Source organism: Topomyia yanbarensis, chromosome 1 (assembly GCF_030247195.1).
Source record: "Topomyia yanbarensis strain Yona2022 chromosome 1, ASM3024719v1, whole genome shotgun sequence".
Lineage (NCBI taxonomy): Eukaryota > Metazoa > Arthropoda > Insecta > Diptera > Culicidae > Topomyia > Topomyia yanbarensis.
In genome coordinates this window covers 199,652,283-199,926,079 of record NC_080670.1, presented here as the reverse complement: position 1 = coordinate 199,926,079, position 273,797 = coordinate 199,652,283, and the positions used below count along the sequence as shown (strand labels likewise).

At 38.0% G+C, this 273,797-nt stretch overlaps 5 protein-coding genes across 12 annotated transcripts; 2 read left to right on the top strand and 3 right to left on the bottom strand.

Moving 5' to 3' along the window:
• Window positions 1–14,588: 14,588 nt before the first annotated feature.
• On the bottom strand, window positions 14,589–15,946 carry LOC131687577 (coiled-coil-helix-coiled-coil-helix domain-containing protein 10, mitochondrial-like). The gene is made up of 2 exons (XM_058971670.1): window positions 15,629–15,946; window positions 14,589–15,568 (listed from the first exon to the last, which is right to left on the bottom strand). Exons 1-2 carry the CDS (start codon window positions 15,755–15,757, stop codon window positions 15,203–15,205), a joined length of 495 nt encoding a protein of 164 aa, XP_058827653.1. The 5' UTR covers window positions 15,758–15,946; the 3' UTR covers window positions 14,589–15,202.
• A 2,141-nt stretch (window positions 15,947–18,087) lies between these two features.
• Window positions 18,088–21,790, top strand: LOC131687562 (uncharacterized). 2 transcript variants are annotated; one of them, XM_058971654.1, is made up of 6 exons: window positions 18,088–18,443; window positions 18,786–18,827; window positions 19,191–19,465; window positions 19,581–20,722; window positions 20,788–20,958; window positions 21,202–21,790. In XM_058971654.1, exons 1-6 carry the CDS (start codon window positions 18,330–18,332, stop codon window positions 21,405–21,407), a joined length of 1,950 nt encoding a protein of 649 aa, XP_058827637.1. In that variant the 5' UTR covers window positions 18,088–18,329; the 3' UTR covers window positions 21,408–21,790. The 2 variants fall into 2 exon arrangements, with proteins under 2 accessions (XP_058827637.1, XP_058827644.1); XM_058971661.1 differs by lacking the exon at window positions 18,088–18,443 and adding an exon at window positions 18,590–18,689.
• An 8,637-nt stretch (window positions 21,791–30,427) lies between these two features.
• On the top strand, window positions 30,428–153,883 carry LOC131687533 (glutamine-dependent NAD(+) synthetase). 5 transcript variants are annotated; one of them, XM_058971633.1, is made up of 6 exons: window positions 30,428–30,631; window positions 72,265–72,280; window positions 146,590–146,753; window positions 150,752–151,007; window positions 151,064–152,331; window positions 152,392–153,883. In XM_058971633.1, the coding sequence occupies exons 3-6, from the start codon at window positions 146,608–146,610 to the stop codon at window positions 153,110–153,112; spliced, it is 2,391 nt and encodes a 796-aa protein (XP_058827616.1). In that variant the 5' UTR covers window positions 30,428–30,631; window positions 72,265–72,280; window positions 146,590–146,607; the 3' UTR covers window positions 153,113–153,883. The 5 variants fall into 5 exon arrangements, with proteins under 5 accessions (XP_058827616.1, XP_058827625.1, XP_058827612.1 ...); XM_058971642.1 differs by lacking the exon at window positions 72,265–72,280; XM_058971629.1 differs by lacking the exons at window positions 30,428–30,631; window positions 72,265–72,280 and adding an exon at window positions 146,201–146,396.
• On the bottom strand, window positions 30,679–112,248 carry LOC131687507 (cytosolic carboxypeptidase 2). 3 transcript variants are annotated; one of them, XM_058971600.1, is made up of 17 exons: window positions 103,733–104,094; window positions 71,934–72,115; window positions 62,752–62,904; window positions 61,499–62,313; window positions 50,530–50,679; window positions 50,164–50,467; window positions 40,086–40,190; window positions 39,816–39,991; window positions 39,583–39,745; window positions 39,352–39,510; window positions 39,198–39,266; window positions 32,703–32,835; window positions 32,537–32,640; window positions 32,048–32,478; window positions 31,794–31,988; window positions 31,486–31,734; window positions 30,679–31,431 (listed from the first exon to the last, which is right to left on the bottom strand). In XM_058971600.1, exons 1-17 carry the CDS (start codon window positions 103,815–103,817, stop codon window positions 30,867–30,869), a joined length of 4,038 nt encoding a protein of 1,345 aa, XP_058827583.1. In that variant the 5' UTR covers window positions 103,818–104,094; the 3' UTR covers window positions 30,679–30,866. The 3 variants fall into 3 exon arrangements, with proteins under 3 accessions (XP_058827583.1, XP_058827587.1, XP_058827594.1); XM_058971604.1 differs by lacking the exon at window positions 103,733–104,094 and adding an exon at window positions 111,960–112,248 and having other exon boundaries at window positions 30,680–31,431; XM_058971611.1 differs by having other exon boundaries at window positions 30,681–31,431; window positions 61,499–61,731.
• Window positions 153,884–173,413: 19,530 nt separating the features above from the next.
• On the bottom strand, window positions 173,414–253,671 carry LOC131687524 (transcriptional regulator ovo-like). The gene is made up of 4 exons (XM_058971620.1): window positions 252,148–253,671; window positions 183,986–185,979; window positions 174,227–174,712; window positions 173,414–174,167 (listed from the first exon to the last, which is right to left on the bottom strand). The coding sequence occupies exons 1-4, from the start codon at window positions 252,344–252,346 to the stop codon at window positions 173,982–173,984; spliced, it is 2,865 nt and encodes a 954-aa protein (XP_058827603.1). The 5' UTR covers window positions 252,347–253,671; the 3' UTR covers window positions 173,414–173,981.
• Window positions 253,672–273,797: the final 20,126 nt, after the last annotated feature.

The following is a 273,797-nucleotide window of genomic DNA, read 5'->3' as shown; positions in this document are numbered from 1 at the left end:
GTTAATAATTTGATTAAGTGTTACTCTGCTATCACTATTCACGCAGCAGGATGCCAATTCTTCCACTATCTGCCTTTCGTAGTTTCTCATTGAGACTCGGTTCTTCTTGGTCAAAATTGATACCTGCGAGCCGTACACCATAGTGGGGGCAACTACTGAGTCATAAAGTATCTTCCCTACTTCAATTGACGGTTTGTTTCTTCTAGCGAAATTTATCGCAACCTTTGATGCCTTCACCGCTTTTTTACAGCGCGCTCGCATAGTCTTTGATCTACACAAAGTCGAGGTAATGGTAATTCCCAAGTATATGATTTCATTAGACACATTGTATGTAATGTTTCCTACACAAATTTGAGTCGGTGGTGTTCCTAAAGGTGTTCGAATCAAAATTTTGGTTTTTTCTTTATTGAGATAAAGATTGATTTGTGCCAGATGCTTTGTTAATGTCGGGATTATCTTGTCTAATTGTTCTCTAGTTTGTGCAATGATGAGTATATCGTCCGCATACACTAGAATGATTGGGAATTTTAGAGACTGTTGCTGATCGACGACAAAGAAATCGCCAATTTCTTCTTGTGCTGCTTGCAACGCATCTTCCATAATTAGATCAAACAGATATGGAGACAGCGGGCATCCCTGTTTGATTCCCTTACGGCGACTTTCTTTTCGAGATCTTTGCCCATCCCATAAGGTCTGGAAGGATTCTTCTCTTATACACTCCACCACCCTTGCAATCAAATGAGGAGGCGCGCATTTTTTTCTAAGTATTTCGGGGATCTTTTGAAGAGATACCATATCAAATGCTTTGCTGATATCAAGAGCCATGATGATTGTATCGTCACCGGCATTCCATCTTTCCTCCAAAACTCGTTTTGTAACGAATGCGTGATCCATTGTAGACCTTCCCTGCAGGAATGCAGCTTGATGAGATCCTATTGGAGTCGTATTTGTTGTTAATTCCTTCAGGATCCACGAAGCATATATTTTATAGCCTACACTACTTAGACAAATTCTACGATAATCTCCGACGGTTTTTGGTTGCGATACTTTTGGGATTGGAACTAGTAGCGTTTCTTTCCACTGGAGTGGAATTACGTTTTCCTTCCATATTCTCTTGAAGATCTGTTTAAGTTCTTCCATCGTACTTTCTGAGGCATATTTCAACAACTCCATGTTTACGTTGTCCAATCCAGGGGCTTTTCCGTTACTTGATTCTTTAATACTTGATTCAATAATGCAAACATCAGGATATTCCTCGGTCGCGTAAGAAGTTCCAGACATCCTTTGGGGAAGCAATATTTCATTAGTATCTGCTGTCATCCAGTTTTGCATTGGTATATAAGGTTTTTGTTTCGTGCGGTTGATTTTTCGATATTTTTTCATGTATGCATGCGTCTTATTAATTCTTTCTCCCAATTTCAAATGCTGCAGATTTTCAAAAAAGTCCACTTGTTCTTTCTCCTCGTGTTCTTTATTGAGACGTTTATAGTTTATTTTTGAATCCTTAAGATTGTTCATCGCCGACATGTTGAATGGATCTCTTTTTGATCTGAATGACCACTTCTTGATTTTTGCCAGAGCTCTCCGTCTTCGGGGTGTGTTTGGTATCTTACTATTTGTTGATATCGTTTTACTAGCTATTATCTTAATCTTCTCGATGAACGATCCCCATACATCTGTTGTACTTCCAGCATTCACGTCGATTTGAATTGTATCTAGTGACTCTGCATATTTACGTCTAAATTCTTCATCCTTCAGAAGCGCTATATCCCATTTCTCCAAATCAATATTTGCTGGATCCTGCGAATGGTTACCTTTACTGTTAGCTACACCTTCTACGATGCTTATTCTGCCATATATGATTTTATGGTCTGTGCTCACATTTTGTACCCATTGTGCATTAATATTCTTAATAAATATAGTGGAGTTTAATTTTGTCATCATATGATCAATTTGTGATCCTCTGACCCCATCCGCCCAAGTAGTCATTAGAGATCTGTTTGCCATAGTAGTACGTAGCACTAAGTTATGGCGTCGGATAAAGAACTTCAGCTGTTCTCCATTCGGGTTCGTTTCTGTGTGGCCTACAAACTTTCCAATTAATAATTTATCCTCTTCAGTCAGATTGTCGTCGCCTATATGTGGGTATATTGATCCTGATAATGGGTAAAAAATCCTTTAAGAATAATTTCAAGCGAATTAACCTGCAAATTGTGGATCGTAGCGGAACCTGCAAATTATCGGCTCGTAGCCATACGGTAGTTCAAACCACTGAGGATGTTGCAAATATGCGCCAGTTCCGCAATTGTGACTGCTTTGGAAGCCAACAAAAATATTCTGACGAGTTACAGGTTTTATTTCGTTTTATGGCTTCAGAACAGAGTTCCTATCGAGATTCATATACTTTCATGAGAGAGAAATATGCAATGTGAAATCGATGTTTTGTAATGTCTTTTTTTTTAATTCAGAAATAATTCTATTTTTAATATTCTTCATTCTAAGGCGATTTTCATGAATGGGTATTTTTTACGCATTTTGTTTCTACTGTTCTGCGAAAAATAATGGATAAAGCGTGCCCAGGTTGACGTATATGGCCTGTACTCATTATTGGGTGCAAGCTCATTACCCATTTAGTGAGTTATTCCACTTTCATTCAAAATGGGTAGTTTTCTACTCATTAATGAGTACTTTATTTTATCACTGCACGCTTCTGTCTAACACTCCATTATGGACTTATATTTATACTTCACTTACCTTAAGCGTAGTCTGTTTCATCGTTGAGTAATGCTGTCATTTTTATCAGGACTTTGTAAACATTGAAGCGAACATAAAGCGAAGAATCTAAAATCGAAATTAGCATAAGATACCGTGTTCTGCACCCACGAGCCCTTCGAGTTGTATCCCTTCTTGTTTCCTTCGATACACCAGTCGGTGGTCTTTGGTGCCTTGGAGGTATCCTAGGAAGCTTTTGAGTCTAGCCTTAAGGCTAGTTTACAGTGTGGGATACGGGTCACGGGATTATCCCGGAATTTGATCAGAGAAAGGTTTTCGCCGATATTTCTCCAAACTGCTAAACCAAAAATTCTGCGGCCTTTAAAAAATACCAACAGTATACCCTAATAAAAAATAATTATACACGAACTTTAACCCATATAGTCGAACGATTCCACATATTGTTTGGATGATACCCTGAACAGGTCATTAGGCTCTTAAATCATACGATGTTTATTTGGATATCGAAAGAGCGCCAATTTTTAACCCTTTATAAGGCCGTGAAAATTGAACAAGGAATCAATAAGTACTATAATAGAATTCAAAGCTTACATCATTTAATACACGTACGTATTTTGTTCTTTCGAAAATAATAATTAATCTTGGTGGCAATATAGTTGCCACTGCCCGCGCAGCTAAGAAACGTTGGTGACGTATATACTATTTTTGCTTCTGCTAGTAGTACATCGTTATGCATAATTGCCCCGCAACAGATTCGAAAATGTCCATGAATTCTGACATGCAAAAATTTGCCCTTTTAAGCGCATTGTCATCAATGAAATTTTGTGATATTTAAAATTTCGCTTGCATTTTTGAAAAAATGGATTACATAAAGTTTTCGATTTGGCATCTACCACTGCTATCAGTATTACAAAATTGTTTAGTATCTGCTGTTTTCTCAATTCAAGGATGTATCGAGTGAAACTTAGGAAATGGTTTACTTTGTTCTTCATTTTCACAGAAGTACATGGAAAATTCAAAAGATATTTTCTCATAGTTACAATTATTAACCTAGAAGTCTCGTGTGAATAATTGGTTCCGAAAAAATTGGAAGTTTGTTCTCAATAAGGTTGCCACCTCTGGTGAGACCCGGAAATTTTTACTGACCTGGGATAGGTTTTTATAGAAGCATGAGTATTCATTGAAACCAGGCCTATCTGCTGAGTTTAAATGAGACAAGTATAAACTCTTTTCTTTGTTTTTGCAACTCGTCGAAGTGTCAATCACTAAAATTGACTCACATTCACCGTTTAGTCCTTTTTAGCAAAGCATAATGCATACCACTGTTCTAAGCTTGTCCCATTTATGTTGAGTGGTTCTTTGCTGGATTTTTCGCGTGGAGAGTTTCAAAAACCTCTAATGTTTTCCGTGGTTTACACTTCATAAAAACTGTAATTTTTGTGTAGAAAACATTCCTTCCACGGGATTTTAAATCCAAAAAATACACAGGGGCCCAACCTCCGCGACACTTTTTCGACGGCGCCAATGGTTGGGTGGTAAGCGAGACCGCCACTCACGTCAGTTGGTCTAGGGGTCACTCCCAGTCGAGGTCGTTGAGATTTTTCAGAGATGAGAAAAATCTGAGGTCACGCCTTCCTTCGGAAGGGAAGTAAAGCCGTTGGTCCCCGGTCCATGAGTTGATGGGTCGATATCTAGTTCAGATAGTGGGAGTCGTCATCTCTCTGGCATTGGTGTTTGGCCTCGTAGCGGAAATAGGCCGACGGAAAATAACCAGAACTAAGAAGAAGAAGAACAAGTGACACTTTTTCGGAACTGTAAACTAGCCTGTATAAGGCTCTTTGGAAAACTATCTGTCAGATTTTAGTCATCTAATATTCTGGTTCCTTGGAGTATTGATTTGTTTCCAATCTAGCATACCAAATTGGGTTGAAAAATTTCTCTGGTGGGCCGTGAAAATCTTTCACTTTTGAAGAAGTAGAACGAATCGATCATTATAATGGCGAAACCGTTATTAAAGTAGCACATGAACATTAAAAACCTGACAGATAATTTTTTTGGGAAGCTTGAGGATCCTATTTTATGGAATGTTTTTGCTTGGATGCAAACATAGATATTTTAAAGACGCTAACCATTTTTGTGCGAAAAGAGCTTACGGGGCTATTCAGATCGCCAAATCCACCAACCATCGTTCAGCGACAGGCGTCTGCGCACAAGATTGCTACGCCACAACAAAGAGAATACATGATGCGGTAATCGACAGCTGTGAGCACCCAGCTTGATTTTTTTTGATATGAAGCATAAACAAATGACGTAGTGGGCTTTTCTGTTGCCATAAGCTTTCGGTTCGGTCATAATTATTTTTTATCGGTAGTTTTCAGATAAAAAAGTGTCCCTAAGTGATCGAATCTGAAGATCCGAAGGGGGCATTTTCTTTCTTTTCACCGTGCGTCAGAGAATCAGGATGCTCGTTTGTTTACTTCCAGGGGCCCGGACGCCGGCACAAATCCCCGACTATGTACGGGGAACATGCCATTTGAGCCAATATATTCTGATTCCTGCTACACCGAGGGCAACGCCACTTCAGAAAAATTGTTTTATTCCGTTCGATTTAATATGTATTCGTATTTTTTCGGTAATTTTGGAAAATTTGAACCACTTTTTCATCAAATCGAGTATTGCTAAACATTGCAACAAATTTATCCCATCTCAATCCAATTTTGCTCGAATCCAGACTAATTTGATGTAACTGGCAACTCTGCATGCTCTATTTTCGTATCTTTTAATAATTTTGGCAACAAAATTTATGTTTTTGTTTTGATTTTTGCCTGCAGTTATGCTGCTGGTAATGTTTTGTTTTGATTTCATCGAGCACTGAAACTGTCAAAACGTGAATTTGGAGCAATTCAATTTTTTTTTCATGACGCATTTCAAACCATTCTCGGCCATTCCCAACCATTATCAAGTAATGTTGGAAATTCGAATTCATTCCGAACTAACCAATGCCAATCTTTATCAATCCAATCAGAATTTTGAATTATAAGTACATTAAATTTTCATTAACAAATCATGAAGTGTCGTTCCCCTCGTTATACACTCAAAAGTGCCTAATGTTCCCACCTTTTCGTTTCATCTTGGACCACTAGGTTCCGTTTTTGAGTGACGTTTCGTCAAAACGGGGTGCGTTCGAACTGTTTATTTTTTGGCCCACGTATTTACACACGCCTGTCTAATACCTCATTCTTTGCATAAATTTTCCCAATATCAACGTTACGCACCGAACATGCACTACTTTACCGATGTGTGCGTCATACATACATACTTTATGAAGATGGCCTTACTTTTCTTAAGCTCGATGGTTCCAAACTCTTTCCATCTTATAAATAAATCCAGTCGGACACTCTCTTTTCTTTTTTCCTGGTCTCAGCCAGAGTTACCATTTTTTGACAGTTCAAAGAACTTGTTTGTACAACTTTATAATTTGTGATTCCACCATAGTAGGAGAACTGGATTCGATAGCATTTAAATTCTACCAACTTGATTGCACCCAAACAAATTCTTGGTCTCAGCCCGTGTTAAGGGAATTGCACGCTACAAAATCCTGCTGCTTCAAAACACATTACTTTGTGAAGCACTTACAATTGATCTTAGATATATAAGTGTGTCAATTTGTTTACATTTTATTAATTTTACTTTCAAATGCTGGCATTCAATAGATTATTGTACATTTTATTATTTTGCTTGCGCTAAATACAATTTTTATTCTACTTTATGGTTAATTAGTACATATCCCGATTTTCTTATGTTCAGCACGTACAAACCAACTGTCATAATTCACTTTGAGGCCATTTCCGGACAAACCGTGCTTGACTAAGCACAGTTTACAATAGTCAACGCAAGAGAAAACTATTCTCATTTATTCACTATCGACAGCTATGGTTGGCGAGTGCTTGTTCATCCGGAATTTCCCTTCACAGAAAATTTTGACAGTTGGTTTTTGCCTCCAAATCATAATTTTGCCAAGATATCAGCTATCCACGTTTTGCGCTTATACGCAATAGCTAAACAAGCTTGACATTCTATTGATTAACTATGTTCCCCGTTAGAAATCCCCACACAATACACGAGAATGAAGTAATTCGTTGAATGATTGGCTTGTTTTTCATTTAAAAATACCTGATTTAGCTGTACTTCGAAATGCAAGCTCAACAATATATACAACCGCAACGTACCGTAGTTTTGTACCGTCCAACAATACCGACTGCAATTGGCTCCTGTAGTGAGAGAAGTAGTAGACTGCGGCTTAGAACAACAGCAGCTGTCCAGAAAGAACAACCAACACTATAGATATTAATCTCTATTTCATATTTTAGCAGATACCGATCTATCACCAAATTCGAAATTCGCTTCACCACCTTGCGTCACAACGCTTCTTTCTTCATGCTCTCTATCATTTCACTCGACCGATTCATAGCGGTGCGGTCTGACAACTGTCAAATGGTCTACTTTTTGACGTTTCTAAATTTGACAGTTTTATCAGCTACCGATCCGCCGAAACCGTTCCGTACTAACAAATCACCGTTTGGCCCAATCGGGCTCCGTTTCGCTTCCTCTCTGACCACCCCGATGCCCACGCCCCACCAGGACCAGGAATCAGTCGATGGTACCGAGGAGGATGATGATAATAATGTAAACGAGATGGAGCTGGAACACGAAGGAGACGACGAGGGAGAGAACGAGTCGGACGGCAACGGCGCGGCCCGTGTCCTCCAGCAGCAGCAGCAGCATCATCCGCATCAGCAGTACGAACGTCCCCGGCGTCTTCGGTCCCGCTCGTCACGCCGTGCTCCGCCCAGTGTCCGCGCGGTGACGGCCGTCGAACCGTTCCCCGCTTCGCCCCTGGAGGACGAAGAGGGTGAGGTGGAATACGCCGTCCTGCTGCCCGATTCGTTTGCTGTTCTGGATTCTTCGTTTTGAACCGGTTTGAGCTCGAGATGCCGCAGCTCCGAAGAAATTGACCGTGGCAGATTTTTGTTGTTTCGACGGAAAAATCCTCATTCCTTGGTCAAAAATGACAAATGACATCGCGACCCAATTATTGTATGTCTGCCCCTTTCTCCGGAAAACCTATTGTAGTGGTTGTTTTCAATGTGTATAGATGATGAATCAAACAAAAACATGTAAAGCGTTTTTTTTCTAAAACAAAAACATTCACACCCACAACGGCACAGATTCACTGATACCAATTGCACTTCTTTTCCTGATTATTTACGTAACATGTAACGTAAGCTGAGGGCGATACCTGTTTGTAATCCCACGATAGGAATAATTTGAATATCATTCAAAATCGAGAGTTTCAGCTAGTTTGAACTACAGACGCTGCATCTTTGCAATCTCTGTATAAAAACTCGGCATCCTAATGTTTTGTTTACCATTTATCTGTCAGTGTCATTCTAATCAAACACGAGACCTGTCAACAGCATTACAATTAAAGAAAATATTTTCTATTCCTTCTGAATCGATGATATTGACAGTTCTCTTCTCATGCTTGAGATGTCGAGTCTTAAAACACAGATTCAGCGTCTTTAGTTTTAAACAATTCTTACCATCTGTCAGGGAGACTGTAGCCGAAGAACAGAACCATTGAATTATTGTTTTTGTAGAGATAGAAGAATTCAAGCTTTTAGAGAAATTTTTTTATCGTTTTTGGTAACGGTTTTCGCGTTCAATTCTCCCGAAAGAAGTGTTCGTGTAAACGCCAAACAACCTTCCAGCCCTGAGCTGATCTGATGCGCTGGAACGCACCTTTCCTGTTTCCTTCTCTCAAACGACACGAACCAATAACAAGAATACCTACGAAATGACCATTCAAACCATCAAAAAAGCAATAGATTCAATTTTAGGGGGTGGTACACTTGTAAAAAAATAACAATTGTTTTGTTTTTTTTACAAATGTCTCACCCCTCGAAAGAAAAACAAAACTACGCCGATCATTCGAAGCCAGTTTGCAAGAGGAATTCTGCAAACGCACATTTGTACACTTGTCAACTGAGAAGAATACTGCCAATAGTCGTAAGAACACTTTTTGTAACACAGATAAAGAATAAAGGGGCAAAATCAGTTCAATCAATTGACAAACACATCACTTTGTAATAGATTAGAATAATTCGGAGAATAGAATGAATAAAAAACTTCACAATTTTGGATCAGGATAAGGATAAGTATAAATTGTTCGACATTGTTTGTGGTTGAAGATAAACATTACGGCAGGGATGCTCGAACTTTTGATCATAGCAGGCCACTTTGAAAATTTGTTTTCCTCCCGGGCGAGCCAAAATTATTAATAAACATTGAAACGTCTTTTAGTTTAAAATAAATAGAATTCATCAGTTTGAGCATCTCTACATTCGGAAACAAAATATGACGACGTATTGAGGTTGTGAACATGTTCTGCTAGGGTTGGAGCAATTACAAAAATGGCAGAGAAGAACTAACACTTGATAGAATCATAGAATTGTGAGCTAACACAAAATGAGGCCTTACACTAACGAATCACTACCATCATCTCTTAATCATTATGTTTCTGGAGCAATCGATTGAATTTGAACTATACCTAGTTTGAAATATTAAGTTTTTGTTTGAGTGCTTCAATTCGATTGGCACAATGTTAACCGATTATGTTTCTACTTCTCATTGTTGTACTAGTAGCATTGTATAAATTATGTTGAATAATGCAAAGGAAAATTAAGAGAAACTATTTGCTAGAAGACACTATTCCTAATTGATAACTCGACGATTGGATGAAAGAAAATTTGACCAAGCAGTCGGAAAAGATCTCTCTTCGTAATTATAGTAAACAAAAGCAAGTTTAACCAATTGTAATGAATGAATAGAGAAAGAAGAATAAAAACAGTTATTCTTTCGGCAGATAGGTTTAGGTAAATTTATAAGCGTATTTCAATTGTAATAAAACTATGAAACCCTACATGTTACATGGAACAATGATAAAGCTGTACGGAAAAACCAAACCAAACTCTTACCATATAAAATGAAATATTTGGAGCAAACGAAGGTGTGTTTTATTGCATCTTTGTTTTAGTTTTTAGTTACGATAGTCGAATCCTCTTTCGATGACAGTTTATAGAGAACAGTTACGAAAAGAATGAAGTAAAAAAAGTGTAATCCGTCTTTGATATCTCTACAGCAAAGCTCGATTGTTAAGTAGTGGTTTGCGCACTAATTTTTATTTGCACAGTAGGCCCTTTTGTCAGGGCGGCCTAGGTGCCTCTACAAGAATTTCGGATTTTCGTATGCAAACAAAAAGGTAAACAAACAAATAAAACTTTAACTTCTCTGCTCTTAAACACTTCTATCGATGGATGCTGTTGCAGGTAGGTGGGCGGGCGGTTCTTTTAGCCAGAATCCAGCCAGAAATGTACAGCCAGGATTTCTGTACGCTACTTGTCACATCTTTGTCAGATGTTTTGCTCGATTCGTGCTAAATTCTACCAGGTAGGGATCGCCAGGATCTTTGCACGATTTATTTCCGAGCTATGCCAAGGTTTTGCTCGGTTCGTGTCAAAGTTTGCCAGAAAACGTGAGCGAAACCGAGTTCGCCCTAGTTGAAATAACCCGACAGGATGCGCGCAGAAATCTGACAGGGCTGCCAAACCAAGACTGACAGAAGAAATCTAGCAGAATGATCTTTGCCAGAAAATTTGGTAAACTGGGTTTCTTGGAACCTCACTAGCGACGGTTGTGATAAATCACCGGATCGTCTACTCGACGTAAACGATCCCGGAAGTCACCACAGTGATCTTCCCAGGGGAAACCTTTGTCCGCCCTGCTTCGTTCTCCTTGACGATTAACTGTGGACAGCTTGACTCGTTCGACGGATCCTCCTTCGGTTCCTTGTTAATTAGCCGAGGTAGCGAAAGACTCCTTTGCAATTAGCTAACCCGTTTTGGCAAACCAGCACCGCACTATACATTGTGCCCGAACCAAGGGCCGGCAATCTCTACGGGTAGCTTTACCGTCGCACTCGCGCACTTCGCTACACGGGTTATCGTGGCTTCTCGCCACTGTCCCGAAAACCAAACACGAAATCTGGCGGACGGCTGTATATAGCCGTGGTTCGTCACTAACTCTCTGATCTCTGCGATGGCCGCCGTCCACCCGTACAAAACAAAAACGATAAACCTTGGTGCATATCTGTCGTCGCCCTTGCAGCATAATCAGTATCCAATTTAACAGCAAAAGCAAACTAAGCTCTATATTACTTATACAGAAATATGAAACAAAATTGTCTATACCTAACTAGACCAACAGAATCGTCCACAAAAGCTAAAACAAACAAAATTTACAAGTAAAACAAAGAGAATAGGGAAAGAGGCGAATAGTGTGAAGCCGAAAATACCTTATTGAGCAGACCAATCGTGCAATGTAAATAAACATTACTCATGCCTGAGTTGGATGAGATAAGTATTGTACATCTATCAAAAAAGAAATTTGAATTTTCGTCAGAATTTAGTTCAATCATGATTTTAAGGTGCATTCTAGAGTATATGTATTAGTAACAACAAGCTTTAGAATTGTTTCATTTCTTTGTTTCAAAATGCACATCTTTTGATAAATAAATCCAACGATCGACGTACGGTTTGTTTTCAAAATATAATAGGAGTCATTTAAAGTGCTGCCTGTGGAAGCGGTTGCCAAAATTCTAGTGTTAACATCATCATAAAGGGAGTGTTGCCGTTTTGACTGATTTTCACTCTTCGTCTCTTTCACTATTCTCTTTGAAGTAAAAGTGACCGATCATAAGGAACAGTGGTGAGCACTATCCCAGTCAAAAAAGGCGGACGAACATGGCCAGGCGATTCAAACAGTTTGACGTTTGACTCAACTCGCCTGGGCTAATTGCCAACAAATGCGAATGCGATTTAAAGGCAATTTTAATCCTTAGACAACATTTTCTGTCGGATGAAATGGACTTGGTTATTTTTTGCGTTTTTCAAAGATGCGGCGGTTCATGTTTGGCTTAAGGTTAAAATAGTTTTTTTAACGATTGGCGTGTTCTCGCTTTTATTTGTTTGTTTAGTGCACTTCATTTCGCCAACGAATGTGGGAAATTGTGGAATTGTCTGTAAGTATAGTAGTGAAACAAGATCTCTGACCAAAAATCTTAATGAAAGTCAGATTGTGGTAAGTTTTGGTGTGCAATACCAATTTCACCATTGATTCTTCCTATAATTTGGTGGTGATTACCTAGTATACTGTTAAGTTTATGTGAGTAGATAATGAATCCGAAAATAAGTATTATTTGTAAACTCCTTTACAATTTGCTTCCCCCGACGGCGATCCTGAACCACGGAAACCTTTGACCGAACCACGGGCCGGCATTTTCGACGGGAATCTCTTTCGTCACAAACGCGAACTTCACTCACAAGCTATTGTGGCGGTAATCTTTTCCGAAAAACGACGCCTGTCTTCAACCGTGGTTCGTCACATTCTAACACGATGGCCGCCTTCCTCACGACCAAAACAAAACGTTTAACACCAAAAAACTATAAACACTCATAGTAATAGACTCGCGGATGTAAAAACCAGCCCCCTGGCAACCCTATACCATCATATGGAGTTTGACAGCGACCTACATATATGGGGCGTTATAGCTATAAAGCCCCAAACAAAGAATTATGTTCGGCACTATGCTCGATATTCAAGCATTCCTCACGACGTTTTGCATCTTGTGGGATGATTTAATATCATATCATTCAGAAAATCGACATTTTGTAACTAAATACAGCTTCTAATCATTCGATTCAAAATCAATGTTTTGCCTTTCATGGCAGTGATGCTGGCTGTACAGAGACGTCGTCCTTGACAGGGGGCTGGTAAAAACCGCAAAACTGGCAACTAGAAAAACAAGCATGTTAAACTGGCATCACCCAAAAATGTGCAAGCTCGAACGTGCTCGACTGTATTCGATCATCTGTTTTTATGAAAATAATTTTTCAAGTGGCTCAATATATGAATCAAAAGAGAAGTTATATGTTTGATACTGAGCAACAAGAAATTGAGAAAAGAAAGAAAAAAAATCCAATTTCTTCAGAAACACAAAGTTGATGAAAAAGAGCATAAGTAAAATACTTTTTGTGTAGTTATATTGAACAAAATAAATATCTTTCTAAATAACATTGTGAAATACTAATACGAACACGAAAAATGAAGCGTACTGTGAATAACAAAATATATTTTTTTTTAAATAAAATTGCAATACTTGTTCTGCTTGTTTGCATTGAATGACGTCATGCTCGTTTGGCTCTGGATTTTGACAGTTCATTTGGCTCGATAAAAGTACCTTCGCTGGTCTATTACTATGAGTGTCTATACAAAAAACCGCACTGCGACGGTGCTGTCATCGTTATGGTACAACATAATTACAACACTTTTGCAGCAAGAGGAGAGCGGTGGCCTATCTAATCTCTATGCTATTTATTTACAAATACACAACAAAAATTACTACACCTATCTTGTTCAAAGACAACGTTCATGGACCGCTATTTAAACGAAATTTACATCAAAAACATGAGCGAGCATTATGAACAGCGGTGATTTATGTTGCAATAACAATACACTACGGAGAGAGTACGCACAAATAGGTACATTTCCACCCAGTGCTAATAGACCTTTCTCGTCAAAAAATTTTATACGCTAGAATGCTTCCTTTTTTATCCCCGATGCGTTACTGCATATTGCCGCGATGATTTGGTACCTCTAACTATTGAAAAAATCAAAAATTGTGCGAGCTGCTCATTTAACCCCATATTCTGAATACCTATCTTGCCTTGTTTCCCCGTATTTTTACACCATTTGGATGAATTTCCTGTGGGGAATACTAAAACGATGCCAGATCTGCATATATATTACTAAATCTGCGGATTTTGCAGTTTCGCTGCAGATTTTTGCAGATTACGAATATTTAGCAGAACAAAGCCTAAGTCAGCTAATTTTACCCAGCCTTCAACGTTTCTGATCATTGAAAATATCAAGACACTACATTTCTATGTCAAATTTATTAAAGATTTTTGCGGAAATCTGCAAACTTTTATATTTTTACTGCAAGCTATTGTTTAAATAGACCTGGCATCACTGATGCTAAAATAATTCATTCATATACCTGGCAAAAACATAGAACACTGCACGAAAGTGTATAACCTAACTATTCTGACAGTTCAGAGAGTTTGTTTACATGCAAAACTTTTGATTCCACACTTTCGATGCTCTTTGAAGAAAATCAACTCAAGAAGGATAAGGATTGGTACATTGGGAACCTGGTTCATACACTGACCAATCGACGCTGGATGGAAACTCCGTTGGCATATGCTGAATCACAAGATCAAGCTTTGGTTTATAAAACGATTGATTTCTGGATGAAGGATAAGGATTTGTACACAGTTGTTTGTTCGATCATGGGATAAGTCCCAACAATATGACCCGATTGATAACTCATTTTTTAGATGAAGTTTACCTGAACTTTATAGGTAACAAGTTCAACAATTTTTTATTCGTGTTCAAGTTACATTGAAGCAAAAGTTTCACCAATTATCGCATTGTCGTTGATGTAGCCGGCAAGTGCAAAACAGTGCTCAGTACTGACGATAAGGAGTTTGAAGGATTGATAAGAATGGAGAGGATTGTACATTCCGGATGAATATTGGGAAGGTGAAATTACTTGTTATATTCCATCCCGAGTTGGCATCATTTTGGCACCGCAATAAAGCTATCTGCAATTGTTGTCTTGTTCAAATTGGCAGGGAATAATTAGGCAGCGAATGATAAACTGCATAGTCAAAACGTTTGTTGCTTAGCTAGAGTAGATTTTTATTCACTTTTTCGGAAGGATAAGTCATTAGTATGTTGTGGATATACATGTCGCCGGTGCCGTGTGTTATGGTGGTGCCGCTCGGAAACTGTTAGTCATCAGACCCTCCTTGTCGTACTGGTCATAGATGCGATGATTTCCGCATCGGTGGTGGTTCTGGTCACGACCAGAACTTTGTAATAATCTACCATTGAGAACTGATATTTGTAATAACTTAGCACACTCTACTTAGTGCCAGGATACGTGAAACCGCGGCTAGCTTTCGAAAGTTAATTCCTAGCTTCAATTTCGGTTGACTAAATAATGCAATGAAAATTATACTTCCTGGGATTTAATCTAACGAGAGCAGCTGTTAGTTTTTGGGTAATTTTGCTATCTTATTCTGCGGGATAAATCTGTCTAGATCCGCTACGTTATACCATGGTCACGTTAAAAATACCCTGCTATTTAATCTTGTAGCATTGCTTGTAGCTCTCGGGAAGTCTTCTTCTCGACGTCGCACTTATTATTGTGATCCAACTTGGTGCGAACGGTGTGGTTTCGTCGGAATTGCTCACTCAACAAGCTGTAGGTGCAAGGACTCTGCTACTAATGCCTGAGCGACTCGTTGAAACCTTCGCACAGGGTCAAATCGGCCTGTTCTTGTGCACAGGACCGGAACTGCGTGATCTTCCACGAGCATCGTCCTGCCGGAGCGTATTGCTGAACCAAAGGAGTCTGTGCTTCTGTGGCTGCCTCCTTCGAATCGGAACCGCTGAATATTCTGGTTAGGGGAATGTCCGACGGCAAACCGATTGCAGCAACACCACCTGGCGTACCTGATATTTTTGACTTTAATCCAAGTCCCTGGCTGGTGGCTGCGCCATTGACGTAGCAACAGCCGAGCGCGTCGCAGGCTAGACCATCGGTTGACTCGGTTCCGGACGGGATGAAACAGCTGCAACTGGAGCGGACCTAGAATGGGTTGTAATGGTCATCAATTACCAAAGATGGTCAAAATGTGTTGTGACTAACGTTGTGATTTAGCAAAAAAGCAAACCAAATGAAATTGATTGCAACAATTAAACTAAATTCTACCCAAAAATTTGAAGAGGGTCTAACTGCCAAACGTAAACATTGAGAAAAAGTTTTGGTCAAATTCATTATATTTAAAAATTTGATAGTTTTATTTCGTATGATTGCGCATATTGTTTCTACTTGGACACCAAACGCAAGCAAATTCTTTTAAGGCCTGATATTACACCAAAAGGTAGAAAAAATAAGTTAAATCCTGAAACGTGACTTGCGTATAGATGTTTTCTTTTTCTTTTTTCTGTTCATTCTATAGTTCGTCTCACATAGCCTCTCTTTCTGCTTCATATAGTTTAAATAGACTGGCTGCATTTGACGTTCGATTTTTTGCTATTTGCATGTCTCGTCTCAGGTTAAATCTAATTTGATGACCAGACTTTAATAGGGATTTTTCACGAAACCGCATTTTTCAAATTGGCAGACGCGATAACTCAAAAACTTATCAGCTGATTGACTTCATATTTTAATGAGAGTGCATATGTGTAGCCAGTCGATGAGCCACGGAAAACTGAATTAAAAAAATTCTCCACATTATTTTGAAGAAAAGTAAGCGAATTTAACATTAAAATATAAGCTTTTTCAGTTTTTTTGATGCCATTTTCCGAAATTAAAACTTTTTTCTATTTTCTTTTTTGGTTCATCGAAGAACTACAAGTCTAAGCTTTATAAATCTTACTAAATTTTCTGTTTCAATCAATCATTTATCATTTATCAAGAGTTATCATGGACATCTGCTCTTGGAACAAGATCTCCCATGAACATTGACAGGTTTGTAACTATGTACAAAATTTCGTGCATGCGTTCAACCTTAAACATGCTTCGTCTCGAAGTACAGGTTCGCCTCGAACCCAAGCGAACGGTGTAAAAACTCTAGTTCAAGCATCCGTGTACGTACACCGGGTGCGTACACGAGAACCATTCGCACAAGGCAAAAAGAATCCACGCTAGTTTTGATAAGAGTGAGAATGAGAAATGGTGAGGCTGTACAGGCAAACATGTGCATATGTTTTTGTATCAAATACCCTGTTCGGGTAGCACAGGAGCACAGAACTAGGGGCAGACGACGTTAGGAATGTATAACAAATTCGCATCAAATTAGAAAAAATACTTTTAATTTCCATTTTTGCATCAACTATCAACTTGCATTTTGGAGCAAGCCTTTTCCAAATGTTTGGATAGAAATGGCTCACTTCAACGAATCATGTACAACAAAAGTCGAAATGCCAAATTTAACGGAACATTGTATGATGATGACAAATTACAACTGAGCGAGCTAGTTTACAAGGTGTTAATATTTAGCATCGAACCGAACCAAGTTTCTCATACTATGATCGAATCAACAAAACATTTCAATACCATGTAAACAAACTCTCTGAACTGTCAAATAGGTGAGGTTAAACATTTTCATGCAATGCTCTACAGCGAGAGGTTCACTTTATTTTGTTTACATTGCCAATGAATTTTGTACCGCAACTCACCACTTCATTTGCCGCGTTGCCAAGAACTCAAGAAATAATATACATACCAGTGCTGCCCAAACACACTTTTTGAGTCTCACCATTCTTGCAAAGGTGAAAAAAATATTCAACATTCTTGCATTTTTCAAACTTTAAAAAATCATTAAAAAATCACGATAGCTCTAAAAAGTCTGATTTTAACGGAAATATTCTTAAAAATGTGTAATCTTTCGATTAAAAATAAGAAAAAAGGGGGTTTAGGTCGGACGAGAAAGGTCTATTGTGTTCAAACTATCCCACACTACTTTTACAGTAAACGGCAAGTTACGGCGGATAGCCTAGAACAACGTTTCAATAGCTTACCGATCGCCAGCATCTAGTTTAACCTGCCTGTCCGCCATTTCGTTTACTGGGATGCTTTGTTCTTTGAATGCGCACAAATTCATTGAATACAAATTAAAACATTATAAAAATGCAGATTTCGAGCAAAATCGGCTGGCAGCTCTGCCACAAACGCACATTGTCTGGCCTACCAAGTGTGTATCAACGTACCATGTACCTGTCAAATAACGGGTAATATGAATGGGTCGTCCGCACGCCACTGTGGTGGCGCTATCGTCATTAGGTAGAAGATTTATTTCTTTAAAATATAAAATTTAAAATTGATACTTAGACGGCCGCGTTTCTGTCTAGTTCGGTTTGCATCGGTGCCAATGCATTCAAACCGGAAATAGTCCTTTCTTCATGTTCTGTAAAAACTGCTTCACATTCCCAGACCGGCAGAGAAACCCATTGCGCGCCAATCATCCCAATCAACCGTCAACGTCATCCGTGTGCGAATTTTTTCTCCATATGCCACGCACCGGGCCAAGAGGGCGCACCGAATAGCTTGAGAGAATATTGGTTGCACATACACGCACCTCCCTCCCTCTCCGGTTTCTTTACCCGCATCATCATCGGTAAGCAATCAGTCAGCAGGTCAGTCAGCATAAAAATTGCTCTCACCGTTCTGCTCAATCAGTACTCCGTGTTTGCTGTTGTTGGCAGTAGTAGCAGAACAATATTATTTCACCGTATCTAGTGAACGAAAAATAATAGTGTGTGAAACAGGTTCAAAGTGATAAGCAAACGTGCGTTAAGAAGAGTGCCTGTCTAATTACTGTATTTAGTGGCACAGACAGTGCCTAATGGTGAACGTCACCCTCAAGGATAAAATGCTTCGGTTCCAGATACCGAACGAACTGAAGGATGATCTCGTCTACTGTCAGCGATCCCTGCGTCACTTCGTAAAAGTACACCAGGTAAGGCAATTAGAGTGTGCGATAAAAACACGATAATGTGTGACACAAAGGTGCTAAATTGGAAGTGTACCGTTCCGACACGGCCACAAGGTCGGCCAGTGAACTATTTCCGGTGTTGGTGGCATGCTTTGTTCTAACTAGCACGGGTCGGAAGGGGAACGATATACCTGCTGCTGCCATGTTGTGATTGATCCTCGCGTTGTGTGCTACTCGATGATAATCGAAGCAGCAGGCGTGATTTGAGTTGTATGTGCAATAATGGAAAACAAAATGTGACGCATGCCGAATGTCTGCTCAGCACTGTGAAACAGCTGAAATTTAATGTTTCTTTGTTTTTTGCAGCTCTTGGCCGCGAAATTGTCCAATGGGTTGACCCAGAGTCAGGTGAGTGAATCGAATATTTTACGTGGTTGTTCCTCGCGGCTTCCGTGTGTAGCAACGACAGTAAATTACATACCACCGCTCTACAGAATCCATCTTCATGGTTGACTTATCAAAATGGGCTGTTGATGGAATGGAAAGCATTAGCTTTTTCGTTAATGATGATGATGATGATTTATGAAACAATGTACTAATTAGGTTACAATTTGACTGAAATCGACTGGTTTTATTGGATTTCAAATCGCCTCAATTTTGTAAACGTCATCCGAGAAGATGGAATCTACGAGCGAGAACCATTCTAATTTTCAATGCTATATCATACTGATATGTGACCTTGTTTGGTGAACTAAAAATAACATTCACCAGGTCAGCAAACTGAAGAGCTACCTGCTCGAGCTGGAGGCGGAAATGGTGGAAATCGGTAACGAGCAGCGTCCACTGGTGCAGGAATTGGACGATCTTGTTCGCGCTTATCTCAAACAGCTGACCAGTAAGGAGTATGTGGACCTCGATCGGGAGATCGCCTACGGCTACGTGTCCCGAGCCCTGTCCACTCACTACGAGATGTCCTTCAACACCAAGTATACGCCACGCAACGTGACCGAGCGGCTGAATGAGGCTCAGCTGGTGCATAAGTATGAGTGAGTGATTGTTTTGTTGGTTAATTTAATTTTAATTAATTGAAAGCCTTCCGATAAAAAATTCCCTTATTTCGGAGTGTATTATAAATGATTTTTTTTTGTTTCATTCCACAAGGCTCGCCGCCTTCGACGAACCCCGTCCGAAAAAGGAAAAGGAAGAATCTCGCAGCAGCAGCACCGGCTCGTCAATCTCCCCAACCATGGTCTACCCGGCCAATCAGAAACAAATCTCCCTTCTCAAACCGAAGGAAGAGCGCGTGGCTCCTAAAAGTTTCGGTTCCAATCCACCCTTCACCAACATAACCTTTTCTAACGCCAAAACCTTAGTCAACGAGCAGGCCCTGCGACAAATTGCCCCCGAATCGATCAACGTTCCGAAGAAACTGATCCGTGCCCTTCCCAAGCTGGAGTCCCTACCGCGACCTATCCCCACGAAAGTTATCCAAGAACTACCACCACTTGAGATCAAAGATGAAGAGGAAGAATACGATCCACCTGAACTGCCGGCCACCGTAGCCATCACGAAGAGTCGACTTAACCTTCTTCAGGCATTGAACAAAGCCAAACACCACAGCCTCTCGCAAACCAACCAAGCGGACGAAGCTCCAAAACCAGCATCCGTTCCGGTTTTCACACGCCAAACCAAGATCATAAGCAAAACCAAGAGTGATCCACTGCCGGGTACAGCAAGCAAACGTCCTTCCAGTGGCGCTTCATCCGATTCATCACCGAACTCTCGCTCTTCCACACCCATCTCCGTAAAAGCATCCGATGATTCCGTTGATCGCACCCCCTATCCAATCGAGGAGCACGTCGATCCCCAACCAACGGACATTTTCGAGTTAGAACAGCCAGTGTTTTTGAAAATTTTCGGTCTGCTTACGCTGGAAGAAAGCAAAGCTTTAGCGACGCGTAAAACGGAACGCAAACGGCGCAGCTGTAACAGCACCGAACGGAAGGACTTCCACTACGGTAAGATCGACTACTACGAGCAGCAGGTACACCACATCACCAAGCGGAAGAACAAGCGTCCGATTCTGTATTCGCCACCGTCCACCCGTGGCGTGAAAAAGCGAAAGCATTTCGATCTGATCGCTTCCAGTACCGGAGCCGGAACGACACGTTCCGGCTCGTCCGGTTCCTCGTCGTCCTCGTCAGCGGCTCGAGTTGGACCGTCCGGTACGGCTTCTGGAGAGAACTCGAAACTGATGCTGTCGGAGCTGGAAAGCAAGACCTGTATCGTGTGTAACAAATCAGGTATTGTGATATTCGCACAACGGCTGTTTGTTATTTTTATATTAATTAATCTCATTTTGACGCAGGATCACCGGACAGCCTCAGCGCGTGCGTGTACTGCTGCAACATCTATCATCTGCGCTGCCACAGCAATAGCATTTTCAACCCGCAACTTCTCCGCCAGCGGGACAACATTTGTCCGGTGTGTCTCCAGAAGAAGCAGCAGGCAACCGTCGCTCAGCAGAGCCAACAGCGGGGTAAATTACAGCATAATTAGTCTTACCGCTAGTATTCGTACTATCGTAACCAGTAGAATATTTAAACTTTCATCATCTTTCATCACTGCGCTTACTTCTCAATCAGGTGGCTCATTAGGCACCCTCCCTCTAGCTTTATCCTTTACATCACTTCATTTCGCTTATGTTTTATTTTCCATTTTCCACGCTCCTGTACATATATAACCTCAAATCCCACACATCGCGCGCGCACGTAAACAACAGATCAAGTGCTTCGCAAGCGCCTACTGCGACGAAACGCTCTGCAGAAGGCACGCCACGAGCAGCTCCAGCAGCGGAAACAAAGCGTGGATGAAGAGTACCACTCGATGCAAACGGTGCGGCGGCAGCTGATGGACCAGGAACGGCAAACGCGGGACCAGATTGCCAAGCTGCTGAACTGTATCAGTTCGCTGCGGCAGGAGCAATAGCATTCGACGGCGGCGACGACGACGACGAGTACAACAAATTGTGGCATGCACGAACATCATCGATTCCATGCACCATTTTTTCCCCTCTTCTACACTCTTATTATGTTTTGTGGAATGTTTTTGCATTCCGTTGCTCTCGAGTATAAAGTAGCGCTTATTAGTTTTATAATTTTTCATCTCATTATTATTTGAACGTAATTCTCGGAATGCACTTTTATTTTTGGAAGGCCACCTGATTGGAACCGTTTCGATAAAATTAAAGCTACAGCAATACAACTATTGTACTTTTCGAGAATCTAGCATTGTAAAATCATTAAACTGTTTAGAATTGTACGTAATTATGACATGAGAATTTAAAATAATAAAACTATGTTCAATATTAACCTATTTAGCGTATCTTTAATTGTTTCACATCCATTTTCGTCGACACGTACCCCGGGGTCGGGTTGAGAATCTCGTTTCAACGATTGATTTAATCGCAACGCATGTCAATGATGTGAGCTTTCTCAGAAACAGGAAGCTAAATTAGTAATGGAATTTGTTTTTCGACTTTGTCTCATCAGAATCCGACACAAACTTAATTAACGGACTAAGCTAGCGCTGGTTCGACGCTAGCCCCAAAAAACGGAAACACAATTTGTGTTCCTGAGCAAGCGTCAAGTCAAGCGTGATGTCCCACAAGAAAAGGAGCTCATTTTTAAGCTGATGAGAACTAATGAAATTGAAACATTTGGTTTGGCTTAGCAGGCCAATGCAAAAGAAAGGAAGCGCCCAGTTAAAGTCTTCGGAATGATACCATTGGGACCCCCCTTTGAACAAAAAACAAATCAATTTTCGTTAAAAAAATTTTTTCGAGATTGCATCAAATCTCGACGTTTCATGCATTTTAAAGTCATTTGGAATCAAAAATGCAAATTCGATTTTGAAATTTTCCTTTACTCCCCCCTTTGAACAAAAATCGTCAAAAAATGTTAATTTTCGTTAAAAAAAAAATTCGAGATTACATCAAATTTTGACGCTTTATGAATTTTGAAGTCATTTGGCATCAAAAATACCAGCTCGATTTTGAAATTTTCCCCCCTTTGAAAAAAAGTTCAAAAAAGAACTTTCGTTAAAAAAAATTTTTTCGAGATTGCATCGAATCTCGACGTTTCATGCATTTTAAAGTCATTTGGTATCAAAAATGCAAATTCGATTTTGAAATTTTCCTTTACTCCACCCTTTGAACAAAAATCGTCAAAAAAGTCAATTTTCGTTAAAAAATTTTTTTCGAGATTGCATCAAATTTTGACGCTTTATGCATTTTGAAGTCATTTGGCATCAAAAATACCAGCTCGATTTTGAAATTTTCTCCCCTTTGAACAAAAAAAGTTCAAAAAAGAACTTTCGTTAAAAATTTTTTTTTCGAGATTGCATCGAATCTCGACGTTTCATGCATTTTAAAGTCATTTGGTATCAAAAATGCAAATTCGATTTTGAAATTTTCCTTTACTCCACCCTTTGAACAAAAATCGTCAAAAAAGTCAATTTTCGTTAAAAAAAATTTTTCGAGATTGCATCAAATTTTGACGCTTTATGCATTTTGAAGTCATTTGGCATCAAAAATACCAGCTCGATTTTGAAATTTTCCCCCCTTTGAACAAAAAAAAGTTCAAAAAAGAACTTTCGTTAAATTTTTTTTTTTTAAGATTGCATCAAATCTCGACGTTTCATGCATTTTAAAGTCATTTGGCATCAAAAATGCAAATTCGATTTTGAAATTTTCCTTTACTCCCCCCTTTGAACAAAAATTGCCAAAAAAGTCAATTTTCGTTAAAAATTTTTTTCCAAGATTACATCGAATTTTGACGCTTTATGCATTTTGAAGTCATTTGGCATCAAAAATACCAGTTCGATTTTGAAATTTTCCCCCTTTTGAACAAAAAAAGTCCAAAAAAGAACTTTCGTTAAAAATTTTTTTTCGATTTTGCATCAAATCTCGACGTTTCATGCATTTTAAAGTCATTTGGCATCAAAAATGCAAATTCGATTTTGAAATTTTCCTTTACTCCCCCCTTTGAACAAAAATCGTCAAAAAAGTCAATTTTCGTTAAAAAAAAAATTTCGAGATTAGATCAAATTTTGACGCTTTATGCATTTTGAAGTCATTTGGCATCAAAAATACCAGCTCGATTTTGAAATGTTCCTCACTTTGAACAAAAAAAGTCCAAAAAAGGACCTTCGTTAAAAAAAATTTTTCGAGGTTGCATCGAATCTCGACGTTTCATGCATTTTGAAGTCATTTGGCATCAAAAATACCCAGTTCGATTTTGAAATTTTCCCCTCTTTGAACAAAAAAGTCCAAAAAAGAACTTTCGTTAAAAAAAATTTTCGATTTTGCATCAAATCTCGACGTTTCATGCATTTTAAAGTCATTTGGCATCAAAAATGCAAATTCGATTTTGAAATTTTCCTTTACTCCCCCTTTTGAACAAAAATCGTCAAAAAAGTCAATCCTCGTTAAAAAATTTTTCGAGATTACATTAAATTTTCACGCTTTATGCATTTTGAAGTCATTTGGCATCAAAAATACCAGTTCGATTTTGAAATTTTCCCCCTTTCGAACAAAAAAAAGTCCAAAAAAGAACTTTCGTTAAAATTTTTTTTTCGATTTTGCATCAAATCTCGACGTTTCATGCATTTTAAAGTCATTTGGCAATATAAATGCAATTTCGATTTTGAAATTTTCCTCCCCCCTTTGAACAAAAATCGTCAAAAAAGTCAATTTTCGTTAAAAAAAATTTTTCGAGATTACATCAAATTTTGACGCTTTATGCATTTTGAAGTCATTTGGCATCAAAAATACCAGCTCGATTTTGAAATTTCCCCCCTTTGAACAAAAAAAGTCCAAAAAAGTTAATTTTCGTTATTTTTTTTCGAAATAACATCAAATCTCGACGTTTCATGTATTTTAAAGTACATAGACTTAGACCCGATAGACTGGGGAAAAATAAACTTGAATGAAGTAACGCTGCAGGTATGGCGAGACATAAATTTTAAACTGAATAGAACATCCGCTAAAACTGCTGTTGGGAACAGAAAGTTCTAGTTTTAAAATTTTCAGTTTTATATTATAGAACTATCAACATTTTGAATCTAAAACTAAAACACTCCTGAACATGCTCTAATAGAACAGCGTCGTATAACAGTTAAAATTTTAAAACAAAACTGTTCGAAATTACAAAACAAAACGCTCTGCTGGGGATGGAATTGTTTCAGTCAGTTCCAGTTCTACTTTGAAACTTCTATACAAAATAAAACGCTCCTGAACATGCCCTAATATCTCTTGTTCTATATGATTGTTGGGTATTGCGCACTTCCCACCAACCTGGACGCCGCACTTTCAATGTGCGAGTGATCAAACTGCTACTGAAAACTGCGAGCTGTCAAAACCAGTGTTTCAAATAAACCACACATTTCACACCAAGGAGCCTGTTTCCAAAGGAGCGGTGGAAACCAATCATTGTTATGCACGTTTCTGGGAGTGAGTAAAAAAATCAAAGCAATCCAAGTGGGTTTTGACTCTTTGGTTTTCACTCCTGGTTTTGGCTCCTCCTGTCCACTCCGGTTTGTGATTCTTGTTCTGTCGCCGCTTATAGACCGAATTTAATTTCAAACTTTGCTAACAGGTCTTCAAGATTTGTATGTTTAATTTCTCAATTATCCCAGCAGAAGGTACAGGGTGCGCCAGCTGAATGTATCCTTTTACAACATTGAACAACTCCGCCATTTTTAGCCGTTTTCAGAAGTAAACAAGTTTTTTGGGATATTTTATGCTATTTGTTATAAACCAGGTTTATTATTCAACGTCGATTAAATAACCACCCCCATTTGATACACAAAAAGCAGTTCTTTTGCGGGCATTTTGCATGACATTGGACATCATTTCGGGCTTAATCGCATCAATTTCAGCTCGTATATTAGCTTTGAATTCGTCAAGGTACTTAGGATTGCTAGAATACACTTTACTTTTCAAGTAACCCCACAGAAAAAAGTCTGACACCGTATCCGGAGAACGAGGAGGCCATTCCAAATCACTATTTTTTGAGACAACGCGTCCTGTGAATTTGCTCTGCAAGAACTTGATTGCGGTGTGGCGAGGTGCCCCGTCTTGTTGAAAATAGAAGTTTTCAGACCTTTTTTTTCTGCATTTGTGGACAGACAAAGTTCGCCAAAATCCAACGGTAGCGTGCGTTGTCGATGGTCTCTCCCTCTTTGAAAAAATAAGGACCGATGATTGTTGTGGAGCACACTCCGGCCAAAACAGTTACTTTCTGGTCGTGCAGTGTTGTTTGATGTAAAACTTGTGGGTTCTGGGTCCCCCAAATTCGACAATTTTGTTTATTTACTCCGCCGGAAAGGGTGGAGTTTTCATTATTGAACGATCGTTTTCAATATAAAGCGCTACGATTTCAGCGCGTTCTTTTGGTGTAAATCGACTTATAGCTAAAATAGCACTAAATGACCTTCGAGGTCTATCGAATGGAAGCTTTCGCCATGATCTGTTTTGCTTTTGTGCTTGATAAAATGAAAATTGAAAATCTAAATTGAGCTCGGGCTTTTAAACTGTATGCTGCAATTATAATCTAGCAACCTGTTTTCACTCCTCAGGAGCCAAAAAAACCATGAGTGATGAAATCATGGATTTTAATGATTTGTCAAACTATGGTTTTTTTCAACGCATGCTGATTGGAGTGATTTTTGAAACACTGGTCAAAACACATGTATTTCAAAAGATAGAGATGGTACTTTCCTAAAACAAGACGAAAATCGGCTTCTTATTTTTCCTTCCTGCCGAAATCTTCCGAACAGTGTTGCTATTTTTATTAATGAAAATGGATTCTTGTTAATTTATTTTATGCCTGCGATATTTTGTATCTTGAATCCACTATATTGATGAAGGGCGTCCATTTTTCCATGCCATGGGTGTTTAGTAAGGTTTGGTGAAGCCATTTTCTGAAATATTTTAGATTATGGTTTGGTTACTGTCTTAATTTCGGTTAAAGCTAATCAACCACGTATACGGCAAGTATGTGGTTGATACTTGTTCTACTTTACCGCACAATTTCTATTCAATTTCATCATTTTTACTCTTTCAACGATAATAATTTTTTTCGTCAAAAGTAATGACAATGTTTTCCTATCAATATCGCAACACTGCCAAACATCATTTCGCCATCCCTGCAGTAACATCACATACTAACAGACATAACACTATGAGGGAATTCCCTCAAAAAACATCGATCCGAGAATTTTGCCAGAACACTAGCTCCACCTTTTATTCACAGTCCCAATCACTCATTTACTGGTGGGTTACCCCTCAGGTTTGGGAACAATTTTTCACTAGTAGTCTATCCCCCATATGCTTGTTCATATGTCAGTGGCGCCATAATTTCAAATGTGGCCACAGTCCCAACTACAAATATATTTAAAATGACCTTTAAAGCGGGCGAAGCTTTGTTTTTGAGTGTTATGTCTGTTAGTCTGTGGTAACATTGCGTACGGTGCAAAAAGTCAGAATCAACCAATCAGGAGCTGGAACCAGCCCGGGGACAACTTGACAGCTCCCATATATTGAACTCATAAGCAAATTTTGTGGTGATTTGGTGATGTCATGGCGGCTTGAATGGAACAAAATTTAATAAAGGCGCATCCCATCTATTATTTTCTATATATATTTTCTATCTGTAAAAAATGAACAATTTAAGCATTTCACCGAATTTATTCGCTGTTGAAATTAGAAACTGTCCTCGTTCCACCATACCTTAACAGAAACATAGATTCCATTTTGGATCTAAAAAATCCAAGAAAAATAAATCGATTTTTAGAAATACAAGAAGATGGCTTTCAAAATCGAGCCACTTCCACTTATATTGAAATTTCCGAAAATCTTCGGGATCGAACCAACATGAAATCTTCCGGTAGAAGCCGTTCCATTAGTTTTCTGTCGAGCTGGAGCCGAGTAAAATGCGAAATGAATTTTGAAGGAATCCGTACCAAAACCATCGCAAAATCTTCCGGACAGAATTATTGCAAAAGTCGAACAAAACTCTGGCAAGAGTCGAGCATAATTGTACTTTCATGACAGCATTCTGCTGCCAGAATTCTGGTAAAAGCGCACAAATTCTATCCAAAACCAATTTTGCTAACTGTGTAGAAAATCTTACATATCCCAAACAAAATTCTAGAATTCTTGACGTTCTAAATTAATTTGAAACAAGATGTCATAGGTTCACGAATTGTTAGGCTTGGTGATTTGATTTCATTGGCCAAAATGTTTTTCATTCATATTTCTCGGGCAAAAAGCACCAATGATTTAGCGATTACACACTTCACAAAACAATAAAACTAAAATAACAACTTCCAGTTAAATTTATGTACCTTGCTGATAGTTTCCAGTTAGGAATAAATTTATTCTCTAATTATTGTTTTCTTTATCCACATTTTGGAATACGTTTTTTCTAAATGTTGTTCTTGCTGCATTGACGGCGTTCATAACACACGTAATGAAAAACGCTTTTCTCTTGAAACTATTTCGTTTCGTTGTTCGTGGTACTCGTTCGGAGAAGGCATACTAGCGCCACCATCATATCAGTGGTACATATATGAAACAAGCACTATCTGTCAAGTTGTCCCCGGGCTGGCTGGAACATTCTGACGCAAAATTGGAACAAAAACGACTCCTCCCTATTGTCACGTCCAGAAAAACTCACGCGTGTTTTTTGAAAAGGGCCAATAAGCATACTGTCAAAATTCACTTTGAAGGGATATTCCGGACAAACCATTAATCGCAGATTATAAGTCATAGCAGTAGATGACAAAGAAAACTTTTCTCTTTCATAAAATGCTAACATCCATTCTCGGCGAGTTACGGTTTGTCCGGAATTTTCATTCAAACTGAATTTTGACAGCATGCTTATTGGCCGTTTACAAAAAACATGCGTGAACTCTAGAAAGAGAACTCCATTTGGCGATTCTACGTTGAAACCGCTCGCAGATAGCGCTGGAAGGAAAGTGTTACTGATTTGATTCTCTTCTGTCATAGTGCATATATTTTCTGTAAACATTGGTAAAAAATGACTTTTAAACACCAAATTACCGATCAATTTGTTGATAATGGTTTATGAAAATGAAGAAAAACCATCATTTTATAAGATGATGAGTAAACATCTTGCGAAAAGAGTGTAAAACATAGTGGTTTCTAATATTATTCGTAGAGCTATATGCGCGCTGTTTCGAAATGTAATTTGTTGAGCACCGTAGCCGCCGCAACAGCATTTCCCGTTCGTCCTAAGTTAAGCTAAACCTTCATGAGATGGTGTAAATTCATGAAACTCTCCAGATCAGGCGAGGAAAGAATATATCCGGCTAATAGGAAAGTGTCAGCTTTGTATCATGCACAGCCGATCCTTCTCTCCGATAGTCTTCACTGAATCTCCTACGTAGTTCAAAATATGAAGGAGTTTGACATTAGTACTGATTGGGTCTCGGTTTCGAGTTGGAACTTTATTTATGGAACGATTTTTTATAACCACAATAATACCCCGATTAAATTTCGAAGAAATGTATGAGTGAAATAGTTGCAAATGGCTGTAATTTCAGAATAATTGCAAATAAAACTAAATTTGTTACTCGTTTCGTTCATATTTTGGCAGTGGTAAGCTTTTTCCGAGAAGATAATGAAGATTTTGTTGTAAGCTACGACTCACTTACGGGTGAAAAAAAGCAAACTGTATCACTTTGCCAGTTCATAAGCTGAATCATAGGTGTCGCATGACTAATTTTGGCTTTGCCGCAAATCGCCAATAAAGATAGGTGCTTCCCTTGCAGTGCTAGAAGCTACTCAATTTTTACCTTCCAAGGCCTAATACAATTCTCCTAGGATATTTACAATAGTCCAATTGCGTGGAAAACGTAGCCAAAGACAGTCTAAATTGATAAGCTTTAACAGTTTTCAATAATATTGCAACACAACGGAGATATATGAAACATTCATTTTTCGTCGTCAACGTAAACTGTCCCTGGCAGCACTGCTCCATCGGAATCCAATCAGACTAATTGCAATAACTTCCATTCTAGAGCTAATCCTTGTAACTGTTAATACTCAAATGAAAAAAGGCAATAGTCACATTTATTAGCCTTACTTGTTTTTGTGAGTAAATTTTGCCTCATTCGAAAGTTAAAGCTGTTTAAAAACGTTGTTGTCCACAAACAACATGGGTATGAAGGGGTTAATAGAAGAATAGTAAGTGCACAGTGCGATTAGAATCCAATTTTAAGTAAAATTAGTTTTTAGCGTTTCGGATTCTCCTCATCAGTAACTAGTACCAGTCTTTGGGCTAGTTAGATGATAAATCTAAACTAGCACCAAAACTGACACTAGTTAGACGCTCAATCCTAAATCCAAAATGTCACACGTTTTGCATGAACTAAGCAACTGGCATGTTTCGGAAAGACAAGCACAGAAGTTGTGGTTTGCTGATGAGAATGCGGAATCCAAAACAGTCTTTTGGCTTGCGAATAAAAACGCCTGGCACAACGCAAAAAAAAAAAATCGTGCAGTAGGGCACAATACCTAATTTAAAATCAGTTTTTAGCGTTTCGGATTCTTCTCATCAGTAGCTAGTTTTGGTACTAGTTTAGATTTATCGTCTAACTACCCCAAAGACTGGTACTAGTTACTGATGAGGAGAATCCGAAACGCTAAAAACTAATTTTAAATTAGGTATTGTGTCCTCCTGCACGAAAAAAACAATTATTTATTTTTTGGCGCAGTTTTTAGTGCCACAAGCAAATTTTATTGTAAAAATCCATTCGGGCAGTGTTGTATTGAACCAAAACAAAAATTTTGACCGCCAGTTTCACACTCGACACCCACCGTGTGTGCCGGTGTGAATTTCACTGTGAAGAACCGTTTCGCATGCGCGAATCGTTTTTGTTTTGATCGCATCTTTCTTTCATTCCTTTCTCTCTGATGTGATGCAGCAGTTCCGAAAGTGCAAGTGTCTGTCAAATCAGTTTTGATTTTGTGCGTATATGTTTCATCTCCGATATATTTTAGTGAAAATCGGAAATAAATTTAATTGTACTTTCTCGCGTTTCGGTGTGCAATAATTTACGATTGTCGTGTGATTAGTTTGGATCTCTCAGGTGGCAGATTCCCCCCCCTCATCGGTTCAGTCGAGGTAAGTCATCGAAATCAATCTTTTCGGGGGCAGCATAAAATCGAATTTTTTATTCGCTTCCTCACACATGCATAATTTAGATTAAAATTTTGTCCTTTTTCTAAATAGTTTTTTCACACAAAAAACATTAATGAGTGGGTATGTGAGGATGGCAGGACCCAGAATGTAGAAATAGTACACTGTGAGGGCAGGACCGGCGTTATGCCGCTAGGAAGGAACATATACTATTTCCGGTTCAGTTCAAAACCACCATCCGTGCGGGTTTGTGGTGGTGGTGGTGATTTCCAGCCGCTCGCTTCTTCCGGTGCTTCTTGCTGGAACTAATTGGAATCCGTAGATTCTTTTCCGATTCCGTCTCGGAGTAGAGTGTGGTCAGCTGTATATCGATTGTGTGCGTCGTTGCGGTCGGCAGTTTGGTCGGGGATGCACTACTACCGGTGGTTCCGACTGGTCCCGAAACGTTCGCATTCCGTACGGCTTTTAGGTGATGCGATTTTCGCTGTCTCGGTAGAGGTTGAGCCGCTGTTACGACGATACCGCCGGTTTTGAACCGGGATCGGCCACCGTCCAGCAGGCTGGATGGTTTTAGTGGCTGACTAGATACAAGTAAGGAAACGGCTGGGGTGGTTGGTGCCGTTGAGGTGGTAGCTGCTAGGAGATTGTTAGTACTAGTGGCTTTTCGAGGGGATCCGGTCGAGAGGAAGGCAGCGGTTGCCTGCCGACGAGACTGCCCGGAACGGGCGCTGCGGGTAAATTGCGTTATGATTTCTGACTTTTCGGCAATTTTGTTCAATGTGTTTCTGGAATGGATGGGAGTCAGCGATATAATGAAACAATAATGCATTTGAACAAACCTGGTTTTCCTTCGGACCCGGGCTATTCCGCTGCTGTCGAAACTGTCACCGGACTTCTTATCGGCTGTCAGTTTCTGTTTACCGAGTTGCTCACTAAGGGACAGTTTGGCCCTTGCGGCGGTCGATCGGTTCTCTTTATCCCCACGGGAATGAGAAGCTGCGGCTGCCAATCGTGACATGCTTTTATGGTGTCGCTCCTTCAGATGTCGTTTTTCGTCTTTCCAAGCGGCGAGTTTCTGAGAGCAAGCGCTATTCAAGAAAAATGAAATTAGTCATTAAAAAGGGTGTAAAAAAACCGCAAAGCTTACGTCAGTAGCGCTTCGCTATCAAACTGGGCCGATTTAACCAAGCTCGGTGGAACGCCCCAGGAAAGGGGCCGTGGACTAAAAGTTGTCAATTCATTGACGTATCCATCGGAATGAGTTCCGGTCCAAATGGAACGTCGGAATGACAACTGCGGGAAAAATTGGTCTGGACTCATTGCTTTCGTTTGTTCGCGGTTTCTATAAATTAAACACTGAAATTATGGCAAACTACACGAAATTATAGCATGCTAAATAACCTCTCGGAAATGATCCGCTTGAAGCCTCGCCACGATCGCTCCTTACTGATCACCGGTACCGGTGGGAATTCTTTGATTATACTCATCACCAGCTTACTCTTGTCATCTTCGTCCTCCGACTGATATCGACTGGCTGCCGAGCGGACAATCAACTCCGGTGGCATCAGATATTGCGTTTCACAGCCCAGCGCGGTTAGTTTCTTGATTCGGTTCGACTGTCGTAGTTTGTGCTTTCGCCGCAAGTTCCGGTTAACGGTATTCTCCGTATCGGACACGGCGATCGGGTGATTACCGAGGGGACTCTCTTCGTCGGATGTGAAATCGAAGAAATCGCTAGCCGGTTCTGCCGTCGGGATGTCCAACACAATCCGCTGGGAATTGCGCGTCCGCCGCCGGTAGAATTTTGGTGGAGAGCGGTTCGGTTTTTTACCCTGCATATGTAAAAGCGGTTAGTAGTACCGAGAGAGCTAGAAACGTGTAATGGTATACCTTTTTGTTTCTCTTGAGCTTCTGTGGTAGTACCGGAGACGAAGGAGGAACCTTCAGAGACGAACAGCAGGGTCCCTCCAGTTCAGCCATGCTATCCTTACCGGCTGTGAAAGGAAAGGTGTTTTAGCAGGAAGTTGCCGATGTCATGTTGTATTCTAGTACTGACCTTCGTCCTCCGAACTGCTGCTGCTGGTATCGCCCTCGTCACTGGAGTAGTCCGACAATGGGATATTCAGTGGTTCATCCGCGCTCGAACCTTCCTTGGACAGTCGGGTCAAAATCTTCATTCGCAGTTTCTCCTTCAAGTGGACGGAAGTGGAAACTATTGCAATTCGAGGAATTCGTGGGACGACTTAAGGTGCGTCAGCTTAAAAATGTGCATTCGGTGCTATTAAATTAACAAAGCCAAGTGCTTTTCTATAAAACAATTTTATTCCAACTCTAATGACATGAAATTATAAATAATAGGAATCTAAAATAAGAGTTTGTCGTTCTTCCTCCGGAGGTGGCTTCCGGATTCGCCGTACCACTTTGACCACCCGGCGTGTACGAACCGCCTGTTCACGTCGCAACGCTTCCCGTTCCTCTTTACTGCGAGGTACGGGAATAGCGCGGAAATACTGCAACCGGCGTTGAATCGCCTCCTCCGAGGGCGGACAAGAATCCGGTTTGGCCAGGTTCAGGATAAAGTGCAAACATTGGCGTGCTTTGTGCCGATAAACGCGCTGTTTTATGGCATGTTACGGTACGCAATATTTTTTTTTTTTTTGAATAAGAGAAAAGTGAAATTAATCGTCAAATTCTGCACGTCAGATTCTAACCTAAACTGCGGTCAAATTTTTGACTAGAAATTTCCTATCTAGAACCCCTGTCGGTCGTCTAGCGAATACAGAAAACAATTACTTAGTACCACTGGACAACGGAAGATGTCGCTAGTGTCGTGTAAAGCTTCTGCTAGTGTATTTTCCCTCCACCGCGGTTAGAGTTCCAGTAGTATTTACGCCAATCGAAGAGAAACGGAACCGAAGACGGTGGCGGTCGCAAAGTTGGCTTCTGTGCTTCTCGGCGATACTTTTCTTTGCGCTGTGCTTTACCTGCGGCGGCACGTTCCTCTCGCAGCGCTTTTTTCTCCTCGATCGTCCGGGGTACCGGAATACGAACGAACTCCGCCAGTCGCCGTCGGATGGCGTCCTTGCTCGGTGGCATCGAGTTCGGATTGTGCAGGTTTAGCACGAACCACAGATACTTTGTGACGATTTGCCGGTAGGTGCGCTAGTATGTTTGTGTTGCGAAGTGGAAATGTTGTAGTTTGTGTTTGTAATATATTCGGACACGGACATTCACAAATGGGCGATCGTGTTGGACAGAAAGATGGGCATGTTTCGGTTTGATGCGATTTGTTTAGTTGTTTCAAGGAAAGAGGTACATTTAGTCAAGGGCGCTTCAATCCGGCACTAATTATTTTGATATTGGTAGATTGGCCTTGCCGTGGTAGGAAATTAAGAAAGAATCTAGAAAGCAATCGTTGACTATCTTGAGAGAAACACTGTTTATTGTTGAATCTGTTCCGTAAGGTAATTTTACTAACGCCTACCGGCCGAAAGCAGCACCACCCCGATTGGTGGCCCAGAAGAAGCGTTGCCATTCGAAGCGAAACGGTTGGGGCGGTGTTGGCGGTCGTAGGATAGGCTGCTCAGCCCGACGGCGTTCCTCAGCCGCGGCACGTGCCTTCCGAGCGGCGAGACGTTCCTCCCTTAGCACTTCCCTCTCCTCGTCCGTTCGAGGCACGGGAATTCGCAGGAAATCTGCCAGCCGGTGCCGGATCGCTGCCGGGTTTGGCAGTTCGTAGAGATGGTCAAAGTTGAGTTCTTCCAGTATCGCCAGGCATTTGAACGCGTTTCGGCGGTAGCAGCGCTAGGCAGTTGTGGGGATCGGTATTAGTGCTGTGTGCAGTGTGCTAGCCTACATCTAAAGGACTAATGAAGGCGAAAGGTGCGGTAAAACTTACGAATGGGTGCCGTGCCCGGTGCGGTTTTCTGAACGTACTTGCAATTATTGACACTAAATGTATACATACGAACTTAAAAGACAAACACACGGGGTCCGAAATTGGTTGTTGAACTATGCAACCTTTAATCGTTCTGAACTATTTCAGAATGTAAGAATTCTCTTAAACGAGCAACTTAAAATAAAACATTTACTTTTATACATGTACACAAAGCTACAGCTTATTCGTCTCTGAAACAACTTACATACTGCTACAGAAATAAAGATCGATCGCCAATGCTATTATTTACAAATAAAAAAAATTGCCTTTTGTATACAAAATGTTCCTTCAATCAATATTGCCTGCAGTTTATTTACGTGCCTTGTTGATACTTGAGCATAGCGGCAGTTGGGCGTAGAGTGAGAGAAAACTGCAGCTGCGTTTTGAGCTGTGGGCACTTGATGGTTAGTAACCGGTTAGTTAAATGCTATGAGAAAGTGATTGTCCACCGATGGGAAGGCAGTCCCGATCCCATTGGAGCGCTGCGAGGGGATTTGGATAAGTTCAGCTGGATTGTAGGAGTAGCAAGAGTAAGGTAAACGAAAGGTAGTAATGATTTAAATTTTTCCGTAGATGTTTGTAATTATTTATTTATATATTTGCAGGTTTCAAACTAGACATTAATTCGCCTGAAATTTTCTGATTAAGCTGTGTCGAGAGCTCGAGTTTGATCTGTGTAGAGTAAAAAGCGTATAACGTGTTGCTGCATCAGTTCGTATATGGATAGGAAACAGAAAATATTGAGAAAAATTCTGGAGCCAAAAAAATAGATAGTGTTAGTGATTCAGAGTCGACAGATTTGTAGTTGTGTACCTTGGGAAAAATATAAATTTGTTGTGAAGAACAGCGTGGCTCAATTTACTGTCATAGTTTACAATGTACAGTTGGAGCGGTTTTGAAAGATCGCATTCTACGATTTAGGCAAAAGTCTGTTGAGTCAGTTCGAAAAAAATATGTTACCAACATTAGGGGATTCCAACACACCTGCATTGCGGTTTTCCCGAGGGTTGAGAGACGATTTTTGGGAGATGAGTTACTTTGAGAGGGGTACATTAAGTTTATGGACGACCAGGAGCAGTCGCGGGTCCGAAAACTCGAGAATTACCAGGTACCCATATTCAATATACGCCACTACTCCCGCGGGCAATCCTGGAATATTGCTCGGAATTATAGAGGTCAAACTGTAATAACGGCGTTGAGAGAATAGAAAACGTGTAGCATCGCTTTATTACATTTCGCGCTGCGTGGATTGTTGGGAAGAGAAAAAGACGAAATATCGGTTTCTGGAGGAATCTCGCTGGGATCTTCCCGTCGAAACAAGAGAGAATTGCCGCCGGGAACCATCCGATACTGAGTACAGAATATCACGCAAAAGAGGACATCGGTTTCGAGAGAACATTTGCGGCTGGATAAATACAGAAACACAGTGAAGGTAGGAGAACACCTTCAAATCGGAAAAGAAACCCCGCGAAAATGGCTTTGAAAGAATGTGAGTCAGGAGATCGGTCTATCCGGATCAGTTAACCTGTTGGATGGGCGGAGTTTCTAAAATTAGAATTTGCTGATGAAAGCGTACCTGGAAGAATTGGGACGATTATTTTCCCGGTGATAGCTGCGGATACATCAGAAGCTTAGTCAGAAAAGGGCTGAATTCAAGCTTATCGAAGGCTACAAGATGTCAAATGCGAATTATTTCTAGTGCACAAGATTGTAGGTTCGTAACTGGGAAATATTTGCGGTATGCCTTCTCCACAAACCATCTAAAATACATTAACACACGCTGTAGCGCCAAAGAATGTCCGGTGTTCTCTTTCTGATGAAACATGTATCCGACCTGAAGTAAGACGATTGACTACCAATGGAGATCCATATTCACGCTTTTAAGAAGATTTTTTGAGGCGATTACAATCAACCCCGTGTTTCTTGGTATGCCAATGAATATGAAGCAATATAATACGCTGTTAAACAACTTAGACCGCATCCTGGATTTGGTATTCTTGACGGCGGAAGACTGGTCTGTGATTTGTGTTACTGAGTAACCTCCAAACATTCGAATTGATGTCTCAGCCGATTGTTTTAAAACTCCGATGGCGATTAACAAAAAATTAACTTCACAATGATCGTCGTTTATTTGTCAGAGCTCGATTGAAACTCTATGTGATGTGGATGTAGATGAGATAGCTTCACATTTCTGGAATAGCTTCACATCGTTCGGTAAAGGTTCTTCCTATTAAAAAGAAACCAGTTTCGCCTGTTTAGAGTACAGTTTTTCTTTGGAAATTGAGGCGTAAACGTGTGTCAGTGTCAGCATCGGGAGCGGGCTTGTAACTCATACTCAGCGAGTAGCAAAACCAACTTTAAAATGAACGAGTGTTGAATACACAAGGTTTAATGCTGATTTTTAACATGCATTCCCAAGATGAAAAAGAATCCAGGTGTGAATCAGTAGCCTCGTGCAAAGTGAAAGAAACTCGAGACGGGTCATTATTCAGATCGCAGCAAAAGGTCAACAATGATTTAAACGTACAAATACAGAGTAGATCTTGCAAAAAATGCATGGTCGTAGAAGCGAAGGTCTTAATTGAATTGTAAAATTTGGAGTTATTTTCCCCCCTGAAAAGTTGTCAACCTGACGATTCTATCGTAGTAGGCAGTGTTCTGGATTGAACTGTTTATGGATCAAAAGGTATAGAATCCATAAATCATCACCAGAGTGAGGGTAAAGTCGATAAGGAACTGGATGAAATGGTTCGCCAAAGATTCATTCTGAAGGTTGTCGGGGTCTCGTTTGGAGACGATCACTCGAACATCGCAAATAAAAGCTTCACAAGTATGCCGGTTTCACCATGAGAAAATGGGTGAGCAGCAGCCCCGAGGTTCTGCGAAAACTTGGAATCAGAAGTCACTTTCATTCGGTCGACAACAACGAAGAACTCTTGGAATGAGTTTTGGAAATGATGTAGTATCCGGTTGAAGAAGTGTTTATTTTTTTCCTGTGAATCTGGGCGAAGATTTTGCTCCGTATATCACCGACCAAAGAAACGGATGGGTCTGCGCTACGCAATGAGTTTTATGACCTTGGAGCTTCTCACGCCGTACCTGATACACGAACGAATGCTAAACCAAATTCTGAAATTGGAACGAAGAAATACTTGAGGGAAAGTTCGAAAAGTGAAATCGTATGGCGCCGAACTCGTCACTAAGGTGTGGTGGCTACAAACGACGGCCATACAATAAACGTCGAGATTTGGTGATGGTACTAACGGAAGTCGAAGGTTCCGTCAATGCGCGACTGCTCACCTACATGCCGCAAGAGTGCTGATTACGAGGCACTCACCCCTAATAACTTCCTTTTTGGAAACGAATTCTGTGCTCATAAAACGTAGAACGTAACTGAAACCTTCAGAAACATCGCTGAAAGCAGTAGAAGAACATGGATACGAGGAAAAAGCGAGAAGGTGGTAATTTCGAAAGATGGCGTAGTATGACGGCATCTGGACAACTGAAATGACCAGTTGTGAAGTTAGCGGTGGTGGAAGTAAGAATTATCGGTGAACCTGGAACAGAAGTGAGTGAGACCAGGATTCACAGGGCGATAGCATTGTACCACTAGTCCAAGTGACACTTGGTGGATCACAAGGATCACCCCTGGCCAACGATTGTCCTGATGTTCTCGCGGACGCGACGGACGACAAAACAGCGGGAACCAGAGTGGGAACAGGGGGAACAACAGGGAACTCCAATTCCATAGTATCATGCGACCCGTGATATGGTTAAAATTGTTGAGTGGGTTTAAAATATTCTCAATGGCGAACGGAGCCTGGGAATAGGAAGAGTCGGGCGAACTCCCCGGTATGTTGCATTACGCAGCGGAACGTTCGCTCTACACACCGAATTGTTTCGCCGTTGATCGGCATTTTTTGCCGGTTTTTTGTCGGCTGGGGGCTTACTGAGACTTTCGATTGGTGGTAGTTTGGTTTACTGGGTTTCGTTTATCAAATTTCGATGTGGGCAGACGAACCTGCTCAGAGGCCGTGTCATAGGAGGTGACAGAAAGCAGGAGTTCCGTGCCGAGGACTGTCGAGTTTTGCTCGTACTTATACTCTGACACAGTGGATTGTTATTTTCTTCGCAAATTATGAAAATCAAATGATCGTGGCCCACTTAAACCTGATATAGCCCGCTAAATCCATTTACATCCCAAATTGCTGGGTGTCCTCTAGTTGTTGTGCAATATATGTTGGAAGTGTAATGTAGTTTTCCAATCAACAATTGTTAGAATAACAAATAAATCGCCAGCAAAAACGTACAGCAACTATGAATCTATCTCGGCTTATGATTCTACCCCATGGGATAATCTTCGTCCCCACCACGTGGACAATCAAATTCAAATTTTTTCAATCAAAAATTTTGATTACTCTAAACAAGGGATATTGGTATGGGGGAATTATTACAAGCAAATTAGCCACAGATGAAGCCCTTGCGTGTCCGCCTAAACTCTGGCTAGCTTTCGTTCAGCCACCACCAGGGCTGCTGTTGGGCCTTGCGATTAGCTTTACGCAGTTTTTTCTCTCTCTTCCGCAACTTTCGCAACCGTTTCACATGAAAATTTACTTTGATCGGATTATCATCGTAGTAGTCCATCAGCGTTTCGCAGTACGCCCGGCCGATATGTTCGTAGTCCTGATAGGGAGAAAGAAAAAGGTTTCCACCTTGACTAACATGCTACTAAAACAAGTGTCATTTCCTGAAACAGATCCAAACTTACCGCCGTAGAGAAGTGCGTCCCGGCCCGACCACCCATCGTACTTCCACCGAAGGAAGCCTCCAGGGTGTAGCTGTTGGTTACGCCCAGTACCCAGACAACGATTCGGCCAGTTCCTTCCTTGTTTTTCTGCACCTTAAACTTGCAATTTTCGAAGGAAAACTATCGCCAAAGAAACGGTTACTTTTAACTGCTCAAATCAGGAAGCGGATTCGGAGTTTATCAAACACAAACCTTATCGGCCACATTTTTGTGCAGCATCAGGGGAAAAACCTGCTCTAGCAATCGCCGGTCCGGATGCCGTTTCAGATTTTCGCAGCCATAAATGAACACATTGTGCTTGCGGGAGTGAGCGTGCATGTCACAGTACATCGCCACGCCACAGTCCTCCATCAGTCTGCCGGAAAGAGAAACAGAGTCGTCACGAGAGGTATAACTTATAACTAACTTTATAAATCAGGTCTAACCTTCTAATCATTGCTTTCGTGTTCCAGATCGACGGATACGTCTCCCGGATCACGGTCCGGTACTGTCGATTGAGATCACGCCCGGTCAGGGAGCTACGGGTGTTCCCCACGATCACCCCGTCCGGATTGAGCATAGGCACTAGCTTAAAGATAAACTTGTGGCGAAGTTTCTTCGCCTGCCGAAGGCCGAGTTGGAAGAGAAGAGAGTTATAAAAAAGTGTACTGCCTGCTTGTAAATTGTGAATGAATGTGAATGTCACGAGTACTTACCACGTATGAATCACCGGTGATAAAGTCCATGAGACCCTTCATCATCCACGAGGAAGGACTCTCGCCAGGATGAACACGTGCGGTGATGATTACCGCTTTCTTTTTCTGAAAATAGAAAAACATCTCTTGAATAGGTATAGAGCAACCAGTTGAGTCATTAATTGAAGAAGAAAATTCTTCTATTATATACATCGAATGTATCGATAAAACTATTTCAAGCTCTCAAAAACTTCAGAAAGGCTTAGGATCAAAGTTACCGCCGGATATGTTAGAAAAATTTTTTATTCCCACGCAGTACAAAAAACTGAGGGAAGGCCAAACACCTTCCAAACAATCTCGCTGAACTATCACTTTTCGCTTTGATGCCGTCATCATGCCCCATGTTCATCATTGAATCACAAGATCAATCACATCCGGTCTGCCGTCACCGAAGGGGGGTGCTGTGCTGCAGGTCGGTGACCAGTTGGCACGAGAACTACCCGGTCGACCCGCCATTGATTACACCGGCAGCAGTAGTCGCATAGGTCACATTTTTGGCGATCCGAGAATATCGAACTATTTCAGGAGACAGTCACACAGAAAGTGGGCTATAATCAGCGTCTGGTTTGTCTCGTTCGGTGCTGCTCAGTACTGCACTAAAATAGTATAAACGGTGTCGATTACGTTACCCGCGAACGTGATCAAGGACGACAGACGCGGTGGTTCCGTTTTGGCAGCGGCAGTTGCCTGTTGTGGTGTAAGGGCGATTATATCAAACGATTTCCTAAGATCAGCAAGGCCACAACAAACGGAGTACGGAACAGATATTTTATTCTTGGCAGACAGCTGTTTTTAATGTCTTTCGTATGGTGACGATGGAACACTGGACTCGGCGATAGTGACTTGTTTTTGTCGCTCGTACAAAATGAAAGATGGGGTGAAAAATACATCTCTGATGGTCGCGGTGATGATGCCGCGGAAACAGCTGGATCGGGGGATGAATTTATCATCCTCTCACTAATTATATGTTCTTCTTTCTAATGGGCCCTCGTAAACGTCCATCGCAACGATACGCTTAAATCAATGGAACGGCACGGTGGTAATATGTTTGAAACTGGTCGCGTAATTTGCACCAAGGGAGGGACGTGGGAGCTTATTTACAACAGACCAAAGGGATTGTTTTTAAGTCGAACGGACTATTATTTATTGTAATCACTGCTTCTTTATTCGCTTTATGTATCAAATTCAAATGATTTTTTAAAGCATGTTTTAATGGGATTCTATTTTCTTTTATTTTCAGGTATGTAAAGTTGAAAAATCCCTCAAACAATCGGAAAAGCTGCAAATTCCTATACACGATCATGTTGTTCCACGTGTGATGAAACCAAACAAAAGCTTCACTTCCTAGTATTGGATATGGCTGATTGCAGGCCGAACTACTCTCATTAAAGCTATACAGAACGGGACGAAGGTGAAAACTGAAATGGTATCTAATCTTGTGTCCCCTGTACACACGAACCAACAGAAGACCCAAGAATTCTATTGCATCTCATATCCCTGCAGAGGTGTGAGCTGATCGATTTATCTAAAAAATAATTGATATTTTGACACATGGCAAAACCAGTAAACAATACAAAATTTAACTGGTTGAATTTACAGGCTGCGGATTATCCTTGAAAAGTCCGTAACCAGATAAGTTTCGAATATTTCGCAATCAACCAGGGTCCATAAAGAAAATTTCCAACTTGGGAAGATGGTTGACGATATCGAAAATTGAATGCAATTTCCCTTAATTGCCGAAACTAATCAGCAAGACTTCCCACCTGACCAAGACATTGTTACAACCACCTGCAACAAAGGAATGTATCGAGTCAGACATTAGGATTCGTCAATATTTAAGCACGACTCATCAAAACTGTGTGAGAAAATAATCGCGTAAGCGCGTGCAGAGTAAATGCTCCAATGCCGTACCACAGTGGTTTATAACATTACCCAATTGATGCTATGTGGACTTTAGCTGCAAACTGCAGTTTTTACTTGCATACATGATAAGTCGAACAATGCCTGTAAAACACGTTTCTTCGAGAGCTGACATCTCGAATCATGAAGGCCTCCCAGGAAAGCGTATAATTGGTGAAACTGGTTCTGATTTATTCTGTCCACTTTGCCGCCTTCTCTTTGAATAGTGAAAACTTCGCACATTCGCAACCTTGGGATTTTCATGATACAGACCTTGAAAAGTGTTGTGGACTGTACTGCCTATAATCCCATAAGTCAGTCCCATGTAGAGAGGAAATTCCATAGAACATGGGACTGACCTGCGGTTATGGGCAGTGTAGTCGTCATCACATTTGAGATTCGAACATTGTATCTATATCCTGAATGCCAGCTAGAAAAGTACTGACATATACAACGTGTGGTACGAAAGATTTGTAAAGAGAAGTCTCTAAATTTTTGTTTTAAATGGTGATAATAAAAGAGCTCGAACCTTGGAAAGTATCTTCGCACCCTTTGCAGCGGTTACCCAACTTCCCCGGCACTGTCCGGAATAGCCGACATATTGGGCCCTATTCTCACAGTCACGTCACTTAGTGACTAGAAGACAATGTTGTTCTAGTCACTGGGTGACGTGACTGTGAGAATAGGGCCCATTATACTGTAGTCTCATCGACACTTGAATCTGGTACCATTCGATGTTATCCGTTATCTTTTCTCGAAATAGACATTTTCTGAAGTTTCTATTTAGAAGAGAAAAAATATATTTAATCTTACAAGTAGCATTACCAGAAGTTACTGAACACCAGATAGAATCTTCATAAACCAACCATAATGAAATCATTGGTACGAAGAAAATTGTATGCAATATCGTATGAGCGTCGTATGAGCGATCGGAAATAAAACTCGCAAGAACAGAACTTGATATGCAAAACTCGCCTTAAAGTTATTAGAAAGTGCACGGATTTGGGGGGAGCACGTCGTTTGGCATACGTTCGTTTGGCATAATGTTCATTTTGCATAACAGCAGGTGACACATGCTTTCGTTTGGCATAATGTTCATTTGGCATAATGGACGTTTGGCATAATTTGAAATATACATTGAAATCTCTGTTATATTTCACGTTGACACCTTATGTGGCTACGCCACATCGCTTTAAGTATGATGCCGCCCGACGTCGCTCTACTTCGTCGGACTTAAACTAGTTGACAGCCCTTATGTTTGAGTAACCCGAGCAAACGAGTGCACAGTGGAAGAAATTCGATCAAAAAGGCAATTAATTGGAAGCCGCTGAAAAAGTATGATAATATATACACCAAAAGTTGCGGAATTTTTTAGGAAATAAGATGCAATCAAGCTTGTCCATCGCACGCAGCTGTGGACGGAGATATGGGGCTTTGAAGATCCGGAACATTACCGGTTGATAAATTCAAATCAGGCGCCCAATCAGAAGCCGCAGCAAAAATACTAAAAACTACACATCGAAATTTTGAAAAACTTCAGCGATCAAAACGCAAATATTATATTCATGTTTATCTGCACGAAATGCCTCCGAAACAAAATTCGCTTTTTTCACAATTCTCCATCTCCATTCAACCGTGTTCGTCATCAAAAGAGACACAATATTTTATTTCACATGTAAAAACATGTAAAATTCTATTATTAGACAGCAAAATACGTAGCATGTAATTTTCATTTTTTTAAGTGTGTAGGCACAAGATGAATCGGCTATATGGATCACGAAATATTAATTTACAATGACAAGATAATTGCTTTATTGATCTAAAAATATCTAATCTGGATAGGTATCTCCTGAAGCAAACATTCAGCGGCAAATATAGTTCAAAAATCTAAAAAACCAAAACGAGATTCCGAGTTCGAGGAGGTCATTTGGGGTTACATGAAATCCGTCAATGAAATTCAATGTAGCCTTAACGAGTGGTCATATATGTTTGGCGAAGAATTGGATGCTGAATCAGAGTTTGATTTAGAGTAATTTTTTTTATATTTTTACGACCATATTACAATTCTTTTGTTTTTCTGTCCAATTGATTAGAAATAAGTTCATATGAATTAATATTGTTATATAATAATTTAATTTTTTGCGATTAGTTCCTTCAATTTGATTGCATGTTGATCGCTGGAGTTTTTCGCAACTTTAAGGGTTTAATTCTTTGTACTTTTTCAGCGGATTCTGAATCAGGTCTCAGATTTGATGAAAACCGGCAATGTTCCGGATCTTCAAAGCCTCATATCTCCGGTTACAAGTGCGTGCGGTGAACAAATTTGAATGCTTCTTGATCGCTAGAGTTTTGCGCAACTTGAAGGGTATAATTCTTTCTACTTGCCTTTTTGGTCGGATTTCTTCCACTGTGGAGTGGGTCATAGGTTTGCTTGTGAGGGGTCGCCGCTTCCGACGGCGGGTCGATGACCACCTCGCCCCCTTGGTCTCGGTTATGCGATATTGCCAAGGGCTATTTGGTATATAAATTCAAAGAACTGCTCATGTCTGAAAGAAGGAATCAACCTCTAAGTTTGAGCAAACGAGTCGAACACCAGTTTATATGCGAGCGCTATTTGGAATACAAATTCAAATAATTGCTCATGTCTTAAAGAAGGAATCAATCCTTGTTTCTGGCAAATATATATACGTGTATATTTGCCAGAAACACTAGGGTTGATTCCTTCTTTGAGTCACGAGCAGTTCTTTAAATTTGTATACCAAATGGCCCTCGTAAGTAACCTGCGATACACTCTTTTGCCCGTTTTACCCAAACTTAAGGGTTGACTCCTTCTTTCAAACATGAGCTGCTCTTTGAATCTGCATGTTGAATAAGTTTGCTAGCAAAGTGTTGATTTACTCGTTTGCCCGAACATAAGGTTTACTTCTTCTTTCAAATATGAGCAGTTATTTGAACCTATATACAAAACAACCCTCGGTTTCGTCGCATAACCGGGACCAAAGATCCGAAGTGGGATCCGCCGGTTTCCGATGGTGCGTCGGCGGCCCCTCGCAAGCAAACCTGTGATCCAATCGTTTGCCTGGAATAATCTATCAACTAATTTAAGTCCGACGGAGCGGAGCCAACGCCTAGTAACAGAAAATTCAATACATTTTTTAAATTATGCCAAACGGCCATTATGCCAAATTACCATTATGCCAAACGACCATTATGCCAAACGAATGTATGTGTCACCTACTGTTATGCCAAATGAACTTATGCCAAACGACGTGCTCCCGAATTTTGGAATAATCACGTTTTTACGTTACAAAAACAGAACCATGAACATAGATCATGTGATTTATAATTATGTTCAATTGCCCTTCAGCAACACCTGCATTACGCTTTCATTAGTGAAGATATTTGTTTTTGTTTCATGAACTTCAGTCACGATTTCCGCCATTACCAGATCGATTTGCTGTACGTGCGCTAGTTCACAACTTTATGACTCGTGCTTTTATTCTTAGAGATTGTTAAGAGTCGGACAATACGATGCAAACTGATTCATGATTTATTACTTGAATATGATCTTGTTTTCTGGTTGTGGACTAGTTCACAAAATCAAAACGTTCTCGTGAACTGTTTAACGAAAATTAGAATATTATTCATGATTTTTTTCAATCATCGTGAACTAATTCATGATTCCAAATATATTAATCACGATTCAATATTTGTGCTCGTGATATGTTCACAAAATCTTGAAATATTAATAGGAACGACAACTGATCCCTAGTAGAATACTCCCATTGAATGTATTGTATAATGTATTGTATCCCAAATGAACGAATATTTTCTAACGAAATTTTTTTTGTGTATCTAAAATAGTCTTAAAAAAAAGTTTGAGCCTTTAGCATGAAAACTTTTTTTCAACTACGCGCGCAAATTCAGTATGATTTTGATCGATTATATGATAAGGACTTTTTGGACGTCGCTTGAAGATTTACGCCACGCGACGTTAGAAACGAAAATGAAAAGCTTTATGGAAGCAATTCCATGCAGTTATTGGCACCGGATCGCCTAAGTATTAACGAGAGAAACATCGCTGAGATCTAAAGTAACAGCGCTAACAAAAATGTGGAATATTAAAATTACTGAATATTCGATTTCGCAAAGGTCTGTCCGGACCGTGTACTGGTACATAAGTCGAGCCGCGTCTTTTCAAGATATTGCGAACGAATCACCGTGTTCGATGATGGAGCTCTCACTTGCACCCGTATCATGCAACACTGTTGGACAGAATCAAATTTAACTTATAGAAGAATTTACCTTACTTTAGGAGAAGGCAACGTTCAATTTATTCAACAAGTTCCTCGAGCGTAACATTGTCCCTCACTATTGAAGGCAAGTGATGTTCACCTTCATACCGAAACCTGGAAAACCATTCTCCGATCACAATTCGTATCGACCGATTGAAATGCTTTCCTCTACCCGGAAGTTGTTCGAAAGAAAGGTTCTGGGGTGATAATTGTATACAAGCTTGCATGACAAAATCGTCTCGGCTTGAGTGCATGTGGTCCTTGGTTCGCCTCGATAGTTGTCTAAAAAGCACCTGTGAGTTTGCATTGGTGATTATTTTGTCTCTGCTACACCCACAGCTGTCGATCTACAAGGACCGTTGTAAGGTGCCTTAGACAATTACGTCCCTTGGGCTCATCACCTAGGTACGGTCGACGGAAAACACTGGGTTAGTCGTATTGAGTTTGAGCTTGTGCGACCACCCATGGCTGCCACTCCGTTATCGATCTGGACTAGCTGAAGTTGCACAGGGAACACACAGGCCCGAACGTAGATCACGGAAGGAAAGGGAATGGTTAGTCCGACACTTGCTTTTGCTAGAGGCCGTATATACTACTGCTCACTCCACAAGTATCACGGGAGGAGGATATTTGTTAGTAAGTATAGAGTTGGACTCTACTTCTTCTTTACCGACGCCAGAGAGGTGCCCCCACTATCTGGACTAGATATCGATCCATCAACTCATGGACCACAGACCATCGGCTTTACTTCCCTTCCGAAGGAAGACGTGGCCACATATTTTTTCACCTCAGAAAAATCTCAACGACCTCGGCTGGAATTGAACCCAGAACAACTGAAGTGAGTGGCGGTCACGCTTACCACTCAACCACCGGCGCCGTCAGAAAACACTGCACACCAAAAAATTATGAATTTTATCATTGACGTAATTGCAAACATGACACAATTTAACAACCTGTAATTCTCGAAATGACGAAACATTACCGTGTTCCGTTTAATTTTACAAGAAACATATACTTTACATGCGCAATGACACAAAATTACACTTACTGTCATTGAAAACATACGCCACATGTTGAGTAAAATTACACGATTTACAAAAATCAACGTCATGTAAAATTAGAACCAAACGTAAAACTAAGTCATTTTTGATGCTCGTATATGTCAGGGTCAGGAGACGTAAATTTACACGACTTTTTCTAGGTGTGTGGGTTAGTCGTATTTTATAGAAAGCGCGAATTAATGCAGCAACAACTTCAACTAATGGGTCAAACTATCACTCAGGTTTTAACGTTTAAATATCTCGGTGTATGATACATTACATATCCGAAACCGAAATGTTATCAAAAGATCAGCTTTCTCCGGTACTTGTAATACTGACTCTGTTCGGTCATTCCTAGCGGGTATAAACCAAACTAAGCGCATGCATAGGTACCCACATAAGAACGGAAGTTGTGGCCCTATTAAATAAGTTTTAAAAAAAATTATCTTACGTACCAAAAAGCGAAAAAAAAGTCGGATTGCGTATCTTTAACGTCAGCTGAATCGAAAAAGATGGTTCAATGACCTAATTGTTTAGGCGTACCAGGATCATTTTCTCAAACAACTTCCAGATGCAGAACGGAACAACAGTCGGCCGATACGAGTTGTGATCATGGACTGTTTTTTTGTAATAGCCCACAATCTTAACCTCGTGGAGTTTGTTGAATCAATTCAATTGGCGCAATCATAGAAACATGAAATTTCACATGCTGAGCTGGATTCTACTTAACTCCAGCGTATGATTGTTGCTTCACAAGAGAGCAAGTGAGAGCTCCACCATTGAAAATAATTGGGACACGATGCCCACGAAGCAAGGGCAGATTTTCTTAGCGAAATCTAATATTCCACAGTTGAAATATTCCACGCTTTCGTTGATACTTTCGGTTTTGTTTCGGTTGCGCATACCTCGAGAAAAGCCCTTATAAATTCTAATCGATGTTTCCCTCGATAACTCGTCGACGAACCGGGCCCAACAAACACGTTTTTTTTACTGTCAACAAGCTCTCCATTGTGATTTCCGCGTACAAATCTGAGCACTCTTTATCCCATCGGTGGGATTTTTCATCTGATACGAGTTTAGTCCGAGCTTATGTCGTGGTGTGGAGAATCGAGCCGGCCAGAAACGCGTTCTTTTTCCTCGGAGGAAGCTCTTGTGTGGTCTTGATCTTGGTGGAGATCGCGGACGTGTAGCACTTCCGATCAATATTTCGTGTGAGGATAAATGAAACATTGATTGCATCCACCGGTCCTGGAATCCGTGTTATTTCATCCGCGTTCAAAATGGTCGTAACCTAAAAAGACGTCAGTGTCCAACCAAGGAAATGTAGGTGCAAGCATTATAAAGTTTTAGAATTAACAAGCGACAACTTCAATACCTGGTGTCGGGGGGATTTCGCTTTGATTGAAAGACTAGCTTTTTGATCTCCAAAATACTGCAAATGCGCACTATTGTGCATTAAATTTTTTAAAAGGATCGATTTTCTTGGTGATACTTATACAATCCCATTGTAGAATAGTGATCGAATCCGTTACCTTGTTCCATTCACTATCCCTCGAAAAATACGATCGCTACAAATTGCAGCCAGTTGCATCAGAAACGTTTTTACTGTAGGGCGAAAGATTATAAGAAGACTTTTAAGCAGATCAGAAATTTTGAAAACTGTAAAAATTCGGTCTTCCAATTATTAGTTAAATTCAGGGTTGTTTCTCAGGCTGAAACACAGGAATGCTTGTTTTTTTAATGAACCAGCAATTGCTGAGAAGTGGGAACTTCTTATCTCCTATTAGTAGGAACTCCGAGATCAGGAACTATTTGTTTCGGGTTTACACCAAAATACTTCCTAGAGCCGCTTTTTCATAGTCCTTCTGGTATTTATAAGGTGGATTGCGACAGAAATTAAATGTTCCTTCTCTTTGATTACTCTTATGCCCTTATTATTATGAACCACATGATTACAGCTGCATTGAGTATCTATGTGGCCCAATTGTAGTGCAGCAAATGACCCGCATCACAGAAAGGCGAACAGGTAAACGAACCTTGTCAAAGAACGTAGTTGGAAAAAACAGACTTGGCGAAAGTCACCCGATAAGAGTTTAGGTTAACCTAGTATTCATCGATTGATAACGAATGTAATCGATTACAGTCGAGTATCTTCCCTGTGCTTCCGCAGATCCTCACTGTTCAATTGGTGACTACGCCGTCAATCTCAACTTTGCGTTCGGGTACGCACACGTGGTATCCATCCGTAAAAGGCCAGTAGCAAACAATATCATTTGCCTGCTCGACACTTGTTACCACCATTCTAATTTATTTGGCCGATCGTCGTCATCGTTCGATCAGAGCTTTTTAAATCTTTAAAAGATTTATAAATTGTTTTTGGCCTGGAAAAAAATCTCAAATAATCCGATTAAGGTGCCCGGATCCATTTTCGGCTGTGGAAACATTTTTATTCCAAAATCCATTTCAGCTTGGGGATTTTTTTTCCAGGGGAAGCCATTTTTGCACGTGTCTAGAGTCCGGTGTAGGGTATTAAAAATGTCTGTTCTATCCGTGCCTGATAGTGCTCCATGATAGCAAGTTGATAGATGAAATCTACGCACTAAAGTGCCTTAACCGATTACGAATATTTTACGTCATGTTGTTTTCGTTGAAAACAACAAAAACGGTCTTTAGTGCTATTCAACACAGAAAATCTCGTTTTTGAACATGTAATTTTTAAACCTAGCCCATTAAAATTAGAATCATCATTTTATTCGGAGTAGCTGAAAGACGTCAAATCAACATAAAAACAAAACCACCACCTACCTTCTGATTGTCATCTTCGTGCGTGGACGGTGCCGTCACCGTCAGGTAGTACACGTTATTCCCGGCCAACGACCGGCACAGCAACCGCAACTTACAGAACTTCGACTTGACCGGATTCCGCTGGATGCTCATCAGGTAGTCCTGCAGATCGGAGTAAGTGTACGGATAACTGTGCGCAAAGTACACCGTATCACCATCGTACTTGAACTCGATGTTGAACGACAACGTGAACGAACTGTTACCGATGTAGTCGTCTTCATCGTCCTCGACCGGCCGGTGATGGTAGCTGGTGTGGTTGTTGAAGCTGTAATTCGAGATAAAAATTGTTGCCAGTTTTAGAGTTCCAACCGACCAAACAGAACCTACCCATCACTATCGTTCCGGAAGTAGGCAATATTTTCGCCGCACCGCTGCCAACCGACATGGTTGTACTCGGCGTCCAGCGAGGAATACATCAGCGGTCGCATGCCCTCCTTGTACAGGCTGTCCGGTTTCGTCAGGTTGATGATCGAGAACCTGCCAAAAAACAAGATCAACCAGCGTTAGCGTTGATGAGAAAAAAAACAAATATATATTATGAGAAAATTATGACTTTGTCAAGCTGTTGTTTCGGTTCCCGCAATGCATCAGAACAAAAAATCGAAAGGTGTCCCCCATTCAGAACGCAAATTCGCCGTTCGATTGTTTGGCCAACGTGAGCACCTTCTTCGCGGTGATGAATGGCTTTCGCTTTCGGGTTTCCGATCTTGCGATAAACTGGAAAACATGAGCATAATTACAGGTTGGTAAGCGGAGTCAGAGAAGAAAAAAAATCAGACCGATCTTTAGTTGTTTTCGCATAGAATAAACGGAAACAGACGGAACCGGTAAATTGAGCATCTACCCGAAGGAAGAAACCACCACGAACGGATCATACTAATTATGATTGTTTGTTCCGAGCTGCTGCCGCGGTGCACCGCGTTAAATTTGACTTTCGGGTGAATATTCATTAGGCAATGAGTATTTGGCGAAACGAAGGAACGTGGTATAGTGAACCGATGAGAAAAAAAATCAAAATTTGACATGTCCGTCGTTTGAATTTTTTGCTAGTGGCCACCTGGTGTTTGATGAACAAACAACATTTGCCTTTTAGAAGGGGTAATTATAATTACCGTTGGTTATTCCTTACCGGCGATAATTCATCCGTACCTGTCAGTGGTTGGGTCGGGAAACTGACGTACAAAAAATTATAATCGAAATTTGAAATATTCAACATATGCAGATGGCTTTAATCGATCAGAACTGCTGTTCTGATCACATTCTTAACCGTGATCCGGGTTGAGCTGATGCTCTTATATGTGTGCAGCGTTGGGTGAGACAAAAAAGCCAGTGAGCCCAATCCACCTGACACTGATGTATCGTTGATTCCTGTTCAAACTAATTGTTACGGGTAAGCGCGTGTCCGGGCATATAGATCGGAGTGGTTGAGCTATTCAATTCTTTTATGCCCATCGTTTTTCTAGTGCATGTAGGGTTCCAAAACTATTTTTTCTTGGAAACGGTGAGTTCAAGAAACCCGGAAAACTTTGTTTTCATAAACATAGGTGATTCCCTCACAGTGTTAGATATCTTTCAATGATCAATACAATTCTTCTATAACATTTACAATAGACCAATTGTCTGAAAAACGTAGTCAAAAACGGTCTAAATTGATAAGTTCAATAATATTGCAAAATAACGAACATATTGAAAAATTTCATTTTTAGTCGGAAACGTAAACTTGGCGGCACTGATTCATCAGAATCGAATCAGACTAATTGAGTTCTACAAGATGATGACACGCATGAACTCATGATGAATGAAGTTCACGTTTGACAAAACTCGGTGGTTTGTTTACTTTGTCAGTTGCATGAGTTCGAGTGCAACGGGTGCTCATCTGTTACATTCGAGCTCACGTAATTCCCAATGTAAACAAACCACCGAGAATTGTCAAACAAAGTTCATCCGGCTCATTTTGTAGGGTTATGTCGGTTGGTGTAAAACCTAATTGCAATAATTTCAGTTCTAGAAAATGCTTGTAACTGTTAGTGCTCAAATGAAAGGTAATGGTCACATTTATTAGTTTTAACTATTGTTGTGAGCAAATATTAATTAAATCAAAAGTTATAGCTGTTTAAAAACGTTGTTTATAAACAACATGAACATTTTTTTTATTTTTTGATTATAGAGGTTATAACCTTAGGGTCATTCGCCTCTTTTCAGGTTAGAGAAATTTCTTTTGGAAAAATCTCTAACCCTATGTGCGGGGTTGGGAATCGAACCCAGGTGAGCTGCGTACAAGACAATCGTCTTACCAGTTACGCTATACCCGCCCTAGATACGAATTGATGATATTGCTATCAGAATCTTTATTCTACCACTGAATCGTTTGAGTGATTTTCACAGGGAGAATCTAGCTTTATAGCTCCAGCCCAGTAAAGTTCAGCCGGAAATGAACTGGAATTCTGGCTGGTTCCAGTTCGTATTCCGGCTCCAGTGACACAACCGATTCTAGTTAGAATAGTAGGAACCAGCCAGAATTCCGGTTCATTTCCGGCTGAGCTTAACTGGGAGGTGGAACACTCTCGAAACAATCCTGTTTAATTAACGTAAAAATATGATTGTTTCAAACCTTGAACCTTATTCTTCCCTAATTTAGCTGCAAATTTTTTTCCGTGTGTATGAAGGATAGTTATCTTCATAAGACGCCTTTGCCTCGCCGCTTCAATTTGCTATGGCTTCGAATCCGACCAGAATTAAGCGGAATGAAGTAAATCGAAATGGTGTCATTTCTCGGATTTTGTTCCCTTTGAAGCAGGCGAACCCGTCCCTCTATTTACACCTACAACCCGGCGACGCTGGACAAATGCGTTACTCGTTGCGAAAACAAAATTTTATGTGCGATGATGCCGCCTTGGATGTGGACCTATTTTTAACCAAGACAGACACCGCTGAAAACGGCTTTGGGTTGAGAAAGTTGCGTAAGTGTCTATTTTTATTCTACGTACAATAAGTTTTTTGTTGTTCCGATCAAACAGGTTTTAACCTTAAGGGTAGTCGCCCCTTTTCTTACATTCAATTAATCTATTCCTTTTTTTTATTTCGATTATAGAGGTTTTAACTTTAAGGTCATTCGCCTCTTCGGGTTAGAAAAATCTCTTAAGAAAATTTCTAACTCTATGCGCGGGGTTGGGGCTCGAACCCAGGTGCGCTGCGTACAAGGCAATCGATTTACCAACTACGCTACGCCTACCCCCTTAATCTATTTCTACTGGTGAAGGTTAGGAACTTTTACAAAAAATGTATTTTGTTATAACTTAGTTATTTCATTTTGATCGGGATTATAGTGCTGTTGTTTTTTTCTTTAGCGTTACTTTAACAAACGTGTTTCTACATAGTACACAAATGGAAATAGCAGTTTTAATTGCTATACAATTGCTTCTGGGAATCTAAAAAGGTTGCCAATTCAGTGTCTCCCATATGTCAAGTACGACCGGCGTAAAATCTGTTTACAATGTACGAGTTCTTATGTGTCGACTAAGTACATTACATTTTATTTGCGAGATAAATGTAGCGGATTGTACACGTTGCGAAATAATGTTGAATAAGTAAAACACAAAATAACCTTGGCGTTCTTTGAGCGATTGAATGTTGATCAGCGCTTTATATGATGGAAAAGGAAATGCTTGCTTGGTTTAATTAGGTCATGGGTGCGTTCGACTTAGTCTCATCAGAAATCGACACCAACTTATTGCAGAAACGAATTAGAGCCGACTGGACGCTAAATCCCTAAACGGAATCATTATCTATGTTCCCAATCAAACCACTGGTCAAACATGATGTCCTGTTAGACTAGAAGTTCTGTTAAGCCGATGAGACACCGCGAAGTCGAAACTGGTTCTAGCTTAGCAAGTCAATGCGAAAGCACTATATTCTGCTATATTCCTCTCTAAGGAAAAAAATGCACCCATGACTTTATTAAGTTAGGATTTGTGCCCTTCACGTACAAAGAGTGGTTTCACCAAAAACCTTCGCTTTTTGGAGAAAGATTGGTGTTTACCCATTTTTTTCTTTTGGACTTATTCAATGCGTTCTTCGTACAGGACAGTCGATCCATCGATTTCATACGACGTTGTAATATTCGTGAGCTGGTCTGATGTATGTATTGTGAAACGGATGATTGTGTCTTCAAATTTGTAGCATATTAATTACTATATTTATTATTGCATTGCCATGTTCCACAAATGTATGCTTAGAAAGAATCGGTAATATGCAGCAAATAAAGGTATCGATATTAATAATAGGTCTTTTGGTTTACAACCTGTAACGCTTATCATACTACCCGATTTACTCTTGTGAAGTTCGCTGTAGTGAGTCACTGAGTTTACTACCCTCGACGAAGTTTTGAATTGCGTTTTACACAAAGCAATATTTATGGAACGGAAAATTACTAGGAAACTGTTCGAATTGTAAGAATTTTATCATAAGTCGACAATCTTTCCATGGAGTACACTGGTCAGCTCCGACTCTGGTTTAATCCGTTTCTTCCTATACTCGTACAACTGTCTGAATCTTGTCGTAGCTCCAATGCAAGCCCTTCGCGGTTATCATCGGTGAAATCAAGCACATTAAGGTACCGTCCATTAATGACGTAGCATTATATGGGGGAGGGGGGAGCTTTGTATTTTGTGATGATGTGTGATGACAGGGGGTAGGGGGTCATGTCATGCTACGTAGCTTTTTTAAAGGGGAATAGGAGTTGACCTGGTGTCACGACAACCTTACCCGTTTCATCTAACTAACATCGTTTTGTTTAATTTTTTATGGTGACAAGGTGGGGGGAGGGTTACCGTCAAGCTACGTAATTACCAGGGGGGTATTTAGAGTTTTGTGACGAAATGCTACGATGGTGGAGGAGGGTGTTAAAAATCTCTCAAAATATGCTACGTCATTTATGGATGTTCCCTTGGGTTACATAAAAAATCAGGCAACGACAAGCTTCCGTGATTCTGCGTCAGTAGAGTTTGTGAGAATAGAATACTGAGACACCAAAATACGTTGTTAGGGTCCATGCAAATCAGATTCAAACAACACTAACCGTTGCTGCTGCGAGTTTCCATTCGCGGTTGAATTTATGTGAACGCTTTAGCTATAATTTATTATTCAATGTTAATCTTTTTAATATCGTTACACGGAAAAACTTGTTCCCAAAATCGTGAATAAAATGCCATGAATTCTGGAACAACCATATTTTTACACTAAAAAACAGGACCGTGAACAAAAATCATGGCTATAATTATGTTCAATTTCGCTTTAGTAACACCCGCGTTTGTAAACTTAAGTCATGTTTTCCACTATGTAATTTCCAAATAACTTTCTGTATGTGAACTAGTAAACAACTTTAAGAACATTATTCATATAACCAAAGGTTGACCTATGACGTTATTCATAGATTTAGGAACATTGCTTCACAAAATCAAACGTCTGGACATTTTCTCGTGAACTATTTCACATAACTCAGAATTGTATTCATGAATCCATACAATCCTCGTGAACTATTTCATGATTCTTAATATATTAGTAACGAGCCTATATCCGTGCTCCAAAAATAGCTCGTATTCGTGTATGTATTCGTGAACTAATTCATAATTCCTAGTACAATAATCCCGATTTACCATCCGTGATCTTACAATATTTCACGAAACCATGCAATATAATTCATGTATTCGTGAACTGGTTCATGATTTCGATTATAATAGCCACGATTTACCATTCGTAATCGTGAAAAAGTTCACGAAATCATAGAATATTATTCATGTATTCATGAACTGAAAGTCACGACTTACCATTTGTGCTCGTGAACTATTTCGCGAAATCATCAAATATTATTCATTTATTCGCGAACTGGTTCATGATTCCTAGTACCTCAGTTACGTCTGACCATTCATACACGTAAAATAGTTCACAAAATCGTGTAATATTATTCATGGATTCGTGAATTAGTTAATGATCTCTAGTACTTGACCTAGGATCTATCTTGCGTGCTTGTGATATTTAGAAGACATTCCTAATCATTTTCAATTTCATGCAACATGGTCATGAAATTTTCACGGAAACTATTTCACGAAATGTAGAGTATTATTGGTAGAATCATTTTTGTTCCAATAGTACATCTATGAACATCGTTATTCATTTGATAAGGTTCAGTGTGATGTCTCGACAGAAAGAGAAAACAGCGCTGAGCACCAACAATACATTATAGAGCAACAAATCGTGTTCGTGTTATAGTTCATAGAACAAGATCCCGCTTATTAGTCAAACATTTAAGTTTTTGTTTATATTGTTGCGATACTCCGAGTACAAATTCCGATAATAACCAAAAAATAACAAATCACGATAAGACGAAGATAAACTAATATCATATAAAACTGCTGATGTCATGAACTTCAGTCACATCACTCAACGTGTCAAATTCGAAAGTAAGCTCTAGAATAAAATATCATGATAAAATCGTGACTAAGATCCTAAAATCCAGAACATATATCATGTTATTCGTGGCAAAAACCTCAAAAACCGTGACTAAGATCCTGAAATCATGAACATAAATCACTCTACTCGTGACAAAAATATCAAGATAACGTGATAAAAATTACGAGAATCGTGACTAGATTCCTGAAATCCTGAATATAAAGCACATTACTCGTGATTGAAATATCTAAAATTGTGACTAATATCCTGAATTGATAAACATAATCACTCTACTCGTGACTAAAATATCAGGATAACGTGAACAGAAAATATAAAAATCGTGACAAAGATCCTGAAATCATGATTGTAAATCACATTACTCGCGCAAAAATCGTGACGAAGATTCTGAAATTATGAGTATGAATCACTCTATTCATGACTGAAACATCACGAAATAGAAATTACGAAAATCGTAACTAAGATCCTGCAATCATAAACACAAATCACGCTACTCTGACAGAAAAATCGGATACTAAATTCACGAATAAAATATCACGGTAACTTGATGAGTAATCACAAAAATCGCGAATCTCCTGCATTCATGAACATCGTTTAACTGCCGGCTGTGTATTCCCAAATTGTGAACAAGGATCAAAACAAAAACTAAATATGTTCGGGTATCAACCACAGTAACTCTACCAAACATTCGAATGTAACGCGAACTAGTTTTTTGTGAAAACACAAATAGTGTCATGAATACGAGATTTATTATTTATAATTACAGAAACTTGCTCACGGTTTTCGTAAATCCATCAGTTCACGAAATCGTGATCTTGTTTTCATGAATTTATGAACGGCTTTTTACCGTGTACATTGAAGAAATTTTTCAGTTTATATTTACCAATTCGTATAAATTTTACTCTCAAATTAAACAGAACTAGGATTAAGCAAGATTTAAGTACGTTTAGGTTTTGCTGGAAAAAATAACAGTGTTCTGATCACATGTGTGTTTTTTTTTCAATTATTCTTTCTTTTCCAAATCGATCTTGCTCGTTTACTTCGATAATCGAGATAAATTTCACCATCCAAGATCGGTGATTTCTGTCGACGAGGGATACTCGCCGTCGCACTAACAAAGTTGGATTGATTAGCTGCATTCGACAAAATTATAGGCAATAAAATTATCCTTATTTTTGATAGCTATATTTTTTCTGAGGCATGAAGGGCCACGTAGCAGTGAAAATGAAAGCTAGTGGGTTTACTCCAAGTAAATTGTCGCAAATCCCATCCCAATGTCTAGCACTTTTATCCGGCAGTTGGACTTGTCCGATTTGATTTAATTTTAGAGCAGACACTCCTAGTAGGACTAGGGATTGACTCAAGGGTTAACCAATGTGGGTTATTATAATTCTTATCTCTCTATCCCTGAGGAGACCCGCAGACACTCCGTTCTCTAATCTCTGTCTGTCTTAACAATGAGTACAAATGTCGGTTGCTACGTTTTGCATGTATTCCAGGCCTGTGGGCTACTTTCAAAATTTAATTTAAAGTCATGTCAAAAGCTTCTTCAATATTCTATTCTATTCTAACTTTTACACAGCCAGTATTGAAAAGCATCCTGGAAAACACTGAAGTTATTCGTTAGTGTCTTTCTTGTCAACATTAATATTTGAAGCATATTATAATATGTCGCAAATATTAAAACGGCCAGGCCTACTGTGCAGAGTTGGGTTTGAAGATGTTTCAATATTATACGGCAATTGAATTATTCATTTAATGAATAACTCAACCAACGAATCGTTTTGAAACTCGAATGAGGAAGAAACGAGGACAACCGTACCAACCGTTTCAGTTTATAGGGGGTTTGAATAAAACGTTGGGAGTGACTTGGCTAAGAAGGTTATTGTCACTCCTTTGGTCCTTTGGGATGGGACAGAGTCATGTCAAAAGCTTCTTCAATATCGAAGAAAACTCAAATCAGATTACTTTTGCGAAAAAATCCTTTGTAAACAGCTAGAACAAATTTTGTTACTGTATACCTTACGAGATGCACCTTAAAGAAGTGTCGCAGTAACTTCTAGTTTCGCAAGTAATTAGTGGATGTGAAAAAATAAACAAAGCTTTCATCACATCCGACACTATCAAATCTGATACAAAATGGGAAGAAATCGGTGCGAATCTAGAAGAAAGAAGCGTTTTGTGTCATCTTAAAGATTCACAAAGACCCTGTATTGCTTTAGTCTGATTTGGTATTATGCCTATGTGCACATCTTGGACTGGAGGGACATCAACGATGGTTATATAAACAACTTGCTCGTATTTTCTCTGCTAGAGAGAACTGAACAAACTGAACAATGACCGAACATCGAAGACTGTAATTCTATCCATCTCCGTTTGAAGAAGTTAGTAAACTTTGTAAAATTTCCACGGATTTATTTTTTGAATTCCAACGGATTTTAGTACATTACATGCATCATCGTTTATCTGGAAAACTTTAGTTCCATATTTATGAAAATAGAGGGTTTTACACCAACCAATTTTTCAAGAGTGTTAAAATGTGGTATCTTCCGCAAAGATGTAAATTATAATTCATTCAGTAATTCTTCTGAATATGACCCTTCTCTATTAGCATTAGCTCCATCTATCCAGTGGAATGTGCATCTAAAATGTTCAAGTTTTACAACATACAGTTTTACAAAAAGCGCAACCAGTGTGCATGGTGGGTAAGTTGATTCTCTACAATCTACACAAGATGCGCATTAGTTTCACACTCTGCAAATAGGAAAAAAGGTGCAAGTTAAATATTTCGATTTTCAACTGCAACCGGTATATAAGATTCACATGTATTTTTGTGCTTCATTCATCGCTCGCTAGTCGAATGAGGAGCATGTTGTTGCCCAATCGAACGGTGCGTTAAGAAGAAGCCAATCAGAAAATTCGTCACCCATATATTATTGCGTTGTTGTTATTTTTGTTACTCAGGCTTATTTTGCATGAGGACAGATCGCTTTTTCGAACGAACCTGATTTGCATTCTCAATAACGACAGCAAAATCAACGGGTGTCAGATTCGATCGAACCACATGCGCTGTAATGTAGAACAAGGTTGAATATTTGTGGGATGCATGATCAAGTACCAACATTTTGCATTTCGTGGGGACTTCGCAAAACAAAATTGTTTTACAGGGTATATTACCGACCGATTTGCTGTTGATAACCTTAGCAAACCCAGTAATTAAAACTTTGTGTCCATTCGATTCAGTTCATCGAGCTCATAAAATGCCTATGTTCGTTTGTGTGTGTATGTATGTGTGTGTCAATTAATGTCACGATTTGCACAGATTAGTTTCAAACGAACGACGTAGGGCCCCCATAAGCAGCTATTGAGTTTTTAGTTAATCCGACTTCCGGTTCCGGAGTTATGGCTTTTGGAGGGCGGTTACACAGCAAATTCCTATATAAACTGGTAGCACTATGATGTTCGAATGATCTAATACATATTCAAATAGATTCAACATTACTTCGATTTGCGGGTCTAGATCAGTAATGACCAATCAAAGTACCTTTGACCACATTGGCGGCCTAGGAGGGTTCTTAATGCTCCCGGGGAAGTCGCTAAGTTCCCGAGCTTATGCCACACCTATTTTCCAGTAATATCTTAACCGATTTTTACAATCTTGATTTCAAATGAAAGATTAATACTCCCATTGACTGCTATTAAATTTCATCCAGTTCTGACTTTTGGTACCGGAGTTACAGGTTGCTTATTGCGGTCACATAGGAATTTCACATACAAAATGCTACAATCGTAATACCTCATAGATTAAAAATCTATTGACATGAATATTAAATTACTTCGATTCGTAGGCCTAGATCACTGAACGCGAATCAAAGCTTCTTGGAATATATTGTCCGCTATCAATAATTCCGGAAGTCCCGAATTCTACGCGTGTTCTAGAGCTAACACCACTTCAAGCCGAAGCCGAAGGGTGATGACTGAACCAATTTTCACTAACCTAGTCTAAAATGAAAAGTATAATTTGCAGTTGGTTGTTGCAATAATTGTGGTTTGAAGCATGTTTATCAATAACCTCAAGTATTGGCAATAGTACTGATCGTGTAGGGGCAATTATTAGATTTCAATTGCCAGTCCTGAATACAGTCACAATGCACCGGTTATGTTCCAGACATTACCCACCCATCTTTTGTTCTAGGGAATCGAAAAAAACTTTGGTTTTTAACTCTAGGTAAAAAAGGTCCTGGATTCTTTGGAAAAATGCACTGACAGAGAAATGGTGTATTTTTTGTGCTTCAAATGTAGTTTTATACATCCTAGTATATAGGATCTTGATTCATCTCTTTATTGCGTGAAGAAAAACCCCGAAATAAATCTTGATTTTGTGCTGTACAGTGGTATAACCTCTTCAAAAAAAGATAGGGGTTTTCAAACTACAAAAACTTCTCCAAAGACATAATATGTCTAAGTTATTTAGTTTCAGCCCAAACTTCAAATCCATGCTAAATTTGCATTCTGAACCACTGCACAGCGGGTTGAACATGTAGCGCTAATGCCGAAGGGGTTGTCAGTTTTAGTGATGTTCAGCAAACACTTAATCCAACGACCCTAATCTATGTAGAAGAAGGCACTGGAGAAATTTAAGCAGTGGTAGCAAGTTGTCAAACAATGTCGAATAAATATAAACCTTGAAAAGATCTACAACGAATTTAAAAACTTCTTGTTAACCGAATTCTTCCGTGGTGTACTTGTGAATAGCTATGATCGAATGTATCTTGCTAACAATTACACTCTCAACAATATGTACAATCATAAAATCACCAGAAACACTCACCTGTAAACCACCTTCGCCTTGGTGTTCTTCACCCGAAAGTAGAACCACTGCGTGTGCCGATTGGTGTACATATCCGGCCGCAGGTACAGCTCATAATAGGTCGGTGTAATCTTGATGGCCCGACCAAGGTTCCCGCTCTCGAACCGCGACTCGAAGATCAGATCGTCCGGATCGAACGCATTCGGGTGCGCCGTCGGTTGTGCCTTCGAACCGCCCACCGTCGAGCGGGTAAACTGCGGAACGGGAGGAACGGTAGGACTCGGTGAGCTATCGGTTGACGGGAGAGTGTGCTTGTCGTGGTTGTCGTCGCCGTCTTGGGTGTGGTTTGTGAGCGTGGAAGTGAGAGAGTGTGGTGGTGCTAGTGCTGAACGTTCGTCGATCCCATCGTGTTTGCTCTGCTCGCCTTCCGAATCGTTGTCGGACTCCGGTTCGCTTGCGTAAAAGCTTTGATTACTTGGACTACTAGCTACGTGCTGTTGAACCGGTGATGGTTCCCTGCCCTCAGCGGGACTTGGCGATGAGGATGAAATACCGATTGGATCCTCCCCTTTAGTGGGACATTCCGCAGCCTGATTCTGTTCTAGGGACAGTTGCTTCAGTCGTTTCCGAGTGAAAATCTCCGACTCATCGTTGATCTGTTCGTACGTCATTTCGCACTCATACTCGCTGGGCTTGTAACGAAGAACGTCCCCATCGCATTCGTCACCGCTGGAAGAACCGTCATCGGCATCGTCACTGTACCCGTAGTATCGCCACTGAGAATCGTCGTCCAGATCGAGAACGGGACTCGAGTAAGATCGATCCGAGAGGTGATCCTGTTCGAATGGAAAAGTGTCCCAATCATCATCGGATAAGTCGATGTCATTATCGTTATCGTTAGCGGGCTCATGTTCGAACGAATTTTGATTTTTGCACTCCAAAGCTTGCACAGACAGCAGGTAATCGTTAGTGGCAGTCAGGATTGGCGACGCCGGGGATTGTTGAGACGGCGACGAGCTGAGCGAACGGGAAGAGGTCTTTTGTGGGAGTGTTTTGTGTTTTGTTAGGTGAAAGGTGTGTGTATAGCAGAAGAAAGATTCTATTTAGAGAATCGTTGCTTAGGAGAACAGACGGGAAACAGATAAGAACGAACTTCAGTTCCGAGACATGGTTTCGGTTAGTGTTCAAGGCAGAAGCGTTAGGTGCACAACGTACGACAACCGGGGACAAGTACACACGAACGGATAGTGGGAACGGGACAGAGAGGAACTTACATAGTGAACTGCACTGGTTGGATTGTAGTTGAACAGGATTACTCCGTTTTCCTCCCCCACGGGACGGGGCTGTAGCTCTTTCCCCGTGGGCTGATAGTACGGTTCCGGTGACTCGGGAGCATAGTTGATGTGGTATACGCGTTCATCTTGGACCTGCGAGAGCAAAAAAAAATCGACGAAAACGTCGCATTAGTACACGTGAAATCATAAATACGCTAACTTAAACGACATACAAATGCCCACGCGCAATAACATACAAACGCTCTAGCTTTTCGCGATAATACAAAACCGATTGCGAATGGGATCTTTCACGCATACGTTTAGGCATTTTTGTATAGTACCAGGTGTTTGGGTCTCTTCCCAAAAGACGGTTTCGGTCCAATATTCCTCATCAGCAAACTTGAACTTCTGCGCTTACTACCGAGACATCACTCGTTATCAGCCACTCGGTTAGTCATTCACGCAAAATGTGACTTTTTTATTTTAGTGTCTAACTAGCGCCAATTCCATGGTTTGAACTTATCTAACTAGCATTAAGCTGGTGTTAGTTACTGAGGAGGATAATCCAAAACACTAAAAAACAAACTTTTACGTTAGGTATTGTGTCCGTATGCATAAAAAAAATGTTTTTGGTTCTATCCAAAATTTTTATCGCTTAGAGATTTTTGCATAATACCAAATTAGATCACGACGACATTTGTTTTAGAACCCAATAGTAGTTCTCCCCATTGCATTCGTCATCTTTATCATCATCATTATCGTTAAAGCCAGCGACCACTCAATTTTTACTTCCGCCCAGGCTACACATGTTCACACAGTTCACAAAAGAGCTTAATTTAACCGAACCCATTAATCACATTTACACCAAACGATTATTTCAACCAGAAAAGCAAAAAAAAATGTCGCCGCTAACTCCAGCACGCTCACTAGTTTCGACGGTCGATACATATCAAAGATTAGAATGCTAATCAATTTCCAGGGCTAGAAGGTCAAAAAGGTAACAGCACCTGCCAGAAATAGTTCCGATAAAAGTCCGAATTCGAGTGGAGAACAGAGAAAGTGAAATACCGCTTCGACCATTTAAGCGTTTATTGAACCGCAAACCTGTGCCTCACAGACAACCAGATAGGTTATGATTTGGAAAACGGGTTCCAGTCGGGTGTCGGTTGAATGAGAAAAAAAATCGAGTAAAATGAACCGTTAGTCGTTTTGGTATTATCTGTCAACAGATGAGCTCGTTGTGGAACGTTCGCTCGCTTTTCCTCAAAGTAAATTTTGACAGCAGGCTTTTGGACCCCAATCACGTGTTACTCAAGTAGTATAAAGCTAAAATGTTAAATTGCATGAGAGACACTTCACGTCCATTTGTCTATGTCTGCTTTCTATTATTGGCATTTAACTTTCCTTGGCGACTATATGGTGTTGGTACTGCTTTTTCCCCGGATTAAATTAGCTGATGTTTTCGTTGATGGAGTGATTCAAATATGAACAGAGAATTGATTTCGATTTGCTACTGCGTGTGACGCGGGAGAAAAGGAATCAATTTGCGAGCTGTGGATGTTCGTGGGGAACAGAATGACCCGAATCGATTTTGGTTTTGGGGGTGGGGGTAATTTGTTAAATGGAAAATTTTGGTTTGTTTTGTTAGCTGGGCAAGCCATTTGTAGATTTGTGTTAATCAAAATAGACTGTGCGATTCCAGTTCCACGTATAATGGGATTTCCGATCGTATGGGGCTTCTGTTGGCACATTTTACGTGCTTTTCATACAGGTCAGGTTGCTGGGTGTGTCGCAGTTTAATGCTACCTGGTCAAGGGAGCTACGCTGCTTTAAAATAAGTTGTAAACAGAATGTTGAAATAACGATTGTAGTACCAAGGCGAATTTTTTTTCTTTAAATTAGGTACCAACACGAAAGCCCCCCGGTAGAAATCACTTTTTTGCCAATCCAGCACTGAAATCGAAGGGTACTCTTCAATTTTTTAATAAGTTGAAAAAAATCGTATATTTTGGCGAAAGTCAAGATGAAAAATTCACAATCATCAGGAAAATGATTAAAACAGCATATGTTGAATTTCAACAAGAATACTCTGTTTGACAAGCGATCTATGGATGTAGCTAAATAAGTCGACCCTTCATCATATCTGGCGCCATCAGCGGGAAAATCTACACGAACGAATACCTCCAAAAGAAAGGTCCACCGATGAGAAGGCTGTGGAGTGTATAGAAGGTATTGGATAAGCCCAACAGGATTGTACGAGTAGCTTTAGCAATGTAAACGAAAGGAAGTACAAATTTGACATTTTTGTTTGATGTTTGTAATTATTTCTTTATATATTTGCAGGTTTTAACCCAGACGGTCATTTGCCTGAAAGGTACTGCTAAAAACACATGACGAGAGCTTAGTTTGATCTGTGTTGAACGAAAAGAGGTATATCGTGTTGCTGTGTCAGTTGGCTTATGGATAGGAAACAGAAACTATTGAGAAAATTTTGTGTGACAAAAAGTCACCCCATATCTACAATCAAGAAGCCTGGCGTGCGTCCAATCCGTTTGTTTGTTGTTCCAGGTTTCAACGGGGAGTGCGAAGTGAGTGGCAGTTTGGCTATTGGTAAGTTAGTTTTGCGTAGGAAACAGGTGAGTTGTCTTGTCAGTTACAATACTTTGGTTGGGGTGCGATGGTCCGCCCCCTCCGGTACACAGGACGGAATCGTTACCATGCCAACAGAGCGGCGGGGGGGGGGGGGGTTGTGTTGAACGATGTATTAATTTTTAGTTTCATACCGGATCCGGTAGGAAGATGATGGTCTTGTACGTCCACAGCCGCATCTGACAGACGGCTTGGCACCATTATCAAGTGTGGTGACAAAGTTCCGGTAAGCCGAATCCAGCTAGTTGGTCCATGGGAACGTGGGCAGTTGATACGATAACGCAGACTGCCTCCGATGAGATGGCTATGAGTTTGAAGGTCTTGCGCAGCTTCGTTTGATTCCGTTGTTTCTCTAAGGCTGCAACCCCGACAGAACATCCGTACCATAGTGCGTACCGCAGTGTCGGTGAGGGTCTGCTAGTCAATAAGATGCTTTTTACTACTGTTTGATCCAGAACCATATTTCTATCTGGTGCGTTGATAACTTTTTCCGCCTTCACGGATGTTGAAGTTTAGTCGGCCATCAATCATCACACCCAGCTGTTTCACGAATGCTTTGAGACTGTGATTTCAGCTCACCGTAGCACTTTGCAATTGTCGACCAATAACATCAAGCATATTGGTTTATAGAACCGAAGATCCTCAGGAGGCTTACTTGTTTTTGGTCGAAGCACTGGCTTCCGTTTGTCAGTAAAATGACCTCTAAAATTGTTCAAATATCTTTCTGTACATGTCCGGGAATTCCTGAGTTAACGCTCCGAAAGTGACGCTGGAGATTCATCCGACCGGGGCTCTTTCTTCACTTTTAAACCTTTCGCCATTCTCGTTGTAAATTTGTATTTGCTCTACCTCATTGTATGGGATAATTGATCATATCGTTGGATCATGATTCGGGAATAATTTTTACGAGATTCGTTAGCTTCAGGGCACATTTTCAGGGGTCTAATTGGACTTCTGATCTTTGCCATTGCACACGACAAGCTTTCCCTTAGGGGTTGAAGTCAGCATTTTGGCATAGCCCGTAAAGCTCCACTTTGTCTAGCGTTTTAGTGTTGTTGTTCTTAAGGGAAGGATCATTTAGAGTCTGTCGGTTTTTCGGCTCTAAGATAGCTTGCAAGGAGTGCACCAAGTTCCTTGTTGCAGAAATAAGCAGGATACCATGTGTTCTTCATGGAAATGTTGTGTCACAGCCCATCGCTAACGTTTCTGTTAGTTCTTCCGCTTTCCAGGCAGAGCAGTCACTTCCTATGCGTCAAAATATTGAACATATTTCGACAGAATTCTGAGTTGGAATTTAATCAGGATTTTTGACAAAATTTCAGTGGTATTTCCAGGACGATTCCATCAGAATTTTGTTCAAATCGTAATTTCCAACAAAAAGCCAGCTTGAGAAGGTCTCCGACAGAACTCTGCGAAGATTTTTTTCGGAATCCTGCAAAGGATAGAATCCAATGGAATTCTGTGTCGGTTTTGACAAGAACTTTGAATGTCAACTGAACCTTGATAGGAATTCTATCAGACTTCTGGGCGACCACCAAAATCCATCGAAATGTTTAGATAGATTCCATCGAAATTATCTATTAGAATCCCGAAAATATTTAATCAGAATCTTGAAAAAGATGATATTAGAATCCCGAACAGGATTTCGTCAGAATTCTAAAAAGCTAAAAGTGTCCAGAAACCGACTTCAGAATAGCAGAACTTTTGCCAAATCACATTTTATGTGTCAAAACTGCTTACAGTAATCAATTTTCTTTGATCACAAAGTAGTTTAAAATCTTTATGAGGGAGTGAGGCTTGAATTCCCACCCACCGTTCACAGGGCTGATGCCAACATTTAGCTTTTGTTAGCCTATTTCCATCCATCGAAGCCAATGGGTCGCGACACTCAGTCTATTTTCTGCCAACATAAAAAGAATAACTGGAAAATTACTTTTATGTTGTTTGTATTGTCTGACAAACGTCTGAAAAAAACGGAAACCGTTTTTTTTATTCTTGCCGTGGTGAAGTGAGTAAGTCTCAGCAGCAACACGTAGTGTTCTGACCAAATGCGGTGGTCATTGCCTGCAGGGCTCTTCATATTAGACCGAGTATTAGAGATGTGGAGCAATTACTGATGGTAAAAGTTGAGGTTAGATTTACGGAAGGTTTATATTCAATTCCAGTATATCGACAATTGTATTAACGTTCACTAATTTTACCCAAACACAATCACAACCTAAAATACGTGGTTGTGTGTGGCACCGTTCGAATCATGATTCCCTTGTATTTGGACGATAGGAAAATCGAAGTAAGGCTACACGATTTGGCTTATTTGCAATGTTGCCTTTGGGGCAATTGAGAGAAGCGGAATCCTTCACGATATATAGAGAAACTACTTTCTAGGTTTCCACAATGACGTTTTTGTAGTGAGAATGTGGTTGGAACGACACATTCCTTCTCACTTAACCCTGAAATACAAAACACAATCCGGTGCCATTACACCGATCACTCTTCGCATACATATAATACAAATTAATTCGCAATCAAACGGCATATTACGGAAAACCATGCTCAAAAACCGCTAAGGAAAACACGTATACCGAAGTAAAATCCAACAGGCTGTCTACCATACCATAACCCAAACCACAAACGGTATCCAAATGTATGGCTGCGGTTCAGGCAATAATAACTGCAAAATCTGCGTACAGTACCTCATCAATCAATCAACCATCAGCGAGGAAGCAATTGTGAAAGATGACAGGATCACATCCTAGACTCAAGAATATCTGATCGCGAACATCAAGGGAACATTGCGATTAAGACGGGAGATACACGAGTGGCCCCTAAGATGCAGCCAATATTTTCCCGCCTCAGAGAGAGAGAGAAAGAGAGAGATTCCTGCCACAATGTCCAATTGCGCGTACGGAACACATAATATTCGCTTCTTTATTTTTTATCTTGTAAATATATCGAGTCATCCATGGCTCCGTTAAACTAACGCATTGAGCAATGTCAAATAAATGGACTATAGAAAAGCACAAGTGAATATCAAATTGCATACGCACAGACGATCATACAAACGTCCTCGACCATACGACCAAACAAAGATGCTTATACAACCTCGTTCGTACATGCGAACGTGAAAACACCCATGTGAGTATAAGAACGCTTGGAAACGCTCGGGACTATACAAATTCGTTCATACCTACAAATGTGCACACGGAAACTCAGACGAACCCATACACATTTCATTTTCAGCATCTATCATGTCGATAGCGGTTTGGTTGCGCGTTGCTAGTTTTTCAAGGCGAATAATTTGGTCCATCTGGTATGGAACGCATGTAACACAGAAGTACATTTCCTCTGCCCAGAGTAGCTTAAAAAAACTGGTACGGATAAAAAAGATCTTCAGGGTCAATTTGATGTTTGGTCTTCTAAGGTTTAATGACCCCGTCAAACATTTTTTTAAGAAGTACAAGCTTTTTTCCGTTGAATACTAAAATTGCGTTTAAGAAAAACGATCTTCAATCTACAGTTTTGTATTGTTCTGTAATTGTACGCATTTAACGCAGTTCCATTAGTCTATCGACCATCAGACAGGTTAAGGGACGTACGAACGTCACTCCACTTGGAAATAATATTCTGATTCGCGAAAGTTTCCAGCGGACCTTGAGCCGACAGCATTTGGCAAGAAAGCTCTGGTCTGGCAAGCTATTTGTAGCTGCGGTAAAATTTTGCAACTACTTCGACAAACAGCGAATTATACATTAATGAATGTTTAAGAAAACGACTTCTACCCAAAATTCCACAAGGATCATGTTGTCTTCTGGTCAGATCTTCGGTGATTACGCGAAATCAATGGTAGAATGATATACCACCAAAATGTAACCTATGCCCAGTCTTCCCAAATGAACATCGTACACAATGTTCACTCTGGTTCTGTGTTCACGTTAAATCCATACTTAGTGTGCAAACTCTAACATATAGATTCATGGCACCAGTTTCCTCTTTCTCACTCTCATCATCACTAGCGTTGACTCTTTTTGCCTTGTGCGAATCGTACTCGTGTACGCACCCGGTGTACGTACACGGATGTTTGAACTAGAGTTTGCACATCGTTCGCTTAGGTTCGATGTTCAAGGCGAACCTGTACATCGAGACAAAGCATGTTTGAGGGTGGACGCGCGCACGAAATTTTGAACACAGGTACAAACTTGTCGAGGTTCATGGGAAGTCTGCTTATGCCCACAAATTTATCCAATTGGAGAATTTTGGGCACTGGCGGAAACACACCTCTGTAAAAGAGTCCATTCGGCAGTTTTATTAGATTAGAAGAAAATGTTAAAACTGTGCTAAATCTATAGAAATTGTTCGCAAGAAGCTACCTCCACTAGTATACAATCGCTAGATAGCAAATATTGAGAACACTGATCTGTTGAGTATATCCAATAAAAATTCAATCACAAATACTTGTGTAATACTTTCACTGAAAAATGGGTAAATTTCTACATTCTGAGACAGTCTTTATGAAACATAATTAAATGTATTTTTTTTAAATTACAATCTTAGTAATCTTAACACATTACTTCCAGATTGCGCCATGTTTGTTTACTGTTCGCTCGATTGGAACCGTAGTTTTCGGTTTTATTGGAACGTTAGACTGGATTGAACCACGAATTGAACCAACGATATAGAAATGCAGGAATTTGAAGGCAGATAAAAAACTACGTATTACAGAAAAACGACACGCTACAGTAGGCTGGCCGTGTAGCGCAAAGACCAGACCCAACCAGAGTTATTGTTCAACAAAAAACCTAGAAGAGATCGTCAACTTGTTGACTGTTACAATCGAGGATGATGCGGCTGCGTTTTGCGACACTGGGGAGAGCTGGTTCAAGTTTAAGCAATCTGGAAATTTTCATTACATTTGGTCATGATTCTGAATACCCGAATTATTCGGCCACAATGATGATGATTGATATTAGTACAAAGTGCCGAAGACACCTCACCGTAACAAGCAAAATACTAACTCGTGCAAAAAAAAACTTAATGCGCAATGTCTTTCCATCCCATGTTACATTGCTAAGGAGGACGGACCTAACAGGTGAAATTCCATTAATTGCCTAAAACTAGCGATTCCAGAATATACCCGTAAAAAAAAACTGACGAAATTCGCAAAAGTAAATTATAGTCCGGCAAGCAATGTGTACTTGTAGCCAAATATGCTCACCTTTCTTCACGTCCGATACTATCAACAAGCTCGTATAGAAGAGGAATTGTGTTCAGAAACGACCCCTGCCTTTCACGAAGTTTGCCCAAAGCCAAACATTGATCTGGTCTAATTTGACATCATACTAAACTATGCCCGACAAGTCTTGGACTGGTACGAAGCCTACGATCCCCACTACCAAAGGACGTGAACCCTTCAAACACACATTTCACCTTACTGTTTAGGTGACTATGAAAGCAGCACTCCGAACGGTTAAAAGAAATAAGTTAAACATTAATTAACGAAGATATTATTCAAAGTGGCTAAACACGTCGGAATCTAAAAATGTCAAAGCATGTCGGAATGTGCAAATGTCGAAACAAAACCATATAGTAGTCCATTATTCATTCCCAGAATATTCTAAAGCAATCGAAGCTCAGGCGCATATTTCAGTATCAATCGGTACAATTCGATTCGTTCTTATACCAAAATGTCATTAAAATCTATTTTAATGCATATCAAATACCGAAGTGTCATTCGAGTAACTAATGACTTGCAAAGGAATGCATGGAAGTTATGCTCGGTTGCAATTTCGTTTTTCCCGTTAATAAACAAAAATGCTGGAATAGGGAATTTCACGACACCCTAATTTATAGTCCGCTGGGCCGGATGCCAAGAACAGCTGGACAGCCCCCGTTCCTCCTTGTGCGACGAATTCGCTAATGACCAGCTGCGCTGCTCCGTGTGAAATAAATGCCAAAAGCTAGTCCTATCTTCGCTTCTCCCGTATGCCAACCAACACTTGTAGTGCTTAATGTTTGATGTTTCCATCAGTCAGGAAACGCGAACATTCAAGTAGATGTACCGCTGCTGGCAGGTGAGGAGAGGACGGGTACCCGGTGTGTGCGGTAAGCGTACATCGACGGGGTAAATCTCTGCACACGAGACCGGCCGGATTTGGCTAATCAAAACAAACAGCCGCAAAGCGGCTAAAATATCGAGAAGAAGAAGAATAGACAGCGGACGCCACCACACCACGTTTTAACTTCCAACTCGTTAGGAACCACGAAGCCAAAATGCGAGATGATCTACGGCGTGGTTTATGGTGGTGGTTGTGTGTGTGCATCGGTTTCGGTCAGCCGGCTTTTTGTGTAAACAGAAGTTGTTTGGTGGCGGTGGCGCTAAATGTTTCCTTTTTGGCTCACAAACAGAAGGCGGTGGGCGTGTTTTAGCACAACCGCTTATTTGCGAAGAAAACACTGACTTGCCGCTGTCACGAATAATGGAATTGACTGTGAAAAATGGTGTATCGGTCTATTTTCGGTCTACCGTTTAATAATACCTGACATTCGATCGGCCATCTGGGGGCTTGCTGGGAGCAGTCATAGTCCCGTTCCTTAGGCAGTGCGAAGAGCTCCCGCGGTTCCTTGAGGCGAGCTATCGGGCGGAGCGTCTTCGAGTCGGTGTTGACCTCCAGCTGGTTGGTTTTCAAACTGTTGGACAGGAAGCTTCCGAGGTAACCGGCTGGGGGGAAGAAAAAGAGAGAAGAGATGTTAGAAATATAGTACACAGGTGGTCGTTACTGGTACACAACGCAGCTAATGATACTGAGAAAATAAATATGTTTTTAAATTAAATTCAATTATTAATAGCTTTTTTCTTTCTCTTTGCAGATAACTTCAATTAAAGGTATGTTGTTTGTGAATCTGATGTCAACATGAGAAAATCGAAGCAATAAACAACCGAGCGTCTCCATCGAATAACCACATATTTATAGTGAAAGGAAGCTTTAATCATACTAGTCCTGAGGGTGTACTTTGCCGAAGGCAACACTATCTCGTACTGTGCGGGACACAAACAGCTTTTACCAATCTGAAACGGAACGAAAAACGGATGGTCCCAGTGAACCGTAAAGGGCGGATGCGAAAACGGTTCTCTCATTCTCTGGCTAGAAGGCATAAATCTTCACCGTGCTACCGAGACTAATGATGTACATTTTGAGTACAGTGCGCGTTATTCTCGCTATCACCCCCGCAATTATTTCCTACGGCCGGGAGGCCAAGACAGAAAAAAGAAACGACTTATTAATACTGGTGTCTTTTCGGTGCTAATTCCGCCACACGTTAAAACAAACTATTAGATACAGAAACGGCCAAGTTGGCATTCATTCACGGGGAATGGATTAAAGTCTGTATCCCTTCGTGTACGGCGAGGGCAATGATTCAACACCCGCCCGGTTTTAATTGGATCAATAAATAAAATTGCTGTCTCTATGCAAGCCTCCTTTAACCCCACGTGGTGGCGCAGTGATTAATCATCAAACAAAGGGAACGGAAGGGAACCATCGGAATGTGCGTTGAACGCGTTATTCTGCTCACGTGCCGTTCTGCTGCTATCGGCCGACAGGCTGGTTGCTTGGTTACGAGTAGGTATGTTTGTATAGTGTTCACACAAAACAATCTATTTTGGCGGATGCCTTTCCTCGTTTCTTTGGCTAAGCATCAAACATTGTCTCTCGTCATCGCGCAAGCAATTTATCAAATCTATGGGTGACTGCTTGTTGTGTCGGGCACGGTGGGAAAATTGGGTTCTGAGTTGACTTATTGTGATGCAATTTGGAGCAGAAAGTAGGTTAATTGTATGGAACGGGATCTAAACTTGTGCGTGCACCATCAATGATGTATGGACCTGCGTGTTTCTATAACACCGATGGCGGATATTGATACTGGGTGATACGCCTGCAAGTATGCGTTTGGCTCTCATGCCAAAAGACAGTTCGTTACCCGATATTCGTCAGTGACCCAGTGCTTCTGTGCTTGGCTAACCGAGACCACATCTCTCGGTACCAGCCAGTTGCATTAGGCGTTCACATATGTTGTGTGAACTGTTTGGATGTAGTGTCTAACTGGTGCCAATGTTGGTGTTAGTTTGGATACATTGTCTAACTGGTAGCAAGTTGATGCCTGTGACTGACGAGTGGAACACGAAACATTCAAATCCAACTTTTCTAAGTTAGGTTTTTTGCCCTCATGCGCAAATTGGTTTATCCAATTTGTTTTTCTTCTGAGAAAAAATGTTACGTAGCTTACGGATGTTACGTTCGCGACGGCACCTTGTTTATTTCGTCACAGTACATGGATATATCTTTGGTGGCACCAATAATTAGAGTTAAAAATAATCGAAACCCTTCTTGATGACTGAAAATGATATATTTGTGTATTCGTTGAAAAGATAATAATATAATTTATCATTATTAGTTTCATGAGGTATTCTTCAAGGCAAAACATTTCTTCTTGCAAGCGTATGTAAGCACTAATCAAAGCGTATGCTGAGCGTTTAGTCTGCTTTTTTCACTTGAGCAAATATTTATCGAAGTTTATACAGCATGTTGGTAGAATTTAGCCAGCTGAGGTATTCCACGAAGTACTGTCAGAAAATATTAAAAATCGTGACCGACCATCTTGGATTCCTATGAAACTTTGCACGTTTCTCCGGCATAGAAGATTAAACATTTTCCACTATCAGTAAAATTATTTTGACTCAGAAGTAATTTTTTAAAAGTACGTAAACATTTCTCCGTGCATTAATTTCATTTTTTTTTGTTTGATTACCTTATTTTGTACAGCAAAACTTTCCGAGAACGAGTTTCAGGGAATAAATATTTATGCTCGAAAAAAATATACACTGAAAAAAATGTCATTTTCTAGTCTAGATAAGCTCAGGGAAAACTTTTTATTAAAAACTTCTCCATGATCCAAATACACTGAAAAATTTTCTTTTACATCTTTAGAACGAAAAACATTTAATTTTTGACATTTTGACGCGAATAACTTTTAAAAAGGGTATAATCACACGAATTAACTGTTTTTGTTGGAACAAAATTCCAAATATCTCGAAAATTATCGCATTTTGGAAGATTTTTGTTAAATGAATTTTGACTTAAAATGATACTTAGAATTACATTCTGTAATAAAATCACAGTTTTATATGTCAATTAGTATGAAATTTAAAAACATGTAAAAAGTTATTGCTAAGAAAACTTTTTTACCGATAAGTTCTCCATCATACAGTCACATGCAAAATGTTTCTTTTCTCTTTAGCTTTTCGTTGACAAAATATAAAAATTAGCAAAACTGGGTTTTTTTTGCAATTTAAATTTTTAATACAAATTTTTGTTTTTGTAAAAAAATGGCACATTTTTTTCAGTGTATATTTTTTCGTACATAAATATTTATTCCCTGAAACTCGTTTCCAGAAAGTTTTGCTGTATAAAATACAGTAATCGAACAAAAAAAATTGAAATTAGTGAACGTAGAAATGTTCACACCCTTATGAAAAATTACTCTTGTATCAAAATATTGCAATTATCAGAGAAAAACATGGAGATTCATAAACCGAACACTTGTTACACTTAATTGTACATCTACCTCAAATTGCGCAGTTGTGTACAAACAAAATGTTGTACAAACAGGATTTTACGGAAATACGTTGCCAACCTGTTTGGACGACTCAGCACAAAAGAAATTCTTCAAGTGTTCAAAGACAACCCGATCTCGCTTGCAACTATTGTCAATGCTTTTGAAGGATTGTCGTGATGGCCAAAAACAGGAAAATATAAAGGACAAAGGTCGTCCAACAGAATTAACTTACAGAATAAAAAAACGCGCTGTCAAAGTTGGACAATCGCGTGAATTAGCAGTAAAATTTTGGTTTTCAAGCTCAACTACTCATTGTATTCTGAAGCAAAAAAAGCGGCATAATTTATTAAAAACATTACCGAGCACCAAAATATGCCGCCAAACAACTCAAAAAAAATGCCGACTTGCTACCGTACACTTCACCGTAAACACTTTGCGAATGGAAAGCAACTTAACACTTTTGCACAAAATTTGGTTAAAGCTATGGCTATTATACTAAAACAACATTGAAAGCACCACCAGACGATGCTAAATATGCCAGCCAATCGAAATTGGAGCTGAAGGTGTTTCAGTGCATCTGATCTGTCCAAATAAATCTAACGAATCCGATGCAGGTGTTTATATCATTAAATACTTGCATCAATTGAAACAATTTATCGAAAAGTATGACACTGCTAAAGAAATCGTGTTCTGATCGTAACTCTCAAGTTGTTATTATGCGAAAAACATGTTTTTATCCATCTAGTGGTGCAATTGTGCCTTTCTCATTTCTCCAAGCTATGATTCCATGGCTGCTTACGTTCAATAAAATTGTGGAAATGTTTATTAAGTTCTTAGTACACAATTTTTTTCGGCTTCAAAAATACAAATACCGATGATTCCCATGCTAAAGAGTGACAAGTCTGCCTTTGCCGTGAGACATGTTGGTAGACTTGAGTGATTCGTAATAACACTGCCTAAGCTCGACTCCTGCCAGCAGAAGACAAAAGATTAGTTTGTGGGATATTAAACCTGTTTCTAATGACTTTGCCACTTCTACTTTTCCGATCTGTATATTTCACATCCTTGCTCCCACTTGATTACAATGGCTCTAAAACTTTCATAACTTCCCTACTTAGTAATCTCTAACTAATTGAATGTCGTTTGAAATTAGGATTTAAGTTTAGGAAGATTCCGCAGTAGCTAAAATCGTGTTTAATGTCAGAATTCAGAACATAAAAAATCTGCTTGCACCTTGCCCCCTTTTGCAGATCGATCGATAGAACTATTCGTCCCTGTTGTGCAATTAAATCCAGAACCGTAACGCCGAATGATCGTCTTCCGGCCCGAATGGAGCCCATTAACTGAGCCCTAGTGCCACAATATTCGGCACACGTCCAGACAACATGCTTGATGTCATGGTAACCGTCAATAAAAGCGTAGAAACCGCACTTCACAAAATCAATACGCCGAAGATGAATGCAGACCGGAGAGACTTTTTGACTGAATCGAATATCCTGCGGTTAGAACATTCCACGCTTTCGTTTGTATTGTTTCGGTTGTGCATACGTTGACCGAACCTCAAAGAGTACACATCGATGTTTCTCTCGTTAACCCTTCGATGAACCAATGCCAGTAACCACGTTTCTTGGATTTCATTAAACTCTCCACTTGCGTTTCTCTTTAGCATTTCTGCACAAAAGTTATCCCTCAAGAGAACGCTTCAGTTTCTTCCCACGCTGTTTGTACGCGGGTCATACCGAGAGTTCATATAAATTCTCCCCGCAATAGAGACATTTTTCATTATTCCCTCTGCAATGATCATCCCAATGAATCCTTGCGTACTTTCTGTACAACTACAATGGGTGGCTGCGTTACCTAATTGCATGCATTTAGTATAAATGATTATCCGGGCAACAGGCAGACGAACCATGTCGAAGAGGCAAAACATACCCGGCGACCGATACAAGTCTGACTGCTCATACGTCATGTGCGAGTAATCTTAGAAACAATCGCTTGAAATTCAAAGTCTTTGCTGGTTCGAGCAGGGGACCTTTGAAACAATCGATTCCGTACTTCAGCAAATCCACACATGACCAACTCGAATCGAAGACGACGCCTTGCATCTTTACTTTATGGCCGGGTAGGTAGACACGATACTCTCCCGTAACGATCCTGTCTACATTCAAGTCTTCTATTTTAAAAAAATAGTAGGTTACTCTTTTCGCTAAAGTTGTTGACCACATTTTGAACTAAATTTTTATTGCATTGCTGTATCAATTTCAGAGAAATAGCAAGCTAAATGAGTAGAGATGCCACAAATAGATTATGCCACACTAATTTCCATACTAGTTGCGATGCGCATTGTATGAAAATGGGAGCACTTATATATACTGCTGTAGATTTTTCGAGCTATAAGTTCGGTTTTTTTGCTTTAAAAAAGACTAGTATTCTGACCGCAACTGCAGATACCTTGCTAAATACTATAATTTTATACACATTGGTTATCAAAACTATAAACACGTTACTACATAGACTTGCGTATTATACATGCAAACAAATAAAAGTGAACACAAATGAGCAAAAAAACCAGTCCCCAAAACAGAATCTTTCAAAGATAAAAGAAACAGGGTTCAGGTCTAGTAACCTCCCCATAAATCCCCCAGTAATCTGAAAAGGAAATTAGCTACAAACTCGCACATTAAGGGTCGTAACATAGCAGAAATTTTTTCTGGCACGACAAAAGTTGTGGAAAAGCATACGTCGAGCTTCTACATTCGGTAGCACACCGAACGAGCGAGGAACTGGCTTAAATTGGAAAGAGATAATTGAGAGAATTTGTCCAGTGAGAATCAATGGCCCTTCTCCAACTACTGTAACATCAACGTGCAACCACGGCATACACTCTGGACAACTTTCAGCTAGATTAATTTAATGTCGAATGGAACAGCTCATGTTTCAAAGAAGGAACAATAATATTTTTTGAGATTTTTATTAAAAACCATTGAGTCATCTGATAACCACTAGAACACGTCGTGCTACGAAAAGGTCCCCATCGATGCCGTTAACCGCTATGGTGCCACTATTTTAGAAGATGAAAAATGGAGTCAAAGTAGTACTTTGCTCTCGGAGATTATTTAGCTAAAGTTTTTTGATATAGTGGAATAGAGCCATTCCGCCATACGATCTATGCCTTATGCCCCAACACCTCAAACAATGTAGCAATTTGAAGGGTTAAATTGTATCCAAGTGGTTTTGAAAACATTCCTGATATTCATCACATTCGGTCCCCATATCATTCATTGGTCCTCATTGGACAGGTTACGAAAACAAAAACAGCTTTCTGAAAACTTGATCTTGCCTGAAACTAATCCGGAGCATTTCCCGCCGTGTCCGCGTCCTGTGTGCCCAAATTTGTCACAAGCAATGAACACACTTTATTGACGCTACCCAGCAGTCACCGTTATAGTGATTGGCGGCGCGTGTGTCATCGGAACCGTGAAGCGACGCTAGCCGCACAAATCTTCATATTCGCCGCTTCCTTTCGTGACCCTTTAGCAGCCAAGAAACTCAACCGGCTATTTATATTCTGCGCTGTGTTTGTTAAATATGTCCCACAAACCCGCCCCCCCCCCCCCCCCCCCCATTCCTGTTCCCGGGTCTGCTGACTGAGGTGTTAAATATCGGAACCAGTAAACGTGAAAGATGAGAATGAAATATTGAAACACAAATAAAAATACACGACATGGCGGTTTAAAATTTGAATAGAAGAAAAAGTACGGCTGTCATACGGAGCTGCACACGGCCACGGTGCGCGCGTTGTTTTTGTTAGTTTCCTTTTGCTGCCGTATTCTACACTGTTCCAGAAAGAGACGCGGGAAATCTTATTAAATAATTAATGAATGTACTGTAATTTGAAAGCGGTCTGATTTTTATACAATTCGGGTTGAAAACCGAAATAAATAACAACTTTCAGGTAATTGAAATTTTAAAACGCTAATACCATGTTCACACTACAGAGTTAAAACATGTTATAATAAAATTAGCAACAAGAAAAATGTCATCAAGATAGCTTTAAACACGTTTTAACTCGTAGTGTGAATGTAGTATAAGATTGACAATTTTTATGTACCGAATTGGAAACGCTTCGAATGAATTCATTCATAGTTCTAGATAAGACAAGACTTGATGCAAAAAAGTAATTTAATATTAAGTAAATAGTTAAAAAAATAGGAGAAATTTGCGTTTAGACATCGTCGCATCAGTATCCGGCACTGACTTAGCACATAATAGACGCTAATCCAAAAACGGAAACACTTCTTGTGTTTACAACTAAACAAGTACTTACTAGTGCAGTCTAGCAAGTATAGAAGCTCTGCTTGATGACGGAAATCATAGTGAAACCAAACCTTTGCTTTTCGGTTAGAAAACCAATGACTAGCACTATACTATATTTTTTTCCTAAGGAGAAAACCATTTTGTACAGGAAGAGCAGCTTTGGTGAGTCGAAGAATCTGCGTTTCGACAGTTCGTCTCATCACTATTTGTGACTAGTTTAGCACTGACCTCTTAAGTACTAAGGTAGTGCCAGATACTGATGAAACGAAGTCGAAAAGAAAATTCCTCGACTTACTATAGTAATAAATTGTGCGCTTCACGCACCAAATGGTTTAAAATCAATTTTTCCCAAAGCTAGAAAATATAGTAAAGAAAAAACGGCTTGCATCGTTGTTTCTAGTGTACGAAATGTCCGTGGACAAAACTACACTAACGAAATATTGAACACTGGTACATATGTGTGGTTCACGCACAGAAATAAACCAAAAATAAAGCATTTTAGTTCAGTGCATTGCGTACAGTAGCAAAATGTCACTCATCGGAATCGGTCGTTGGAAGTTTGTTTGTAGGTTACAGTGTGTGTGAAAAGTGGAAAAACATAGCATTGGTAATTGTCGTACGTTTTTTTTAAATTGATATTTCACCGTGGTAATGGTCCTACATCAACGCTACCGAGTGAATTATGTCGCTACACACAATCGATGCAGGAATAAAACTACAATAAGAAGAAACAACTGAGCAGAAAGTCATTCGCGCATGCTCTTCTTCTTTACCATTCCACACAAACGCGTTGGACTAGTACAATCGCCACTGTCGTATGGAGATGTTCGCCTAAACTTGAACTTAAAACCGATGGAAAATTGCACCGAGTTGAGAATGGACTCAACTCGTTTGTTTTTTTACATTTAATGAGAGCGACACAAATGTCAGCCTTCATAACTCATGTTTTTGTTGTTCGGTGCAAAAATGTCACGTCCAAATTTAAACTCGAACCACTGACTGATAATGTACCGCCAGTACCAGTTAGCGAAAACCGGTGAATGTTATTTGGCGATTTTTGATTATTTAAAAGGGCTCTATTCGTAATAGTAATGAAGCTGATCCAGTAGTTGAAATTTTAAAAAGAAAGCACTTTTTAATTAAGTACCATTCATTAACTCATTATTTACGTAACGTCCCACGTATGTCCCAAAAGTAACATTTGGTGAGTTTATACAAAATGGTCCAAAATACCAAAAGGTCGAATGGAACATATCAAGGGCAAAGTAACACGTGCCAGCTCTAGCTATGATCAGACAGCACAGGAAACCTTACTCAGATACCGCTGAGGAAAACTTCTCTACGAAAATCAACACAATACAATACTATATAATCTGAATCAAAAACGGTTGCCAAATTCCAGGCTATTTGGGCAACTGAAAAAGCTGCATGCAGTGCCTCAAAATCAACAATGAGAAAACAAACACCAACGACCGTAGCTTTACACTGGTGGAACACAAGTGCAAAAATTTAGGCAGAATATCTGATCGCGATCGTCGAGGAGGTAGCATTTGCGATGACAACATAGACTTGTACGACAAAAGCGTGAAAAAAATAAATAAAAACCAAGATGTAGTTGGCAAGAACACAAATGTTTCCCCGTCACAGAGAGAGGGTCTGCTCGTACGATATACGATTTTTTTTTAATTTTTATTCTTTACATCTTGTTGATGTATAATAAGACCCGCGTTCCGTTTCGAATCTAACAAATGGTCGAAAATATCTAAAAGTCTAATATAACTGAAATTCGAATGCGACAAACGGTTGGGTGTATCAGAAGGACGAATGTACCTGAACAAATGTTTACGAATCGTTCATGTCATAATAAAGGTTACTACTAAATAAAGAATTAGTTAAAATGAAATTGTCACTAAATTTTCAACATAAACAAAGTAATAGCAGAAACGTCAATCCTTGTCTATAATGCAGCTCTTGTTATAAAGAAGGATATTTCTAAACAGAAATGGAGTTAGCATTCAATCTTTGCGAATGTTTAATGTTGTTTTATTATGCAAAAATAAAATAAAAGAAGAAAAAACAATTAATGGAGAATACGGAAAACACAGCAATTGAGGAAATCGCTCACCCAATGCTGGTTGCAAATAGAAACACAATGTCATAAAAACAATATTCAATATAATCTCGTTGTATTCTTTTCGTTTGCTTGGTGTCACTATTTTCTTGCTACGGAGAAACCCAACCTAGAGGTCGTGTGGGATCTGGCGGCAGAATCCAAGAATTGATCCACTGGGTTCCTGCTTCCATGTCTTGAGAAGCGAGAAAAACAGGACTCTTTGCTCCATTTCTTTTTTCCATCATATTTTTTGTAAATTAATTTTTATCTATTCGTGATATACCTGCTTGCTTCTCTTTCTAGTAGTTAAAGTAAGTAAAAAGTACGCGCGCATGAGCTTGGTAATATTTCCGACATATAAAATAAGATTTCAGGTAATGTGTATTTTGGGCCGCTCAAAATTATTTCATATTCTTGTTGCGAAAAGAATCTATGGTTGGTTTTAATTGTAGCCTCAGGTTGTTTATTACACGGTGATTTTGTACTTTTCAAGAGACCTAGTATAGGTTGTAGACCTCATCAAATGCAACACAAACAATGTATGAAAAATGTTGTATACCCTCAAAATCTCGATTTATATAAAAAAACGATTTTTCGGAACTTTCGGTCCTAAAGTTTTTTTACGAGTAAATTTTCAACCAATTGTAAATTTTCTGATTGTTTTAGAAAGAAGTAGAAATGATCTTTCCAACGATATGCTACGTTATGTTCTTTTGTTAAAAGTACTATGCGGTTTTGGGACAACAATATGAAAGCTACCATTATTTCACTATTTTTTCATTAAAAATATAAAAATTGCTCAACATTTTTATTAAGAAACGTAATTGTTTTAATAAAAATGTCGGGAAGAAAACATAAAAAGAACAGGGACAGTGTTAAACAGACATTCTTATGGTGTATCTCGCTGAAGCCTAAGATCCATAGCCTAAGTTATATGCTGTCAGGTGGAGGATTTCTTATTGAAACATTGTTTTTTCTCACTAGCACTAATTTGGGGTAGTACTTATGATAGGCATGTTTCTGAGAATAAGAGAGGGGAGACATTTGGCAATTGAATATTGGGAAACCTGCTACTGAGAGCTGTCAACATTCGATACTCGACCAAATAATGTGCTCGATGTCGTGATAGCAGTTGCCCCAGACGCTGAGACATTATAATTATTTTAATATAACTTTTTATTTTATTAACTATGTTTATGTTGAAAACAATCCTGTCATTTATTCCATTCATTCATTTTAATTCATTATATTCATTCTATGCATTCTATTAAATTAGTTTCTTTTGTTAATTTAATTTTATTGGTTTCTTTTCTGTATTATTCAGTTTAGTCATTTTATTCATTATACTGAATTTATTCATTCTTTATTCTGTTCACATGATTTATTCATGTCCATTTTATTCCCTTCATTCATTTTATAAATTTCATTTATTTTATCGAATTTAGCTTATCATAATCGCATCATGATTTAACCTATTTGAAATCTTTATGTGCTTTATCAATTATATTAAGTCTATTCTTATTATTCATTTTGTTTCATTCATCCTTTTTATTTATTTGTTACCTTTTATATTTCCATTTGTTTTATTAATTTTATTTGTTTGATTAATTTTATTTAATTAGTCCATTAGCGGAACCCCTAATCGGGTCTGATGAAACTAATACTTTTGGTATAAGTTTCGAAAATTCAATGGTCACTTTGGCATCCTAACGGCGATGAATCAGTGGTGGATTTTTCGTAACTTTAATTTCGCTGTAATTTTTTTTTTCTTTTGTTTATTTTACATGGCTCAATGCATTGGAAAAATTGAGCCTTGGATTTTATATGTTTATAATATGCTGTAATATTTAAATCGACACATCAGAAAAATTTGATTTGCATAACTGGTATCTGTGGCAGAACGATGTTTAGCTACTGCCCTGGGCGAGATGAGAAGGTAGACTGTGGTTACATTTACTATGTTAATTATGAGCATTAAATACATTATTTTAGATAACCTGGCCGCAGTTCGCTAACGATTCATTTGTCTCCAACAGTTGTTACAATTACTTACACAATTTGAAGCGCTAAATTCAAACAATGGAAAGCAAGTTTCATGAAATTTGAAACAAAAAAAACTTCGCTACAGTAAAATTAACACAACGTGCCGTGTTTAATTAACAGACCTGATAAAATAATACAAACTTCGTTACTCAATTTGTTGAATTATACTTTTATTTCATTCCCGTGGGCTTCGCATAAGTGTCCCAAGTTACGGGTGCAATAAATAAAGTTTGATATTACTGTTGCGTGGAATCGCAAGCTGAGCAAAATGCAAGCTAGGATAGCTACATACATACATGAAAAAAAAAAAATCATAATCTGATGATTAACGACTAACCTTTCAATATAGAGGTCACTTTTCATAAATTCGAAAAAATAAGAACTAGTAGATTTTTAAAGCTTAACTTCCATTTTACTAAATGATATTCCACGATTTTGGCACTAATCAGTCGGAAAAAATGTTCACCAGAGTTGAATTAAATTTCGAAATATGTATAAAGTATATAAATTTCACAAAATCTGATTTTCAGAAAATCTTACGAAAACAACACAAAAAAATGAAAATTTTCATCATATCTCGGGCAGAGCCATCAATATGAAGCAAATAAAAGGATTTTCACTATTAGAGTAGTAGGAATTGATCTTTAACAACGTTTCGGTTTTTTGGTAGAGACTGTTTCATGTTGCCTGTTCTTGTAGGAAAACTGTGTTTCTTTTTAGTGATGTTTGACCGGGTCTCAAAAATTTAGAATAAAATTTTTAGTTAAAATTTTTATGGCATATGATGTATAATATAATAAAGAATATTTAAAAAATATTTTTTGCTCTAGCATACTCCACAGTGGCCACTTGACTCAAAATTAATATTTTTCCAAAAATCTGTGAACAAAAAAGTATCTTTTACTATAAATAATAAAGCCCCTCAATAATGCGGAAACATACAGCGGAACAGAAACGAAAAAAACAGCAAGAGTATATAATGGTAACACTGGAAGGTTCATTGGTTACATACAAATAAATTTCAGGACTTAATGAAATTATGTTCCTCCAATTCATTTAATTCGTTTATTTATTTATTTTTATTCATATTGAAATTTTACTATTTTTAAGTATTTAGTTCATGCATTTTAATCATTACATCAGATTCAATTTTTTCATTCCATCAATTTTATTCATTTTACTCATTCGTTCATTATTCTTTTGATTCCTTTTCTTTAGTTTACTCATTTTATGCATTTAATTTATTTATTAATTTGAACAAATTTATTTTATTTCCTGTTTCCATATTCCTTTTTTATTTTGATTATGATGGTTTCAACAATAGGATTATTCAATTCTTTTTTTGGGTTAGAAAAACCTCTTTAGCCCTATATGAGGGGTTAAGAATCGAACCTAGGTGCAGTGCGTAAAAGGCAATCGATTTACCACCTACCTGTTCCTGCCTCTTTTCATATTATTCATTACTACATTCAGTTATTTTTTTTATTCAATGTTTATTTATTTTAATAGTTGATTTAATTAGTTTATCAACATTATTCTTATTATTTATTTTGTTTATTTCAATACATTTATTTATTTTATTATTATTTGTTATCCTTATTTAATTGTTTTGAATTAGTTTAGTTTGTTTTCATTTTCTTCGTTGCATTCACTTTCAGCATTTTTTTTAAATTTAGTTCATTTTATTCGTTTTGTGCATTCGTTTCATTTATTTCATTTATTTTAATTGCTTTATATTTTTTTAAATCAATTTATTACAATTCAAATTTCTTATTTTATGATTCATATTTATAGTTTTATAAATTTACTTCGCTTTACTAATTTTATAAACATAATGTATTGATTCTATTAATTTATTTACTTTATTCATTTACCTCTTTTACTAATTGTGTTGTTTTATTCATTTGAAAATTTTATTCATTTCATGCTTTTCAGTGATTATTTACATTTTGTGAATTTCTATTTTTACGCAGTGTTCATTTTATTTGCTTCAATAATTATAGCATTTTTATTTCTTTTTATTTTTATAATTAATGTAATTCAGTTTTGTTGCGTTTTATGGATTCATTCAACTCAATTTATTATTTCTTTTATTTTGTTCGTTTTATCAATTTTGTTCATTGTATTCTTTTGATTCGTATTATTTATTTATTTTCTTTCTTATTTATTTGATTTATTCATTTTCGGATTTTTTTAATTTCGTTCGTTTTATTTCTTTCGAGGCTCTATTCGTACAGGCCTCGAAGCTGTGTTCATCCTATTTCTAATTTGGTACGTCAGTTCTGCAAACTCATTAATCAGCAAACAGAGATATGTATAAAAATGTCTCATCTCACTGTTAGGTGGATTAAATTGAAATTTGCATCATTTATATTATTTTTTATCATTCATACTTTGTATTCTATTCAATTCATGCTCTCTAAAAATTTAATTCATAGGGGGCGGGCAAAGCGTAGTTTGTAAATAGATTGCCTTGTACGCAGCTCACCTGGGTTCGATTCCCAATCCCGTACATAGGGTTATAGAGATATTTCTAACCCGAAACAGAGACGAACGGCCCAAGGTTAAAACCTCTAAAAACGAAATAAAACCAAATTAATTCATTGCATCCGTTCAGTTAGTTTTATTCATCTAAACTAACATGATTTGAGATCCACAAAATAAATATTAAATCATGCTCACTAGCGCCGCCTATCATGTGAATTTTATATTAATCTTTTCATTTTCGGGTAACCCATCAGCTCCTCAAAAAATCTACCAAAAAGTCCGCGCAAAGTTGCGTTGTGCTTGATTTCTATTTCATACATTTTTGATTGAAAATATATTGTATGATATTTATCGTGCCACGATGGTCATGGTGACCATGAATTTTTCTACAAATTTTATATACACAGTTTTACTAGAAAATGATGTAAGATGAAATTTACCTGCATGAGAATTTTTTTTCCCTCACGCTAGATTGATTTCAATGTAACCTGTGTAGTTTTAAACAATCAAATGTTGAAGGATTAGTAAGGCTCACGGTTTACAGCAACGCTTAATACATGGGGTAAATAGATGCCAATGCCTGAATTTAAATGTAATTCCATGCCACGATAATTAAACTCGGTTCGGTTGAAAAGTTTTTCAGGCATCACGGCTGTCTTTTCGATTTTGTTTTAATTTTGAAACGACTTCCTATAAGTGCAACTGCACAGAGTGGACCCGTCTCGTCAAATTGATGTCAGGTAAATCCATTTATTTCGAGTGTCCTAGAACGGTCCTTCGTCAGTTTCATCTGTACAAACTTTGGTGAGATCACTATTCTCGATAGTAGTTTGTATATTTTAAAACAAAAATTAAATTAGATTAAACGAAAACATTGCTTCTGGACGAATCTGATGAAATATATTTTGTGGAGGTTGAGTGTAATTAAAAGTTGTTTTAGAAGAGCAAGCGTAATACTCCACACCGTCATTCAATAGCTTCAAACGGTGCGAATCGCTCCCGATCGAACTGACAAGAGCGATGAAAGCTGCTACTTCATGACGAACAAAAAGCTGTCTGTCCTCAGACTCTATCGGGGCAAAGTTCTTGATGATGCAAAAAGTAGCATGAACAGTTGAACCTCTTTCATGCAAATGAGTTCTAACGAGGGCGAAATAATGTATCATTAATGCATTCGATGTCGAAAACAGAAAGCGAGATACCACTGCAAATGGAACTTGTCTACCGACAGAAACGAACGAGCATCGCTTGGGTGCGCGAGAAAATGAGAAAGAGGGACAAAAATAAGTCAGTTTCCATTGAAATTTCCGATTCGGGAAGAGCGATTAAAAAAACACGAAAAAGCGATTAACTTTTCTGCATCCCACTAACGAACGGAACAATGTCGATGTCGCAAATTGTTTTGCCGCTTCACTGCTTGTATTGTAGCCGTTCCTAATTCAATTCGTTCGGTCATCGAGTAACACCTTTGGCGCTATCTCAGCAACACTAAAAAAAGGTATTACGAACCGTGCGTCTCCATCGAAAACATTTTCATGGAGTCGCTTGGTACTTTATCAAACGAATCGAAAACTGTTTCCCTTATCGACAATTTCATTGTACTAGCCAAAAAAACAAGAATGAATCTTTCACCCCATAACCATGATCTTGAAATTCCTACCACAACAAAACAAAATCGTGTTTGCGAAAAATCTCGTTTGTTTATTTATTTGCTCCTCTCTATTTCGCGGGTTGAGCCGCGACAAATGTTTGCGATCATCTCCTATCTTACACACAGCACACACCCGAACAGGTCGGTCTGATTTCAATTACATACCTTCCTACTGCACTCTCCTACTATAGTTCCCAGCTGCAACCGTCCGATAGGATTATGCAATATTATTTATTCCTGTTTCCCTGATCCTTCGTTACACAGATGATTTTTTTTGTTGCGGTTAATTATCAATTGCCCGCAGCCGCGTTTTACCTTCTCCCTTAACGGAGAGCACGATCAGCTGTTGCGGTTTCCCGATGCGAAAAATAAACACCACTGCACACTTGGGATGGGAGAAGAGTCACCGCGTCACCGGCATGCAATTTTACACGTCCCCAAAAAAAGCTTTCCGATATAGTTTTTCTTCAAGTTCAAATCACCGATTTGAACACGCTTGCGGCTCAGTTAAACGAAAATCAAAAAAAAAAAAACAACGCGTCTCTGGCGGTAGTCGATTAAATGATTCAATTGGGCGATCCCGGGTTTGCTTGTTATAGTATTAAAAAATTTACTGCCTTCGAGAAAGCACCGCTTTTCAGATAGGCCAAATTTTAATTTATAGCAGCTTGACTCCGAAGGCGTGTTTTGTTTACAACTTTTTTTTTGACAAACTCACACACGCGTAAAGGCAGATGCACCGAAACGGTAACTCGAAATTCGTTCCGAAATAATATACAACTTTCGAATAAAGGGACCACGCGCCTCCACTTCGCTTCGTTCCCGTTGGAAGTCTGGTGTGCAACTGACTGGCTGACTGATGGTTGGTCAAACTTTTCTACATTTCTGTCCGGTCGGTCGGTCTGTCGCTTGTTTGTTCGTTGTGCGGTTTGTGTGTGGGATGCAATTTCCCGAACAGCCAGCTAGCGTAGGGTCGCGTCACCCCGACGCGAACTGAACGACTACCGACCGGTTGGGCGTGGGGGTGGGAAAGTGAGAAAATTTTAAAGGAGCGTCAACATTCGTGTGCCAACCCGATCCGAGAGAAATAATAAAATTATAATTTAAGACAATTTTTGGTAACAAATTCTATCATTATTTAGGTCTCATTAGAAGAATAACAAAACAAATAACAAATATCAACGGGAGAAATAGTTTTGATAATTGTTTGTTATAATATTCTGATCGGGAATGCCGCGCTGACAGTGAGATCGGGTTCGGCTTTCGTGAAAAACAACAGGCACACGGCTCTGATTGTGAGCGAATGAGATTTTCACCGGTGAGAAACGGCTAGGTGAGATGTTTGCTCACGAACTGGGGTGGGTGCGGTTCCCTTTCAGGACTGGGTGTTAGTTTTTTTTATTCTTAGGATGCTGCCCAAAAAAAATTTAATAGCATGTTTGAAAGTCATACTGAATCTTTGATAATTTATTTGATTGATAATTCACCAAGAGTTTCCTTGGATCCCAAACTTTCGCCATGTTTTTTTTGTTCTGCTCCCCGATGTTTTGTTGAAGAGTGTAATCCAAGAATCACACTTTGAAAATGGAGCTAAGTTCAATTCATAGTCAGACATGAGAAGTAACTATACGAAAGAAAGCGACCTGATTGAAAGCTTTTTGCCACTCTTATATTTTTCTAATAATTGATCTTTGAGAGAAGCGATATACCTACCACCCCCTACTCCGCCTATATCTACACCCAACAATTTTAAGATCGAGACGATAATTTTTATTTTGCTGTTTAACCACACTAAACGTGGAATATCGAAAGTGCTAAACCGAAAGTAAAAGAGATTGCTCCTCCACCTACACAGACAAATTTACAGTCGACAAAAGTTTTCCAACTCCGTTTTGCAACGTGCGAATCTCGATTACCGTTTTGTGCGGCGGGTTGGTGTTGCTTTAAATTACGTTTCTCGGTGTAGTTTTTTCAGCTTGTTTGTGACACTGCAACTTTGCTCGCTCATTGAAATATCCTTATGGGAAAACTTGTCTTATCAGGAATCGTCACTGCTGGTAAGCATTTTCCTTTGTCAGTGTGTTGTGTGGCTTTGCTTGCTAACTTTTAAAACCCTCCGGAGAGCACTAAGCTATTATTTATTTCTAATGTTGTCTCATAATTATTCGAAGGAAAGTTTTTGTTTGAGACTAGAAGCATTTCACATTCAAAAATTGAATGACATCTTAACCGTAAATTTTAAAGATAAGACTTTCAAAGAAGTTTCAAGACATACGAAGACGCATCTTTTGATATAATTAGGTGGGTGATTGCTTCACCTAAAAAATAAATATATATTTTTAATAATTATGCTGAAGACTTGTTATCTTCAGCAAAGCTATAAGTTGCTCAAAAATCAGGCCTAAATCGACAAAAGAAATTGTTTCAAAAGATTAAGAATCGCCTTCTTGCTGTTCCAAACATCTTTGCAAAAGACCATTTTAAATTAAAAATTATCCTAAAAAGTTACCCTTATAAATTACTTTTAATGGTCTATCGTAAAATTTGGTCAAACAAGAATGCATGTAAATTAATCCATTTTTTTATTTAAAAATTTAGATTATTTTTCTTTGGAAATTTCAATCAGTATAAAATATTCGGTTAAGCTTAGATTGTTCTAAAAGCTGTTCGGAAAGTTTTAAGACTGAATTCAGGTGTTTATTTATTTATTTTTTTTTTCGAGAGTTGTCCTACTGGAGCTGTAGAGCTAGGTTCTCGGAAGGGCTCCCCGTCAGAATCACATACTACAATTTGCAGACGAGACAGGCAATGTCGCCCAATAAAACACTGCATTAGGCCAATTGTAGCGGGCCGTGATTCTGAATGTGATATTCATTGTACGGTTCAGGCATGTGCGGGCGTAGGGACTCGCGATCGCGTGTATCATCGTGAGGGGCTCGAAGATTTGTACGTTAACGTGCTCGATCGCGTGTGCGTTTGTATGTCGCGTGTGCGTTTGCATGTCGCGTGCGCGTTAGTATGTCGCGTGTGCTAACGTGTATGAACTTCGCGTGTATACATTCTATTTCATAACCGTGTGCCTTTCGCATCTTCGCGTGTGTTCTAGAATGATCGCGCGCGGACCGTGAATCTGATACTTAATTTTTGATTTTTGATGTACGGTTCAGATTTCAAAAGAAGGTGGTTTCTTACATATCATTAGAATTCCCATTCATGTCGCCGTAGAACGCGTGATCTAGCTTTATTCATTTTTTTTTTTGATTGGTCCAACTGAATGTATGGACCTAAATTGCTAGAATGAATGCTAAAGATTTCCGGACGTGACCGATTTATGATCGCGCGCGTTTGCGGGTTCACGTTTGAGACCGCGTTTGTAACGTCGTAAGTACTAAAACGTTCACACAATTGCTGGAGTGTTATCAAGTTTACGCGATCTCGGGCATAGGTGTGCGTAGATGATCGCGAAGGGCTTAAGCGTTCGTATGTTGACGTGTTTGTTGCGTGTGCTCGCGCGTATGTGACTTCGCGTGTATAAATTCGATTTTGAAACCCTGCGGCCATTCATATATTCGCGGACCGTCATTCTGATCTTTAGCTTTCGGTGTACGGATCACATTCTGACAGGGAGAGAGTTACCCCATATCACTAGAGTTTCCGGTCATGTCGCCATGGAACGTTTTGTCTAGTGGATATGGGAGTTATTTTTCAATTTTATTATTTTTTTTATTAATTAACAAGGACCTAGATTGTTGGTACCGAGGATAGAGACTTCCGGACGATCCCGATTCATGATGGCACGAGCGCGGGAGTTTGTAGGTTGACGCTTGAGATCGTGTTGCTAAGTTTATGAGTGCTGAGATTTTCACCTTATCACCGGGGTGTAATCACGTTTGCGAGTTCGTGGGCGTAGGTTGCTTGGAAAATCGCGAGGGGCTCTAACGTTTGTGCGCTGACGTGATTTTGTAACGTGTGTTCTTGAATGGTCGCGCGAACCGTGAGTCTGATATTAAATTTTCGGTGCGCGGTTAGAATTCTAGTAGAGAGTGGGATCGTTTATATCGATAGGGTTCCATGAGACGTGTTGTCTAATAGGTATGAGCGTATTCTCTTAATTGGTCCAGCTGAAGGCATGGACCTAGGCTTCTAGGATCAAGGATAGACTTCCGGACGTGATCGATACGTAACCGCGCGCGGGGGCTTTTTTATAGGTTCATGCTTGAGACCACGTTTGAGAATGTGTGAGTGTTAAGACGTTCGCTATCACCATCTTTGCTGACCCAGCTGAAGGCGGGTGTAGAATGGCAGTATAGGACTCAAAAAGAAGAAATAAAGGACAATATATGAGAGACGTAATAGATTAGGTAGGTACAAGATACAGCTGAATTTATGTTCATCACATGAAAGACATACATTAGTACTGAGAATTGGGCCCTAAACCCACATTTTATATTATTTGACCATGGCAGTGGACAATAAAGGTCGCCAAGTTAAGTACTAAAATTGATCACAATGTAGCTTAACTAAAAAGAAAATAATCGTATCCCAAGTTTATGTGATATAATCACTGTAATACTGCTTTGGTGGAAAAGCCTCCGGACCACATCAAGGTACAGTATCATGCCGAGGGAATTCAGGTGTTTATTCTACTACATAAATAAACACAAAAATATCTACTAATGAACTTGTTACAGCTAACTGTATTCCTCCTGCACTGTTAATCTTAAATTGTGCAGTTACTTGCAAGCTACTTGGCATACAAGCTAGATGGCAAAAATCCGGAAAATGAAATGAAATAAGGTCACCTATACCCAAAGTAAATGTCAGAGCAAAGAAAAATGCGCTGTAAAATGTCAACAACTACGTTGAACAATCAACATGAAATTTTGGTATTTCAAGCTTAACTATCTACTGAAAAAACAACGTAAGTTATTGTAAACGTAAGCGAGGGCCAAAATAATATAAATATACTCGAAAACTACCAATTTGCTGCCGTACACTACACTGTAAACACTTTCTAAATTTAAAAGTCATCGTTTTACACGATGAACTGTACTTTACATTTTCGCACCATAAATTTAATGAAAACGATGGCTATTGCACTTAAACCATTAAAACAGCACCAGACGATGTTGAATGCACCGGCAAATTTGATTGCGAGCCGAAGGTGTCGGTGTGGATCACCATTTCTGATATGGGTGTTTCAGTACCTCTGATCCGTGCAAACAAAGCTAAACCGGTCGAATCAGGTGTCTATGTCAGTAAATGCTTTTTTCGGATAATTTAGGACCTTCAAATAATTTTCTTTCGAATCGAGCTCCATAAAACGGGATAGGTTTTCTTGAGTTTCCGCTTAATGATTGCGTATTGAGAGGGTTCTGCCCCTTGGCCATAACCTACTTGTTGTTGATGTCACTCCACTTCGAGGCCTTTCTACAGTAATGGCAGGTTGTAAAATTCAGCAGAAACAGCACGAAACAATCATGTTGCTTCGAAAAATGATGTTTTTCCACACACTCATGCACGTAAATTTTCTGTACGGCCCCGGTTGCAATATGGAGTAGAGTGGGGTCAAATAGGTCAGTTTTCTTTGGCGAGCTCGCGCGATGGTATTTTTGCACTGATTTTGACAAACAAGCACTTGTTGGTATACACTCAAATTTTTTTATGCGGTTTTTTCACACGGATTTTGAAATTTACGCGGTTTTCATTTACGTGGTTTTTGAAATTTACGCGGTTTTCATTTACGCCGATTTTGGAATTTACGCGGTATCCATCAACTAGGTTCCCTTTAACGCGGATTCTTAAATTTAAGTGGTCTTCATTTACGCGGATTTTGAAATTTACGCGGTTTTCCTTTACGCGGATTTTAAAATTTACGCGGTTTTCATTTACGCGGATTTTGAAATTTACGCGGTTTTCATTTACGCGGCCTGTATCCCCCGCGTAAAAAAACATGAGTGTACATCTGGCAACGTTTTGGTAATAATGGTTCTATGCTTGGCCAAAGAGTTTACTGACCCATACTGTCTGAGAGCACTGTACTTCTCTCTTGTACGCTCCATCCTGGAAGCTTCAGCTATCATTTGGTGCCCGTACAGAAATGTCTGGATTACCAGAATTGAATCTATACAAGCTAGGTTTCTCCGATATGCCCTTAAAACCTTGCCATGGCGCAACCCGATAGAGTTGCCACCTTACATTGAACGCTGTCGTCTGCTCGACATGGACCCTCTTTCAAAAAGGCGAAATATATCCAGAGCCGTGTTTGTAGGGAAAGTTCTAACAGGTGAAATAGATGCCCCAAATATACTTTCTCAGATTAATGTAAATGTGCCCGCTAGAAGTATAAGATCGTGGAATTTTTTAAGACTTGACTATCAAAGTACTGATTATGGACAGAATGAACCCATAAGGGCGATGTGTAGCGTATTTAATAATGTTTATGAATGTTTTGACTTCTCTGTATCAAGTGACGTTTTTAAAAATAGGCTTAAACGGCTAACTTAGTGCATAAGATGTGATTTAGATAGTGATTTTGATTTGTTAGATGTATTATTAGTAACACATTGTAATGTAATGTAATGTTATGTAATGTAATGGGTAGTATTGTTTAATATGTATATGTGAAAAGATGATGAGGTTTTTACGCGAATTTGGAGGTTGTTTGATGGACTCCAAATGGGCTTTTCCTCATTCTATATTTCATGTAGACCATGTAGGTCAGATGAAAAATAAATAAATAAATAAATAAATAAATAAATAATTTTCAAGCTAAATCCAATAAGGCGAAGGTACTCTTTATATATTGTTTTTTTAAATCTGGGGTTACGATAGGTCACTATATTTGAGGTTAAATTAAACAATGTACACGCCTAGAAAATCAACGGTTCAACTTTTATTATACTGAGTATTGATACTGCAGATTATTTAAAAACTAAATTGACATCATTCAGGTAAGAAAATGGGAAGTGGCTAAAGATGTGAAAAATCAGGAAACCGCGTCAGGAAATGTTGAAAAAACTTGTTTTTTTCGACAGCAGCGTCTGGCTGTACTTGCGAATGACTTCTTCGGTGTCCTCGTCGTCGCCAGAGTGTGGAATTGAAATTGTGTATTCCATCTCACGTGGTTGCTTAGCTGTGAAACCATCAGTAGTGACCTATAGTGACCCCAAACGTCTGACCTACCGTGCCCCAAGCGTATGTTTCATGTTGATGTCCGTATTTTTTCTCAAAAACAAAAATATCGAAAAATTAACACAAAACTCGTACTTAGCATTAATTTTTAAATAAGAAAAAAACCACTGGATATTTTTTTTTACATTGAACAAATGTACTGCACTGAGGACGAAAAACAGCGCAGATCAACACGCGAAAACATAAACTAGGCCGTAACTAATACAGCTGATCCACAGTAACAGCCGAAATGACAGTCGTCAACGATGTTCTCTACCGCGTATCTAATTCACACAAATTGAGCGACCTCTGCAATAACACACCAAAGATAATACCCTATACTTATTGTACCCCCATACCTATTTGACCCCATTCTACTCTACATGTCACTTTTTAAACCAAATGTACGGTTAGCCTGCCAAACCAGATATTACTAAGCGAACTTCCACAGTTCTAAAGGCTTCACAAATGTCGGCCGCCAGTCGTGACAGTTGATTTGTCTTTTTTTAATGATGTCACTAACCCGACGTGGTAGTTGTTCGGTCTTTGCTCCATTTCGATAACTGAAAATCAAAGAGATGGTTGATATTCCGAAGAGAGTAACCCACATTTTTTCCAGAAACAGATGTTTTTGAATTTTTGTGTCATTTAAAGTAATTTTAAATGACACAAAAATGCACTTGTAGTAGTACTAGTGTGGCACTTTTAAGGTATATTTATGCTTCTTTTAAAGTACTTTTTTCGAGATACTGTCATAGTACTTTTATGGCTCTTGAGCCCATGCTACTTTTGAAATACTTTTACGGTACATTAATAGTATATGTATGTAAATTCTATGGGATTTTCATGGATCTTTCAAGTATGCTTATGGTACTTTTATATGAATCTATTACGCTCTTATGCTACGTTTGTACTATGTATATTGCACATTAACGTATTTTTATGGTTTGATTATGGCACTTTAAAACTACATCTGCCGTATTTCGATGGTACTTTTACGGAACGTATATATTACTTTCATAGATGTAATTTGTTCCCCAAAAAACAGTTCAATTTTACGTTACTTTTTGATCTTCCTATGGTATTTTCGGAAAAAATTTATGGTACTTTTGTGCATTTTTATGGTACTTTCACGGTGTTTTCTGATTCCTTTATAGTATTTTACGTTAAATTTAAAGTACTTTTATGGTTTTTCTATGGTTCTTTCATGGTGTTTTGGTGGTACTTTTGTTTTATTGCGTTATGGTGCTTGAATGGTATTTTTTATCTGATTTCTAACGTTCTTGTAAGGTATAACTCTTACTTTTTATGTAACATTTTTAGTCCTTTTATAACATTTTATTATGTTTTTATGGCATTTTTATAATGCTTTTAGGGTATTTTTAGGGCACTTTAGAGTTCTTATATAGCATGGATGATACTTTTATGTTTTTACGGTACTTTCATGTTATTTTTATGGCATTCTTAAGGTCTATTTATGAAACTTAATGTACTTTAAGGTACTTTTACGGATTTTCTGTGCTAGTTTGACGGTATCTCTACGGTAGTTTTATGGCACTCTTATAACTCGACAACCGTATTCTCCACGAACATTTCGACGGTACTTGTATGGTATTTTTATATGGTATGTTGATGATTTTTTATGATTCTTCCATGGTACTTCTATGGTTTTTAATGTTATTGTTTTGGTACTTTTAAAGCATGTTTATTAGAACATCGCAAATAAAAACATTCTTCGGAACACCATTTAATCGAAAGAAATTTGTCTTCATAAGCCTTCTGCCAAATATGAACTTGATCGGTTGCTTCTTGTTCACTTACAACAATGTTTTAGTTTGTATGTGAAAATGCATGAAATAAATTCAACAAAATATGCCAGTATCATCCTGTGCATAACAAAATCTACATAGTTTAGGCGGGTCTTCTGATTGAGCGGTTTCGCAAAATAGATTGCTTTTTATAGGGGAACCCGGGGCTATTATTTCTTTAATTTTTTAACAATGGAATTACGTTTATCTAAGCTGACCAACTCTGACAAAAAATCCGTACACAATACTGCAGCGAAGCGAAATCGTTCACCACGCTTAGGCAAACAGTCCGCACAATGTACGGCTTTTTTCGTCTGAGTTGGTCAGTTTATGTTTACCTATGAATTAGAAGATACACTTCTTAAGAAGCAAAAAAAAATTGCCTTACAAAAACTTAATCTGGTATGTCACAGCTGTCGATTGGCGGCCCATGTATTTTCTTTGCTGTGGGGTGTGCAATGGTGTGCGCAGCCGCAAGCCGCTGAGCGGTGGTTGATGGAAAAGGGGGTTCGAATAGCCCCGTACGCTCATGTCGCACAAAACTGGCGAGCGTCTCGAAAATATCTCTGTTTTCACCCAAACAAAAATCATTTCATGAAATAGGAGGCTCAAGCTTTCCAAAACACTTACCTTTTATTTTTTACTTTTATTTGTTGCTTTCATAGCGGTTTTTTTCTCATTAAAATGATTTTTGTTTTGAGAATGGCAAAATAACGAAACACGTTGTAACTACTTTCTACAAAGAACAAAGAATCAACTTCAGCTCTCAAAATTTGTTTTTCAGGATGGCGCTTCCACGAATATGTACGATAGTCAGAAAGTCTTGCTATTTTCTGAGAAATCGAGAGGGTCCGAATTACCCCCACTGTCTTAAAAAAATACATGTTGGTTATTTTTCGCTGTTGAGAAATGAAATTTCTCTATTTTCCGTCGGTCGACCCAACATCTTGACCAAATAAATCATCCGACCAACGCATGGACCGCGATCAAGGGATTTACTCTCCTTTGGAAGGAATACGCCAGCAGACATTTTAACCAAAATTACGATTGTATTCGTCTTATTTGGCGTTTTCTTTTTCATTGACAATGTAGGCTTTTGGTTTGGAGGTACTAGGCACAGTTGTTACGTAATGGATGCTCAATGGAGAACCGCCAAAGATGTTAAAAACTGGTTTCGATTGTACTGAATGATTTTCGTAAACACATATGTGCTTTTTGTGATGCACTTACAGTATTGACTCAGGATTATCTGATCTTGATAAACACGTTGTGTGGTCTGAGTAAAAGTAACTTGAGTTTATGGGGCCAAGAAATAATGAATCCAAGTGTCACTTTAGTCTCAGTTTAGCAAAAAATCTGAAGTTTTTTTTTATTGAAATCGGAGCAATACTTTTATGGAAAGTGTTACTAATCAACGACATTTCCAGGTGACTTTTTTTTCCTGGACTTTAGAAATAAAATTTAAAGGTCAAAACATGTAGCTTCAAAATAAAAAATAAAGCTTCAAAATCTATTCAGTAGATACTCTGCAATTTATTTCCCAAAATCCTGCTCAATTTTGAGCCTCGAGAGTAGAGAACCCTCTTAAACCCCAACTATCATTCGCCCAAACTTTTGCAATCTTTCTATGGGATTTTTCAGCATTTTTATGGTACTTATATGGTGTTTTTGCGACATTTGAAGGTACTTTTATACCTCTTTATGGTATTTTTATAGTATTTTCTGATGCTTTGGTAGTATGTTATAATAAATTTAAGTTACTTTTATGGTTTTCTATGGTTCTTTGACAGTATTTTTGTGGTACTTTTGTTATATTGCATGGTACTACTTTGGTACTCTTACGGTGCTTGAATGGTATTTTTTCAGAACTTTCATGGTACGCCAATAGTATTTTATGATGCATTTATGTTCACAGTGCTTTTAGGGTATTTTTTGGCTCTTTATGATTTTTATATGGAATGGATGGTTTTTGTATGGTACTTCTATGGTTTTTATATGGTTTTTTATTTTATTTTTATGGTGCTTTTAAGGTATATTTTTAGATTTTTTTAAGTATTTTAAGGTACTTTCATGGTTTTCTTGTGGTTCTATTATGGCACTTTGATGGTATCTTTATGGTACTTTACTCTTCTAGCTGGCCAATAAGGATCTTCGTTGATATTTCTACGGCACGCTTATGGTATTTGTATAATCCTCTTACGGTATTTTCAGCAGTTTTTTTTTTTATTTATTTTATGATCATGGCACTTCTTTGGTTTTTATATTATTGTTTTGATACTATTAAATTGTATTTGTTAGACCAAAAGGGAATTGGCTCCATAAGCCTTATGTCAAATATGAACTTGATCGGTTGCTTCTTGTTTACCTACAACAATTTTTAGTTTGTATGTGAAAATATATGAAATAAATTCAACAAAACATGCCAGTCTTGCCTTGTGCATTAGGGCATTGCAAAAAAAAATTTTTTTGAATTCTCGAAGGCCCCCCCTCTCATATTGTGACAAATGTCAAAGTAAGCACAGATGCCAAATTTCAAATCATTTGGACAATTCTAGACCCCCGCCCACTTCGTTTGAAATTTTTGAAATTGGTGCTATGGGAAAATGTGGAGGAAAAATATATTAAATACTATAACTTTTGAAGTAGCAATCAGAAAATTACAATTTATACCTCTTTTTAAAAGAAATAACCTTAGTATTGGAATGGAGATATTCCAGTTTCTATAAAAATACGGGAATGTGGGGTACTAGGTCATTTTGACCCCAAAATCCCCTATATTTTAATTTTTCTGCTCCGTTGTGCAAACCATACATATTTTGCAGTTTTTCTCTTGTGAAAAAATTTCAGAAATCGAACGGAACCTTTTAGACCTTTGTCCGAATACGAGAAGTTGGGGTTATAGGGCCTTTTGTCATTTATATTAAATTTTATCATTTTCTCGTGCATATATCTCTATTATTCTTCCTTCAATTTTCATAAATTGTACCTTGCTCAACGTGGAAAATCCTTAGGAACAAAACAAAAATAGATACGTTACCGGTAAAATTCAGAAACATCAAATTATCTGGGGTCTAGAATTGTCCAAATGATGTGAAATTTGGCATCTGAGCTTACTTTGACATTTGTCACAATATGCCTTCGAGAATTCAAAAAAAAAAATTTTTTGCAATGCCCTATTGTGCATATCAAAATCTACATAGTTTAAATACAAGAAATATACTTTCAATTGCCATGCTTCTTTTATAGCATTTTAGGAAGCTTTTATGGAATTTTTGGTATACATTTAAAATACTTTAATATTGGTTATTTGCATTACGATTCATTATGATTTTATGGTACTTTCATGTACTTTCATGGTACTATTGTAGCTTTTTCCAAATGCTTTTATAGTGCTTCAGTTGTACTTTTAGGATACTGTTATTGTATTCTTATAGTCCTTCTAATGTAGATTTGTGGTTCTTTTAGATTTTTTCTATGGTACTTTTCTGATTCTTCTACAGTACTCTCATGGAACAGCTATGATACACTTATGATGCTTTTAATGTACTTTTATTATACCTTTATGATATTTATATGGTTCTTTCATGTTTTAATAGTTTTTATGACATCTCTATGGTATTTGTACAGTATTTTTAAAGTTTTTTCTATAGTACTTTAATGACGCTTCTGTTGTCATTTTATGATATTTTATGATAGTTGTTTTAAGGTTATTATATGGTACTTTTTTGGTTATCAGAATAAAAAATATTGAAACGCATTTTCGAAGAGTTGAGAAAAATTCAAAAAGGTTTTAAATAGAGAAAATAGAATTTCGAGGTATATTTGAAAAAATATATGAAAATAGTTGTGAAATGCTCATGATTGATAAAAATAAATAAAAAAAAGGATCCATAAAAATTAATGATTACAAAACATCGAAAAAAAATACTAAAATTTATTTAAATACCAGACCTATGAAATAAAAAAATTGAGAAGCAAATAACGTTGAAAAATTAGATAAAGAACAGCTAAAAAATGCACAGTAGAAAAATAAGATAATTAAACTAATACAATTATCTCAAATTTTACAAACGATTTATAAAAATTAAACCTGCAATTTACCACTTCAAAATACAGTACCCGACAGACCCGTTTTTCTCGGTCCCCGATTTTTTCTATCCCCGGTTTTGTCAGCTTTTTGACCCGATCTTGTATGCCCCAAATGCAAATATGTTTGATGGGGCTAGCAGGCGAACCAATTCGAGTAAATTTCCTAACCATATTCTGCTTATTTTAAGGATCCAAAATATGCAAAATAAAGAAAGGGATCTTAACTGTCTTGAAGTATAAATAATTGCAAAGGAATATGTACAATTGAAACAGTAAATAAGTTAAAAGCAAAAATAAATTCGATTAATAAAAAAGCTAAGAAGTAGAAATTGAGAAGAGAAAAATGGAATATAAGAAATTCAAAATCGCTATGAAATAAATAAATAAAAATTGTTATACATTATTAAAATAAAAAAAAAAGAAAAATCACCAAAACTAACAAAAATCTAAATTTGCAAAAAAAAGTTTAGGAAATAAATGAAAACATGGCGTAAATGAGATTAAGAAAAATCGTTTCAAAACTTTCAAGTCTTAAATATTAAAAAAATAAAAGAAAAGGAAGAGTATAATGCAATTGGTGCAGAGCTCACCTATGTTAGGCTCCCAACCTAATCCAGCAATCAAAATAAAAAAATATATTTAAAAATAATTGATAAACATTTTTTTTTAATAAAAATAATTAAAAAATGATAGTTTTAAAATGTGATAAATCTGGTATTAACGTAAGGGATCATCCATAAATGACGTAGCATTTTGAGTGGTTTTTAACACCCCCTCCCCCATTGTAGCATTTGGTCACAAACCTCTAAATACCCCTGGTAATTACGTAGCTCGACGGTAAGCCTCACCCCCTTAAAAAATTTACAAAAAACGGTGTAGTTAGATGAAAAGGGTAAGATTGTCGTGACATCAAGTCAACCCCTATTCCCCTTTAAAAAAGCTACGTAGCATGACATGACCTCCTACCGCCTGTCGTCACACATCATCACAAAATAAAAAACTCCCCCCTCCCCCATAAAATGCTACCGTCATTTATGGATGGTCCCTTTATTGTTTTACATATATTCATATCGTCTTAGAATTACCCTTTGAAAAGCTTATCGATGACTCACTTAATAATACCATCGACACACCGGCGCCAGTAATCACAATTTCTGGTCCACTAAAAGAAATACTCAAAGTTGTTAAAAAATTTACTTTAGTTGGCCTATGACAAACATCGTGCATCGGAATAGTTTCAATTAAACTAAACTAAACAAAATAAATTTCGTTGATTTTTGGATTAGTTCGTAGATTTGAGCAAATCAGATATAACGAAAAGAAACCTTACATGTACCATTTGTTCAAAAGTATTGGAAAGTAAAAAATGCTCTCCAGTCTAAGGAATCCAAGCAAAATAATATAATGAACTTGCCCCAATTTATGGCCTTTTATGATTGTTTTAACCATCACGCGAGCCTAGTTGAAATTGTGGAAAAGTCGTTGCTAACTATCATAACATCAGGATGAATGGCCTTAAAGCTGTTTTGTCCTCGAAATAGTTCCACACAACAAGGACAACGACATTGTCAAGCTTCCAAAATTTGTCCACACTATTTGAACTATCTGAACAATGGCTATAAAATGGGTACTTAAAAAACTGAAAACCTACTCAAATCCCCAAATAAATTCAATACAAATTGCTCCTTGGCTCCTTCCTCGTGCGTCAAATTTTTGTACGGTTTTTCCCTCCCATCCCGAGTGAAAATTACTGACGTCGCGAAAACAAATGCCTTCACAGAGTGGAGTTGCTACCAGCGCCGCCTTTTGTGTTTGTTTCAAAGGTAAACGAACGAACCGTACCGCGCAGCAATCGGCAGGATGACATGCCGAAGCCCGTCAAGAGCCTCTGATGATTCAAGTTGGGTAACTATGTATGTGTGTTTGGCGCGGTAACCAAAACAACCCGCTAACCAGTAGGCTGGTGCGAAAAGGGTTCCACTCTTCACAGCGCTTGAACCACAGAGGGTACTCATCAACAAACAGAAGAAATGCTCGAAGCAGTTAAGAAATGTATAGAGACGGGGGATGTTTGTAGCAAACATTATTCCAGCTTTAATTGTTCTTGGAAATTAAATTGTTTGCAAACATTCGCAAGCTTCCATTGTCGAGAGATAAACGCAAAATCCTAAGTGTTGGAAGTGTACGATCCGACGCATAGCTCAAATAAAACTAATTTAAGACGGTTCTCTCTCGGTATGAACAAAGTTTGAAATAATAATCTTGTTACAGTTGGAATGTTTTACGTTTCGGATTCTACTCATCAGTAACCAGCACCAGACTTTGGACTAGTTAGACAATAAATCTAAACTAGCAGCACCAAAGCTGGCACTAGTTAGAAACTTAAACCAAAAGGTACTAGTTAGAAACTTAAACCAAACTAGCAGCACCAAAGCTGGTACTAGTTAGAAACTTAAACCAGATGCATGACATCTAAACAACTGGCTGGTTCCGAGTGATGTCTCGACACAGAAGTTCTTGTTTGCTGTTTGCTTGTTTGCGGAATTCGAACTTGTCTTTTGGTTCAAGATTGATAATCTTGTTATATTTTATAACTTCAATTCAACAAAACATCGCTAGCCTCCTAATGTTGACGTTCTGAACATCTCTCGGGTTTACCCCATGATTTAGGCAATATACGTGGTGCATTCACTAAATCACTCACACAAGCTCTCCGCTATACTGTCATCGAACGATTTGTTTACCGCATGTTATGCTATGCTACCGGCGACGACGGTGTTTTGTTATTTTTGTCACTGTTGTTGTTGTTGTTGTTACCGTTGGCTTAGCTTGCTTCGCTGTTGAGAATGTCTGTCTACTCATGCACAGGTGAAAGAAAACGAATCAGAATTTTGCACGCCCTCTCACCAATATCCGAATCGAACCTTTGTGTGATTCTTCACGGAGCTTTGCGGATTTTCAGTTTAATAACTCAATCAATTTATTGATTAAATATACAAGCCCAATTTCGGTTGCCGTTATCCTCAGCACTCAATTGCCTACCTTTGGCTGCCAGTGTAGCACACACCGGAAACAGTTGTGTCTGAAGGCATCTCACTCGGTCTCCCGCCGTCAAGCCCCAGTCCATACTGTCGTCTCTTTCCAAGAGGTAGGCCCAACAACTTCTTACTTCACTTCAAACATTTCTTCGCAAAAACTTTTCTCGATTGACTGGCAACGAACAAAACCACACCGCACCGATTCACATCCCGAACAATTTTGAACTGAACACTTTAGAGAATTTTGAGATAAACCGAACCTTAACCTAGATAAGGCGAATTTTGAACTCTACACACAGCCAGCCAACCAACCAACCATCCAGAAGCAGCAGCACAAATCAATTTCACCTTCCTGCCCGAGCCATGTTTGATCGAGCATTACCCGGTGAGGCCTACTGCCGCGAATCCGTGAACCAAACGCAGCAGGATTCCATTTTCCACCCACCCAGCCACAGCATATCATAATGGTGTGTATAGGAATACCTGCAGGTAGGTGGAAAACCCGCAACCCTTCACACCGACAACGCCTTGGGATGCGCCGCGAGGGTGCGAGACAGTGCCGTTCCCGCCCGTGTTGTACCTTCTCGCAAACCCAACAACGCCATTCAGGGGGTAAATAGAGGAACACGTGTAGCTATGCACAACGAAACGAAACAATAATTCTCCAACAGACAGACAAAGGTGTAGTTCCTTTGCATGGAAAGGGTCATGGCCTGGGCGGGCGGTTCATTTGCTGTTTTTTTCTGTGCCGAATCGGTCATTGGTTTTTTATTGATGCTTTTGTCTAATGGGTAAGTTATTAATTCCATAAAATTTGAACCATAACTGGCGTCCTTGATACTGACGAAGTGCCGTCGAGAAGACGTATATATAAAGATGAATATTGGGCAGATTCCAAAGTAAAATTTCGCCAGACTATTGAACGGGCAGATACCGTTGGATTTGGCTTATTAATTTGAGCAGAAACTCATGGTTTGAAAAGTATTTTGCACATGCGAATAAAATCATGAAGTACCTATAGGCGTTCGACATTAAATTCGACAACTAGTAGCGCCCACATGTCTCACAACGAATGGATCATTTCACTAGTAAGTAGGTACGCACACCCATAAACCAGTTATGAGGACATTCGAACCAATGAGAATAGTCTATGCCAGTCGAAGGCCACAGGTCCCACACCGTCAACTGTGATAGTCAAAAATGTACGTATTCCTGTTCCTAACTCTTTAAAATTCCCATTTATTCAAACATCAATCATCGGTTGATAAAGAGAAATATCAACCATGATCCTGCTCAGACTAAACAATGCGTATTTCTCTTGCATATTAAACTTCCTAACTATCAATTTCAAGCTGATTAAATTGAACAAATATAAGTTGGATATTAGCTTCTCAAACTAAGTGTGACCAGACTGGAAACCAAGTGAAACTGAGCGGACTGGCTGTTGTTATCCAAAAGAAGAAGACAAAACTAGCTTTTCATTCATTTTAGTTTTCACTAGTGGTCCCTGCGAACGTTGTGAATTAAAACGTCCATTGTTGCGAGACTATTTTTGCATGATTTTGATAAAGCATTTAGCAGTTTAAATAATTAAGCAATGGAATAAAGAATAGTAATACGAAATCAACAGAATTGTTCAAAAAGAAGACAAAAGCCAACCTGGGAAAAAAGAGAAAACAATGAATGATCGGTTTCAAGTAATAAATGGAACAAATGTCAACGGGCATAACTAATTAAGAATAGTAATGGAAGTAATGGAAAGCAAGAAAAAATGAAAAAAATAATGTGGGGACAATAGAAAAAAGTGGTAAAGATAAACTGAAAACAGTGATTTATTAAATTATTTATTATTTAAAACAAAAATCATAAAAATAATGGAAAACTGAATAGAATAAAAACATCGAAAATGGAGAATGAGAAAGGTAAAAAATAAAATTAACAAATGAAACAAATAAGACCAAGGACAAAAATTACAAAACTAGAATGAAAAGAAACACATTAAAAATGGAAAAATACAGCATCAAAAAAGATTGGACACTAAAAAAATGAATCATCGATCAACGGAAGAGAGGGACAACACATGAAAAAGTAAAAAAAAAAATATTAAAAATTCAAGGAACGAAAAAAAATATCCGAAAATATAAAAAAACAACGTAGAGTATAAAAATATGAAAATTTTAAAAAAAATTGTAAATATCGAAAAATATAAACAATTTAAAATATAGAAAACTAGCTAATACCCATCGCGCGTTGCTGCGATTTGCAACGAAATATGAGGAAAACATAATTTGTTCTGTAGCGCCATCTGGTGGGCAGATAATCCCCAACTAATAGCTTACAAACACGCTCTATAACAAAAGCCTACTGTGTACCAATTTTTATGGAAATCGGTTAAGCCGTTTGGGAGTCTATAAATCATATACATACAAACTTTGACTTTTATATATATAGATAGATAGATAGATAGATTTAAAAAGAAATAAAAATGTGAATAAAAAAAATTAAGATATGAATTTGAGCAGTGAAAAGATGAAAACATCAAAATACCAAAAGAAAGAAAATTTTAAATATGAATTAACAAAAAAAAATTAAAAACTTGCAAAATTTAAACTTGAAAATGCATCAAAAAATAAAAATTGGATAAAAATTTGAAAAATGAATAAACATAAAAATATAAAAAGAAAGATATAATACGATTTAAAAAATATTTAAAAGTGAAAAATACAAAAAATAAAAATAAAAGAATATAATATAGAAAACAATGAAAATTAAATAAAAAATCGAAGATATAAAATAATATTACAGAATGTTCACGTCAATAAACACAAATATTGTAAGTACAAGAGCAAATAAGCAATATTCAATTTAGAATGTTCAGCAAATTGGCATTTGCTAAAACGACATTCAATCAAATGGCATTTGTCCAAACGACATTCGGTCAAATGACGCATTCGGTTAAATGACCCATTCGGTCAAATGACCCATTCGGTCAAATGACCCATTCGGTCAAATGACCCATTCGGTCAAATGACCCATTCGGTCAAATGACCCAATCGGTCAAATGACCCATTGGGTCAAATGACCCATTCGGTCAAATGACCCATTCGGTCAAATGTCCCATTCGGTCAAATGTCCCATTCGGTCAAATGTCCCATTCGGTCAAATGTCCCATTCGGTCAAATGTCCCATTCGGTCAAATGTCCCATTCGGTCAAATGTCCCATTCGGTCAAATGTCCCATTCGGTCAAATGTCCCATTCGGTCAAATGTCCCATTCGGTCAAATGTCCCATTCGGTCAAATGTCCCATTCGGTCAAATGTCCCATTCGGTCAAATGTCCCATTCGGTCAAATGTCCCATTCGGTCAAATGTCCCATTCGGTCAAATGTCCCATTCGGTCAAATGTCCCATTCGGTCAAATGTCCCATTCGGTCAAATGTCCCATTCGGTCAAATGTCCCATTCGGTCAAATGTCCCATTCGGTCAAATGTCCCATTCGGTCAAATGTCCCATTCGGTCAAATGTCCCATTCGGTCAAATGTCCCATTCGGTCAAATGTCCCATTCGGTCAAATGTCCCATTCGGTCAAATGTCCCATTCGGTCAAATGACCCATTCGGTCAAATGACCCATTCGGTCAAATGACCCATTCGGTCAAATGACCCATTCGGTCAAATGACCCATTCGGTCAAATGACCCATTCGGTCAAATGACCCATTCGGTCAAATGACCCATTCGGTCAAATGACCCATTCGGTCAAATGACCCATTCGGTCAAATGACCCATTCGGTCAAATGACCCATTCGGTCAAATGACCCATTCGGTCAAATGACCCATTCGGTCAAATGACCCATTCGGTCAAATGACCCATTCGGTCAAATGACCCATTCGGTCAAATGACCCATTCGGTCAAATGACCCATTCGGTCAAATGACCCATTCGGTCAAATGACCCATTCGATCAAATGACCCATTCGGTCAAATGACCCATTCGGTCAAATGACCCATTCGGTCAAATGACCCATTCGGTCAAATGACCCATTCGGTCAAATGACCCATTCGGTCAAATGACCCATTCGGTCAAATGACCCATTCGGTCAAATGTCCCATTCGGTCAAATGACCCATTCGGTCAAATTACGCATTCGGTCAAATTACGCATTCGGTCAAATTACGCATTCGGTCAAATTACGCATTCGGTCAAATTACGCATTCGGTCAAATTACGCATTCGGTCAAATTACGCATTCGGTCAAATTACGCATTCGGTCAAATTACGCATTCGGTCAAATTACGCATTCGGTCAAATTATGCATTCGGTCAAATTACGCATTCGGTCAAATTACGCATTCGGTCAAATGACCCATTCGGTCAAATGACCCATTCGGTCAAATTACTCATTCGACTAAATGACCCATTCGACTGAATGACTCAATCGACCGAATGACCCATTCGATCAATAGACATTTGGCCAGAGTTTTGCTTTTCTTTACTTTTTGCACATTTTCGTATTTTAGTTTTATTGCGATTTATTTTTTAATATTTTTTATTTCTCATTTAAATGTTTTATTTCATTTCTCATTTAAATGTTTTTTTTATATTTTCAATATGAAAAAATAAAACTATTGAAAAAATAAAAAAATACTAAAAAAGTTAATGAAAAAAAAAATTGGAAAAGAAATATGAAAAAATAAAATACAATCTGAAGTATATTCAACATACGAAAAAATAGAAATAGAATGCAAAACCAATATGAATAAATTATTAAAAAGAAAAAAAATATTAGGAAATAAGAAAAATTTAAATATCCGAAAATAAAAAAATCTAATATGAAGAAACAAAAGTAAATGAAAAAAATAAATAATGAATAAAGGAAATGATAAAGGAAAAAATAAAAAAATATGAGGAAATATAAAATACAATAAATAATTTAAATATGCGAAAATTAAAAACTAAAAAATCAGAAATTAAAGAAATGACAAACAACAACAAGAATAAAAACAATTAAATGGATGGAGCACATAATTAAATTATGTCAACAATTTTAAAAGCATTATAAACACCGAAAAAAAAATAATAAATATTAAAAATATTAAAAATGAAAAGAAAAATTTCAAATATGGAACAACATAAAAATAAAAAATAAAAAAAATCAGAAATTGAAAATGTAAAAAATAAAAGTAATTGTAAAATATGAAAAAATAAGAAAGGCAACATTGATGAAAAAGTATGGAAAAATACAAAACGGAACCGGTAAATTACAATCACAATAAAATACCTGAAACTGAAAACAAAAGAGTACGTAAAGAATTTTTTTCAGAGTTACAAAAACAGTAAAAATCAGAAATGTTTAAAAAAAATTAAGTCTTAATTATTTTAAAACCATATTTTTTGCGAAAAGCCAAAAAGCGAGAAATAAAAAAAGATAAAGAGACGAAATGTAAAATATAATTACGGAAGAAGTGGAAATAATTGTTAAAAACCGTGCAATAGAAAAGAAACAACCTGTAGAGTAACAAAAATATACGAAAGTTGAAACTTAAAAAGAACAATACGAAAAAAAATACAAAAAGAAGAAATAAGAGTAAGACGAAAAATGAAGTTAAAATGGCCAAAAATAAGAAAAAAACAAAAGAGTAAAAAATGAAATAAGAAATGTTTAAAAATGGAAATGAAAATGGAGAAAGTAAATCTTGCATATACAAGCAAATGAAAGGAATCAAAGTCCGGGCAAATGGACAATTTTGATTTTTTTTTTCGATTTTGGAGGTCTCTTAGTCGGATTAGAACAATCTCTTTAGAAAAATCGCTAAACATATGTGCGGGGTTGCGATTCGAACCCAGGTGAACTGCGTACAAATCAATTATTTTACCAACTACGCTATGCCCATCCCGAAAGGGACAAAATGACAAATAATAAAATACGGAAAATAAAAAAAAAATAGTTAGAGGGAAAAAATGAAAAAGAGAATGCAATTGAATGAATGAAGGGAATTAAAACAAAATTAAAAATAGCAGAAAATGGAACATCCAATTAATAGACTAAAAATTTCGTAAATAAAAACAATGAAAAAATAAATCAAATCATAAAAAATGGAAGAAAACAATAATAATAAAATAAAAAATAAAACTAGTTAATTAGAAAAAATTAAAGAAAAAAAATGGCGGTAATGGAAACAGGATACACAAACCTTGAAAAATCTGAGAAATGAAAATTGAAATACAATAGAATAACAAATAAAAAAATGCAAAATTAACTCAGTTCAGCGATCAAATTGAAATCCATGAAAGGTATCCAGCAACACTGCTATTCAAAGCGCTCGCGATGCTTTTGTAAATTGCACTAACGCTCACAATTGTTAAAACGACCCGTCGGGAACTGGTTCAGTGTTGAGGTTAGTATTAAATCAAGATAGCATTCCGCTTTTGTTAGGCTTCTATTGTGACACCGTCGCTTTGATTTGCTGTTATCTGCTTTCTAGCTTCTAAACTCAGTACGGCTGAGCCCAGTTTCTCACATCCACTCCGACAGTGGCACATGTTCCATAAGGAAATGTAGAGCCAATAAGTTTTGATACCTTCGATTTGCCAAATTAAAGTTCTCTAACCAAGAATTAGAAAAATTTAAAAAAAATATTTTTTCAATGCATCTATATCTCGAACTAATGGTCAACGGTAGAACATCTGAGAAAACTCGAGCAAAGACAGTGCGGGTCTACGGTTCGGATCTACATAGCGAAATCCGTGGTTCGGATCCAGACTCGAAGTAACGGTTTACCCAGTACTCGGGTTCAGTTAGTTTTAGATTTTTTTAAATCCGATTGACTCCAAGTTTCAGGGCGGCAAAGATGTTTCTACCAAGAATGCTGGGTATTCGATACAGTAAAAATAATTTTATTTTTACCTATATTCCCACTTTTTTATACTACTGCTCCTGATTGAAACTCTGTGGCAGTTGGTTATTGGAACGGGACTATATATCTAATTTTCAGTGGTTTAAGTCCCTCCCGCAGCACAATCCTGGCTACGGACCTGTGTTGAATAAGCTTCAAATGTATTTTTTCCATACATGTACCTACTTTTCTTAATTTGCCTACCTAATGATTGCATTACGTGCCGAAAAAGTTTTTTCACCGATCTGTAACTGCAGGTCGACTTCATCATGGCCAAAACCATAGCAAAACCTAGTTAGTCGTTGCGACTAGACACTAACTACGACATCGTATTAGCTAACATAGCAAGAGCACCACCAAAATGCCGATAAAATGTTACCCAGATTCGGGTTAGTAGGACGTATCTGCGGGATACCGTGAGGTGTTTTTTTTTCGTTTCTGTTTTTTCCTCGCTTCCTTGGGAACCATTGCCCAACTCCTCTTCTACGACCCCTAGCAGAAGCGAATCCTAGCTCTAGTTTATGATATCGTTTCTCATCATGTCCGTTGCCGATGTTTGCACTTTCGTTCGGGCCGGGACCTGGCGGGCTGTAAACTTTTAGGCGAATGGCTGCACCAAATCTTTCTCCCTCTCAAATTTACATTGTGCATTGAGTCATATTTTTTTGGTAGCGACCTTGTTCCTGCCTCGCGTCGTCCTCCTGCCGGTTGTGGGCGGTATAATTTGGTGAAAGTCGTAAACTGCTTCACCAAGTTAACCACTGAATTGGAACATTGGCAAATCTGTTCTTGACGATCACTAATAAATTTAATCGCTCAGTTAACGCTAGTCTGTAATGCAGTCAAAGCTGATTTACATCATTTCGAACTCTGATTTTCCGAGATCGTTTTATATACGGAATCATAGATATATACGCAATTATTTAGACACTTTATTACTGATCACAGAGTTTCGAACATTTTTATAGATATTGACTGTTTAACCTTCACGAGATTGTTTATGGAAACACTGATCGCACGTGAGCTCTATCCATCCCAGTATATCATCCATGAAACAAGTTAATCAAATCGAGAACGGGACGTTGAACAACCAATTTGTATACTAATTTGCATGTCATAACAAACTACCGATATGGATATCAAATCACAATTGGGTCAATCATGGAAAAGTTATAATTAATTATGGGCACTCTTTTCCCAACCAAAGAAACTGGTAAAAGTCTAACTAACAAGATAGTTATTGAATCCTTATGCTCGTTAAATTAACGAACCGAAAACAACCACGGATTAAAATATTGATTTCATAACCGCCATGATTAAAAGTAAACAAAATCACTACTCACCCTCATTAAAATTCACCGGGGCATCCATCATCTTGCAGCAGCCGCCCGGACAGAGATAACGGCTAATGAAAGTAGGACCGAAATATAACCGCAAATCAGCAAAATCACTGCATCCCGGGGCACCGTCTCTTCAACTCCTCCAACACTGCTTGGTGTGGTCTTCGTCCTCTTCAGTCGAAACCTCCGTTCGACGAAAAACTCTAGCACCACCAAAGATGGACACGAGCATCAATATTTGAATTTTAAATTAAATTTTCCTCTGCCTCTGCCTTGAGTTCCACCAGGCGAACTGGGGGGGGGGGGGGGGGGGGGGGGTGGGGCTCCCTTTCGTCACTGTTTAAACTAGCACATCTTCCTTTTGGAACAAACACATTTTCGCCGTGCAGCAATTTCGTTAGAGAATCGCGTGTTTTTCACAGTCTTATCTCCGTTGGGCGATTTCCACTGACGGAACGGGTCGGATTGGTGGAAATAGTTGCGCTTTTCTCTTTTTTCTTGTAGTAGGAGGCTCCTCTCAGCGTTTAATTAGGATCGGTGATAACGTTGCCGCGATTATCTGTAGCTAATTTGCCTAATTAATTGGAATGAATCGTCGGATGCTCGATGACAGGGCGGGTAAGGTTGCTGAATAGGGACTCCTGTCTGATAGCTGTGGCTACTTGGACCGTTTACTGTGTGCGGAGGAATTTGTTATATTCAAGGTTATAGTCGATATTTTTTTTCTCGATTATAAGGTCGTTGTTTTAACTTTAGGGTTATTCGTCTTTTTTCAGGTTAAAAAATCTCTAACCTTATGCACGAGAGTTAGGAATCGAACACAGGTGAGCATTGAACAAAGCTTAAAATCTACGTTATGCGCGCTTCTAGTCGATAGCTGTGATCCATGGAAAAAAATATGTGGCTTCTCGTTTTTTTATGTCTGACTTCGAAATTTATCAATTTGTTTTTATTTTCGTGTACTACTTATCATACAAGTAGTAATGCCATTATTTACTTTGCCTATTTCATACCTACTTAAGCTCAATAGGGTGTCTTTTTTTTCTTCTAAAGAACGATATTACAGAACGTTCAAACTCATGTCTTCATCCCACTTGCTGAAAATGCCAAACTACTGCTGCAAATGAAGTAGTTGGTCAACATTTTTAGGATGTCACATCGGTGAAATAAAGCAGAAAAATGAGGGGTCCGAGATGACATCCTTGCGGAATTTCATACGTGGCAGAGAACAGCGAAAAGTAAACATCGCCTACGTTTACACTGAGTTAATGGCCAATGTGATAAGATCGAAACCATGGGAAAAGTGGAACCACCCAAACCAAGTTTTTTTGCAGTTCAGTTACGGCATATGTCGAAAGCTGCAGAATAATGATTCGCATCAAACCCCCGAGGGATTCCATGAGAAACCGGCCGACCGCAAAATATGACCATCGTCGATTCGAACGAAACTTTGCAAGTGTGTTCACTGTATGAATCTCCATGATATTCTCTGGCAATTGGAATATTTTGATACAAGAGCAATTTTTCAAAAGGGCGTAAACGTTTCTACGTGTATGAATTTCAAAATATTTTTTTTCGATTAATGTATTTTATACAGCAAAACTCTCTGAGAGCAAGTTACAGGGAATGAATACTTCTGTCTGTCAAAAATATACACTGGAAAAAATGTTGTGTTATTTTTCAAAAAAACAAAAATTTATGATAAAAATTTAAATGGCGAAAAAACCCATTTTTTAAAATTTTTTATATTTTGTTACCAAAAACCTAAACATTTTAAAGTTACATGAAAACAACCAAAATATGATTCAACTATATAGTTTAATCATCAGACCCTATGGTTGAAATATATTTTGGTTGCTTTCATGTAACTTTCAAATGGTTTACAATATCGCCTTCATGTCATAAAGAAATTTGCAGGGAAGTTTACGGGCCTTTTGAAAAACCTATTATTTTTGATGGAGAAATGCGACTAACTTATGAAAAGTTCGTAATAAAACAAAATAATTGTGTTGTTAAAACAAAAGTTAAAATATCTCGAGAACTGCTACATTTTGGAAAAATTTTGTTAAGAGCATTTCGATTTAGAATGGCGTTTAGAATCATATTCAAAAAGAAAATAGTATTTTTGACTGCAAATAGTAAGAATTATAAAAATATGTCAAAAGTTGTGGTTAGGAAAACTTTTTTATTGAAAGCTTCTCCATGATCCAAATACACTAAAAAAGTTGCTTAACATTAAATTTTTCACATTTTATGATGGGGTAACGCGAACAACTTTTAAAAAGAGCATAATTACACGAATTAATTGTTTTGAAGGAGCAAAATTTCAAATATCTCGAAAACTATCGCATTTTGGAAGATTTTTGTTAAATGCATTTTGATTTTAAATGGTGCTTAGAATTATATTCTGTAATAAAATTACAATTTTGTATGTCAATTAGTATGAAATTTAAAAACATGTACGAAGCTATTGTTAGAAAAACTTTTTTACCGATTTTTTCTCCATCATGCAATCACATTCAAAATGTTTCTTTTCTCTTTAGGTTTTTGGTAACAAAATATAAAAAAAATTAAAAAATGGGTTTTTTCGCAATTTAAATTTTTATCATAAATTTTTGTTTTTTTTTTTTTTTTTGAAAAATGACAACATTTTTTTCAGTGTATATTTTTTCAGACAGAAGTATTAATTCCCTGTAACTCGTTCTTAGATAGTTTTGCTGTATAAAATATAGTAATCGAACAAAAAAAATTTGAAATTATTACTTATTACCTGTGGAAAATATTTAGTCTTCCATGACGGTGAAACGTGCAAAGTTTCATCGGAATCTAAGATGAATTTTAATGATTTTCGGACGGATCTTCGTGGAATTAACAAATAATGTTACGAATAGCAAATTAGTCGCCGTGGATCGCTTTAGCACGAATATGTTCCTCACACTGAAAGAGCACCGACTCCATCATGACTAACTCAGAGAGTTTCGAGATTACACAGTGAGCAAAAATTTCTTAGTAGGAAAATTCTTGAAAATTACTTTTACGGGATATGGCATCTTACCGTTTCTTGCATTTCTAAGATATTTGAAATAAAAACTTAAAGTATCTTTCCAAACCCAAGACTCTTTAAAAAATCAAGATAACACCAGATCTCGACGTTTAAGCATTAGACATCAAAAATACGATTTCGATTATAGAAATCTCAAAAGGTCCCCTCTTTTGTGATTTTTCACGGATGAACATTTTTTAACTTGGACAATTTCGCGACACCCCTTAATCATGTCCGAAAGAGCTCAAAATTTGCATAGGGATTTTTATTCGAGGTACTAAATATTTTGCACTCCACCCGTTTTGAAAATTTAGAATGACAATTTTTATTGGCACCCTAATGTGCATACAAAACATCCAAATTGTTTAACACTCTTCTTTCAAAATTTTTGTTTTGTCTTAAATTTGCTATTGTAGATTGTTTATTGTATTGAGCCATTAACCTCGGTTGAACCGTTTTCGATCTTTTTCCGGTCCAGTGATAATGCGCTAAATTTACTAAATATTTGAAAAAATCTGAGGGAACAACACATTAGACCGTGACCGGAATTTTTAAAAAATCTGCCCAAATAAGCTCAGGACTGTGGTTTCCGAATCTAAAGCAAGCTAATGACATTGCTGGAGACAAAATCTTTACGAAGAAATACCGTGTCTACATACCCACCCACAATGGTGAGATCAATGGAGTAGTCACCTAGTCGAGTTGAATATGCGTGAATCTGCTATAGCACGGGGCATTCAAACGTTTGGATTGCAAGCGATCACTTTCAAGACCAGAACGGGAAAATACTTATTACAGACTCTTATAGGGTGACGCTCGCCGAGACTAGTTTGCCGTCCTTTTCGACAAAGTTCGTGTGCCTTTTCGCTTTTTTGGACCGGAAGTTTGAATTTCCCTTATTGTAGGCAATTGGGCCACTCAGCTACCCATTGTAGCAAAAAGCCCTTTCGTGACAAGTGCGAATCACGGAGATGATTCTTGCAGCGTGATCGCTGAAAAGTGTCCCTATCGTGAAGAGAGTTTACGTGAGCTCTCGACAGATCCCGCATACAAATTGTGCAAGGATAAAATAGAGCGTTCGCTTAAGGGAATAATAAAGAGAGCTTTACCAACAACCATGGTAAACTCTTCTGCTTTTTTGAGTCAGATTGAGGAATAGTTTGAAAAAAGAGAAAAAACATGACTCACGTCAAAAACTAGTAGTATATATAGTATATATAGTTTGAGATCATAAGGTTTTCGGGGTAGCCAAATGTTATAGATCGAGCAGGTGCTGCTACAAAGCCGAAGTAAATAGCCGAGATCAAACAAGGAGCTTCCACCACTGCTTCCCGTACGTATCGCGCAGCGCTCCCTCACGATATCGCGAACGAATCATCATTTTCTTCGATGGTTGAATTCTTGCCAGACATAATCAAACTGAACTCGGTACAGAATCTACCTGACTCTGCGAATAGGTGTTTGTTGGTTTTATTCACACGGTTCCTTACGAGTAACATGGCCCCTCAAGTCTGGAGGCGAGTGCCAGTGATCGCCATTCTAAACCCGGAAAAATCAGCCTCCGATCACAATTCGTATCGGCCGATTATTTCGTGTAGCCTTATAATATGTTTAGGAAAGTTTTTATACTTTGTAAGGACTTTCTTTTAGTTAAAATAGCAGCTGGGGTGGTTCTAAATCTAGTAAGATCTGCAATTGATCTATTTAATGGTTCGATTAACAGTTTGACTGCATTCAATGAAAATATAGAACAACACATTTTAGACAAATTTAGTGAAGACATGTCAGGAGACCTTCTTTCGCGGTGGGGAATCATTTGTTTGATAGCCAACACACATCTTGGGGCTCATTTATTTCTCTCTAGTCTCTGACGTTCATGTCACCATTCTTTAATTCTGTCTTAGTGCTCGCGATCAGATGTTCTTCCTTGCCTAACCTAATCGTAGCCAATTTTTTTTTTAACTTGGATAGATATTCTGGATTTTAACAGGGGTTTGTGTCGGAGGGTGCCTCTGAGCTGTGGGTTTTTCATCCCCCTCACACACCCACCCCCGCAGTTTCAGCATCGACACTTAGTTAATGAAGCTCGTAGATTGCGAGCCATTGTATGTAGGTGTACTAAGAATGTAATAGACATTTCCACAATTGAATGGCTGGCGTCCAAAAGGGGCTAACCCACATTTTCCATTTTTTACAGGAAATGGAAAAAAATCAGCATTTACAAATTGGCATTGTTTTTAATGTAAAAATACACCTTGACTCATGTTGTCTGGAAACAATAAGATCATTACATGAACTACCTTTCAATTCACGAGCATTTCCGTAATTCAAGGGGCTAACCCCGAGGGTACCTAGCGTCCAAAAGAGGCTAACCCACAATTCACACGTCCTTTCCTTATCGTTCGTTTTAGAGTTATGGTGTCTTTGGCAAAGTTGCTGTGTGACATCTAGCGCATTATTTGATCATTTCATATTAGTTCGGAATTCAGTCGCTAGGGAGGCGCTGTTATCAACTTTTCAATGGAAAGAGATAAAAAGATAGTGTCTACGGCAAAGTTGTAGATCATATCATTTTAAACATATCTTCTGAAGATACCAACTTTGTAGGTCCTACAAGTTTTGAAATATGGCGCATTTTTGAAAACGTAATCTGTACCTAAATGTTTTAACTAAAACCTTATCTATCTCAAAACATACATGACCTACAAAGTTTGCATCTTCAGAAGATATGTTTAAAATTATAGGACCACTTTCCCGAAGACACCACATTTCTATATAGCTTTGTTAAAAAGTTGATAACAGCGCCGCCCTAGCGACTGAATATCGAACTAGTATGATTTAATCAAATAAAGCGCTAAGTGCAATACAGAAACTCTTCCGAAAACACCATAACTCTATAACAAAAGATAATAATTCCACTTTTTTTTAACTTTCCGACCACAGTGTGCCGTTTTTCCCTTAATCCCTTATTGCTCGGTGAACTTTCAATGTAGAAACATGACACCTTCACTGGAATTTTCGAAAAAATATGCTCAATAATATACATTTGTACAAGAAATATATATATATTAGATATAAAATAGCCATAAATAGCAAGTTTGTGAGTGGCCCTCACCTTCAGGAACGACTGATTGAGCCGAAACGTCAACGTACCATGCAATTCAACTAAAAACAGTATTATATCGTGTTCACCGATATGTGAGCTACATTATAACAATTAAAGATGGCGAATCGATTGACAATTTTTCTTAAAACCTTGGAAAACGAACGAGAAAACTTGAATTTTCATAACACTCAATGTGGGGTTAGCCCCTTTTGGACGCAAGCTAGTACTAGGGTTACCTCCATGGTCAACTTCGACTGCTAATATCAAAAAATCTAAAAATTATTTTCATAATTCTTAAATGGCAGTACACGTTTAAAGAAGACTTCGCATATTCAGCAAAGATATTCGTAAAAGCTATCCACACAAATTTTTCAAAGATGTTAGCTTATTTTTCTTACCAAAAAAAAAACGTTGAGAAATCTCACTTATAGGAGGATTAATCACGAAAATCTTTACAGCAAATGGCAAACTTTGTTATTTTAGATGAGTGGTTCGAAAGCACTATTGACGTAAACTGAACCGTTTCCACGTGAACAACCAATCATCATTTGAAACACTTTTCAAAAATTGTCAAATTAACTTTGAAAATACCTGAAATGAGTCATTCAGTGTTTCATTTTCATAATTCAAACCGTTTTACGGAACCTACCGAACTTGTCAGAATGATATTTAAAAAGTTATATTAACCCATTCATGCCCATGTTGTTTGTGGACAACAACGTTTTTAAGCAGCTATAACTTTTAATTGAGGCAAGATTTGCTCACAAAAACAGTAAGGCTAATAAATGTGACTATTGGCTTTTATTTGAGTGTGAACAATTACAAGGATCAGCTCTAGAACTGAAGTTATTGCAATTAGTTTGATTGAACTCCGATGGAGCAGTGCTGCCAGAGACAGTTTACGTTGACGACGGAAAATGAATTTTTCATATAACTTTGTTAAGTTGCAATATTAGTAAAAACTGATAAAACTTATCAATTTAGATTATTTTTGGCTACGTTTTCCATGCAGTTGGACTATTGTAAATATTCTAGGAGAATTGTAGTGTGCATTGCAAGGTAAAAACTGTGCCACTTCTAGCACTGCCATGGAAGGACCTACCTTTATAAAAAAGGTTTTTCGAGTTTCTTGACCACACCGTTCTCAAGAAAAAATAGTTTTGAAACCCTACATGCACTAGAAAAAAGTTGGGCATGAAAGGGTTAATGAATTGGCTTGAAAGAGATCATCCACAAACAACCAGCAATAATGTTGAAGATATTTTTTATCCCTTTATGGGCAGCTAGGGCCGAGTCCTTGATCTGACGAACGAAGCTATGATGCCTTGAAAACAGGCAACGCAGATCCAAGGCCATCATTGAAATGATAAGTTCCGCGTTTGAAATGTACTTCCCCCGATTGCCGGACGAAAACCTGTAATTATTGCGTGTGATACTGTATGTAAACCCGATCAGAAAGAAATAACAAAATTATTACAGACTGAGTTACTTTGTTACGATAACAAGTTGTGTTATAACTTTGGTCTCGTTAGTTGGTAAAATAACAGAAAACATAACAGAAATTCTTCTAGTATATATCAAAAATATGACAACCTGTGATAGGCTTCTATCAGAATTATAACAAATTTTGTTAGGTTCTCCCACTGCCAATATAGGTTTTATTACCTATTGTATAGTATCAACGAATTTAGCGTGCAAGTCTAAAAATAGAATAGAATAGAATAGAAAAATATAGCATACATTAAGGCGTTTTCGTTTGGCAGCAAAAAGCTTCATATAGCAAAAGCTTTTTATAGTTTGGTCAAATGATTGCATACATGCTGGCTGATTGTTATTACGAATATATGACACGCTGATGGTTATTTGTGGATTATAGGAATTTGAACCTGGGTATTCTGAGTTTTATGTGGATGTTTCCTGCATGAACCAACAACGTTGCTTTCGACTGATGTTTAATGGTAGCATAATATTCCTCGAATCCGTCAAGGGCAAAACGATTATAGATGCATCTTGTTTCCAGAACGCACACATTGAACTTTGCCAAAGCCTAAGAACTGTTTGTTTTCCTTGTGTCATACACTTTGTTTTCATGCAGTTTTACTCACTACTACAGCTGCCTATATTACGATAGACTGGATAGCTTTATAATGTCTTTTCAGATTGGGAATGTGGGGCTATTTTTAAATTCTGAATAGTGCACTTCGGTGCTTCTCTTGTACGTTAACATGATTTACACGATTTTTAGAAATAATGTCGATGCGATATGGTAACATTGAGCGGATAAGTTACCTACATTATGTTACGGAGAATACGACATAGATTCAAAGAAACATATACCAAAGTTTTGAGGCTTGCATTTTGAGATTTCAAGTAAAGTCGTTTTCGGGGTTTTCTTATTGGCGTTTTTTATATGGGGAAGATTAAGCAAACCAGTACAATAATCTCATATCTAATAAATTCGTAGAAATACAATTTTTTACAATAGTTCAATCTATCTGCGAATATTATAACAGTGACAAGTTTTGGAATATTTCATGTTTTCAAAAATACATTTTCTTTTCTAAATTTGTTTAGGTTTAAGGAGTAAATTATTCAATATTTTTACATTAAAGTTTTTAGCTATTTCAAGCACTATCTAAAACACATATTTAAATTGTAACAGCAAACAATAATACCAGCTGGGATATGTATATATTCAGAGATTTCTAGGCCATTTTGGAATATTGATAGCTTTATGCAGCATACTCACAAATATTAATTTTAATCGACAATTTGAACAGGTCGCATTATTCCTATTTTAACTTTCTACAAAATGAATCAATATCTTGATTATTACGAAAATTTGTTAGTTCGATGTTTTTTTTAAACGAACGAAGAACCATCGAATACAACGGAAACATTAGTACATATGCGCATTCAAAGCAATTGTCAGTTCATTGTAAGTGTCAAACTGTCTTAGGTGGAATGAAAAGATACAACAATCTCAAACTCAACTATTTTTATGCGGGAGTTTAAATAAAAAAATTACAATGCTTTGGTAACTCGAACGCACAAAATAAGATACCCACAAACTGGACAAGTTTCGGTTGTTTATGAAAAACCCGCATAAATTGGAGAAATCGGACTGAAGATCCTCGAAGATCCTCAAAATGTATAACGGTTTTGTGGAAATCAGTGTATATCAAACAGTTGTTTAAGTTCTGAAAATTCGTTTTCGCAATATGCACAATTAATTAAAAGAAAATTATTTATATAATTATTTGACTAAACCATAACAAATAGTTTAAAAATGCTTTTTTATTTGAATCCGCGTTTCTTTATTTCATCTGGAGTGCTTGATACTTCCTGCATCTTCTTTAAAATAAGTTTTATATGAAAATTATAGTCTTTAGAATAGCTTGTTGATAACTTTACGATTCCAAAACTTTTTGAATAAAGTTGAATATATACGCATAAAAAGAGACTTCAGCGTATTAGCAAATAGACAATCATTTGTATAATATAACAATCATTCACAGCTGATTGATTGATTTGTTTATTGGGGCTTTAACCAACTGGTCATTTGCCCCTTTACAATTTAGAGTTAGCAATCAATGATAATTGTGAAAGAATATGTAATATATTATAATACCATCGTTATATGCGTACATTAAAATCATATTAGCAGTTCAATGATATCACCAGAAGATATAATCTTGATATAAGTTTGCTTGCTTTGCTGATTGGGATATCACAAAAATAACACAGTGAGTAATAAATATCAACATGAGATATAAATTTGATAGCTTTCTGTTATGTCGTTCTGATCGGGAAGTCTAATTGTGAGTCCTGTGGTGGTGTGTGCGCGGAAGGTGTGAGTTTTAGCGTTCGAGTCCAGGGGTGCATATCTGTCTGTTGGCGTGGATGCTCACTAATTGCGTAATAGTGTGATCGCGAAGGGCTCGAGCGTTTGTATGTGAACGTGTTTGTCGCTTGTGCTAGCGTGTGTAACTTCGTGTGCATAAATTCGATGTTATAATCGTGTGGCCATTCGCATGTATTCTTGAATGATTGCGCGCGGAACGTGAGTCTGATGCTTAATTTTTAATGTATGATACAGAAGAGTCAGTGTCCCCATAACACTAGAGTTCCCGGTCATGTCGCCGTTTTGTCTAGTGATTGTGACCGTCATTATTTGATTGGTCCAACTGAAGGTCATATAGGTCTAGGCTATTATAACCGAGGGTAGACTTCCCGACGTGACCGATTCATGATCACGCGATCGGTGGGTTCGCTTGAATATGTGTAGATGATTGCAATTGCATGTTAGTGCTTGTAGCCAGGTTTGTGTTATCGCGAACGCAACGAGCGTTTATACGTTTGGAATGGGAGAGATTGTTAGTATGAATCTAATTTAGGATATAATAATAAAAGGGTTCATAACATACCGAATAAAGAAATAAGATGCAAAGAGATTTACTAGAAGTGTATAAATTGACCGATATTATTTTTGATATACATCAGTAGTGGAAAAGCAAACTAATAGAACTACAACAAAAACAGGTTTTCATCATGCTATGCTGACCGGGCATGGATGATTCACGTGCGTCGATAAATTAATTGTACCTTAATTTATCCAATCCAATCTTTCCGAATGAATAGAATCAAATAGACAAATTGAACACTGGATTTACCAACTATTTTATCATATGCGCCAGTTCTACATCCATTCCCTGATCCAGCTGTCACAAATTCTCAGACGAACATACACAGCTAGACATACTACTAGCACATAACCATTGTACACTAGTACTAAAAACTAACTAATAGGTTTCTACTTCTAAATTTCTTTATTTAACTTATTGGCCTGTGCACGATGACGAAGCTGACTAATAAATCGACACGCAAAGACCCCCACTGCGAGCTGTGCCCACAAATACTACCATTAAGCTGTTGAACAATGTTTGCAAACACAGCACACAGAAAAGGTCAATCCACGGCAATGCGCCAGTCGGCCTCACCAATGTGCACAGGCTGTTGGCTGATTGTTAGTTTGGGCTGGTGCGGAGTATGAAAAAACACAAAACATAAAAAGGCCCGTAAGCCCTCTCGGTCGCCTCGATGTACCACTATCGAGGCGTAGTGCAATAACCATCTCAAAGCATTTGTCTGTCAGATGCTGCTTGATGATGTTTGCAATACCGTCAAACCCGTCAACCTAGGAAAGGAATAATGTTGAAGATATTGAAGATAAAAATTTTGTGTCTTCAGCAAAGTTGTTGGTAAAAGCTTACTCTACAACTTTGCCGAATGCATAATTTTAATATATGCACTCGCAAGAAAACTGCTAAATATATCTCACTTTCAGGGAGATTAATCATTATAACACTAACACCGTCGGAAAAGGCTTGTAATATCCACAAATTTCTCCGAAGACGCCATTAACCCAACGATTTAGGCGTAATTAATAGATCCAACGATTTGGGTAAAAAAACTACAATGCGTCACTCCGAGTAAAAAATTCATAAGTGACCAAAAAATAATACCTCGCGATCAGGCGAAGTCAAATTACGATAATAGAACTGCTGATATCGTAAACATGAGTCACATAATTACACATATCAAATTCCGAAGTTATCAAAAGAATATAATATCACGATAACGTACTTATGAAATACGAAAATCGCTACAAAGATCCTGAAATCATGAATAAAAATAACACTAATCGTGACAAAAATATCAAAATCGTGGCTTAAATATCACGATAATGTGTATATAAATCACGAAAATCGTGAATAAGATCTTAAAATCATGAACATAAATCACATTACTCGTAATTTAAATAGCAAAAATCGTGATTATGATCCTGAAATCATGATCATGAATCACTCTACTCATTATTAATATATTACGATTACGTGAATAGGAATTACGAAAATCCTGAATGAGATCCTGAAATCATTAATATAAATCATGCAACTCTGACAGAAAAATTCGTTAACTCATGACGGTAACGTAGAGAGAAATTACGAAAACCGCGAACAAACTCCTGAAATCATGAACCTCGCTTAAATGTCGGCTGTATATTTCCAAATTATGAACCAAAACCATACCAAAAACTGAACAAGTTCAGTTTCCGATCACAGTAACTTAACCGGACATTTGAATGTAACGCCATATCGGAACGAACTGTTTTTTAGAAACATGAATAGTTTAATGCATACGAGGTATATTATTCATAATTTCAGAAAATTGTTCACAATTTTCGTAAATCGTTCATAATCACGTTCATCATAACCTACTAACATATGTTGGAACATTAATTTAAATCAAGAAAATTGTTATAAAACAAGCTTGTCGAATTGGGCAAATTCCTAAAATGTTCTTGCATGAACACGAATCACGTTAAGATTCTAGTCCAATAATCTGACAGCAATGGATTGACCCGGTATCGATACACTTAATCCTGATAATTGATAACCTAACCCAATTTCCTTTAATTCCAACAGCGATTCTCAGACATGTTTTCATTAATTTATCTCCTATCATTGGCACTCCATCAGTTGCAACCCATCACCGTGAGCTGATCCATCACTCCAAACCGGAATATGTTTAAACTCGCAACTATATCCCCATTCCATTTTCCACTGTGGCTGGCCACGTGCACACAATTCTCACCATTCTCCCAAAGACACCATCAATCACTATCAATTCACAGGGATTTATCCACGCGGATCAATCTTCCAATAACTGCTCCTTCTGCTGTGCACTTACAAATCTTCCTCCAACTGACTGAGGCACGGAATGCACCTTCGATCCTGCTGACAATTCCGGCGGCGGAACACGCGGCATCAGCGCAGGCAGAGAAGCAGAGCCACCCGACACCGAGGGCTACTAGCAAACGTCAGCCCAAGCGCGCGCTGAAGTGAAGGGAGGAAAAGTTCAACCCCGTTCTTATCTTTCAAGTATCTCTCGGCAGACTGAAGTCGAAACGGGTGCTTCCACGTTCACAAACGACTCCGACGACGACGACGGCGATGTCGACGATGACGACCTACTCTACTGGCGTTTCTGTGTGTTTTTTTTGTTGTTTGCTCTGCTACAGTCAGTCAGTCAGGTTCCCCAAGGACCATGTCCTACTCGTCCTGCTGCTACTACTGCTGCTGCTGTCCCTTTCGTTGCCAGTACAGTTCAGGGCAGACAGACTGTGGTGGAATGTCGATTCCATTTTTGCACACTCAAATCCACCGACATATAAAATCAGGCACTCGCTACTCTCCCCAGAGGAGGCTTCCGTAGCTAGGATACTTATTAAATTTAAATATAACAATACACTATTTCGTTCATTCGTCAGAGAGAATGTGCCTCGAGGGGATGGCTTTGTGTGAGCAGATTCCTGCGGGTGCGTGGCGGTAGTGGAGCAGTCAGTAATACCAGCGGGAAGCTTTTTGAAATAAAAACTATGTGAGACTGAAATTGAATTCAACATACTTGTTATTGCAACAAGGATACAGTTACCCGAAGTACTTCTTCCATTTCGTTAGTCAAATTTCTAGCTACGCCAGGAGGCCGATATTGAAACTGACTAAAAACAATCACTTCTCAGCTACATAGTTGCCCGCACATACGCGCGGAAGCATGCATTACCTAGCTTCGAACCACCAACTCAGGACGGTTTGGCATGTGGACTTCAACTCTATAGTAATGACCTGTAGTAGTAGTAGGAGGCAGTACTTTTTCAATCCAGCCCCGTTTTTTATGCCATATCATCGTATCACAGACGATGAACCTAACCCAACAACTCACCATGTCGGTACCCGGGAGGAACGGCTCCCTGTCAAGTTAGTGGAGCAAGGTTCGGTAACGATCCAACAACTAGTGCCCCCTCCCCTCCCTCTCCCCGCCTCGTAAGGCAAACATTAGTTGTCTGCACTGACACAACTACCCCGAATGTATCATGGACTGGCTCGAAAATAATTTTTTTTACTGATTTACACAAAGTTATTATTGCAGTTTTCGGACATTTAATTTCTACCATCATTAAAAATAATCAAATCTCAAATATTCTCTGAAAATTCAGAAACAATTTTTTTTTTAGTCAGTCCTTCATACATAGTACTACTGGAGTGACAACCGAAGCATAGTCGAAGCAGTAGGAAAAAAAATTGAAAGAGCATCCAAAAAAGTAGCTTCATTCGTTTGCTTGCTGTATTCGTGTCCCCCCTCCCACAATACTAACTGCATTCTCCGTTAGGTCGCCCCCCCTCCCAACAGGAAAGGAGCACATCGTTAAAATCGCGAGCTGTTTCTGTCGTGGATAAAATTTCGTTTGCAAATCATCGCTCTTCCGTTTGTGACATTCAACTACCGGTCTCTCTCTCGGTAGACCGTACAAAAAGCTTTGCTGGTGGTGGACTCCGATTGTTTTATTTGCTCCGAGAGGAAAAAAAAAAATAGGTGCGGAAGGGAAACTGTAATCACCAGTGCACTTAATTTCATTGGAAGAGTAATTTTCCTCATCATTCCTTCAACTGGGAGATTCTGGTTTTTATTTTGTTCGAAAATAGAATGTTTTAATTTTTTCAACATTTATGGCGTTACATAATATTATTGGTACTGCAATTTGGGCTTAACATCTACATTTCTACTTTAATTACACACCATTCAACACCATCAATTTACAAATCCATTGGTTAGCTAAAGTGTGTCAACAAACATTCTTCTGCGAACCATAAATCTGAAAGCTGACATTAAATTCAAATTACGAATTAATTGAAACCCATGAATTGTAAAATAAACCTGATTAACAAAAAACAAAAAAAATGGGAGGAAAACGAAACAAGAATAAAATAACAAATAACAATAATCTAAAAAAATTTAGAAAAACAAAAAGACAAAATCACAAACAAAAACTTTATAAGAAGGACAGGAGAACAGGTAATAAGAAAATAAATACATCTCCCAGGGTTGGGCGTAGCGTAGTTGAGGAATTCCACGAAGATCCGTCCGAAAATCGCTAAAATCGTGACCGACCATCTTAGATTCCAATGAAACTTTACACGTTTCACCGTCATGCAAGACTAAATATTTTCCACAGGTATAAGATTATTTTGACTCAAGAGCAACTTTTCAAAAGGGCGTAAACGTTTCTACGTGTATGAATTTCAAATTTTTTTTTGTTCGATTACTGTATTTTATACAGCAAAACTATCTGAGAACGAGTTACAGGGAATGAATACTTCTGTCTGAAAAAATATACACTGAAAAAAATGTGTCATTTTTCAAAAAAAACAAAAATTTATGATAAAAATTTAAATTGCGAAAGAACCCATTTTTTTAATTTTTTTATATTTTGTTACCAAAAACCTAAAGAGAAAAGAAACATTTTGAATGTGATTGCATGATGGAGAAAAAAACGGTTAAAATTTTTTCCTAACAATAACTTCGTACATGTTTTTAAATTTCATACTAATAGACATACAAAATTGTAATTCTATTACAGAATATAATTCTAAGCACCATTTAAAATCAAAATGCATTTAACAAAAATCTTCCAAAATGCGATAGTTTTCGAGATATTTGAAATTTTGCTCCTCCAAAAACAATTAATTCGTGTAATTATGCTCTTTTTAAAAGTTATTCGCGTTACCCCATCAAAAAATGTCAAAAATTTAATGTTTATCGTTTTAAAGACGTAAATGCAACTTTTTTAGTGTATTTGGATCCTGGAGAAGCTTTCAATAAAAAAGTTTTCCTAACAACAACTTTTGACATTTTTTATCATTCTTACTATTTGCAGTCAAAAATACAATTTTCTTTTTGAATATGATTCTAAACGGCATTTTAAATCGAAATTCTCTTAACAAAAATTTTCTAAAATGTAGTAGTTCTCGAGATATTTTAACTTTTGTTTTAACAACGCAATTATTTTGTTTTATTACGACCTTTTCATAAGTTAGTCGCGTTTCTCCATCAACAATAATAGGTTTTTCAAAAGGCCCGTAAACTTTCCTGCAACTTTCTCTTTGACATCAAGGCGATATTGTGAAACATTTTAAAGTTACATGAAAACAACCAACATATGATTCAGCTATATAGTTTAATCGACAGACCCTATGGTTGAAATATATTTTGGTTGCTTTCATGTAACTTTCAAATGGTTTACAATATCGCCTTGATGTCAAAGAGAAAGTTGCACGAAAGTTTACGGGCCTTTTGAAAAACCTATTATTGTTGATGGAGAAACGCGACTAACTTATGAAAAGGTCGTAATAAAACAAAATAATTGCGTTGTTAAAACAAAAGTTAAAATATCTCGAGAACTACATTTTAGAAAATTTTTGTTAAGAGCATTTCGATTTAAAATGGCGTTAGAATCATATTCAAAAAGAAAATTGTATTTTTGACTGCAAATAGTAAGAATTATAAAAAAAATGTCAAAAGTTGTTGTTAGGAAAACTTTTTTATTGAAAGCTTCTCCATGATCCAAATACACTAAAAAGGTTGCTTTTACGTCTTTAAAACGATAAACATTAAATTTTTGACATTTTTTGATGGGGTAACGCGAATAACTTTTAAAAAGTGCATAATTACACGAATTAATTGTTTTTAAAGGAGCAAAATTTCAAATATCTCGAAAACTATCGCATTTTGGAAGATTTTTGTTAAATGCATTTTGATTTTAAATGGTGCTTAGAATTATATTCTGTAATAGAATTACAATTTGTATGTCTATTAGTATGAAATTTAAAAACATGTACGAAGTTATTGTTAGAAAAACTTTTTTACCGATTTTTTCTCCATCATGCAATCACAATCAAAATGTTTGTTTTCTCTTTAGGTTTTTGGTAACAAAATATAAAAAATTTTAAAAAATGGGTTTTTTCGCAATTTAAATTTTTATCATAAATTTTTGTTTTTTTTTGAAAAATGTCGCAACTTTTTTTCAGTGTATATTTTTTTCGGACAGAAGTATTCATTCCCTGTAACTTGTTCTCAGATAGTTTTGCTGTATAAAATAAAGTAATCGAACAAAAAAATTTCGAAAATCTTACACGTAGAAACGTTTACGCCCTTTTGAAAAATTACTCTTGTATCAAAATATTCCCATTGCCAGAGAATATCATGGAGATTCATACAGCGAACACACCTGCAAAGTTTCGTTCGAATCGACGATGGTCATATTTGGCGGTCGGCCGGTTTCTCATGGAATCCCTCAGTTGGTAAATCGATTGCCTTGTACGCAGCGCACCTGGGTTCTAGTCCCGACCCCGCACATAGGGTTAGAAATTGCAAGTTCCTCACGTGTCCTGGCGTATTTTGCTTTAACTATTTATGTTTTGTTAATATTGAAAAGACCCACGGCTCCGTTAGGCTCACGCATAAAGCCATAGCTAATTAAACAATAGTTAAAAATATAAATGGAACTAAAAGTAATAAATAAATAAGATTAAAGTATTGAAAAAAAAATACTAAATAGAATAACACGAAAATAAAGAAATCAAGAAAATTTAAAAAAAACGAAAAATCTGTTTAACAGAAATACAGAAAAATTAAAAACAGAAAAGTTGCATATAGGAATAGTGGACAAAATTGTAAATAAAGGACTACGCAAAGACTAACAAAATAACAAAAAAACAAACAAAATAACCTAGCAGATAAACTGATAAGAACAGAAAGAAAATCGAAATAGAAATATGTGATGCGAAAAACAGCATGATACTAATGTCCAAACATTCGCAAAGAAAAATAGAATAACAGAACAATAGATAAAACGACGAAAAACGAAATATCAGAAAAACAGAGTAAAATAGTAGAATAATAGAGCAATAGAATATTCAGAATAACAGAACGCAAAACACAAAATAACAAAATACACAGAAGTATAGAATGAAAAAATAACAATTGAAGATTCGGTATACCCGCTCACCCTGGCTGCGATACCTAGCCTCGTAATGGGGCTACCATACCGCGTTTCTCCTTCAGTCGCCCGTTCCGGGACAGGCGTTGTTTTGAGCCGCTCCTAATATGGGGAACAGACGCTATTCAATTTTCTCCCTCCTTTTCAACACGATCGTACCAGATTTGTTTTCCAGAACTTCATTAAGTTTGGTCGTACCCTAGCTGTGAAGCCTCATGTTGCATAAAGAAACAGCAAATCGTTGGACGGCTTCATATGCCATATGTTTGGCACCTACCAGTTGGAGTCAAACGTACAAACATTCCAAAAGCTGAAATGCGCGATTAATCACTTCTAAAATTAGCTTGACCTTCATATTTCTAACAATTAGTTATAACATGATTCACTTATACAATAAATCAGAATTCTTGAAGTACACTCACTGAGCGAACTTCAGCTCACCTATTAAAACAACAAATCAACAATAGATGCATTGCACATGTTTGTTGGAAGAATAGTGAATTCTAATTAAACAAAAAGAATCCCTTTTGTAGCTTTTGTCAACATAAGGCAGCGCACTCTACAATGTATATGAAAACAAATAAGGCATGCCGTTGAGGCGGAGTTCTGTCACCCTAATTAGTGAAATGATTAACTGATTAACTGAAATCGAACAGAACGAGATTGGTTTTGCGAACGATGTTGTAATTTTCGTGGGTAAACTTGACTATGTTATCATAAATATATTTCAATTTGCATTAAACCTCACCTCGAAATGTTGTAAACAGGGCCTAATTCGTCTAAAATAATCATAATGCTATTTACTCGAACAAGAAAATATTCCATATATGTACGTTGCCTTAACGGAAGAGTTATTGGAATGTACTCTGAGGTAAAGTACGTAGAACAATTGGGCTGATATATGTCGCCCAAACTAGTATGGAAATATATTCTTGCACTCCAACAATTGGTCGGTGTTAAGTCAGACCGGACTAAGTCGCAAAACATAAAAAATGAGATAATGATAGCATTGGATAAAGAATTTCTTCAGTTACATTCGACTTTTGTCAGATTGGAAATATTGAACAATAATCAAGAATTGTTGCAAAAAGTATTTTCCAATTATCAGGTAAAGGATGCTGCAATTCAATCTTTAAACTCGTCTTTCTCGAAATCAATAAATCGTCACTTAGTTCGGTCTGACTTAACACCGACCAATTGGAGTCAATTTATACTGGTTTCCAGTATATTGTGGAGTCGCAAGAAATGAAAATAATTGGATTTTTTTCGTGGGTACAAAAAAAAAAGAAACTGATGTTGAATAGGTTCTGAGTACACCAGTTGCATAAGGCATCTAGTTGTCGCTGCAGCTCAATGCAGTCGGTTGCAAATCGTATGAGAAACAGTTTGAGGTCGACAGCGTAGACAAGTTTGCATCCAGCCGGGCTAACACAGCAAACGTCGGTGAAAAACAGGGTAAACAGCAAAGGGCCTAGATTACTCCCTTGCGGTACTCCCGAAAAGTTGGTGTAGGACCTATTGATTCTAAATTTTGGTTTTTCCTAGTCTCCCCAACTCACTTTTAAACAATATATCTAAAAACCGATGGTTCCGTTAAAATCAAGCACATTGAGAACAATAACCGATTAAAAAAGAAAAGCAATAAGCAAATAGGGCTAAAATATTAGTACAAGGAAAATATTAAATAGAGGAACAAGAATACATAGAAATCACGCAAATCAAAAAATGAAAAATCGGTTAAACAGAAAAAATGAAGGATCTTGCCATCCAGTATCACCATCAAAACTGCTACGCACGCGTCGCAATCTACTAAAAATAATGCCAGATATCCACATATTAGTCAACCCTAGTATTCAGACAATTCTAGTATAATTAGCTATTACCAGAACGTTGGGGACATGAACGGCGCTATCAGTGAATATAACCTGGCCGTTTCTAACGTCATTTATGTGTCTACCAAAACGTAGTGAAACCGTAATACTTTATCCGAACAGATGTTAAATATCTCGTACTCGCTATACAAGCAAGACCGAAATAAGGATAATAGTAGCAAAAAGAGTGGTGGTGGAGTGCTAATAGTCTGCCGCTCGAAATTCAAATCCCGTTTTGTGTCTCTCTCTAACTGCAGTAGCGTTGTACAAAAAAACCTGGATAATTTTCACACTTTCACATTATACACTGTACATATCTAATTGATCAACACTATCACTCACTTTCACTGATTACTGATTACATTTTTGTTAATGGCAAGATAATTATATTCGGTGACGTCAAGTTCACTGATATTAAGTGGGTTTTTCGACAGTGTCGGCGTCGACTGGTAAGACCGTCAACGTTTGCACTTTTTTGATCTTGTAGCATTACGCTAGAAGCTGGTTAAATTCCATCAACATTTTATTTTGCTATCTAAACTTGAACTGAAACTTTGCTCAACTAAAAGAAGAAAACCAAACGCTTACCATGGAGAAACTTATTTGTATTTGGATATGGACAAACACATACGCTGTAATTGGTGCTTACATATGCTAGTTGCAATTGTTCAAGAAGAAAATAATTGCCTTGATGAACAGCTCATGAAATGAAGAATGATATATTACTATATTACTATTTATTCATGAAATACACAAATATTGCTGCTTCTACAATGATTTCCACTTCTTGCATATTTTTGTTGATTTTGAAGTCTCTCGTTGAAGCTATACGAGAGAATGGTGTAGCATAGTATACGTTTTTCGGGCTTGAACTTAAAATGCACAATGAATTTTTGTTTTGTAAATTATGCCTATCGCCCTTTACGCCTAACGTATTTATGCCGCGCAACCAGATGAAACTTGCGGTCATTATCCTCCACTTCTAATCACGATTTCAAAATGCATTCCAGCCATTTTTGCAAACACTGATGAGATAACACCATTACAGAAATGGAAAGTTTTATGCTATGAATCAATTTCTAACATTTTTAAAAGGAATTATATAACTGCGACTGCACCTATGCTGATGTCCAGCGAACAGGATGGTTTTAATGCACCAAAGGGTTCTGTTACCTCTTTTACCCGCATACGCCTACAGTATTTCTGTGAAGGACATAGCAGTTTTTCTAGATCTCAAACTGGCCTTGAACGACATACACAATATGTCGTTTGAAAGACCTTCAAGCTTCTTGGATTAATTTTTCGTGTCACTTAAAAACTTCGTCAATATAAATCGCTTGATGGTACTTGATTACGGTCTGGTTCGATGATTAATCCTCCTAGAAGTAATAATTAAAAATCAACTCTTTTTAAGGATTGGTGCGAGAATGGTGTCTTCAGCAAAGTTATTGAAAATTATATTAGAAACAAGTTGATTGCAAATAATTGAACATTCATTTCAGCCTCCTCTTGGTTGATAGGTTTGATGGTATTGCAAACAACATCAAGCATATTTCGTGCATCAGTTTTAAAGAACCTCTGACAGACAACTGCTTTAAGATGGTTACTGCATTACGTCTCGATAGTGGTGCATCGAGGAGACCGAGCGGGCTATGGGCCTTTTTTATGCTTTGTGTTTTTTTTTTCATATTCTGCACCTGTCCAAACAAACAATCAAGCACTAGCCTGTGCGCGCTGGCGTGGCCGACTGGAGGGTCGACGTGGATTGACTTTTGCTGTGGGCCGTGTTTGCAAACATTGTTCCACAGCTTAATGGCGGTGTTGGTGGAGCTGCGTGTGTCGATTTATCGGTCGATTTCGTCATCGTGCACAGGCTAATTAATTAAAGAAATGTAAAAGTAGAAGCCTATTAGTGTTAGCCTAGTAATAATTGTGGTCTTTAGTACTAGTGCACAATTGCTATGTTCTAGTCGTATGTCTATCTGTGTATGTGTTCTTCTGAGTATTTTTGACAGCTGGGTCAGGGAACGGGTGCAGAACTGGCGTATATGATAGAATAGTGAGTAATCCTTCCTAGGATCACTTTCCTCCAGTGTTCAATTCGTGTATTTTATTCGATTAATTCGGGAAGATCGGATTGGATAAATTAAGGTACGATTAGTTTACCGACGCACGTGAATCATCCATTCCCAGTAAACGTAGCATGATAAAATTCTACCAGAATGCAATTGTCGTTATTGGTAAATCAATATCATTTGCTGGTAGTTCAAGTAGTTTGATTGCATGTTCCATGTGTGATTTTCTTCTACCTCATAGTCAGTTTTGTCTGTACTTTTAGTAGTTTTATTGATCAAGTATACGCTTTTATTTAATCTCTTATTTTTTCTTTATTTGGAATGTTATTTTTCCTTTTATTACCATATCTTTAATTAGATTCATACTAACACTCACGCAATCGATTGCAAATTTTCTCACAATCTTTCATTCAAAACGTACAAGCGCTCGTGGCCTCCCGATTACACAAACCTGGTCACAAACGCGACCAAGCGATTGCAATCATATACACATACTTACGCCCGCGAACTTACCAACATTAAAACACCACGGTAATTAAGTGATCGATTTAGCACCTATAAATTTACAAACGCGGTCTCACGCATTAATCCACCGCTCGCGCGATCATAAATCGGTCACGTCCTGAAGTCTCTACCCTCGGTCCTAGCAGCCTAGCCTCATACCCTCAGTTGTACTAAACAAAAAAATGACGGTCATATTCACTAGAAAACACGTTCCATGGCGACATGACCGGGAATTCTGGTGATATGGGAGAGCTTATTTCTAGTATATGAACCGTGCACTGAAAATTAAGCATCAGAGTTACGGACCGCGCGATCATTCAAAAACACATACATAGTTACATTCACGCTAGCACACGCGACATACAAACGCCCACGTGATCGAACACGTCAACGTACAAACGCTCGAGTCCTTCGAGATCATGAAGTCCATACGCTTGCATATTTAACTAAACCATACAATGAATATCATATTCAGAATCACGGCCCGCTGCAACTGGTCTTAAGCAGTATTTTACTGCGTGAGATTTCCCGTCTCGTCTGTAATTGTAGTGAGTGATTCTGACGGGGGCCCCTTCCGAGACCCAGCTCTACAGATCGAGTAGGATAATTCTCGAAAAAAGGGCCATGGTTTTGTTAAGCTAAAGCACATGGAACCGTTGAAGCAGTTAAACGAAATAACAACGAAATACAATATGGGACCATTCAACCAATTTAAAGTTACAAACGGAACGATCGATATATTTTACATCCGTGCTCTCACTTGAGTACTATGGTTCTAAATTTTCAAAACTTTTCCTACCCAGTAATCTCTAGCTAATTTAAAACCGTTAAAAAGTAAAAACGTTATAGCCGGAAATGGGGGCGAGTATAGCGTAGTTGGTAAATCGATTGCCTTGTACGCAGCTCATCTAGGCTTAATTCCCAACCCCCACACATAGGGACGGGTAGCAACAGGTATGACAAAATGTGGCATGTTGTACTCTAGAGGTAATGGGAAGAAAGGTGGAACATTGCATAAGATGTTTTACTGAAGAATTTTGATTATATAAAATTTGTTACGTACTGGAAAAGGGGGACAAACTAATTTTTAAAATGAAGGGAGGGAGAGTCCATTTTGGGCAGTTTTGCGTTACGTAATTTATGAATGGTCACTTATTCAGCTTGTATTTTGTTGTCATGCCCTATGGTGGTCAACAGACAAAATCGGTCGGATCAGACCGTTGGCAGTATACCAAATCGAAATAACTTCTGTCTATCGACCCACAAACATATATGGGCGGGCCCTTTTCAAGGCCACTAATACAATACATTTACTTTCTCTCTCGATTTTTACGACGCGTTATCATAAAGCATGCCAATAATTTTCCAATGAAGTAGGGTTCAAGAGGTTTTTTAAGAACTACGGCCGGTGGTGGATTGTTGATTACGTAGCCTCTACGTCGCAAACCGTGGCTCCTGTGTCCTGCCGATCGTCAGTAATTGACCATGTCTTGCCAGTCGAAATGGTTCATGCGCCTGAGTCGATTCTCATTCTTTTATAAATATAGTTTTGACAGAAAACCTGTTTGATTTGACATAAACTAATTCTGTCGGCACACAGCGTATAACGGCGTCGGCTTTGAAAGTTTTTTTTTTGAAGAAATTCAATTATTTCTGCTAGTGTATTTACAAAATTTAAAACAAGTTCGTTGTAATTATTTTCGACTAAACAGTACAACAATTTAACTGTTTAGTTCACAGCAACTTCTGACGTCGTCTTTTCAAAGCGCATCAACAACTGTTCGGCATAGTATCGAAAACCCGATACTTTATTCGAAGTTTTAATTTATATTTTGCCACACTATTGTAGATTCCTTTCAACTTCCTTCTGCCATGTTCAGCAGGTAGCTAACCATCGAAACAGTACATTAAACATGAAGATTATCAGCAACTTATTTAACAGTGAACTATTAGTTTTTCCCCTTTCACTTAGTGAATCACGGAACAATAAATTCATTTCACCTCGACAACCACTCGGTTTTATTTCATAGTTTTCAACTGCTCGTTTTGTTCGTCCTTCAGTTCTGGCTTGTATTTTTCATCGGGTCGGGTGGTTGGGTGACATTTTTTTTTCTTTCATCCTTTCTGCAAAGCGCCAGCGGAACACCATCAGTCACGATTCGCAGAATAAGTTCAAAGGGCAAATTCCTACACGAACTATGTCGTCGGTTGTAGGTAGGTACCTACTGTGGCTAAGAGTTTTGCACTCAACCAAGTGGTTTTCCAAATGGAAATCCCCAGGCAAATTAAACAGCAGCAGCAGCGCAGTACCTTGTACATAATAATGAAAATGATTAGAGGGTTTTCTTTTTATTCCCTTTCAGCATGCTTGGCAATCGGTGCTTTGGTACTAGTTTTTTTAAAGAGCATAAATCAGCATGCTGAGTTTTTTTTGGCGTTGATAATGTCACCAACGTGGAAAATAGTTTGCTCTCTTTTGTTCAGGTAAAGGTAGAAAAATAGTGCACGATCTATCGAACGGAATGCAACTGGCAGTTAGAATGTAGAACATTGCTCTTGGTGATTTATGGGTTCCTCGAACACACTATGGAATTCGCTTACAGTTCTGTTTTAGTTTCCTTTCGATCAGTTGACATTTGGTTATAGGTTATCGTGATAGTAGTTGTCACAAGACGTATGGGAGTGCTATTTCATTCATGACATAATTTATTTTTGCTGAAGTTCTGATGAACATTATCAATATTAGCTAAGAGTTTGTCCTTTCAAAGCTAGAACGTGAAATGAGAACGTTCCAGCACTGAGCAGCAAGAGTGAAATTCTTTATTAAGTAAAAGTGAGAGAAAAGCATATTTTGTTCTGTATTTTAATACATTGTTATTTAAATATACAAATAGTAAAATTTATGTTAATGGTTGATAAGACCTAACCAAACTATTTTTTCACATTTATGTCTTGTAAGTATAGAAAAGACCCCCGGCTCAGGTAAGCTAACTCACCGAGCCTTGTCACATAAACGAATTTAAAAAAAAAGACAATGGCAGCACAATTTATTCACTGTCAGTGTTACACAAACCCAAAGGACGTTTCTCAACTTTCTGATCGAAAGATCATTGCCTCCAGAAGCCAACTCCCGGACTGATAACTGCACAATGGCAGCCGAAAGAAAGCTTCCCGCACCCGATGCGTAGAAAACTTTTCAACTGCAATCACCGGAGAAAGTTCCCTGATACGAACAGTCAGGACGTTCCCATCTATACTGGGTACCCTTCGCTTTCCAACTCCTTTCCTTCTCTATCGTTGCTGCATTTGGGTACAGGTACACCTGAGTAAACTTTTTGGCTAATGGCTTTCAAATATATATAGAAAGTTTAATAGTTTGCCGCGGTACAAATGCAGAAAAACTTTACCATCCCTGCCGGAACAGGGGTGGTGGTGGTGGTGAGATGGGAGAAGGAACAAACTTTTCTCCTGCGAAAGCCCCGCGCGTTCACAAAGTTGAGGGATTTCAATTTTAAATTAGACACACCGAGCGCGTAGAAGCGACGGTTGTTGCAAAGTTTCGGTTTCATTCAATATTTCAAATAAATATACGAAAAGTTTGTTACCCTCGGTTGGAACCCCCTCCTTACTCACGTTAAGTTTGGGGGTTGAACGCTTGGGAACGAAACTTTTACTGCGAGATGGCTGCTATTGCTGCTTTCCATTTCTTTGTTTGAAATTTCTTCGATTTCGATTTAGTCGACGTGATACGCTGTGTGCTTTTGAGGCAGGGAAAAGCTAAGATAGAAGTTTTGTACACTATTCTTCTCATAAGGAAGGTTTACTGAAATCCATGATTGTTTCTGTACCCTAAGAATCTGTTGAATCAAAAGTTCGAGAACGCGTAACCCGACGCACGGCAACGTGATTTATTAAGCTGTCCGCAGACGGTGTAATAGGAAACACGCCACAAAAAATATTTAGCATGGATTTCTCGTTTTATTATTTTAATATCTACTTTATGAACTAGTGATTTGTGAATTTAATAATTATCCGTTTATTTTTTTATAAATTTAGTATTTCATTAATTTAACTAATGGGTGACCTAATAATTATTGCGACACATTAGAACGTTTGGTAAATCGGACTAAAGTATAACAGTAATCCAGTATGCAGTTTACATACGTCGGATAAATTTTGGATTTTCAGTAAATTTGCGATTTACGTCTACCGTCAGACCCTGTACAATTGTTTCCGGTATTTTTTCTCCGTTTTTTCCACTTCCTCATCATTTCTCATTTCACCAACAGCACGGAGTTCAATACAGTTTTGTGGGTTCATGCCTTTTGGTGCTCAGAATCAGCTGCATGCCACTTCTACACTGTACTGGAATAGTGGGATAAAGCCACATCGGGCAAGAATCTTAGATTTGCCATCAGTGATCTAGGCTGGCAAATCGAAGTAATTTAATGTGCATTTCAAAAGATTTTTAACCTATGAGATATTACGGTAGTACCGGTTTACAGAAATGGGAAATTCCTATTTGCCCGCAATAATCAGCCTGTAGCTCCGGAACCAAATGTTTAATAGCAGTCAATGGGAGTATTATATCTTTCATTTGAAATCAAGTTTGGAAAAAACGGGAACTCGCTGAAAAATTGTTGTGACGTTAGCTTAGGAACTTGAGTTCTCCGGGGCCATCAAGAACCGTCATAAGTGGCCAATATGGTTAAAGCTACTTTGCTTGCACGGAAAAAAATCCGTTCATAAATTCATGAACAAAAGGTCACGATTTCGTGAACTGAACGATTTACGAAAACCGTGACCAAGTTCCTGAAATTATGAATAATAAACCTCGCATTCGTGAAACCATTTGTGTTTTCTAAAAACCAGTTCGCCCCGAATATATACATGCCGTTAGATTAGAATGTTTGGTTGGGTTACTGTTGTTGTTCGCTGGACATGTTTAGTTTTTGTTGTGATTCTTGTTCGTAATTTCTATTCACGTTATCATGATATTTTAGTCATGAGTAGAGTGATTCATGTTCATGATTTCAGGATCTTTGTCACGATTTTAGATATTTTCGTCACTAGTTGTGTGCCCTGTGCTCATGATATCAGGATGTTAGTCACGATTTTCGTAATATAGTTTCAGGATCTTAGTCACGATATATATCATGGTATTTTATTTTAGAGCTTACTTTCAAAGAGTAATGTAACTAATGTTCATGATATCAGCAGTTTTATCATGGTATTCGTAAATTCTCTTCGCTTTATTATTTTTAGGTTACTGACGGTTGTTCTTCTCGGAATAACGTGACAATATGAACTGGATCATTCAAATAAGACTCATTCGCGATATCTAAAATTAATAAAAAAAAGAGCAACGAAAAACAGAATAAAACAAATTAAATGATTAAAATGAAACATTAAACGATGCTACAAAGGTTTTAAAATTATTACAATAAATTAATTTGTGTCAAATTAATAATTTGGATGAAATTAATAAAATGAATGACAGAAAAAATAGACAGATTGTAAAAGCGAAGAAACTGAATAAAATATATGAACCCTAAAAAATGAACAAAATGCGAAACAAAATAAGTTATGTGAAAGATATGAATGAAACAAATCCAAAGAATTAAACGAACAAAATAGATAAAACAAATCCAAATGGAGAAAATGAATAAAAAGAATGCTGAATGAAATTCAGAATTAGCGAAATATTAAAAATAAATGAAATCGAAAAAATTAGTATATAGAATGAAATTTTAAAAAGTTTTAAATAAAGTAACTGAATAAAACGAACTGTACGAATCTAATACCATTGTTTCAGATAGTTCTGAAATGTTTCCGAAAATCTCATTATTTGAGAAATGGTTCATCAATATACCTTTTGGTTTTTGTTTCTTCTTTCTTGCGTGCGTCGTTCAAGGTTATCTAGTGTTTCTACTTTATTGATGGATCATCGTTAGTTTTTAGGAAACTAGAATGTTCAATTTGTTTTGGAATTCAAGGATGTCTTTTTGGTCGCAGGTTTCTGAAGAAAAAAGTTTACCAATACAATGAATAGCTTTTCCAACAATATCATCACAAAATGGGTATCCTTAATTTTCAAATGACGTATTCGAACATATGTTTCATTTAAAATGCAACTGAGATACAAAGAGTTTTCAAAAACGCTCGTGGAATGTCTCCTATCAAAATATTCATTCATATTTCCCAGTTAAGTAAAATATTTCTGTGAGATACCTAAGGGTTTTTTTAGTCATAGTGTATATAAACGCTCAGTATAGAAATGAATTGAATTGGAGTTGATGTAGTTTTCGATTTTCGGTCACATCCCTTCCCATAGTGCAACGTTTCGAAGGCCTAATCCTTCATCTTCAGGGGAAAGCAGGGTTCGAATACAAATTAGTTATAGTTTTTTCATTATACAAAGAATTTGCAAACTTTCTCAGAGCTACAAATATTTTCTTTGCCAAGTAGGATGTCAAATAAGATTTGTTTCCGCGATTGGCTTTGCTCTACACTAAAACGTCGCAACTATTTATAAGGAAATAGTAGGCAACAAATATTTGTTTCTTGCCAAACCTTGGGCATTAACAAATATTTCAGATTAGTAGAACCTCTTATGACACAACTTAGAAAAAGTAGACAGAAAGAGAGAGAGAGAAAGAGAGAGAGAGAGAGAGAGAGAGAAAAGAAAAAGGAGAGCGAGCGGATGGGGCGTGTGAGGAATAGTAAATGATGGTGACAGCCGAGACATTATTTTTACATATGCGATATTTGGATCCCTTACATCCTTACAATTACTACAACTGGTAACTTTTGCACCATGGCTAGTATGACCTAAATCTTGCAAAGGAAGTCAAATTTTCAGTAAGTTTGCGATTTAAAAAACACTATTGCACTACTAAGTGAATTACTTTGTGGTCAGTTTGTACATGTACCACCCCATCTACCTCACAACTAAACGCAATGCTTAATCCAACGGGTAAATACATTAACTTTAAGCAAATTTTACGAAAGAAAAAAAATTCAAAATGAGAATAAAGAAAGGAAAAAGTTACAAAATTTAAAAAAATGGGAACTGAGAAATGGAAAAAGATATAACAAAAGTAAAGAAAAACAATAACGGAGACTACAATATAAGCAAACGAATAAAAGAAAAAGAAAACAAAAAATGATTATAAATAATGAATAAAAAGGAAAACAGAGAAAGGACCATGGAAAAGGGTTTATAGGATCAAAAGGTCAGAAAACATGGAAATGAAAAAGGATACAACCAAAAATAAAAGGTGAAAAAGAAGAAATAAATCTTTTGAGGAAAATAAAACAAAGGAAAAAGAAAGAAGCAAAATACAGAATGATGAAGAAATCACGTCAAGGTAAAAGAAAGACAAATAATTTAAGAAGAAGATAATAAGCATTAGATCAAAGAGAAAATGAAAAAAGAACAAGAAATAGGGGCTTATTGAAGGACAAGGGCTAATAACAAATCACGTTACAGAAATGCCTGAGTATTACCCAAAGTAAAAGGCAAATAATCACCCAAAATCATTTGCGAAATATTTTGAAACAACCGCTCAACATTATAATAATGTGGAACAAAAGAAATTTGAGAAACAAATCAGGGATAACAAAATTGACAAATGCATCAGAATGGAGTAACTAGGGCAGGAAAAGATAAAGCCAAATGAAGTGAATAAATAAAGAAAATAAAAACAGAAAATGAAGAGCGAAGCATGTGAACGAGAAAGAAAACAGGATAATGAAAGTGCAAGAACTAAAAAAATAATAGAAAGTGATGAAAAACAAAACAAAGACTAAAGGAAAGAGGATTAAGAAAAAGGATAGTTAGGGAAAAGGAGGTAGATTAAAGGTAAAGCAAAAGAAAAAAAGAAGATGGGTAGGAGAAATGGAAATATGAGGAAAAAGAAAAAAAAAGAGATGAAACTAGAAAATAACTTGCGAAAGACGAAAAGAAAATTGAGAATGAAATATACGAATATGGAATTGAAGGAGAAAACGGTAAAAGTTACACGAAACTAAAAGAGTTGGAAATTTAAGATGGTTAAAGAAATAAAAAGAAAAGACTAAAAAGAAAAATAGAAGAAATACAAACAGGAAAAACAAAGAGAAGAAGAAGAAAATGGAAAAGTTGCAAAGACATAAAGAAGTAAAAGGATGGATGAAGCTAAAAAACAGAAAGAAACAAAGATTAAAAGTAAATCCGTGTAGATGGACAATAGAAAATATGAGATTCGGCTACATGATCTGGTACCACTTATTTTCGAAATGGCCATTCAAAGAGGTATTTCACATGGTGTTTTTAATGTGAGAATGCGATTCACAGAACATTCAGTGCCATTACGCAGAGAACTCTTAGCAACGTATCAAGAATAAATTAATACGTGCCAGTTCTGTAAACATGCGCCACATTACGGACAACCGTGCTCAGTAACCGCTGAGTTTGAACCACAAATGGTTGCCAAATTTGTAGCTGCTGCTCAAACAATAATGACAATTGCAGAGGCTGCGTCTAGCACCTCAAAATCAACAGCCACCATCATCAGTGAGGAAGCTATTATCAAGGATGAACGGTTCACACTCGTGACTCGTATGATCTAGAAAAAACGTGCACGGGATTTGATGAACACTGACCAATTTTTTTTCCAATTTATGACATCCTGTGAAAATATAAAAGACTTTAAGCTGACGATTGAGCCGTGTCAACGGTTGACTAATGGTATCAATTACGCATACATCAGTGACAATTGTGAAACTATTCCAAACTTTCAAGTACAGTGCGCTTCTTCTGTAACATAGTTGTTAGCAAGAGAGCTAGAAATACAATACAGTAACATTGGTTTGGTAAGTTTATGGAAATAGAAAACGAGGAAAAATTGCAAAAGAAAGAACTGATGAATGAAACAAGAAGAAAAAACGGCTGAAGAACAAAAAAGTTGAAAAGGGTGGTGTATAAAGTAAAAAGGTTAATAAAATAATGAATATGGGAATATTAAAAATTCAAAAATGGAAAAAAATATTTTGAAAAACGAAACAGGAAAACGGAGAAAGAAAAACTGAAAAAAAGTAAACGGCGCAAGGAAAACAGAAAAAGAAAACACGAGCAAGATGGAAGGGTGCATGGATGGATAAAATTAAAGAAAACATGAAAAATAAGATACTAAGAAAATGACAAAAGAAGTGTGGAAATAGAAGCGGAAAAAAGAAAAATTTCCAAAAGGTAAAATGATTTAAAAAAATAAAAAGAAGGAAATTTGGAACCAAGATAAAAAGAATTTGAAAAAGGATTAATGAAATAGCATAAAGTGAGAAGAAAAACGGAAAAAAAATAAAACCAATGAAGAATGGAAAACGGAAAGAGGAAAATGGAATGCAGAAAACGAAAATTAGGACACAGAGTTCGAAAAAAAATGCAAAGAATAAGATTAAGTAAGTAAGTAAATAAGTAAGATTAAGAAGAAAGATGGAAAAAGATGGAGACAAGAGAACGATTTGGTAGAATGGAGAAATGGAAAAGAACAATTAGAAAAAAGACGAAACGAATAAAAGCGAACGAAAAAGGAAAAGGATGGTAAAGCTAGGAGAAGAGAGAGAGCAATAAAATAAGAAAGGAAACAAAAGAAAACATAGGGAGAATAAAGTAGAAACGAAAAGTGATAAAAATGACTGAAAAATTGAGGAAAAGGAATATAAAGATGGAAAAATAAAAAGAGAAGGAAATGCAAAACGGAAGAAGATTGAGAAAAATAATGGAACAAGGCAACAACAAAAATATGGGAACAGTAGAAAATCTAAAAATAAGAAGGATAAGAGAAAACAAGAAGAAGAAAGAAACAGGAAAAAGACAAGGATAAAAAAATTAAGAGAAAGGAGGATGGAAGCGGGAAATGGTAGAAGTAAAAATATAAAAATGACAGAAAAAATAAAACGGAAACGGGAAACAGATTTTAGAAAACTAATATAGATTTAGGGAACTCTAAGGATAAAACTCCTGCAATAGAAAGTAACTAAATGGAGTACATAAAATAGCAAAAAGATGAAAATTATGCTTTGCAAAAAAAATTAAAAAGCAATGCAAAAGTGACGAAATGGCAAGGTGAATTTAGAAAAAATTGAAAGAAATAAGAAAAGAAGATAAAAATAGAGGGAAAAGAATCGAGACCAGAAAATATAAACAAGAAAAGAAAAACAAGATAGAGAGAACGAAATATAAACAAGAAATGAGAAAAGTGAGATAATAATTGGAATAGGACAAAGTTTACAGAGAATTGGAAATAGCGGTCAAAGAATGAAAGGTGAAAATTAAAGGAACACGAAAGAGAAAAAAATTAGATGAACAAAAAAGAACAAAAGCAATAAGCGAAAGGATAGAGAAAAAAAAAACTAAAACAGAACTGTATAATTTATAAAAAAAACTGGCTAGTAACGCAACTGTATCATTTATAAAAAAAAACTGGCTAGTAAAAGTCACATGCTATCATATAGTTTAAAGAATACACGAAATTGACGCAAGATTTGCAAACAATGAAATTCCACATTCAAACTAAATGAACGAAAAGTACACACAAATGTCAAGCAAATTTCAGATAAATTGCAAAAAAATGTCAAAAAAAAAAATAGTTTACACAAAACTTACAGTTTTATCTAATTTTTCTTTATTTTTTTTTGCATTTTTATTTGCTTTTTGCTTTATTTTATTTTTTCATCATTTTTTTCTTTCTCTTGTGCTTTCCAGTATTTTTATTGTCGTTGAATATATATTTCTGACCTTTTATTATTTATTTCCGATTTCTGATTTCAGTTTTCCGATTTTTGCTTTATTTTATTCTGAGAAATTCGCATTTCGAAGATTTCTCATCAGTTACTTGATAGATTGACGTAGGGTTTCGAGACTAGTAAATATGAAATTTGTTATCCAAAAACATTGGGTTTGGCAAGAAATCTGCCCTTACGATAAAAAACGAGTTTTGACTTAATACGTTCATAATGATACGAAAAAAGTACCCGAAGCAGCGATTGTTACGTTTCATAAGAAGACACGATAACGACTGAAATGAACCGATATCTTGTTAACAAGAAACTAACAAATAAATTTGATATCCATTTGTTCCTCTCTAATGTGCGGACGGGTAGGCACATGTCCTGTATAACCATCAGAATAGTAACAATTATGCAGACTTTCTCAACTCTCGATGCGTAAAATTTCCGCCCGGCGGTAAACTTTTAAGGGTGTAAACTTGCAGCAACGTCTAGGTCCGGTATGTTTTTCCACTCCACGGCTAAGTTGAATAAAACTTTCGCTCGTTGTACTAACATACAGTTCCGGCCGAAACTAAACGTCTGAAGAATAGTTACAAACTTATAACACGATTGGACTTTCAATTGTTTCCAGTGTTGCTAGTCAACGCTACTGTGAATAAAATCTGGACCACATCGATTCGAAAAAAAACTAGGATTAAATTAATGCTTCTGAAATCTAATTGGAGGATGCTCAGGTTCCATGTAATTACTACTAACTTTTCTGAGACTCTCATAGAGACAATAAATCAGACACCCAACCCTGCTACCCCATCCCAGATGGCTGATGACGCCGAATCGGGTGTGAGGGCCCTGCTCACACGTGATAATGCTTCGCCTACTACAAGCAGCATACTTTAAGCTTTTCGCGTTGCCAAGGGAAACACCCGACACACAAACTGCCAACCAACGGAAAGTTTGGTCGATACTTTGTTACCAGCTTTTGTCCGTTCCTTTCACTTCCTTTTAGGCGCGAGTTCGTTCAGTCATTAGTAACTTACTAGTGTAACGGTGAATCGGATTCCTTTTTTCCCCTGCCGAGTGGGTGGTTGATGGTTGCGGCAGCAATCCGAACCACACAAAAACCACACGTCGGTAGCCGCTGCTAAAACGAAGAAGCAGAAGGAATGCTTGTTAGTATTTATTACTGTTTTAGTTTTTTCACGCTTCACGATTCAAGTGACCGGTTTCGGAAAGTGGTTCTCTCCGAAACAAAGTTTCTTTGCTTGCCTGCAATCCAGTTGTAATAAGAAGCTACAATTTTGCCGCCGAAAAGTGTTTTTCTTTTTGTCCTAAGTGCTTTTCCCAATTTCTGTTCCATTGCAGCAAAAACGACGACGCAAAATGGGACGCAAAGTGACGGTTGCCGTTGCCACCCTGAACCAGTGGGCGCTGGACTTTGAGGGCAATATGTCCCGGATAATGGAGTCCATCGTGGAGGCTCGGGAAATGGGTGCCAGTTATAGGACCGGACCGGAGCTGGAAGTGTGGTTAGTATAAATAGTTTCATTGGTATAGTGTTTATGTAATCGGGCTGTCAGGGTGTCATATGATGGTTTCTGCCATGAGGAGAGAGAAAGTGCTGATTTGGTTTTCTGAATTCGGGTCAGGGTAGGTCGTTCAAAACTGTCATTTGTGTATACGTTTTTGTAAAACTTTCGTTAAAAAATTTTTCGAGGTTGCATCAAATCTCGACGTTTTATACATTTTAAAGTCATTTGGCATCAAACATGCCAATTCAATTTTGAAATTTTCCTTTACTCCCCCCTTTGAACAAAAATCGTCAAAAAAGTCAATTTTCGTTAAAAAAAATTTTTCGAGGTTACATCAAATTTTGACGCTTTATGCATTTTAAAGTCATTTGGCATCAAAAATACCAGCTCGATTTTGGAATTTCCCCCTTTAGAACAAAAAAAGTTAACTTTCGTTAAAATTATTTTTTTCTAGATTTCGTCAAATCTCGACGTTTCATGCATTTTAAAGTCATTTGGCATCAAACATGCAAATTCAATTTTGAAATTTTCCTTTACTCCCCCCTTTGAACAAAAATCGTCAAAAAAGTCAATTTTCGTTAAAAAAAATTTTTCGAGGTTACATCAAATTTTGACGCTTTATGCATTTTAAAGTCATTTGGCATCAAAAATACCAGCTCGATTTTGGAATTTCCCCCTTTAGAACAAAAAAAGTTAACTTTCGTTAAAATTATTTTTTTCTAGATTTCGTCAAATCTCGACGTTTCATGCATTTTAAAGTCATTTGGCATCAAACATGCAAATTCAATTTTGAAATTTTCCTTTACTCCCCCCTTTGAACAAAAATCGTCAAAAAGTCAATTTTCGTTAAAAAATTTTTTTTCGAGATTACATCAAATTTTGACGCTTTATGCATTTTAAAGTCATTTGGCATCAAACATGCAAATTCAATTTTGAAATTTTCCTTTACTCCCCCCTTTGAACAAAAATCGTCAAAAAAAGTCAATTTTCGTTAAATTTTTTTTCGAGATTACATAAAATTTTGACGCTTTATGCATTTTAAAGTCATTTGGCATCAAAAATACCAGCTCGATTTTGAAATTTCCCCCCCTTTGGACAAAAAAGTCCAAAAAAGTTAACTTTCGTTAAAAAAAAAATTTCGAGTTTGCATCAAATCTCGACGTTTCATGCATTTTAAAGTCATTTGGCATGAAACATGCAAATTAAATTTTGAAATTTTCCTTTACTCCCCCCTTTGAACAAAAATCGTCAAAAAAGTCAATTTTCGTCAAAAAATTTTTTTCGAGATTACATCAAATTTTGACGCTTTATGCATTTTAAAGTCATTTGGCATCAAAAATACCAGCTCGATTTTGAAATTTCCCCCCATTTGAACAAAAAAGTCCAAAAAAGTAAACTTTCGTTAAATTTTTTTTTCGAGATTGCATCAAATCTCGACGTTTCATGCATTTTAAAGTCATTTGTCATCAAACATGCAAATTCAATTTTGAAATTTTCCTTTACCTCCCCCCTTTGAACAAAAATCGTCAAAAAAAGTCAATTTTCGTTAAAAAATTTTTTTCGAGATTACATCAAATTTTGACGCTTTATGCATCAAAAATACCAGCTCTACTTTGAAATTTTCCCCCCTTTGAACAAAAAAGTCCAAAAAAGTTAACTTTCGTTAAAAAAAATTTTTCGAGTTTGCATTAAATCTCGACGTTTCATGCATTTTAAAGTCATTTGGCATCAAACATGCAAATTCAATTTTGAAATTTTCCTTTACTCCCCCCTTTGAACAAAAATCGTCAAAAAAGTCAATTTTCGTTAAAAAAAATTTGTGATCAAATTTTGACGCTTTATGCATTTTAAAGTCATTTGGCATCAAAAATACCAGCTCGATTTTGAAACTTCCCCCTTTTGAACAAAAAAAGTTAACTTTCGTTAAAAAAAAATTTTTCGAGGTTGCATCAAGTCAATTTTAGTTTAATTTTTTTTTACAAGATTACATCAAATTTTTACGCTTTATGCATTTTAAAGTCATTTGGCATCAAAAATACCAGCTCTACTTTGAAATTTCCCCCCATTTGAACAAAAAAGTCCAAAAAAGTAAACTTTCGTTAAAAATTTTTTTTCGAGATTGCATCAAATCTCGACGTTTCATGCATTTTAAAGTCATTTGGCATCAAACATGCAAATTCAGTTTTGAAATTTTCCTTTACTCCCCCCTTTGAACAAAAATCGTCAAAAAAGTCAATTTTCGTTAAAAAAAATTTTTCGGGATTACATCAAATTTTGACGCTTTATGCATTTTAAAGTCATTTGGCATCAAAAATACCAGCTCGATTTTGAAATTTTCTCCCTTTGAACAAAAAAAAGTCCAAAAAAGTTAACTTTCGTTAAAAAATTTTTTTCGAGATTTCATCAAATCTCGACGTTTCATGCATTTTAAAGTCATTTGGCATCAAACATGCAAATTCAATTTTGAAATTTTCCTTTACTCCCCCCTTTGAACAAAAATCGTCTAAAAATTTTCGTTAAAAAAAATTTGTGATCAAATTTTGACGCTTTATGCATTTTAAAGTCATTTGGCATCAAAAATACCAGCTCGATTTTGAAATTTCCCCCTTTTTGAACAAAAAAAGTCCAAAAAAGAATTTTCGTTAAAAATTTTTTTCTCAAGATTCCATCGAATCTCGACGTTTCGTGCATTTTAAAGTCATTTGGCATCGAAAATGCAAATTCGATTTTGAAATTTTCCTTTACTCCCCTCTTTGAACAAAAATCGTCAAAAAAGTCAATTTTCGTTAAAAAAAAATTTTCGAGGTAGCATCAAATTTTGACGCTTTATGCATTTTGAAGTCATTTGGCATCAATAATACCAGATCGATTTCGAAATTTTCCCCCCTTTCAACAAAAAAAGTCCAAAAAAGAACTTTCGTTAAAAATTTTTTTTCTCAAGATTCCATCGAATCTCGACGTTTCATGCATTTTAAAGTCATTTGGCATCGAAAATGCAAATTCGATTTTGAAATTTTCCCCCTTTGAACAAAAATCGTCAAAAAAGTCAATTTTCGTTAAAAAAAATGTTTCGAGGTAACATCAAATTTTGACGCTTTATGCATTTTGAAGTCATTTGGCATCAATAATACCAGATCGATTTCGAAATTTTCCCCCCTTTGAACAAAAAAGTCCAAAAAAGAACTTTCGTTAAAAAAATTTTTTCTCAAGATTCCATCGAATCTCGACGTTTCATGCATTTTAAAGTCATTTGGCATCGAAAATGCAAATTCGATTTTGAAATTTTCCCCCTTTGAACAAAAATCGTCAAAAAAGTCAATTTTCGTTAAAAAAAATTTTCGAGGTAACATCAAATTTTGACGCTTTATGCATTTTGAAGTCATTTGGCATCAAAAATCCCAGCTCGATTTTGAAATTTTCTCCCTTTGAACCAAAAAAGTCCAAAAAAGAACTTTCGTTAAAAAAATTTTTTCGAGATTTCATCAAATCTCGACGTTTCATGCATTTTAAAGTCATTTGGCATCAAACATGCAAATTCAATTTTGAAATTTTCCTTTGAACAAAAATCGTCAAAAAAGGTCGATTTTCGTTAAAAAAATTTTTCGAGATTACATCAAATTTTGCCGCTTTATGCATTTTAAAGTCATTTGGCATCAAAAATCCCAGCTCGATTTTGAAATTTTCTCCCTTTGAACCAAAAAAGTCCAAAAAAGAAGTTTCGTTAAAAATTTTTTTTCGAGATTTCATCAAATCTCGACGTTTCATGCATTTTAAAGTCATTTGGCATCAAACATGCAAATTCAATTTTGAAATTTTCCTTTACTCCCCCCTTTGAAAAAAATCGCCAAAAGTCAACTTTCGTTAATTTTTTTTCGAGATTACATCAAATTTTGACGCTTTATGCATTTTAAAGTCATTTGGCATCAAAAATACAAATTTTGAAATTTACTTCCTCTTGTGACCTCATGCTTGAATTTCTCCCCATTTTTCCACAGCGGATACAGCTGCGAGGACCACTTCCACGAGTCGGACACGTTTCTGCACTCGTGGGAAATCCTGCTCGAAATCATGATGTCCCCCCACAGCCAGCACATGCTGATCGACGTCGGGATGCCAGTCCAACATCGGAATGTGGCCTACAACTGTCGGGTGGTGTTCTACAACAAACGCATTCTACTGGTCCGTCCGAAGATGGCAAACTGCGACGACGGCAACTATCGGGAGACGCGCTGGTTTACCGCGTGGCCAAAGGTAACACTAATTTAAAATACTGTAAGTATTTAATCACAATTTTATGTTTTCTAAAGGTTCGTCAAACGGAAGAGTACTACCTACCACGTATGATTGCTGCCGCGACCGGACAGCACACAGTTCCGATTGGGGACGCGGTAATCGCAACGCGAGACACCTGCATCGGATATGAAATCTGCGAAGAACTGTGGAATCCTCGCAGTACCCACATCGATATGTCCCTATCGGGAGTGGAAATCATGGTCAATAGCTCCGGGAGCTACATGGAACTGCGTAAGGCTTACATCACAACGGATCTGATTCGGAATGCCAGCTTCAAAGCTGGCGGCATGTATTTGTTTAGTAACCTGCGTGGCTGCGACGGTCAGCGAATTTACTTTAACGGTTGTTCTGCGGTGGCTTTGAATGGGCAGATCATCGCCAGGGGGAAACAATTCGCTTTGGAGGATGTGGAAGTCACCACCGCTACGGTTGACCTCGAAGACATCCGTTCGTACCGATTGTCATTACGGTCACGCTGCTCGGTAGCTGCTTCCACTCCAACCTACCCTCGGATCAATGTCGATTTTGAACTGTCTCACCCGTGTGATTTGAACATACCACAAAGTGCCCCACTGGACTGGGTTTATCACAGTCCGGAAGAAGAAATCGCTCTCGGGCCAGCTTGCTGGCTGTGGGACTATCTTCGTCGTTCCGGTCAGGGAGGATTCTTCCTACCGCTCAGTGGCGGAGTAGATTCCAGCAGTACTGCAATCATCGTTCACTCCATGTGCCGTCTGGTGGTGAAATCCATTATGCTCGGTGACGTCCAGGTCTTGCACGATGTTCGAAAGATTTTAGCCGACCCGGAATTTACCCCGGACAATCCGGCGGCGTTGTGTAATCGTTTGCTTGTTACTTGCTATATGGGAAGTGAAAATTCTAGTAAGGAAACAAGACAACGGGCGACCACTTTATCGTCCCAAATTGGAAGCTACCATTTGGAGATTAACATTGACGGGGCGGTTAGTGCATTGCTGACGATTTTCCACACCGTGACTGGGATGAAACCGCTATTTAAAACTCAGGGTGGTTGCCCGAGGCAGAATCTAGCGCTGCAGAACATCCAAGCTCGCACGAGGATGGTACTGTCCTATCTGTTTGCCCAGTTGATGCTGTGGGTTCGTAACAGACCCGGTGGTTTGCTGGTGCTTGGTTCCGCCAACGTTGACGAGGCACTGCGAGGGTACATGACCAAGTATGACTGTTCGTCGGCGGATATCAATCCGATCGGGGGAATCTCGAAGACGGATTTGAAGCGGTTCCTGCTGTTTGCTAAAGAGAAGTCTGTCGTTTAACCTATACTCGTTGAATTTTGAATTTTAATTCTACTTTTTCGTTTTAGATTCAACCTTCCGATCGTCGCGGACATCGTTACGGCACCACCAACCGCTGAACTTGAACCGTTGCGCGATGGCACCTTAGCACAAACCGACGAGGAAGATATGGGTATGACCTACAACGAACTCAGCGAGTTCGGTCGATTGCGCAAGCAATCTCATTGCGGACCGTACAGTATGTTCTGCAAACTGGTCTCGATGTGGAAAGACACCTGCTCCAGTCCGCAGGTTGTGGCGGATAAGGTGAAGCACTTTTTCCGCTGTTACGCAATCAATCGGCACAAGATGACAATACTGACGCCGGCCTATCATGCCGAATCGTACAGCCCAGACGATAATCGGTTTGATCATAGGCCGTTTCTGTACCGTGCTAACTGGAGTTGGCAGTTTAAGTGTATCGACGAGGAATTGGAACGGATTAGTTGTCCGAGTACGGGGGGAAACGATAAGACGACTGGTATCCGGTCTGGTTCGCCGGGAGTTGCTACTGGAATTGGTGGTGGAGTAGGCGGCGGAGGAACGGATAAGAGTAGTTCGCCGTTGTTCTTTTCCGACGGTGTGATTGGAGGGATGAGCAGTGGTGGAAGTGCGCATCAGTTGAATAATCATGCCGGGTATGGTCATGATTCGATCAAATTAACTAAATCGCACAGTAGCGGAGGTTATTCGAAGATGCATTCAAGTGTGATGGGAAAGATCAAGGATAGAACTGGGGTTCCAGTTTGAAGGGCAGTGGGGCATACACGAAGCACAATTGAAAGTTTGTGATCTTTTAGATATAAGATAGACTTTTTCTTTTCTACCAATGTTAACATTTCGTTTGGTAGCTAGAATTGTGGCTTTAGAAACAAGTATATACCAATGATTGGTCGGCCAGTTTACCTATAGTAGGAAGGTACACATTTCAAACTCGCATAAATAGATAAAACAATAAAGGTTTTAAACATTTTCAATTACTTTTAAGCGGATGAAATAATCCAATTGTAGTGCTTTTTAAAATGATAGAAACAAATATTACCTACAAGTAGACATTCACAACCAATTCTACTGATGACTATCCGCAATAACCTTTAACGAAAATCGTTGCATTATTAACAGTAAAAAAACAGTTGATAGTCATCGCAATAAACTCACCTCTATTGCCTGAATAATACAGTATAGATTAAAAAAAAACTATAAGGATTTTAATAGTAGCAACTAGAGGTACACGAACAACACAACTGTGGTTGTACCTACGATTAGTGTTAGGATATTGATTAGTCAACGATCAACTGATAACAGAGCAGACCTCAATCGGATCGATGCACACCACGAACACAAACAACACTCACCCATTGCATACTCATCATATCTATTGAAATACACAGCCACAAATTGTTCAGCAATTGCATATTCCTAGGGAGCAACTTTCAAGTAGGAAGAATTTTCGAAGCGAATTAATAATGCTGGTAAGAAAATGTAACGGTGATACTAATAAAGAAAAGTCGTTCGATTTTACTGCTAGGGGTAAAGGTGTACCGACCGAGTTGAAGGTGCCCATTAGAGTAACAGGAAAAAAATGACCCCTATCGGCCCACCCCTGATTCGATTCCTAGTCCCACCAGGAGTACTTGCTCCAAATTTGAAGCAAATCGGACAAGTCTAGCTACCGGACCAACGTGCCTGAAGTTTGTATGGGATTTTTCGACAATTTACATGGAGAAAACCAACAAACTCGCACTTTCGCCGCTAGGTGGCACTGTATGCATAGTATTATCACTGTAAGTGAAAATAAGAAAGATCATTTAATTGTGTACAACTTTGTTGAAGACTGCTAGTCAATCGGGCTTTGTTAAAAGAAGTTATTAAACTTTTAACGAAGTGGTGTCTGAGTCAGTTTTACATGGGGCCTATCAGTGCATGGTTGTGTATCGGTACTCGATTCCCGCCAACTATACATTTTTGTGAGATAATGGTTAAATTTAGCTGAACAGTATGTTCAGAAGAATTGTAGTACATAATACGAGTTATATTGGGTGGGACGATTGAGTTTTCAAAAATTCATCATTTTTCTGGCCACTCTAGTGCCCATATATCTGAGTGGGATTATTGTGGGGGCTTTGGTTGTAATAGGGCCAGCTTTCGGTTTTGATTTTTAAACCACCATACAAGTTCGAAGAAATGTGCCATTTTAGATAAAAAATAAAAGCATACACGTCTAGAAAAATACATTTTCTAAATTCGCAGAAGAAATATTTGTGTCATATGCCTAAAAGAAAGGGAAATATTAGCAGATACAGTTCTATAGAACAGTTAAGCATTATACTATTGAAACTGCTCCGGTGTTGGCTCTTTTTCCTTTTTATCTTTGTTCAGGAACCTAATATTATAAGCCATTAAGATATTCCCATTCGGTCTGAGCGCGGAAGATTTATTTTTAGTATTCCAATCATGCCAATTAATGACGATATGTAAATATTTTACGATCAGTACTGGAATCTGCTTCCCTGGATCGCTGGTTGTCTCGAATGATATACTTTTGGAGCAGATGTTGCTGTTCTAAACTCCCATACGATAGTTTTCATGACGCTACCCGCGTTACTATTTTGTAAAGGCAAACCCAGGTATCTGCTACGCCGCCATGATTTCAAAGCCAAGATCTAACACGTCGCGTTAAGGTCGATCCACAATAGACATAATCAATTTCATTTGACACAAATTAGTGAGGATCAATTTCTATTAATTTGTTGGTATAATGGTAAATTTTTTCAGTTATTTACCGACATGTTCAAAACAACACTTTTCTTCAATGTGCAGTCCAATATTTTCACTTTTTAACAAACATCTAAAGATCGAGCTATGCCGTATCGTTTCTATCTAGTGCGAATCGAGCTTGCAGCAAAACGAGCAGAACAATCTGAACTGTCAGTGGGGCCCATAATTTGTGTGCCCGGTTGCACAGAGAATGCGCAAAATTCGCAAGCGAAAAAAGCAGTTTTTTCCACACCGTATGTCAGATCTTCATAAAAATCAATCAGCAGTACTGTGACAACATTCTACACACGCCGATTGATTTTTATGAAGATCTGACATACGGTGTGGAAAAAACTGCTTTTTTCGTTTGCGAATTTTGCGCATTCTCCGTGCAACCTTAAGACGATCGACGGAGATAGCCTGTTTCCTGCCCTTGATGTCGATGACAAACACCTTCTTCTTCCGGCGTAGTACTCTGTAGGGGCCTTCGCACAGTTTGATTACACCAACTCTGACAAAAACGTGTGAACAAACAGCTAGTTCCTTCTGGACGTAGGGATGATACTTGGAGTGGTTGCTCAAGGGTGTCGGTCGAAGTTTGGCCGTGATCGTCTTGAGATCCATAACCAACTCTGGTGGTAGTGGTTTGGTGGGAGCTTCGGAGAAAAACTCACCAGGCAAACGAAGTGTCGTTCCGTAGGTAGCCTCGGCTGACGAGGCTTGCTATTCTTCTCTCAGAGAGGATCTCATTCCCAGAAGAACGATAGGTAGCGATTCTGTCCACTTCATATGTGAGTGAAACATGATCGCGTCCTTTAGCTGTCGATGTGTTCTCTCTATTTGTCCGTTGGCTTGCGAGTGATAAGGCGTCGTCTTTAGATGTGTGTGATGCCCACCATTCTGGTCAGCTCTCGAAGTAAATCGGACTCAAATTGTCGGCCGAGATCGGTGGTGATTCGGATGAGTACTCCGAAGCGCGCGACCCAACCACTAATGAAGGCTCGGGCTACTGTGGCTGCAGTCATATTTGCAATGGGGATAACCTCTGGCCAACGAGAGAATTTGTCTATTAGTGTTAGGCTGTATACGAACCCATCAGCTGGTGGAAGGGGTCCGATCAGGTCCATGTGCACATGAGCGAATCTCTCGTTTGGGGTGGTGATCTGCAGTATTGGTGATTTATTGTGCCTGCGTACTTTTGATTTTTGACACGGGATGCAATGGACAACGGAGTTCTTGCAATCCCGCCGGAGAGACGGCCACACGAAGCGATCCGCAACTAGGCGAGTTGCTGCTCGGACTCCAGGGTGAGAGACGTTGTGTAGATTTGCGATGATCGTAGCTCGAAATTCTCTCGGGACGATCGGGACGGTCTGATCGCTGTGGTTGATATGTCGCAATACATAGGCGAGGAAGACAGTGGAGATTTTAGTGCCTTGAGAACCAAGCCAAGCATCCTGGCGGTGGTGACTTCAAATACTGCTGTAGCTCGGGATCGTCGGTTTGCCGCTTTGCCATTAGATCGAAGTCGATGGTGGTGGTAGTGATCGAAGTAATGCGGCTCAGCATATCAGCAATCTTATTAGCTTCGCCGGGTACATGGCGAATGTCGGTAGTGAACTCGCTGATATAGCGCTGCAGGAAAGCGGTAACCAGAGGCTTATGGTCTGTATAAATACAGAATTCTCTGCCGGTCTTTAAAGTGTTTGACCACCTCATACATAGCCAGAAGTTCTCGGTCGTAGGTGCTGGCTCTTTGTTTGGCATCACTCAGTTTGCGAAAGAAAAATGCCAATGGTTGTAGTCCATTGTCGTCGAATTGATGAAGAACGACGCCTATCGCAGTACCAGAGGCATCGACTTCAAGCACCAGTTTTGCTTCGTGAGATCGATGTGCCAGGAGAGCTGCATTTCCAAGTTTTTGCACTGTTCGAAGGCCAGGTTTGTAGATTCGTCCCAGTGGTGTTCGGTCATTTTTTGCGTTCCCGTGGATCATATTCTGTAGGATTCGTTGGTGCTCTGCTGCGTGCCTCTCCCCCAATTTGTTAAAGCTAGGGCCGCTTTAAAATTGGACGTGCTAAGTTTGCCATAAAGAGCTGGGCTGAGAAATAGACACCAATCCCTGGGGGACGCGTACTGAGTCGTCATGACGAAGATGAGGGCCCGTCGACACCAGCAGAAATATGCCCGGGTAAGCTAAAGATAATCGTTGCGGGTCTCTTTCCGAAGCACGATCCAACTACCTGGTCACCGATACCGTACGGCGAAGAAGAAGGAGCAACACAGACGAGTGGCAAGTGACTAACGACGAGTTCAATGAAGCGTCGATGCGACTAAAATCAAAGAAAACCCCCGGTCCAGATGGAATACCAAACGTGGCGCTGAAAGCTGTGCTCGTGGCATATCCGGATATGTTCAGCGTGGTGCTGCAGAAGTGTCTAGCTGACGACATTTTCCCCGAAATGTAGAAGGTACCGAAACTGGTGTTGCTACCAAAGCCAGGGACACACTTGGAAAACTCCTGGAAACAATTATCCTTAACAGGCTGACGAAATGCACGGAGGGTGAGCGCGGACTGTCCAAGATGTAGTTAGGATTCCACAAAGAAGTATCCACATTGGAGGTAATTCGGACAATGCTCGTGGGTACTGAGTAGGCATCTAAACAGAAGTTAAGCGGAAATCGATGCTGCGCTGTAGTTACGATAATGTGAAGAATCCGTTCAACAGCGCCAGCTGGGAAGCCATTGCGGCAGCGCTGAACAGAATAGAGATCCTGAAAAGCTACTTTCAGAGTAGAGTGCTGCTGTACGAGACGAACGAAGGGCAGAAGTCAATGCGAGTCACAGCGGGCGTTCTTCAGGGCTCCATTCTCGATCCAACTTTTTGGAACGTCGATGTACCAATGGGATCTTGACACTGCGGCTACACAGGAAATCGTTGGTTTCGCGGACGACGTGTCACTAACGGTGATGGGTGAGACACTAGATGGAGTGAAGGTGTCGGTGACGGAGACAATAGATGCGATCGAGAACTGGATGAAGGGGGGTCAAACTGCAGATAGCTCACTACAAAACGGAGGTGTTGTTGGTAAGCAACTGCAAAGCGGTTCAGAGACTGCAGATTGACGTCGGAGGGCAAGTGATTTCATCGAAGCTTGAGAAGTAATTGAGATTATCACTCTCAATTACTTCAGTGCACACTGAAGTAATTGAGAGTGATAATCGACGAGCGGTTGAGCCACGTCGATAACACCCGCGAAAAGTCGGCGTAGGCAACGAACACCATAGCGAGGATCATGCCAAACGTCAGCGCCCCGAGAAGCAGCGCGAGACGTCTCCTATCTAGTATTTCGTCATCGATACTGCGATATGGGGTTCCCGTCCAGGGTTCAGGGCTTAAAACCAAGCGCAACCGCGAAAAGCTGAACAGAACGTTCCGGCTGGTGGCCGTATGAGTCGCGAGCGCGTACAGCACAATATCGTCCTAGGCAGTATACGTTATCGCCTGGATGATCACCCGGCGAAGTATATCGAGTGCTACAATCGAAGGATCACCAGAAACGTAAGGAAGACGGTGAGAATCGATTCGATGACGACGTGGCAGCAAGAATGGGACAATACTGTGAAAGGAAGAGAGACCTACCGGCTAATTCCAAACCTGTCGACGTGGGTCAATAGAACCTCTCCTGTCGAGCCACGACTGCTTCTGGAAGTATCTTCATCGGTTCGAGAACGCAACGTCATCATTGCGTCTCCGGAGTGTGAGAACGTCTAGGAGACACCACGAAGCGACGTGCAGGGGAGCTGCAGAATGACAAGCGACGTAAACACATAGAACGCGGTCAACAGAGTGGTGATAGTGATCATGATCGCCTTACAACGGAAGTGGCGTGATCAACAGCGAGCAACGGTTTCGGGAGAGAAATCACCGCCGGCAAACTCCGCAAAATTAGGGTGGATTTAGCACCAAGGATTAATTGAGTAGGCTGCGACTGACCACTGGGTCGTTGGGACGCCGGCTTCGGGAAAAATTCTCTCGCCGTGGAAGTCTCCGTTCGAGTAAGCCAGGTCCGTCGTCGGGGACTAGACTGCCCAAACCCGTTCTCTGAGCTGTTTTTGGAAATTTTTTTCCTGCTCAGACTGTTTTCGATTTTTTTTTATCTTTAAAAAACATATACATACAAACATACATATATTGTACATATATACAAAAATAAACATAAAAAAATTCTTAATACACCCCTGTGACGAAGTCTCATTCGCGGCATGTGACGTGAGACGACTAATCTCACCTCACTTTACGTGACTTTTCTCACCCAATTCTGACGAGTCACTTCGGGTGGCATGAGACGCCCATTTAACCGCAATGGGGAATCTCACCTCACCCGAGTCGACTCTCAGAATCGGATGAAAAAAGTCGCGTAAAGTGAGGTGAGTTTAGTCAGCTCGCATCACGCGCCGCGTAGAATAAGGCCGATTGTCTCATTATGGATGATGAGACTTACGTCAAGGTGGACTTCGGCAGCTTCCGGGACTACTGTTCTTCACCACCCAGCATAAGCGCGATGTTCCGGAGGAAGTAAAGAAGCAGAAACTTTCAAAGTTTGTCAATCAATACATGATTTGGCAACCGATCTGCTCATGTGGCAAACGGAGTTCGTGTCTACCGGAATCGTAAACGGGGTGATCTAGCTCAAGGAGGGTCACTTGAAACGTAAAAAACCGAAAACAGCAACAAATTGAACATCTTAAATCGGAATACACTTAATCTTCTTAATCAGTTAATGAAGACATCATTGCTTACAATGTTTTCTTTCACCAATTTGATATTGTCCTCTGAGGTACACTCCGCAATAATCGATCCATTTTATCGTTTTTTTAAGTTACTAATGTTGTATATTATTGGATCCAATTTATTCTTTTCTCGTGCTGTCACTCGATTCAAACGAATCGACAAGGTAACAATTTAGCACTGGGTGGAAATATAACAATTTTTGCGTACTCTCTCCGTAGAGTGTATTGTTTATGTAACATAATGCTCACCGCTGTTCCTTATGATCGTTCACTTTTTCTTGTGAATTTTGTTTGTTTTGGTTTTGGTGAACGTGGTGTGTTGGTCTAAATAGGTGTAGTAAATTTCTTTATAAATAACACAGGTTGATATGCCACCGCTCTCCTTTTGCTGAAAAATGTGTGCTGATAATGCTGCCGATGCGCAACTTTGAAAGTTTCTGCTTGACAGATGCGATTATGCTCGTGCGTGTTTGTTTACACGGAGGATTGAAGGCAACCCACGTGAACGGAACAGAAAATGACGAAGCACGGTTGAAAACAGACGCCGATTTTGTCGGAAAAATTTACCGCCAGAATAGCTGTGAGTGGAGTGCCCGTGTGTGACGGAAGAGATTCCTATCGTGGTTTGGTCAAAAGTTTTAATGATGCAGGATCGCCGTCGGAGCAAGCCAATTGCAAAGGAGTTTTCGCTTCCCCGGCTAATCGCAAAGCATCCTAAGCTCCCGTCCCTCTAGATGTAGAGGATAGGTCGAACGAATGTTGCTCTCCTGTACAGATAAAAGCCATGGAGAGGAAAGCAGGTAGGACAACGGCTTTGTCTAGAAAAAACACTGAAGTGTCTTCCGGGATTCTTTGCGGACAGTAAAGAATACGGTGATTCGTCACACACCGTCGCTAGGGAGGTTCCCTAGCAATAAAGACAAGTACCGCTGGCGGAGCAGTCAACGGAAACAAAACGAATACGCGGCCGTTGTTGTCCCGTCTGGATGGAACCCACCAGTAGCAGCAGCAGTTCTACGGACAGCGGAGAAGAGTGATTGTGAAAAATAAACAGGGAAAAATGTAGTTACTTGTTTGCTTACCTTTTGCTATTTGTTGTGTTACGAAAATCCGAAAGTCTTGGCAGAAGAGCCTAGGTCGCCCTGACAAAAGGGTCTGCCGGGCAAATCAGAACCCGAGTAGTGGGGAAGCCATACTTACAAGCTTCCGTTAAAACATTCTTGTAGGTTATATTCATAACAAAAAATTCACCATTATTTTCGTCATCGTCAATTTTGAGATCTTCATCCGATTCAGAATGAACCATTTTACCTCTGTTCTTACTCTCTTCCAATATTTTTTTATTTTCTGACGTATTTCTTCAGTTTTTGGGGATTTTTGCATCTCTTTTCTATTCTTTTATTTCTCGTCATTTCCACATTTTTTGTAGCCTGCAATACACAGGAACATTTGAATGTGGTTTTCTGGTTTCAGCACCCTGCATTTTAAAACTTACCAATTTTGTGGATGGATAATGTTTGATGTTGAAATTTAGAATTTCTGCAACCTGTATTTTGGCACCTTTCATCGAATTTTCCAACATAATCACACCGCAGAAATGAACGATGAGGGCACCAATACAAAACCAATCCAGGCTTTCTTTTGTTCCACTTCTTCGTCACTAAAAGAAAACAGATTCGGTTTTATTTTTCACAACTAATTTTGAGTTTTTAATTTTTAGCAAATTTTCCATTTTGCACACTTGCCACATTCCGACAAGCGCACATTCATCATTATCATCATCATCCTAATCATGATCGTCGTCATCATCGTAATAATATTGTATAATAAAGTAACTGAATAATAAATGCAACGATTGGGGGGAAGGGGGGGGTGGAAGGGCCGCGGCTCGAGATTCGTAAACTTGACATTCTTTACATGTGAAAACGGATCGATGTGATCGATGCCGGGTTCTGTGTTTCTGTGTGTAACAAACACTATTTTATCGTTTTTTGTTTGTTTTTGTCTATGTACTAAGGAGCATTTTAGTGAGCTGAGTGAGCGCAAACGCCATTCCCCCCTTCTGTAATTCGTTTTTTTTCATCTTCTTTTGCATAAACTGAGTTTCAACGGTATGATTATAAACAAACAGCCCAAATAAAAGCTGGAAAGGATGGAAGGTTAAAGCCATGAGATTCGTCGTTTTTTTCTTTTTCTTTCGCTTAAGTTGTCCTAAATCGCATACAATAAAATAGAAGAAGGATGGAAGAACTTTTTCTTTAACCTTTTCGTATAAATGTGTTTTTTAGACTAAGTAGCAGATACTAAAGGAAGAAAAAATTAACTAGTTTCATGTTTGTTCGAAAATGGAAATCAAATCAACAATTTCTTAAATGACTAAATCGTAAGACTAAAAGAGAAATGAAAATTGTTTAAAAAGGGGGAAAAATATAGAACATAGATTTACACTAAAGCCGATCAACGGGAGAGACGGACTGAGGAGGGAAGAACGAGATTAATTTACAATACAATTAGGAATGTGTGTTGCCGTTGTTGTTCTACGATTCGTCAGCTGTGGAAGCTGTCTCGATAAGGGAGAATGCATAATTTAGCGAAAAAAAAAATATAATCTTACAAACTAGATAAAAAGGTACTCATATTGTTTACGCTAAACAGTGACAGTTGTGTGTGTGTCTGTTGTATAAAAATAATCATATCGTAGTAGGCTACGTACTACGCGGATGTTTTGCTACAATTAATTGATCCTATTGCTCTCTTTTTAGCGACGATGGCGCCACCCTCTCTCTCTCTCTCGCTGTTCACGATATGAGTTTTGATTTCGCAGCGCTGACTTTGATCAGTTTTTTTTTGCTGTCTTCCACTTTTCTTTTTATCATCCTCGAATCACTCGAAAGTCTAAAGCATTTATAGGTTTTGATTATAGTTTATTGTTATGTCGTTTTTCAAGATCATTCTTTTCATCTCTTGCATTTTCTTTTTTATTTTTGTTTTTACCTATTCAATACTCTAAGGCTAATTATTCCGACACCGAAAATAGTGATTGCACAAAAAACCCCGATATACTTTGATTTGTTTTGCGATTATGAGTGTGTGTGTTTTTTCTTCTTTTGTATGTGTCCTCCTATCTTTGCCCGTTTTGTTTCCCTTGTTCGTCCTCGAGCGCGGCACCGGACACCGGGAGGAAGATCCCGAAATGCCGTTTTTTCTTTCTTCTCATTATGTTTTTTTTCACCAAAAAAAATCGCATAAAAAAGCTCCACGCCCTTGGAGCAAGGCAGACAGAGAGGAACGCAGCAAAGTTATGATTTCGCGGACCATCAATCAATCAATCAATCAATTAAATTACATGAACGCCCCTCTCTGCCAACCGTGGGATCCCCCGTCAATGGGTCGTGGAGATTTTGTTTTTTTTCTCTCCCGTTAACCGATGATGGATGGTGGATCGAATCCCCCGGAAGGTTGATTCGCACCAACGGGACCCCCGTCGCCGACGGGACGTTTCGCGTTCCTTTGATTAGTTTGTTTGTGTGTTAACCTCTATTCAGACTTTTATTTTATTCATTTATTCATTGTTGTTGCGTTTGAATTCTTGTTTCGTGTATTTTTAGGTTATGTTGATTTTGGGTGATTTGGATGGTTTGGTCGCTTCCTGATTTGCCACATTGATAATTATTGGAGTTTCCATTGTAATTCAATGTTATGTATTGACTTACGCGGTAGATACAGAACACAAAATTAGGGTTGTCGCTAGTGATTCAGTGAATGGCTGAAGGTGAAGATATGTAGAAGCCACGTTGCTAGGCACCGACTCGCTTGTTTACATTGAGAAAAACTGAAATCTGAAGTGAAAATTAAAACGCACAAATGAGAGTTTCCGAACATTTTCCTTTGGTCATCTGCACATTGGCAGAACATTTGAAGTTTTGTTAGTAAACGATTAAAGTTTCGCGAGTGTTTTTGCAGTGATGTGTGAATAAAGTCCATTTGAAAAAGTGCAATGAAAACGAGAAGAAGAAAAATAAGGGTGTTTCGAAAAGAAACCCCAAGTGAAGAGGGGTGATATTTTCGCACAAAATAGGAGCTACAGATGGCATTCCGTCAAAAACTCGGATTGATTGTATAGGAAAATGTTCTAGCTTCCTTAAGTAGCAGTTTCGTGGCACACCAGCAAGGTTAGTGTGTTGAAAAACGTATTTTTATATCTGCTCATGTCAGATACATGGTTAGGCAGGGGAGAGGGGTGTGTGCGGCGTAGCAGCTATGTTGTGGCTCGCATGTATAATGTCCTGAAAGTTATTCATTTCGTGTTTTGAAGTTGTACCATACAATGCCGCCGGGTTGGACCGTTATCAGTTTACCAGTTCGAAATAACTTCTGCTGTCTATCGAATCACCATCATATCGGCCCTTTTAAGACTTCTAGAATACTAGACATAACGAACTTCATTTATTATTTTCTAGGTTAGAACTTAAAGCTTTTATTTTGAAGATGCCGATGGCAGTTAACGGCGTAATGTAAAGGGAAAGATTTTTTTCTATTGAAATTTCAATTAAAAAAGTGCCGCAATGAAGGCAATATACGTTTCTGGATTGATGTTCAGTACAATAAATAAAAGCTTGTGACCTGTTGACCTGTTTAATTTAAAAGAATCAAGAAATACCACTGAATATTTGGTTCAGCGAAGTCACTTCCTTTGGGACCAAATATGTCTGATGTTTCAATATAGGTTATATCAGAGACATAACCGGAGTACAGTAGAATACACCCCTTTAAGCTGTTAATTCGAATGCAGCTATTTTTCTGCTGATAAATCGTATTAAAATCAGTAATTTCGATCTAAAAATATCGATTATAAAGTCCACAAAAATTTTTAGCGGTTGATAAATTTGACAACAGATGAAATTGCTACCTTCGTGTACCACGCCCAGCCTTATTCAACTCGGAGTATGTCACTTAAGATACACTTCCTTACCCCACCCGAGTCGACTCACAATCGGATGACACAGAGTAGTGAGATTTTTCGCCTCACGTCACACACCGCACACAATAATGATGTGTCCAAATGGCGTCTGTTATCTTTTTACTCGCCCTTGTGGCTACCCACACCGTCTTGCTTGTAATGTTCCAACATTTCTCCATAACTTTGTTTGAAACGGCTCAATGCGTTAGCACAACTGAGCCGTGGTTCTTTGAAGTTTTTACGATAGATAAAACCAGGCCCGTGCGCAGAAAATTCTCAAGGGGGGGGGGGGGCGGTGTTGATTTTTTAACGTTTATTTTAAAAGAAACGTACAGAAACCTTCAAACCTTTTTCAAAGGCCTGGACCTAGTCTTGTGAACCAGACGACTCTGCTCAACGAGTTGGGTAAATGTTTGTTATCGAAATAGAGTCATCAAACCCTAAAAACGTGAACTTAATTCACTAGAAGCCAAACTATCCAATATATTCACAAGGTATCTTTGGACGAATTGGTCGTAAGAATATTCCCCGCAACCTGATAAAAATTAAAATTAGTCATGGCTTACTACGATCAAATTAAAAAAAATAACTTTTTATGCTGACGAGGTAGAAAGTTGGTGTCTTCGACAAAGTTTTAGAAATGCTCGTAATAAAGAATTTTGTTGAACTAGTTGAACTTGTAGGATTTAATGTTATCGATTTGTAAAGCGTTTTCAATGGCAACACCCTCAAATTTAGTTTTTTTTAATATAACTTTTTCCACTGTGACTTTTCGTGCAAACCGTGCTCCAGACAAATGTGGAGGCATTAAAACCACATAATATTGTTGAAGACTAAGTAAAAATACCCAAGTAAAAAAAACATTACAAAATGAGCTTAAAACATTCTTACCTTTATTATGCGTAGTCCGGACATTGAAAATAGTGCCTGATCGTCCATCTTGGTTTGCACCTTTCTCTCTTATACGCAGTTGAACTTGGTGTAAAAAAATTAAAATAACTCTAAAACGAATAAGTATGTTTACAAGAGGTGTGTGCCGCGCCGCCGATTTCAGGTGAAATTTTTATATGCAGTGTTCAACAATATTTTTACATGCAGTCTTCAACAATAATTTAATTTTTACATGCAGTCTTCAACAATATTATGTGGTTTTAATGCCTCCACATTTGTCTGGAACATCGTTTGCGCGAAAAGTCACAGCGAAAAAAGCTATATTAAAAAGCTAAATTTAAGGTGTTTGCCTTAGAAAACGCTTTATAAATCGATAACATTAAGTCCTACAAGCTCAAGTTGTTCAACAAACTTCTTCATTATGAGCATTCCTAAAACTTTGTCGAAGACACCAACTTTCTACCTCGTCACTATAAAAAGTTATTATTTCTAGCTCAATCATAGTAAGCCATGCCTCAATTTAATTTTTATCAGATTGTGGGGAATATTCATACGAACAATTCCTCCAAAGATACTCTATGAATATATTCAATGGTTTGGCCTCTAGTGACGTTTTTGGCATTTCCGACCACTGTGCGTTGCCGGCTGGCTCGTGGTGGATTCGGATTGGTTTGTAGTAGTTGTTAAGCCATCCGACTAAACTTAAACCTCTTGTATCTCGTAATCCTCATCCATCCGGGGCAACCGTCAATTACTGCTTCAGTAAGGATTGTGTTCTTGCTTATTTTGCTTTGTGTTAATCGTCATGTTTTTATCCATAGCTACTTTTCCTTACTTGCTGTCAAGCTTTCACGATATATCTCACCAGCTCAGGTCTGCTGCCAATATCGTACCCTGTTGAGACATGAATCGATTCGGGGATGTCGACCATAAGAATTTACATCTGTTTACAACCACCTTTGCCGGGTTTCTTGTCCTTCTTGGTGCTAGTCGTTTCCTATTTATCTGCTAGCTGGTGCTGAGAACTTCTTGGCGGCAGTATTTCACCTTATACCGATGCCCATTTTCGCGATCCATTTCGCTGCCACTCTAACGGATTAATCATCGGCGGTAAAATTTCTCTAGACAACGATATCCCGATTTTCTTCAACTTTGTGTTTATCCTCCATAACTGCCGTTGCTAGCCCGCTGACCGACATCTGCTGTCTACTCACTACTTTTGCCAATATCGAAGCTTGTCGAAACGTTAACCGATCCTTCAGAGAAGCCGTCCAACTTGACATACATCCCTTTCCAGCCACCCTCGCAAAGTTTCGTCCTTGGTTTCTTCATTGACTTGTTTCTAGAGTGACCGAACTCAAATGACCTTTTATGTGTCCAAACGGTTTGCAGTATATTTTTTTCCTGGACAGGAAGATAATAAATTTTTAAAAGTAATTCAAAACTCTCATGGGGGGGGGGGTTTGAACCCCCAACTCCCTCCCCCCCCCCTCGAGCGCACGGGCCTGGATAAAACTAAAAAATACTAAGAATATTTGTCTGTCGGATCTAGGTTGACGCAGTTTGCTGCTGCGTGTTGAGATCCTCTTCCTTGGGGCGGTGAAGAATTAGTTGCATTATCCGTCACTGCTTGGGGGTCATAATATTCCAACATAATTTATGTCAGGCAATACTTGTGTACGTCATTCGCCCAGTAAGGGATCGTTCATAAATTACGTACCACTTGTAGGGGGTAGAGAGGGGGGAATGACAATTTGTGACATATTGTGCCATATGGGGGAAAGGGAGTATGCTAAAGCGTTACGTAATATGTTTTACCGAAGAAAAACATATTTTTTTTCAATGAATTTGTTACGTAATAGAGGAGGGAGGCATAGAGAAATTTGTGACAAATTGTTACCTGGAGGAAGGGGGAGTCAAATTTGGGCATTTTTTGCGTTGCGTAATTTATGAATGGTCCCTAAGAGAAATTCATCCTGGCGTAAAAAAATATTGGTGAATGTAAGAGTGTTCTTAGCAAAAAACAACCAACGCCTACTATTAGTCAACTGTTGTTACGGCATTTAATTAGCAAGGGACTGGAAGGTGAAGTATATTTTTCCATATTAAGAGCAATAGTACTCAAGGGAGAACAAGGAGTTGAAGGAAGAGTGTTTAGAAAAGCGTGGAAAGGGTCATATGAGCAAGCTTAGAGTTTACCGGCGATTTAACCCTTTGTCTGCTACCGTAGGAGTCAGGATCTTTTGGAATTATACAGCATGTCCGGACAAGCGTAAAGTAACTTGTTACTTCATGCTGTCGGAACCGACAAACAGTTAAGTCACGGTAAACTTCCACACTAAGCATATGCGACGTAGAAAAACTCATTGAATGAGCTAGTTTTTTTTGTTTTCTTTGGTCCCTCACAAATTGCCGGCCTGAGTGTTTCATTTTATCGACTATTGTGACTGTGTATCAGCATCTGTGGCATATGGTCACATGTGTTGCTGATTCGCACGGTGTCGGCAGCTTTCACCCAAAGCTGCTAAACGATGAATCCCCATCACGGTAAATTCTATGAAAAGTATACTTCACCTTGCAGTCCCTTGCTAATTAAATGCCGTCACAACAGTTGACAAATTGACTCAATAGGTCGTTAAGAAACAAAAATGGTAAAAATATAAATATACTTTAATTGGTAAGCTTTTATTTGCTTCAGTCTTCCTTCTAATCTCGCCCAGACCAGATTTACAGAAATGTACTCTGTTATAGCAATCAATAAACCAAGCAATCAGTTTCTACTGCTTTGTTGCTTATCCACTGCACAAACAGTACAGCATCGTTCCTCCGAATGAGCAGTAAAATCAGAAAATAACAAAAGTGAAACGCCCCTCTACTATGACAATTACCATTGCAACTGACTTTTAACAAATTCGATAATCCTCACGTGGCTACATCATGGGCGTAATGTGGTACTGCCAACGTTCACAGAAGTTGGAAGCATCATTGTGACGGAATTCATGCAACACAACATCGAACACAACAACGTTTGACGCGAGATTCCCGTCGGTAGGGATGATGATGATGAAATCAAAGTACGTCGATTTGCACCGCGTAAAGGGCGAACACGAAATTATTGCGACACATTCAACAGGGCATAACTTTTTTACCATTGGGTAAAAATCTACCAAATTTTGCACACTTTCTCGTTGATGTGTATTGTTTACATGCTGTCAAACTCGAAGTCGTGTTTTTCGATTCAACGAAAATGGAGGTGAACCAACGCGAGTCGAGAGAACAAATTCTTTCCAAACACCTGGAATTTCCTGACCTGTCGCACCGGCAGTTGGGAAAAAATGGTGAACCTTCACCATTCAACCGTCTCCAGAGTGTTGAAGCGGTTCCAGGAGCAGGTGACGTTGGACCACGGCAAAGGAGCTGGAAGAAAACCGGGACCGGAGAACAAAAAGACGGAGGGAAAGGTGAAGCGGATGGTTAAAGCAAATCCCAACGTCTTAAGCCGTGATTTGGCTAAAAAGATCGGCATGTCGAAGAACTACGTCCAGAATGCAAAGAAGAGAGCTTGAATACATACATACAAGGTACAAAACTTCCCAAACCGCGATGAGCGGCAACAATCGACGGCTAAAACTCGGGCACGGAAGCTCTACGAGAAGATGCTGACAAAATATGGTTGCTGTGTGATGGACGACAAAACGTATATAAGAGCCGATTTTAAGCAAATTCCGGGGTTGGCGTTTTTCACCGGCAAGAGCAAGTTCTATGTGGACGACAAATTTAAGAAGAAAATGTCGAAGTTCGCCTCCAAATATCTCATTTGGCAGGCCATCTGCTCATGCGGTCTGAGGAGTGAGCCTTTCGTGACAAAGGGCACAGTAAATTGCGAGATCTACAAATCTGAGTGCCTCGAGAAGCGCCTTTTTCCGTTCTTGCAGCAGCACGACGAAGCTCCGCTATTTTGGCCAGATTTGGCATCATGCCACTATTCTAAAGGTGTCCTGGAGTGGTATGAGGCCAATTCTGTCCATTTTGTTCCAAAGGACATGAATCCGCCAAACTGTCCGGAGCTGCGCCCGGTGGAGCAGTACTGGGCAATGATGAAGCGGGAACTTCGGAAGAGCAAGAAGACAGTCAAAGACGAGAAGGACATGTTAAGAAAATGGAAAAAAAACTGAGAAACTGGTACCGGATGACACTGTAAAGACTTTGATGGAGGGCATCAAGCGAAAATGCGTTCAATTTTACACTCAAGGCTCCATCGATTAACTTTTCTTTTGATTTTTGAAGTAAATATATGTATAAAACTACCCTAAAATTTTGGTTTGATTTTAAACATTATAAGAAAATTGGCATGATATTTTCGGTGTCGCAATAATTTCGTGTTCGCCCTTTACCGGGTAGCTCGTGAGTAGGCTAGATCCACCACCAGAGGGTTAGACCGAGTAGATCGCGTCGAATAGCTAGAAGTGGGTCGTTGGAGCGCCAGTCCGGAAGCTACGCTCCACCCGGAATCGCTGGATGGACCTCAGCACCTACTGGTTGGCCCGTTGAGCAGGCTAGGTCCACCGCCGGGGACTAGACCGAGTAGATGAAGCGGGGAGCTCAATGGCTCTCAGAAACGTATATCGATATCACCGGTAACGAAAGAACTCTCAGTCGGAGTAGGATAATATCTGAGTTGATCTCGACAAAGCTGGGAGCTAAATGCTGGGAGTTCACCGTTGGGCACTATCCAAGTAGATCGTGATAGGACCGGGAGCTGAACGACTCACGGGGACGAGAGCTAATGGCGACGTAATAGATAGAGGCAAAGCTCATAGGTCGAGAGCCATTCCATGAACCAAGTGAGTCTCCGAGATCCCCCTTCGAAGTAATACCTTGACGTAGTTCCGTGGGGAAGAAGGGGATGAAAAATAAGGATTGTCTTTAGTGGTTAGACACGAACGTGAGTCGTGAGTCCCACGCAGTGCCAGTACACTTTGAAGCTTTTGAAGCATTTTAAACCTTACTATAAAAAAAAAAGAAAAATAGATTCGGGATCTTTCAAGATCATCAACCAGCTGGACGAAGGAAAAATCCTCGAGGAAGCCGGTTTTTGGTCGTCCATCGAGCATGCGCGAGCAGCAAGTTCAGCAAAAATTGACGTGCAAAATCGAGAGGACTGTGGCGAAAATCTTCCGTGTCTTGAGCCAAGAGTTCGCTGTAATCGGACAAACCGTCAAAAATACTTCCAGTTGACGGAAGATTTTATTTCTTTGCTCCCGCGTCAAAAACTGGCCCTTAGAGATTGTAACGGTTGCGATGAATTTGTGAACCTCAAAGGAGTCAAAATTAGATGTGGAGCGTTGGTTGCAGTATAAAATGTGTACGGCGGTTTGGCCGCTCGTCAGGGTAGTTCCGTAATTTTATCAGCTTCTTAGTCTTTTTCATGCATACGTTACAAAATAGTTGACCGTTTTCTCAATACATTGATGTTTTAATTTTTAGAACCAAGTGGCGCATGACAAATAGTCATTTCATGGGAAATTTTTTCATAGAACGTAACTAACACAGAGACAATGATCGGTTGGTGGCCGATCGACGAAAGAATGTGCAGGTTGAGGATCAAGGGCCGTTTCTTCAACGTCAGCATAATAAACGTGCACAGCCCTCACTCCGGAAGCACCGATAATGACAAAGACGGTTTCTACGCGCAGCTCGAACGAAAATACGTCCGCTGCCCAAGCCACGACGTCAAGATCATCATTGGGGACTTTCAACGCTCAGGTAGGCCAGGAAGAGGAATTTATACCGACGATTGGAAAGTTCAGCGCTCACTAGCTGACAAATGAGAACGGCCTTCGACTCATTGATTTAGCCGCCTCCAAGAACCTTCTTCCAGCACAGCCTACCCTATCGTTACACCTGGAGATCACCGCTACAGACGGAATCGCAAATCGACCACGTCCTGATCGATGGACGATGGACACTTCTCCGACATTATCGACGTCAGGACCTATCATGGCGCTCATCGACTCTGACCACTATCTGCTACTATCCGTCATTAATCATGTACGATACCGACGGCCGCCTCGGTACCATCTGGAGCGACTAAAGCAACCAGATGTCGCCACTGCATACGCGTAGCAATTCGAGGCAGCGTTGGGGGACGAGGGAGAGCTCGACGACATTGTCGGGCACGAGGAACGGAGACGACGGAACGATTGGTTCGACGAGGAGTGCAGAGCGCTTTTGGAGAAGAATGCAGCGCGAGCGGTCATGCTGCAGCATGTAACCCGACAGAATGTGAAGCGATACAAACAGAAGCGGATGTTGGCCCTTAAATCACCAACCAGCGCCATCTGCGAGAAAGCAAATGCGAAGGACGACGGTGTCTTTCTCGTAACACGCAAGTGCAAGAAGCAAGAAAAATATCCGATCGCGAGCACCACGGTCGCACTATCGCTAACGAAATAGACGTATACGACAACGAAAGAGAAGTGAATGACACACCAAGATGCAGTTGGTGAGGAAAAAAATGTTGCCCACCGCGAAAAAGGGTCTCAACGCGCACTAGCATGTTGCGTGTACCTACGAATATTTGTTTGCATTCTTACGCATTGTATTTATATAGAAAACCCACATCTAATAATTTGAACCGTGTTAAATAAACGAATTAAAGAAAAATACTTTGGATAATCTTTCTGAAACTCGTGATCAGGAAAAACAAGTCACTGAGATCAACAGTGAAATCTTCTCATTCACATTAAAGCCATACATATTCCTTTGTGCGGATCTGCCCACCGCTGCTTGCTGCAGACATATTATCATTATTTCACCATCTATGGGAGTTTTGCATACTTTAAAATTCAATACAAGACTGTTGTAACTATATTCAACCAAATAGTGCAAAAAAAAATACGACACTGCACAGTACAACAGCAATTAGTAACGTTCAGAATTCCACGCTATTATTCTGTAGCAATTTTAAACCATATTGAAGAATTGGCCTGTGTTAAGCCAAAGAGGACCAAGCGCCATTTTGAGGTACTTTATCTAAAATCGCTCCAGCATCCAATGTAACACCAGGAACTCTAATATCTATTATGTTTTGGGAACCCAAATAGCAAACGAAAGCAAGCAAGTGTTCTTTAACTTTCTATGTAAATTATAAGTTATCGAAAAATTAATTTTGGTACGAAAAATACACGAAAAAAATTATGGCGCTTAGCTCGGTTTGGCTTAACGCAGGCCAATTGAAAATGTTTTAATTAAAAAAGTTGGAAAACTGTAATTTTCTACAGAAACTAATTAATTCATCAGATGAGACAGTTCATGAGAACAATAGCGGACCGTCCATCAAAAGGCCCATCGTATTAGTTGTCGTAAAACTGAGAGGCAGTCCTTACAGTTTTAATAAAACTAACAGCCATTAAAAAAAGAAACTCAATAATTATCTATTAAAAAAAGAAAAGAGAAGATAACAACCTTCAATACAAATACAATAGAATATTGCGTAACCTCTAACGACCACGGTAAAATTCCAAGCGTACCACCTTCATCAAACACCTTCCAATCAACTTTTACAGAGCCTCTTTGCCTGCTCTCCTAAAAAAACAAAACGCGGTCGGCGATGCTGATCCGGCCGGCATCTCTCAATTCATGTTGACGTGCTCCTGATTCCATCCTATTCAACCAATATTTTCCTCTTCTAAGTTTCAGCTAATGTTATCTTTTGCTCGAAGAGTGAATAATCCTAAAAAAAAATCTACCCTAAAAAGCCTTAACTGTTTCCTCTAATAACTGTTGTCTTTCGGTGCTTCAATACGCGATCTTTTTCCTTTCTCTGTTTCTACCGGTTGTTCTCTTACTCTTTCTCTCTCTCTCTCAGTATCATTGGATAGCCTTAAACGCCTAACGATTAGTAGTAATATAAAAATAATATTGCAGCAAATAAATAATTGTTAGTGTTTTTTTGTTTACTTAAATGTCCGCCCTTTTTCAGCGCATCATACCTAAACATTATCGCTTCTGTTTTTATCACCTAAAGTTACAAACTATTACCGAAAAAAGAGCAGGAAACAATTGGGAATCGATCGCGAGTGTGCACCGCATTTGCATTTCTCTCTCACTCTCTCTCTCTGTTTAACAGTCCCTGGCTGATTGCCGATCTAATACTTTGCCATTCTGTTTCTCTCTCTCTCTCTTTCTCTCACCTGTCCTGTGTGAATCCCGCCTCAATTCGACACCGGCATCGGGAACGAACCGAGCAGATTGTTCGCAAACTGCGAATTGGTAAATTTGAAGTGGCGCTTGTCGTAGAACTTGAGCAGGGCCGGCGAGTACGGGTGCTTCTCCTTCAGGTGCAGATAGTGCACCTCCGGTTCGTTGGTGGTGTGGCCGCATTCCTCGCAGACGTACATCTGTGGGTGTGTTGAAATTGATTAGAAAATCGGATCGAATCAGCTTTGGGATTAGTTACCTTCGTGCGCCGTTCCTTGTACGCGTACTGGTGCTGCACGCCGTGCACTTTCAGACAGTGAGACTCAAGCGAGCAGCGCTGCGTGAACGACTTCTCGCACAGATTGCACTTGTAGGGCCGCACGCCGGTGTGTGTTCGCGTGTGCCGCTTCAGATCGAACGTATCGTTGAAACCCTTGCCGCAGAACGTGCACAGGTAGCGCTTGACGTCCGAGTGGCACTTCATGTGCCGGTTGAGCAACCGCTGCAGGGTGAAGGTTTTCTGACAGATCCGGCAGCAGAACTTCTGATTCTGACCGCCACTTTCGCTGCCCGATTCGTCCAGTTTGACCACATCGGTCTGTTGTTGCTGCTGCTGCTGGAGCAGTTTGGTATGGTGTTTGTCCTCATCGCGCAACCGACCGGGCACATTCTCGACGGCCAGTGGGTTCTTGATGCCGTGGCCACCGTTTACGAACTCTAGCTGTACCTCCGCCGGTAGGCCGAGCTGGAAGAGAAAAGGGAAAAAAGATAAGACGACGGGTTTTGAGGGTGGCAAAGGTTACGTGGGCGAAAGAAAGACCGATTGAGGGATGCGATCGGAGGTTTCGACGAAGTGAAGGGGCCTACTGTTGGGAGAAATTTCTGGAGTGTCTGATTGGTGAATTCACGAAAGTAAAGAAAGCGAGAAGTGGTGCTGTAGGCAGAAGATAGATCAGATGGACGTCTGGAAATGTTAGTTATATGAATGTTGCAACTGCCACCTATGGGATTGTTTTGTAAATTGCTGGGAATATCGCCTACTCACAAACAGATGGCGTTTGTGCATTTAATGTTTCGTCATCGCTAAAAAATCGGTTTATTAACTGTAGACAGGAAACTATATTTTGAAGGAATAATTCAGTTCCGATTAACCTTGAAATTACTAGGACAAGTGTCCAGTCCCGTCAATATGTGTCAATTGGCTGTTTTTCCTAAGCACCTTAACAGTTGGTTGAAACGAATTAAAGAGAATCTTCTATTGTTAAACAATTTAACATGGGGAAACTGGAATGTGAATAATCTTTTGACATTTTGAGACACTCTTGAATACTCTGAAAACCCTGAGGAGTGGAAAATATTTCCCCAACCAAACATCGTCAAACTGCGAAAGGCAAAACGTAATTTTCGTCGGATCCTATCCACATACATAGTGCCTATAATGGACGACAATCTGGACCCTGTATATCGAGCTATGGACCGTTTAGTCTCACTTTTCTGCCGTAGGAAGGCACAACTAGAGATTTCCACTGGGTTAAGTAGCAGCCAAGCACACCACTCAACCACCAGAGCATAGTGATCGAAAACGCCAAAAACGTGAACTTAATTCACTTGAGTCCAAACCATCGAATGTATTCACAGGATGGCTTCAGCGGAATTGTTCGTACGAATATTACCCACAATCTGATAAAAATTTAAACTTGGAATGGCTTACTATGACCGAATGAAAAACTTTTATCCCAAGGAGATATAAAGTTGGTTTCTTCGACAACATTTATTAGAGATACTCGTAACAAACAAGTTTGCTACAGAACTTGATTTACTAGGACTTAAAGTTATCGATATACAAAGCGTTTTCTATGGCAACCCTCTTAAAATTAGGTTTTTGATTTAACTTTTTTCAAATCATGCAAGGCTTTCCAGTCTGGGAAATGGTCACACCGGAGAGCGATTTGTTCCGCTCTTCGTCATGTCGAATGGCTAGCTGCAGGTCACAGAGGATAATCCTGGTTTTTTGTTTCCACCGGCTGCGTTTCATGCCACCTCCAAAGCTACATGGATACTCCGGCGTACTAGCCCTTTCTCAGCAGACGGTGGATTCGGGAGACAGGAAACTGGAGACTAACACGAATCGAGCCGAATTTTGGTTTTTTCTTCACCTTTCCTCCTTTCCGAGTTTAGACATCTCAAGCGTATTTGTGGTGTAGCCAGCACGAGTGTAACCCACGAATGATGCCGCACTCGCATACGACCCAGGTTTAAATTTACGTTCGAAGCTACAAAGGCTGGCCATCGAACCAAAAGAGTTTACTTCCATCGTCAAATAGGTGGAACTTCGAACGAAAGCTAGTCTAGCTCGCTTGTAATCGAATTGTACGGACCAATCATGGCACAGATAATCAGTGCTTTAACAAAATCTATTATTTCCGTTATTTTCAGTAATTGTACATTCCACGGAATTAGTTATAAAATTGTTTTGCAATCAGATAATACATACTAATTTGTTCATTCAGTACAACGCAAACCAAAACATTAGTTGGTGAAGAAAAGTTTTTTTTTTCCATACAAGGTTACAAGGGATACAGATTTAAGTGTTTCTTTGCACCCACAAAAAAAATAATAGTTGGCGAAAAGATTTTCAAATTTAATACTTTTAATTGGCTTGATAGCTAATTTGTTTGCCAAAGAAAATATTCTCCGGGTAGGAGATTTTGCTTCCAATTTGCCTTCGTTACTAGCACGAAACTGCACAAACTATTCCACAGAGACGAATCTTAATAATTGCCTTCTCTCCCGGTGTTGACATACAGTCTCCGGACATCTGACAAGATTGGCAAGACTTGCTGAAACCGAATTAAATCACAATTCTTTCTGTTCAAGGTTTGTGGCTCGGTGCATGAAATAAGCGGTAACCAATCACGACCGAGCTTCGGTCAGATGGTTTAAAATCGGTTTTTCCATGTGTGTATGTAACCTTCCACCCATCGAAAAAAATGTTGGCCTCTCCTAGTAGCACGTAACGACACAAACTGATTCATACACCAGCCGTGTACAGCTCACAAATATTTCCTTCTCGGTATTGTAGAGCTGTAGTGCAACTTAATTTAAAACTTAACCATTTAAGTGTTCGGTTTGTGCACCATATTGACGACTCTCACCAGATGAGTTGGAACATTTCACCTTTTCCGAGTAGTTTTCAAATGATTTTTCATAACACAGTTGCTTCGTTATTAATGCATGTTATACATACTCAAAAAAATTTATACCACATAGCTGAACATATTGCTTAATTTAATGCATGAAAACAAAAGATATATACATTCTAAACCTTACAGGATTCCTCTCCTCCTTTCCTCTTAAATTTTGACGAGGGTCACCTATATTGAAAAGTCGTTGGTCACGACAAAATATAAGACGAGAAGTGTGAGGTCAGCGAGTGAGTCAGTGGAATATATCATATAAGTGAAAAAAATTGCACTAAAAGACAACTGAAATTTAAGAAGGAAACATGTAGAATACATGAAAAAAGGAACCCGAAAAAATAAAAAGGGCAACCATTTAGGAACCGAAAACAGAAGAAATAAAAATTTCGAAAACGAATTCAAAATTATTGTAAAACATTCCAAAAAAAAAAATAAAAAATATGGAAATAATAAATAAAGTAAAAAAACCCAACAAAAAAATTAAAAATTGAAAAAATTACAAATAATAACATAACATGCGATTTAATACAAAAATAATAGATATATTAGACAACAAAAAAAACACGGAAAAATTGAAAGCAATAAAAAATTTAAAACTGTAAGTGAAGAAAAAATTATGAAAACAGCAAAAATAATCGTTACCAAATGGACAAAATAAAAGAATTTTTTAAAAATATGAAGAGAAAAAATAAATTAAAAATTTTTACAAATGACAGAAAAGAAAACCAAAATTTAATACTCTTGTGAAAAAATGAAAAACAGGAAAACATAAAAATATAAGACAGGAAAAAAAATAAGATAAGATAAAAAAACAAAAAAAGGAAAAAAATCAATTTACAAATAGAACAAATTAAAACAAGAAAAAATATTTGAAAAATGAAACTATCCAGTAATTAGGAATATAATGAAAGAAAACAAAAATTTACAAAAATATGAAAAGATTTTAATTATTCAGGAATGGCGAAAAGGAAAAATATTGACTAAGAAAAAAATGGACCCAACGAAAAACATTAAAAAATTAAAATGTGCAACCAAAGATTGAAAAAATGTAAACAGGCAGAATTGAAAAAAACAATCTAAAAACAGAAGAACCTGAGAAAATATTACGAAAATGAAATAAATTAAAAAAAGAAAGAAAACTAAATCATGGACAAGAGTAAAATGGACAAAATAGAAACAATGATGAAAGTGCAAAATATGTAATGCAAAAAAGGACCATTGAAAACAATTTATTTCAATGGAAACAAGTAAAATAGAAAACTCCAAATATATTTTTTTTAAGAAATTGAGAAGGAAAAACTATCGTAGAAGCCATTTTTTTTTCATTCCTGTCATTTTGCAAAAAAAAATCGACGTACATTTTTTCAATTTTCTTTTTTTTTTCTTTCCGACGTAATTTTTTGTGCTATTGTGGAGCGGTTTCCACCCGCAGTGACGAACTTTAAGACATCGTGTGTGTAAGTGGCCAAAAGGTGACTGGAGGATATTTGGAACTGCCCTTCATTAACAAGCTGTACAAACGACTCAACGGCGTTGTTACGAGTTGTTCCCCAGCTGAGTATCCGTTTTCCATTATTTTTCATTTTGTTCCATACATTTCCAGTTCCCTCTGATAATTTTTTTTTCGCGTATTACCAGGTATACACGATGATGTCGACTGATGGGAAGGTATTTCCAACGCGACTGACATCTCCGCAGGCTCAATGGAGGTCATTTCGAACATTTTCCCATCATGGCAGGAAGTGATGTTTTCACGACGAGGTATCGTGTCTACGTATCCACCAGTGAAGTAGAGATTGATGGAGTAGTAACCGAAATCTTACGAAAATCTGCTTAAGCATCACGGCAATTTTCTTCACAAATCCTACGCTTAAATCATTGGAAAAAATGCTGGATTGCAAGCAATTGCGTTTAGCAACAATCGCAGAGGCTAAGAAATAATTTATTCTCTATCAGCCTCGTTTCTGGTGAAGAAAATGTAGCCACATAACCCATTCTCATTTTTAATATAATTTTCAGCGCAAAATTAAAAAAAAAACGATGTTTCCATTTTTTGCATATTTGGCTTCTATAAGATACGAAATATACTGAAGAAAGAATTAACTCGAATTTGGTTGGGAGTAGACAGAATTGGGTCTGTACTGGGAAAAAAGAAAGAATAGAAATCCAAAAATTAGAAAAAAAAAAAAACAAGAAACTAACGAACAGACAAAATATTACATAGATGAAAAAATGTAATAAAACGAAATAATGGAAAACATCAAATAAATTGAAAACTAGTAAAATACGATAAATTGAGACAATAAAGCAAGTGAACAAAAATACGAAGAAAAGTAGGACAATTTGAAAACGATATAATTTAATGGGAGCAAAGAAAAAAGAAAACTCAAAACATAAAAATCTAAGAAATAGGGAAATAAAGCAAAAAAATAATTAAAATGATGAAAAATCATACGCGACGGGTGCGGGTATTTTTTTCATTTCCGTCAATTTTCCATAAAAAAGCGCATTCTTTCAATTTTTTTGTTCTGGCGTAGTTATTTTGTGCCGTAACGAACCTTCGGATATTGCGTGTGTAAGCGCCAAAAAGTTGCTAGTGGCTATTTGGAGGTGCCCTTCATTGACGAGCTGTACAAACGAACCAATGGCTTAGCGAGGACGTGTTTGCTGATTGCCGTTGCTCCACTGCTGAATATCAGTTTTAGATTTTCTTTTTGCCGTTCCTTCTGATGAAACATTATTTTCGTGACGTGACACAAGTATTCCTTTCGACACAAAGTATATCCATCTAAATCAACCGACCCCTGTATGGTCCACTTCCATCATAAAAATAATTTATTTAACATAATCGATATTTTGCGTAATCTGACTAAACATCACTCAGTCATGCCCGATATAGCTATGGTCCGGCCAGATAAACTAATAATGTTTGTTGGGACCTTGAACAGGTAAACGAGATGCTAGCTGGGAATTTTTCTGGACAAATATCGTGCCTACGTACCCGCCAGGGAAGTAGAGATTGATGGTGTCGTACCCGAAAGGAGGCTTACTTGCGCAAATCTGCATAAGTATTCGGTTGACTACTTCACAAAGCCAATGCATAAATCAATAAAAATTCTGGATTGCAAGCAATTGCGTTCAGCAACAAATCGCAGAGGATAAAAAATAACTTATTCTCCATCAGCCTTGTTTCGAGTGACTTTCGTCCGGTCTAGTTTTCCGATCTTTGCACCGGGTTCATCAAACTGTTCACCTTTTTGTGCCTTCGTTTCAAACCATTAGGCCATACAGCTTCCCATTGTAATAACAAGCCACAATGTGGCAAATGCGGAGAGAAACATGAGGATGATTCTTGCAGTAGGGATGCTGAAAAGTGTTCCTACGGTGGAGAGCCTTCGAATGATCTCTCGACATGTCCTGTGTACAAATTGCGTGAAGAAACTGAAACGTTCCCTTAAGGTATGTTCCAAGCGCCCTTTTGCAGAAATGCTAGAGAGCTATGCCACTGGCCATAACCAATTTCTACGCTTCCTTGTTCACTAACGACCCTATTAAGGAGAACTTAGTGTGCCTATAAGTTCTCGAAAGAGGGAACTCATTTCATCCCCTAAGCTTCCTAGTAATGGCCTGAGGATGTGCCTTGATAAGTCACCGAATAATTCAAGGAAGTGTTGTTACAAACCCGAAGCAAATAGTTCCTGGTCTCAAATATCTTAGAAACAAGCAGGAGCTTTCCACGCCTCCTGGACGACCCAAAACCGTAAGTATCGCTTTACCTCAGCTAGAGATTCAACCTAATGCTGGACAAATGACATTCTCTGACACTGTGGACCGGGTATCAACCACTTTAAAGATTACCAATTCTGTTCATAGCTTTTTTTCCTACAGTGAGAACACTTTTAAAGCAGTTGCTCTCTTTGCTGCGATCGTATCCTTCGATGGCTAATTCATCGGACGAGATCACGAATTTGATCACGGTTTTACAGTGGAATTGCGAAAGTACCATGCCCAAAGTCAGTTCTTCAAAAGTTGATATACGTGATGCAAAACTTGGGTAACTTTCAATATAGATTTTTAATTTGTTTTTTACTAACTGTGATCAACACGCAAATGGCCACGAAATGTTAGAATTTAAAGCTCAGCTGATCACAGTATTTGGAAGAAATGCAACGTAAGCGAGCACAAAAATATACAGCGAAACAACTCAAAAGCATACCAATTTGCTGCCGTACACTACACCGTAAACACTTTGCGAATGGAAAATCCGTCTTTTGGACGGATAGGGTCGATGCAGATGTTTATATCGGTAAATGCTTGTCGAAATTAAATCAATGCGTAAAAAATTTTACGCTCGTGAAGAAACTACGTTTTGGTTGAATCTTTTAAGCAGTCGTTGTGAGAAAAACGACGGATTGGATCAGTAGACAAAAAGTACCCTTTGTAGCGAAAAAGGACAAATGTACCAACGTGCCACGAGAGTTGGGAAAAACACAACACAAATGTAAAGCTTATAAATCTTAGGATAGGGAGTAAAATTCTTCGGTTAGCCTGTCCAGCCAGTTTAATTCTGCGACTCTATGAGGCAGCTTATAACTCGGTTGTAAGGGGCATGCACGAACTGGTTTATTCAACGCGCCCTAGCATTGAATTTTGTGCGCGAGCGACTATCAAAATAACTTTAGTAGGTTACCATCCTGTAGCGGAACGATGCGCTGGCTTTAATAATAAAATAATTAGGTTCGGATTTAAGTCATAGAATAAGTACGTCGTGGGGAAATGTATATAAGGAACTATCAGTAAAGAAATAAAAAAATAAATGAAAAATAAAAAAAAAGAAATGGAAAGAAAAATGACAAATGGACATGCAAAATTTAATTGGTAAAATACTGAAATTAAAGAAAATATGACAACAAAAAACCCTAAAATAAGAAAAAAATTATAACAGGAAGACAAAACAAATGAAAGAAATAAAAAAATAGAAAAATAATAGGATAACACGGAAATAATCCAAAATGAAAAAGGGTTAATTAAAAAAATGTAGGAATGAACCAATGAAAAGGGGACAAGATGAAGTAAACAAAAAATAAACGAAAATATTGCAAAAAATGAGAAAAATATGATTAGTAAACATGAAATTATATCTAATCCAAAAATGAAAAAAGAATAAAACGGAAGAAATGAAAAAAAAAAAGATTTAGAAAAATAAAAATAAAAAGAAATAAGACAATAAAGAAAATTACGTTAAAATTGAAAAAATAAAAGAGATAAGACAAAAAAGGTGAATAACTGTAGAAACTGAGAAAGAATTCACAAAAAAAACAAATACAAAAATTTGAATGCAGTTTAAAACAAACAGCAGACCAAAGAATTGAAATAACTAAGACTGTGTGAAATGGGAGACAGGCCGAAAAAATTAACAAGTCCCCAACGAAAACCTGTGAAAGAATACTCTATTGGCAGGATCTTTCCTGGAAACCAGACCATGGAAATAAGAAAATGTGAACACGAACAAAATAAAATAAAATCTGAACAAAATGAAAAATAGAAGAAAAAATTAGGAAAATGAAAAACACAAAGGCGTAAAAAGAACTAATGAAAAAATTGGAAATAAAAATTAAAAAAAGAACGTAAGAAAATGATATAAGATTAATGTAAAGAGTAATAAATTGAATCAAGCAGAAAAAAGAATAAAGGAAAAGAAACAGAATAATAAATGAAGACATTGAAAAAACGCGGGTAAAATAATGGAATAGAAAAACATAACAAGGAAAAAGCGGAAAAAATTGAAAAAAAATGAGAAATAAAAAAAATATAGAAATAAAAACTATAAAATTAAAATATTGAATGAAAATGATTTTCAAATGGAAAAATGAAAAAAAAACGAAAGTAAACAAATCAACAAAGGACAAAGTGAACAAATTAAAAGTGTAAAAAATGCTACTAATGAAAAAGGCGAAATACAGGACAAAAATTGAAGCCCACCTTGATTCCTAAAACTCGTTTTGTTTTATATTAACCTACATTTGGCAGAAATACAACGTTAAAATATTGTCTGGAATTCAAGACGAGCTCTCGTGCTAAAATTCTAGGCTCGAATGCAGGAAGATTAAGTCAATGAAAACTTTTTGTAAAACGTTATAAGGCTAAAATCTCTAATTTTAAAAGAATTGCATGCTTCTTTTTCAATATGCGTTCTGGATTCCTGACAACTTCGACATCCAAATTCATAGAATTGGAATCTAGACCACTGAGGGCCTGTTATGCAAGACCAGCAAGTAATCGTTTCTAACTTAGACAGAACCGTTTCCGCTACACATTACCGAGAGCTGAGAATCAGCTTAAAAACACTCAACGCCACCTAGCTCTGAGTAGGCGCATCAAACCAAACGCGCTTCCAAAATGTCGCCCCCACAGATGGCCCGACCTCAATGAAACGTTCAATTTTCCAACAGAAGAAAAAGAAAGCACAGGAAGAGCCGTGCACGTCCACCGTTGTTGATTAGCAAAGAACAAACTTAGAAACAAACGGAACACAGCAATTCGGTTGTTAAATAAGCTAGTTACCTACTATTTACAATGTGCATCTGCGTGCGTGTGTGTGTCTGTGTGAGGCTCATCACTGCACTTACCCTGTGCTGTAAAACATTCAGTTTCACATCGGCCACCATCGGGGACAGGGGAACGGTGGACAGAGACCCCGGCGAGCTTAGACACGGTGAGCCCGGCGACGATAGTCGGGAGGACGATGGCGACTGATGCCGACGGTTGAAAAAGGCGGATGACCCCGATGATGATGATGAGGAGGAGGTTCGACTTACATTTTGGATGGTTGAGGCGACGACGGCAGGCGGGGGTGCGACAACGGCGGCGGCACCACCAAGACCACCGACTGAATGGTGACCGTGCCCGGGTAGACCGGCTGCTAGGGATGCTGCGGCGGCGGCAGCGGCTGCTGCTACTGAGGAGGATGAAGAGGACTGCGGTGAGGAGGATGACGAGGGAGACTGAAGGGAGTTGCTGTTGGGAGATGGCAGGGACAGGTTACTGTGCGAGTCGAGGTCGAAGTTGCTGAGCGATTGGAACTGATAGCTGGGCGGGTTCTCCTGATGCTGGTGCAGATATTTGTGGGTGTTGTTATTGTTGAAGTTGGTGTTGTAACTTCGAGAGAGGAGTAGATGTTCAGGGTACTGGTCCAGGCCGTCGTGACCATCGACATGCTGGAGGGAGGTTGAGACGGAGTCTGGGGTTAGGGAAGGTGTTGAGGTGAGTTCCAGGTCGTTGCAGTTGCTGGACTGTTCGTCCGACGGAAGCCGATTTAGGAAGTGACTTAAATCGACCGCGTCGGTTAGGCTGTCCAGGAGAGCATTGTCACCAGGTGAGGAAAATGTTAGCGTTGCGGTAAACTGGAGCGGATCGACACCTACTCCGTTCATGTCAACCATCATGGAATCGTTAACGTCATAGCCTCCGTACAGATTCGACAGTGAATCGATCTTCGAATCGTAATCCAAGTCGGCTTCATCTTTCAGAGCGATTCCGTAAGTATTCTGCAGCATTGAGTATTGTTTCGACGGGTTACTACTGTTCCCGTTAGCGTCCGTGTAGGCTCCGATATTGGTGAGATCCTGGGTCGTATCGCAATCCATGTTATTCCAGTTAGTGTTCAAAAATCCTCCATTCGCGTTGTACCCGTTGAGACCAGCATTTCCACCTTTCAAACTTTCGTAGAACGGCGGCAGAGAACCGGTTGGGGGACTGTTTGGACCATAGTTGGATCGCCCATCGCGTCCTCCCATTCCACCACCGGATCCTCCACTACCAATTGCACCGCCTCCTCCTCCTCCACCTCCGCTGGCTCCACCTAACCCGCCGGATCCGGATGAAAAGTTGATACTACCGCCTCCACTGTGTCCGGTATGACCTCCACCGCTTTGTCCACCTCCACCAGAAGATCGACCGTGTCCGGCCGCAGCTTGCATAATTCCATTCAGATTACCGAACCGATGCGCTCGAATCCAAAGCTGCTTTCGGAAAACCGCCGCCTGCTTCGCCCTCTGCATGCGCTTTTCTTTCTCTTCGTCTTCCTTGGCGCTGTCCCCATTTCGTTTTGGTACGTGGTAATCGATCGGTTGTTCCTGCATCGGTTCCAGCTCTGGAGCACGAACCTTCAGATCGACAGCTCGAGGGCTGCTTTCCGGGCTGGGCCGCCGTGGTGAAACAGCCGCCGTAGGAGCTCGCTGGATAACGGAACACCGAACAGCCGCACCCGGTGCCGGTGGTGGACTTGGAATCCGATCCTTCGGGGGAGGTGATCGTGGTTTGATTGAAACCACCGGTCGCTCCTCTGTCAGTACATTCCGATCGTCCCGGATGAGGGGCGACCCGTTGCTATGAGGTGGAGCCTTCTTCTCCAGCACCGGCGGCGACTTGTGGTGTGGTGTGCTAGGTCTGCTCGGGGGGTAATCTTTACGTTCCGCTAGGGTGAGCACGTGTCCCCGGTTGTTACCGTAGGGAGCATCCCTGGGGCCGCTGGGAAGGAACCGTCGGGCACCGGGCGTGGTGGTACTGGAAGCTGGTTCCCGTTCATGCTGCGACGGCGACTGTTGGTGTTGGTTATCTTTGGCGATTGTCCGCTGTAGGCACAGTGGGACTGACTGCGGCAACGACGGGCTGACTGCTGCCGCTGGTGCTAGTGCTGGTGAGCTGTTGTGTGCTAGCTTGACCGCAAGATGCGGCGATGACGATGAAGGTGAGGATGTGCTCTCCCGGCAGGGCGGGCTGAGGCGATTCTCTTCGCCGAAGATGTCGCGAACTGAAATGGAATGGAAAGAGAGAGAAAAAAAGATGTTAAACGTCGGTGACATCTAGCGGCGTGGGGTGTAATTGGTTCTGAAATTTCCAATTAGGACGTGACGGGGTAAAATTAGTTTCACCGGCGGTAATTTGAACGATTCAAGTGCTTTCACGTTCGTGAGAATTCGAGAGCTAGCTTGCGGTCATGAACGTGGGATTTTTTTGCGCAAAACCTATTCAGATGATGATGATGTGGGGGAAAGGCAAGTCGCGAGAAATTAATGTCAAGAATAGAACTGCTCCGTGGCTGATGAGGAAGGTGCGATTCTAGGCGGGTATGCAATTTGTTTTGTTAGAAAACGACGGACGGATGGACGGTGAGGGCAATGGTTGAATGATGAGCTATTGTTCGCCTAACTCCATCCCACATTCTTGAAAGGTGGATGAATTTCATGCATTATACACAGTTGGGAGTGCGTGTTTTTGCCGTTTCTTACCCTCAGCCGGGCGTTGGTCGTTCAGTTTCTCTCAGAATTGTTCGGTCAAACCTAGATCACAAGGGAAGATCATAATCGTGGTGGCAGTGATCTGATTTCCTCGTACCAAACGCCACACCAGGTACATAATTAGCGTTAATATTAATTCTAGCCTGAGCACCGTGATCGCCGGACAAAATTTCATTCCAACACTAGCTAGGGGGATGAGGGTGAGGATGGTGAAAAAATAGGAACTATACAATGAAACGAATGCTCGCACGGTGGCCGTCGCGTAACCTTCCTCCCCCCGCGCCAGAAGGAGGACCAGTTTGCCTTGCGCGTTGAACCGCTAAAAACAGCGCCGCGACGGTCGCCGCAGTTTCTGTTTTAGCAGCGGCTTCCATCCAGCCCCCAAGTGCAAAGAAAAAAGCGCGGGATGGCGGTGGCAGGCCTCTCTGCTCGCATTACAATGAAACTGACTGAGGTGACGCACAGCTTGATGATAAAGCTCTGCGTCGCGCATCACATGGAGCGAAGCTTGCTACGTTTTTCTCCTTGTCGCTTTTTATTTTGTTTTGTTGGATGTGCGGGCAATTTGGTTCGAGAACGGTGCTATCGGGGGGTCCGTCAAATGTGTTTAAAGTAAGGTGATTTTTTTTTATTGTCCATGAAAACTGTTTCTCAAACTATTCAATATTTTTTGACGTAGGACTACGTCTTTGTTTTCGATATGGGGGTGCACTCTGCAAATTCTACAAAAATGGTATGTAACGAAAAGTGGTCCAATTTTAAACGCATATAATTCAGCCATCTCACGATAAATTTTCATTTTTTTTGCACAAATCGCCCCGAAATAATTCTAAGAATAGATGCCAATAGATAAACCCAAAGATTTTTGATATCATAGCATTAAAAAATTAAATAATATACAACCTTGTCAAAATATCGCGCATTAACACACAGAAGATAGCGCTTCCCAAGCCCTGTACGACGGATTAGTGTACCTAGCGCGCAACGCTTCTATGAATGACGTCATCATCGACTATTTAAAGAACGGACTTGGCTAGACACGCTCAGTTCCCTGTTGAACGGCTGGCGAAGCAGATCACTGCGCTGTGTTTTTTGCAGCCAGTGTAGCTGAGCTAGAAGTCCGTTACACTGGCTGTGGAGGGACGCTACCCTGTGTCGTCCAACAGGCGACCGCTCCAACTGCTTCCTAAATGCCGCTGTAATGTTGCCAGTAAATTTTTGGTTTGACTAGCACATGTATTTGCTATTTACGCTTGAAATTAAGTAATGTAGTGGTAGTAATAAGCTTCCCATTTCGGTTTAAATGCAAGGACAGTTTTCAAAACAGGATTTGATTAATTAGTTTAGCTCATCTAAGCAATTTTATCAATTCTGTAATTTAAAAGGAATTTTACGGAACTTGGTGAATTTGGCCCCACTTGCAACTGGTATAATCAACCTGCACAAAGTGTTGCATAACGCAGGGCTGTTTTTTGGAACAAAATCATTCAGCCCTTCGCTATGCAAAATCACGATATTTTGACAGATGGGCTAAGCGCGGCCTTTCAATCGGGAAAGGCCGCGTGGAATTTTGGTGAAATGCGCTAATAGTGGTGGTACTAGTTGTCTCTTTCGCTCTACCCATCATCATCAGCGTTGACTCATTTTGCATTTTACGCTTGGTTTCAATGTTTGGGGCGAATGTGTTGGTAGGTAGGAGAACTGGCGGTAAAATGAACACGTTAAGCAAAGTCATTATTTTCTAACTAATAAGTGAATGAGATATTACAATTACCTTATGTTTCTTGTTAGACATGTTTTGTACATATCTGGTAAAAATACTTCGTCATATACACATTTTTTCAAACATGATTCTTGATTTCTAAACATGTCCAAAAATGAGACATGTTTATAGCGAGTGGGTAAAATGAACATGTGACGGTGGTAAAATAAACAGCTTCTGGTGACCTTTAAAATGTCCTGTATGTATGCAATGCGCAGCGTTGGAAAGCATTTTCCGATCAATGCTAATATCCCAACAAATCATGAGCTTTGCATACATACAGGGCATTCTGCAGAGAAAAAAAATTGTCGCGGAAGAATTGAATTTTCATGACGTAATATTAACCATTTTACAATCCTGTGGCATCGAAACACATCTACAAACTTGGGGTTATCCATGGGTGTTTGAACTTTTAGGAGCTGTTTGAGAGCAACTAGAAAGCTTGTTCTATACATGAGATGTGATTATATTGTCTAAAATTTGATTTTTCTTCACCGGTCCGGGTGTTTTTCCCCACACACTAAGTACTAAGAAAATAAATATTTTACATTAAGTAGTATAGTCCTACGTCTACAGTTCGTGCAACCCCATAGGGCTGCCCCTTGTAGTTTTTATTGTATATCAAAAATAAAAGCAAGCTATTTTTCATTCGCCAGCAACTCGTGAGAGTAAAGGATTGAAGGTCAAAAAGAAAGCTCGTCACTAACATCAAAGCATCAAAACCAGTGGAAAAAGTATCAATTTCTGGATTGCTTTCTGTGGTATCCTATGCATTGTTGTCAATATTTACTCCCATAAGAGAAAACATTGGATTCAAATCATTTGCGCATAAAGAGCACAACACCCAACTTAAATTAAGTTGTATGTTTGCATTTTGAAATTGTTTCTTCAGTAACCAGCACTAACTTGGAGCCAGATGGCAAACTTTTGGTTCTCTAGCCAAAAACAAGTTTTTTTTTCACTTTCTCATCAGCAAACCAGCGCGCTTCTGACTTTGTTTCCAGGGACATCAGTTGGAACTATTGCTAACTTGACGCCAAGTCGGTGCTAGTTACTAATGAGACGAAATCGAAAATTCAACTTAAAACTTGCTCAAAAATCTAATTTTAGTACTTTTTCCAATTTTCAATAAAATTTGAGTATATATTTTTTCAATTTGCAGTTGTAGTTGTATGGTCTTTTTATGACATATTTCTTGTACTTGTACGGTATTATGAATGCATTAGTGTTTCAAAATTTCAAAAGTAAACGGCAAGCGGTTCAAGCAGCAAAAGTTGTAAGGTTTTAAAAAGTGATTTAATAATATAAAGAAGACATGATTAAAACCGATGGCCAAGTTGTATTGCTCAAGAGTAATTGACACAACGATCAAATGGTGACATAACCTAAAAATTGAGTCAAAAATCATAAATTAATAATCATTTTGTGTGTGTTGGTTTGTTGCTAGTGCAATTAATCATGGCGTCCAGGACCGCGGAACACAACATCAATATTTCGAGTAAACGAATTGTATCGGAGATTTCACATTCTTTTAAACATGATCTGCTCTTTTCGGTTCCATTTTTTAAAATCTTGTGCTTTTATTACATTTTATTAAATTTCAATGCGCTAGTCGAAAGTTTTCGAGCTAGTGGAGTTAACAAATTTGGGTGGCCCTAACTAAAATGCGCTTTTGGTGTTTTTAATATGATAAATTTAGTTCTTTTTCGGGTAAAACTAATAAAGCAAGGCACCGATGGTTGAGTGGCAAGCGTGACTGCTTCTCATTCCAGTGGGTCTGAATTCATTCCTAGCCGAAATTGTTGGAATGTTCTGAGGCGAAAATTCTTCTTCCTTCAGAAGGGAAGTAAAGCAGTTGGCCCCGGTCCATGTGCTGATGGGCCGTTATCTAGGGATCAGATGATGAAGTCGCATTTCAGGCGTCTATGATAAGCACTCTGAAGCCGATGAAAAAACAAATATGAATTAATAAAATTGTAAAACAAAATTAGCGACAATCCCATCAGCCATTTTATTTATCATTGGTCTCCATGTAAATAAGGTTAATAAAATTTATCACATTAAAATTACATTACAATTGAATCTAGGTTTATTGAGGTTCATACAATCAACATTTTCAAAATTCTTAAATCAATAATCATCGTTTCGTTTCTTCTCAGAGGATTCATTCCATTCAAAGTTTCGAAAGAGCAGCTCATGATTAAAAGAAGATATCATATTATCGGTTTAGTTGTTTATCATTTTGATCAGAGGTAGCAAACAGTTCTCTAAGATGTATTCAGAGGAATGGTTTTTCTTGGTTTTGCTACTTTTTGGAATCATTCATTCTACGATTTAAGGCAAACTAGGAACAAGATTTCGGGAAATTGGCGCTTTTTAAGGAAAGAATTTCCTTGGGGTTTAATAATCGGCATTTTATCTTTTGGGGAATAGTTGTCGGGGACATTTTATAAAATCAAAAACAGTGAAGACCCGTTTTATCAGCCCATAGGTGTATTTTACGCTGAAAATTGGGGCATATCTTTCTTTTTAGTAAACCGAAGCTGTTAAAATATTCTTCTTTCGGCCCTGGACAGCCTCATAGCCTTTTCCAATTACTTTGTACAAATTATCCTTAAACAGGTCTCCAGAGCAAAAAATAAAGTTCTTATTTTTGTAATTTTTTGCATCTTTAAGATAAGAAAAGTATGCTCGAGAAAGGAAGTATTCGAATTTGATGCGGTTGGTCTACTAATGTCCATCAAACGGATTTTTATATGAGGCTGACAAAATCGGGATCAGATAAATTCAGCTCTTCGCTGAACTTCTTTGATGTTTTTTTGGTATTTTCATTGTTCGACAAAATAGCGTAAATCAACACTTTTTGCAAGAAAACACGACGAGACTCTAGTATTGCTAAATTTGGCTGCATGCTTATTATTCGGTAGTAGACGGACAGCGCGATGAAACAGGCGGAAAAACCTTAGAACTATAGAGCGTAAAAACTTGTCACCTCACATTCAGCAATGCCATGCCATTCTTCAGTATTGGTTCTATCATCTTGGAGCACAGCAAACTTGATTCGTCAGGCAATTGGGCGAAAAGTTGCAGGCCACCAGAGTAGAGTAGGTTTCCAGACTATTTGTAGCTGCAGAGATTATTGCTAAATAAGCAAAAGATAAATAACCCTAAGTGGCTTCCTTGAGGGACGTCGGTTAGCGTTTTAAATACGCTTGAACCTAATGCCAACTCTAACTAAAGCATATTGTTTAGGTAGGTAGTACACTTTCAAGATATTTTTATATTGTATTTTGGACTTTATGGTATTTTACGGTACGTTTATTGTATCTTAACGATACTGTTCGGAATTATATTTTAAGGCATTTCTTAGGTACTTCGATGCTACTTGTGTAATAGTACTATAGGAATAATAAAATATGGGTAGAGTAAAGTGGGGTTAAGTAGGTCAGTTTTTCTAGCGAGCTCGTGCGATGGCATTTTTACATTGATTTTGACAAACAAGCACTTGTTGGAAAGGTTATATATCTGGCAACATTTTGACAGTAATTATTTTATGCATGGCTAAATATTTTTCAAGCTAAATCCAATAAGGCGAAAGTACTTTTTATCAGGGGTTTTTAAAATCTGGTGGTACGATAGGTCGCTATATTCGAGGTTGAACCAAACAAAGTACAATGAGACAATGAGCGGTTCAACTTTTATTTGAAGAGTATGAATACTGCAGATTATTTAAAAATTAGTAACACTTGTCATTCAGACAAGAAAATGAGAAAGTGGCAAATGATGTGAAAAATCATGAAACCGCAAAAGGAAATATTGAAAAAACATGCAGTTGACTTTGTACTTGAAAATGTAAATCTCGTCGTCGCCAGAGTGTAGAATTGAAGTTGTGCATCCTGGCTATCGTGGTTGCTTAGCTGTGCGACGATCACGTTTATGTTTTATATATCCCTTTCCTCTTTTTTGATCATGTTTTTTTAATCATCTACTTCAACAACACCTTAAATTATTATACTGTTAACACACGCGAAATATCCGATGCGCTTTTATTGATGACGAGCACTTTCCTTTCACACGAGCAAGTAATGTTTTGAAAAGAACCTTGAATTGCTTAGCGGCAGATCGAATATTGGCGCCATCTTGTACAGATACAATGCGTTTGTTTATGTCCACTTCAATTCGTTTTGGCATTTCTCGCATGAAATTACGCACAATTTTCCTGCCAAAATAATTCGAATTTACATTATAGTGGTGACCCATAGTGCCCTCAAACGGCTAACCTAACGTGCCCCCAAGCATATGTTTCATGTTGATGTCCGTATTTTTTTCAAAAATAAAAGCATCGAAAAACCAACACAATACTCGTGTTCAGCATTAATTTTTACGTAAGAAAAAACTCGCTTGACATTTTTGTACATTAAATAGATGTACTGTACTGAGGACAAGACGAGAATTCACGAAACATGGGCGATCTTTGCAATAACATAGCAAAGATAATGCCTTATACCTTTTGTACCCCCATACCTATTTGACTCCATTCTACTTTATTATTACGGTTTTTACATCAATAAGAGTGTCGACTTATTTTTAAAATCAAAATTTCCTAATAATTCAATTTTTGGTTTTCGACTTAAGTGTCAATACCTTATTTAGGATTAGTGGTATCCAACGGGGAAAAACGATCGAAAATGGTGAGTGAAGCTAATCAGGTGATAAAAATTCCCCAAGAGGCTCCTTGGTATCTAGCGGGGAAATTAAATAGATCAAATGTGTTGGGGTGACCAGCTGCCGTTGTGTGTGATTCTCGCTTTGCAGGCAGGGTACGATCACCGTCGCCAGTGGGATAATCATATGTTTTTTCTGGGATGTCACCATACCCAGGGATAGCATAAGGGTTAGTGAATTGGGCCGGAGTCTCAAAGGTTGCGAGTTTGGATCTCGCCTCTGGGGGAATTTTTTTTTCACATGATTGCTTAGCTCACCATTTTCGATCGCTTTTCCCCGTTGGATACCACCAGTTTCAAAATTTCTTGATTTTTTAAGTTTTTTAAAACTATTTTTAGTAATATCTAGGTTTATCAAACAAAATAAACTCAATTTTTTTTCATTATCTTTGCTTTGAGTTTCTATGTTCTACTAGACTTTTCTTTGTAGTGATTTTTTCTTAAATTTTTTTAATGAAGGCTTCATCTCTTCTGATAATTCCAATTCTGTGAACAACTTTTAAAATGTTTTTTACCACTTTCTTAAATCAAGTCAAAAACCCCATAAACGAAACAAGTTTGAGTAGCCGTATGCACGAAAACTTACAAAACCCCTAGATAAACGATATGTTATTAAAGTAACAGTTTCTGGTTGTGACGAAATCAGAATCAATAGCTACTCTTAGGTGCAACCTTGTGCTACTGACGGAAGCGTTGCGTTGGCTTCACATTAAGTAAGGACCATTTCAACACCCTACCGAGAGGCCCAGAAATTTGATTAAAAATCGTTCAACGTTGGACCAACAAATGTCCTTTATTAGACGATTTTGAAATACCTTTTTCTTAATAGAATTTCCCAGCATGTTCCAAAGCTGTCAACCGGCCGACATCGACGGTTTTTATTGATGGAGCGCTTTCGGATAGTGATTATTGACAGATAGAATGCAGCGATCAAACAGGATTTTTCAACAAACAATCTGAGTTGGAATATTTATAGAAACGTGATAATCGTCAATGTGCATTCAACGAAGAGCACCGTGCTTTGTCAAGAAACACTTCCTAATATGCCAAATATTGTGCTATTTTATACATTTTGTGGAAGTATTCACCTTAAATATTTTCTTAGATTTAGTCATTACTAGGAAACTGGAACGACCCCCTTGTTTTATGGAATAAAAGATGGCAATAATATTTATTTTGCGTCGAATGGTCAAACGTTTCGAAGAAATTTCCATTCACCGTCAGGGCGAAAACGACAACAAAGAAAATATTTGTAGTCGTGTTTGCCCTGAAGATGAAAGTCGATTCCTTCGAAACGTTGGCCATTTGGCGCAAAAAATATTTTTTGCAGACATTCGTGACCTATCAATGCAAAATTATTGGTACTTTCTTCGAGCTATACACATCTGTAAAATGGAGAACGATTTGTTGGTGAGGTTGTTAGAGCAAAACCAAAAATTCAACAGCCTTTCGAAACCCTTATAAATAGTTTCTCCCGTCAAGTCGCCATTTCAGACATTGCATTTCTTTTAAACAGCAACGTATCGATATGTGCTAACAACAATGTGCACCATTCTGGCATCTACCTCTAACAAAGCCAGTGTTATAAGCAAGTATGTTTTTAATTTTATTCTTGTACTGATGATCGTTTGTCTGTTTACTTTTGGTCGGTCAAGATAGTTGAGGCTTGGCAGCAACGTGAGTTTGTACTTCGGTTTAACATAGCTTCTTGAAGCCTCCTATATACAGTTTCATCATACACGAAATTCTGTAGTGATAACGTTCAATGCCTTAGTGGAGGGATTTTTTTGAGCTTAATGGGTAAAATAAAAAAAAGGGTAAAAATAAGCCGCCTGCCACAAGGATTTGACCGGTGAATCCCTAAAAAACCAGAGATTAAAATTTGATAATTTGATCTCAATAAAAATTAAATAGAATACCGGTTAGAAATTCCAGATTTTTCTTGTTCAGAATAAATTCCCTGACTATTCACGTTGTGTACAGAATTTGATGCTGCTCGTTGTATACTTTTTATGATATTTTCATAGTTTTGCTATGAAATTTGGTTGTACTTCTACGGTTCCTTTAGGTAATTATAGAATGCTTTCATGGAATTTTCATAATATCATATTATTCAATCGCACTTTCGTAGATTTTGCCACAGAATTTCAACGATACTTTTGAGATAACTTTATGGTATTTTTTTGGTACTTTTAGGTTATGTTTATGATTATTGCATAATACTTGCAAGAACTAGGATTCCCATGGTATTTCTAAGATCACTGGGTAAGATGCATGGTTTCTTCGTGTAACTTCCATTTTTTATGTGTCTTGTAGATCAAACAACAATCTGCATCGCTGATCACGTGGACAAGGTCTCTAACTTAAATTTAAATGAACCCGTTCCGTGTTTCTCGAGGATGTGCTCGATACATGTACCAAATCTAGTTATTACCCAAATCCATACTAATCTAATCCGTTCCAACTGAGGTTTGAACATTCGAGCGAACAAACGAGATGTATCTCACGGGGATCACGGCTTTCTTAATTACGAAAAAGAAAGCACATGACTTTAGTTCCGCGGTTTCGAATTGGATCCTGTTATCGCACATGGCTTACGTAAATGAATCTCCGCAGCCACCGCGGTCGGGAGGAGGAAAGCGTACCAACGAACAGTGCCCAATTCATATTCTAATCAGCTTCGATTGCGTGAGAATCAAAATTGCAAGCCGTGCACCATCAGCCACCAGCACACACACACTGGGAAGTGACGAAATTTTTCCCCCGAAATTAACATATCAACTCCGAACCGGCAGAGTTACACGCAATCGCTGACAAAGAGAATGCTAATTGGCACACGGCGGCGCGATCCGATGGTTCCTCCCCCGAAACAGAACAGTTTGTGCGTTGTAAAACCAAACTCTGGCTGCTGCTGCCGCCGCCCGCCACACACAATCGAACCGGACAAGAAAAATAAAACAGCACTCATTAAAATGTTAATGTGATTTTTTACGGCCGACTGTGAAGCAGCACTGAAAGCCGTTCGCAGCACAGCGACGCGCCCGATTCGAGAATGAATGAACTTATCACTTACCCACCAACCACCACCATCACACCACCCCGGAACGAATCCGTTGGATTATCATTTCATGCAAATCAGCTCCATCGGATCATCATTTTGCACGTTGGAGGTGGCGGCGGCAGTCCTCCTGCACACAGTGCTGTTAGGTCGGGTGGCTGCTTCATTAACTGGACTGAACCCCGTTCGCCCTGTGCACGGAATACGTTCGACGACGAACGACACTCTCTGCCCAACGAACTGTTAACGAAGAAGGCGGTGGCGGTGACGGTAGTGGTCACAGTTGTGACCTGATACAAACACATACACGTAGACATACAAATAAATAGCGCGCGAGCAGGTGCTACTTAGTGATTCAAATGACGCGAACAAAAAATCATTCAAACAAACAAACGCTGAAGGGAGGAGGGATACCTGATCGGGAGCGGAGCGGTGTGTAGTAAGTGGGAAACAATGGACTTCGGGCCGCCGCATTCCGGACGGTATACTCACCCATTAGGGGCCACGATTTCCGATTCAGTACCAACTACCTAGCTACCGATCGGGAAGGTAGAATGGATGCGTTTTATAAGAACTCAGAGGAGAACGCTCCTCCCACCCCTGACCATTGATAGATTTAGTTTTGAACAACAGCTTGTTGGTAGGCTTCCAAATCAGAGCACATTTTATTAGAAATTAAAAAAAAAAATTGAGGTTTCAGAGAAATCTGAAAAAAATAAAATATTATCAAAGATGACGTACAATGGGATGTGAATGCCAGAAATGAAACATTTTTCGAAAAAATATTTATCAATTTAAAATTATCATTGCGACTGTAAATAATCAGTTAGCATGTTACTGGAGCTACTAAATCGACACCGTTATTTTTCATAAAAACCATCTTTTGCCCCCACTCATGTATATAGACCTATACTGCCGTGATCCGCATAACATTCCCATTTGCTATTGGTTTCCTATGCAGATGGGATAGTTATGCGTATCACGGCAGTATATTTCTAGTCTTAAATAGCTGTAGAATTCTTACTCTCAGTATAAAAAATATTTGAACATTTTAACCTCCTAGTTTTAAGTATTTAAAATGTAAAAAAACAAAAGGCACCGCCAAACTAACGCATTTGTGCCTATCAAATGAACGAACTGAATAAAAAAAATCGACACCGTTTTTCTTGTTTGGAAAAAAATGTATTATTCTTGGGTTAAATGATTACAAAGCTGGCACGTGGAATTCTGTTCATGATACATACATAACGTAGTCCGAGCAATGATAGTACCTCGTACTGGAGTTTGTATGTTCAGATAGGAAGAAGTAAACCGTATACAGGATCGCGTGAAGGTTGAATTTATTCACAAATATGTTGATTTAATATCCCTCCAACACGCTGAATGTATTGACGGTATTGTAAACAATTCGAATAAATTTAGAGGATAAATTATTAACAAATGATACTAGTTTAATCGAAAATCTCCATGCGTCAGCTACGAAATAGCCATGCATACTGTATTAAACATAGCTCGATAATGATTGATGAGTATGGGGCTGATATTTTTGTGAGTGACAAACGCTACTAGGATCATTCGAATCCCAAATAGTTTTTTTGTCAGCCACAACTTCGGAACGCGACAATCATGTCATGTTCTCGTGGCATGTCATGTTCTTGTCGCTCGGGTGCTGCCAAGACGTGGTGTATGGTGCACAGCCCATCGGTGCTCGTTGGTCGCATCGAGATGTACTACGCGTTGTGAAGCGAACTCAAGCAGCATTGGTTGTACGAGTATGGGGATGATATGTTGGTGGTACGCAAGACTAATGGGTCATTTGTATGCCGATTAGCGACTTTTTCGACGCATCTGGTATCGCACATAACTTTCAAACGGGTCAATCAAAAAAGTTCCATGACCTCATCTCTGAAGCTAAAAACGTCATACCGTCAGATCTCTCTGTAAAAATAAGCACATAACTCCTTACGGTTACGTTACTTGGTTATTGGCTAAATATCCTAAATCACAGATATCAAACCAGTTCGGAACTCGATCGCGCCGCTTTGCCTATTGTTTCAAAAAAGGCATGATAGAATGATGGTGTCTTTGGCAAAGCTTAGATAATACTATTCTGTACATCTCTCCTGAAGCTAGTAACAACTTTCCATGTTTTGAGTTTAAGCGATTGATTTTTACTCAAAACTCACTTATTTTTAATTCAATCGGGTAGCTCTGTTCTACATATTTTCTCATTATGTCTCAAAGAACAATTTACTGTGGTTAAAATACAACTGTGATTAAAAAGCTAGTTTCCGAAGAATTTATTAAAAATAAGTAGAAATGATCGGACATGTTTTACTCTACCTTCATCTCGCCCAATTTTCGTTTTGAGTTGCGTCTTGGGACTTGCTGGCAACTAACTAAGACACATTTGCTTGCGTCATCTTGCGGTAACTCTTGTACGATACCCAAATGAAAAACATTAGAAATTTTGATTATTGCATTCCTCTGTTATAGGTGATACCAGATACAGCAAATTCGACATTCGAATAAACTTTTGCAAGCCTTTGCCTTTCAGCCAAAATATCAGCCCCATACTCGTCCACCCAAAGCCGGTTCAGCTGGGTTTACAGCGCATGCATTGAGTACGTCGCTACTACGAGAGGCAACCAACGGGCACCGATGCGCGACAGCATACATCACGTCTCTGCGGCGATAGCGAGTGACATGCAAAATGAAACGCACCAAGAAAAATGCCAACACCAAACCGAGCCTACTTAGGTGTGACAGAGCATTTTCGGTTGACCCCCGCACCCCAGTTATACGCGATACCTTTCGTTAAGAAAATTTGACCATGAATTTTTTTTTTGATTTTCCAAAACTTTTATTTAAATTTAAATTTTTTAAAACTTGCGTTTTTGCATTGACATAATTTCTTGAAGGTTCAAGTATTTTGAAATCATTTGTTATTACAATGAAATTTTTGAATTCCGAAAATTTAGCATCAACATTTCTGAAGAAAAACTTTTTTAATTAATTTTTTTTGCGATTTTCGTTTATTTTGACACTTTTGCTATTTTTAGACATTTTTCGCTGATCTTTTATTAGATCTTAAACATTTCATGTACCGTTACTGAAACGCATTTATTACACGCGAAATTGCAAATGCGCTAGCATAAGCGACACAAACTCCACACAATAAAAATAACACGTACAATATCATGCAAACACTCGAGCTCTCCACGATAATACTAATCCGTCAACGCGATCAAACGCGTTAACATTTCAATACTTGTGCCTTTCGCGATAATACAAATCTGATTACGCATGGCCAAATGCAACAGCAATCATTCGTGCACACTCGCGCTCGCGATCTCCTATACATAAAAAACGCACTGGTGATAAAGTCAATATGTTAGAGCTTACGAATTCATAAACGTGATCTCCCCCCGTTCCCACGAGATCATTAATCGGTCACGTCCAGAAGCCCCTATCTCTTGTCCTAGCAACCTAAGTACATGCTTGCAGTCTTTGTCTAAAAAAACATTTTCTCTCATTTTTTTATGCTTTTAACAACATTTAATTAGCAAGGGACTGGAAAGTGAAGTATATTTTTCAATATTAACAGCCATAGTACTCAAGGGAGAGCAAGGGGTTGAAGGAGGAAAGTTTTAGAAAAGCGTGGAAAGGGTCATATGACCAAGCTTAGAATTTACCGGCGACTTAGCCCTTTGTCTGCTTATTAACTCATACAGTCTCAAGGCGGTATTGCCAGATACTCTAGTGATGTAGGGGAACTCATTCCCTTCTAGATCTGAAACGTACAATCAAAATCTCGGTTCGCGCAATATACAAGCGGTTACACGGTTGTACAAACAATTTTGTACACGCGAAGTTACGTACACGAAACAAGCACGAGCGATCAAACCCGTTCACATACAAACACTCCAGTCCTGCGCGATAATAAAACCCTAGTAATTTTTTTTAGGTGGACCATTCTCAAAAAATAAATTTAATGACGCTCATATACACTAGTGACTAGACAGTTATTAAATCAAAATTAAGTATCAGACTCGTGATCGGCGCGATCATTCAAGAACCCACGGAAATATGCTAATAACCATACGGTTATATAATCGAATTTATACACGAATAGTTACATACACACTACCTCACGCGACATACAAACGCCCGCTTGATAAAACCCGTTCACATACAAACGCTCGAATCCTTCGCGATCATCTACACACCCCTAACCCAAGAAAATTCTGTTAAGCTCAGACACCATCCATCCCCTTAAAAGGACCATAATCATGGTCCGTGCCAATTTTCGGACCCATTAAAACACCATAGAAAGGTCTCAATAACCCATAAATACACCAAAAAATATGGTTTTGATGTCGGATCTACCGGACCTTGGTGATGGTGTTTTCATGGTTTGATCCCATTCAAAACACTATCAAAAAACCATGCAGTGGGGTGAAGTTGAACCATGACCAGGGGGCTATTATGGCCTTTCCATTTCTTCGGGAAGGCTGCGATCTTACATACTCGGAAACGCCCCGGTGATTAAGGGAACGTTTTATAAACGCGGTCTCAAGCGCGAATATAAAAACGCACTCAGAATCACAACCCGCTGCAATTGAGGCAATGTTTTAGTGGGTGAGATTTCCCGTCTCGTCTAGAATTGTAGTGAGTGATTCTGATAATGTTGCTGATTTATCGTTCTAGAAATAATTTTAGAGAATTAACTCTTCATACAAACTTGAATAGAACCCCGAGCAAATTCCTATGGGCTCAAACACTATAAAGGCCGCTTAAAAAGATTATTGAGATTTCGTGATTTCGTGGTCCGTGCGATATTTCACAACCATAAAAAACGTCCGGAAATTGTGCAAATAACTCATAAAAACACCAAAGTATGGTTTTCCATGGAATCTTTCGGACCAAGGCAATAGTGTTTTCGGGGTTTGATATCAAAACACAATGTTGTGAATACCAATGAGCAAAGTGCTATTACGGACTTTTCTTTATTGGGAAACACAAGCAACCTGTTGAATAAAATGAATGCTTTGCTCCAATATATTATATACATAAATTAATTCCGCTGTGTTGTCTACTTTTTTCCAAATTTTAAGCTTACAAAACTGTGTATTGGTGGGCCTTTTTCACTAAAAGATGGATGGGTAATGTCAGAGACATAACCGGAGTGAAGTAGAATACACATTTGGCGCAATTTAATCACTTTACGGGAATTGTTAATATCATCCGAAATATTGTACATATTAAAATTCGGTGAATTCCGGTATTTATGCGTGTCTCCAAACCAATATAGTTATCGAAAACAAAAAAAAAAATTCCAAAAAATACTTATCTGCAAGCTGTGGCTTTCGACTGACAAGTAAAAGAATTTATTTGGCATGAAAAGAAACTACTACATTCGTTTGACACTCCAAATGGCGTCTGCTGTCAAGCTTTTCATGTGTCGTAATGGCGGCAAACATTGCCCTATTCGTAATACGTCAATGGCCCTTATTTTAATGATAGTAGTTGAAGCCATTTACCCCATAAAAGAAAATCGTTCTACCAATGCGTTGGACATGTATTAAACAAACGCCCAACATTTTTCATGGAATGTTGCTGTCAAGCTAGCGTGAACAACTATTGTCAAAGTGTGGACTGAACGGAACACAATTGGCCACCATAGCATCGTGTCTGGCAAACTCTGAGCAAAAAATTTTGATTTTTGTAGTGTTTAAATGGAAACATAATTTTGCATGGAAATTTTCCTGACTTTTAAACAATTAAACATTGAAAATAGCTACATTCGAATTAATAGGTTACAGTGCATTCTATTTCACTCCGGTTATGTCTCTGACATTACCCATCATTTTTTTATAAAGTAGCTTTAATGTTACTGTATATGATATGTATATTTTTGATTTCTTCAGTCTTCTGCAAAGTTGTTTGAAACAATGGAATACACATGTTTAACCAAGATATCAATGAGTTTCTAGCTTACAATAAAATGGTAGAATTAAGAAAACTAGATTTAACAAAACCTCGTTAATATCGTATTATATGTCGAGTTGCTGCTTACATAGAAGATTTGAGTCTTCAACAAAGTTTCTTGTCATGGAATTTTCAACAACTTTGTTGAAGACAGCAAGTCTCTAACTAAAATCGTTTGAAGAGTTAATTTCCTATAATGTAAACCATAAATTGCCACCTACTTTTAAATTTTCTTTATTTTCAATATCTCTTTCAATTTTACAATTGCCAATAAAAAAAATCAAATTCTTAAGAAAACCGATCCTGATCGACAAGAGACAAATGATCATTTTGCTTCTACTTTAAGAAAAACGAAATGCGGTCCTAGCACACTCAGGATGGTTTTTTCTCGAACAATCGAACATTCCAGGGCTACTCTGTTTACAAACAACATGACTAACCTCAACCAAACGACCTTTTTTGTGGGCACACAGAAAATTGAATCGCGACACTTTTCTTAATCGTTTGTGGGTTGAGAAAAACAATAAAAAAACGAAACACAATTCCCCCATCATCCTACCATCGTTCGGGGTGGTCAGCAGCGGCAATGGGAGAAGAAGGTGTTAAACGATTCAGAACCAACCGGAGGCTGATCGCTTCACGCGACTGGTTTTTTCTTTCTTTCTTTCTTCCTTCAGATGTTTATAATATCGATGCAAAAAAGCACACAGATAGATCGTCAAAAATGGCACATCATTTATGACACATGTGTGTGAAGCAACGGCGATACCTGGCCTATACTCTGTGTTGAATGATAAACGCGCAGCCTATATCGGAAGTTGTCCCCGCGAGGGCGAATGCAGCAGGAAGCGAGACGTCGCGACGGAGGCTTGGGAGGTTAGTGCGTTTCGTTTGGTATGATGAAGGTAAACGAGGCAGTTCGAGCGCGATATTGACAATGAAATCTTCAAGATCTTGGCGTGATTCGGCATAGGGGTAGAGTCTTATGCAACAATCATCAGTGCCGCCTCCGGCATCTCACAGAAGGAACTGTTTTAGTGCAGTATTTTTTACAATTTTATTTTTCTTCTTCTGTAGACCCGTCGTCGATGATGGTCATTTTTGCTCTTCCTATCTAGGTCGAACCGAGCGAATCATTTCGCAACACTTCAGGAATGTTTTCAAGTGTACAACGAGTTCGTCGCTTGAGTGACGAAATCACCGCCATCCCAAAAGTACTTGTTTTTTCCTCCACCGAAGTGGATCAAATCAGAACAACTACCGTCGTGTTGTTGTAGAGAAGAGCCAGATTCCAACAGTACCGAAGACGGTAATAAAACTTAACAGGACAAGAATATCGCAGTCAGCAGGCGAAAGAAGAACGACTTAAGTATAAAAGTATCCCCAGCTTTGTATGGGCAACAGCAGCAGCAGCAGCACAGACGAGGAGGCCAACCACATCGGGCAACCGGTCCGGTCTGGTCTGGTCGGTCCGAAGCGATCGGAAAACCGGTTCCGCAGGGAAAAGAATCTGATGAGAATAATAAATTTGAAATTTCTTTCCTTGAGAGCTCTCGAGGTTGCCATTGCGCTTGCATTCTGCGCTTCGGCTGCGACGGAGACTTGCTGGAAAGCAACCGACGAACCTTGCTCGCAGTTTAAAAGTTTTCTGTGCGGAACGAAAACCTTTCAACTAGTTGTAGGCCGGGGTGGAAAATTCGATGAACATTTTTTTCGTTTCGAGATCGCGAATCATCGTAAGAGGAAACAGAAACTAGAAATTGTTTCCGAAAAAAATGTAATTAACTTAGCATATGGTCGAAGGTAAAAGGAAAAGAAACACTTGTAGCCATGTTTCCCCCGTTCGCCGAGAAAGACCAGGCAAAAGGGGTTAAAAGATGATTCTTTCCGGTTCTTTCTTTCCTTCTTCATTTTTATTACATAGCGCGTCACTTAACGGAGCTAAGGTCAACTCGCCCTCTCCCCTTCTCGGTCTTTTGCATCTTCTTGGCACATGTTTTACATGTGTGTCCAAAAAAACACAGAAGTTCCGCAATTCCGTCCAAAAAACAGATGAACAGTGCGCGCCTGGCCCGGCCAATCAACATCAACAGATAACATGTTGCCTGCCGTTTCGCACTGAGCAATTATCCAATTTCTACGGAAAAACTGTTACGAAACCGACAACAGCCGCCGTTCGTTCCCGGAACGGAGTGGAACACGATGCGCATTAAACGGTCCGTTGCGCGGAAATGAGGACAACTACTAATGCTACTAGGGTTGTGCAGTTCGAACTATGTATTATGCTGCTAGGCCAGAACAATGGCGTCTCTCTTCGACCGGTTTCGGTTAAATTTGAGACGGAGCTCTGATCGAATATGTTTTGTTCTCGGTTGCTTACAGAGATATTTTCATGGGACCAATTTTGAAGTAATCTAGGACGTTGTATGAGAAATACGCCGTCGAATCTCGCAAAGTAGCATGTTGGAACCTCTGCTTATCACCATCTATATCAATGGCACTGTTCGCCTAAAATTCCACGAAACGGGACAGTTCACCTACCTCAAAAATATGCGTTAAAAGTGACATAAGCATATTTTAAATTTTGTGAGAAAAATGTGGTAAACCCGGACTAAATTTGCAGTTCACTAGACACAAGGCAGCAATTTGAGATATCTGATTTTCGTTGTTTACAATAAAGGCATTTTTTCGCCTAATCTTGCCTATATTTGAAATGCTGCAAATATCGAGATTCAGATGGGTTGATTTGTTAGTTGAGAAAAGACGCTTTCTGTTTGTATCTAGTACGTCAGGATCAGTTTTTATGAGCATTTGAAGATTATTTCTATTGTCAGTAATAATAGATTGAAAATTGGGCAAAATAAAAAAATGTAAAATATATGATTATTTATGGTCTTTTAGTGCTATTGCATGGCGCAGTTCCATTTTGTATACAAGATCGCGTTCTCAAGTTCTGCACGTATTCAGCCAAGAATTCACATAATTTCGAAAGCATGATATCTGGAAGTATAGTGTCCGTAGAAGTTTTATAGCATAATACAGTAAAGACCCGATTTTATCAGCCCCTTGGCGAATTTAAGCCTAATCAACCGGGGACATTGACCAAATCGGGACATATACATTTCTTTCATTTTACTAAACCGAAGCTCTTGAAATATTCTTCTTTAGTCCCTAGATATAGCCGTATAACCCTTTCTGATTATTTTTTAACATTTTAACCACCCTCAATTAGCTAGAGATTACTGGGTAGAGAAAATTATGAAAATTAGAGCCATAGTACACAAGTGAGAGCAAGGATGTGAATTAAACAGATAGGAAAACTAGAAGTGGCAGGGTCATTAGATGAGGGTTAATATCGTACGGGCTTAATCTTTGTCTTCTGCTAATGAGGGTCGAGCTTAGGTAGCATAACTACGAATCACCCGAGTTCACTAGCATGTGTCCTGGTATAGATAGACGTGTCCATCTTTACCGTGACAACTGATTATTTAGTTTAAATTTCTCTTAAGGGGGTTTGACAGTGCAATTTCTTTTTGCATATTCCGGATCTCTAAGATAAGAAAAATATGCGCAAGAAAGGATTTACTCGAAATCAAAGTTGGTTCGTCTGCTAGAGCCCATCAAACTACCAACTATCAATTTTCAGATAAGGCTGACAAAATCAGGTCAAAAAACTGATAAAATCGGGGGCCAATAAAATCGGATGCTGATAAAAGCGGGTCTTCACTGTATTAAGGATGGGAATGCTGATAACGGTTATTCGAAGCAATACGAAGCAACAACTGTTGAAGCATTACGGTATGACTATTGCAATAGAGACTTCTACTGGGCGCCAAGATCACCAAACTCAACCTAAATAGACTCTGTTTTTTTTGCATCTATTATTATAATTAATGCACCCCAGTAACTAACCTAGTATTGAAAAATTACATTATTGCTTGATTTTGATTTGTTTTTCTTTTTTTCAAATATTTATTTTTTCATTTTTTTAAATTTTTATAATTTTTTCATTTTCTTCTTTCAGTTTTTTCGTCTTTTTTCATTTTAACTCTTGTATTTGTAAAATTTTTGAATTTTTTCAATTACCTATTTTTCCATTCATTTGTTTTTAACTTATTTTTCGTTAATTTTTTATTTTTGCATTTCCTTTTTACTTTTTTTTTATTTTCTAATTTTTTAATATTTTTGATTGCTTTTTTTTAATTTTTTATCTCATTTTTTAATTTTTTGGCGTTTCTGATCTCAATTTTTTCGCTTTTCTCATTTTTTCGAATTTTCGTTTTAATTTTTTTATATAATTTTTTTTATTTTTAACATTTTATTTTATCTTTTCATTTTTTTCATGTATTTTTTTTATTTCGATTATAGAGGTTTTAACCTTAAGGTCATTCGCCTCTTCGGGTTAGAAAAATCGCTTATGAAAAATTTCGAACCCTATGTGCGGGGTTGGGACTCGAACGCAGGTGCGCTGCGTACAAGGCAATCGATTTACCAATACGCTACGCCCACCCACTTTCATGTATTTTTAATTCCCATTATTTTCCCATTTTTATCATTATTTCTAATCTTTTTTATTTTTTTTTTTTTTATTATTTTTCTGATTTTTCATTTTAATTTACATTAAAAAAAAGTTTTATTTGCTATAAATTTTTTTTTTTCAATTCAACTTTCTTTATTTTTTATTTCTCTTTTATAATATTTTTTTTATATTTGTTATAATATTTCCTTTTTCTTATTTTCCATCTTTTATCATGTCAAGTTTTTTCTATTCTTTTCATTCTCAATTTTATTTACATTTTTCATTTACTTTTTAATTTTTTGTTCATTTGAATTCTAACAACAGAACCTATAATTTTTAAATTATACCATTTTCTAGAATTTCTTTCATTTTCTTTTATATTTGTAATTTTTTAATTTCTATTAAGTTTTTTATTTCTATTTTATTTCTTTGTTTTTTGCATTTTTTTTAATTTTACTAATTTTATTTTACTTTTTCTCCCCCACCTTTTCCATTTTTATTAATTTTTCTAACATTTAATTTGCAAATCCCAAGCAGGTAATAAACTTCATACGAAGTGGTGTGCCTAACTGGGAAGAATGTGTATCTCAATAACGACAATCATTCATCATTAGTACACTTAGATTAAGGAAGATACTAAATACTGGTTCCAGTGGTTTGTCTCCAACAAAAAAAAAACATTTAATTTCATTAATTTTTTTTATTTCTATCATTTTGGTCTTTTTTCCATTTTTTGTTTGCCCATTTTCAGCATTATTTTCATTTTTTTAATTCTTGATTTTCTTTTAGTTTTTTTTTCAATTCCGGTTGTGTTTTTTTTAACTTTTTATTCTAATTTGAATTTTATTATTTTATGTTCCTTCTTATTTGTTTGTCCTTAATTTTTTTTATTTTAATATTTTTTGTTTTAATTTTCCTTTCTTTATTTCACTTCTTTTGAATTTTTTACCTTTTTTTCATTTTGAGTTTTTTTTATTGTTTTCCATTCTTTTATTTCATTTTAATTTTTTTAATCTTTCGATTCACTTTTTAATATTTTAATATTTTTTTTAATTTGAATTTTTGTCTGTTTTATTTCGTTATGTTCCCATTTTTTAACTTCCTTTTGTTTATAATATTTTTATTTCTTAAACATTTTATTTTTCAATTTATTTTAATATCTTGTTTTGTTTATTTTTCTCAAATTGTTTCGGTTTGTCTCATGATTTATTCATTATTCCTCGGATTTTTAAATTTTTTCTCATATTTTTTTAATTTTGCATAATTTTTTCATGATTTTTAATTCATATCATTCAAAAAAAATCTTTTTCCATCCTTACTTATTTTTGCCCATTTTTAGCTTCATTTTTATTACTTTTTATTTACTTTTTAGTTCTTTGAGTTTTTTTATATTTTTTATTTCAAGTTAAATTAACTTTTTTTCATTATTTGCCAATTTTTTAAAATTTTCATTATTTTTTGTTTTAATTTTTTCCTTTTTTTCTTTCCTTTCTTTTAGCTTTTTCGTCCTTTTAAATTTTTTGCACTTCACTTTAACTTTTATTTTCATAATTTAAATTTTCTTATTCCTTAAAATTTTTAATTTTAATTAATTTTTTTTCTTTTAATTTTGTGTTTTTCTCCTCAAAATTCTTATTTATTTCTTCATTTTCAATTTTTTATTTTGCTGTTTTTTTAAATTTTTAAATCTTATTTATATTTATTTAGCATATTTTTTCAACATTTAATTTTTTATAGCATTTAAAAAAAAATTACACGTTTTTCTTTTTTTTCCATTCCTTATTTTTTCCCATTTTTAGTTTTATTTTCTTTTTAGTTTGGTTTTTTTTGTTTTTTGCTTCAGTTGAATTTCATATTTTTTTTATTTTTATATTTTTTTAATCTTGATGATTATTTTTTTTAATTTTTTTCCGTTTTTCCTCTCTTGAACTTTTTCACATTTTTTTTTTAATTTTACTTTCATTGTTATTTTTCTCACTTTTTATATGTTCATTTCATCTTGATAATTTTCTTCTCATTCCATTTTATCTTTTTGTCATTTAAATTCTTTTTATTCCTTCTTTTTTAATTTTTTAATTTTCCCATTTTACATTTTCTATAACCTCTTATTTTTATAACTGCAAAAAACGAAATTTGTGAAAAAAATCATAGATTTGGCAAGCGATCTGCAATTACGTCAAACAAAGTAGGATTTTCATTGCAACAGGTAAATATGGCCGAATGGCCAGAAGATTAAAACTTCTATAATTTAAGCAAACGAAAAACATGGTGCATAGCCTTTAAGAATGGTAAATTCACAGTCCAGTAAAAATTTGTAAAAAATGCAAACAAAATTTACAAAATGCTAACATAAAACTGAAAAGAATGGGAACTATTTTTGCATTTTTTAACATTTATGAGAAATTGCAAAAAAATGAAAAAGCTATATAAATGACAAAAACTTATTTTAATCTAATGTCTAAATGTCTATTATGTTCTTATTACATTTGATATGCATATATAAGTGCACAACTGCCACGAACCTGATAAGCAACATGTCGACACTGACACACTTGAATCAAACAAAAATATAATATTTATACAGGTTAATCAGCGTGAGTTCAATGTTGTCTTCATGTTAACTTCATGGTGGGGAAGGTAAGGGATATAATTAGTGGGAGGGGGAGGATACGTCAAGAATCAACTTATTTTAGTATACGGGGTGGATGAAGGGAATGCAGGTGAGTGGTTGGTCTGAGAGGGTGCTGGGTGAAAGAGGAGGTTGGGGTTGAGAGGTAGGAGGTGGAGGGGTAGATGGAGGGTTCAACACCCAACTCCATATTATACCATCCATTTGGGACAAGGTTAGTGAAAATTGGTTCAGTCATCACCGAAGTGGCTTTAGTGGCAGGAATATGCCCGGAACCCGGGACTTCCGGAATTATCGATAGTGGACAATATATTCCAATAATCTTTGATTCGCCATCAGTGATCGAGGCCTGCGAATCGAAGTAATTTGATGATCATTTCAATAGATAGGTGACCAATGTGGTCAAAACTACTTTGATTGGTCATTAGTGGTCTAGACCCGCAAATCCAAGTAATGTTGAACGTATTTGAATATGTATTACATCATTCGGACGTCATAAAGCTACCAGTTTATATAAGAATTTGCTGTGTGACCACGCTCTTCAACCCGTAACTCCGGAACCGGAAGTCCGATCAATTAAAAATTCAATAGCATCTTATGGGAGCGTTATACCGTTCATTTGAAACAGACCATACGTACTCACCATACTGCATTAAAAAAACAGACAAAAATATCACCATTGTATATAGTGGCAATCAAAGGCCATAGAGTGCTGCTTTGTGTACAGAGGTGCGAAATTTCAAATTCCGTTAGCTTTTTCTGCGTGCATTTACCGTAATCAACGTTGTTTTAACGCCTCCCTCATTCATTCACCTGCAAGCTGACTGAAGTTTCACGCAGAAACCAATGCCTTCTGTTTACAAGTAATATAAATTCATTCACATTATATGTGGACAAAGTGAAGGCAGCAGGTGACACCTTTTACATTTTAGAGCATTAGTAAACGACGTAATGTAGGTCTGGTGCATTTTTGTTCGATAATCCCACTCAGTGCCAGCATAGGAACGAAAGTCAGTTTGCAACTGACTTTGAACTTAAACTGAAAATAACTGAATGAATATACTGCATCGACTGAATGGAAGAAGAGGCAAACAACTGAAACATTCCCTTCAGCGCGACGTGCATCAATTGAATTTCTTTTCGCTTTCAAGCTCACTCACAGATGTTACTATTTCTGAGCTCTGCTTGAGTGATATGTGATATGCGGACTTTTTGGTAAAGCGTCTTTAAATTAACGATTATAAGGTTTGTTTGAGGCCTGCTAGTTTTTTTACGTTCATAAATAAACAGACAAATACTCATCACAGTTAGTTTGTTTAATACAATTCGTTAAATATTGTAAGACTATATTGAAATTTGTGAAGCAATTCTTGATTTGGCAGGCGATTTTCAGATGTTTTGAAATTAACGCTTCCTACTTTTCCTCTTTACTTTAGGAATAAATATGACTTTTTGCCGGACATCACGCAGAATTAGGGGTTTGTTCAAAAACACAAATAGTGTTTTCGCTTTTGGAGCTAGCGTCAATCCGGCGCTAGCTTAGTCTTGTCACTCAGTTAGTGTCGGATTCTGCTGAGACGAAGTCGAAACGCAGATTCCTTTTTTTACAACAACTCTTGTTAGTTCAAAGAAATACAATACTTAAATGATTGAAATTGAATTGAAAAATCACTAATAATTGACTACCGACTGCAAAGCCTTTAAATGGACAATTTTGAAGGAGTCCTAATGTCACTTTATATTTGTTGTGAACTGACAAAACGGCAGGGATCTTCCGCATTATCGACAAGAAAACTTCACTTGCAATAATTTCCACGAAGCTTATTGATATCCACAAGGAAGCAATTTAAGACCTTTTCTTATCACCTTATGTATCACCAACATCTGTTCAACGGTTCAACGTAATCAATATCCAGATATTTTATGTTCGAAAAACCACCAACAATCAGCAATCACTCTTTATTGTAATAACATAAAAATGGTCTAATGTAATTCAAACCCTCGCACATGTCCCCAACCCTAGCGCACTGTCGTCATCATCGTAACGGACGGAAACAGCTGCACCATTTCGGTGTTCGTACTGGCGTCACTTGGTTTTCTCCCTGGCAGAACGCAACAGCACCAGCGGCAACGGCATCCACAACGGCCGGCCAGCGAATGCAACAGATGCAGGAAACCCTGGCGAAACTTTTCATTCATGTAGCAGTAGATGATCGGATTGTAGCAACTGTGGGACATGGCCAGCCAGTGAAACAGAAACCACAGATAGGGCAACGGGCGCCACTCCGGATCGAGCGGGATCAGCATAAAGATGTTGAACGGCAGCCAGCAGACGGTGAAAACCAACACGACCGTGATCATCATCTTGATCATCTTGCGCTTGGATTGGAGGATGCGCTGATCACGTCCCTTCACCGATTCACCGGGTGGGCTTTTAGCCCAAACCTTACAGGCGATTCGGGTGTAGGTGAACACGAGTACGATCAGTGGCGCGAGGAACTGTAGCGTCATCAGCGTTATAGAGTAGCTTCGATCGGACTGATCGTCCGGCCAGACTTCGGTGCAGATCGAGAGGTCACAGTGATCGTACCATTCCGTTGGTTGGATTAGAGTTGAAAATACGGGGATCGGTGCCGCGGTGACCAGTGCACCGGTCCACACAAGGAAGATCAGAATTTTGGCGATCCGTTTGGTGACCCGTGGCTTAAAGGGCCACATGATCGCGATGTAGCGATCGGCACTGATGGCAATCATCGTGTAGGCACTGATCAGCACCGAGATCGCTTGCGAATAGTTGACCAGCTGACAGATGGCCGCTCCAAAGGGCCAGTACTGCAGGATGAAGATCGACACGAAACTGAACGGGATGCAAAAGATGGCCATCAACATGTCGCCGAGGGCAAGATTCGCGATGAAATAGTTGGTAACGGTATTCATCCTCGGTATCAGTAGAACCACCAGAAACACGGCCAGGTTACCGATGATCGAAACGAGCAGGATGGTCGTGTAGGACAGATAGATCAGGATCTGGAAGCGTAGGGTGGCGATTCCTTCCGGAATGTCCGAACTTCCATCGCACTCGTACTCGTATAAGGTTTGGTTGATCAAACTGAGGTTAAAACTGGAGTCGTTCGAAATGGAGGTAAAATTCATTCCGAGTGGCAGCTGGATTTGAACTGTCGGCTGGAAGCAGTACTCCCGGTCCAACCGACTGGGGAGGGGATTCTCGCGCGCGCAAGGTGACATATCAGTGACAAATCTACGCCCGCTCGTTAGCATATGTCGGTTAGAATAAGTTTGCTACAGACAGCGTGCACGCTCCAGTTGGGAAACAGCGGTTCTATTGATATGGTAAATAGTTTGTTGAACTTTTCGAACGAAAAGTCTTTATGGTAAGAATTTAAAGTTCAAACACAAATGTAGACGGCGAGAATCCGGTTTCAGAAATGAGTTCAAACGATCGCAAATATTGCTCGAGAAGGTGCCATATTTTATCGTTCATAAAACAGTTGATATGTTCTCTAAAACTCCCGAACGTTCTATGAAACAACGTGCTCGTTCCCTATGGAGACCTCAAGAGTTTCCGCACCCCATCAATCACCGCGACGGAACACAACCAGCTTACACTGCATGAAAATTTCTCATTAACCCAAAACGTCGCCGCCGTCCGGAATAAAAACCTAATCAACGGTAATGAACAGATTTAGCTTTCCCGACCGTCATGGAATTGACCTTTTCCTTCCTAGCTATTCCTTCAACAAATTCTTTACGATCGTCATTACTTGTCCGCAGTAAATATTCCTAATTTACTGACGAACAGACTGCTTTTGCTGCTGCCGCCGCACGATCATCAATCGTTCGCACTTGTTTTCATGTGTGCGCGGCGAGCCACCGCAATTGCATGATGTAATTCTGCTGATGTTAGTTAATCTACCATCACCACCACCGGAGCGGTACTTTGGCAACCTATACACTAACGTTGGTACCCCACAGGAACGACTCGAGACTGTGGCTTGACAGTGTAGTGTGCGCAGTAGCTCCGCGCCCCCCTTTTCCACGATCATGATCAACGCAACAGCAGCAGCAGCAGAAGTACAGTTAGCAGCACGGTTGCTGCTGCTGCTGCTGTTGCTGTTTCTCAGAGCGAAACTAAGGCTGTGTTGGTGGTGCTGACTCGGCGTTCTTCACCTTCATTTAGTCGCGTTTTTTTCTTCTCTTCATTTTCTTGTTATTTCTCATGTTCGCGTTCCACCACCGTACCGTACGGAGGTAGAATCAACACGCAGGGGGGCGGCATGCGGTGTACCTTTTTTTCTTCTTTCAAGCGAAGTCGTTCAAGATCTCCTAAGCCAAGTCGCGTCGTAGCTAAGCTTTGCCCGTTCGGAGTTTGGCTTTTGTGTTGGCATTTTTTTTTTCTACTTCTTTGCCTGCACGCCACACGATCAGTGCATAGAAGACCACCATTTCACCGTGACTTTGATCATGACACTCAGTGTCGTGGCCGTGAGCTGCCGCGCCGTCGTCGCCGTGTTTGTTTGCTTGGCGCTGATCTTGGACTTGAAGTTTTGTGCGCTGTTGAGGCCGCTGCCGTGGTTGGCCGTGGAAAGCTTCGCTTGCGGCGGCTGCTTCTTGCGGTGCGATTTAAAATGGCGGAGAAAGGAAATGAGATATTAAATTAGAATGAACGGAAGGGGGGTTTTTCCTTCTGCTAGAAACCTGGTAAAAGAATTAGAGCTCATCAGCGTCACTCGGCCAGATGAGATGACCACCGGCGATGAAGCGATCGATGGCGCTGCGCTCAAGGTTAATGAACTTTCACCACTCGGTGATGCGTAGCTATCGTAGCAGAACGGGGTCCAGCTTCTTAGATAGAAGCGAAAATGACTTCGATCGTTCGGATTTATCGCTTCCTGTTCATGACGCAGGCGCGTTTGTGATGAAGGGGAAAAGACGACGCCTTTTAGAGCCACAATTAGAACTTGATATGATGGAGCATCTTTTGCTCGAAATGTTTCTCCCCTATGGCGCGAGTTTGTCGCTGGGACAGGTTTCCAGAAGACCAAAAGCATCTGTACAGTGAATAACAACGTCCGGTTTGGAATGTCCCTCTTTCCAATTTAGCGCAGAAAGTCGTTTGGATACAATGTTTCAGATAGGAAAAATAATAGCACTTCTCATCGTTTACCACCTTAATAGTTATGAGTTTAGTTGTTACCTGGAAGAGAAAGAGAAATAAAAATAAAGTTAACATTTTTACAATGAGTTTTCTGTCGTGATATGAGAGTTTCTAAACCCAAAACAAAACAAAAACTTCAGAAGGTTTCATAGAGATTCAGATGTTTACAAACAATTTAAAGAGTTTTTCCAAGATTCAAGAGGATTTCCAATTATTTTAGTCCAATACAGCAGAATGCGGAATATTTATCAAAATAATTCAAAACACTTGAGGAATATTTCAGAAGATCTCGGAGGAGGTCAAAACACTACGAAATGATAGAAAATTTCAGAGGCATGCAAAAAATAACAGGCGACTTTAGAAGGTTTCAGAAGACAAAAACATGAAAAGTTTCAAAAGATCGAATGAAATTTCCGTTGATTTCCCAACATTCAAAATGTTTGACGAGTTAAGGAGATATCTGAGGATTTGATTTGATTTAATATTACAAATAAAAAAAATCATTTTCATTTCCAACCTCTATTGACTTTTTGCCGAACTATAAAAATGCGGGGATGAGAGTCGAACCCAGGTAAGGTGTATAAAAGGAAAAAAATACCAACTATGCTATAATCTCCTCTGTGGAAACTGAGTAGTATTCATTATTATTTCTTTTGTGTTTACAACTGTTATAATGTAATATTTTTAAATTTTAATAGTTATGTTAGTTTTGTGATTTCTGTAATTTTTTATTTAGTTTATTTATCATTCACCCTATTGCTATATCATCCTTTTACTGTCATTTGTTATACTCCAGTATTGTTGTTTGCTTTTTGATTATTTTTGCTGTCTGTGGTAATTTCACAATTTTGATTGTTTTATGTCACAATGATTTTTTTATGTTATTTCTGTTATTTAGAGGACATGAGGGCACAGCGCCTAACTTCGAAAAGTTAGATTTGAATTTTCCATTCGTCAGTAACTGACACCAACTTGCTGCCAGTTAGACGGTATATCCAAAAAAGCACCAAATCGGCGCCACTTGGGCACTAAATCCAAATAGTTCACACAACGTATGTGAACGTCTAAAGCAACTGGCTGGTACCGAGTGAAAACTCTCGGTTAGCCAAGCTCAGAAACGTCTGGGTTTCTAGTTTTAATTTTTTCTCATTTTTTTATAAATTGTATTTTTTTTATTTCCTGTATTCTTTATAAATTTTCAGTATTTTTTTAGTTTAGGTAATATCTTTTATCGTTATTTTATTTCTTTTTTTCATCATCTCGTATTTTTTATTTTAATTTTTTTTCTGCGATTGCTTTATTTTTTGAAATTTTTCCTGCATTTTTTTCAAATTTGCTGTATTGTTTTTGTGTATTGTATTTTTTTTATTTCTTGTACTTTTTTATTTCCTGTAATTTTTTTATATTTTGCATTTTTTTATTTCTTGATTTTTTTTAAGTTCTGTTTTTTTATTTTCTGTGATTTTAAAAAATTGTTGTTATTTTTTGTGTTGTATTGATTTATATACTGTTTTTTAATCTTCTGAATCGTTTTCTCAATTTTCTGTATTTTTTCATTTGTTGTAATTTTCCTATATTTTCTGTATTTGTTTTTAATTTTCTGTATTTTTATTTTCTGTACTTTTTCTCATTTTCTACCTTTTTTTTATTTTCTGTATTTTTTTGGTTTTCTGTAATTTTAATAATAATTATGTATTGCGTTTTTTAATTCCAGTAAATTTTTAACTTTCCGTGATGTTAAATTTTTTGGTATTTTTTAAAGTTCTGTAATTTTTTTTATCCTGTACATTTCTTTGAATATATTGTATGTTTTTTTTATTTCTTTTTAAAATAATTTCCTGTAATTTTTTTAAAATTCAGCATTTTTTCAGTTTTCTGTATTATTTTTATTTTCTGAAACTTTACTTATTTTATGCAAATAATTTTATTTTCTGAAATTTTTTATTTTATTTTTCTGTTTTAGGCAATTTTTTATGTCTTTTCTAAAATTTTTTGTAATTTATTCTATTTTTTGCAATTTTTATTTTCTGTAATTTTCTATATTCTGTATTTTTCTATTCTCTGTGCTTTTTTATTTTCCACCATTTTTTATTTTCTGTAATCTTCTTATATTGAATATTTTGCATTTTTTTTAAATTTTTTTCTGTAATTTTATTTAATTTGTTGTAATTTTGTATGTGTTGTATTGTTTTATATACTGCTTTTTTATTTTCCGTATTGTGTTTTCATATTCTGTATTTCTTTTCGTAATTTTTCTATACTTTCTGTATATTTTTTAATTTTCTGTATTTTTTGTTTTCTGATTCCTTTTTTATTTTCTGAATAATTTTAATATTTTGTTGTTTTTTTCTGTAATTTTTTGTTTTTATGTATTGCGTTTTTATATTTCCAGATGTCTTTTTTTAATTTTCTGTTGTTGTAAAATTTGTTTGTGATTTTAGTATGTTCTGTAATTTCTTTTATTTTGCGTATTTTTTTCATTTCTTGAACATTTTTTGAATTTTTTGCACTTTTTAATTTTTTTTTGAAATTTGTTTATTTTCTGAAATTTTTCATTTTTTTTGCAAATTTTCATTCTCTGAAAATTTAATTTTCTGTTTTTTTTATTTTCTGATTCTTTTTTTTATTTTCCGAATTATTTTAATTTTTTGTTCTTTTCTATTTTCCGCAGTTTTTTGTAGTGTTTTTTATTTCCAGATATTTTTTTTTAATTTTCTGTTATTGTAAAATTTGTTTGTGATTTTTAAATGTTCTGTCATTTTTTTGTTCTGCGTATTTTTTTAAATTTCTTGAATATTTTTTTAATTTTTTGTATATTTTGTAATTTGTTTGATTTTTTCTTTCTGTAACTTTTTTAATTACAGTATTTTTTTCAATTTTCAGTCATTTTGTTTATTTTCTGAAATTTTCCTTTTTTGTGCAAATCTTCATTTTCTGATTTTTTTTTGTATTTTTTAATTTTCTGATTTTATTTATTTCCGGAATTTTTTATTTCGTTTTTTCCGTATTTTTTTAATTTTTATGTATTGTTTTTTTTTATTTCCAGTTTTTTTTTAATTTTCTGTTATTGTTAAATTTGCTTGTAATTTTTAACTGTTCTGTCATTGTTTTATTTTGCATATTTTTTAATTTCTTGTACATTACATTATTGCATATTTTTTTTTAAAGTTTTTTTATTTTCTGTAACTTTTTAAATTTCAGTAATTTTTCAAATTTTCAGTTATTTTGTTTATTTTCTGACATTTTGCTTTTTTGTGCAAATCTTCATTTTCTGAAAAAAAAATTCTGTATTTTTTCTGATTTGTTTATTTCCTGAATTTTTAATTTTTTTTATTTTTTCCGTAATTTTTTTAATTGTTATATTTTTTTTTATTTCCAGTTTTTTTTTTAATTTTTTGTTATTGTAAAATTTGCTTGTAATTTTTAAATATTCTGTCATTGTTTTATTTTGCGTATTTTTTTTTAATTTCTTGTACATTATTGCATATTTTTGAATTCTTTTGAAGTTTTTTATTTTCTGTAATTTTTTAAATTTCAGAAATTTTTTCTATTTTCAGTATTTTTTTATATTCTGAAATTTTTCTTATTTTTTGCAAATCTTCATTTTCTGAAATTTTAATTTTCCGTATTTTGTCTATTTTAGGTAATTTTTTCTGTAGTTTTGTTAATTTTCTGTTATTTTTTTATTTTTACATTTTTTTATCGTAATTTTTTAATTTTCAGTATTTTGTTATTTCTGGATTTTTTTTATTTTCAGTGTTTTTTTAAATTTTCTGTTTTTTTTATATTTTTGTTTCTCTTAATTTCTGTTACATGCCATAATTTTTTTTAAATTTTTCTTTTGTTTTGAAGTTTTTAATTTTTTTGAATTTTCTTTTTTTGGGAAGTCTTTTTTACGGCTATTTATTTTTAAAATATGTTCTATTGATTGCAATTTTATTTTTTGCATTTTTATATTTAGTAGGTTTTCGTTTTTTTTTTATTTTCAGTATTTTTCTGCATTTTTTGTTATTTTTTGTAATTTTTATCTTTTGTAATTTCATCATTGTCATTTTCATAGCTTTGATTGATTTGATTTCTTTATTCTTTGTTTTCCATCTGAATTTTTTGTGTTTATTTTTTATCCGTTTATTTTTTGTATTCTTTTCATCGCATTTTTTTATTCCTTGTTTCTTTCCTGTTTGGAAGTTTTCTATTTCTTTTTGGATGTTTTCTCAGCATCTTTAATTTTTCGAATTTTTTAAAGCTTTCGATAATTCTATTTAGCTTTGCGATTTCTTTATTTTTTAATATTTATTATATCTATTGCAATTCTTTATTACTTGTATTTATCTATATATTTTTGTTCTTCTCGCTTATTTTTTATTTTCAGTAATTTTGTTATTTTTCGTTTTTTGTAATTATTCTTACTATTTTGTTTTTATACATATTGAATTTTTCATGATTTTTGTATTTAGCTTTCATTAATTATATTTTTTATTTTCTTTATTTTTTGATTGATGTAGTGTTTTTATTTTTTTACTGTTTTTTTCCAATTTTTCGTTGTTTTGCAATTTTTTTTTTCTAAATATTTTTTGACATTGACTTCTCATTTTTAGTATTTTTTGATTAGTTGAAATTTCGTTATTTTTTTGCTTTCGGGTTTTTCTTTATTTCTTGTTTTATCTAGTATTTTTTGCATTTCCTGTAATTTCTTTAATTTTAAATTTTTTGTTGATTTTGTTTTAATTCTTGCAATTTTTCGTATTTGGTATTACTTTTCTTCCTTTGACTATTTTTATTCTTTTGTTTTTTGTAAGATTTTTTATATTTCATATTTTTTTATTCTTAGATTTCTTTTGCCTTTTTATTTTTATTACTTGTTAATTTTTGATATTCCTCATTTTTTACAATTTTGAGCATTTTGTATATTTTAAAATGTTTGCTTTATCTAATTTTATAGTCTTAGTAATTTTACTGTAACTTTTGTTTTTTTTTGTTGTAATTTTAGTGATTCTTTTAATTTATATTTCTTTTTAGTGTGTTTTCAATCTTTTTCTCTTTGGAATTTAAATTACTTTATGTCTGGCTATTTTTTATTTATAAGCATTTTTTAGCTCAGAGCGTTGTTTTACAACTTTTTTCATCTGAATTTTTTTTGAGTTTTAATTTTTTTTCTTGTTGTGATGTGTGAGATTTTTTAAGCATTTTTTAGGATTTTTTTAAATTTTAGTAATTTATTTTATTTTTTGTGATTTCTTTAATTTTTATGTTTATACTATTTATTGCAACTTTTTGTTGCTTGTATTTTTACATTTACTTGTGTTTTCTTTATGTTTATTTTTTAATTCCAGAAACCTTCAATTTTTAATTTTTAGTGATTAATTTTTTACAATATTTGTAATTATTTTTTAATTATTATTTATCTTTTTGTGCATTTTTTTATTTTCATGACTTTTTTGTATTATATCTCATGTTTTTTTTCCATTCAGTTTTTCTTTTTGTAATTTGTTTTCAGTATTTTAAATTTTTTTATTTCTTGTATTTTTCTTGTTTTGAAATTTATAATTTTTTGTTATGCTTTGAGATTTTCTTTTTTTGTTGGGTGTTCGTATTTTTTTATTTGGTGAAATTTGTTCTATTTATTGCGATGTCAATATTTTTTTTGCTTATTTTTTATTTTAAGTAATTTCTATTGTTTTTACTATTTTTTATTTCTTTGCTGAATTTGTTTTTTAAAATTTTAGTATTTTTTATTATTTTTCGTTCTTTCTTAATTTTTTTATTTCTATGGTTTTTGCACCCTTTTTTGTGCAAATTTATTTATTTCTTGATTTTTTGCCTATTTTGATATTTTTGAATTTTTTGTAATTATTTTCTTTGTTCGTATTTTTCCTGTATATTTTGTTTTCTTTATGTTTTTGGCACTTTTTTAAATTTTTTTATGCCTTGTATTTTTTATATTTTTTTTGTTTTTTGTATTTTTCATTCTTTTTTTTTTGATTTTTTATTCTTCCATTGGTATTTGTAGTAATTTTTGTAGTTTTAATTTATAGTGTTTGATTTCGTTATCTATGCAATTTTTGGTTTAGATGTTTACAACTTGACCTTTTTTTTCAAGTATATTTTTATTTGATTCTAGTTTTAGGTTCCGGTGCCTACCGTCGACCACAGCCATCTTACCAGAGGCGTAGCCAAAAATTTAGAGACACGGTGTTTCTGTAAATCGTCGAAATTTCAGAAAATTGTCAAATATAATGTAGAGTGCTGTAGACAGACCGAAGTGGACCACCGATAGTAGTGGGCCACCCAATTTAAAAATACAAGCTTGCGTGCAATTTCTCATCACATTCTCATCGTATCAAACCAGGGAAATATACAGTATGCTTGTACTCGATATCATCTTTCAAAATACAAAGTGATTTCTGACCAATATTTACATTGCGTTGTCGTGGTATGCACATAAAAAACGGCGCTTGAATACATTCTCCTATAGATTTTTAAGACCATTCAAATGAAACATCAGTCCACAATAATTTACGTATCAAAAGTTCACTTGTTGAATGGATCAAAACCTCTAGTTAGGTTCTATTTTATTCCTTTAAAATACACATTTCTAATGTCGCCACTATATTGATGAGAAAGATAACTAGTGCCAATCTTATTGCTTTTTAAGCGTTGAAATAGTTACAATCGAAGACTTTAAGTAGTTAAAATATAGGAAAAAAAGAATGTTTAAGCTTCTAAAATTGTTCACAAGATTTAGAGCGATTTTTGTATATCTGCTTTGTGGAAATTAAGTTTCTATTATAAAAGCTATGAAAAAGTCTTGTTTGGCAAGCAATTAGTAGCTGTAGATGAGGAATTACTAATTCATTTACTACACTTCTTAATACAAGAATAAGGATATTCAAAATACCATGAAAGCGAAAAAAAATGTTTCTATCACACTCGTACCGTTCAAACTTTTTGTTATACTCTTTTGTTCCCTGTCGATCAATAACCAACACAAATTTTATTACGCCAGATCATGTAGTTCCGTGCTAAATTCAAATGAGTTTTGCTCTTAACATGAAAACGTTTCCAACAGGAATTTCGCCAATTTCTTACGCTTCGTAAAGAACCCCACCAGCTTCAAAGTGTCTCGCTATTATCCGTTCAAAAGCTCGGTCTAAAAATATCCCTTGGAGAAACCTTTCCATTTAATGCCTGCTCGACCGACCGCTCGCTAGCCCCTGCTCATCGCTTGCAACATGGTCGTCGTCCGAACCCGGCTAGAGAAGAGGCCAAACAAAAGACTTCAACGCGCAAATAGAAGACATCCGCTCATTTCGGTCTGCCGGTCGGTCGATCGCTGCTCGTCGTGTGGCGTGGAGCTCTAGATGTTGGCATTCTAGCAAGCCGCACTAGGCAGTGAATCTCCTCCTCTCCCCGTACGTATACTGTGGCCAAGAACCGTGAAGGAATGATTCGTTCCCGATGGAGCACTCTTCGGTTGGATGTTCTTTTTTTCCCTGTACCAGCAATATGCCTTTTTTTGTTGTTTCTCAAGTGTATAGGAGGAGTGTTCGTCTCTATAATGGGCCTCCCCGAGCCAGTCCCTACTCCAACCCCCTTCTCTTGTCCGCTATTCAGCAAGTTCTCCGGTGTACAACAACAACCGGTGCTTTTATAGAGTGCCTGGCATACAATTTCCTGCTATCTTTCTGGTTCGGTTCGACGACAACGACGACGACGAAGAAGAGCTCACACGAATGAAGAGGCACAACGCATCGAGGAACAGAGAAAGAGAGAGAGAACCAGGTTTGGTCTTTGTAATAAAACGGGCAGCACTACACAGAAAAAAAATCCTAGCGTTGCGAGTCAATGTTGCTGCTGCTGCTGCTGCTCCCCCGGCGAACATGTCTGTGAACCGCGAGTAAGCGGCGAGCGAACCAAGCAAGCGAAATCAGGTTTTATCAAGGTCAAACTTTTAGAAGATATTGACCTTGCTGACTCTCTGCCTGCCTGCCTGGCTGTGACTTCGACCAAAACGGAGACCGCTAAACACATTAAGCCAAAACACAGCTAGAGTCCAGTCCAAGCAGGCCCCACCAGCACGCAAGAACGGTTATATTGGATTCGGGATTTTTTGTTGCCTCCTTTCGACAGTGAAAGAGAAGTCGCTCGTTCTGTTTTTTTTTGTTTTTGGTTTGACTGGATGTGCGCTGTTCCCCGTTTAATATTACTGTTGCTGGCTGGACGATAAATAAATTATCGCAGTTTTTGACTTCGAGCAGGATCAGGATCTAGAGCGGCCGGCTCGCGAAGCAGTGCGAATGAAACAGCGCGCGGGTGGAGAGCCACTGAGACTGGTTTGCCAAACCTCTCAGACGGCTGACGAGGACGAGTTTAAGCATGCCTTGGGAAAGGTTTGAGGGTGTTATTTCACCGATCACATTCTTGGAACTTATTTGGGTCCGGAGGACACGAACCTTCACTTGTAGCGCTGTCTCGGGAGCAGCTATTTTGACCAAGAAAAATCAGGTTTGTAGGTAGGATGTCTTACGATTCGTTATGTAAGGAATATATCAGCAGCGATGCACTGATCGGGTTCAGGTCTTCAAAGTAATGGAAAAGTTCGACTAAGTTTGAAAACACCAGGAAATCGAGAAACTAACAGAGACATATGGCTAATCTAAGGCAATCCGTTCCATCGTCGTGAAACTAAATTCAAAGAAATTCCCATGTGTACAACATAAATCTTCTATGTTTCTAGGGAAAATTCCACGGACGACACCTGATATCCGAATACACCCTTCCACAATCAACCAACCACCAAGCGTAGATCCTTAATTTTCAACCCGTAAATCCTGCCCGCGCAAAGAAACACCTACATCAGAAATGATTTATTTCGATCAATTTCCACCCCTTACTAAATCATGATCGCGACGGCAGCCCACCCTTAGCTCAATGAAATATCCGAAACTTGATAGTCATCTTCCTCTCACGGCTCTGCAATGATTACCTGTTTTGGAAAAAAGATCGTCTGCTGTCACATCCCTTACTCCCGCATCTGGCTGGCTGATGGGATGCAGCGAATCCTATACCAACAGACGTCAGCACCCTAGCAGTTCCTTCCTAGCGAAGGCAAACATCGATCGAAAAGGTACGCAGAAATTCTCCCACGATTCCTAGGCCAAGAAAAAAACCCTGCACCACCAGCACCAACCCCTTTTACCGGGAAGGGCCATCCTCCACCTTCTGCTGCTGGGATTCGCAATCATTCCGAGTGTGTGTGTGTGTTCTTTCCCTATTTGGTCTGGTAAGGGATAGGCTGGGAATATGGCGCAGGTAGCTGCAGTTGAATTTTTTTCTTTTTGTTGCTTTGCGTACGATAGGGTCGTATTTAAAAAAAACATTTGTTTATGTAGGACCCGAATACGAGTTGAAAAAAAATTGTGACCTTCGAGATCTGCAGTTCTTCGGGAGAGTGGCCGAAGAAATCTAAGATATATCACTAGTTAATGGATTGAGAAATTGTCGTTTTTAGTATTTTTGACAGGGACAGTCTTTGATTCAATGTATGAGCATTAGTTGATTCAACTAGCTGAACTGGTTTATTAAAATAAATATGTTAAGATGTATTATAAAAAAAATATTTAATTAATCCCCTGTTTAAACAGATTATATCATGAGACGGTAATTCGCTGGTCGAAAATCGTACACAAGTATACAAAAAAATGGGACAATTGTACACCTGATCACAAGGAAGCACCTTGCGCCATTTGATATTCAGTATATTTATAACGGTCCAAAAGTTATATCTACAAGAATGGATGACAATTACTCACTTTTTCGAATAATTTATTAAATCATATTGTGTCAAAAGTTTTGCGTTCAATTTCATCGCATTTGCGGCTCACAGGTAAATTCCACAATTTTTCCATAATCGCACATAGGAAGAGAATTTTGCTTAATTCCATAAATTACTTTGCGTTGAGGTCGTCTTAAATATGAAAACATTTAGTCACGACACGAATTTACCATACTAATGCTAGTACTAATTTGGGTGCCAGTTTAGATACATTATCTAATTGGGCCCTAGTTGGCGCTAGTTACTGACGAGATGGATTTGAAACACAAACATCAAACCTAATTCACGCTAATGGGTCAGTAGTAGACAAATGATGGTCAGTTATAATTTTCAAGGTTTTATTTACAAGATTGGAAAAAAACCCTGTAAATTTCCATTGAATTGGCTGTAAATGGAGCTATTGACAAAATCGGAACATATTTTTTCTTTCTTTCTAATAAACCTGTTAAGCTGTTTAAATATTCTTTTAGTCTCTAGACATAGTCGCATAATCCTTTCTGATTATTTAGTACAAATTTCCCTGAAGGGGGTTTAACAAAGCAAAATTAAAATAAAACTTCATTTTATTTTTTCATCATTAAGATAAGAAAAATATGCTTATGAAAGAATTTACTCGAATTAGACTTTTTTTATTTTCTTTTTTTTTATTTTCTGATTTTTTGTATCTGTTTTATTTTCTTAAGTTTTTTTATTTTTTGTGATTTTTTTTCTGTGTATTTTTATTTTCTGCAATTTTTTATGTTGATTTTTTTCCATTTTCTGTATTTTTTTATTATCTGTATTTTTTAATTTTCAGCAATGTTGTTTATTTTCAGTATTTATTTTTATTTTTAGTAATTTTTTTATTTTCTGTAATTTTTCTGCATTTTTTTCAACTTTTTTGTAGTTTTTTTTTTATTTTTTGTTTTTTTTTTGCTTTGATTTTTTCTTATTTTCTGTAAATTTTTTGTTTCGAGTTTTCTTGTTTGGGAGTTTTTTTTTATTTGAAGTTTTCTATTTTGTTTTTTGCATTTTATTTTCTTTTTTAGGAAGTCTTGGGCAAATCTTATTTTATTTTTTTTTTCAATTATTTTTTTTAATTTGTTTTATTCATCGCAATGTTTTGTTTGTTGCATTTTTGGTAGTTAATCAGTCTTCGGTTTTTTATTCCCAGTATTTTTTTTATTTTTAGTGATTCCTTCATTTAATTATTGAATTTTCATTACTTTTTTGTAATTTCTATCTCTTGCATTTTTTTATCATTACCATTCATATGATTCATATTTCTATATCGAAATTTCTATCATCTGAATTTTTTATTCCTTTTTTATTTTTTTCTGTTTTGTTGTTTTCTATTTCATTATGGATTTTTTTTAATTTTTGGATTTTTTTTAAATTTTTAGAATATTTTTTTAATTTTTTGTGATTTTTTTTTGTTTTTTGATATTTATTCCATCTATTGCAATTTTTAATTGCATGTATTTTCTGTATATTTTCTTTTGCTTATTTTTTATTTTTGATGATTTTCAAATATTTTTTGTACCATTTTTTGCTCTTTCCAGCTTTTAGGAATACTATAATTATTAGCATTTTTTAATTTTTTGTGATATTTTTAGTTTTTTGTATTTTTTTGATTTTTGTGGTTTCTTAATGTTTTTTTACGTAGTGAAACTACGTAAAAAAACCTGTTTTAATCCACCTAGAGGTGCAATTGTGCCTTTCTCATTTCTCCAAACTATGATTTAATAGCTGGTTCGTACAATATAACATTATGGAAATGTCTTTCACACTTAAGTATATATAAGAGCACCTTTTTGCATTCATCGCGGTATCGGTTTGAATCGGAGTTTTCTGTGCGATCGCACTCCACAACCCGTAACTCCGGAGCCGGAAGTCGGATGGAGATGGAATTTAATATCAGTTTCCGGGGACGGAACACCTTTCATTTGAGACAAAGTTGATCAAATCGGTCTAGCCATTTTCGAGAAACCAATATAACCGTTATTCTGAATTTGGATGCTTCCGGATCCGTCGATGGTGGCCAGTGTGGCCAAAGAGACTTTGAATGACTGTTGGTGACCTAGATCTACAAATTCAACAGTTGTGTTTACATTTTGGAAAAAAATCCCCTTTTTACATTCATCGCAGAATTCATTAGAATCAAGATTTGCTGCGTGATCGTACGTATCACCCTGTAATTCAGGAACCAGAACTCGGATCCACACAAAATTCAACAGCAGCTTCCATTTAAAATCAAGTTTGTCAAAATCGGTTCAGAAAATTCCGAGAAACCGATGTGGACAAATCAACAAATTTTGTTTTGTAACCATACTCTTCAAATCGTAATCCGGAACAAGATGTCGGTTGAAAATGAAATTCAATAGCAACCTATGGGATGATTATACCTTTCAGTTGAATCTTAGTTTGTAAAAATCGGTTCAGCCATCTCCGAGAAACCGATGTGGACATTTTGTTAACAAATCCGCACATACACACATACATACATACATACATACATACATACATACATACATACATACACACATACACACAGATATTTTGCGATCTCGGCGAACTGAGTCGAATGTTATATGAGACTCGGCCCTCCGGGCCTCGATTAGAAAGTCGGTTTTTGGAGCAATTGCGTAACCTTTCTATATAAGAAAGGCAAAAGAATAATATTTAATTAGCTTAATAAGCATGAGTTCAATGTTATCTTCATGTGATTATAATTTGGAAAGGTTGGTGGAATGGGTTTGAACGTGTAGGGAATGGGGGGTTAGTAGAGTGGGAGTGGAGGATGCGTCAGAAATCCATCATCTTATTTCGGTATACGGGGTGGATGAAGGAAATGCGGGCATGAGGGTGGTCCAAGAGGAGGGGAGTGATGAAGGAGGAAGGTGTAAGGACAAGGCGGGGGGGGGGGGGGGAGGTGCGGCGACGCAATACTCAACTGCATATTTTACCTTCCATTTGAGACTTGGTTTGAGAAAATCGGTTCAGTCTTCACCGATGAACCGATGTGACTTTAATTGTGGAATATGCCCGGAATTCCGGACTTCCGGAATCGTCGATAGTGGACAATATATTCAAAGAATGTTTGATTGGCAATCAGTGATCTAGATCTGCGATTAGAAGTAATTTGGTGACCATTTCAATAGTTTTTAGCCTCTGAGGTATTACGATTGTACCGTTTTATATGGGAAATTCCAGTGTATCCTTACTAACACCCCTGTAACTCCGCAAGTAAGAGTCAGAACCGAATGAAATTCAGCAGCAGTCAATGGCATTACTGTATCTTTCATTTGAAATCAAGTTTGTAAAAATCGGTAGAGAATTCGTTGTGGAATGGGTGTGATATTAGCTTAGGAACTTGGCGGGTTCCACGGGGGCGTCATGAACCGTCATAGGTAGCCAACGTGGTCAAAGCTGCTTTGATTGACCATTAGTGATCCAGACCCCCAAAATAGAGTAATGTTACATCAATTTGAATATGTTTTACATCATTTGAATTTCATGATGGTACCAGTTTATATGGGAATTTGCTGTGTGACCGCACTCTTCAACCCGTAACTCCGGAACCGGAAGTCGGATCAACTAAAAATTCAATAGCAGCTTATGGGAGCGTTATACCTTTCAGATGAAACTAAGTTTGCGAAAATCGGTTCAGCCATCTCTGAGAAAATTGTGTGAGTTTAAATGACACACACACACATACACACACACACACATACACACACACACATACATACACACACACACAGACATTTGCCGATCTCGACGAACTGAATCGAATGGTGTATGACACTCGGCCCTCCGGGCCTCGGTTAAAAAGTCGATTTTTACAGTGATTGCATAGCCTTTCTTTATATGAGAAAGGCAAAACATTAAGAGATTTTTTTTAATTCTTAGAATTTTTTTTAAATTTTCAGTAGGGTGATGAGCCTATTTGCGCCATGTTTGTATTATCACCCTATCCATTTGAAGCCGTTGGTTAGAGCAGTGTCTGCCATCTTTGTTCAACGCATTGAGTCAAATGGTAGCGCAACAATAGGGGCACGCGATTCGAGTTTTCATTGTGCTCAAACACGAGAATTTTACTGTTTTCAATGCATTTGTGTTATTATATTAGTTCTTCTTGATTGTAAGGCAAGAAATTATCGAATTCGTGAGGCACCTTGCTTAGTATGGTGAAAATAGGCTCATCACCCTATATTATTTTATTTTTTGTGATGTTTTTATTTTTTGATATTTATTCCAACTATTGCAATTTTTTATTGCATGTATTTTTCTGTATATTTTCTTTTGTTTATTTTGTACTTTTAGTGACTTTCAAATAATTTTTTAAGACATTTTTTACTTTTTCCAGCTTTTGTAAATATTATAACTATTAGCATTTTTTAATTTTTTTGTGATATTTTTAGTTTTTTGTATTTTTTTAATTTTTGTGATTTTTTGTTTTCTTATTATTTTTTTACTCATTGAAACTTTTTTTTTAAATTTTGTATTTTCCTTTCATTTGTTGTATTTTTTCTCTTGTATTTTTTGATTTGTTTGTATTTTTTTATTATTTTCTCTAATTTTTGTTATTTTGTGATTTTATTTTCCATGATATTTTGATTTTTTGGTATTATTTTTATTTTCAGTAGTTTTTATTTGTTAAAATTTCTTTTATTTATTGCGATTTTCTTAATTTTTGCTTTTGGGTTTTCCAAATTTCTTGTCTTTTCTTCTAGTATTCATTTTATTTTCAGAAATTTTCTTTATTTTTGATTTCTTTGTTAATTTAATAATGTTTGACTTTTGTACTTTTTTAAACTATTGGTATTTATATATTTTATGAAAGAATTTACTCGAATATTGCAGTATTATTTGGTGCCCTTTTTCAAGCAGACATGAAGAACGAATAGAATCGGTACAAAAACAGTTTTTATTATTTGCCCTTCGTAAATTAGGATGGACAGCATTCCCTCTGCCATCTTATGAAGCACGCTGCTTGCTTATCAATATTCAAACATTAAAGGAGCGTCGCGAATTTGCAATGCTCTCATTCATTAATAATATCGTTTCGCATCGTATCGATTCAGCTGAAATTTTATCCAAATTGAACTTTTATGCACCTTCACGACAGCTACGAAATCGAAGTATATTTTCAATAACTCCTTTTCGCACAAACTATGCAAAATATAGCCCCATAAATCGAATGATGTCTATTTATAATCACTATTGCGACTCAATTGATTTTACAATGTCTAAACTGAAACTAAAGCAATATTTTATACACAAAAGAAATTCTAACGCGTAAGAGGATGATTCTGTAAAAGCCGAAATTGCTTCATTTATACTAAATTCACGAAATATACACATTAGTAATTAAGGAAATCTGTAGTCTACATAGATTGACGAAATAAATAAATAAATTAGATTTGGTTGGTCCGCTTAATCCATCAAATATTTTTTTTATACAAGACTGACAAAATTGGGCCAAAAAGCTAAAAATAGGAAGAAATAACAAAAAAGATTTATTGGGGGAATAGAAAATATTAAAAACAGTAGGGAATTAAACAAATATAAAAAGATAAGGTATCCAATGATAGGATTTAAATGAACAGGAAAAATAATACAAAAAAATGCAATGAAAATCATAAAAAACAAGAAATAGGACATACAAAAGGGATAATAAAAATAGGATTTACAAAGATAGGATATAAAATTAAGGAATAAAAAAATAATCAAAAAGAACAATAAAAATAGAACAGGAAACATACTGCCGCTCTAAGCATAATTGTCCCATGTATATAGGGAATCCCATAGGACATGTGACAGGTATGCTTATAACGGCAGCATAGGAATATATAAAAAATAGGAGATGAAAAAATGGTGAAAAATTAGGCACCAAAATATTTAAAAAAATAAGACAAAAAGATAGGATATAGAAAATAAATAATAAAAATAGTAGCTATGAAAAATAGGATACAAAAAAGCATATATAAAATAGGATATAAAAAAAACAAAACATCGAAAAAAAAAATTAATATAAGTAAAGAAAGTAAAATAATAAAAATGAACGAAAAATGCAGAAAAATTGAAATAAAAATAAATAAAGCAAAAAATAAGAATGTATAAAAATTATATAATATTAAAATTGGAACAAAATAAACTAATGAATACAGAAAACGAAAGCATAGATATTAAAACATAAGTACAATACATATTAAAAAATAACAAGGAATAAATAAAACTAGAAACCATAAATACAAAAAAAAATTAAAACAAATATAAAAAAATCTATGTTGCAAATTTCCCAGAAAAAAAACTAAATAATATAAATGATAAGAAGAAAATTAAATAAAAACCGATAATGAAATGGGTTAGTGACTTATCCTTAACTCACTAACTTATTGAAGTTTTGATTGAATCAAGGTGGACCGGTCTGTGCTCTCTCTTTTTTTCTACTGAAACTCGCTCTAATGTGATCTCTGAAAAATATTCTCTGAAAAATGGTGTCGGTCTCCAAATAAACAGTACATTGGTTGAACGTAGTCAACTAAAATTCGTAGAAACCGGTCAATCACGCAGAGAAAATAAGTTTTTCTAGGCTATACTTCCACGACCGGTTGTTTGGAATTCAATTCAACCTTTGCTTAGAAAACATAGGTCTCTCTCTCGGCAGCCGACTGCCCAGAGTTGCAATAAAAAACTTTTCTGTTTTCAAGTATTCGAAGACTAACTAAACAACTAGAAAACAAACAAGAGTCGCTTGCTTGGAGTGAATCCTACTGCTTATACCCATCTGAATCTCCAACTCTGCGATATCTGTGGAGCGATTCCGCATTAAATCTGTTGACGAGAAGGCACGGCCCGTTTTGATTTGGATAAACTTTGGTACATGTCTATGATATAGAAGATTATGTATTTTTCACCAATCTAGAGACCTTCTGGACCCACAACTAACTGAGCACGAGCATGAGCATGATGACAGTACGATTTGTAGTTGCTACTTCGTGATTGGCCAGAACAAGAGAAATCGCACAGAGCATCAACGATTTTTTATTTAGATTATAGAGGTTTTAGCTTTAAGGTCACACGCCTCTTCGGGCTGGAAAATTTCTCAAGAACAATCTCTAACTCTATGTGCGGAGTTGGAACTTGAACCCAGGTGAACTGCGTACAAGGCAATCGATTTACCAACTACGCTATGCACGCCCCGTGTGCCTGGGAGTAGCTATTCATCCTCAATGTACACGTTTCCAGAGTTCTATACTTTGAAATGCCAATAATGGTGCCGGCCACGTCCATACAGTCATCGGGGAAGGAAAGGAATGTTAGTGTAAGAAACGTTGTTATGAAGACCGTGTATAACTCTGCATCTCCACGTTTGCCACGGGAAGAAGTTTTTGTTAGTAGAATGGGAGTTACGCAAATCTTGATTCACCTTGATACGTGATATGATCTATGCAGAAACGTTATCATGCGTTTATTGCTCTGGGCAGCCGGCTGCCGAGAATTTATGACAGATTTAGCGTTTGTTGAATTAATTTGGAAATACTTAGTTTGTAAAAAAGTAACTTTAACTCCGGACTGCCGACAGTCGGGAATGTTGCTTATGTTTAATTGAAACAAACTATTAAATGATTTTACTATTCCTTACTATTTTACTATTTCCTCCTTTATTCTGGCGATACACATCATTCCAAGGACAATACAATATAATGAAAAGCGATTACCTTTACTGTCCCGAAGCATTTCTCGAAAATGATATGCCAATACCTATGTAATTGAAGATTTCGTAATCCAAGTATTATTTGTCGTGTGTTTATATTTATATAGCAAATAAAATGACAATTATAATAAACACTGCCGAAATGCCACTAGCTTTGTATGTCGAATATACGCCAATTTTTACGCTAATTAGTAGATCAAGATTGGAGATAATAGGAACGAAAGGAAATTAACTTGTCACCTTTTACGTCAATAATCAAGCAATAATATTTTTATATTCAAGAAGAAATATTCAAAACAGGTGAAAGTACTCAATACAACGAGAACAATTAGCTTAATTGGTTTAATTTTGATTTTCTAGTCCATACTAGAAGTAAGCCAATAAATATGACTATAAAACATAGGTCTTCGAGCTGATATGACTGCCGCAAATTGGTAACTGGCTTTCACCTCTTCTCGTGAACTGTCAATTCTCAACCCCCATACATGATTCATTAGTCATCGTATTACTCAGACAAAACCATGCGTATTCCCCGCGCACTTTAAATGCCCAATGGATTGGACTACTTAATTATTTGTTACCAAAATTGCAACCAAAATTTTTTGCAATTATTTGCAACCAAAAAAGTTCAGAAAAATTAGTTGCATAACCTACGAACGTGCCATTTAAGCCAATATATTGCATAACCTACGTTGTTCCAAAATGGACGAAAATAGTTCCCTTTTCGAGGCATTAAAATTATATTAAACGTGTTTCAGGTGCAAACCTAATCGACTGTTTTATCGCCAAATTGGACAAGTTTATCTTAAAAACAAAAATGTACACAATTCGAATACAAATTTTCCGTAGAACCTGTTTCTTCCTTCGCCTATCACACTACCCCTTCTATCCTTTCTTTTGTACCATTCAAAAGAACAAAAGAAAGACCAACTTCGATTGCTTCCAGTTCTTCCCTTCGACTTATTCTCTCCAATTCCTCCTCTACACCCGTAAACGCCGCGAGCACTTCGAAACAGAAATACCCGTTTTCCGTCATTGCTCTTCCTTCTCCAACTACAACAGTTTGAGAACGATAAACAGATCCTCAAGGGAACGGGTTTAAAAAAAAGAGGCAAACCGACCTGTGTCTGCCTGCCTGCAAATCCGTTCTGTACGGTCGGGAGCAATATCTAGGCAAGAAGAGCCTATTAATTCATTATTGCGCCATGACCATAAAAAAGTATGGGGCCCCGTAAAAGCATAAAACATAAAGCATGAAGCAGAAAAACATCTTTTGACCTCGAACATTTAAAAAGAGGTTTCGAACGGCAAAGAAGAAATAGGATCTTTCTTTTGGCGGTCCCTGATCAATGCGAAAAAGCTTTTTTGTTTTAATGTCACGTGAGGTGAAAGCCGTACTTTCGAACGACCTTCTGTACCGACCGTCGAACTCGCGTGAGTGAAGTACTTTCCAAATGTGCACGGACAAGGAAACAAAATCCGAGTCCGGATAGTCCTTGCTTTTCACATTTCCATTTCAGCTACTGGGTGGTACCGAATTTCACCTCATTAGCGAACCGACACAATTGCGGAAACATCCTTCGAGAAGATGTAGATCCGTGCGAGAAAATCTCGTTGACCGTCACGTCACACGTCAGTCAGTAATGAAACACAATCGAAAAGCTCTCGCGCGGTTCCTGCCTGCATCGGTTGTGATCCGTCGACGACTTCAATCCGAATACCTGATCACCTCGCAGCGCCGCGAGAGCGGCTGCTGTGTACCCTTGATCTTTGTTTTCCAGCCGCCGCCGCCATCGTCATTTCGCATGTGATCAGTACTCGATCAAGCCGAGAAAACGGAGATTTCTCTCGCTCCCACATTGAACGGGCGTGTGTGTGTTTGTATGTCTCCGGTCGCTTGTTCAGTCATATAAGGGTAACCTTGGTCTTGGCATACATTTTCCTTTTCCAGCGGTACACACAAACGGCGAGGAGGGTGTGTGCGAGTAGGTAAGAATAGTACCGGTGGCGGCGGCGAAGGCGATGACGGTAGAATTGTTTGCCAATTTAGGGCCCACCGAACCGAACAGGGAAGGGAGAGAGGAGGCAGCAAATCGTAATGACACGATCGAGCTGCGTTGAATATCGGATTGATTGGCGAGAGTTTGCGAGTGGCTGCAGAGTGGGACGGAGGAACAGTTACTAGCTGTCAAACGGCGGGGGGCTTTCCGATGAAGCGGTAGCGAGGGTCACGTCGGTCGTGATCTCCGAAGGTTTGCTGATTGCTGCTAAGCAAAAAAAAGATTCGTTTTTAGTCATTGAGTAGCAACAGTGGTTTAACGGAATTTGGATGGATCCTGGAACAAAATTGTTTGGTGTTTTAAGAAGATTCTAAATGAGTTCGTCGCCAACGTCACACAGAATCAACATCACTGCGGAGGCCAACTTCTCACGTTTATTTTCTACGTCGAAGGAACAACTCGCGATCGGACTACAACAGTCACGTTACTCGCCTTCAGGCGGTGCTCTTAGCCCAAACCGGCTCAATCAACGGCACCAGGCCGTTATTAGCCGCCCGTTTCATCCGTAGGTGGAAGGACCAAGTCAACCCGCGGCGGGTACACCTTGACTCGACCGAGCCTGCCCCGCTAGCTGGTTTGTCGCTTTACCTTAAGTTAAGGTAGCACTGCGCGAGAAAAAAAGAAAAAAAACTCACACACGTCGCGTGTAAATAAAGCTTTTAGGTCAGGGTTGACGACATGTCGACGGCTCAACCGGCGGCGCTTATATGGAAGTGGTGGCAAAGGCGGCGACGTCGACGTCGCTGTCGCTGCTGCGGAGAGCTGCACTTGACTTGAACCTGTGCACGGCTTGTGATAATGAACTTTTTTTTTCTCTGTTTCGCGTGATCGCAGCGGCGATCACTTGAAAGGAGCCAGTTATGTCGATATCCTTCGGAAGTCAAGATCTGGTCCCAGAAAGAAGCACAAAAAACAACCAAACAACGTTTTCGACCCGGTGCAGAATACCGGTTCGCGAAGCCGGAATCTGGGTCAAGTTTGGACGGCCAGAGCTTACACGCCCACACAACAACGGCGACGAACGGCTCTCCGAACCATTGGCACGGGTAGGGTGTCTCTCAATGTCACGAATGCGGCGAGTGGAGGCGAAGATCATGGTACCAGCATAGGCAAAAGGGTGTCCATTCCAATTGTTCCCCAATACAGCTGACGTCATGGAGAACGCCGCGGCCGCAGACGAAATTCGAGTAACTTGGTTGATTCCGTAACTGGAGATTCACCCCGCGCTACCCGCAAATAGTCAACTGATCAGCAGTTTTTTTTTTCTTCGATCCAAGTTGGCAACGACTGAGCTGACTAAAAAGTTTCCACCTGCCCAGAGAGACCTGATCGCCTTTACCAGGCAGGCGGCGCTCGTCGGTATGCAAAACCGCGCGCTTCATGCAGTGTCAACTTTCGTGATCGCGACAACAAAAAAAAAACTAAACTCAACCTGGCCCCCGCGCAGCGACTAACTGACACACTGCCAAGGTGAGACCCATGAACGTCGGTCGGTCGGCGGTCGCTATTATGGCTGAGCTAAGAAGGCAAGCTAAAGGTGAGGTAATTTCAACACCAACACGAACACGGCTTCGGCATCCAAAGTTTACTAGCCCTAGCTTAGTTTTAGTGTGGACGTCCCCTCACCCGCCAGCCAGCGGCGACGACAATGTTTGCGAGCGCGCGTTGTTCGCGATAAAATTGTTAACGGTACCATCAATCGGTTGTTCGGGCAGTGCCAAGGCGGGCGGCGGGCGAGCGGGTGGTGATGTGATGAAGGCATGCAAATATCGTCCATCACCAACTGGATACTACACTACCATTTACCACTACCAGTGAGCAGCGTGTTATTGGGAACGTCCAAGCGGGGGCCTCTTTCGGGATGGCGCGTAGTTTCGGAAAAGTTTCTACGAATACGGGCGGTGGAATTTCAACTTCGCAGTGATTCGTTTCCAAACTATTCGCAGTTAAATACGTGATGGCGTCTGACGCAAATAGGTGACTATCGTGCGCTCCTGGTTGCTTTGACGATGTTCGAATAATATATCGAAAAAAAAATTATTACCAGACAGACGCGAAAACGCAAATTAGAAAAGATTTTCGTGATTTTCTAGTTACGATATCGCAACAAAGCCTGATAAATTTTTTTCGAGAGTTGTCCTACTGGAGCTGTAGAGCTAGGTTATCGGAAGGGCTCCCCGTCAGAATTACATACTACAATTAGCAGACGAGAAAGGCAATGTCGCCCATCAAAACACTGCTTTAGGCTAATTGTAGTGGGCCGTGATTCTGAATGTGATATTCATTGTACGGTGACTCGCGATAGCATGTATCATCGCGAAGGGCTCGAGCATTTGTACGTTAACGTGTTCGATTGCGTGTGTGTTTGTATGTCGCATGTGCTAACGTGTATGTAAAAAAGAATATTTATACACACGAGTGTATAAATACTTCTTTATAACCTGAGAATCTGATACTTACTTTTTCGTGTACGATACAGATTCTAGAAGAAAGTGTGTTCTTCCACATCATAAGAGTTCCCAGTCATGTCGCAGTAGAACGTGACGTCTAGTGGACATGAGCTTTATTTTTTTTATTGGTCCAACTGAATGTATGGACCTAAATTGCTAGAATGAAGAGTAAAGATTTCCGGACGTGACCGATTCATGATCTCGCGCGTTTGCAGGTTCACGTTTGAGAACCGCGTTTGTAACTTCGTATGTACTAAAATGTTCACATTATTACCGGAGTGTTACCAAGTATGCGCGATCGCGGGCATATGTGTGCGTGGATGATCGTGAAGAGCTTAAGCGTTTGTATGTCGACGTGTTTGTAGCATGTACTCGCGTGTATATGACTCCGCTTGTATAAATTCAATGTTGAAACCCTGCGACCATTCACATATTCGCAGACTGTCATTCATTTAGTTTTCGGTGTACGGATCACATTCCGACAGGGAGTGAGTTACCCCATATCACTAGAGTTCCCGGTCTTGTCGCCATGGAACGTTTTGTCTAGTGGATATGGGAGTTATTTTTTAATTTTTTTTTTATTAATTAATATTGACCTAGACTGTTGATACCGAGGATAGAGACTTCCGGACGATCCTGACTCATGATGGCGCGAGCGCGGGAGTTTGTAGGTTGACGCTTGAGATCGCGTTGGTAAGTTTATGAGTGCTGAGACGTTCACCTTATCACCGGTGTCTAATCTTGTTTGATTGTTGTCCCAGCTATCTTCGGTCCAAGAATCGGATTCCTTTTTCCATATTCGTGTCTCTGATTCACGTTATTGATAATTATTTAATTAGCTCGAATACCGTAATTCTCGTTCCGACAGTAAGGATTGTATTGATCGAGATGATCTTCAATGATAGTAAGAAGATTTTTTACCACGTCATTGCTCTGCCGTTATGGATTTTCACGATTCTAAAATTAGACCACCCATACGAGCATTTGCTGAAGGATAAAATGTGTCTCAAGCTAATTGATGTTCTTTCTATTCAGTTTCACCATGTACGTAATCCTGACAGGATTCAAAAGTGATCGTTTAGCCGAACATTTTGTTCTCTTTAACAACACGCGCCACTATGTGAAGTGTAGCAATATTAGGGTTGAGATCTCCGTATATTACGAAGATACCGCAATCGAGGTACGATTACATGATCTATCACCACATACACTGGATAGCACCATTAACCAGTACATGTCGCAATACGGAGAAGTTCTTTCCATTGATAAATTTAAAGACATTGACAATGGTGTTCGAGTGTTGAGTATGTGTCCCAAGCACTTTATTCCTTTTTTCTTGGCTAAGCACTTTATTCCTTCTTTCGTGACCGTGATCTCCCTGTGCTCAGACCACGCGGTATACTTATGACAATCAGTCTCCACTTGTCAGTACTGCAAACAATCTATACACTACGGGAACCCTGCGCGGGATTGCCAAAAAAACAAACTGTTGTCCAACTACCAACACATAAATGCCTGGCGCCCTCATTTACCTATCTTTCATTTTAGAATATAGTGCTTTATTTGATCGTACCATATAGGCTAAACTTAAGCTGGCTCTTAATCGGACATACGAAATTACCGTGGAATCGCCAATATCTCTCAATACCCAAACTGTCCGAAAAAATGTGAATGAAGCATTTTTGCAACAAGTAAAACACCAAACAATTAACGAACAGTATGGCTTTTTCACCGGTCGCTCAACTACATCTAATTTACTAGAATTTATAACATTTACTTTGAATGAAATTGACAACGGCAACCACATGGCAACTCTATACACCGACTTCAGTAAAGCATTTGACCGTATTAACATACTACTGCTTTTGTCGAAACTGTAGAAAATTGGCATGGATCCAAGACTTCTGGAATGGCTAAAATCATTTTTAACCGAAACTTGAACAAATTGTCCGTTTTGAAAATGTACTTTCTGAACCAATTCAAGTCACCTCTGGCGTCCCCCAGGGTTCCCACTTGGGCCTCCTCTTTTTATCTTGTACATAAACGACATTTTTATATTTAAATGTATAAGTGTTTGTACGAAACTCTTTATCGAAATAAGTAATGCAAATAACGCTGAAGCATTTTAGAATGAAATTAATCTATTCCACACGCAATGTATTAAAAGTCTACTACAACATAAAAAATGTATTCGAATAGCGTTCAGCAAAATATTTGATTTCCTATTAATTGACATATATTTAGGAGACCAACTTGTAGAAAAACGCAAAATTACGCGAGATTTAGGCGTAATCTTAGACTCAAAGCTCAGATTTGTTGAAAATTACAATTAAATAATAAAAATAGCTAATAGTATGATGGACTTTATAAAACGCTTCAGCTATAATTTCTAATACCTCTACACAATTTAAATCCCTATACAATAGAATTCTGGAATATTGCAGCGTAGTATGAGTCCAAGTACAATTTCTCGTATATGCACTTCGTAAACTTAATTGGACTGGATTCCCACTTCCATCATATGAGTCACGCTGCATGCTTCTTTATATTCGGATATTTAAAGAACGCCACAAATTTGCCATGATAATCTAATTACCGACATTATTGCCCCACGCGTATCGTCTGCATCACTCCTTTCGCAAATAAAATTTTATGCACCGAGCCGTCATTTAAAAATCCGAAAATAATTTTTAAAAACACCTTACGATACAAATTATGGAAAAAACGGCCCGGTTAACCGAATGATGCGCCAATATAATCAAAATTATGAAAAAATGACCTTACACAGATCTAATAAAATATTATCTGTTAGCAAAAAGACAACGAACGCCTAATGTTAGTTTGAACTTGAGCTTGTGCGACCATCCCTGACTGCTACTCCGTTATCAATCTGGACTAGCTGAAGTTGCACAGGGAATCAGTAAATAATTATGCTTGGGAGTAGCGAAACATCTTTGAATGCGCAACTGCTGGTAATCCTATTAATCAATACCGGCGCCGGCCAGGCCCGAACGTAGATTGCTAGAGGCCATATATACTACTGCGCACTCCGGATCACCGGAGGAGATATTTGTTAGTAAGTATAGAAGTTGGATTTTACATCTTCTTTACCGACGCCAGAGGTGACTCCACTCTCTGGACTAGATATCGATCCATCAACTCATGGACCGTGGACCAACGCCTGTACTTCCCTTCCGAAGGAAGACGTGACCACAGTTTTTTTTTAACTCAGAAAAATCTCAACGACCTCGGTTGGGATTGAACCCAGACCAACTGGAATGAGTGACGGTCACGCTTACCACTCAACCACCGACGCCGTCACAACCAATGTCTACTGTTGGTTTGAAAGTAAAACTTTTAAATTTATCAAGAATAATAACTAAAATAAAAGTTTTTCTTTTAAAATAAAGTTGTTTTTGCTAAGAGTGAAAAGCTCTTAATTTCACTAACATTTTTTTCTGTGTGTACTATGTCTAAAAATAAATTAAAATTATTTTTAAACCGCAGAAATAAGCAATAGCACATAAACAAAGAGAAAAAGGAGCTCAAAATTCAGTCGCTAAGGCGCTTTGATCAACTTTTTAATGGAACTAGATAGAGAGATAGTGTAGGTACGGACTTTGTAGGACCAACAAATTGTGTAAGATAAATTCATGCTTATTTTTAATCCGTGTTAAATTGCTGACGTATCTTTTCACTATATAATTTTAATCTACTGTGAGAAAAAAACCAAAATATGTACACGATCATCGTAAAAATGTAGTTTGGCCTCTAATAAATAGACAGTATGAACATGCTTAGCAAATTTTTTCTCCGGGAAAGGATGGAATCATTCGAGTTCTACTTCAAGGGGGATACGAACACTTCAAGCATATCTTGAAAAAAGGTTTTTACTTGTAGTCTTGCAACAGGATACATTCCTTTAGCGTTACGGGAAATAATTGTAATATGTCTGCGGATGTCCTCAAGGTGGTGCGCTGTCACCACTTCTATGGAACCTTTGTCGCTGATGACTTGTTGAGGATGGAAACTTAATGAGCTTTGGTTTCCGATATATGAGAAACTAGTTCACATTTCAACTATACTAGAGCCATTAGACGATAGAGCTTTTAGTCTGTCGAGCATTACAAAAGAACTTGTCCAATGCTCGGAATGTTCGAGAAAAACAAAATAACTCTTTTAACGAAGAAAATAGTCACCCTGAAAAGGCTTGTTTTGACCAGAAAGGCGATTTAGGTTGCTGCGAATACCTTCTTTTCCGGTCTTCTTCGGTAACAGAACGGCCTGGATGTTAGGCAACACTCCACCCCGGGCAATGGTCACGCCGGAAAGTAATTTGGTCAGCTCTTCATCATATCGAATCGCCACCTGCAGATGACGGGGGATGATTGTGGTCTTTTTGTTATCACGAGTAGCGTTCCGTGCCAGCTCTAATACTTCGGCGGCGTGATATTTCATTACGCTCGGTGTAGTTACCCTTTCTCAGCAGACGGCAGATTCGGTCGACAGGAAACTGGAGACCGGTACTAAACGCGCGTGATTTTGGTTTTCCCTTCATCTTTCCTCCTTCATCGGATCCAAATATAGCAAGCGTATGTGTGGTGTAGCAGCACGAATGTAACACGAATGATACCGCACTCGCAAACCACCCCCGGTTTTGTACTTGGTAAACTGAACGTTCGAAACCAAATGGGCTGGCCATCGAATGAAATCAGTTTATTTCCACATCGTCAAAGAGGTGGGGCTTCGAACGAAAACTGTTCAAGATTTGCGGCTCGGTATATGAAATTAGCAGGAACCAATCACGAACTGGTTTGGGTCGGGTGTTTTGAAATCCGGTTCTTCGTTGTGTATGCTACTTTCTAACCATCAGAAATGAAACTAATTGCCTCTGTTAGTAGCAGGTAACGACACAAACTGATTCATCCACCAGCCGTGTGCAGCTCACAAATATTTCCTTCTCAGCATTGCACAGCTCTTTGAGAAAATGCTTTGTTCGCTCTAAACAACACGAATGATAATGAAAGAAATCTGTAGCGAAGCTATATTTGCAACTTTTCATCATTTAAGTGCTCAATTAGTACACCATATTGACGGCTCTGACCGAGATGAACTGAAAATTTCCGAGTAGTTTTCGAAATATTCTCTGAAATTCGACGGTGCTAGACGAATCTTCCCCCAAATTTTACATATTCCATAGCTATTGTGAACTCATCTTTCTAGTTGGTTGCAATTTCTTTGCCTGATTTGGTTCGGATCTGTAATGTGACAAAGATTAGCGTTCCGACTAATTTTGGGGCTTGGAGTGTTAAACAGAACCCATACCATTACACATATCAATTGGAACACGTTGTTAAGCTTTTTAACCATATGATTTATATTAAAAGTCTCAAAAGTTCCTGATTCTAAAAAGTTCCAATTATGCTATAGTTCTCTTTAGTGGAGACCAATCTAAGTAAAAACTATTTTTTCTCTATTAAGGAGAAAATTGCTTAAACCAATATTTGTGCATGAAGAGCACAAAACCTACAACTAAATTAGTTATGGAATTTTCATTTCGACTTCGTCTCATCAGAATCCGACACTAACTTAGTGACAGGACCAGCGCCGGAGTGACGCCAAAAAACGAAGACTCAATTTGTGTTCCTGAGCAAACAAATCGTGTCTCAATTTTTTGGAGCTAGCGTCAATCCCGCACTAGCTTAGTCCTGTCACTAAGTTAGTGCCGGATACTGATGAGACGAAGTCGAAAACGGAAATTCCATTACTACTTCGGTTCCAGTTGCTATTCCGATAAAAGAAACGATAAAATTACCTCAGGATCCAACAACAACAACCACAACAACAAACGCGTGTGTCGGCGGCGTCACCGTCGCGCCGCTCAAAAGTGCGCACTCGACCATTTCGAGCCGCACGCGCATTCGCATTCGCATTTCTGCTGATCCGTGCGTACCCGTGCCAAATTCGATTTTTACCGCAGCTAAAACGCGCCCCGGGTTCAAGTACCCCACGCTGCTGGTTGGGTTGTTGGGGGGTCCAGTTTTCAAGGTTGCTATTTTTTTAGGAAATATCCGGGTCGATCGAATTCTGAACTAAGACGCATTCAGAGCAGTGATCGGTTATCGGAGCAAGCTATAAATCTGAAAACCTGGTTTGAGTTATCATTTGACGGCACATGATGAGCTCTTTTCAAATCAATACATAAATCAACGATTGACGATAGTAAAACTTCTACTAAAGCTAGTGTCAAAATTCTCCCCGACTACTCGACTCGAAACGAAATGTCGAATTCATTACGCGACCATAGTTCGCTTGCCAATCCATCACCAGTCAGTCAGTCCCGTCGAACAACAAGGGGTCATTTTCGATTCGGTGTGACAGTCCTAGTCGCGTAGCGCGACTTGCTCCGTGCCGTTCGCGGTTCTGCGTGAAGCGGCTGTAAACAACCGAAAATTTGCAATGAAAATGATGCCACTGCAGAACACGATTGTTTTTTTTACTTGCCTTCAAGCTCTAGGTGGCAGTTTTCGGTGGTTTAATGTTTTTCGGTGTCCGAGTAAAGGAGCGTGCTGTTTTTTTTATTCACTCCATTCGGTTGACGAATTTTGTTTATTGGAGCTGTTTTTTTTTTCGTTGGCCGCCTGTATTTTATTTCTCGAGTTGACGCGCAAACAAAGCTAGTGCTGTATATTTTCCGCACCCAATCGGAATGCAATAATTTAGTGGTGTGTAACTTTTCGGGCACGTTGCCGGACACGACGCCCCCCAAAGGACAATAGTTTTGCCATTCGAATTCCGCGCAAACAGATCTGGATCCTTCTGGATTAGGCGGCTGCACTGGCCAGGCTGGAGACGACGGCATTCAAATTGCAGTTGCGAATCGGACTTGCAAAAATCTTCCGAGCACAGAGTTGTCCTTTCGGTTTCGGACACTCGATTTCGAGGACGGTCAACCACGTGCATTCAAATTGCGCCACGAATCGGATAACCGTCATTGTCGTTGGTTGGTCCTGCTTCACGACAAACTCAAGCCAAGACGGGGATCGAGCGGACGCAGGTCTGCCTGCTCTAATGACGCTAGATTCTCGACCTCTAACTGTTCTCCTGGTTAGCACCGATGTGCGACAAATATGGGCAGTTATATGAACGGCAGCGGAGCGGATCCATTCGAGTCGAGCAAACAAAAACTTACCTATATGTGTAGTGTATGAATAATTGAAATATTTCAAGTCCCGCTCACGCGGTCAGCAGCGTTTCTTCACTCGTTTCATACCATCAGATACCGGTACAGACAGGAGGCTGCTATAGGCGGCTTGGGCTGGTTTGATATTCACAAGACCTTCCCGAACGACCGAGATGCTCTAGATGCATTTCAAATCGGATGCATACCAGAACTCGGGAAAGCGTTTTCTGTTTGTTGGATGCAATCGGTCGGTGGAACTGGACAGTAGTTATAAATAGATAGGTAGCAAAGAACGCATCCTACAAGTGAAAAGTATTTTTTTTGTTTCAATTATAGAGACTTTAACCTGCATTTAGCCCACCCATTCCAGCAAGCGTTGCAGTGATACAGAGCTGGGCCAACAGCACAACCACTCACTTATGAGAATCAGATTGTATTTTGCCAGTTTTGTCATCAGGTTGTCCCTCAACGGAAATCTCTGATCCCAGAAGTAACTTAGCGACGTCTATTAAAATCAAACCACCAATTTCTCATTGAGCTAGCAAGATCTTTGCACAGATGCAAACAACTACAGATCCTCTTTTTTTCAAAAACAATCTGATGAACTATTAACCATTGCCAATAGCTTGGACTCAAAAAACAAGCACTTTTTGAAAGATAACACTGAATCGGTTTGTTTCGAATTCATCTCATCAGTAACTAGCACCAACTTGGGGCCAGCGGGACGCTAAATCTCAACCGTTACACAACTTCTGTGAACACCTAAAGCAACTGGCTGGTCCCGAGTGATTTCTTGGGATGCAAGCCTTATCTGCTGATGAGAAAGCGAACTCGAACTCTTGTTTTTTGGCTGAGGAAATTTACCCCCAAAAAGTAAAAAAAATGAAATAAAATGGAATCGAATTGATCTCAACATTCGAAGTTTCAGTACACTTTTTGGAATGAGAAATATTCTTTTTATTACAGTTTAAATGGGTCATTGCGCGCATCCTAAAAATGCAGAAAAATATGCTTTTCGACTTCGATTATAGAAGCTTAACCCCTACGAGTTCTTCGCCTCTTTTTTTCGGTTCAGAAAAATCTCTAGTCCTATTTGCGGCAATTGGAAACCGTGCGTAAAAGCAATCAATCGATCATGTACTAACTTTGTCGGATTCGATGCATAAGAATTTCGGACAATATTTTTGAATCTCGAAAAATATTGTATTATAGAGATTCCTGAAAAAACATACCATTCGAAAGATCGAGTATTCGAAGTTTTGATGACACAATTTTGATCCAGAATTGTCAATTGCGTCACAGAGCACTGCGAATCATATAAAACGTAAAACATGTGTTTATGGCTGCCCTGTAAAGTTTTGTTAGTCGTTCACTTTTTCAATAACTGCACAGAACCTTAACTTTTGTATGTCATATATAGCTCCTTCACCTTCCTTTCAACAGTATCTGCCAGAACCGAGTTGGTCATCGAGATAGACGCTAAATTCAAAACGGAATACCTTATTTAAGACTTTTTGGTGGTATCCAATTGGGAAAACAGAACGAAATGATGAATTAAGCGGTTACATATATGTTTGTGCGAAAAATGCCAAGAAAGTTTGAATTTACGTTAAGCGGAGATTTTATTGCATCAAACTTGCAGTATCTTGGTAGTACATTTTTCGGTGAAATAAACAAGCATAAGTTTAAAAAAATATATTGATAATTTGCACAGTTATGGCTTTTCCCTAAAACCCTTTTTTATTTGAGAGGTTTTCGGTGACCACGATTAAAGACCAATAGATCAACTAAAATCCCAAAACTCAAAAAATTCCATGAGAGTATTCCTCGTACCTTAAGGACTAGTTGAATAAATAACAAATTTCTCCTGCATTCGGAAACGTTTTTCCAGTTTTAAGCTCTAAAAGTTGCATTAAAAAATTCCCATCTACAAAACAAAAATTTATGCATAAAAAAGGAATCGATAAAGTACGCGAAAAATTCATTACGATCAATTGAAAAAAAATTGAAGAAAGTCGTTAGAGTAGTTTTTCGGTAATCGTGATCACGGAAAACCCATTTTTGGAAAAACGACATTTCGAGAAAATCGAGTTTAAAATTTCAAGTTACCACTGCTCTTGGTAGACGAAGCGTTGTAACTTTCGACTAACTATTTCTCGGATCTCTATAAAAATTTGGGAAAATATTCTCAAGGAGTTGTACTTTCAGATAAAATAATAAAAAAACGATCTTTTTAAAAATAAAAAGGTAAGTAACCTCTTAAGCGATAGCAAAAATTCCCCATAGAGGCAGAATCCGAACCTGCAACCCTTGAGACTCGGCCAAAATGAACAAACCTTTATGCTATCCCTGGTATATGATGACGTCCCAGAAAGAACACATGATTAACGCATTGGCGAGTGACCGCAATGAGCTAAAATTTGACACCAGACGATAATAAAAAAAACCCGGACCTTGCTATCTAGTGGGGAAAAATCATACGTGTTGATCGGCAGCTACGGCTGTGTTTTATCTCGCCTTAGAGGCAGGGTACGATCACTGTCGCCAATGGGATAGTCATGTGTTCTTTCTGGGACGGCGTCATATACCAGGGATAGCATAAGAGTTTGAGAGTTGTGTTGGAGTCCCACGGGTCGCAGCTTCGAATCCTGTTTCTGGGGGGATTTTATTCACGCTCGCCATTTCGATCTATTTTTCCCGTTGGATACCCCACTAAATAACCGCAAATGGTTGCCAACGTCTCCTATGCACAGAAGTGCTGTTTTATTTTGACTATAGACGTTTTAACCTGAGGGTCATTCGCCTCTTGATCGGATTGGAAAAAACTATGTAGAAAAATCTCTAATCCTAAGTGCGGGGTTGGAAATCGACCCCAGGTGATCTACGTACACTGCAAATGATTTACCAACGACGCTCTACCAGCACCTCACAGAAGTACTGATTGGTTTAAGTTAAATCGAAACATGGATGCAGCATCTACGCGATGGCAATGTCACATCCGCCAGATACCGATGAGACGACTTTAAGACATAAATTCACTATTTATAAAAACCTAAATTTAAGAAATTGGAATTTCAGGAACATTTTTATATAATTATTCAGCGACATCAAGTTATGGAAATCAAGCTGAGATTGTAATAGTAATATCAAAATTGTAATAGTAATTACAAATGTTTCTATAAGTCGCAAACATATAAATTACCTAAATCATCGTGCAACAGGCTCCAAAATGTGGTCATTTCCCCAAACATGCAACCAAATAACCCTGGTAGGCCTTTAGGTCGTAGGAAGAAAAACGCCGAAGAGTTTATATTACCCATGTTGGGAGTGGCTTGAAACAGTGCCTGATCCAGAGCGGGTGAATAAAGAAGCAATGCGGTGCCTCGCTACCGGGTGCACCCCATTAGGCATAAATACGTTAGGCATACGGACGTTTGGAATACGTACGTTAGGCATAATGGACGTTAGGCATAAAAACGTTTGGCATAATGGACATTAGACATAATATACGTTAGGCATAATGGACGTTAGGCATAATGGACGTTAGGCATAAATTATCATATTGAAGTAAAAACTGCTAAAACTTTTGATTTAGGCAGAATTTACTCGCAAAAACAAGGAAAACCAGTAACTTGGACTATTAGTACTTAGAACTGAAGTTTTTGCTATTAGTCCGATATAACTCTGCTGTAGCAGTGCCACCAGAGATATTGACAGTTGTCGTTGATAATTGAAATTTTGGTATATCTTCATTATTTTCCATTATTATGGAAAACTACTAAAACATATCTTTGACCATCTTTTCCTAGAATACAGAATATTGAAAATTTTCTGAGAGAAATGTGTTGAGCACCGGAAGGTAAATATTGAGCAGCTTCCAGCACTACGAAGGAAGCATCTTTCTAATAGAGTTTTTCGTGTTTCTTGACCCTCTGAACGCTAGAAAAAAGTTGGGCATGTAAGGATAAACTTAGATTAGTTCTTCACGCTTTGCAAGGAGTAATTATCCAAGTGGAAAATATATAACCTAGAAGAACAGCTCATGAAAGAAAGAATGGTGCATTTTATTATTCATTCAACGAATATACGAATATTGCTGGTTCTATGGATTATCTCCCATCTTCTTAAGCACAGTGACTGTATTCTCGAGGCCATTCGTAGTTTTAAGGAAAATATCTTTGACGTGTGAGAGAATTTATTCCTGTACTGTGATGAGGTACCGAAACGAAAAAGGTATCGTCACAAGCGTAGAATCCGTAGCCGTAATGTGGATCCTGTACATAACACTGCCAGTTTCCAATGGATCCAAAGCTTAATGTCTGTTCATTATTTTTTTTTTTTCATTTTTTTTGTTAACAACCTATTGAGTGTTAAACGTTGTAACGGCATTTAATTAGCAAGGGACTGGAAGGTGCGGTATATTTTTCAATATTAAGAGCCATAGTACTCAAGGGAGAGCAAGGAGTTGAAGGAAGAAGGTTTAGAAAAGCGTGGAAAGGGTCATATGAGCAAGCTTAGAGTTTACCGGCGATTAACCCTTTGTCTGCTACCGCAGGAGTCAGGATCTTTTGGCATTGGAAATGCGAATCACCTGAGTCTGCGGCATGTCCGGACGAGCGTAAAGTAACTTTGTATTTCATGCTGTCGAAACCGATCTTCAACTCCTTGCTCTCCCTTGAGTACTATCGGGATATTTGGTAATAATATTCGAGTATAACTTGAGAGGTTTTACCTTTTTATAATAGAGAGATATTGAAATATATACCAATTTAGGTCAACGCATTTGAACAAATTTGTTTGTTTGAAACTTACTGAAGCAATACGTGCATCGTAAAATTGCGATTTTCTAGTTATTTGCGCTAGATAACCTTTCCACGTGTTGGCTCAGACGCCGCCATCTTGAAAACTATAAACTCTTGTCCAAGCAATGTTTACGATTTACGTTTGTACATGTCTTGGCTAAGAGCAAAAAATAATCGTATTTAGCAGTAGTTTGACTGAGCAAACAATCCTGCTACTCTAAATGACTTTTATACGCTAAACTTAGTGTAAATAATTGTGTTATTGAGGTATACTTCCCATGATTGCATAGTTGTCCCATTTGCTATAGGATTTCCTATCTTTGCGGGACTGATTTGCGGTCATGGGCAGTATATCGGTGTAAAGAAGAGCCATAATAGCGTATTGAGTCGAATTTTTAGTCCATTGTGACTATGCGGTCCATTTTGAACCTTAATAGTATAAGCGTCTAAAGAGCCTGTGGAAACAGAAGTTCCTGAAGTGTCCAAAGAATCTAAGTATTCTAAATAATCCGGAGAGTCTAAATAATGCAAAGAGTGTAACGTCTATCGTGACAAAAGAGCCTAAAGAGTCTTAAAAACCAAGGGATCAAATGGTCAAATAAGTCAATGGAATCCAAGGAGTATAAAAAGTTTGGAGAGTCTAGGAATCTTTCGAGACTAGAGTCGAAAGAGTTTAAATAGTTCAAGGAGTCAAAAGTCCAAATAATTTAAAGATACCAGGGGTTCTAAATAGTATAAAGACTGTAGAGAGCCGAAATAGTATAACAAGTCTTCGGTCTAAGAGGTATTCTTTTATTTATAGATTTTTTCGACCATAGGATCAGAAGATCTTTTATCAATAGCTTAGATTTTTTGTGTTTGAATCTGAGTGATTAGAACCATGAATTGTTGATTCATTGAATCTCTGAGTCTTCGAATCATTGGATCTTTTGGATCTTCGGGGAATTGGATTGGATTGTTCGATATTCTGATCTGGAGAGCTGGATATTTTTGGATTATTGGATCTTTGCTAGACTTAAAATTTGGATTCTCTGCTCATTCCTTTTTAACGTTTTTTTTGGACACCGAAGCTTTGAATTTTTGTATCTTTAGAATGAATTCTTGAGTCTTTCATTCTTGGGATTTATAATAATTGAATTTTTGGATTGTTAGATCTTTCAATCGTTAGATCATTGAATCTTAGAATGTTTGAATCTTTAGACGTACGAATGATGCACAAATTCATGATGAAAAGATCCAGAAAATTTAAAATTCAAAGAATCTAACGATCAAAGAATTAAGATCTGATGAACCAAGGATTTACATGTTCACCAATTTTATAGTTGTTGGATTTTCATACTTTGAGAATCTCATACTCTTCTCGTCTAGGGATTACTGCATCTTAGAAATTTTTTATCTTGACAACTTTGGATCGTCGAATCCTTGGATATTTGGACCACAAGAGCATTTCGATATTCGGAGATTTTGGATCTCAGCATCAAAAACGTGGGAAAAGGTTTTTGGATCTCCACTTTTTTTTTAAATTTTCCGAATTTGCAATTTTTAATTTGTGTTAATCTTTGGATCATGGTTGCATGGTTGAATATATTAACATTTGATTTCAGTGTTGGATCTTTGGATCTTGGACACATTGTCTCTGACTTGGTTGAAGTTTTGGATCTGTCGTTCTTTGTAGTTTGCGATTTTTGGATCACTCCATCAATGATTTTCTTTTTAAATTTCAATCATCCGATCTTTCATTTTTTACATTTAAATTGTTGGATCCTTGGATTGCATTTTTGAATATTTGGGTTTTAGGTTTTTTGGCTCTTTGAAGCTTAGGGTATGTGGATTATTTTAGTTTATTTAGATATTCGATTGATTAGATATTTGATCGTTTAGATCTTCTTTAGAAGATCAGACCAGCTGATCTTTAATCTGGAAAATTGGACCCTTTATTTTTGTGATCACTAGATCTCATTTCTTCATTTTTGAATGTTTGCATTTTGGAATGCTTTGAACTTCATATCTTTGGTTCGTCAAATCCATAACTCTCTGTATAGTTTGTCCACTGGATCCTTGGAAGTTGGAATGTATAAATCTACAGATTACTGGACATTTATGTGTTCTAATAATGGGATCATCAGATCGCACAATTTTTTAGATTTTTTGGATCTTTAGATCCTTTCACCTTCCTACCGTATGAGATGGATCTTTCGATCTTTGGAACTTTTAATTATTACATTTTTGTAGGTTAGGGTGGATATATATTACATTTGGATAATCGATTCATCGAATTCATGAACGTGCAAATCCTAGATCATCAAATCTTAATTTTTTGATTGGTAGATTTTTCGAATTTTAAATTTTCTAAATCTTTTCATTTATGAATTTGTGCATCTTGGAATGTTTAGATTTTGAGATTTTAAGCTCAAATGCACTAGTCTCTGAACATTTAAGAATCTCTATATATTTAGAAAATTGAATCTTTGCAAGTTGGTATATATAGATCTACAGATTATTGAAAATTTATTTGTGTAAATATTGAGATCTTTAGATCTTACATATCTTAGATGGTTCATCTACCTGGCTTAATTATTTGGGTCTTTAGATCCTTCCAATTTTGTATCTTTCGATTGAATATTTTGATGAAGATTTTTAGATCATTTCATCTTTGAATCATCAGATCCTTAAATGGTCGGATTTTTAGATATTTGGATCCTCGTGAACATTCAAATTTAATGATTATTTGTTCACGGAATTTTAGATCTTTACATCATTGAATCTTCCAACATAGAAACCATTAAATCTAGAACGTTGAATTGGAGTTTAAAAATTTGTGGAATTTATTTTAATCTGTGGATTAATGGATGTCCAAAACAGTGAATAAGCAGATTTCTCAATTTTTTAAATATTTGTGTTGTTCAAGCTTTAGATATTTTATTTTTTGGATCTTTGCGTCATACGGATCTGTGGATCATGGTATTGAAAAAACCAAATCGTGAAAAGCTTCCGAAACAACATTTAAAGTACACATCCAATGCTGTCAATTTAACGTAAAGAAACATTATAACTGAACTGACCGTTCTGTCAAACATGAAATATTGTAGAATTTTGCGAGTTAGTCTCATTCTGAAAAGTTCGTTTAAATCGAAACTCATAAAAAATCAATTTTAGGGGTTTCATATTTTTGTTTTGAATCCTTATTTTCACGAACTCAAGTATTCTAACAACCAAATTTTAATAAAAGACTGAATATCTGAAGCTTTATGGATTTATCGATTTGGCAGTCTCTGGAAGCAACGAACCCCAATTATAACATTATTTTAGAATCCAGCTCTTTTTGACAGATTCCTCATTAGAATCAATTATCTTTGAAGTGGCGTTCAAAATTTATAGCATAGCAGTATGAGAGATTCAGAAAGAAATCGTGAGCAATTCACTAATTCGGAATTAAATCCCTACCTTCCGATTTTGTAGGTAACCAATTATCTTCAGTACTCAAAAGTTTTATTTCGCCCTGTTGTTTTCTGAATTTGTTGCGCTCAATTGTTTAACATAAATATATTTCCCTTGAATGACTTCCCAAGAAACCAAAATGTAAAATTTTTGACTCAGTTAGACATTTTTAGACAGTAACGAGGTAAAGAAAATATGCTTAATAATTGATTGCACCCCACTGTCTTGAAAATTCTCAATAATTTGATAGATACCGCCAATTTCCCTAAATCCCGCTCTTATCTCAATTGAAAGCTAATACCGTGCACCCATAATTCGATACCATCTCTCAATTCATCCCCAACCCACTCACCTGTCGCTTCCTTGGGTTCCTTGTCGCGCGAAACCAGCGACAGCGGTTCGCTGCCAGATCCGGCACCACCTCCATCACCACCACCATTTGCATGTTCCTGTGACTCGAGCAACCAGAGCCAACGTTCCTTCAGCGGCATAGGCTCCAGCAGCCGCTCCAGATGAATCCAGTCCTTGATTAATCGTTTGGGCTTCGGCATTGTGGCGAAGTTTCTTCAGTCAGAAGGTAAAAAAATGGGGGCCACAGGTCATAAACACACGACGGCGTACGTAATCCAAATAATTCCCGTTTCTTTTGTGTCACACTTTACAACAATCGCACGTACTGCTGGGTCCGTCCTGGGTCAGTTATACGCGGTTCCTCGAATGGTCATATCAGTAATAAATCGCTTCATACAGCACTACTGCTCACAAATCGCACTACGTTTTATTCCATAATCCGGTACTCTGTACAGGCCTTATTCATCACTTTATTGCCGTACTCACTTCACACTCAGAGAGATCCGTTTACTTTCCGTGAGCCACGCAATCCTTAAAAAAACACTATCAAATATCTTAGAAAATATTGCACTTTGAGTAGTATATTCTATCATTCAAACGCTTTCACATCTTCACATTGTCGTTTCCCGATTCAAGAATCTCACTTGTTTTCAGTATTTCTTCACGATAAACACAGGCGTTTTGGGGGTCACTCGGTTGATACCGGAAGGCACTGTTCCGCCTACGGAACTAACTGCCTCGTCGCTGAATGGGAGTTGCTGCTGCTACCCAGTAGTAGTAGGCCTTGGCCACAGAGCACAGTGAAAAACAGAAGGCTGTGTAGAAAAGTGTAACACACGCGACTTCGCCAACGAAAATACACGTTCGTTCTTGGCGGCGTTCTTTCACTTACTGTACTCCGTGTTCCACAGTTCCCAAGTTCCGAGAGTCTGCTAGCTAGCTAGCTGGCTGAGCCGCTCCAGCAGCTAAGCGGTGCAAAAAAAACAGAATTACAGCTAGATTCGGAACGCAACACCAACACACACGCACACATAACACGATCGTGTGCACGGGCGAGATGGGTTGCAGAACTTTGGTTGGCCCGGTGGCGGCTGCCAGAACGGGACGGATTGTGAACGGGACACAGCTAAGCTCCGTGCGCTCCGATGATACCTGTTGTGTTGTGTTGCTGTGCTTTCGCTGTGTGGCTGAGCGGACCCCGAGTTCTGTTGTTATTATTCTTTTCTATACAATCGTACGGCATGCATGGGACTGTGTGCGAACGTTTCGCTGCGAGTGTGGGCAAAAGCGATCTTGGCGACGCAAGAAGTTTACGGTTTGTTCCGCTGCTTGGAAGACAATTTATTCAGCCGCTTCTTGTATGTGAGTGACTGGGTGGCGTACAGGTGAGACGACGACAATGTGTTGGCGTTGGAAGCAGGCACGCACACACCTACACACATTCACACGAAGAGAATCAAGCAAGCGGGTGTTCTGTGCGGTATGCAACGGAGCTTTTTGCTTTTTACCGGCGCTTCGCCGTTGTTGCAGAAGCACTCACACATGCGTGCAGCAGAACTGAACCGGGTGGATAGTGGGTGTGCTGGAAGAAATGGTAAGATATTGATGGTCATTTTTTTTTTAATTTAGTGTTGGCGTTATACTGCCCATGATCGCATATCAGTCCCATAAAGATAGGAAATCCCATAGAAAACGGGACAACTATGCGATCATGGGTAGTATAGATATTTTGTAACATAAAACATTTCCCATATTATATAGCCCTCACTTGCGATATTATTAGATAATGATAGTAGATACAAATGATAATTTAGGTTAAATTGTTTAATTGAATAATTATGTGAATTGCGTTTTCATGTCAATTTATGTATTTTGTTAGAGAAGAATTGTAACATTCTTAAAAATTTGATGTACCTGATCGGATGGGTGGGACGGAGTCCGATCATTTTGGCGAACGCTTCTATTCACTATTTACCAAAGAGGATCAATAAGCTAAATGCCGCTTTTTTATTCGCTTTACATTTGCTAATAATTATAAAGTCTTGGAGCCACGTCTAAAAAGTCAGTATAGTTGACCAGGCTCCAAATACTAAGAATCGATTCCGAAACCTGCTTAAAAAGAAGTTCAAGTTTAGGAGCGGAATATATGAAAGCTTTGGTTTTATTCAAACAAATCTCACCAGAAGTAAATGATTTTAGAATAATTATAACATGGGTTTATAAAAACAACCATGGCTTGGGCCCACGAAATCGAATCACAACCTGGACTGGAAATCCGTAGGAAGCTAGTTCATCCCTTTTTCACATGATGAACTAGATCAATGTCTACACGATACGATGAGAATTTTCCAACCTGATTTTTACCAAAAGAAAAAAAATTAATAAATGAAATAAAAATTAGGAAAAATTAGTCATGCATATAATTTTTATGCTTCATTCGTCTTCTGCTACTCGAACGAGAGACATGTGGATGCACATTCCGACAGTACAGTAATTTTTGTTAGTATTTGCGAGATGTACTATATTATGATAATCGAGTCCCAATGTTTAGTGTTTCGCTGGGTGAACAGGAAAAAAATGTTTTGCTGGGTTGGCCACAGTCCTATTTTCAGTTCCAAACCCCATAAAACCCAACAATTAAGGGCCCTATTCTCAAAGTGACGTCATCTAATGACTAGAAGGAATTTTTTTTTCTAGTCGCTAGGTGACGTTATTTTGAGAATAGAGTCCTAAAACGTCGTGTGTAACACCGGTTGGATATTTTATAAACCTTTATTTGCGCTACACTATCAATAATCTCGAATATTGCTAACCAGCCCGAGGTGCAATTACAACACAACGCACAGTGTTTCCAAATAGTTAAAAACGTGACGATATGTTTTCACCACGAAAAAACGATTTTCGAGCTATAGGATCTTCTGCAAAGTTTGTCTATAAAATACTCCGCATCTTATTAAAGTATTAGTTTGGTGATTAATCCCCCTAAAGCTGAGAAACAAATTTTTGTTTGTTAATTTATGAAAATAATAAAAAACTATCCAGAAAAGTTGTAGGGAATGGAATAAGAAACAACTTTACTGAAGAGACTATGTATCACATCTTTTGATTTTAATTTGTGGAGTTTTCTATGATACACCCCCAAAAATCACTTTTTACAAACTAACTTTTCTGAGTGATTTTTTAGAATTTCAAATACGATTTTGTTTGGCATAAGAAAATACACAATTTTTGTAATGCAAGTTTATTTCTAATTCTTATATCTGTGGATTTATCGAAAATTTAGGGCCAAAAAGCAATATTTTGGTATGAAATAGCACTTCAATCCGCAAATTTCCGCAGACAAAGCCATATTCATTCGAATCTATAAAGCAAATGCTATAAAATCCAGGGATAACCATTTATCGCATGCTGTCTCTTGCATGCCAGAACATGTATTCGACGTAACGACTTTAAAACCCTTAATTCAAAAATTACATCACACATTTAAGGGTAAAAGGAGAAAGTATGAAGCATGTTGTTACATTGTAGAGAGGTAGGAGGGAGGAGGGGTTAACATAGCTTGCCAAGTTTTTTGCTGTTGGAAAATATGTTAATATTAGGAAAACAATTTATTATTTTCAGAATGTGAAATCGGCCGTAAAAATTACGATGAATACGCGTTTAAATTCTCATAAAGTGTCGTTGACTTGTATGATTGCAAGCGTCGGTACATACAATCGTGATTCATGCGGCCAAAGTGATTTCGTTTTTCCTAATTCCTTTTGGTCAATTGTCAGAAGAAACCCCGCAATCCATGAACAAAGGCTCATGAAATTACAGAGAGGATCCTACTCAAAAGTCTTCCTAGGTAGAAACTAACACAGATCTGGTACGCCGATTGTTGGAGAATCTGATTCCCTAAGAGACGATCCATAAACGACGTAGCATTTTTTGAGTGATTTTTAATACCCCCCCTCCCCCATCGTAGCATTTCGCCACAAACCTCTAAATACCCCCCCCCCTGGTAATAACGTAGCTCGACGGTAATTCTCCCCCCCCCCCCCTTGTCACCGTAAAAAAAAAGACCATGTTAGTTATTCCCCTTTAAAAAAGCTACATAGCATGACATGACCTCCTACCCCCTGTCGTCACACATCATCACAAAATACAATACTCCCCCATGTAATGCTACGCCATTTATGGAAGATCCCTAATTTCATAAATCAGAGGATTTTCGCCGAAGAACAATACTCTGTTATCGGAGGATGCGAAAAATCTTTTGGTCGTGCCAGGTGACAACACACTCACTGAAAGCGATACAAGTGGAGATGAAGACATTTTATTATAATTTCAATCAAAACTAAAAGATTTTAGAATCGAAAACATAGTATTGGTATATTTTCAATGTTTGATTCCATTTTGTAGTTCATAAGCTATGTTAACCCCACCCGCTCTTTCCTCTCCACCATGTAACAACATGCTTCATACTTCCTCCTTTTACCCTTAAATGTGATGTAGTTTTTGAATAAAGAGTTTAAAAGTCGTTTTTTGAATATATGTTTTTGCATGCAAGATACAGCATGCGACAAATGGTTATCCATTTGATTTGATAGCGTTTGCTTTATAGGGACCATTCATAAATTACGTAACGCTTTTAGGGGGGGAGGGGGTACAACAAGTTGTGACATGTTGTGACATAGGGGGAAGGGGGAGTTAGCTAGATCGTTACGTAACATGTTTTCACCGAAGAAAAAAAATTTTTTTCTAGGAATTTGTTACGTAACAGGGGAGGGGGGGGATGAAGAAATTTGTGACAATTTGTTACATGGGGGGAGGGGGGAGTCAATTTTGGGCAATTTTTGCGTTACGTAATTTATGAATGGTCCCATAGATTCGAATGAATTTGACTTTGTCTGCGGAAATTTGCGGATTAAAGTGTTACTTCATACCAAAATGTTGCTTTTTTGACACCAAAACTGTCGATAAATCCACAAATACAAGAGATAGAAATAAACTTTCATAACAAAAATTGTGTATTTTCTTATGCCGATCAATATCTTAGAACATTTTGAAATTCTAAAAAATCACCCAGAAAAAAATGATTTTTAGGGGTGTATCATAGAAAACTCCTCAAATGTGTATTAAAATTAAAAGATAGATACATAGTCTCTTCAGCAAAGTTGTTTCCTATTCCATTTCCTACAACTTTGCTGAATACAGGTTTTTATTATTTTCATAAATTACCAAACAAAAATTTGCTTCTCAGCTTTAGGGGGATTAATCACCAAACTAATACTTTAATAAGATGCGGAATATTTTATAGACAAACTTTCCGTTGAAATAAATTATACCGCTCATATTCATAGATTTTTAGTGATTTTGTAGTTTCGCTTTTGCTCTGCTACTCTCAGTACTTGAGTAGCACTTCTTTGAATAGGTGAAAATGTCATTTTTTAATATTATTTTATTTATTTGGTTGGTTGGTTTGTGTCAGCACAGATTGTCCATCACCGATGCCAGAGAGATACAAAATATCGGCCTATTAGTAAAGAAACCGGAAACAACGGCTCTTCCCTTACAAATGGCCACGTATTTTTCAGCTCAGAAAATCGCAACGACCTCGACTGGTACTAAATCACTCAATTACTGGCAGTCTTTCAAATATTGGATGTTTATTATTTAATTATTATTTATTTAATTTAATTAGTTTGACACCAGAAAACCACCGTGGCAATAAAATACACTATTACAATTAATCGCTATTTCTATTCCTACAGCATGTGATACGAGGATCAAAAATTTGTGAACCTAAAGATGATACGCGCGAATCGACATAATATGCATTGATTTCAAAGGTTGCAAGATTCATCGAAGTGATTGGTTCATTGAAAAAAAAAAGATATTCCCGAAGATGGAAGTCGACTCTCTTCAGTTTCATCACACCAAGTACGTTCAGATTGCGTATATAGATGGGTGCAACGGCAGTGAAATAACAAATATTTATTTGTTAACGAAGGTTAGCTGACATAGACTAGCCTCAATTTTAAGACATTCATATTTTATGAAAATCTTAATATTAGAAGTATTCCAGAACATTATTATAGACATCAGCGTGCTTCTATTCTATTCTATTCTATTCTAACCCTTACACAGCCAGTATTGAAAAGCATCCTGGAAAACACTGCAGTTATTCTGTAGTGTTTTTCTTGTCAATAGTAATATTTGAAGCGTATTTTCATATGTCGCAAATATTAAAACGGCCAGGCCTACTGTGCAGAGTTGGGTTTGGAGATGTTTCAAAATTAGACGGTAATTAAATTATTCATTCAACGAATAATGTAATTAACGTATTGTTTTGAATCTTAAAGGAGGAAGAAACGAGGACAACCGTACCGACCGTTTCAGTTTAAAGGGGATATAATAAATCGTTGGGAGTGACTTGGCTAAGAAGGTTAATGCCACTCCTTTGGTCCTTTGGGATGGGACAGAGGTATTTACACCTTGCCCTGGCTAATAAGCCTAGGTTAAAGCGCCTTTACTCGCTATTTCTAGACATCAGCGTGCTTCAATTACGAAAACAATCTTAAACACATCATGGAACACATTTTTTTCTGTTATACACAACGTTTAAATGCACGACTTCAATCCATTTAACTTCATCACTCCTCGTTCGTGATCTTCGTCCACTCTTCGTCCTCAAACAACGTCCTACAACTATTATGGTCAGATTACTACCAAATGATTAACCAAATAAAATGGAAAAGTTTGAATCGTTTTTTTTACACATTACACCAGACAAACCCCCTTAAATGAACTTTAAATTAGACATAGAAATGATCGAGCGCGAGCTTACAGTTCTCTCAATGATAAAGCAACCAAAAAGAGATTTATAATTTCACCGGGTCTTACGAGCGATGTATTTTGAAGTCGGAAATTTTTGAAATATTTTTGGTTAAATATAGAAAGAGAGACGATTTTCTTTTGATTCTATAAACTGGTTAATCTTCTCTCTCATCTCAATCTACATTTAAATATATTCAACGCTCTTCGATAAATTCATTTTTTTCGAGAGTTGCCCCACTGGAGCTGTAGAGCTAGGTTCTCGGAAGGGCTCCCCCGTCAGAATCACACACTACAGTTGCAGATGAGACTGGCAATGGCGCCCACTAAAATACTGCTTTAGGCCAATTTTGGCGGGCCGTGGTTCTGAGTGTGATATTCATTGTAAGGTTCAGGTATGTGCGAGTGTAGGGAGCTCGCGATAGAGTGTATCATCGCGAAGGACTCGAGCAGTTGTACGTTAACGTGTTCAATCGCGTGTGTGTATGTCGCGTGTTCTAACGTGTATATAACTTCGCGTGTATAAATTCTATATTAAAAACGTGTGCCTTTCTCATATTCGCGTGTGCTCTAGAATGATCGCGCACGGACCGTGAATCTGATACTTAATTTTTCGTGTACGGTTCAGGTTCTAGAAGAAAGTGGGTTCTTCCATATCGCTAGAGTATATTTCAATATTTTTTTTCCTTTTTTAAAATTTTAATTAATTGACATGGACCTAGACTATTTGTACCGAGGATAGAGACTTCCGGACGCGCCTAATTCATAGTCGCGCGAGCACGGGAGTTTGTAGGTTCACATTTGCGAGTGCTGAAACGTCCACCTGATCACCGGTGTGTTATCATGTTTACGAGATCGTGGGCGTAGGTTACTTGGATAATCGCGAGGGGCTGAAACGTTTGAATGCTGACGTGATTTTGTAACATATTTGCGTGTGTTCTTGAATGGTCGCGCGAACCGTGAGTCTGATATTAAATTTTCGGTGCATGGTTCAGGTTCTAGCAGAGTGGGTTCTCTTATATCGCTACAGTTCCCAGTCATGTCGCCATGAGACGTATTGTCTAATAAATATGAGCGAATTTTCTTAATTAGTCCAGCTGAAGGCATGGAACTAAGCTTCTAGGATCGAGGACAGACTTCCGGACGTGACCGATTCGTGATCGCGTGCGCGAGGGCATTTTTTTAGGCACTCGCTTGAGACAGCGTTTGAGAATTTATGACGTTAAGACGTTCACTATCACCGAGGGAATCATGTTCACTCCTAATCTCTGTGATATAAGGCTATACCATTTTCATCGATAGGAACTCTACATACGATAGCACTGCACAGTGGCTCATAACCGCGTTTTGAGGTACTTAATTCATTGGAGTCAAAACTGTCCATATTAGCGATTTTACGTATTCTACTATGTCTGTGTGTGTAAAGAGCGCCATCTTTTGGCAATATTTTTATTTATCACAGTAGGCTTTAAAACATGTATTTTAAACCAAAAGAGATAGCGCTTCGCTAACTTGGACAAAGTTGTAGAGGAGTTTTTTAAATTTTGCAGAAGAAATGTTGTCGCTATCACTCACAATGATCGAGTTACGAGCCGTTTTCTATGATGAACTAAATTTTTACTTATAACGTTTTTGTTCCTGATTTTTCGCGTTAATATTGTTCGAAGATATTTTTTATCATTATAAAACACGCTTTCCCGCAGAGACCAAATGAATACTTTGTAAAGAGTTATAACAAGTTTAATTTTATTTTAGCCTGTTTTTGAACCCGTATAACTTCCCTATCGGCAAAAACTGTAATTATGTCATAAATTATTCTCATAGGACTGGGCTTCACCTACAAAACGACAGTAAACCGTTTGTCCATAAGCACACGTTCAGAAGTTATACACCGTTGAAAAGATTATGTCTGGCCCTCCTGAAGTCGCGTGAATGGCTTACTGAACGAGTAGGCGCTATTGTTCAAAGACGTTTTCGTTTGATTTGTCCAAGATAACCAAGCGCTATCTCTATTGATTTAAAAGATCATTTTTTATAGCCCACTGTGATTAATTTAAAAATAATAATATTACCAAAAGATGGCGCTTTTTACACACACAAACATTGTAGAATATGTAAAATCGCTAGTATGAATAGTTTTGACTCCAATGATTTAAGTACCTCAATACGCTGTTTGGAGCCAATGGGCACAGGTGTGATAGGAATGATCAAATCGGCCTAAGAGCGAATTTTTTCACCACCGCATAGCTTTTAAACCAGGTTTATCGGTCTGACAAATCTGGTTTAAATGTTAAGCGTGGATGATGAAATTGACACTAACAGAATTGAAGGTGTTTCACGAAGCAAAGTCTCCCCTGTCGATTTTTATTTTCGCTCTCTTTTATCTCCTCGTGAAAAGAATGTAAAATATTCCAGGAGACTACTTTTGATCATGGAAGCAACCCTATTGATTAAGGCGAATGCGAGCACTTGGCGAACAACTCTGATATAGTTAGCGTAGAATAATATACATGAATTGTGTTTCGAAATTTGATCCAAATCACTCCCACTGTGCGACAACAGAAAACCTAAAACAGCAACACATCTAACACCCATACCATCATAAACGAGCTTTCCGAACCACCCGATCAGCACAGACGGCAGGTCGATTCCTGTGTGTGCTACAAACGAAGCGCACAGGTAAACCAGTTATTTATGTGCATGTATAATTTGTATATCACCACACACGGCACATCGCTAGAGAACGGATCGTTCGCCTCGATCGATGCGCTGTGCTGTGTGATCTCTTTCTTCTTTCTTCGCCTGCGTGTCGCACTCTCCGTCGTTTCAATCGAAGTTTTTTTATTATTCATTCTATCTCATGCAAACCTTTTCCGTCCGATTATTCTATCGGTAGCAGCACATCGCACGAATGAGACGAAAACCGATCATCATCAACGATGCGATCTTCTGCTTCGATCAAAGCTTACTTGTTTGTGTGTGTGCGTGTGATTATTTGAATGTAGAATGTTTGAGCGTACGAGCTGACTGTCGTCAGCAGCAACGAAGCACAGGTATGCTCAAGCACCGTTTCTTCGCGGATCCTCTTCGTTTTGTGTTTTATACGTGGAACAACCAGAGGAAGGTGGATTGTAGAAAAAAAATGTGTGGCAAAGAGCTTCCTCTTTCCCTTCAGGCCACCCTCATTCAGAAAAAATTCTGGTTATTGTTATGTGACAGAGAGAGAGAGAGAGAGAGAGAGAGACACACAATGTCAACTGAAGCATATCTAGCCACCGGCAGCGTTGTGTGTATAGAATGCCCGTAGTAGATGCTGATTGCAGAGACACAAAGAACGAAGAACAATGAAAGATCTTCGATGACAACGACAGCAACAACAAAAGCAAATGCGACAATGATGAGGAGGATGGTCAACACTTAACATTGGACGGACGACGAGTTTACATGACTGACTGCGATTGAAGGATGCAGAGAAGGAAAAGAAAAAAACCTGCCTGAGATGCACTGCTGCTGCTGTTGTCCGGTCCGATTCCAATCCGGTTCTCGTCCACGCACGGCAGTCAACGAGGGGCAGGTCGCCCATTATCACTGTTGTACGGATTTTTATTGTCTTCTTTTATTAAACCGAATTACGGTTATTGGAGTTTTGCGAGTAGGGAAACCGCTCTACCTACAGAAGTTGTTTTTTTTTCTTCTTCAGGTTGCTCGTCGGATTTTGGTTTCCTTCCTGTAGTAGTTGAATCCAGGCAAATCTGTTAATTGAATTAAACTTGGAGCCTGGATTTATTTTGTTACTTAACTGCAAAGGTCGAGCGGAAAAAACATCGGCAAATTTACAGCGTGCAGGAATCCGGGTCTGGGAGCTAACGTTGAATTTTTGGTAGCTTGCATTAAATAAAACAAAAGCCTGCTTTTCCATTTTAAGTGATTTTTTTGGTTTTGACGCAATCAATACAGTGGTAATGCGCTGGTGGGACAACTTTGAATTGGACTGCTTTTTACTTGAATCTCGGATAGTTGAAGTATTCTCCTATTGAAAAGGGTTTGAATGTTAAAATTCCATAACAAATTGACTTTGACATTCAAACAGACAATTGACCATATAAATTTTTCAAAAGGACTTATTTTGTTCATTATTCCTAGAGAAAATTCTTGAACAATACTCGTTTGTCTTCTTTCATAGCACCAATTGCACAGTCTTTTTGTCCTGAAATTGTAACAGATTAATTGCCGATTTCTTCACCATCGCTTAACTTTTAAACCAGGTTCACCAGTACGCTTAAACCTGGCTTAATCGTTAAGTGAGGGTGAAGAAATCGGCCCTAAGAAAAATTAGCAAACCACGAGTTTTTTTAGTTTGTTGGACCTTTTGAAAAATATCGAATGGTGACTAGCTGAAAGTTTAATGAGGCACTTTTGACAGATGTTATATCGCCTATACCGTTAAACAATCCAATAGACGAATTTCGCACTAAATCGTATTCAGAGTTGGCAGCTCCCTCTCAGATTTTAATGAAACATTCTGTACGTGAGAACTTTGTCACAAAAAGCCGCTTTGCATACTTCGTTTTTCCAAAAATGATCCAGACTGTCTTTTGAAAAGGGTCAAACTTTTTAAACCATTTTTTTTCACATGGCTATAGTCCAAAAATGACAAATCCTACAAAAAAATGTTGTAGGAGTGATTTTCACAAAATTAGTTGAATTTTTGAAAAAAATGTTGAAAAAATTCTTCATCGACTCCTACACTGAAAAAAATCGATTTTAAAAATTTTAAGTCGATTTACAAAAAAACATCTTTGATTTGGACGAAATTTTGTTCCAAGATAGGTAATTATCAAATACAAATTAAATACGCCAAGGTCCCATACAAATGCATCTTCAGTTTTTGGCTCACCAAGCAGGCTAATTTTACTACCCAATGCATCCGTTTCCTCTTGACAGATCACAATTTTAAAAATAATTAAAACTGGCAACGATATCTAATCCAAGCAAACTGTGTGTTTTCGTTTTTAGTTTTGACACAACATTAGCATTTTGCAGAAAAAAAAAATGTATTTCAATTTAAAAATTGAACTTAATTTCTTAAACTTGAACATAATCCCGCCATGTAGTCAAGGCACGATGCTTGGACGAAAGTAATCATGTATAATACATGATAGACTACCCAGCAAGGACAAGAACTGTCCATTTTTACCAAAACTTTAACCTGGCTGGTTTACAAATAAAGATTTTGACATCACTCATTTTCAATCTGGATTTCTTTGTGAACCGGTAAAATACATGGCATTTTGGAAACTGTAATATTGCTAATTGTACCGAATCGCAGCATTTTCGAAAATGGTTGTTTTTAATTGTTTTAAATTACTTATTTTAGGAAATACCAATGACGACAAACAAGGGAAAGCTGCACACCAAGGGGAACTAAGAAAAAAAGATATTCCACCTAACTTATGCTGTATTATGCCCCAGAAAGTGCTTTTTGTGTGCTATCTAAACCTAACCCCTATATTTGAATGTATCGAGCAAATAAGTCGATCACGGATATGCTTGCGCTTTCGACGGAGAATTGGCAGCCACTGGGTGCAACGGAACTACAGTGGTTTGGCGCCGCTTTGGACTGTAAATCCTTGGACTGGACAAACCGCATCACACTAGTTTCGCCCATAGCGCCACTCTCATATTCTATGCAAGTAGTGTCTATCCGACATTGTTCAATGAGGACTTCCCTACCATGAACAGGGGTCACCCATTTTGAGCCTCATTTCAGCGATTGTAGGCCTGGCATGCTTAAAAGGATTTTTTATTCATGCACGTCTGTGAGACAGACACCTCCCTCTTGCGCGGTGTGTGAAACGACAAATCTCACTACACACTACGTGACTTGCCTCATCCAATTCTGAGAGTCAACTTGGGTGAGGTGATATGTCCTATAGCAACTAAATAATCGTATGTAACCCGAAGCAACTCTTCAGAATCAGGCGAGAAAAGTCGTTTGCTCTGAGGGGAGATATGTCGTCTCACATCAAACTCTGTGCAGGCTAAAGATGACATTGTACCATACCAAATTATAAAATTTATTTCAATACACCACCAGGTGCTACTTGTGGCAATTAATTAAATTCCAATGTTTTACCCGTAGCTGAAAATTGAAACTTTGTGACGTCTTAGAACTTTACTAAGTCAAGCTTTTGGGTTAATAATATTGTTGATATAGTAAGGTGGAATGAGGAGAAGCTCCAGAATTTTTTTACCACGTAACAGGCCGACGAGGGTACCCGGGTATCTACAATGCATCGAAGGTCGCAAGAGTAATCTAAACGCATCTCGCTGAACTGGTCAGTTACGATTATTATCGTATACCATCCACTTTAAACCATCCAAGATTGGTGCTGCTACTTTGTGGATGTTGGATCTGAGACGGAGGAGTGGGCTAATATAAAAGAAGCGTGCTAAAATATTACATTTATATGCTTAATCGTTGAACAATTTGACAGGAAGTTTGAAAGAATATTCTGTCATTCTGAGTTCCAAGTATTCGATGTGAAAATACGTTTGACTTGTGTATTTACACATTCACAATTTTTGTTAATAAATGTTGTTGTCTTCAAAAACGTTTGTTTGATTTAGTGATGAACAATTGAATGAGTAATTAAAAAAAAGAAATAGAGAGAATAAGTTGGGTTCCCCACTAGCTCTTGAGCAATGCCAGCGACATGAGGTTGAGCTGGTGGCTTTAGTAACCAATTTCCAACTTACGCCACCCCGAAGTTTAGCTCATGTAGACGGGGTTCATATGCTGATTATCTCTCTGATTGTAGCTTAATCGTACGATGTAATTAGACCACTCAGGGCAGGGTACGTGCGCAACTCGATCGTATCGTGCGAGAAATTGAGTACCCAAAAGGGGTGCTTGCCGTCGCGGTATACTGTCCAAGATCACTTAACGGTGAAACCCTGCGAAGGTCGGATAGTGTCGCCATATTACCCCGTTGAACTCCGGCACCCGTCGAAGACTGACAAAAACGATGTGTACCGCTCCTTGGTGACGACCAAGTCGAAGCAAAGAAACCCAGGTTCGAATAGCCTTACTTGGATCACTGGAACCGGCTAGCAACATAAACATCGGAAACAAACAGGTCAGACCCAACTAGAAATAAGTAAAAGGGTTAAATTATGTCTAGCCAAAAGAAAATAAAGCGTCCTGTAGATATCAATAGTCCTCGTTTCACAATCCAGGCAATCGTTTGGGTTTTTTGTAGTGCATCGTCAAATTCATTTTCCTGTAGTTGGAGTTGATTGTAGTAGTTTGTACCTGATCTGCCTTGAGATGCTTAGCCGGGCTGGTAAACACATGCTCCCCCGCAGTACATCATTGAACTATACTGGCGCTTAAGCGGGAGAGTTCTGAAGGGTAGTTTACAGTAGGGTCTATCGTTTTGCTGGAACAGCTATATACTGGGGACTTTGTGATTGGTAACCGTTCCTGTCGCTTCACGCGATTGGGTCGCTGTTACTATCTTAACTGTTACAAACATATTGTATTAAAAAAAAGTTTAAATTCAACTGTAGAAAACTATTCAAACGCGTTTCGCAGACTTTCGGAAATTCCTATACAATCAAGTCGTTTTTCGCAAGGTGAACTTCCAAAGTTTACCTTTCCACTAAACGTGAGTCTATACAATTACACTTCTGAAGGAAATCTGCTGCGTACTAGTGATGGTACCCGAAATATTAATTCTTGGTCCGAAGATTTGGACGAAATCAAAACACAATCGAACTTAAATGTCAAAAATTTTCAAACATAACAGCGAAGCAAAATCTGTGTTGCTAGTTTGGCACTATTTCATCAAAGTATGCTGTCACTTTGACAGTGTACCTTTATTGCTGTACCTGGGTTATAAAATGTGTCCTCGAAAAATTATCAGAGCATTCCGTATTAACATATTTGTATTTGTAATTATGTTCCCTACCTACCGTCAAGTTGGGCATTTTTAAGGAAAAAACAGTTATTTAAAAAAAATTTCCTTGTCCAAACTGAATTTTTTTTTCAGTATATTTTTATTGAAAAACTAAACCAATGAAAGTCATAATCATCCCAGAATCCAATTTCCCAACTGCTAGTTGCCTGATACATGCAAAAAGTATCAGTAACGAGTTTGGTATATATTCATAACAAACTTGAATGAGGGCAAAGATGAGCCATTTAGCATCATCGATATATGCGAGATATAACTAAATACCTCTTGGCCGTGTACGAAGAAGTTTCTTGTCTATGTACCCGCCCGGGAAGTAGGAATTGATGGCGTAGTCTCCAACAGGGGCCTTAACTGCGAAATATGGGGTTCGCTTCTTCAAGAACCTTTTGTTTCAGCCAGTGAAAATTCTGGTTCGCAAGCAATTGCGTTCAGGAAAAAAATCAAGGAGTATTTGAAAACAACTTATTTTCCACCAGCCTCATTTCGAACCTTCCGCCGAATCTGCTCTTCCATGAACTTCCGTTGTTGTAAACAATTGGACCTATAGCGACTTATTGTAGAAACAAGGCACGCTGTGGTAAAATGCATATAAATTATGTGGGGACAAAATGAAACATTCTTTTAAGGAACGCTCCGATAATGCAAAAGAGCGTTACGCCACCGACAACGACGAATTTCAACGTTTCCTTGTACACTAAAGAGCGAAAATCTCACTATCCCACTGTGGGTAAATCTTCTAAGGGGCCTATAAATTTCCGAAAGAGGAAATTCAGTTTTCTCTGCTAAGCTTCCTCGTAAAGGCCTAAGAGTGTCCCTTGAAGGGTGCTCTTACAAAACCGAAGTAAGTGGTTCCTGGTCTCGGTAAGATTAGAAACATCAAAAACCCCAAGTGTCCCTGCATTTCCCCCAGATTTTACACAATGCATTTGCATTACAATTAAAGGTCAGATGAAACGAGTACCCGACGCGAACAAACCGTGAACAGTCTCCTACCTCGTGGTGGGCAGAGATTGCTTAGAATTATGCGCGAAAGGGACTTTTGATCGTCCGATAGCCCGAATCTTTCCCAATATACGCGACGCTACAAATGCAAATGAAAAACTTGATGAAAGTTGGAAAACACGATTATTGGCACCGGTCCGTCGACGGATTAACGAACAGATCATCAGAGAAACAATGTTTCGTCTGGTGGCTAGGGCATACGTTGTGTATTCGATTCATCCTCTGATTGGAATATATGTTCGTCATATGAGTCTAGTTCTACCTGTCATACTTTTCATTTTAAAACTTATACTTTTATTTTAAAATTGAAGGTTAGTGTGCTTCTTAGTGTTTCTCAGAAAAACTGTTTTATTCAAATAACTTTTGCGGTATTGATTTCAAAGTGAAGTAGTCTTCAGACAACTTTAAGATTGTTTTAAGGCGAGTAACTTGTTACATGGCACCATATATCTAACTATTTTTGCTGAAGAGTTATGAGCACTTTTTCGCCAACAATAACAATATCACTCATTGGGGCAAACAAATAATAATTCTTTTTCAAGTATAACTAAGATCATTTCTAGAGTTATAATTGAACTAAAAATAACGAATATTTTCTAAAAGCTCACAAAATTGATTACAAAAAATCTATTTTTGATATTATAAGTACTTATATCTTTTGAATAATAGAAGCTAGCGTTTTGATGTGGGTGGTTCTAATTTTTTTAAATCATAAAATTAACTTTTAATGGTTCGAGATAGCTTCGCAGAAAAGAAAATTTTAAAAAACTTTGTCGAAAACAATGGAACTCTATGTCGTGTACTTTTCATTTTACAAGAAATTTACTAAAAAATTGGGTGTTTCTGCAAAAATGGTTTTCTTTATATAACTTTTGCAGTTTTAGTTTTTCATTAAGGTCACGATAGAAATACTTTCAGATATTTTGAAGGAGAGCATTTTGTCTCAATGTACCGAACCTCTAGCATCTCTCGTTAGAAAGTTATATATACTTTTTACCAAAAATAAACTGTTTTCTGAGTAAATATTGCAAGACGTAAAAAATATCGTATTTGCCATTTTTTGCGATCTATACTACAAAGCATGCTATATCATATGACAACAACGGTATTTAATGTGTGTCCTAATCGAAGATAATGCTATTTGCAAAAGTTATATTTTTTTTTATAAAATTATAATTTTATAAATAAACTTTCAAACGAAATTTTTTTTGTAGTTGGTGTTTTAAAGAAAATTATGCACCTTAAAATAATCTTGCACCCTTGTCCAAAGGATACTTTAGTGTAAAATGAATACTTTTTATAGAAATAAAACCGTTTTTAAGGAACACCCTAAAGCTTACGTTTGGATTTGTCTGGCAATGGAAAGTATAAAAGCTAGAGCTTACGTGTCTTCAGCAAATTTGTCTAAAATGTGTTGTTCTACAACTTCATCGAAGATAGTCAAGCTCTATCTCGAACCGTTTAAATATTGCTAAAATTAGAACCACTCTAGCTTCTGTTTAAACCAAAATGAGGGGCTTGTAAAGTACAACAACTTTGCCAAATATATTGTAAGGCTAAATCATTTAATTTTAACAAAAAAATGAAATTCCTGCTAAATTTACATTCTGGACCCCTGTGCATTCCAAAGCACTAAGTAACTCAACAGTGACATTATTTCTAGCACCCCAAAATAGGCCAATAAAAGTGTGCTTCTTCGAAAATTTTACCGTGGCGGAACCCATTATACTATGAAGTGCTGTTCCGTTTTTGTCGTGACTAACGACTTATCTTTCACTATACGGGCCCTTTTCAAAATTTCGGGATGAAAGTCGTGTAAGGTTTGGAACGCTCATATCTATTTATATCATACTGCATGGAATTAATCAATTTTCGAAATTTGTCGAAAATAAGTTCAACAATGTTGTACAAAATTTTACGGTATGTATGCCATGCATTAATAACGAAAAATTGTTTTGAAAGATCTTTCGAAAACTACTTGGAAATGGGGAAAAGTTTCAGCTCATCTCGGTCAGAGCCGTCAATATGATGCACCAACCGGACACTGTGTAACGTTCGAAATTTTATATGTGATTTTGCTATTAATAGTTCACATATGTTACATTACACTTTAACACCATTATCCTAATAGTGGCCGACCCCTTGCAAATACGCTATAAAATACGATCGCATTGCCATAAACTTTGACAACCGCAAACTCAAGCGAAGGAAAACTTCCGTGAAAGAATAAATTGCCTGTCAGCATCATACGAATTGTGGAAGAGTTCATTCTTCTTGCTCGGGCCGCCGGCCAGAGCGGTGGTGTATCGTGGTGGCTGCCTTTTGCTGTTCGATATGGGACAGCTCTTCTATCTGCCGTCCCGCATCTGGAGAAGGACCAAGTATATTTCTATCCGTTTACGCTGGTGTTAACGAATCAGCTTCGGTATCGCACGATACAACCAGTCGGCAAGGGAAACAATGCCGAGGCGGCCGATAAACAATTCTAGTCGACGAAAAGGAGAACATAAAACGACGAAGGCGACATGCGGAAATTACTGGTCGGCGAAGACGACATGCGGAAATTACGGAGTGATACGTTGTTCGTTGCAGGTTGCAGAATTGCGGACAGGCTAGGTGAAGGAAGAACGTGACATCTAGACAGCGATGGTAAAGAAGAAGAGTTGTGCAATGTGGTGAGACGTATGTGAAAGATGTGAAGGGAAAAGCGAGACAGGAAAGAATAGTGTGAAGGTTAGGACAGGAGAATAGGGCGGAGGTCAGGCAACTGGAATGACAGTAAATATAAATTTATTATAGAAAAATGTGCACTCCTTTTATTGCAAGCAAAGGATGCCCTCCAAAGAAAACGTAACATGGCGCCCAACGAAATAACTCACATGTGTTAATTTTGCAAATTAGTTCCAGTTCAATAATTTTGTGGTTGATCAGTTTATTTTTGCAAAAAAAAAAAGGAGAAGATTGAAATGAATGTGTGCACTGTTTTTGTGATTATGCAGATTAGCTGGAAGATAAGGGCTAAACCGGAGATCGAATTTTGCCAAGATTCGTTGGCGTTCTATCAAGAAATGTATGCAGCAAAAACTGCGGTTATGATTTGAGTTAGATATTAGGATTAGAATTGGGTTGCGATGTTTAGGATAGGATCTGTCAGGCAAAAGGCCTGTGTTAAATATTTTGTTTGTTTTATGAGGATAGCATATAGATCTCCGGGATACCCCTTGTAAGGATAAATACAGACAATGTTTCGAATTTTTCGTGTATCGTTGCACGATACACGAAAAATTCTGCTAAAACAGTGGGACTGTGTAACGTTCGAAATTTTATATGTGATTTTGCTATTAATAGTTCACATATGTTACATTACACTTTAACACCATTATCCTAATAGTGGCCGACCCCTTGCAAATACGCTATAAAATACGATCGCATTGCCATAAACTTTGACAACCGCAAACTCAAGCGAAGGAAAACTTCCGTGAAAGAATAAATTGCCTGTCAGCATCATACGAATTGTGGAAGAGTTCATTCTTCTTGCTCGGGCCGCCGGCCAGAGCGGTGGTGTATCGTGGTGGCTGCCTTTTGCTGTTCGATATGGGACAGCTCTTCTATCTGCCGTCCCGCATCTGGAGAAGGACCAAGTATATTTCTATCCGTTTACGCTGGTGTTAACGAATCAGCTTCGGTATCGCACGATACAACCAGTCGGCAAGGGAAACAATGCCGAGGCGGCCGATAAACAATTCTAGTCGACGAAAAGGAGAACATAAAACGACGAAGGCGACATGCGGAAATTACTGGTCGGCGAAGACGACATGCGGAAATTACGGAGTGATACGTTGTTCGTTGCAGGTTGCAGAATTGCGGACAGGCTAGGTGAAGGAAGAACGTGACATCTAGACAGCGATGGTAAAGAAGAAGAGTTGTGCAATGTGGTGAGACGTATGTGAAAGATGTGAAGGGAAAAGCGAGACAGGAAAGAATAGTGTGAAGGTTAGGACAGGAGAATAGGGCGGAGGTCAGGCAACTGGAATGACAGTAAATATAAATTTATTATAGAAAAATGTGCACTCCTTTTATTGCAAGCAAAGGATGCCCTCCAAAGAAAACGTAACAACTGAAATGATGAGAAATTTTAACCCATTCATGCCCATGTTGTTTGTGGACAACAACTTTTTTAAACAGCTGTAACTTTTGATTGAGGCGAGATTTGCTCACAAAAACAAGTAAGGCTCATTAATGTGATTGTTCTCTTTAATTTGAGTATTAACAGTTACAAGGATCAGCTCTAGAACTGAAGCTATTGCAATTAGTCTGATTGGATTCCGATGGAGCAGTGCTGCCAGGGACAGTTTACGTTGACGACCTAAAATGATTTTTTCATATATCTTCGTTATGGTGCAATATTATTGAAAACTGATAAAACTTATCAATTTAGACCGTCGTTGGCTACGTTTTCCACGTAATTGGACTATTGTAATTATTCTAGGAGAATTGTATTGAGCATTACAAGGTAAAAATTGACCAGCTTCTAGCACTGCCATAGAAGTATCTATCTTTATGAAAATAGGCTTTTCGTATTTCTTGACCCCACCGTTTTTAAGGAAAAATGGTTTTGAAACCCTACATGCACTAGAAAAAAGTTGGGCATGAAAGGGTTAAATATAGGTCCGCTACAGTTTTGTTTCATTTTGTATTGAGCTGTTTAGAGCATACAGGGTCCTCAAAGGGCTGTACAATACCGGGAAGAAAATATTTGTTAACTGTGCACGGCTGGTGGATGAAACAGTTTTTATCGTTACCTACCACTAGCAGCAGATTCTACAGCAGCCAACTAAAACCAGTTCGTGATTGATTACCGCTAATTTCATGCACCGAACCACACATCTTGAACAAAATTATTGTGATTTTAGTTGGTTTCTATTAGTCAACCTAGTTGAATAACCGGAGACTACATTTCAACATCGAGAGAAAAGGTGATTATTAGAATTCAGTCGGCTCCGTGGACTGACTGTAATAATTAGTTGGTACAGCTAGTAACAAGGGCCAATTGGAACAAAAATCTCCCACGCAGAGAACATTTTCATTGGAAATCAAATTAACCCTTATCAGTGCTATCAAACAATCAACCAAGAATTAAATTTGATTTTTTTCCCTTTCATCAACTATTTTGAGTTTTTTTCTTTTGCTACATACGCTCAACAGGACGTCCATCGTGCGATGGAACCTTCCAGCAGGCGAATATAATAGTTCTCTGAAGCTATTCTCAATTTGCAGTAATGAATTGATTTCTTTTCGTGAAGAATTGAACTAAACCTGAATCTTGCCTAGAATTATCCATTATTTTCAAAATGAATTCCTTGCAAAAGTTTGAACTTCGCACAGACGATGGTAAAACGAGAAAAAATGTCAAAAATACCTAATTATTCAAATAGCTCACATTCGAAATGGCGCAATTATGCGTAAGATTTTCTTCACCGATCTAGCAGCATTTGGATTAAACTTAATCAGGGTATAAGAGTTTTCACTGGGACGTATTGGGCACAAGAACTTTTTCAATTTTGAAAAATTGAGAAAATCGCGATTTTTTCATTGTACGTAAGTTCAATAAAGCAATATTTTTAGCATACATCGGTCTATCTACACCAAAAGGTAACCCTGGCTTCGGTTTATTAAGAACGACACAATTCGAATCACCAATGTCTGAAGATTTTGTTCACACGCGCGACTTTGATTCAGACAAGCAGAATTAAAAAACCTCTACCTTTGACAGCTAACAGAATTGCCAAACCTTAGCAAATAAACGCAACATGGGTACCAACTAATGTAGAAATTACTGGAGAACTTTATG

Excerpts from the sequence above, each read along its gene's own strand:
- LOC131687577 (XM_058971670.1), bottom strand. The coding sequence starts at position 15,757 with ATGAATTTGACCAAAACTTTTTCTCAATGTTTACGTTTGGCAGTTAGA. Across the intron at positions 15,569-15,628 it reads CTTTTTTGCTAAATCACAAC|GTCCGCTCCAGTTGCAGCTG; the intron begins GTTAGTCACAAC and ends AACCCATTCTAG.
- LOC131687562 (XM_058971654.1), top strand. The coding sequence starts at position 18,330 with ATGGTGAACGTCACCCTCAAGGATAAAATGCTTCGGTTCCAGATACCG. Across the intron at positions 18,828-19,190 it reads ATGGGTTGACCCAGAGTCAG|GTCAGCAAACTGAAGAGCTA; the intron begins GTGAGTGAATCG and ends AACATTCACCAG. Across the intron at positions 19,466-19,580 it reads CAGCTGGTGCATAAGTATGA|GCTCGCCGCCTTCGACGAAC; the intron begins GTGAGTGATTGT and ends TCATTCCACAAG.
- LOC131687507 (XM_058971600.1), bottom strand. The coding sequence starts at position 103,817 with ATGGACTGGGGCTTGACGGCGGGAGACCGAGTGAGATGCCTTCAGACA. Across the intron at positions 50,680-61,498 it reads AAGGCGAAGGTGGTTTACAG|GTTCTCGATCATCAACCTGA; the intron begins GTGAGTGTTTCT and ends GTTTTTTGGCAG. Across the intron at positions 32,479-32,536 it reads AGCTCAAGAGAAACAAAAAG|GGTAAAAAACCGAACCGCTC; the intron begins GTATACCATTAC and ends TTACATATGCAG.
- LOC131687533 (XM_058971629.1), top strand. Across the intron at positions 151,008-151,063 it reads GGTTTACCGCGTGGCCAAAG|GTTCGTCAAACGGAAGAGTA; the intron begins GTAACACTAATT and ends TGTTTTCTAAAG. Across the intron at positions 152,332-152,391 it reads CTGCTGTTTGCTAAAGAGAA|ATTCAACCTTCCGATCGTCG; the intron begins GTCTGTCGTTTA and ends TTTTCGTTTTAG.
- LOC131687524 (XM_058971620.1), bottom strand. The coding sequence starts at position 252,346 with ATGCCGAAGCCCAAACGATTAATCAAGGACTGGATTCATCTGGAGCGG. Across the intron at positions 185,980-252,147 it reads GGAACCCAAGGAAGCGACAG|TTCGCGACATCTTCGGCGAA; the intron begins GTGAGTGGGTTG and ends ATTCCATTTCAG. Across the intron at positions 174,713-183,985 it reads TCGCCTCAACCATCCAAAAT|CTCGGCCTACCGGCGGAGGT; the intron begins GTAAGTCGAACC and ends TTTCTCTTCCAG.